At 38.6% G+C, this 288358-nt stretch overlaps 5 protein-coding genes and 2 pseudogenes across 5 annotated transcripts; 4 read left to right on the forward strand and 3 right to left on the reverse strand.

Moving 5' to 3' along the window:
* Positions 1-3616: 3616 nt before the first annotated feature.
* On the reverse strand, positions 3617-20219 carry LOC150008489 (survival of motor neuron protein-like). Its single transcript, XM_090279317.1, has 8 exons — positions 20083-20219; positions 14010-14081; positions 13588-13707; positions 12506-12706; positions 12202-12357; positions 10968-11069; positions 9285-9395; positions 3617-3667 (listed from the first exon to the last, which is right to left on the reverse strand). Exons 1-8 carry the CDS (start codon positions 20158-20160, stop codon positions 3617-3619), a joined length of 891 nt encoding a protein of 296 aa, XP_090135443.1. The 5' UTR covers positions 20161-20219.
* A 10339-nt stretch (positions 20220-30558) lies between these two features.
* On the reverse strand, positions 30559-34730 carry LOC150008490 (small EDRK-rich factor 1-like). Its single transcript, XM_090278953.1, has 3 exons — positions 34595-34730; positions 33701-33809; positions 30559-30858 (listed from the first exon to the last, which is right to left on the reverse strand). The coding sequence occupies exons 1-3, from the start codon at positions 34599-34601 to the stop codon at positions 30786-30788; spliced, it is 189 nt and encodes a 62-aa protein (XP_090135079.1). The 5' UTR covers positions 34602-34730; the 3' UTR covers positions 30559-30785.
* A 2910-nt stretch (positions 34731-37640) lies between these two features.
* On the forward strand, positions 37641-132682 carry BDP1 (BDP1 general transcription factor IIIB subunit). The gene is made up of 39 exons (XM_090276365.1): positions 37641-38068; positions 44413-44689; positions 46101-46210; positions 48006-48065; positions 49795-49923; positions 51902-52035; positions 53152-53246; positions 60379-60433; positions 63299-63433; positions 65821-66105; positions 69812-69959; positions 76266-76424; positions 81484-81643; positions 83611-83702; positions 86892-87096; positions 87917-88035; positions 91335-92352; positions 93295-93482; positions 93936-94158; positions 95598-95776; positions 96459-96669; positions 97594-97730; positions 101699-101900; positions 102166-102356; positions 103385-103769; positions 106838-106960; positions 111672-111708; positions 112174-112269; positions 113534-113753; positions 114213-114370; positions 116290-116440; positions 116661-116826; positions 120977-121040; positions 121354-121540; positions 122310-122514; positions 125363-125402; positions 126012-126279; positions 127861-128107; positions 131357-132682. Exons 1-39 carry the CDS (start codon positions 37857-37859, stop codon positions 131486-131488), a joined length of 7203 nt encoding a protein of 2400 aa, XP_090132491.1. The 5' UTR covers positions 37641-37856; the 3' UTR covers positions 131489-132682.
* Positions 80017-80354, reverse strand: LOC150008492 (large ribosomal subunit protein eL36 pseudogene; annotated as a pseudogene).
* A 6380-nt stretch (positions 132683-139062) lies between the features above and the next one.
* MCCC2 (methylcrotonyl-CoA carboxylase subunit 2) lies at positions 139063-197382 on the forward strand. The gene is made up of 17 exons (XM_090276366.1): positions 139063-139351; positions 144556-144622; positions 147831-147915; positions 149523-149624; positions 152557-152684; positions 154458-154570; positions 165295-165408; positions 169241-169305; positions 176477-176576; positions 176686-176781; positions 180848-180920; positions 184212-184288; positions 186711-186777; positions 188941-189097; positions 189959-190073; positions 192317-192402; positions 195315-197382. Exons 1-17 carry the CDS (start codon positions 139223-139225, stop codon positions 195430-195432), a joined length of 1692 nt encoding a protein of 563 aa, XP_090132492.1. The 5' UTR covers positions 139063-139222; the 3' UTR covers positions 195433-197382.
* A 27467-nt stretch (positions 197383-224849) lies between these two features.
* On the forward strand, positions 224850-227087 carry CARTPT (CART prepropeptide). Its single transcript, XM_090278954.1, has 3 exons — positions 224850-225211; positions 225593-225676; positions 226546-227087. The coding sequence occupies exons 1-3, from the start codon at positions 225053-225055 to the stop codon at positions 226651-226653; spliced, it is 351 nt and encodes a 116-aa protein (XP_090135080.1). The 5' UTR covers positions 224850-225052; the 3' UTR covers positions 226654-227087.
* Positions 227088-282490: 55403 nt separating this feature from the next.
* LOC150008495 (ubiquitin-like protein NEDD8 pseudogene) lies at positions 282491-282735 on the forward strand (annotated as a pseudogene).
* The last annotated feature ends 5623 nt before the right edge of the window (positions 282736-288358 follow it).

Here is a 288358-nt window from a genome sequence, read left to right on the forward strand (position 1 = left end):
GCTGTGTTGTTCATTTAAAAAATGGGTGTAGGGCATTAGGTTAGATGCCACCCACACCAATGCAGTCGGTGATGTGTGTGGGAGTGCCTTGGGTCGGCCTGGCATTAATTTATATTTGCTACTTCGTAAGAATTTGAACGTGCTTAAAAATGAAAATTAGAAAGCGGAGTGCAAGATCAGGCTGGGTGGTTTGGTTGTTGGTTTAGGAATAAAATATCCTTTTGTGTTTGGTGGTGGGCGGTGACATTTATGTAACAGGTTTTAGGTCATTGTGTTGGTGCCTGTCAGTTGTGTTTGTCATTCCGTCTCGCCCGCTTCAAACCTTGTAAACCTGGACACTGGTCCGCATGTTGTACTCAGCAGAATCCCCTTGATTTCTGCTCCACAAGAAGGGAAATCTGATAGCAAGGATTTTGGAGCTAGGGAGCAGAGACTGAGTCTTAATATAAAATACCCTAATACAGGGAGGTATACAGATGTTATTTGTATAGGTCATTGAACTTTGACAAATGCATGTACCTCTGTAACTCACACTGCTATCAAGACAGCCATTGTCATCACACCTAAAAGCTCCCTGGTACCCTTTCCAAACCCTGGCTGGTTTGGCTCAGTGGATTGAGCGTCGGCCTGCGAGCTAAGTGTCGCTGGTTCGATCTTCCAGTCAGGGCACATCAGAGAAGGAAAACTCTGACTCCAAAAAACCTCCGCTGCCTTGCGGCATACCTCTTCAGGGGAAAGGCTAAGGGAGTAAACCCCGACAGAAAATCCGGAGCCGGAGTCCCTAAGGCGGTTTGACGTTGTAGTCAACACCGGCAACTCCTGCGGCGCACCTGAAGCCAAGCTGTATTGACTCTGTCTTTCCCTTGGACCCTTCAGCTGCGAAGAGAGGGGGGGTCTGCTGCATGGGCAACAGCAGACCCTCCATATCACCCTGCCCAGGCTCTGTAGCTTCAGCGTCATCACAAGATGTCGATTCAACACGGGAGGAGACAGATACCGTGTCACTCCCGAGTCGGACTGCACAGCCATTCTCGGCGGTGCAGATAGACTCTTAAGAAGCTACACCATCATCTCTCGAGACGGACGGCCGACGACCCGACGACTAGGTAGCATTAATACAGAGTTCTATAGCTTATTTTCATTTATATATATCTTCCTGTCAGATTGCCTGTTATACATAAAATGCAACAATGTAGTTTAAAAAAACACAAAATAATAAAAAGAATAAACTGAGTATTAATTCAAATTTTGAAACTTTTATTTTACTGTGGGAGTAGGGGAGGGAGGGCAGGGCAGTTGAGAGCAATGGGGGAGAAAATTGGGATAAATGTAATAGAACAACAATGTTTCTGGCTTTGTATATTCTCTGCCTAGGAGATTTTAACCTATTTCATCCCCTGCCTAATTTTTCTACTCACCTTTTCAGACTTGCTAACTAACCTAGCTGAAAAACTTCAACTGAATGAAAATGACTTTAATCAAAGAATGAAATGCAGGTAATTATATTTTAAAATGTGATTTAAGTAATTTTAAAAATACCCTTCCAGAAATGCAACTTCCATTTTGAAAATCAAAAAGAAAATATATTTTCCAAACTATGCTTTTCAAGCCCTGACTGGTATGACTCAGTGGGTTGGATGTCATCCTGTAAACCCAAAGGTCGTTGGTTTAATGCCTGGTCAGGGGACATGCCTAGGTTGTGCCTGGGTTGCAGGCCAGGTCCCCAGTTGGGGGTGTACGAGAGGCAACCGATTGATGGTCTCTTGCACACTGATGTTTCTCTCCCTGTCTCCCTCCCTCCCTTCCCTCTCTAAAAAAAAAATTTTTTTTTTGCCTCCATGTAAACATCCATCAAAAATCATAGTATCCACAATTTTTTAACCAATAGTCACAACTCATAAGTTTACCTTAAGGTTATGACAGAATAGACTCAAAAGACTAAATATTAAGGAGGTATTTACTGTAACATTATCCAGAATGCCAAAAACTACTAAACTAAAGGAATAGTGGCATAACATATCAATAATCTGACAAAAAGGATATGTAAAAGCATTAAAAATGCAATGTTAAGTGGGGACACACACACACAAATGATGGCATCCATATCATAATGTAGATGAACATGGAGCAAAAGTGCCGTCGTCGTCGGCAGCCGTCCGTCTCGAGAGACGATGGTGTAGCTTCTTAAGAGTCTATCTGCACCGCCAAGAATGGCTGTGCAGTCCGACTCGGGAGTGACACGGTATCTGTCTCCTCCCGTGTTGAATCGACATCTTGCGATGACACTGGAGTGTCCTCTCCAGTGAAGCTGAAGCTACAGAGCCTGGGCAGGGTGATATGGAGGGTCTGCTGTTGCCCATGCAGCAGCAGACCCCCCCTCTCTTCGCAGCTGAAGGATCCAAGGGAAAGATGGAGTCAATACAGCTTGGCTTCAGGTGCGCCGCAGGAGTTGCCGGTGTTGACTACAACGTCAAACCGCCTTAGGGACTCCGGCTCCGGATTTTCTGTCGGGGTTTACTCCCTTAGCCTTTCCCCTGAAGAGGTATGCCGCAAGGCAGCGGAGGTTTTTTGGAATCAGAGTTTTCCTTCTCTGAATACCCTTATCACAACTCATAAAATTAGCCATAATTATCTAATGTCATTTAAAATCTATTCCATATTCAAATTTCCTCAATCACCAAGTCTTCAAACAAAGGTCCAATCAAAGATACCACATTGTATCTGACTGTGCGTCTTTCAAGTCACTTTTAAACTAAAATAGTAACCCATTCCATGCTATTTTTTCTTTCATGACACTGACTTTTTGAAGAAACGAAGCTAGTTATCCTCTACAACATTCCACATTGTGGAGCGGTCTGATTACTCTTTTTGTGTATGGTGTCATTTAACCTGCTGCTCTGTCTCCAGTATTTCTTGTAAACGGGTAAGTACATCTAAAAGGCCTGATGAAATTTAGCTAACAGTATATTTCATACTGCCTCGCCATTCAAAAGGCATGTTGGCTGTCTAGCCACAGAGAGGCAGTTTCACCACTGATTCTAAGGATCTCTTTATTGAAAAGTATGTTTTTCTTCCCACACCACCAACCAACAAGTGTTTAGTGAGATGATACCTTGATATCATGAGAATCCTAGAGGGGATATATATAAACCTTTATCAAAGTTTTGGCATCAATATGTCTTTAATATTGTTTTATGTTAACTTTTCTACTTTTCAACATTTCATTTTTTAAAATTGACAGCCTTGGTTCCCATGCTATCCCCCCTTCCCCCGCCCGCCTGCAACTGTCTAGGAGTTTCCCATGATAGTGGGGTACCTCAACCCGAGCTCCGTTTGGCCTTGATCAGCCCTAGACACACAGCTGTGAGATAACGACTGAATTCAATAGTTTCTTTTTTCTTCCCCCTATAAAACACACCCTCCTTCCCTAGGACCCCGGAGTCGGCCCGGCCATTCTCGGCACAACTTCCTCCCCTTTTGCTAATTCCCTCGATAAACTTCTTTTCTTCTGCTCGCTGCCTCCTCATGGTTCTCTGAGCGACTCCATTCTTACAAAAATGTTTTTCACAAACTGTAAAATTTACACAAAAGATTCACTTCTATAATGATGGCACACTTACTCCTTAAAATGTGAGCTCCTTCCTTCTTTTTGATTTTGTTTGAAACCCTGTAAGGAAAATAAAAAAAATTAAAAGAATGGCAGGCACATTTTATACAGATATAAACATTTTGTTTCACATAAGATATTTTACTGATTCTATTTAACAAAGTAAATGTCATTGGAAAATATGCTTATAGTCTTCCAATGTACTTTAAAAGTGATCCCAAAGTATATAATTAGGCTGTAATTAAGAAATTTTCTTCTTTCACTAAGTCCAATGATGTTCATGAGCACACCTATAAACCTTATTTTCAGCAAATATATAATTGTCACACTCATTTATTAAGATAAGCAAAGACCATTACTCACTAAATAAAAACATTTTAGTAGTTAAAAAAATATATCAACAAATATTTATTCTCTGGTCTGCCCAAGCCCAAACGTCTTGGTCTCAATGCCATCTGTCTTTCCCTACATGTATACTAGCTCTCCATTTCACTACTCATCTGTACCTTAGAGGTCATAAGATATTTTAATAGTGATTTGTTACTAATGAGTATCAAAGTTATAACCAATTCATGTTATTCCAATAATAATATTCTTAGTCATTTGCATTCTACTTGGATCTCTAGAAAGAGAAAAGGCCGAGGTGAAGAGGTGAGCCCAAATCCTATCTGGCTGCTCTTAAGGGAACAGGGCGAAAGTTGTCCATTACATGTACTTCTGTGGAGCAATGCTTAAGAATTGTTAGCTGAGGGCAATGATGTCTAAAAATACTTAAGTTGTTGGAAAACTTGCAATGAGTAGTGGCTGCTTTTTAGTGGTAAAAATTTCAGAGACAGAGACTTCTGGCCAAGATGGAAGCATAGACAGACATGCTGTGTCTCCCTCCACAACTAAGAAGGAATACAACTACCTCAAAACCAGAAACAACCGGAAGTTCCAGCAAATCAAACTGCATGGAAGTCCAGCAAACAAAGATATAAAGAAGAAATAGGATTAAAAAAAAAAAGAAGAAGAAATACTCATCCAGACCAGTAGGAGGGGCGGAGCCAGGGTGGAGAGGACACAGTGTGGTGGTGGCAGCAGCAGCACGCTGGCTGAAAGTGCAGTCACACGTTTTAAAAAGTCAGGAGGGACACATGGGGAGCGCTCCCAGCTCCTCACCGGACCTTGCAGCTCACAGTCCCAGCACTGGGGAAAATCAAGCCTCATTGCTTCTGACTGTGCAGACCAGTGGGGGTTGGGGTGGAAGCAGAAACTGCCGGTCTCAGCAGAGTCTGCTTGTTTAAAGGGCCCACATGGTCCTAGAACGTCCACAGACCTACCTGCTCTAGGAACAATGGCCAGGGCAGCAGCTAGAGGGGCACCAGTCCAGTGCGGAAGTGGGAGAGGTGCCTGGAAAGGGGGCGAGTGCTGGGCAGGAGGCATTGTTCCCTCTTGGACCCCTCGCCCACATACAGCGCCACAACATGGTGAAACAGGTCTCCCTGTACTGATGAATCCTTAAGGCTCCGCCCCTTCCAATGTAACAGGAGCGACAGCTCTACCTGGGATGTGGAGGCAAAAAAACACAGGAGCCTATCAGAATGAGGAGACAGAGAAGTATGGTCCAGAAAGGGAAATGGATCAAGGTTCCAGTGGGAGAACAAAGCGACGAGAGATAGCCAACCTAACAGATGAGGAGACAACCTAACAAACGCAGAATTCCAAACACTGGTGATAAAGATGGTCACAGGCTTGACGGATATGCTTGAGTATAGCAAACGCATAAGAGAAGAAGTGAAGGCTATGCTAAGTGAAATGAAGGAAAATCCACACAAAACCAATGGTGAAGGGAAGAAAACCAGGGTTCAAATCAATGATTTGGAACATAAGGAAGAAAAAAAGTCAACCAGCGCTGAATGAGGAAGCAAGAATCGAAAATAATGAGGAAAACTTCCTAAATTTTGCGAAGGAGATGGACATGCAGGTCCGGGAAGCACGGAGGGTCCCGGGCGAGCTGGACCCAGAGGGGACCACACCAGGACGCATCATGACTGAGATGCCAAAGGTGAAAGATAAAGACAGAGTCCTGGGGGCAGCAAGAGAGAGGCAGAGAGTTGCCTACAGGGGGCTGCCTATAGAACTATCAGCTGATTTCTCAGAGGACACTTTGCAGGCAGGCAGGGACTGGCAAGCAGTATTCAGTGTGATGAAAAGCAACCTACAACCAAGATTACTCTATCCAGCAAAGCTATCATTTGGAATGGAAGGGCAGATGAAGTGCTTCCCAGACAAGGTGAAGCTAAAGGAGTTCATCATCACCAAGCCATTACTATATGAAATGTCAAAGGAACTTAAGAAAAAGATCAAAACTATGAACACTAAAATGACAACAAACTCACAACTATCAACAACTGAATCTAAAAAATAAAAACAAAATCCAACTAAGCAAACCAGAATAGGAACAGAATCATAGTTATGGGGATCATTTGGAGGGTTATCAGTTGAGGGGGGGAAGGGAAGAAATGGGGAAATGGTGCACGGACTAAGAAGCATAATCGGTTGGTACAAAATAGACAGGGGGAAATTAAGAATAATATACCAAAGGGTGAAGCCAAAGAACTTATATGCACGACCCATGGACATGAACTATGGGGGCGGAGGGGATTGCTGGAGGGAAGGAGGGTACTGGGCAGAGGGAAGCAAAGGGGAAAATAATTGGGACTACTGTAATAACATAATCAATAAAATATACTTAAAATTCAGAGACAAAAAAAATACAAGAACTAGGAAATGCAATTTCTTCATATTACTGAATATAAACATATGTTTTAAATTTATTCACATATGCAAATAATATTCATAAAAAGTAAAGATCATTTCTCTGGAACAAGTTAGTCATAGGTTAGCTCTGAATTTCTGGCAAATATTCTGGACAATACAGTTTTCCCAAAAATTGGTCCATGAACACATGAAAGAAACAGAAACACCTGTATTTTGGTGGTCAGCACCATAGATAAAAGTCCACTTAAAATCTGCTAGGTTTTAATAGCACAGACAATCAAGTACATGAATGTTTACAAATACAATTGAGTCAACTCTAATTTTGATCCATGTCATCCTTCAAGTCAAATATATCCTAACACATTAGTACAATACATTCATATTTTTAAACTGTTGCTAGAGCTACCAAAGTAGAAAACAGTAAGGTCCATAACTATTTAAGGCTGTGGTAAACAGACATTTTCAAGTTGCAACTACCAAGCAAAACCAAGAGCCTACACATAATATGAACCTGAGAAAAAGTAAAATAAAATAAAATACAGTAAATCTGTGTAACAGAGCTATGGATGAATCACCCTTCCCCAACTCTATTTTTCCCTGTCTAAAAAAACTTTAAAAATAAACATAAACTATGTCAAAACTTTATATAAATTATACAAATGACTTTTCAAAATAGTTCATAATTAAAAAATATGCAGAGAAATGTGAAGTGCAGAAGAAGGAAGCTTAAAAAGTTAGATAACCAGTCTCAAAACAAATAACAAACTTATTTTGTTCACTTTGCATTCTCTTTCTGGTCATTAAAAGGGAAACTTCAGGGTCCTGGCTTCTGTGGCTCAGCGGACTGAGCGTCGGCTTGTGCACCAAGTGTCTCTGGTTTGATTCCCAGTCAGGGCACATGACTAGGTTGCACGCCAGGCCCCCAGTTGGTGGCACGTGAAAGGCAACCGCACACTGATTTAAAAAAAAACAGGAGCGGGGAGTGGGGTGGGGGTGGGGGACTTCATCCTGGTCGGATAGCCCAGTTTGTTGGAGCATCATCCTGTGCACCAAAGGGTTGCAGGTTCGATACCTGGTCAGGGCACATGCCTAGGTTGTGGGTTCAAACCGCGGTAAGGGCATGTGCAGGAGGTAGCTGACTTCTCTCTCACATCAATGTTTCTCTTTCTAGAATCAATGAACGTTTGTTTGTTTATTTATTTATCATCCTCACCTTAGGATCTATTTCACTGCTTTTAGAGAAGATAAAGGGAGGGAGATATGGAGAGAGAAGCAGAGAGGAGGGAAGATGGAGGGAGAGAGAGAAGGACATCAATGTGAGAAACATCAATCAGCTGTCTTCTATATAGGCCCCAATCAGGGATGTTACGCACAACCTATGCATGTGCCCTGACTGGGGATTGAACCTCCAACTATGGTGTACAGGACAACACTCCAACGAACTGAGACAGGGCTGAAGAGTAGCTTTTAAGTAAGAATATTAATGGAGCCCTGGCTGGAGTGGCTCAGTGGATTGAGTGCCAGCCTGCAAACTGGAGGGCTGCCTATTCGATTCCAGGTCAGAGCACGTGCCTGAGTTGTGCGCCAAGTCCCCAGCTGGGGATTTGCGAGAGCAACCAATTGATGTTTCTCTAGCACATTGATGTTTCTCTCTGCCCCCCATTCCCCTCTCTAAAAATAAGTAAATAAAATCTTTAAAATAAAATTAATGGAGACATGTACAGATGATACACTTAAATTACACCATCAAGTGAGTTGTTTTCTTCTGTTAACTAAAAATTCAAGTGGCTACAATATCACATCATAATCTTAGCATGGCATAACAATTTCCTTTTTAAAAATTTCCTGCTAAATTACGAGGTAGGGGCGACCCAAAAAAGCCAGACTTATCTTCTTGTAGTACAGGTTTCCCCTGATAGGTGAGTGCTCTAGAAACCCACATGTATCAGTGTACCAGCTGGAATTGTTGTGAGAGGCTGCATTCAGCCTCAGTGAATATTTCTGAAGACTCTTTCAATGCATTTGCATATTTCATGATGGGTGATTTACGAATGCACCTGACCACACTGTGCTGATGGTTCAGCAGTTTTTGAGCAAAAGCAGCATGACTCCTGTACCCCACCCTCCCTATTCACCCAATCTTGCCCCAAACATCTTTTTTTTTGTTGTTGTTTTCTGAATGAAAAAAGTCCTCAAATGGAAACATTCTGCCAATGTGGAAGAGGTGAAAAAAAATGGCAGAAGCACTAAAAAGCATCGAAATTGATGAGTTCAAAAGCTGTTTTCAGCAGTGGAAAAAATGTCTCAATAGGTGTACTGCATCAAATGGAGAATATTTTGAAGGTGGCTGAAGTTTAAACATGTAAGAATATGCAATTTTTAATCAATAAAATTCCAGGTTTTTTGGTCATCCCTCATATAATAGAACATGTCTGCAACAGACTGATGTATCAAGTGGCAAGTATGAAGCTTCAGTCTCTAAGGCCCGGTTTGGCATTTATCATCAGACTTTCCTCTATGCACAAAAATAACCTTTTTTTTTGTCTTTCTTTCTTCTTATTTTTTTGGGGGGATTATTCTCTGCCCCCCATCTCCTACAATCCATTTTATTTCAAATCGAAACGGAAAGGCTAATGGAATTGGAAAATAATTTAGAGTGTCATCAAATTTGAAAGTGTGTAATCAAAATAATCAAATGACATAAAAAACTTTTAAATGTACTACACTTACACTTAGTGGGGACAACAGAGAAGTAATATAACCCTTAGACAAATAGTTGTATTTTTTAAACTTTAAGGTAGTTCTTCTTAACCCTTAGGATCTGCCCAATGTAACAAATCATTTTTTTAGTCACAAACACAACAAGGTCACACAACCACAAAGTGTTGGGAAAAGATGCTGAGTGATAACTTACCATATAGTAACCAGTGTGATAGCCACTCATATACCAAGAGATTAACATACTTCCCAAAGCATCAGCATCATCAAGAGAATCTGGACATGTGGGAGGCGGTGGGGGAATTATCTGGAAGTGGAGAAAAATATACTTTAAAATGTGAAGTCTGTAGACCCATTTTATGGAGACAAAGCTGGATGCTAATTGTATCTCTCCCTAAATTCCATGTTATCTATTTAAAATTTTTTTAAAAATCTGATATTTGGAGAAAGCGAACCATTACCAACAACAAAAGGCCAACAAAATTAAATCGAACAACAATCAAAAGACAACAGGACACAAAAAATCTTTAAGCATTTTGCTTTGATTAAGAACTATTTTTTTGTTCCATTATGAAACCATGGGTGGAAGGCCAAGCATAAATACTGGGTTGGCCAAAAAGTTCATTTCGTTTTTTCCATAAGAGGGCTCTAATAGTGCTTAGTTGCCTTTAACTTCATTCAAAACAATTTGTTAGACTGCATTGTGACAGCTCTCATTATCAGCGTGCATTTAAAAACAAACATCAAAATCGGTAAATTTTTGTGGAGCCATTTTAATATTGAAGAAGGAAGAAAATAAGTGACATTTTAGAATATTATGCTTTATTATTTCAAGAAAGGTGAAAATGCAACTGAAGTGCAAAAAAGATTTGTGCAGTGTACGGAGAAGGTGCTGTGACGGATCAAATGTGTCAAAGTGGTTTGCAAAGTTTTGTGCTGGAGATTACTCACTGAATAATGCTCCACAGTCGGACAGACCAGTTGAAATTAAGAGATCAAATCAGGACATTAATTGAGAACAGTCAACGTTATATTAAGTGGGAGATAGCTGACATACTCCAAATAGCCAAATCAATTGTTATTGGTGAAAATGAAAATGTGTCTTTTATTTTACGGAAAAAACCATATGGACTTTTTGGCCAACTCAATACTTTGATAGTTTTCCTCAAAAAAATACTCAAACAGCATTTCAAATAAAGGTCTTGAGTAGAACATCTGCACTGTCCCCAGCCCAACACGGTTTGCCAAAAAGTGCCTTCGTATGTGGCCTATTATTGTTATCTAAAAGTCTACCATTAGATATCTGGATTGTCTACATGATCAGAAGCTAATATCCAAGCATACCTGGAAAGAGAAAACATTAATCCTTATGTATGGTATAATTAAGTTTTATCAAATAGGAACTACCTCCCTAGGAAGGAAGCAGGCGATATAAGGCTAAGAGCTGGGGCGATAAGAGGAATAAGTCTGGTAGAGAAGGGCATTAAAAAACCCAAGGCTGCCCTGCGGGTGTGGCTCAGTAGACTGAGTGCCGGCCTATGAACCAAGAGGTTGCTGGTTGATTCCCAGTCAGGGCACAGGCCTGGGTTGCAGGACATGTCCCCAGTTGGGGCGTGTGAGAGGCAGCCAATCAATGTATCTCTTGCACATCAATGTTTCTTTCCCTTTCTCCCTCCCTTACCCCCTCTCTGAAAACAAATAAAATCTTAAAAACAAAACAAACAAAAAAACCCCAAAACCCAAGGTTTAGTTCAAATTTTTACCCATAAGAACCTGGCCTGAGGAATGGTTTAAATAACATTTCCTAATCACCTATATTCTGCTAAATCCCAAACTATGTATGAAAGCAAAATTTAATCTGAGTTCCTTTTGTACTTACTGGTGGTCCAGAAGGAAAAGGAGGCAGCCAGCATGATGACAGGAAGTGTGGTGGTGGTGGTGGTGGTGGTGGTGGTAGTGGGCCATTAAACTTTAGACCTGCCTGCAAAAAGTATTTCGAAGGAAGATTAATTTATCAATTTCAATATGAAAAGAGGAAAAAATATTTAATGTCAAAAAAATTAAAATAACAAACCAAAAAGATTAAACAGAATTGCCTGTACCAAATGCTGAAGTCAAACGGAATCATAAATCTAGATTTTTCTCATTTCCTTTCTATACACATTCAGGGAGTAAAATCAAAGTAAGAAAAAATTTAAATTACCTAATAAATCAAGAGATAGTATATTTAGCAAGATATTTCAATCATAAATCACTATATCCCCCAAAATTTCATTACCTAGATTGTATAATCTTTTTACAGACATCCTCTTAGTAGTTACATATGCTAACTTAGAGCATATACTATAATAATTAGTAAACTTCTCACTTAACAAGAAAAATCGGCACCCTGAGACCAATAAAGCATTATACATACATATGCAGACACATAAACATAAATTAAAGAGGCCTGATCATTCTAGAAATGAATATAATGTAAATCTCAAGACAGATCTCGCAGAAAATCTTAAGGAAAGTTTTAATAAGTCATGCTTGAAATTTTTATTAAAAAAATTATTATTTCCTGAATACCAAAACCTCCAGGGAAATCACAGCTTTATACCTAACAGCTAGACAGGGTTCTACGATATAACCTAAAATATAAACCTTTTTAAGTCAACTTGTTACTTATTACCAAAAGAAGCATCAAGAAAAACGATATTTACATTTACTCTATAAAACAAGCTGGGAGCCCTTTACAATTTTACCTGTATTATAGGTAAATACTGTATTCTCTTCCAATTTTTATATATCTTACACAAGTGACTTGGGGAACTATCAGAATTGTCAGCTGATAAAATATCATATTTTCTAACTTAAGTTCACTATATTATTAGTCTAATACCTAATACTCTATAAAAGTAGTTGGAAAAGCTTTTCATTCTAAACTATTCTGCATTACCATCATATTTCCTTTCTGAAGAATTCTCAAGTGTGTATTTATAACACCTACAGAAAGCTACAGAAATTTCATGGGAAAATCTACAATTCCCTTAATGGAAGGTTTCACTATTTGTTGAATGTTTCAATATCATTAACTATTTCCTGGGAAACCTTTTCTGTGTAGAAGTTACCTTTCCTGGTCCTGGTCCTGATCTTGGTATGGGGGGCGGTGGAGGGAGAAAATAGTTCCATGGAGCAGCTTTTGACTTGAAGTTATTTGGTTTATTTCCAGTAGACGTGGAGGAGTTCTCACTTTCATCTGTTGAAATCTGACTTTCATTTTCATTCTTTGAAAAGAAAAAAGTATACATATTTTTTGTTATACAGGTGTCATTAAGAAAAATTTAATGCCTCAGTGGATCAAACTGACTAGTTATACCACATAGTTTCTCATCTAGTCTCTGCTTCCAAGAATTCTATTTTTTGTATCCTCACCTTCTGAACATTATGTTGTGTATTATTAGCCACTTCAGATGTTGGGGAAAGTAGATCAGATAGATTTTGCTCCTCTCTATTTCCATATCCAGTATAAAACACGACACAAGTTTCTCTCTTAAAATCAATTGAAGCAATGGTAGCTGGGTAAATGCAGCCATCTTCTGACCAAATGGCAGAACATTTGTCACCAACTTTCCACTATAAAGACAAACAAAGATACACACACACACTTCTTTTAAAGATGGTAAATTATTATTTTGTTTGGGTGGGGTAGAATAGGGGATAGAGGGGACAGTCCCTGTATAACTGATCTGGAAGGCAGAATGAGGCAGTGAAAAAAACTTGGAGCCCAAAATATGTAACTCTGAATTCCAATATAAATATAACATAATAATATAATTCTGTCACTTAATATAAATACTGCCATTTTTATAATCATGGACAGATTTTTAAATCTGTTAGTCTTATTTTCCTCACCTGTTAGGTGGACATAATATAAAATATGTCACTTATTTGTTAAGAATAGAAAGGAGGCAATGCGTGAAGTGCCCAGCACCTCTGGCCTGGCAAACAGCAATGCTTAACAAATATTAGTTCTTTTCCTGCTTGGTAATGGTGAAACTAAAGTGACTAATGAGATGCCAAAATATTTAGCTTCCAGGTTTACTATTTTAAATAGCAGAAAGGACTCTACCGAGAATTTTAGGTTCCTGGGTATTAATAATTTTAGTATTTATGAAGAAAAAAAAGGATACCCACTTCCCAGTTTAAAAAGTAAAATACTGCCAATTCAGTTTAAGGCCCTCAGGTACACCCGCCTCCCAAACAGCACTGCTCCCTTCCCCCCAATAAAGTAAACACTGTCCTAAATTTAGTATTTATCAGTCCTACCTAATTCCTTATACTTTTATTGACATGCATGCTCCTAAACAATAGAAAGTTTAATAGTTTCAAAAATGTTATTATTACATACCAATGGAAAACACTATACTAATTATTTAAGTTAAAGATATTTTATACTATTTAATAAACAGTATGAAGAAATTATTTGAAGTTAAATCTCAGTATCTTAAAATAACCTGCTTCAAGGGAGTTGTGGCATTCTTTTTTTGGCTTTTATTCTTCTTAGCAGGTTTTCTTCTAGGTGTGCCTTTTGGTTTATTTGAAGCTTCAGAAATGTCACCATTCTTTAGAGCATGCTATAAAAATATGAACAGAAATGTATATGTTACAGAATGATTCAAAGTCACAGTATAATTCAGTCACCCGGAAACCATCCCCACCCCGCCGGGTCCGAGGAAAAATAAGTCTTCCATGAAACCAGTCCCTGGTGCTACAAGGTTGGAGGCCGCTGCTCTAAAGTATTAATTACTGCACCACTGCTATCATATCTACTTTAACTAACCCATGCTATATTTTAATCTTCAAAATTAGAATAATATGCACTTTAACAATTTACTGTAAAAGTTATCAATTAAGCAAAAAAGTAAACATTTCATACCTTAAATGAAGCCACAGCTTTATCATAAGCTTTTATCAGCGCTGTATCATCCCAGACGTCAGAATCATCACTCTGGGAAAGGTAAAGAATAAAAACAATTCATGTTTGGATGGATTTCATCAAAAAAAGTATGTTTGAAAATGCCAACAGCCACCTTAATCCACACATAAAATTAAACTAAAAATGGGTTTTTAAATCCTAAATATAACCACAAGAAGCCTACCTGCTTAGAGATTATGTGACATATGTAAATGTCCTAAGAGGTATGCCATGAAGTGAATGCTCCACAATTTAATCCCAATTTACTGACCGTAAGTGCATCTGTTCAAGTATAACTCACACTTCATTCAGTCTTTCCTAAGAGCAGATAAAGGGTGTAGTTTGGCAAATCAAGAAGATAAAGGCCTTAGTTTTAGTGGGAAAAAATCTGATATTAAATAATCTGGAAAAGATCTAAAATTATTTCTATTTTTGAATTTAATGAGTGCTTAGTAGAATTTATACATAATTCAATTAAAAATATTTTTGAGCGCCCACCAATCACTAATCTTCATGGAGAGGTATAAAACCATGCTACCTGCTCTCAAGAGAAATCAGGGATTTAACACATAACATCACACAAAACAAAAAAGAATAGGAAACAAATATAATCAAATATTAAAATGTGAGGTGCAAACAATAAAACAATAAATGTTTTTTTAATAATTTATTTTTGCTTGTTTATTTATTTATTTTTAGAGAGGGGGGAAAGGCGAAAGAGAGGGAGAGAAACATCACTGTGTGGTTGCCTCTCACTTGCGCCCCCAACTGGGGGCAACCTAGCTATATGCCCTGACTGGGAATCGAACCAGCCGACACTTGGTTCACAGTCTGACATTCAATCCATTGAGCCACACCGGCCAGGAAATGTTTTAATTAAATGAAAAGAAGTGGATTTTCTCCAGTTTAAGATGAAGATACAGCTGATTCTGAACTCACCTCCTTCCACCCACACATCAAATCTACAGCGATGTATGGAAAAATTTCCTCTGAAAAAAAATCTAAAAATTAGTCAAGAGACTACTACACACTGACAAATGAGGAAAAAACCTGACATCAAAGCAGGTAGGAGAGGCTGAGACACAATCTCACCATAAACCCAACCCTTGGGCAGCAACCCACAATGGGGAGAGAAATGAAGGCCAGAAGCTTTGCCCTGAGGAGTGGTGGATTTAAACCCCATACTGGATGTCCTAACTTTTAAGACCTATACTGAGATTAGCCCCCAAAACATTTAGCTTTGAAAACTGAGGGGGCTCACATCTACCAGACCCATAAAGAACAGCAAACTAAGTAAAGGCTCTTAAAGGCCTCACCTGCCCCGGAGGCCCAGTGCTGAAGCAGCCAACTGAGAGGCACCCAGACCTTAAGCTAAAAAGGCTCACTTGCTTATCTTAAGGCACACCCCACTAGGGGCAGAAGCTAATAAATACCTATCTAGGAACCTGCTGGGATACTTAACCAGGACAGAGGCTTGCAGGTGCCATCTTCACACTCTCTGCCTCACTCCAGCCAGTGGGCACCTTCATTCTCTCCCTCTGCCTCACTCCAGCTCACTGTTATCTTCCAGAAAGGAGCTTATACTTGTCCGGCACCCTGACTACTGCAACTTGTATCCAGGGGACACTTTCAGATCACCTGGTTCTGGTGGCCAGCGGGGAAGTTACACTTGTGTTCTCATAGGCCTATATATGTTGCAGACTTTAAAAGCTGCTGCCTGAGGGCCTGGCTTCCAATCAGCCTTAATTTAGCTACTGACTTAATTTAAATCCTCACTCTTGGGACACTGACAGGTCTCTGTCCACACTTAACGGTTTGAGAGCCAACTCAGAGTTAGGACGAGGCTGAAAGATAAGGTTCATCTAAATGAGGCCACTCCTTGAGGTCTGGGAGAGGTGGCTGTTTTATGTAATACACAGAAACCAACACAGTACGTAAAATAAAGAAGCAGACAAATATGTTCAAAACAAAAGAATAGGTTAAAATTCTTAATGACAGAGATAAGTGAAGTACCTGATAAAGAGTTTAAAATAATTGTCATAAAGATGCTCACCAAATTCAGGAGAATGGGTAAGCACAGTGAGAACTACAATAAAGAGAAAAATATAAGAGTAGCAAACAGAGGTCACAGAACTGAAGAATACAGTAAATGCACTGAAAAATACACCAGAGGGGTTCAACGACAGACTAGACGAAGCAGAAAGACCAGTGAGGTCGAGACAAGGCAGTGGAACTTACCAAATCAGAGCAGCAAAAAGAAAAAGAATTTTAAAAGCTGAAAGTAAGAAATATTTGACTGAAAATCTAAGGGGTACCAATGAAGACATGGGAAAAAAAATCCCAAAGGAATAAAAATTAAAAATGAAGTGGTAAATACAAACAACTAACAAAGAATATTTAACATATATATAAATGGGATCCCTGAAGGAAAGAAAGCTAAAAACGCTACCAAAAACAAACAAACAAAAACACCTAAAAAAGGAATTCTCAGAGCCTCTAAGCAAAAAGACCAAGTCATTTACAAAATAAAGAAAAGCAGTTAGTATTAGACTTTCTCAAAGAAATTAATGGGGAAAAGTATGAGCCAAGGATTTTATATATATCCTAGCTGTCCTTCAGTAGTAAGACTAAGTTTAAAATGTGGAAGAATACTGTCATCATTCTCCTTTCCAGAGAAATCTACTAAAGAATAAGCTTTATCCAAGCAAGACATGACCATGGAAAACTTGGGTTAGAAAAAAGCCAAAACTACCAGCATCAAATATATTTAATTGTAGACCTAACAAAAAAGAAAGTATATTAAATTGACAAGCTGATTCTAAAACTCATATGGAAATACAAAGGGCCTAGAACATCCAAAACAATTTTGAAAAAGCAAAGCCAAGTTGAAGGACTTATTATCTGACTTTAAGGTGCATTCTAAAGCTACAATAATCAAGAAAGTGTGTTTTTAGCATTAAGGTAGACAAATAGATGCAATGAAATCAAGAGTCAGAAACAGTCCCATATACATGATTAATTTGCAACAAAAGTACAGATGCAATTTAGTAGGGAAAGCACAGTAGCTTTAACAAATGATGCTGGTCATTTGGAAATCCTTATGCAAAAGAATGAATTTTGACCTGTATCTTAAGCCATAAAGAAAAATTAACTCATAGTTTATCATAGACCTAAATGTAAAACCTCAAACCATAAAACATAAAAGAAAAATCTTTGCAACCTTAGATAGCCTTCAATAAATGAACCACCAAAAAAGAAAACTGAAAAATTAAGATTTCAGTTTTCTGTCTAAATGGCACTGTTGAGACTGAAAAACCAAGCCACAAACTGGGATAAAGCATTTGCAAATTACCTACCTGATAAAGGTTTCATACCTAGCATATATGAAGAACTCTCAAATCTCAACAAAAACAAAACAAACCAATTCAAAAATGGGCAAAATATCTGAACAGAGACTTTGCCAAACAAGATATATACATGGCAAATAAGCACATAAAACGATGATCAACATCAGTCATCAGGGAATGCTAATTAAAACCACAAGATGTACACCTATTACAATGTCTAAAATTAACACAAGACTGTCCATAACAAGTGTTAGTCAAAGATGTGAAGCAAATTGAACTTTCACACATTGCTAGGTGAAACGTAAAATGGTCCAACTACTTTGAAAAAGTTTGACAGCTTCTTACAGTTAAAATAGTGACCTAGGTATTTACCCAAGAGAAACAAAAGCACATCATACAAAGTCTTCTACGCTAATACTCATGGCAGCTCTATTTGTAACAGCCCCAAACCGAAAACAATCCAGTGTTCGAGAACAAGTAAATGAATGAACATATTTCATATACTCATGCAATGGAATACCAGAGCAATAAAAAGGAATGAACAACAGATATACACAACAAAATAAATGAAAACCAAAGTAACAATGCTGAGTAAAAGAATCCAGCCAAAAAAAAAAAAAAAAAAAAAAAAAGTCTATGTTTATAAAATTCTAGTTTCTATGTGTATAAAGTTCTAGAAAATGCAAGCTAACCTATGGGGACAAAGTGGGTGAGCAGTGGTCCAGGGAAACGAGATGAGGAGAGATGAGAAGGAAGGATTACAAAAGCACATAAAGAAATCCAAACCAGCCCAGCCCCTGAGACCAGACCACATACAGAAGCCCTGAGATGCTAGGAGAAAAGAAATGGCCTGCCAATCCCTAGCTGCAGTCCCAGCTATGAGGATGCAACCACATGAAAGGTCTCAAGGAGAAATGCCCAGCAAGACCTTCACAAATTCCTAACCTAGAGAAACTATGAGAAATAAAATGATTGTTTCAAGTTTTGAGTGATTTGTTACACAGCAACCAAAACAGGCCATTAGAGCTGCTTTGATATGTGTCTCAGTCACCACCAGCAGCCACGATTTCTGAAATTATTCCTCATGTCCTGCCATCTTCTACCGTTTCTCAACTCCTGATACTTCCACTGTGCTCCTAAGTAACCAATACACTCCCCATCCCATATCTTTTAACCTCTTCTCTGAATATTTCCTTTATCTTCTTGCTGTAACTAACATCTGGCTTTCTCTGAGGATGCCCCCTTCCTTGCAGCCATCTCAAATGAAATACTTTTTCCTTATTGAACCAGAGGTGGGTAATAAATCTTCCTTGCTCCTCACTTCCACTTCTAGATTATTCTCCCTTTCCTCCCCAAAACTCCTAGCTTTAAAAATTCTGTCAACCGAGTCCCCTGCCTCACTGTGCCCCGCATTGCCACAATCTACAGCCCACTGAGTCACACCTCCTTATTCCCCGAGATTTCTATCCCAGTACTTTCTCCAAAACTACTACTCATAATTCTTGATTATTCAAAAACCCATGCAGATGATCTTTCCAATACCCTATCTTTGCGGGTTTTTAAACTCTTCTTTACCAATGATCTATCACCCAATCTCAGCTACTCACCTTTAAATAAAATTACAACAATATGTCACCACACTTCTATTAGAATGCCTGAAATTAATGCAAGACTGACATGCCAAGTGTTAGCAAGAATGTGGAGCAAATGGAATTTTCATACATTGATTTTATTATATTACAACCAGTAACTATAAACTCTCCATAAATCCTACTCTCGAACCATAACCTTCTAGGATCTACAACTTATTCCTTCTAATAATCTAATGATGACAACCATTCCACTTCACTAGAATAGCAAAACCCTTGTCCTCCCACTTAAAAGGTTTTATTATTATTTTTTCTTAAGGGAGAGGGAAGGGAGGTAGAACAAGAAGGAGAGAAACATCAATGTGAGAGAGAAACATCAATCGGTTGCCTCTTGCACGCCTCCACCTGGGGACCTGGCGGCCAACCCAAGCATGTGCCCTGACGGGGAATCGAACCAGCAACCCTTTAGTTCGTAGGCCGGCACTCAATCCACTGAGCCACACCAGCAGGGCACCCAAATTAATTTTTGATCTTCTGCTTTATAAACCTGTTCTACTTGCAGTCTTCCCTATCTCAGCAAATCCGTAAACAGCAACTAACTTCATCCTTTCAACTGCTGAGGACAATCTTGAAGTTATCCTTGACTTTCCTCTCTCAAGTCTCCATTACTGAATCCACATGCAACTACTGTTGCCTCTGGTTTCAAAATACCTGTATATCTGGAATCCAAGTAATTTGTTCTCCTTTGTTAACATCCTGATCTAAGTCTGGGTGATTTCAATAGACTCCTATTTTCCCTGCTTCACCCTGACCTGCCTCCACACACGCCCCCCAGGCAGAGTGGACAAACCAAGATCTAAGTTGCGGTAGGGTCTCAGCTCAAAGCCATCAAAGCACCCAAGCTGCGTGGGGAAGGAGCTTGCGGTTGAGGTTCCCAAATGGGAAAAGATGTACACACAGGCGAATCACAATCCTGCAGTAAACAGACTGGCCAGGTCCCGGCCCGAAGATGGGGATGGAGCCCAAGGGCCGGCTAGCTGGCGCTAGGAGCCCGCCCTGGGTACCGTCGGGAGGAGGAAGAGCCCGCCATGACCTCACCTGGCCCGTGCCGCGCCGGAACAGCACCGAGTCCTCCTGCTCCGAGACACCGCCACCACCTCCTCCCCCCATCGCCATGGCGAGGATACCTGGGGCTGCGCGGCGCGGCCGGTGTGCCTCTGAGAGTGACGACTTCCGCCGCGGGACCTCTGGGAGCGGAAGAGTACGGTGGCCTGAAGGGCAACGAGGCGCCCCGGGCGGTTTCTATGCGCTGGCTACCGGTGGTCTTCACCTTGATTCATTGTTTTCTTTTCTGTATTCTCTCAGTTCTTTGATTTCACTTTTTAGTATAGTTCTAGAGCGATTCAACCAGGGTATTATTGTTTGAAAAATAACTTTTCTTTTAAAATAGTGTTCATTGCAGGAGATTTAGAAAATTTGGGTAAAGCAATACAATAAAAACCAGTCCAGAGGTAACCAAGGATGTGTGTGTGTGTGTGTGTGTGTGTGTGTGTGTGTGTGTGTGTGTGTGTGTGTGTGTGTGTGTGTGTGTGTGTGTGTGTGTGTGTGTGTGTGTGTGTGTGTGTGTGTGTGTGTGTGTGTGTGTGTGTGTGTGTGTGTGTGTGTGTGTGTGTGTGTGTGTGTGTGTGTGCGCGCGCGCATATATATATTTAAAGAGCGCTGGCCGAGTAGCTCAGTTGGATAGATCATGGCGCGCAGGATGGATCCCGTTAAGGGCGTATACAAGAATCAACCAATTTAAGTATGAGTAAGAGGAACAACAAATCGATGTCCCTCTGTCTCTGTCTCTCTTCCTCCCTCTCTCTCCAAAATCAATAGATAATATAAAAATGCTTTAACAAAAGGAAATACGTATATATTTTAAAAGCTCGATTAGGTTTTTTACCATTTTAAAGCATATAATTTAATGATTTTTAGTATAATCCCAAGGTTGTGAGGTCCCCACCACTATTTTAATTCTTGAACATTTCATCCCCCCAAAAGGAAACCTTGTGTCTGTTCGCAGTCACTCCTCCGTACTCTCCTACCTTACAACCACTAAGCTACTTTCTGTCTATGGATTTACTTATTCTGGATATTTTATGTAACTGGAATCTTATAATATGTGGCCTTTTGTGTCTGACTTTTTCCACTTAGCATAATGTTTTCAAGGAGGACTTAGTTTTAAAGAATTTTAAATGATAGGTTCTCTGTTGAAAAAGTATTTCTACTTATCAAGACCTGGTTCAACAAAAATGAACCTATGGCATTTTTGTTCTCAAAGAAATGATGACTTTTCCTGTTGATGACATCCAGATTTGAGTTACTATATTTTACAAAGTTATTTCATATAATAGACAAAGCACTCAAAAGCATACTGTAGCAGATTTGCAAAGGAAATCATTTAATCAGATTTGAAGGCATTTATGTAAACATTAAATTTAACGTCATGAACTGGAACCAATCTTTGTGCATATGGAATTTTCATACTAAAAACCTACCTTTAGTGACTCTTGGAACTTGCCCATAATCAAATAAATAATTCAAATAAATGATCAGATTTCCAATTTGAATAATATATATTGGAATTGTTTTGTGAAATAGTGAATAAAGAAAAGACAAGGCCAAAACCAATAAGTTCCTTAACCTTACCTTACTTCAGGATCTAGGGTTAGGAGATCAAAGATGTGTCAGTGATTTGTGTATGATAAGTACACCAAATTGTTAGAGCAGCAGAAAGTTGAAAATTCCAATTGATGTTTCAGAAGAATATTTGAATGATGGTATGGGCAAATGCAGTATAACTCAGAAATGACATAGATATAATTAGTCATCCAGTATGTGAGGTTTGAACTCCCTACCCTCAAATCATGTACAAAAAATACACTCAAGATGATTTTTATAAACTTCAGATAGATGATATCTTAAGATAGAAACAAGAAACCAGACAAGAATTGAAAACTCATATACCTTTTAGGGGTCAGGCAGGTAATGTAAATGAGTCAAAGAAGCGTAAGCAGTAAGGGGTGAGGGTACTGTAATCAGTTAATTCAAGGCTATACCTCCATCACCATCCCCACTCCAGCTAGTCCACCCAAATAAAGGCATTCAAGTTCATTAAAAATATATTATATTCACTACACAAGGACACAGCAAGAAGTAGGCAGTCTGCAACCCACATGGGGGACTTTACCAGAACCCAACCACACTGGCACCTAGTCTTGGGCTTCCCAGCGTCTAGAATCATGCAAAATGTTTGTTAAACAATTTTTTAACATGCCACACTGGGTAAGTTTGCTGGCTGTCAATTTGTATCTTGACTTATAAAGAAACTATACATTTTATTATGTAATACAAAATTCTAGCAAAAGCACCACAAATAAACAAAGAACAAATAGTAGTTTGGAAAATATTTGTAACATGTAAGAAAATAGTAGTATCCCTTATATATTAAAAAATAAGCTTTGTTAAATAAATTAACGGTAAAAACAGCAAAACAGGCAAAGGTAAAACGTTATTCACAGAAGGAAAAAAAATGGCCAATAAATAAGCCTAAACACTGGAAGCTCCGTACTCACTCTGCCTGGGTTCAATCCTTAACCTGCCGTTTACTAGCTGGTAACTTTGAGGAATTCCTTAACCAAAACCTCACTTTTTTTAAGTATAAAAATGGATATAACAGTAGTCCCTTTATGAGAAGACTAAATGAAATTTAACAAAAAACAGAAAGCAGAGATAAAACTTGTGCAATTCACACAAAAAATCCAAATGTCTAGGAAAAGAAAAAGGATGCTTAACATCCACAGTCATGGTATTATAAATTAAAAACCAAGAACTTGGGGGGGGGGGCAAAACTGAAAGCCATTTTTCACTCAGTTTGAAAAAATTATTAGAAATCAATAATATCGGATGTTACGAAGGGCATGGGGCTATGAAGTACTACCCTCCTGTTGGGGACTATCTATAAAATTATAAATATGTACACCATTCCCCTAGGAATCCTACCTGTAAGAATTCATTTTTATACAAATAAAAGCACCAGTACATGGGGATAAATAAGTACGATGGCCTATATTATAGAATTGTTTGTAGTAGTAAAGGCTTACAAACATCCTGATTGCCCATGAGTCAGGAAATGACTGGATAAATCACTATACATTCATATGATGGTCAGACATGCTGTATATATACTGACCTGCAGGCATGGCTATTAAAAAAAGTATCAAGTTACAGCTAAGTTTCCCATTTTTGTTAAAAAAAAAAGAACAAAAAAACTCCCTGTAGTGGGTTGAATGGTGGCTCCCAAAATGACATATCCACCAGATACCTGTGAATGTGACCTTCTTTGGGAAGAGGTTTTTGCTGATGTAATTAAGGATCTAGAGACAAGATCTTCCTAGATTAGAGTGGGCTCTAAATCCAGTGACAGCTCTGGCTGGTGTGGCTCAATGGGTTGAGTGCCAGCCTGTGAACCCAAAGATAACCTGTTTGATTCCCATTACGGGCTAGGTACCTGGTTGAGGGTGTGCATGGGGCAACCAGTTAAAAAAAAAAAATCTAATAAACCCAATGACAAAATTCCATAGAAGAGATAGGAAGAAAATAAAGAAAAGAAAGCCCTGTGAAGACAAAGGCAGAGATAGATAGCTAGACTGCCACAACTGAGGTGGTGCCTGGAGGCACTAGAAGCTGGAAGTGGAAGACAAGGGTTTTCCCCTAGAATCTTCAGAGGGCATGTAGCCCTACTGACACCTTACTTTTAGACTTCTAGCCTCCAGAACTGTGAGAGAATAAATTTCTGTTGTTGAAAGCCACTGAATTTGTGATAATTTGTTGATAGCCCTAGAAAACTCCTCACATCCCTTAGTTATTGTTAGGTTTCAGGGGAGGGGGTCAGCAGAGGTAGAGAAAGCCAGCAGCCAAATGCTGAACAAGATGGATTATTGAGTATGCAACGTGGCGGGCTGGGGTTAGGGCAGACACCAGCAGCTAGGGGCCCCGGGACAGAGCGTGTTTTTAAAGAGTTCTGAGACTTGGACTAGGTAAGCAGTACAGGATAGGATACGTTGCCCCCTTGTACAACCAACAGGCTGGTGGTTGGACAATTGCCATCTCCTGATAGTCGCCTGAGTCTAGAGCAGCTAGGGGCAGGGGGTGTTGAAGGGACTTTGTGCAGATGGCTCAGATGGGGGAGTGGGAGTTGAGTCTGAGAACAGAGAGTTGCTAAATTCCTGTCTGCAGATAAGGATACCTTTGAAGGACACAGGCAGTCACTGGTGCCAGGAGTAGCAGATTTATTGGGGCTTAGGCAGTCCCTGACACCAGCAGTTACTCTGGGGGCTTGCTAAAACCAGGCCTGGATTCCCAAAACCCAGATCTGATGCCTAGGAGTTATATGTATGTTTAAACACATTTGCATGAACATTGAGAGAAATATACAACTATTTTATCAACCCAGTGACCCAGGAATTCCACTCCTAGGTACATACTCAATAGAAATAAGTGCTTATAACCACCAAGATATATATATGTTTATGGCACAATTATTCATAGTAGCCCCAAATTAAAAGTAATCCAGATATCAGTGAAAAGTAGAGTGAATTACTAAAATATCATACATTCATATAACAGAATGCTACGCAACAATGAAAAAGAGTGAACTGCTGCTACACATGAGACAGAGGATGCTCATAGATGTAATGTTGAACTAATGAAGCCAGACTCCTGAAAGGACATAGTGGATGATTCCACTTACATATAATTCAAAAACAGGCAAAAGTCATCTATGGTGATTGTCAGATACAGACATCTAAAAGCAGTCACAAGGAGCCTGCTAGGGTGCTGCAAATGTCTATGTGTATTGATCTGGGTGGAGACTTTGTATGTAAAAGTCAGTCAAAATGGACATTTAAGCTGTATGCTCATTTCTCTGAGATAAATGACTAGGAGTGCAATTACTGGGTCATATGGTAATGGTATGTTTAGTTTTATTTTATTTTTTAAATATTTTATTTTTTTATTTTTAGAGAGAGGGGAAGGGAGGGAGAAAGGGAGAAAGGGAGAGAATCAGCAATGTGTGGTTGCCTCTCACACACCCCGATGTGAGGACCTGGCCTGCAACTCAGGCATGTGCCCTGACTGGGAATCGAACCTGCAACGTTTTGGTTTGCAGGCCAGCACTCAATTCACTGAGCCACACCAGCCAAGGCCTAGTTTCCTAAGTAACTGCCTAATTTATTGCTAAATTCCTTCTAGCCCTTTTGTTGCATTTTTTCCATTTTTCTATAATGAGCGTGTATTGCATTTTTGGGCTTTGAAAGCTGGTTAGAGATACAAATGGTATAAACCTCATCATGGTTTCTCACACTTCAGATTTTCACTTACCACCTTCATGATTTGCAGTATCATGTATCTGTATTTTTAAAATTTAGTCTTAGCTTTGCAATAAAAGTATTAAACTCTTACTTTGTTTCAGTCTGCCCACCATTCTTCCTCCTTCTGGCAACAAAAGCCCAGATTTATTTGGGGGACCACCTATTCCTCACTGGATATAGTTTTGGTTATACCATCAACTCAGGTGACCTGCCCTCTTCTTGCTGAGGGGGTGAGCACATAACCCAAACCAGTTCATTTGAAGGCACTCTGAGATAAAGACTGAAAATGGTTGTCAGGATTTCAACCTGATAGCAGCACAAAAAACTGTCTTAGTATCTGGAGCTGTTTCAACTCCTGACCTTTCCAAAGCTTTGAGTCTTCAACTTTTCCTTGGACTCTGGAGTCTCTCATCCTTTCAAATAATGATTGTGCTTATTAACAAATCAACAATTCTGTTTGTAATCCAAAGTTCCAATATATCATGAAATTAGTTTTGATGTGGTTATATTTCCTCAAGCAAATCTTAAGATACATAACCTGATTTTAAATGTCCATTAATAAGCCACCCTAACAGTTATTTTTAAAAATATATATTTTATTTATTTTTAGAGAGAGGGGAAGTGAGAGAGGAGGAGAGGGAGAGAAACATTGATGTGAGAGAGAAAACTCAATCAGTTGCCTCTTACACACACCCCAACTGGGGACTGACCCCAAAACCCAGGCATGTGCCCTGACTTGGAACTGAGCTGGTGACCCTTCCTTCGCTTAGCAGGTTAATGCACAACCAACTGAGCCACACTGGTCAGGGCGCTAACAGTCATCTTCAGTGGTACAGGCCACATGAACCTTTGACCCCTTCACCCCAAAGAAGTCCTTGGCATGCAATATATGTTTGTAAAAGGAAAGTATTCAATAGGATTATCTTGATTTCAGTGAGGTTGGTAGGCAATTTCTTGTGAAAACACAAGTGTAGAGAAAGGCTACACCAACTTGTATTGCAAGGAAATGTTCCTGCACTGATATACCAGTAAGCTAATTCATGTCCAACTGATAAAGTAGTAAGAGTAGTACACGGCATGGAAAATACTTCTATAAAAGTTACATTACAGCCATGGACGGGTAGTTCAATTGGTTATAGCATTGTCCTGCAAGGTTGCAGGTTTCATCCCAATCAGGGCATATAAAATAATAACCAATGAATGCTTAAATAAGTGGAATAAGTTGGTGCATCTCTCTTTCCCTTCCTCTCTAAAAATCAGTTTTTTTAAAAAAGCTATGTTACAAATTTTAAAATCTCAATTTTCCTGGGCAAATGGTCCAATAGTAGGCTTGTAAGTGTCAAGGAAATTGGTGACTCCCAAACAAGTAGAAAATAATTAGCAGCAAAGGGCAAATGTAATTAGAGGGTCTCTGAGCCAGAGTTAACAGTATTAGCATATTTACAAATCAGAAAAGGGGCATTCTGCAGCTCAGCACAAATGCTTCTGAGGACAAAGGATATCTGAGATCAAAGGGGAGGAGATAGTCATCACCAAACTCCAGGAAATGGGAAAATGTAGCTGGACAGCCTAGCAAACAAGATAGAGAAATTTCAAAGAAAAGCTGGAGACAGACCTATAACCAGATCACCCTGAGTTAATTTTCACCCTCAGTTGATTTAGTTAATCGTGTTAGATTGTAACTCCGGAGTATCCAGCATGGAAAAACGGAGGAGCAGGAGAAGGAGGAGGGCTTTACTTGCGTTAGGATAAAAGCAGCCGGCTCCATCTTTTAGGCGAGCACCTTGATTTGGCTTTTAGGCTGTGCCCAGAGCTGCAGATCTGTGAATGAACAACTGCCTCAGTTACTGCTCAAGTCCTGTGTCCCGGTGTTTTATTGTGAGCATATCTCACAGGTTACCTGTGAACTTTTAAAGTGTATTATTAGCTAATGAGCACTTTGTAAAAGGTTTTGCTTTTTAGAAGCAAAATTGAAGGAAAAGCCTGTAGGAAGTTTTAATTCTTTCTGGAATTCATAGGGAAGTGCATTTGATCAACTTGTAGTCATTCTGTCTCAGTGACATTTTCATGACTTGGCCATCTGGAAGGACAACATATTTCAGTACATGATTACTATATAGCAAGGACTTTAGCAGATGAAGCTGTAGGAGGCAGTTTAATAAATGTTGTTATTTAGTCTTGATCTAAAGGAAAACTGTGATTGATAATCATAAAAATAATTTAATTTTTAATTGAATTTTGCTGTTTATAGATATTCATCACCAAAGACAATTAGGAATTTACCTAAAGAAGTTGACATACTCCCTGCTTAGTTGATATCCCTGTTAAACCATGACACAGATGGTAAAATGTGCAAATCTAATAAGCTGTTTGTCAAAGTCAATTTTACAGTAGGTTTTCACTTTAGGGATATGTTTTTCCCTCAGTAATATTGAGGTATGATTGACAAAAATTGAATATATTTAAGGTGATGATTTGATATATATATACATTGTGGGGGATATGCTTTTTAAAGTTTAGTAGTTTTGAAACATTGTAGACTCAAAACTAACAGCAGTAGTACATCTGCCTTTAACAGAAAAGCTATCTATACAAGATAGACCTTGAAAATATAATATAAAAATAGATTGCCACTTTCTGGAATTGGAAAACTCTTCCCACCTTTAACATATGCAGAAAAAGAGCAAAATATATTTTTTAAAAGTTAGGAAAACGATGGCAGCAATCAATATTCTCTCAGCCAAAATTTCAAAAACAGTGTAGTTTGATAAGTGGGTAACAATTCCTTACACTGCCACTAAAAGAAAAGGCATTCAAAAGGAATCAAGTAACTAATGAAACAGACCTCAGTATATCATCATGGGCAGTAGCAGCTGCTCCCTCTTATTGTCAGCAGGACTTACGAAGATTGCTAATAATAATGCACTACCTCCTGTTAAAGATGATGTAACATAGTATTCTTAATGTCTATCAAGTGTACCATGGATTTTGGTATTTGTACAATTACAATTACACTGTAAAGTTGGTACTACTTTATCTAAATGATTTTATCTTGCTTTGGCAACAAGTCAAATATCAAAAAGTGGTACATCAATTAACTTTACTGACTTCTTACAATTATTCACCTGTATTGTTTCCCTCTTTAGAAGTTTAGCTATTTTAGTTTTCTTGCTTAAATATGCTACATGAAAAGAAACTAAAGTGTCAATATATTTCATCAATTACACGAAATTTTTTTTCTTTTTTTGTCTGGAGGAAATATCTGGTAATGTTGAAGTTAAAAATAAAACCCTCTATCATAACAATGAATTTATTTAATACTGTAAAAATTAATAACATTCAGTTTGTGTATATCTTACTGATTAATTACAACCCAGAGATCTTTATCTTAATATTCATGTTCTTTTGGAAATGTAGTTTTCCCTAGATTTATAAGAATTAAATTTTAAAAAGTCCAACATTATTCCACTACATGTGATATTTTAAACATGAAAATTATTCATGAAAAAAACAAATAGCCCTGACCTGTGTAGCTCAATTGGTTGGGCATAATCCCACAGAATGAAAAGTTCTATTCAGGGTCAGGGCACAAGCCTGGGCTGTGGGATGGTCCCCCCATCAGAGCGTGTTCGAGAAGCAACTGATCAATGTTTCTCTCCCTTTTTTTTTCTCCCTCTCTTCCCATCTAAGAATACATAAAATCTTTTTTAAAAAGCAAATAAAGGATATGACTTAAAGCATAAAAAGTTCTTTGTACTCAAGGCTTATCTGTGTAGAAATCCTAGAGATAGAGTTACAGAAACCAGACCCATAAAGAATCTTTGTGGTGCAATCAGACTTCATTATCCCTTTTATTAGAATGTAACCTAAGCTATTGTAATTCTTTTGCCCTTGTGACTACCATGATATAATGTTTTGAAGACTGAAGTTAACTTAAGAAATAGAACAAAGCTTTAACTGAAAATAGGTGCTAATATGAAGATAAAAAGTCAGGCTAAAAAATTTCATGTGTGCCTCATTCAGTATTAGACACTTAGAATGGTATTTTTATTCTCTTTGCAATCGTGCATATTTCAGGAAAGTGTCTCAAACCTTAGTTTCTTTAGGCTATTTTCAAATTTAGAACCATTATTAAGTCACAAGTTTTTGAACTTGTGACTAAGAAATGGCTCTCTTACAACACAGAGTGAATCCTAATGTAAACCATGTATCAATGTAGGATCATCAATTATAACAAATGTACCACTCTGGTGGGGTATGTTCATAGTGGGGGAGGCTATGCAGGGGATATATGAGAAATCTCAATTTTGTTGTAAAACTAATTGTTCTAAAAAACGAAGTATTTTTAAAAAAAGAACTTACAGCCCTGTCCGGGTAGCTCAGTTGGCTAGAGAATCATCCCAATATAGCAAGGTGGTGGGTTTGATCCTCAGTCAGGACACATACAAGAATCAACCAATGAATCCATAAGTAAGTGGAACAATAAATCAATGTTTGTCTCTCTAAATATCAATAAAACTTAAAAAAAAAAACAAAAAAAATGAAAAAAAGCACTTATTCCAAAAAATGTTAAAGCTAGTAAAACATACTGAGACCTTATTCAGTTTATGGTCATTTAGTTGCTATTCCAGGTTGGTCATTTGTACTGTCTATTGTAAATTCTTCAAGGAAACCAGTTTGTTACAAAGCCAAATTAGATAAAGGCATCTTAAATTCTATTATAAAATTCATTTCAAAGAGCTACCTACAAAGTTTAAGATCCTAGATTTATGTTAGAAATCGTATTATCTGATCATATTACCTCTTTAATTAATTATATATATGCTCAGTGCTGATAAAAAAAAATAATGTTCAGCCCTGGCTGGTGTGGCTCAGTGGATTGAGTGCTGGCCTGTGAACCCAAAGGTCGCAGGTTCGATTCTCAGTCAGGGCACATGCCTGGGTTGTGGGCCAGGTCCCCAGTGGGGGGTACATGAGAGGCAGCCACACACTGATGTTTCTCTCCCATTCTTTCTCTCTCCTTTCCCCTCTCTTTAAAGTAAATAAGTAAAATCTTTAAAAATCAAAACAAAAAGACAAAACAAAAGAATGTTCACCAATATATAACATGCATAGTGTTTTATTTTTGATATAATCTTTATTGAATTTTTTTCCCCATTACCATTTAGTCCCCTTATGTCCCCCTCCCCCCAGCAATGGTTAGTGTTATATTCTTTGAAGAATGGTTCTGAAACATCACCCAAGTCAGGGTGAAAGGTAAAGTTTAAAATAGTTTTTATAAGGCTATGTTATAAATATGTAATGACTCTTCACTCTGCAAAATCTTGATTACAGAGCTTATCATACACCTAGTTGGCAATAGCACCCAGGTTTTCCAAATTGTCAGCATCATTTTTCTCTTGTCTGCATTAACTTCTTCTCATTAGCTGCTTTCTGCTTTTGTTGCATGATCTCAGAGTCCCTATAACAGGAGAAAAGGCTGTAAGCTGTCACAGAAAAGCTGATTATGTTGTCCCTTGTTTTCTATATATAACCTTTTCAGTATATTAGAAGACAATTTAAAAGAAGATGTAAACATGTCTTTACATTTTCATGGATGGAGATAGAATGAGAAGGCAAAGAATGGAAAGGCTTAGAAGTCAGATTTTATTTTGAATCCTATCTCTACTATTATGACCTTGGGCAAATAACCTCAAGGCCTTTCAAAATTAGAGCAATACATATCAGCTTTGTTCTGAGGAATAGGTATGAATATATATAAAAGCATCTGACATTAGCTAGCTATATGCAGAAATAAAGGTAATTATTCTTGCCAACAAAGTTAATTCATTCTAAAATTTTTCCTGGTTAAAAGGAGCTTTTAAGAAGTTTCCTAGAGCCCTGGCTGGGTAGCTCGGTTGGAGCGTCCTGATACACTAGGGTTGTGGTTCAAACCCTGGTCAGGGCACATACAAGAAGCAACCAATAAATGCATAAATAAGTGGGAACAACAAATTGGTGTCTCTCTCTCTGTCTCTAAAAAGCAATTAAAAAAAAAAAAAAGTCTCCTAGATATCCTATCTGGTACCTAGGATTAGAACATAGATGTTATGCAGCAATTCAGTTTCTTATAAGCCAAAAAGCTTAATAGCTAGTGATTAAAAATGGATTACACTAAAGAAAAGCAGGATATTCAGGGCATTTTCTTAACCCTTTGTGTGTCTGGCTGAACTCCACATGCCATATTAAGTGTGAACTACAACCAGACTACTTGGGCTAGATGTTTCAACAAGCCCGTATTAAAAAAATATTAATGGCTCTGTATTCAACACCTAATGTATGCCAGGCACTTTATTGGCTCTATCTAGATTAACATTTCAGATAAAACATTTTTTTAAAGGAAAAAAGTTAAAGGCTTAGAGCTAAATAATTTGTCCCAAATGACATAAAAACCAAGCTTTGTTCAATTTCAAAGTCCAGGCTCTTTTCTATCTTGGTATTGCATAGATTTAGTATTATATTTTAATTCAGGATAAGTAGCTCTGTTCGTGGCAGTAAGACATTTCTGCATCGCCAATAGCAAAAACAAGGAATGAGAAGGCAGGAAAAACAAGACAGCTACAAAGAAATGAGGTATCATATTAAAGAACAGTGATAGTTTTCTGTTTGAATCCAAGCTTTGCTGTGTTTGCTGTATGACCTTGGTATTATTACTGAATTCAGAGCCTGTTTCCTGTTCCATGCATTGAACCCAATACCACTTTTCAGAGCTGTGATGTTTACAGAAACTATATAGAACACCCAGCACAGAGTTTTAAAAGATGTGGGAATTCATTAAACAGTGGCTGTTACTGAGCCAAGCCAGACTAGGGTTTCCAATAAAAATACTATTTCAGGGTCACTTGATTTGTACCACTTTCACTTTTATTTTAATGTGAGTAAACAGAAGTGCAAGGCAAAACTTATTTTAATAATAAATGTCATAGAAAGGAAGCACAAAGTGATATTTAAAGGCTTCAATCTCATTAAACAATGATTCTTAACTCTGGCTGTACATGAGAATCACCTGGGGAGCTTTTTAAAAGTTAGGTTTAACTATGGTGCAATAACATTTACCTAGAGCACCTTTTATTTTTTATTTATTTATTAATTCTCACCTGAGGACATGCTCACTGACCCTAGAGAGAGGAGAAGGGAGAGAGGGAAACATAGATACAAGAGAGAAGCATAGTTGGTTGCCTCTCACACATGCCCCAACAAGACCAACTCGCAACTTAGGCATGTGCCCTGACTGGGAATTGAACCTGAGTCTATGGGACAATGCTATAACCAACTAAGCCACACTGGCCAGGGCTAGAGCACCCTGTAATGCCTAACCTCAGAGCAATGAAATCAGGACTGGGGGTAGGGCACGGTAGACTGAGCAGGCTTCAAGGTTCCCCAGATGGTTCTAATGTGCAGCCAGGTTTGAAGACCACAGAGAAGCCATAGTAACGCATGTGTAGTCAATTATTCACTTGACTTCCAAATTCCACATGGATAACAACATCTGACTTTAGAATAACATTCAACTTCTGTTTTAGAAACATGAATGCATTTTTTTTTTACTTAAGCTCAGTCTCACAGTATTCCTGTAGTAGTTTTGTATAATTTGTCATAGTCATATAACAAGGCTGTCCAACCCAATGGATCTTCAGAAGTCAATATAGCTATGATTATTTACTTTCTGTCTCCTTCAGAACAGTTACCACTATAATTGAATCACCTGTCATCTAGACTAGCTTGGATAGAATGCCTGCTTTGAAAATGTTGCAGTGACCAGAGGGGAGTGAGGAGCAGGATAATGGTGGAAAAAAGGGGAAGGGACTAGTCAAAGAACATGTATGAATGACCCATGGACATGGACAAGTGTGGGGATTGACAGTGGGAGCAGGGTGGTGGTGGGGTTGAGCTGGGTGGAGGATGGCAAAGGGGAAAAAACTGGGACAACTGTAATAAAATAAGTTTTTTAAAAAGTTGTATCCCCGGCACCTAACAGTGAACATTTGGAAGACGTTCAATTATTTTGCTAAATGAAGTTCTTATGGTTGTGGTGGAGTTGCATGAGGTTCTCTGCCAAACAAATTACAGCTTGAGACCTTAATTCTTCATCTATGGGTTGGGATAACTACTTCATATAGTTTTAGTATGCCTGGCACACAATAAATATTCAACTGTTACCTTTTCTGCAAATTAGGCCTAGTTCTACTAAGAATTTAAAAAAGGCTTCCCATTCTCCACAATGAAAACTTCAGTGACTTGAGAATTCTATTAGTATCACTGACCTTAGTTTTCTCTGAGAGGCAGTCAAGCTATCCTCTTTTCTTTTTCCCTTGCTAATTTCCTGGGATTTCTTCATGTTTTTCTGGCGGGCAAGTTCTCGCTGATTTCCACCTACAAAGATAAACAGTCATACTCTTTACCATAACCAAAATTAGCAATTCCATTATATGGCTCTTATTTACATGTATTTGAAGTTTGCTTTTTAATAGGTAAGTTAGTAGAGTACTATACTGAGTGGTGTTCCCAGATCTGACCACAAGGAGGAAGCTTAAAGGTAAATACTTAGGGTCTTAAAAGTATTATAACAATCAAGGTGTTCACTGCTGTAAATACCAGATCTCTTAAACCGGGCATTCCATTCCAATCGTCTGCATATATGGGCCAGTATTCCAAAATAAGTTCCGGCTTTTGCGGGGTATGCGTGGAGAGAGAAAGGTACACGAAGATCACACTTCGCACAAGTTGGCCCATTACAAGACAACTGCTAAGCAAGCAAATGAAGATGCTTGTGAAACATTACCTGCGAGGGCCAAACAAAAGAACTAGGGGGGAGACTCAGTCGGAGCTCCCAGTTTTTATCAGGCCTTAGGATTTTAAGTACCAGCTATAAACCACCTCCAAACCAGGACCCCTCCCAGGGCTGCGGTTTTCACACACCTCACCTCCGCGGAGGTGCTCTTTACCGTGTAAACTCGCACCTGAGAGGCAGGCACCCTTTCAGGCTGCACCGCAGCCAACCGTCCCTCTCTCTGCCGAGTGATGACGGGGTCCCCGCCCTATCTGACCCTTGGGGATTCACCAGCCAGCCCCCGCCTCCCCGCCAGCCGCGCCTCGGTGATTCATTGGCTTCCTAGCCGGACGCTCCCACCGCTTTCCCAACTCGTCCGCACACTCACGGGCCATGAGGACCAGCGGAGCGAGCCTTGGAAGAGAGAGACTCAGAAAAGCATCAGCTTCCTCGCTCACTCGGCGGCCGTCCTCTCCAACGGGTCTGGAAGGCTGAGCCTGTGCCGGCCCTCTGCTGGACCACGCCTCGGCCCCGCCCACCGCCCCGCCCATCGAGGCCGCACCTAGGCGACCGGCGCGACTGCCAGCCCCTGCGCGTGCGCGGCTGGCGGGGCGGGGCCGGGCTGACCCGGGCCCTGGCCTCTGCGCTGGGGATTAACCCGCACCCCCCGGCGTCTACTGCCTTGCAAGTTGGGTAGAGTCCCGAAAACAGGTCTTGTGTCTGAGGGAGAGAGGGACAGGCGTGTGTGGATTTTCCCCACCGTGTACCTGGCATTGAGGCTTGACCAGCTTCCATTTTGGGGAAACGACAAAAATGACAATAAATGCTATAAGATCCAACTATGGCAAAGAACATTAGCTTCCCTCATTCATCCCCTTGCAGCGGCGGAAAAGGGATGAACGGGGCAGAGTAGATTGAGAGTTAACTGCGAACGGCAGTGTTTGGTCCTTACTTAATTTCTTTCCTGATTCTCGCACCAACCCTGCAAGGTAGGCTGGCTTCTTTGTTCAGTTTACTCAAGAAGTGACTTGAGACTCACACCAGAAGCTAACCTAACAGCTACAGGGACTGGTAGAAGTGCGATTCAAATTTAAGACGAACTCTCAAGTCTGTTCATTTCTCATTTTATTCCAGCGCTCTTCTCACGGTCGACAGTACTTTAGGCGTTTTAGGTTAATGGCTTCGTGCTTGGGTTGTGTGATGGGGAGAGGATGGATGGCAGGAGATACAGTCTTACTACGTATTGGAGTAGCGCAGAATAACCTTGGAACCCACGTCAAAGCTGTGAGAATCTACCATTGCTAGACACACACGCAAAAATGCTTGATGGTTATTTGGTTGGTACTTATTTTCTTCATCTATTCCGTAAACCAAACAGAAATGTGTAGAATTAGTCCGGACGCCCCCAAATTACCCTCAATTAGCATTCAATATGTTAGCTATTATTGTCATTCTTTTCATCTCTGAGAGGCTTGCTCACCACTCTCCAAGTGCCACCCCTCCTCCTCAATACAGTTTACAGGACGGGTGTCTGTTCCCACTTAGAGAACCTCTGGAATAACTTGAGTAGGGGGAAAAGGAGGACCTTCTGGCCAGGTTCTTTATGGAGATAAAGACATCATGAGCAAGGGAGGGAAGAAATTGGGATTGAAAGGTAAGTGGTAGAGTTGTTTCTGTAGATGGCCTTAAGTTACAGTCTCATTGGGCTTTTTCTTTGCAACTGAAAATACATTTTTTTGAGTTGTAAGGATACACGTGATGTACAGCATGCACATGAGAAGTGTTGGGTGTGTCTGCCAGGAAAAACTGGAGACTTTTAAAATTACTGCGATGCTATCAAGAATTTACTCCATAAATATGGGTGTGTAATGAATATTTTGACTTTAATAATAAAATTAAATCCCTGTTCTCATCCCTTTACTAATGGGAAATTAAATCTTAGTCATCATTGACTTTCTTACCTGCAGGATTGTGAGGATACCCTAGACTCTTATGTGGAACAGGACATTTGAGGAAAGGCCTTGTGTTTTCAGTTTATACCAGAATATGCTGTTCAAAGCTATATGGTCATGGCAGGGGCTCCAAGATTCTTGAGACAACTCCAGCATGGTTTTTTGTTGTCGTTGTCCATTTTTTGAGCTTCTTCTTTTTTAAAAAATTGATTTGAGAGAGCAAGAGAGGAAGGGGGAAGAGAGAGAGAGAGAGAGAGAAGGTGGAGAGAGACAGAGAGACCGAGAGACACAGAGAGTTATATGCATTCATTGGTTGCTTCTTGTATGTGTTCTGATAGGGGATTGAATCTGCAACCTTGTCAAATGGGGACAATGCTCTAACCGACTGAGATGGTTGGTCAAAGTTCTTGAGCTTCTTCAGGTGTATCAAGAGGTTCTGTTGCCTCTCCAGAGTACTTGAGGGAGCCCACAGAACTCATGAAACTCCATTTTCTTTTGTCTTGAAGGAATCTCTTTTTTCTTCTGTGATTTCAGCCTTGCCTTCCTACTGTCAAAAGCACTTGTCATTCTTTCTCCCTCTGGATGAACTTGCAATCTCTTCAATCAGTTCAGTATCTTATCCCTTTAACATTTTGTTATTAATGTAGCAGGATGTTCTTGTAGAACCATTTTATCCTTCTAAGAAGAAAATGAGACCTTTATGTTTCCACAAGTCAGGGTATTTGTATTACAGGTTTAAAAACAGGCCCACACTCTGTAGATCTAACTCCCTCTCTGGCCAGTTTTTCTCTATCATAGAGGCCTTGTCTAACCACCCAACCTAAAATAAGCCAGTCTCCTATTAATCTGTCATATTACCCTTTATATTTTTATAGCGTTTAATACATTCTTAAGTTATCTTGTTCATTTGTTTGTTGTATTTTTTCCTCTCCTACCCAGAATGCCTGTTTATTGTTCTACTGCTACCTCCTGTAGCAGATTAAGAATACTGACATTAATTTACAAAGTTTTAACTATAATCATTTTTGAACATTAAAACGTATACAAACACATAGAGTGAACGCTCTTCCTCCCACCGCATGGTTCCTAGAAACCCATTCCCTTCGTAGGAGGTAACTATTATCAGTTGTTTCACACCTGAATTTCTAATCTATGTCCTACTCATTTTAGAATTTCTTAGCCTTGGGCATGTGCTGGAGAACAGGCCCTTCTCTACACGACCCTCTAAAAACAAAACCGGCCAGCCATTTTAATAATTCCTGTAGAATTTTGGACTGAGTGGTTGACTACCTCCTTCCCCTCTTTTCAACAACTCCTAAGGAAGACTGGAGAGGGGAGAGCACAGCGGCTTGCGTCTCTATTTCTGGTTCACCGGTAACCCAAACTCTGTAGTTTGACAGTTACCATGGCTCCAGGTCTGTGCGTCTTACGTCATTCCGCAGCGCTCGCTGATGACGCAGTTAATTTAGGCTCCCTCTGAGGGCGGGGAGCAAGGTGTAGGGGGAAATTTAGCTGTTACTCTAGCAGGGTCATGAAGAAGAGGCGGCGGCGGGGGAGTGAATCTGCGGTAGCTGCCCGCTGGGTTGGTTTGTGACTTTGTGCGAAGGGCATAGTTCTCAATCCCCTCTCCGAGCAGCGGCCGGGGCTCGGGGCTGAGAGCGGCCGAAGGGCCGCCTCCCCGGGCCCCGTGGCTCCGCCATGTTCCGCAGGGCACGCCTTAGCGTGAAGCCTAATGTCAGGCCTGGTGTGGGCGCTAGGTGCTCCACCGCCCCCAATCCCCAGCGTGTACAGGACGCTCCCAGGCCGCCGGACTCTGCAGCGGCTTGTGACCCAAAGCCAGCGGAGCCCACAGATGTGCCCCTGGCGGATTTCGGGGGAGTGGAGCCCCAAGGAGAGGCTCCCAGGAGTAGGTAAGTGCTTGAAGAGGGGAGCATTTTCATCTGCTCCGCCTCTCCGGGCTTGTCAGCTGGAAGCTGAGCGGATGAACTTTACCGAAAGAGTAACTCCCTCTCTTGCGTTACGTCTTAAAATTGAGGCGGATGATACAGATTATCGGGGAGAGAATCAGGTCTTTAAGTGGTCGTGGGAGGAATCCAGGGGTAACTTGAAGATTAGCCACACGTCTAATTATTAATTAGATAATTTATTTTCTATTTGTTTTAAAAACTATTTTATTTATTTATTTTTAGAGCGAGAAACATCGATCTGTTGCCTTTTACATTCCCCCAACTGGGGACCTGGCCTCCCAACCCAGGCATGTGCCCTGATCAGGAATCGAACCTGCGACCTTTTGGTTTGCAGGCTGGTGCTCAATCAACTGAGCCACACCAACCAGGGCCATTACATAATTTAGATTACTGTAGTTTTCATTCTTCTGGAGTACTTTGTGGGGATAGTACTTTACATTTTAAAAACACTTATTTTTATTAAAAATTTTTTTTATTGATTTTTTAAAGAGAAGTTAGAGGAAGAGAGGGAGAGAAGGAGGAAGGGAGAGAGAGAAAAACGCTGATTTGTTGTTCCACTCATCCATTTATTCATTGGTTGTTTGTTGTGTGCCCTGACCAGAGATCCAACAGCAGCCTTGGTGTATCCGGATGATACTCCAACCAACTGAGGTAGCCAGCCAAGGCCCTTTTATTTTTAAATGAAGACCAGTGTTATTTTGGTTCTGCTGATTTATGTTAGTGGAAAGAAGGTCTGATTACTTGTTTTGATTTGCGGGTGTGTCCCTTTAACATGGTGACCATGCTTTCTGAACGGAAAAGCATGTGTCTTGTACTGTATTTGGATTCAGGATTCCTCTACTGAATTGAACAATTTAGTAGACTTTGCCCCGGCAAAAAGTACTCATTTATAAAATGGTAATATTACCCGCTTTGGAGAATTATTGTGGGATTAAAGATAGCTGATATAAACTATCTTGCACAGGACATGGCAGAATAATGGCTTACAAAAAGTTTTTTGTTTAAAATAAAGGTGATGGAGCAAAGTCAAGACATGTCAGGCTAATAATGGCCTCCGTTTCTATAGTATGTGTATGAGGAAACCAATAAAGACCAACCTTATTAAATGACTGTGAGATGTATAAATTCTGTTTATGCTTTGGCTTGAAGGTGAAAATTTTATTCTTTTCTTTTTGGCTCTTCTTACTCTGTTGGCCTGAACTGTTGCTGGGTATAGGGTATTAATTTTCTAGCTTAATGATACTTAGTAATTTCCAGGTTTCTTAAATGAATTTGTTCCAAAATTCCATCCAAAAATGGAGATACAAATACCAGTCATTGTTAAATTAATAATGCATGATGATTGATGATTTAATAAATTACTAAAAGTCTATAGTCTTGACAGTTAGGCTGGAGGGTATTTAATTCTTAGAGTTAACATTTAGGGAGTATACTTCATTTTTATCATGTATTTTTCTTTTTTATGGGTCTGCATTAGTTGTAAAATTCTGTAGGGTATATGTTCTTTTTAAAAAAGTTTTTATTGTTATTCTGTTACAGTTGTCCCAGTTTTTCCCCTTTGCCCTTCTCTGCCCAGCCCACTCCCCACTCCCACAGTCAATCCCCACACTGTTGTCCGTGTCTGTGAGACATTTATACTAGTCCTTTGACTAAACCCTTTCCTTTCTCCCTTCTCCCCTCTCCCCTCCCCTCTGGTCACTGTCAGTCTGTGGTTCTATTTTGCTCATTAGTTTATTTTGTTCATTAGGTTCCTCTTATAGGTGAGATCATGTGGTATTTGTCTTTTCACCGACTGGCTTATTTCGCATAGTCTCCATTTCTGTTGTGCTGTAGTGAAAGGTAGGAGTGCCTTCTTTCTTTCTGCTGCATAGTATTCCATTGTATAAATGAACCACAGTTTTTTGACCCACTCATCCAATGATGGGCACTTAGGCTGTTTCCAGCACTTGGTGCTACTGTGAACGTAGGGGTGCATAGGTTCTTCTGAATTGGTGTCTCAGGATCCTTTGGATATGATCCTAGCAGTGGAATCACTGGATCAAAAGGCAGTTCCATTTTTAGTTTTCTGAGGAAATTTCATACTGTTTTCCACAGTGGCTGCAACAGTCTGCATTCCCACCAGCAGTGCACCAGGGTTCCTTTTTCTCCACATCCTCGCCAGCACTTCTTTGTTAATTTGTTGATGATGGGCATTCTGTTTGGTGTGAGGTGGTATCTCATTGTGGTTTTAATTTGCATCTCTGAAGGCTAGTGATATTGAGCATCCTTTCACATGCCTATGGCCCCTCTGTATGTCCTCCTTGGAGAGGTGTCTCTTTAGGTCCTTTATCCATTTTTAAATTGGATTGTTTGTCTTCCTGGTGTGGAGTCGAATGAGTTCTTTATGTATTTTGGAGATCAAACACTTGTACAATGTATCATTGGCAAATATGCTTCCCTTTTTATTTTGATGATGGTTTCTTTAGCTGTGCAGAAGCTTTTTAATTTGATGTAGTCCCATTTGTTTATTTTTCCCTGTATTTTCCTTTCCCTAGGAGATAAATCAGCAAAAATACTGCTGTGTGGGATATCTGAAATTTTATTTTATTTATTTATTTTTAAGATTTTATTTATTTTTAGAGAGAGGGGAAGGGAAGGAGAAAGAGAGGGAGAGAAACACGATGTGTGAAGAGAAACATCGATCAGTTGCCTTCCCCAACCCCCCAATGGGAGACCCTGCCCAGGCATGTGCCCTAACAAGGAATTAAACTAGTGACCTTTTGGTTAGCAGGCCACTGAGCCACACCAGCCAGGGCTGAAATTTTACTGCCTATGTTTTATACGGTCATGACTCTTTTATCCATTTTGAGGTTTTTTTCTGTAGTATGGTGTAAGTTGCTGGTCTAGTTTCATGTTTTTGCATGTACCAGTCCAGTTTTACAACACCATTTATTGAAGAGGCTATTTTTACTCCATTGTTTGTCATGCCCCTTTGTCAAATATTAATTGACCATAGAAACATGGGTTTATTTTTGGGCTCTTTTTTCCAGGAGTATGTGTTCTGTACTTATTGCATTCAGCATACTTAGGTGGAATGCATATGGTGCAAGTATCAAATTATAATGGCCGAGAATTTAAACAGGAGAGTTTTTGAAAGGTTGTATTACAGGTTTAGGCATTTTCCACTTTTGTGTATAACTAACATATGAAAAAAGTCGAATGCTTTTTTTTTAGTATATTTTATTGATTATGTTGTTATAGTAGTTCCAATTTTTTCCCCTTTGATACCCTCCGCCCAGTACCCGCCTTCCCTCCAGCAATCCCACGCCCCTTAGTTCATGTCCATGGGTCGTGCATATAAGTTCTTTGGATTCACCGTTTCCTATATTATTCTTAACTTCCCCCTGTCTATTTTGTACTAATCGATTATGCTTTTTAATCGCTGCATCATATCCCCATTTCTCCCCCTCCCCCCTCCCAGCTGATAACCCTCCAAATGATTCCCATACCTGTGATTCTGTCCTATTCTGGTTTGCTTAGTTGGATTTTGTTTTTATTTTTTAGATTCAGTTGTTGATAGTTGTGAGTTTGTTGTCATTTTAGTGTTCATAGTTTTCATTTTCTTTTTCTTAAGTAAGTTCCTTTGACATTTCATATAACAATGGCTTGGTGATGATGAACTCCTTTAGCTTTACCTTGTCTGGGAAGCACTTCATCTGCCCTTCCATTCCAAATGATAGCCTTGCTGGATAAAGTAGTCCTGGTTTCAGGTTGCCTTTCATCACATTGAATACTGCTTGCCAGGCCCTTCTTGCCTGCAAAGTGTTCTCTGAGGAATCAGCTGATAGTCCTATAGGCACCCCCCTGTAGGTAACTCTGTGCCTCTCTCTTGCTGCCTCCAGGACTCTGTCTTTATCTTTCACCTTTGGCATCTCAGTCATAATGTGTCCTGGTGTGGTCCTCTCTGGGTCCAGCTCACCTGGGACTCTCCGTGCTTCCCGGACTTGAGTGTCCATCTCCTTCGCAAAATTTGCGAAGTTTTTCTCATTATTTTCAGTTCTTCCTTCATTCTGCACTAGTTGACTGTTTTTTTTTCTTCCTTATGTTCCAAATCATTGATTTGAACCCTGGTTTCCTTCCCTTCACCATTGGTTTTGTGTGGATTTTCCGTCATTTCACTTAGCATAGCCTTCACCTCTCCTCTTATGTGTTTGCCGTAATCAAGCGTATCTGTCAAGCCTGTGAGCACCTTTATCACCAGTGTTTTGAATTCTGGGTCTGTTAGGTTGTCTCCTCATCTGTTAGGTTGGCTATGTCCTCGTTGCTTTGTTCTCCCACTGGAACCGTGATCCATTTCCCCTTTTGGGCCGTACTTCTCTGTCTCATTCTGACGGTCTCCTGTGTTTGTTTGCCTCCACGTCCCAGGTAGAGCTGTCGCTCCTGTTACGTTGTAAGGGGAGGAGCCTTAGGGATTCGTCAATACAGGGCAACCTGTTTCACCAGGTTGTGGCGCTGTATGTGGGGGAGGGGTCTGAGAGGGAACAATGCCGCCTGCCGAGCACTCACCCCTTCTCCAGGCACTCCTCCCACTTCCGCACCAGACTGGTGCCCCTCTCTAGCTGTTGCCCTGGCAGTTGTTCCCAGAGTGGGTGGGTCTGCAGACGTTCTAGGACCGTGGGGGCCCTTTAAACAAGTGGACTCTGCTGAGAGACCAGCAGTTTCTTCCTCTGCCCCAACCCCCACTGGTCTGCACAGTCAGAAGCAATGAGGCTTGATTTTCCCCGATGCTGGGACTGTGAGCTTTGAGGTCCTGTGAGGAGCTGGGAGTCCCTCCTTACTTTAAAATGTGTGACTGCGCTTTCTGCTGGCCTGTGGCTGCCGCCACCACACTGCATCCTCTCCACCCCGGCTCTGCCCTTCCTACATGTCTGGATGAGTATTTCTTCTTTATATCTTTGTTTGCTGGACTTCCATGCAATTTGATTTTCTGAAACTTTTGGTTGTTTCTGGTTTTAAGGTAGTTGTATTCCTTCTTAGTTGTGGAGGGAGATGTAGCATGTCTGTCTATGTCTCCATCTTGGCTGGCCGAATGCTGCTTTAATTCTTGAGTTGCACCCCCTCTCTTCTTTTTTAATTTTATAATTTTTTATTTTTAGAGAGAAGGGAAGGGAGGGTAAGGAGAGGGAGAGAAACATCAATGTGAGAGAGAGACATTGATTGGCTGCCTTCCATATGTACCTCTACTGGGGACCAAAGCTGGAACCCAGGCATGTGCCCTGACCTGGAATCAAACTGGCAACCTTTTGGTTTGTGGGACGGTGCCCAACCATTTGAGCCACATCGGCTTTCCTCCCACCCCTGGCTTTTTGACTTACCTTGCTTTCTGGTCATTCCTGAGATACTTAATATCCAATCTGAGTTATATCTAGTATCTAATTTGGTGTGACTGAGCATTTTTTTGGAGTGAAATGTTTGATAGCTATATAAGTAGCGTTGTGCCTGATAAAAGACAAATGATTTCTGCTTGAAACAGTTTTGTTTCATTAGTGTAACTAAATGTGTATCTTCAAATACTGTGATACAAATATTTCAGAGGTTTGACATGTATGTTTGGATTGACTGATCTCAGGTTGACAATAAACGTAAAATGTCAATAATTTAGATCAAGTTAGAAGAATGTCAGTGTGAATTATAAGCTTAACTTAAAAAACAATAACTCAGTTATTTAGTGATTCAGATTAGACTAAATAAGTTTTTGTGTTTTTTGTAAGTTAGGTTTTTTTTTTTTTTGAGGGACCTAGCTTGAGCATAAAATTTTGTGCTGTGATGTGCTTAGGGACTTGAAATTTGAAAATGATCAACAGTCTTCATTAGGATTTACATGTCTATTAAAATGATTTACAACAGTCTTCATTAGAATTTACATATCTAATGATTTACTAAAATTTTTATTGCAATCTCTGTCATAAGTATCATACATCTCAAGTCATTGATTTTTGTTAATGATACTACTGTTTTGGATTTTTACTAGATTATTTACTTTAATTTTATTGAAGGGGAGAGAGAGAGAGAGAGAGAGAGAGAAGGGGGGAAGGGGGGCAGAGAGAGACATCAATTTGCTGTTCCACCTGTTGATTGATGCATTCGCTGTATGTGTCCTGACTATCGAACTTGTAACTGTGGAATATCGGGATGATGCTTTAACCAACTGAGCTACCCAGCCAGGATACCAGATTAGTTTTTAAAATTAAAATATTTAAAAGAAGATCCACGAAGCCCTTTTTATTTTCTTTTTCGAATTTCAACAGTGATGAAAAGACTGATGGTAAGAATGATGTTGAAGAACCCAGTAAATCTTCCTCTACTGTTTCACAGAGAAGAAAGCGAATATCAAGTACTCCTACTCTGGTTAAGCCTGGTGTCAGTGTTCCTTCAGAGCCTCATCCCTTATCTACAGTTAATCAAGAAGCTCCACAGCCAAACCCAATTCCAGCAAAAGAGAAACAGCCATGCTCAGACAGATACCGAATATATAAAGCCCAGAAACTTAGGGAAATGTTAAAAGAAGAACTAAGAAAAGAGAAGGTAAGAGAGAAAAATCAGAATTTTGACTGCTGCCCTCTGGATTTCTATTTTTGTGTCAGTCAGACATCATTTGGAGGAAAAAAAAAATAAGCATCTATAGCATTTTTATGGGGGGACAAAACCAAATAACATCCCTTATGTTATTATCCCCTTTTCTTAACAGAATGATTAAGAAGCACGGTGAACTTGAACTGTTTTTTTCATGACACTAATTTTTATGTATTTTATTAATCTATATCTTTGTTTTTGGTGAAAGCCACAATAGAAGTTTCACACACACACAAACACACAGAGAGAGATACATGTATAAGCATATGTATAACTTTTAATCATATTTTTTATGAGGATTTCCAAGTGACATGAGTTATATTCATTTAAGACAAGTATAGTTGAGCAAAGATGAATTAATAATGTAATATTTTCTAAATTGACGATATAGAAATTATAAATGGGGGAAATTTTTATGTACGCATATAGTAGCACCCATGTTCTTTTTAATCTTGATTATTTTTTTGAGAGGGCGGTGTAACAGCAGTGAAGCATGCAAGCTCTAGAGTTAGCTACTTAAGGTCTGAATATTAGATTCACCCCTTACTGACTATGTGACTTTAGGTAATTTAATTAATCTTTCTATGTATATTTTCTTATTTGTAAAATAGGACTAATAGTATACCTAACTGAAGGATTGTGAAGATTAAATGTATTAATACTTGTAAAACTCATTTAGAGTATTGTCTGGCAAAAAGTAAGTGCTTGACAAATGTCAGCTCTTATTAGTAGTTGTAGATTTCTCTCTTTTTAATTAAGAGGAAGACACTTAGCTTGGTGCTTTGTTTTTGTTATCTCATTTTCTCATTTAATTCTCTCAACTGTGTGTAGTAGATATCACTATTTTACACAAGAGGAATAAGCTCAGAAATGATTTACTTTATGTCACACATCAGTGGAGCATATGACATTTGAGTCCATATCCTCTAAAATCTAAGTCTCTTAAATGTTCTGTTTTATGGAATATGCTTAATTAGATTTATTTTGGGCTATTAAGATTAAACATTTGCTTTAAGAATTTCATATGATACACAGAATTAGAATTTACTGCAGGGTAAACAAAAGCCATGTATTTATAAATCCTCAGTGAATTATTGTAGTTAAAAGGAATCAGTAAGCATGATTTTATATAATAGGTTTTTATCCAGTCCCAGTCACTAGTTTTTAGAAGTCCTTAATGTATAGCAATTTTTTAATGTTCAGTTTATGAAAGTTTTCGTAAAAGTAGGCATAATTGTGGTAGGAGTAATATTCAAGCACTTGCAATGAATGTAACAGTGGACTGTATACTTGAATATAGTGCATTTGAAATTTTTCTATATTCATAAAATAAAAGTGGGTCTCTGTGTGTATATATATCTAGAAACAATGGAAGAACAAATATGCCATAAATGAAAGTCAAAGGCTACCAGATCGTTCAAAAATGACTATGAGAGACTTCATATATTACCTGCCAGATAGTAATCCAATGATGTAAGTAAACTTTATTTGCTTTACTTTGAGTGTGTAGTGATTTAAGAACCATCTATAGAGTACAGTTTTATGTTTCCCATAAGCATATTGACTAAATTTATAGCACATATGATATCCTTTTTTTAAAAAATCATCACCCAAGGATGTGTTTTTAGAGAGGGAGGGAGAGAGGAAGAGAGAGAGAACAAAAGTGAGAGAAACATCAAAGTGAGAGAAACGTAGTTTATTTCCCGTTTGTGCCCTGCCTGGTAATCGAACTTGCGACCTAGGTATGTACCCTGACTGGACATCAAACCTGCAACCTTTTGGTGCACAGGACAACGCTCGAACCAACTGAACCACCTGGCAAGGGTTCTGATGTCCTTTTAAATGGAATTTTACAACAAATATTAATGGTATTTCAAGTAACTGCTTTTGGGGGATGGTAAATGATCCCCTTTATGTTTGAGATTATAAATACGTTTTTGCCCTGGCTGGTGTGGCTCAGTTGGTTGGGTGTCATCCCTGAAACCAAGAGGTTGCTGGTTCTATTCTCGGTCAGGGCATATGCCTGGGTTGCATGTTCAGTCCCTGGATGGGGGCACATTTGGAAGGCAACTGATGGATGTTTCTCTCTTACATTGATGTTTTTTTTACCTCTCTTTCTCCCTCCCTTTCCCTCTCTCTAAAATAAACATTAAAAAAATTAAAAACAGGAAGTTTTTCTCTGTTATATTAAGATGTAGTAAAATTTACTAAACAGCTTTTCTGTAATTATGATTGCAATTTCTATTTCTTGTACACTATAACCTTATCTAAAGGGGTCATCTAATTTTCATGCACTATCTCAATTAAATGTAGTAGCATTTGATTAACAAGTGCTCTAAGAATAAAGCTTTAATCAGAGTTGGCCTGGGGAGGCAGAGGATTTATGATAAATCTTATTGTGTTGTTGCTGGCTTAGCTGGTGGATGTAGGAGTAGTCGCATAATTTCAGTATAGCTTTTTTCAGATTCACTAGGTCTTTGGCCTAGTTCAGTGATTTTCAACCTATGTGCCACAATAATTTTTTTAAAAGATTTTATTAATTTATTTTTTAGAGGGGAAAGGAGGGAGAAAGAGGGAGAGAAACATCAATGTGTGGTTGCCTGTCGCACGCCTGCAACTGGGGACCTGGCCTGCAATTCAGGCATGTGCCCTGACTGGGAATCAAACCAGCGACCTGTTGGTTCTCAGGTCTGCAATAATTTTTAAAACATAAAATACCTGACTATTTAGTCAGGGACACTAAACTCTTTTTCCCTTAGGATTGCCAAATAAAAAAATGACAACACCCAACACAACAATAGCTGTCCAGTGTGAATGAGTCAAAATTATACCTTTTTTTTTTTTTTTTTGTCAGATTGGCAAAAAATATATTTTTTGGTGTGCCACAGAATTTTAGTAATTATTTTATGTATGCCATGAGATGAAAAGGTTGAAAATCACTGGCCTAGTTGAAGGCAGGGTCAGAAGCCTAAGTTTTGAGTTTTTTGACAAGCTACTAGTTTGCTTCATGCTTTGGGACTGGGAGCCTCCCTTCACTAAGGAATTAGAGGGTAAGAGAGTGCCCTCCCTAGGGCCTAATAAATCATTTATACTTGGTGACAGAAGTATTTGAAAAATTGACTGTTGGGGCACATCATTATTAATAGTAAGTTTATGGTATATCATTACAAATGCAAGTTAAAATAATTTACTTCTTGCCTACAGATAGAATTGACAAGATGTAAATTAATTATTTATTAAGAAGTATTCTGTTATTTGTGTTCAATAGTACTTCACTGGAGCAAGAAAAGAAAACTGAAAAATCATTGACACCAGTCCAGACAAGAGAGTAAGCATCTCACTCCCCCAGTTTGTTTATTTATTTATTTAATTGTTTTTCTATTACAGTTGCCCCGTTTTCCCCCCTTTGCTCTCCCCTGTTCTGCCCACTTCCCTGCTCTCCCACAGTCAATCCCCATTTAGTTGTCCATGTCCATTAAGCATCTCATCTTATTCTTGTTTTGAATATATTCTGGTCTGGATACATTAAAAAAAATGATATCAAATGATAATTCCTGTTATAGTCAAATTACATGTGATAGGTGATAGGAATTTTTCCATAGAATTGCTAACAAGAATAAAGCTACTGCCTGATGTTCATAAATAAGGAAGCCCCACACTATTTGTGTATTATATATATAAATGGCCAATGTTATGATTTTAACTTTAAACCTTTTAGAGTTAAAAGGGGTTTTGTTTTGCTTTGAATAATAATTATTCACATGGTACAAAATTCAGAAGGAACAGAAGTATACTGAGAAAATATTCCAACTTTGTTTTTCTGCCATCTAGTTCCTGTACCTGGAGGGAGCATGTTACCAATTTTTTAATGTACCATTCCAATTCCAGCCTACATTTATTCACACAAACATGTATATATATATATATATATTTTTCTTTTTTCCTCTTCTTTCCCCCTTTTCTTCCCTTTCCCCCTTCCTTTCCCTTTTTTCTTTTAGCATTCTCTGTATGCTGTTCTGCAATCGATGTAGTTTTGATGCCACTAGTGAGTCTTTTTGTACAAACTCCCTGTTGCCTTCCACATTACACTGCCATGTTAGTTTGCTACAAAGAGAACCCTCCACCAGACCTCTTAGGAGGTTATTGTGCCTTTGTAATTTATGGCGGAGGATTGTGAAAATTAGCAAAAACATTGGGATTTTCTGGTTTGGTACTAAAGGGCTTATTAAGTAAACACTGTTTTGCATAGAATCCACATTGTCTTAAAGCAGAACTCTCAAACTTTACAAAGGTTGTGTTTTTATAGATTTATAGGTATTTTTGCTACAGTAAAACCTTAAGGATACAATGAAACTATATGGGATTTGGAGTCATCATTTGGAAAATTGTGTGTGGCTTCTCCTTCTACTCTTACTGTTTGTGTAATCTAGAACAAAAGTTACTTATCTTTGCCAAGCCTCAAAAGGGCATGAAAATACCCCCAAGGGTTATTCTGAGAGTTAATAAAATGATTTAGAAACTAATGCTATATAACTGTAAAGGTTATTTTTTTACTTCTGTAATATGTAAGAGGATTACTGTGATACTTTATTGAGATAGAAAAGATGAGCATTTATTTCTCTTTATTTTTAGAGAGTAAGGCTTTTATTAAATGCTACCAGATAAAATTTGAGGAAATGTTATAAACATGTCCTTAACAGCACATAGTATTTTCTTTTATTTATTGATTTTGGAGAGAGAGAGAAAGAGGAAAAGGGGAGAGAGAGAGACAGAAACATTGATTAAAAAAATTTTTTTTTATTTATTGATTTGAGAGAGATCGAGAGATTGATTTGTTGTTCTCCATCTATGCATTACCAGCTGATTCTCCATGTGCCCTCACTAGGGATTGGACCTGCAACCTTGGCATATCGGTATGACTCTCTAACCAATTGAGCCATCTGGCCAGGGTAACACATGGTATTTTCAATTAGTTTACAGGAAAGTTGGAAATAGCTAGGAGGTTGAATTTGCACCTCTCATAGATACATGAATTACCCTGTGTTTACCTTTGGTAGGCAAGAAGATAAGAGTACTCCTGATGCTGAAGATAATGAAGAACTAGAAGAAGAAATGGATGATGGGCCATTGCTGGTTCCCCGAGTAAAAGTGGCAGAAGATGGTTCTATAATTTTGGATGAAGAAAGGTAAGTTTAAAAAAAAAGAGAGATTGTGGTTTCATGAGAACAAAACTGCTTTGTCTAATGAGAGATTGAGTTTCTGTGTCATTGTCACTTAGACTGTGATATTTATCTTTGCATAATGGATGTTGTAAATAGAAAGATGTGTTAGATATATTTATAATTTTTGGCAGTTTTTATTTTTAGAAGCTTTTAAAAATTGATGAGAGAGAGAGAGGAAGGGGCAGAGAGAGAGAGGGAGACATCGATTTGTTGTTTCACTTATTTATGCATTCATTGATTGATTCTTGTATGAGCCCTGGCCAGGGATCAAACCCTCAACCTTGGTGTATTGGGATGATGATCTAACCATTATGGCATGGGCTATAATTTTTAGCAGTAGTTTTATAATTTTATATTTGTATGAGAAGATGATACTGCTGATCTATCATCCATTAACCTATCACTGTTGTTTTACCAAATTTACTGGTAATTGGGATGAGCTACTGAGCTAATCACATGCTGTCCTCCTCTGAGAATAAATTTCAAAGATCAACTCAGTTTTGAAGTCAATATTCAAGTTTTCATATTATTAACTAATACCATATTCTGGTGTATGGTGGTTACTAATGAAAATGCAATGAAACATAGGCTTAATATATTTTCTGATTTTTATTATGGTGAAGTTTAATTTAATTTCTGGTTTACTTTCTCAGTTATAATATTAAATTTCTCATATTTGGCCCTGGCTGTTGTGGCTCAGTAGATTGAGTGCTGGTCTGTGAACCAAGGGGTCACTGGTTTGATTACCAGTCTGGGCACATGCTTGGGTTGTGGGCCACGTCCTTAGTTGAGGACTTATGAGCGGCAACCACACATTGATGTTTCTCTCTCTCTCTCTTTCTCCCTCTCTTCCCCTCTCTCTAAAAATAGATAAATATAAATCTTAAAAAAATTTCTCATATTTGGCAATGTGGAACTTAATTGTCTTTCTAAAGTGTATTTTTAAAAAATAGTTTTTAGTAAGTAAATTAAAAAGAGGGGTAGAAAGTCTTCTGACAGTTTAGTAAAATAATCATTTTATAGCATACAAATTCTATGATAATAAAACATAATGTAATACTCTTAACAATAATTGTTTACATGTTTTTTCCATTATTTTGTGATGATGATTTTACTGGTCATTAAGTAATTAAAAGCATATTTAACTGTTTTGTGTGCAGGACTGTAAAACATAAATATAAAATGCTTGTATTTCTCAATATCCTTTGTTGAGTCTAGCATGATAAGATAATATGTATTAAATATAGGAGACATGCAGAAGTCAATAAACAAAAAATTTTTAGGTGGCCAAAAGATATTTTCTAAATTTTATATTGCTTTTAAGGATTTTGAAAAAAAGTTGGCATTTATTTTTACTCCCTGGCAGTCACATTTTATATATATATATATATATATATTTTTTTTTTTTTAATAATTTACTTATTTATTTATAGAGGGGAAGGGAGGGAGAAGCATCAATGTGTGGTTACCTCTCTTGCGTCCCCAACTGGGGACCTGGCCTGCAACCCAGGCATGTGCCCTGACTGGGAATTGAACTGGTGACCCTTTGGTTCGCAGGCGGGCGCTCAATCCACTGGCCACACCAGCCAGGGCTGATTTTTTATATATTGATTTTAGAGAGAGGATGAGAGAAAGAGAAACACTGATTTGTTGTTCCACTTATTTATGCATTCATTGGACTTGTATGTGCTTGACTAGGTATTGAGCCCACAACCTTGGTGTATGGGTTCAATGCTATAACTGAGCTACCTGGACAGGACCCCTGGCAATCACATTTTAAATGAAAATGAGATTCTTAGAAAATAAGCAGCCTCAAATGTATATTGTACTTTTGATATGACTGCCATGGTAAATTTCAAAATGTCACTATTCAAATATCATTTACTATGTGTTTACTTACTTGTTTTTAGTGTGGATCCATTTAAAAATGTATTTCTTTCAGTTTAACTGTAGAAGTTTTAAGGACAAAAGGTCCCTGCGTTGTTGAGGAAAATGACCCCATATTTGAGCGTGGTTCTACAACTACATATTCCAGCTTTAGGAAAAACTATTACTCTAAACCATGGTCAAATAAAGGTAACTAATTTTCATTTTAAATTGTGTAGATCATTTATTTGAAATGAAGTGAATTATTTTCCCTGTTTCTGAATTAAACCAGGTCCCCCCTAAGTAAATAAAATGGATATTACCATATTGTTTCTGTCAAGCTATTTTATTGACACCTCCCATTTATACCCCCACCCCCAATGAAACTATAACTCTGACTTTATCTTAGAAAGATTATTAGGAATTAGCATTATGGTCATTCATTTTGGCTGGGATGTTTCTCTGTGTCAAATATCTGCCCAACAAATAATGTTTTAATGAAGAATCAACACAATTTCTCATGCTTACAGTAATGTTCTACCTCAAATAGTATTGCATAATAAAAATTTTAAAACTAAAAATTAGATTTTAAAAAAGTATACCTATAGCATGCTTTTGCTTATTACATACTTTTTATTGTAGAAATAATACAGTCTGTTTTGGGAAAAAAAGTGAAACAGCAGAATAATATAAAGGGTAAAGATTGTGTACTTCCCTTCTTTGATTTCTTCAGTCCTGTTCTCTTGAAGTTTCTTCTGTCAACGGTTTCTTATGTATTTTTCTAGCTACTTTCTTTCACACACCACTTAAGCACATCTTGGTTGCTTTGGTAATGGTAACATTGTATTAGCTATGACTAATTTTGAGACCTGATAGACAGATTGTCTTTAAAAATAAAATTCCAACTGCTTTGGTATGAGCATACAAATTTCTTATAACATGTTTCTATATAAAAGTTTAAGGAGAAACATTGATTTGTTGTTTCACTTATTTATGTGTTTGTTGGTTGATACTTGTATGTGCCCTGACTGGGGATTGAACCTGCAACGTTGGTGTATGGGATGATGCTCTAACCAACAGAGCTACACAACCAGGGCTTAAAGAAGATATTTTTAGATCCATGAGGTTCTTTGCAACAAAACTGAAATATGTCTTTAATTTTGTATGTAGACATTTCTATGACTAAAAGTTTACTGGACTGTCATAAAAAAGCTAGTTATTGTCAAATGTATTTTAATTCAGAGTATATACTTTGGTAAGATTATTTTTCCTTTGAAATATTAAGAAAATTAAATTTTGGTCTTTCTGAATCTTTTATTTTTACAGAAACAGATATGTTTTTTTTAGCCATCAGCATGGTAGGAACTGACTTTTCTATGATTGGACAGCTTTTTCCTCACAGAGCAAGGATAGAAATTAAGGTAAAGTAAGCCCATTATATTTGTTAACCTTGATTTAAATTGGAATCTATCCTTTTTCACTACTGTGTTTTTGGTAAACCTCTTTCTTTTTATAGCTCAAAAAGTAATTAATATTTCTCAATTCCAATATGAATACAATTTACTTAACTTTAGTATTATATGAGGTGGGACCCCCAAAACTCCCAGAATTATCTTCTGGAGGGCGGGCCCCTCATAGTACAGGCTTCCCCCGTTAGGTGAGTATTCTAAGGAACCCATCAGTATCAGTGTACTAGCTGGTGGTGTTTTGAGAGGCTGTGTTCGGCCTCAGTGAATTTCTTTGAAGACTGTTTCAACATGTTTGCCCATTTCATGATGGGGGGTTTATGAGTGCACCTGCCCACACACACCATGCTGAGTGTTCAGCAGTTTTTGACCAAAAACGGCATGATCTCCTTATTCACCTGATCTCACCCCAAACGACATTTTTTTTACTTCCCCGTATGAAAAGTCCTCAAAGGGAAATGCTCTGCAGATGTGGAAGAGGTGAAACAAAAAAATGGCAGAAGCACTAAAAGGTATCAAAATCGATGAGTTCAAAAACTGTTTTAAGCAGTGGAAAAAATATCTCGATAGGTGTATTGCATCAAATGGAGAGTACTTTGAAGGTGACTGAAGTTTAAACATGTAAGAATGAGTACACAACTTTTTATAAATAAATTCCATTTTTTGTGTCCCCCTAGTATTTTTTAATTTAAATCTTGTCCACTTTGAAAATGCTTTGAGGTAGTACCACCAAAGCCACTGAAACTAAGGTAAGAATTAGGTAATGAAGAGAGAAGATAAATGTACTAGAATATTGGGATTAAGGATAGCTTTTTGTTCACAAAATATATTTCCTATGAAAAGTTTCTTTTGAGAAATCAGCTGATAGTCTTATGGGAACTCTTTTGTAGGTAACTCTGCTTTTCGCTTGCTACTTTTAAGATTATCTCTTTATCTTTAACCTTTGGCTTTTTAATTATGATGTACAGTATTCCCTCACTTATCACGGGTATTACGTTCCAGACCCTCCATGAAGTAGGAACCTTCTATTTATTCTGCACTCTTAAACCTATGTAACTTTAAAAAGATACGTATACAGTACCGCAAAATCCCACAATATAGTGAAAAATCCACGATAAATAATTAAATATAATACTGTTAAAAATCCCGCGATACAGTGAGGCTGCGATAAGTGAACTGCGATATAGAGAGGGACTGCTATATCTTGGCATGGTCCTCTTTGGGTCCAACTTGCTTGGGACTCTGTGCTTGCTGAACTTATATATCCATTCCCTTTGCCAAATTAGGGAAGTCTTTCATTATTTTTTCAAATAAGTTTTCAATTTCTTGCTTTTCTTCCTCTCCTTCTGGCACCCTTATGATTCAGATGTTGGCATGTTTAAAGTTGTCCCAGAGGTTCCTAAGGCCCCCGCCCCCCCCCCCTTTTTTTTTTTTTTGCTTTCCTGTTCCTTTCTTCTGTTCTGGTTGATTGTTCACCCCTTCCTCTTGTTCCAAAGCAATGACCTGAACCCCAGCCTCACCCCACTCACTGGTGGCTCCCTGTACATTTCTTTCCACTTTGTGCAGTCTTCATTTCCTCCCCCACTTTTCTGCTGTACTGTTTGAGTTCTCTGAGCATCCTTATCACCGTGCCCTGAGCTCTGCATCTGATAGGCTGGCCATCTCCGCCTCATCCAGTTCCCCCTCGTGGCTTTGCTCTGCTCCCTCACCTGGGCCGCACTTCTAGGCCTCCTGAATTTGGCAGCCTCCCTGTGCCTGCCTCCGTGCACTAGGCAGAGCTGCTTATACTCACCCTCTTAGTAGTGTGGCCTATGTAGCAAAGGCACTGGTAAATTGTGTTGGGCAGAGCCCCAGGTAGGCACTGGGGTGGGGCCACCTGTCTCACCATTCTGTGGCTCTGTCTGTGGTAGGGAGCTTGGAGCAGGGAGAGTGCTGCCACCTGGCCTCTGGCGATCCCCAACCCCAAACTCACCCCATTTCCAGTCACCCCACCCACCTCCTGTATATGATTGATGCCTGGGGTTTGCATAGGTTTAAGACAATGCAGGCCCTTTTAAGTGGCAAAATCTCACAGTTTCTTCCACCACCCTAACCCCCACTGGTTTACAGCCAGAAGTAATGGGGGGGGGTGGGTTATATTCCAGGTGCTGGAACCCTGGGCTGCGCAGTCTGGCCTGGGGCTGGGATCGCTCGTTCCCAGGGTATCCCTCCCAATTCTTATCCACCACACACCAATGTGGGACCATCTGTTCAGTCTACTGCTGCCACTCGTCTGAGCAACACTGCCTCTCCACCCTGTCTGTGCGACTTAGCACCTCCTACCTGTCTGGATGCATGTGGCTTTTTAAAATCCTTGGTTGTCAGCCTTCCACACAACTTGATTCTCTGGCTGTTCAGGGTGTTATTTTTGAGATCTGGTTGTAATTCTTTCAATGGCTGCCTGAGGAGGCGAAGCATGTTCACCCATGTCTCCATTTTGACTGGAAAACTGTTTTCATTTTCTTCACATAAATACCTAGAAGTGGAATTGCTGGAATATATGGTAATTCTATTTTTAATTTTTTGAAGACCCTCCATGCTGTTTTACATAGCAGCTGCATCAGTTTACATTTTCACCAACAGTGTACACGTGTTCCCCTTTTTCCCACATTCTTGCTAACACTTATTTGTTTGTTTGTTTTTGATAATAGGTGTTCTCACAGGTATGAGTGATATCTCTTTGTGGTTTAGACTTACATTTGAGTCATTCTTTTTTTCCAGTCTGACACTTTACCTTTTAATTTAATTTTATTTCTGTGAGAGATGAGAAAATGTTCATAGTTTTCTTATGTTGACTCTTGATAAAAACAAACAGAATGTTTGTTTTACATTTCTGTGTAATAATTTAGTTCTTATTTATTTATTTATAGAGAGAGGAGAAGGGAGGGAGAGAAACATCAATGTGTGGTTGCCTCTCACATGCCCTCAGTTGGGGACCTGGCCCACAACCCAGGCATGTGCCCTGACTAGGAATCAAACCAGCAACCCTTTGGTTCTCAGGCCAGCACTCAATCCACTGAGCCACACCAGCCAGGACTCATTTATATTTAATGTAACAGTTGATATGACTGTGCTTAAGCCTACCATCTCACTATTTTCCATTTGTTTCATTTGTTACTTTATTCTTTTCCTGTTATTTTTTGGGGTTAAATATTTTTAGTATTACATTTTATTTTTTTCTGTTATACCGCTTTACTTTTTACACTTCATATTCCACAAATAAACTCTTTCAAATATAATTCCATTTATCCACTATCCTTTGTGCTATTATACATTTTATTTCTACATATCTTGTAAACCTCACTTCACAATGTACTTATTTTAGCTTAAAGAGTCTTCAGTATTTAGAGGAAATCAAGTAGAAAAAATAAACCAGTCTTTAATATTCAGCTACATGTTTACTTTTTTATTTTATTTTTATTTTTTTAAAGATTTTTATTTATTGATTTTTAGAGAGAGGGAAAGGGAGGGAGAAAGAGAGGGAGAGAAACATCAGTGTGTGGTTGTCTCTCGTACGCCCTCAACTGGGGACCCAGCCGCAACCCAGGCATGTGCCCTGACTGGGTATCAAACCTATGACCCTTTGGTTCACAGGCCAGTGCTCAATTCACTGAGTCACACCAGCTAGAGCTCATGCCTGCTGTTTTTGGTGCTTCTCATTTCAGATCTGTCTGAACAGCAGATCTGCTGTTGAAAAATATTCTCTATTATCTGAAAGTATTTACGTCTCACCTTTTCTAGGTACACTTTTTTTTTTTTTAAATCCTCACTTGAGGATATATTTAATGATTCCAGAGAGAGAGGTGGGTTGGGGGGAGATAGAGATAAGAGAGAAAAAGGAAGGAACATTCATATGAGAGACATAGACTGGTCGCCTTTGGTGTGCACCCCAACTGGGGACTGAATCTTCAAGCCAGATGTGTGCTCTGATCAGGAGTCAAATCTTTGACCTTTGGTTTATGGGGCGACCCTCCAACCAACTGAGCCACATCAGCCAGGGCTCAGTCTCACTTTTGATGGAGACTTTCTAGATATACAGTCTGGTTTGACAGAGTTTTCTTTGATTGTTTTAAAAATATTCCATTGTCCAACTAGCTTCCAGTGTGTCTGATGAAAAGTCAGCTATAATTCATATCATTCTTCCCCTGTATGTGGTGAATTGTTATTCTGTGACTGTTTCAAGACTTTATTCTTTACCTTTGGTATTCAGCATTATAATTATGATTTGCCTAGAGATAGTTTCTCAATATTTTTTCTTCTTTGTTGTGTCCTTCTGAGACTGCTTGCTTGTATTTCTCTTCATGACATTGTACTACAAGTTACTAAAGCTCTGTTCATTTTGTTTCCAATCCTTTTTTTCTATTTCAGTTTAACTAGTTTCTATTACTATGTGTACGAGTTCACTGACTTCTGCTATTGTTAAGCTTCTGTTAAGCCCATTTGGTGAATGTCGTATTTATGATATTATATTTTTCATTTCTGTACTTTCCACTTGGTTGTTTTTTTTAGTTTTCATTCCTCTGGTGAGATATATTTATCTGTTCATTCCATATTTTTTCTCTTTAAGTTCTTGAACATATTTATAATAGGTACTTGAACTTTCTTGTCTACTAATTTCAACATCTGGGTCATGTTGGGATTGTTTTTATAGACTTTTTATTTTCTTGACTGTAAACCACATTTTCCTATCTACCTTTTTTGATGTCTTGTGTATTTTTAAAAAATTGTGTACTGGGCATTGTGGATGATGTGTGTACAGAGTCTGGATTATGTTTTTATCTGTCAGAATGTTGAGATATATTTCTAGAAGGCAGTTAACATACCGCCAACTCTTCTTGCCCTGTCAAGGTCTTGCTTTTAGGCTTCATTAAGAAGATCTAGACTGGCCCTTACTCTAGGCTTCTCATCTGAATTACAGAAAATAATTTCAGTTGCTGTTTTTCAAGTTCTCCAATAATGGTCATATTAGTGCCATTCTAGATGTCTAGGGGAGAAAGCAATTCATTGCAGATAGTGGGTGTCTTAGGGCATTAGGGCTTAATTCTCATGCTAAAACATCGACTAAGAAAAGCTGCTCTAGACTGTGGTCCATTTCTCTGAATGGTGGCTTTTCTGGTGTCTGAGATAAGTGGGTGTAAACAAAGTCTTTTTTTCATTCATGAGGGCTAGAATGCTGTCATCTCACTGTGTTATGTGACTTCTAGTATCTCCCTTGTATTCTCATCCCTGTAGTAGCTGGTCTCCATTAGACCTCAAGCTCTGGGCATATGCAACCTAGATAGAACCAAGACATGAGGCACTTCCATCAAGCTTGTGAAGCTCCCTTTTAAGTAGCTCTTTTCTCAAGAACCCTGCCCTTAGAGATTCTCTACCTCCTGAGCTCAGCAGGATCTCTGTGCTTTGTTTGGCTTTCATCTCCCTTTCATTGGTTAGGAACTTTAGCTCAGGTGGAGAGCCAGGGTAAATGTTGGCGTATCTTCTGTGTTTTCCTTCTCTCCAGGATTGTGGGATTGTAGTCTTTCTCGTTCTGCCTGTTGTCCATTGCATGAATGCATGAAAATAGTTGATGCATTTATTTTGTTCCTTGTTAGTTATTTATGGTGGGGTTGGTTGTGTGGAACAAGCCTGTAGCCAGTTACTTTATCGGGGCTAGAGGTGGAAATTGTGAAATTTATTTTATGTTCATCAAATTTGGTCTACAGTGGTTCTTGTCTATGAAATATATGACTAATATCAATATAGTGTTCAAAAAACTTTTAAATAGTCTGAATTACATTCCCAATTAGGTAAAATATGAAGTAGCAAAATATTAGAATTAATTGAAGAATGCCTAGAGCCTGTTGGCATTTCTCTCAGGATGTTTAGTTAGTGATCATAGCCTGTCACTTTTTATGGATGTACCTTTTGTTAACTTTTGAGATGCTTAAAGAATAATATGATCTTTTAAGGGAGAAAGATGATCATTGGAAACTTATATTACTTGGTAGAAGTTTATGAAGAAAAATAAAGAATGGAAATAAGGGTAATCTAGATTTAAAGATGTTAAAGTTTGGGTGGAGGGGAGTAAAGGGGAGAAAGTTGGAACTATTGTAACAATATAATCAATAAAATACAGTTAAAAAAAAAGATGTTAAAGTTATATGAAGTTTTTAAAGAATGGGCAAGGATAAACTATAAAGTTTTAAGAACGTTCTCCTGAATGTTAAGACAGAAAGAAAATGCAAGAAAATAATTGCTTTAGAAGTCCGGTTAGTGGTTAGGTTCTTTCGGAGGGAAGAGGCAGTCCACGAAGTAGTTTCTTTGTTTTGTGTGCTTTTCTCCATTTTGTTCAATAAAAAGTTCTATTTTTATATTTTTAATAAAAGCATTAGACCACTGATCTGTAGAAGGGAAAGATTAGCAGATTATACCCTCCCCCAGGATGTATGTGCCTGATTAGACATTCTGGGACACAAACTTACACCCTCAAATATCCTAATGACCATAGGGTGTATTGAGCCCTAAACGTTAACTATCTTCATTGTAATGGAGTTAATATGAAGTGGAGCTGGAAATGGGCCATGAGGAAATGTGCCTTGATTTAAAGAGGGTTCCAAGGATAAACTTGGGCTGTTCCAAAATTTTGCTTATAGTCTCTATAGTCTCCACTCCATACAATTAAAAATGTATTCGGATAATAATGTAATAGGTTTAACTTGGTATGAATGTTAGTTTTGAAAGAGCTAGTACTGGTTAGCTTAATTGATTATAGGTTTGATCTGTTTCTGTGCTAGAGGACTTTATTTTTTCTATCTGTAAATGAAGCTTTCATTTCTGATTCATGCTGATAATCATAAAAAGGATCAGAAAGCTCACTGTAAATCTTTCATCCCTATTTTTAAGAGGCTAAAGGTTAAGTAACTTGTCTGTTGGCAAAGATATTTTTATTTATTTGGGAATTATATGTTCCATAAGAGTTTCATTTTAATGCATGCATATTGTTTTTTTTAACATAATCCTCACTTGTTTAATGGGAGAAAATTTTTATATCAGTGTTTTTTGTTAACAGAATAAATTTAAACGTGAAGAGAAAACAAATGGATGGAGAATAGACAAAGCATTTCGTAAGTATTAAGACCTCTTTTATAACGTATCATTTGGAGATCCTAAAAAGTGACCAATCTTTTGTTTTTGATTCCAGGGTGTTTTAGATTTGTTTTGTCTTTATATTGTCATAGAAAGAATAAGAGTGGAAACTTTTCTCTGTAGCAGTACAGGTCTAACTGCTGCTATAGATCTATAGGTAAGGGATTAACTAAATTATCAAAAAGCAAGCAAGTGGAGTTATGAGTCCAGGAGGTCACAGATGGACTGAAGATACCATTTCTAAGTGCTCTTTATTTTGAAGGAACTGTATTCAAGAAGGAGTTGATTGTTTCTGGAAGATATTGTACTATAAATGTTTCCTTCCTGTGGTCAGTTTGTCATTCTGTCAATACTACTGACCACCTGCTGTGTGCTAGTCACTCTTTAGGTACGGAGTATATCATGGTGACAAGATAGATGAGAATCCTTTTACATAGTCTAATTGGGTGGGGGAAGGGTTATAGTCTTTAAGCTTGATAATTTCAGATAGTGATTAATTTCTAAGTGGAAGAAAAGAGAGGGAGTTAGGTGGGTGGATATTTAGATTGGCTGGTCAGGGAAGTTCCGTCTGAAGAAATGATATTTGAATTTATATCTGATTTGAAGGAATGATGTATACCTTTCAGCGTCTATATAATAGCCTAATTAAAGTTAACATTAACAAAAATTTTTTAAGGATTTTATTTATTTTTTGAGAGGGGAAAGGGAGGGAGACAGAAAGGGAGAGAAACATCAAATGGTTGCCTCTTGCATGCCCCCTACTGGGGATCCAGCCCACAACCCAGGCACATGCCCTGACCAGGAACCAAACCTGTAACCCTTCAGTTCACAGGATGACGCCCAATTCACTGAGCCACACCAGTCAGGGGTGGAGTTAACATTTTTTATTTTTTAATCCAAAGAAAAACATTAAAGGATCTATAAAGAAAAACAATTAAATGTACTATATAAAGTAGTTCCTGTATTCTTTTAAAGATGATTATCAATGTTTCATGATTAATAATTGTATTCAATGTCTGTTTGTTGTAGTGCTTTTGTTAGGAAAAAATCTGAAGAACGGACCTAGGTTTTGGAGCCTGTACATTTATTTAATGAGTACATGTTAAGTAAGGTAGATGAGTGGACCCTACACCCCATATTGTATTGGATCCTCAGGGAAACCACTTACAGGCACGGCTCTTGGAAGATCTGGAATACTGTGGTCCTCAGGCCTCTCCATTTTAGAGAAGTGGTCCTGAAACTTTTTATTATCTTTTACATATTATAATAAAAAAAGAATTATAAATCTGTAAATTGTCTTTTATGGCATGTGGAGCCATTGTTAAAACCATTATAATAGATACCTTTAAAATTCACTGACTTTGGTGCTTTGTAATGTAAAATTAAAAAAAAAAATTTAAACCAGTGTTTTCTAGAACTTATATTTCAGATTCCTTTGAGAACCTTTATTAGTTATTTTAGTGCTGTGTTTTTACCATTATTGTTGTGGGAGGTCAGAACAGATAAACACTAAGTCTACAATAAAACAGGGCCTTCAGGAATCCCAGGTTTGGACTTGATTTCCCGAGGCTCATTTATTCTTGTTTTGGTGTATGTCTCTTTTTCTGAGGCTATCTTCTAATCATCTTATAATCAAACCAGTCCTGGAGCTTATGTATATACATCACCATTTTGTCTACATTCACTATATTTTTATTTTTTAAATTAATTAATTTTCCTATATTTTTATAGTAGAGCTTACCTTAGGCAAGGGTTTCACTCCTGAAGTGGATTTATTTCTGATTTGTTCACAGATTGCTCTTTCTGATATAGTGCTGTTGATGGGTTTTTAGTGAGCTGGTCATTATATTCATTCATTTTCCACTTTGTTAATATTTGGAAGAATAGAGATAATAGTAATAAAGAAGAGGGCATGTGGTGGTGCATAGGCCATTGAGGACTTCTTAGTCCTAGGTTTTCTTAAAAGTTGATGTATCATTTATGCACAGTGCAATTTGTAGTTTTAGTTTAGACAAAGAATTGTTGGTGTTGCCACCACCCAAAATGATATATTTCCCTTTCTAGTCAATCACCACTGATATCCTGACCCAGTCAACCACTATTTTCATTTCAAGCATCATAGATTAGTTTAACTTGTTCCAGAATGTCTTATTCATGGAATCATAAAGAGTACATATAGTATGTACTCTTTCGTGTCTGGCTTCTTTCACTCATCATTTTTTATTTTTTAAAGATTTTATGTTTTGATTTTTAGAGAAGAAGGGAGGGGGAAAGAGAGGGAGAGAAATATTGAAGTGCAAGAGAAACATTGATTGGCTGTCCCTTGCACGCCCCCAACTGGGGACCTGGCCCGTAATCCAGGCATGTGCCCTGACTAGGAATTGAACTGGTGACATTTCATTCACAGACCGGTGCTCAATTCATTGAGCCACACCAGCCAGGACTCATCTTTTTTTTTGAGATTTCAACTGGAATTATTTAAAAAAAAAAAAAAAAGGTTTGTTTCTTTTTATCACTCAGTGGTCTATTATGTGACTGTACTGTAGTGACATTCTCTTGTTGATAAGATCATTTGCTTAAAAAAAATTTATTAATTGATGTTGAGAGAGAGAGGGAGGGAGACATTGACTTGTTGTTCTACTTATTTATGCATTCATTGGTTGATTCTTGTATGTGCACTGACCAGGGATTGAACTTGCAACCTTGGTGTATCAAGATGATGCTCTAACCAACTGAGCTACCCAGCCAGGGTCCCATTTGCTTTTGATGTTAACATACTTAAATAAAAACTTGAAAGTTCTTTTTCTTTCTTTCTTTCTTTTTTCTTTTTTTTTTTTTAACAGAGGAAAAGCGCCCTTTTGACTTCGATTTTTTTGCTCATTTGCTTCAGAAAGTTCTTGCTGAAGAAGAGAAAAGAAAAAAATCCATTAAAAATCAGAGTTTAAAGGACAACTCTAAACCACGGAAAAATGTAACAGGTATTATATTGAAAGAAAGTGTTATTTTCCTTAATAGACTTGCAGTATTGTTTCTCAAGTCTTTGAGTGTTCACATGTAATTCAGGTAGTTGAGATCATTAAGGCAGTCCAGCTACCTGGTTCTTAAATTTTCTGATTGTCATGGCTGGGCTATTTGACATCTTTCTTGCATCTAAAGCATGGTTGTAGCTAATAAGAGTATCAGAATTTTGGAGTATCATGTTTGGTTACTTATTTTTCTCTGTAAAATAAATCTGACACAAAATTCTAACATTAAAAATTTGAAACTCTTAATACTTTGGACTTGTGACTAAATTGTATTGTTTGAACATAACTTATTATTGAGAGTTAATGTTGTCTTGTATCAGGTAGAAAATTGTTTCTATGTAGGTTTGTTTTAAATTTTATTTTTAGTCATATTTTCTTAACTACGTGAACTCTGATCTATGAGGACAATGTTTAACTATAATCAGATAATGTAAAGAATGTTGGAATTGCAGGGAACCTTATGTTAGCTAGTCCATATGCCAGCCCCTTTCTGTTTATTTTAATCACCCAAAAATAGTCTTGCAAATTTTAAGTCACTTTTTTCAAAGGTCTCACAGTGTTAGTAGTGACAGAGGCAGGACTCAAACCTTGCACTGTGAGAGCCTGTGTTGGGGTTCCCAGGACCACTCCCCAGGTGGGATTATTTGGTAGGAGGACTCATAGAACTTAATGTATAGCTGTACTAGCAGCTAAGATTTATTAAAGTAGAATACAGAGTAAAATTAGCAAAGGGAAAAGGCACATGGGTCAAAGTTTAGGGGAACCCATGTACAACCCTCTGGGAATTCTGTCCCAGTAGAGTCACACAGCATATGCTTAATTTCCCTATCAGCAAGTTGTCACAGTATATGCAAAATGCTGTCTACCAGGGAAGCTTGAAATAAACCCAGTATCCAAGGGTTTTATTGTAGGCTGGACATCCCCTCTGCCTGGCATGAACCAGAATTCAAGGCTCCCAGAAGGAAAGCAGTTGTTCAACATAAACCATGGTATTCGTACAAACAGTTGAGGTACAGTGAGTCACTTTTGTCAGGTAGGCAGATGGGAACTCTCCCCAAACCTGATTTTCTAGACATAGGCAACGAACGGGCCAACCTTTTTAAGTAGACCTTTCAAAAGATAGCCTGCTATGTTAACTTTTCTGCAGAGTCAATCTGGAATTTCCTTTTCTGGACTATGGTGCCTACATCTTTTAAAAAGTAGTATTGATAACTACAAAGTTATTTCATTCTTTAGGTGTATTAATGTCATTATCTTGTTACAGTTGATAGCACAAGTAAATACCTTATTAATGTGAAAAATTTTCAGATGTATTACAATCCTCAGAATTTAAAAATTGCTGATTATTATTCTGATAGAGGATAAATCAGGTGTTATTTCCTTAGTTTCAAAATCTTTTGACTTTTTCACAAAAATAGATGACATTGAATTTTATTATGTTTTATTTAAGATTAGATATTCTTAGAGATGTCTAATCAGCTATGGTTGTGAAGTTTGCTTTTAGTTTGGATGCTGTTTCCATGGTGATCTCTGGTTTTAGTTTTTAAATTATTTAATTGTTTTCATCTTTTGATACAGTTGACTATTAGTATGCCTGCAAAGAAAAACCACTAGAAATTATTTAAAAATATTTATTAAAAAGGAAATAAATAATACAGGAAATAAAATTCTTGAATTCTTTTTCCTACCCTGACAATCAAATTCTTCAGATTTTCTAGGGATAGCTATTACTAAACTCTTTTCTATGCATATATATGTACATGTCTTAGAGTATATGTAATTGTTTTTGTTTAATAAAAATGAGGTCATACTATATTGTTTTGCAAATGGCTTTTTTAAGAATGTAACTATTTTTTGAAATTTTTATATCACTGCATATATACCTACCTCATTATTATTATTTATTGCATGGATTTTTATAGCATAAATGTAATTTTATATCTTATTTAGTTGTTCTCTGTTGGTCATTTTATGTTGTCTTCAAAATTTTTCTAATACAAATGCAGTAGCCCCTCTCTATATCGCGGTTCACTTATCGCGGCCTCACTGTATTGCAGGATTTTAAAAAATATTATATTTAATTATTTATCGCAGATTTTTCGCTATATTGTGGGATTTTGCGGTACTGTGTACGTATGTTGTTAAAGTTACGCAGGTTTATGAGTGTAGAATAAATGTAAGGTTCCTACTTGGCGGGGGGTGTCTAGAACGTAATACCCGTGGTAAGTGAGGGAATACTATACTACTACAGAGGACATCCTTGAGTATTTATTTTCTCCACCTTGAAGAATTTTTCGGAAGGTTGTTTAGATGTCTATAAACATTTCTCTTATTTTCAGTGAAAAATGTTACCAGTGAAGAAGTGGATGATAATCCAGATGAGTCTGTGAACGCTAAAATTTCAGGCACAGAAGAATCTCAAAAGGATGCTCAGACAGTTCAAGAAGAACAGCAGCCTCTGACTTCATCAGGACAGGATTCAGAACAGAGTGCATTAGAACCAGACCTAAATCAAAAGAAAAAGAAAAGGGAAAATCAAGACGGAGATGGTAAACAAGAAGTAAAAAATCTTTCAGGAATTGCGACTGTTCAGCCAGGACCTTCTAAAGGAGAAAAACAGAAAAGTAAGTTTTTTATATATTTTAATAGCTCCTGTATTTGAGGACATAGGTATAGTAATATGGTGTGTAACTTAAATGCCTTCCTTTGGGATAGTAGTAATTATTAATGCTTATTAATTGGCTCTGTTTTTTTCTTGTGTGTTAGATCCTTTTATTTTTAATATAGTAGTAAAAAAGTTGTTTAAAAAAACCCCAAAACTAAATGGGGAGATTTTTCTCTTAAGTTTGTCTTTGATATGTATTACCTACTATATACTCCCATTAACAATGATAAGAAGTCACATGTATATATTGCAGGTCCTTGAATAATGTGGTTTCATTCAACATAACTTTTCTACAACTTGATGAGATGCCATATGAACCTAACTTATTTTTATATCAGTTAGCCTCTGGTAAAATTGGTTTTGTTATATGTCATTTTGCCTTAGTCCTAAGACTGTTGACAATATTGAGGACTATAGTTAAAGGTATATTGCTTGTATCTGTTAATAAATCATAGGTTTTCATGTTACCTTTTCAGAGGACCTCTGTGAACCCACAATAAGTTGTTTAATTTCTATAAAAGAGCTACTGGAATAAGTATTCCTCCTATTTTTCATTTTTTAAACTTAGAATGCAGACATGTTGACTTATGAGTTGCTAGGGAATGAAGGCTAAGAGTTTAAGGAAATCTTGGTCTCTTCAGAGTTCTTGTATAGATTACTTAATGTAGATAATCAAGTAAAGAGAGGAGAAAAAGATAGCAGATCAGAACAGCCTTTCTATAGAATTTAAATTTTATGTAGTACAGCTTCACCAATAATATTTTAGTAAATGAGTCCTGGTAGGTAGCAAAGTATGATTTACAGGAATTTTAATACAGCATAATGCTCTTTTGTGGCTTACTATTAAAGACATTTCATGTAAAGCAGAAGAACTTAGTGATTAAGAAATTAGGCTTTGGAAATCATGCAGACCTTGGTTTAAATTCCAGCTCTTATTTGGTAAGGATGATCTTGGGCAAGTCACTTAAGATCTTTGACCTCAGATTCTTTTTCTCTTTGCTGGGTTAATATTAATACTCTTTGGTAGGATTGTTTTGAATATTAAATGCGATATTTATCTGATGGACATACAGTTTCTGTCATTTAGTTAAGGATTCAACTGATCGCTATTACTGTGTTATCAATTATGACACTTCTGAAAGAGCAGAAGAGCCAAATCCACTTTGTTTCCTAACTAGACATATTTAACCACTTAAAATTTAAGCAAGATAAAAGGGGGATGTTATAAACTTGTCCAAGAAACTCACGCTGATCCTCAAACACAAAGAGTTGTAAGTTGATCGATTTTTCATGAATGCGCTAAAAATATGATCTATCTCTTGCATATAAGAACTTGAATGTTGACATGGGAATAGAGGGAGCATACCTTAACATAATTAAGGCTATATATGAGAAGCCTGAGGCCAACATCATACTCAATGGACAGAAACTAAAAGCATTCCCCCTGAATTCAGGAACTAGACAAGGTTGTCCACTCTCTCCACTCCTATTCAACATAGTGTTGGAAGTCCTAGTCACAGCAATCAGACAAGAAAAAGAAATAAAAGGCATCCAAATTGGGAAAGAGGAAGTAAAACTTTCATTATATGCAGATGACATGATAGTATACCTAGAAAATCCTATAAACTCCACTAAAAGACTACTCGATATAATAAGTGAATTTGGCAAAATAGCAGGGTACAAAATAAATATACAGAAATCTAAGGCATTTCTGTACACCAACAATAAAATAGCAGAGACAGAGACAATAAAGAAAATACCATTTACTATAGCAACAAGAAAAATAAAGTACCTAGGAGTAAACTTAACCAAAGAGATAAAAGACCTGTACTCTGAAAATTACATAACATTGAAGAAAGAAATTAAGGAAGATACAAATAAATGGAAGCAAATACCATGTTCTTGGATGGGAAGAATCAACATCATCAAAATGGCCATACTACCCAAAGCAGTTTACAGATTCAATGCAATCCCTATTAAAATACCAATGACATATTTCACAGACCTAGAACAAATACTCCATAAATTCATATGGAACCAAAAAAGACCCCGAATAGCAAAAGCAATCTTGAGACAGAAGAACACAGCAGGAGGAATCACAACACTAGATATCAAACAATACTACAAAGCCACTGTGATCAAAACAGTCTGGTACTGGCATAAGAACAGACATATAGATCAGTGTAACAGAATAGAGAGTCCAGAAATAAACCCAGGCCTCTATGGTCAACTAATATTTGATGAAGGAGGAAGGAACATAAAATGGAGTGAGAAGAGCCTCTTTAACAAATGGTGCTGGGAGAACTGGATAGGGACCTGCAAAAAAATGAAACTAGACCACCAACTTATACCACACACGAGAATAAACTCAAAATGGATCGAAGACTTAAATGTAAGCCGTGACACCGTAAAAGTCCTAGAGGAAAACATAGGCAAGAAAATATCAGATATCTCACGTAACAATTTCTTCACAGATACATCTCCTAAAGCAAGAGAAATAAAGGAAAAAAATAAATGGGATTACATCAAACTAAAGAGTTTCTGCTCAGCAAAAGAAAACATCAGCAGGATGAAAAGGAAACCAACCATATGGGAAAACATATTTGCCAATGACATCACAGACAGGGGACTGATTTCCAAAATATATAAAGAGCTTATACGACTCAACATCAAGAAAACAACCCAATTAAAAAATGGGCAAAGGACCTGAACAAACACTTCTCTGAAGAGGACATACAGAAGGTACATAGACACATGAAAAAATGCTCAACATCATTAGCCATCAGGGAGATGCAAATAAAAACCACAATGAGATACCATTTTACACCAGTCAGAATGGCCATCATCAACAAATCAACAAGCAACAAGTGCTGGCGAGGATGTGGAGAAACGGGAACCCTACTGCACTGTTGGTGGGAATGCAGACTGGTGCAGCCACTATGGAGAACAGTATGGAATTACCTCAAAAGATTAAAAATGGAACCAGCGACTCCACTACTAGGATTATACCCGAAGAATCTTGAAACACCAATTCAAAAGAACTTATGCACCCCTATGTTCATTGCAGCACTGTACAATAGCTAAGTGCTGGAAACAGCCTAAGTGCCCATCTGTAGATGAGTGGATCAAAAAACTGTGGTACATTTACACAATGGAATACTATGTAGCAGAGAGAAAGAAGGAACTCCTGCCATTTGCAACAACATGGATGGAACTAGAGAGAATTATGCTTAGTGAAATAAGCCAGGCAAAGAAAGAAAAATACCATATGATATCACCTAATACAAGAAACTAAAGAACAACACAAACAAATGAGCTAAATAGAACAAAGAGCAGAATAGCAGTCAATAGGGGGGAGGGGAGAGGAAGAGAAGGGGGATAAGTAAGGGAAGGGTTTAGTCAAAGAACCTGTATAAATGACTCATGGACATGGACAACGGGGAGGGATATGATTGCGGGAGAGGGGGTGTGTTGGGTGGGGGAGAGAAATTGGGGGAAAAGGGGACAACTGTAAATGAAAAACCAAAAAAAAAAAAAAAAGAACTTGAATGTTGAATAGATTTATGATTTATAGGAAGTGATGATAAATGTAAATTCGTTTGAGCTTTAAAATATAGATGTTTTTGCTGTCAGTTTTTAGAATAACATGCATTTTGTATTCATAGATAAATATCAGTCTTTAAGGCCTGAGATAAATGAAAATGAAGGCAATAAGGAACAGACCTTTTCCTGTGTACAGAACACCAATGAAGTTGCAGATTTATCCTCCAGTGACAAAGTTGTGAAAAAAACTGACCCTATTCTTTCATCAAGGTATTTTATATATTTTTCCTGACTTTGTCTACATTTTATGTCAGTTACACATTTTATGTGAAGTCTCCAACTGTAATTATGTTTTGGCCTTTTTAATTCTATTTGCTTTTCTTTATGTATTTTCAAGCTCTGTTGTTGGTTGCATACATATCTTGGATTGTTGTCACTTCTTGATGAAATTACCCTTTTATCTTTGTGTGATATTATTCTGGTATTGCTTTAAAAAATATTTTATTGATTATGCTATAATAATTGTCCCAATTTTTTACCCTTTGCCACCCTTCACCCGGTACTGCCCATTCCCTCTCTGTCAGTCCACCCTCACTCCCCTTAGTTTATATCCATGGGTCATGCATATAATTTCTTTGGCTACTCCACTTTCCTATATTGTTCTTAACATCCCCATGTCTATTCTGTACCTACCAAATTCTACTTCTTAATCCCTGCACCTTTTCCCCCATTCTTCCTCTTCTCCCTTCCAGCTGATAAACCTCCAAATGCTCTCCATATCTATGATTCTGTTTCTGTTCTGCTTGTTTACTTTGTTTTTTAGAATCAGTGTTGATAGTTGTGAATTTATCCCCATTTTAAAGTTCATAGTGTTGATCTTTTTCTTAAGTCCTTTTAACATTTCATATAAAAAGGGCTCGGTAATGATGAACTCCTTTAGCTTTACCTTGTCTGGAAAACACTTTATTTGTCCTTCCATTCTAAATGATAGCTTTGCTGGATGGAGTACTCTTGGTTGTAGGTTCTTGCTTTTCATCACTTTGAATTCTTCTTGCCAATTCCTTCTAGCCTGCAAAATTTCTTTTGAGAAATCAGCTGATAGTCTTATAGGAACTCCCTTGTAGGTAACTCTTCTTTTGCTGCTTTTAAGATTTTCTCTGTATCTTTAACCTTTGGCATTTTAATTATGATGTGTCTTGGTGTGGTCTTCTTTTGGGTCTATCTTGTTTGGGACTCTGTGCTTTTTGAACTTATATGTCCGTTTCCTTCACCAAATTAGGGAAGATTTCCTTCATCATTTTTTCAAATAAATTTTAAATTTCTTGCACTTTCTCTTCTTCTTCCAGCACCCCTATGATTTGAATGTTAATGTTTGAAGTGTCCCAGCGCCCTATCCTTGCTTTTTTGGATTCTTTTTTCTTCGTGCTTTTCTGATTGAATGTTTTTTTTCTTCCTTGTGTTCCAAATCATTGATTTTTCTTTATTTCACCTAGTGTAACCCTTCCTTTCTGCCTGGGTTTTTTTTTTTTTTTTTTTTTTTTTTTAATTTAAATTATTTATTTATTTGTTTGTTTGTTTTGTTTATTTTTAGAGAGAGGGGAAAGGAGAAAGAGAGGGAGAGAAACATCACTGTGTGGTTGCCTCTCACTCGCGTCCCCAACTGGGGACCTGATGTGCAACCTAGTCATGTGCCTTGACTGGGAATCGAACCAGCAACACTTGGCTTGCAGGCCGATGCTCAATCCACTGAGCCACAGCAGCCAGGGCCTTTGCCTGGGTATTTTTTATGCTGTTGAAGTACCCAGTGAGTTCCTTGAGCATCCTAACAACCAGTGTTTTGAACTCTGCATCTGATAGATTGCTTATCTCCCTTTTGTTTAGTTATTTTCTAGAGGTTTGTTCTATTTTTTTCATTTGGGCCCTATTTCTTTGTCTCCTCATTTTGGCAGTCTCTCTGTGTTTGTTTCTATGTATTAGGTAGAGCTGCTTTGACTCCCGGTCTTGGTAGCATTGCCAGTGGTAGAAAAGCGCACCTGTAAGTTGGGTGGGGCAGAGCCTTAGGTAATTGCCAGGGCAGGGCAACCCCTGTGAACCAGTTTGATGGAGTTTCTACTATGGTGTCATGCTCTGTGGCTATGTGTATGGGGGGTTCAGAAAAGGGACAATCCTGCTGCCTGACCTCTGGAGTTTTTTCTGGGAGGAAACTTCCCCAGTACTTGCTCTAATGCCAGACACTTCAGTTTCTCACCATTTGCCATTGGTGCAGTTCCAGCTGCTGCCCCAGTGCTGAGGACCAGAGGGAGTGAGTCTGCGTCTTAAGTCCATTGCGGGCCCTGTAAGAGGAGACTATTGAGAATCCTGCAGTTTTTTCTGCTGCCCCAACTCCCACTGGTTTTTACAGCCAGAAGTGAAGGGAACTTTGGGCATTGGAACTTCCTGGCACTGGAACCCTGGGCTGGGTGCTCTGGTGTGGGGCTGGGACCCCTCGTTCCTGAGGTAGATCTCCCGATGTTTATCCACTACACCTGCATGTGGGAGCGCCTGTTCTGCGCCTCCAGGCCTCTGCCCCTCTGGATGGATGTGGCTTCTTTAATTTGTTGGTTGTCAGGCTTCTAGACAGCTCGATTTTCTGATGGTTCTGGGTGATATTTGTCTTGTGGTCTAGTTGTAATTTTTGCTGTGGTTGTGCCTGGAGGTGAGCTGTGTTTACCTATGCCTCCATCTTTACCAAAAGTCCACCCATTTTGCCTTTTGTTCTGATGCTTACTTTGCCACTTCAGCTTTCTTGTGATAGTGTTTGCATGGGTTTGTCATTTTCTATAAAGATTTTCTCTTTGTTTTTTAGCAGTTTGAATATGGTGTATCCTGCTGTCTTGAGTTTTTTGTTGTTGGTTTTTAAATTATGGTAAAAAAACACATGAGATCTCTTAACAAAATTTTAAGTATATATTATAGTATTGTAAACTATAAGCTCAGTGTTGCAGAGCAGATCTCTATAACTTTTTCGTATTGCGTGACTGAAACGCTATATCGATTGAACAGAAGCTCCTTCTTTTCTCCTTAGTGTCATCCCCAGGCAACCACCATTCAATATTGTCTTTCTGTGTGTTTGATTACTTTAGATACCTCATATTTGTCCCTCTGTGACTGGCTTGTTTCACCTAGCATAATATTTTTAACATTTTTCCATGTTGTAGCATGTGACAGCATTTTTTCTTTTTATAAGGACAAATAATATTCCATTATGTACATATCACATTTTCTTTATTTACTTATCTGTGAATTTACATTTAGGTTGTTTTCATCTCTTAGCTGTTGTGAATAATGCTGCAATAAACATGGGAGTGCAGATATCTGTTTGATATTATATTTCAGTTCTTCTGCATAAATACCCAGGAGATCATATGATAGTTCTATTTTTATTTTTTTGAAGAACCTCCCTACTGTTTTCCGTAGTGGTTGCACCATTTTATGTTTCCTCCAACAGTGCACAAGGAGGATTCCAGTTTCTTTACATCCTCACCAACACTTAAAAAAAAAATAATGGCCATCCTAACAGGTATGAGATGCTTCATTGTGGTTTTGATTTGTATTTCTTTGATGATTAGTGATGTAAGCATCTTTACATATACCTATTGGTCATTTGTATGTCTTCTTTGGAGAAATGTCTCTTCAGGGTTTTTTCCCATTTTTTAATTGAGTTATTTGTGTTTTTGTCCCTTTTATATTTTTGATATTAAGCCCTTGTCAGATATATGGCTTGCAAATACTTTCTCCTGTTTCATAGGTTGTCTTTTGACCCTGTTGATTCTTTCCTTTGTTGTATAGAAACTTTTAGTTTGATGTAGTCCCATTGGTTTCCTTTCGTGCCTTGCGTAGGCAGGTGGTCCACCTCTCCTCTATGGCAGCGAGACGTGGACCACCTACGCAAGGCACGAAAGGAAACTCAACAGCTTCCACATGAGGTGCCTGCGACGCGTCCTGCATGTCGCCTGGCAGGATAAGGTCCCCAACACCGAGGTGCTGAAGCGAGCCAACATGAGCAGTTTGCATGCAGTTCTTAGTGAGAGACGCCTCAGGTGACTCGGCCATGTCAAAAGAATGGATGCAGGCCGTATTCCCAAAGACCTCCTCTACGGCGAGCTAGCAGAAGGCCAGAGGATGACAGGGCACCCAAAACTGCGGTTCAAAGACATCTGCAAAAAGGACATGACACAATGCTCCATCAATCTCAACACATGGGAAGTTCAAGCAGACGACCGCCTAGCCTGGAGGCTCGCGGTCAGGCAAGGTACGTCACGCGCAGAGGCTGCGCGCAACGAGGAGGCGGTCCAGAAAAGATCGAGGCGGAAGCAGCGTCAACAGCAGCAACAACAGCCATCTGCCTTCACCTGCAACAAGTGCGGCAGGGATTGTCACTCCCGAGTCGGACTGCACAGCCATTCTCAGCGGTGCAGATAGACTCTCAAGAAGCTACGCCATCGTCTCTCGAGATGGACGGCTGCCGCCGCCGCCGAGTCCCATTGGTCTATTTTTGTTTTTGTTATCTGTGCTTTTTTGGTGGCCTAGCCAGGAAATCATTGCCAATATCAATGTCATGAAGCTTTCCTCGCATGTGTTCTTTTAGGAATTTTATAGTTTTAAGGTGTTACCTTTGAGTCTTTAATCTATTTTGAGTTGATTTTTGTGTTTGGTGTAAGATAAATGTCCAATTTCATGTTTTTGCGTGTGGATATCCAACTTTCCCAATATCATTTGTTGAAGAGACTATTATTTTCTTATTGTGTAGTTTTGGCACCCTATAAAAGGTCATTTGGCCATATATATGTGGGTTTATTTCTGGGCTGTCTATTCTGTTCTATTGGTCTATATGTCTTTCTTCTGAAAAATTCGATGGAGGTTATTTATTCTCATGTAGAAAGATTTCACATATGCACATGCACTGATCTATTCATACAGTTCAGAATGTTAATAGTTTATTTGATACTGGGTCATGGACCTCTGATAAATTTTTTAAATTAATTTTTTAGGGAGAGAGCGAGACAGAGAGCATTGATTTGTTCCACTCGTTTATGCATTTATTCGTTGATTCTTGTATGCACACTGACCAGGGATTGAACCCACAACATTCATGTATCTGGATGATGCTCTAACCAACTGAGCAACCTGACCAGGGTATTGATTCTTAACTTGCTAGGTTATAGACTTCTAAATTGACTCAGAGATAACAACTAATTTCATAAACTACACAGAAAACAATACTGATTACTTTTCTAATTTAGGGCGAAAACAACCCTGTAATGACTTAAAGTCCCAACTGGTTTTATAAAACAGCAAGCTGATACTAAAGTTATTATATACACAAGAGCAACGGTCATGGATAGTAAATACAGTTTTGAAAAATGCCCCTGGAGAGGAAATGTATTAAGACTCTAAAGCTAAGAGTAATTAAACCAGTATAATACTGGTGCATGGACAGACAAATTGACTCTGAGGAACTGAATGTGGAGTCTGGGGAGATAGGAATTTGATATATGGCAGAGGTAGCATTAGAAATTAGTGGGTGAAAATTGAACTATTATTTATTAGTTGATGCTGAGATATGAAAAATATAACATTAGATCCCTATTATACCCTGTGCACTAAATTCCTGATAGATTAAAGACTACATGTATAAAGCAAACCTTTAAAACTTTTAGAGGAAAATACCTTGTGATTCAAGGATTTTTTAGACACAAAAAGCACAAACTTTAAAAGATAAAATTAATAAATTTGCAGTAAAATAAATATTTTTGTTGGCAAAGGCTCAGGTCAAAAGCAAACAACTAATTGGGAAGTTTTATGTGTAATATCTAACCAAACAAGAGCAAAGAGCTCTTACTAATTAGTTGGGGAAATACAGTAGAAAAAAAATGAGGGGAAAAAGTATGGCTAAATGTGAATATGTTTGGAAACTGAGTGCAAGTTAGTACATGGCCATCGTTTATATTATTGTTAATTGAAATACTTCATAACACAGTGGTGCTCTCTTTGCATAGTACAGTGTTAACTGCAACTGGTCTTTATTGGAACTGTATTCTTGATTTATATGAGTTTTTGCTAACATAGTATAAATTCATGCAAAGCAAGAATTGCCTGAATACAATTTTATTTTATTTTTGAATTTTCATAAGAGTTCATTTGAGCCAAACTGACACACATGCCTGGAGAGCAAGATCTCAAATGCTCTCATAAAATTTTAGTGAAAGATAATTCCAAAATATTACTATGATTTGACACATACATTTGATCTTTGAACCTCATGTAATTAAGGACTTTTCTGTTCGTGACTTTCTGAGTACTTTCCCAAGCTTGTTAATTTGTGGTGACTCTTTCTTTGAAGGAATAATTCTTAATAACATGGTACAAGAAAGATCATAGAAAAGCTGAAGTATTTGTTTTTATTTTTCCATAATATGAAGGATTATCATCCATAGTATTGGTTTGTATATAGTATTTAAAAAAATCTTTTAAATAATTAATATAAAGTATGCATTACTAAGAATTTCTTTCCCCCCGATGTTTTCATTTCCTTAGTAGCCAACAAGATGCCATGTCAGTAACACTTGAGACTTCAGAATCAAGCACTTCAGCTTTGCATTCATCAGAAGCTGGAATTGGAGCCTTGTGTGAAGTGAATAATGGTGAGAGTAGTTGTACAGAAGAAAGAAATGTTGACCAAAAAAATTTATCACTGTAAGTACTATACATTGTAGGGTTTTAAATTTATTTTCAAACCATTGATAATTTCTTATAAGAAATGATAATGTTGCTTTCTTTGGAGATGAGAAGGGAACTGTAGACCAGTTTAATATGTAATTGTACTATGGTCTGAGTGTGACAACAGGGTTTTTCACTTTATATTTCTAGAGAAAGAGTCTCTTTCATATATGATGTATTATAGTGATAATGAATTTTAGCAAAGTGATAACTTATGAAATTATGAAATAATTTGGAAGCTTAAATATTTGCTATGCGGTATTACTTTTACTTGATTTGAGTTACTATTCATGCCTGTTGTCAAAATAGTAGATTTTGATATTTATGACTTTAAAGAGATTGTTTTTTAGTATACAGAGACTGGTTAAATTAATATCTTCACTAAAAATAGAATAAAGGCACCACAAGAATTTCACTTAAAGGAGATATTCCAAAAACTTAGACTTCCTTTTTGTCTGCCTCATAACTCCTCATATCAGCTTAAAAGCTATTTAGTTTATGGATTATTTATTCTCAGTAAAGCAAAGTAATATTGAGAACCTTATTTTTTAAAATAAAAATTTAAATTAGTCTTTGGAATAAATAATATATTCTTTCTTAATAAAGATTTTTACTTATTTATATTTAGAGGGATGGGGAGGGAAGGAGAAACAGAGGGAGAGAAACATCAATGTGTGGTTGCCTCTTGCACACCCCCTGGGCCAGGTCCCCAGTTGCTGTGACTGGGAATAGAACTGGCGACCCTTTGGTTCTCAGCCTGAACTCATTTCTCTGAACCACACCAGCCAGAGCTAAGCAATATATTCTTATGGTTCAAATGTCTAAAAGTGTAAAAAGGTATTGAGTGAAATATCCCTCCTACCATATCATTATTCACTCTAATAACCAATTTTATGTTTTTGTATTCTTTCAGAGATTTTTAGAAAATATTTTAAAGCTAATACAAATACACTTTCTTACTCTGAAAAAACCTGGCGGTAGCATACTCAACATATCATTTTGCAGTTTTTTTGTTGTCTTATAACTTCATATCTTTTTTTTCTTCTTTTTCTTTTTTAAGTATATTTTATTGATTATGTTGTTACAGTTGTCCCGATTTCTTTGTCCTTTGCTCCCTTCTGCCCAGTACCCCCGTTCCCTCCAGCAATCCCACCCCCTCTTAGTTCATGTCCATGGGTTGTGCATGTAAGTTCTTTGGCTTTATCCTGTCCTATATTATTCTTAACTTCCCCGTCTATTTTATACTAATCAATTTTACTTCTTAATCCCTGCACCATTACCCCATTTCTCTCCCTTTCCCCTCCCAGCTGAAAACCCTACAAATGATCCCCACACCTATGATTCTGTTCCTATTCTGGTTTGCTTAGTTGGATTTTGTTTTTATTTTTTAGATTCCGTTGTTGATAGTTGTGAGTTGTCTTTTTAGTGTTCATAGTTTTGATTTTCTTTTTCTTAAGTAAGTTCCTTTAACAGTTCATGTAATAATGACTTGGTGAAGATGAACTCCTTTAGCTTTACCTTGTCTGGGAAGCACTTCATCTGTCCTTCCATTCTAAATAATAGCTTTGCTGGGTAGAGTAATCTTGGTTGTAGACCCTTGCTTTTCATCACATTGAGTACTTGTTGCCAGTCCCTTCTTGCCTGCAAAGTGTCTTTTGAGAAATCAGCTGATAGTCTTATCAGCACCCCTTTGTAGGTAGCTCTGCTTTTTTCTTGCTGCTTCTAAGATTCTTTTTTAATCTTTAACCTTTGGCATTTGAATTATGATGTGTCTTGTTGTGGTCCTCTTTGGGTCTAGCTTGTTTGTGACTCTCTGGACTTGTATGTCTGTTTCCTTTGCCAAATTTGGGAAGTTTTCCTTCATTATTTTTTCACATAAGCTTTCAATTTCTTGCTCTTCTCTTCTCATTTTGGCACCCTTATGATTTGGATGTTTGCACGTTTAAAGTTGGCCCAGAGGCTCCTAAGCCTCTCCCCATTTTTTTCAATTCTTGCTTCCTCATTCTGCACTGGTTGATTGTTTTTTTCTTCCGTATGTTCAAAATCATTGATTTGAACCCTTGGTTTCTTCCCTTCACCATTGGGTTTGTGTGTATTTTCTTTCATTTCATTTAGCATAGCCTTCACTTCTTCCCTTATGCATTTGCTGTACTTAAGCATATCTGTCAAGTCTGTGAGCATCTTTAACACCAATGTTGTGAACTCTGCATCTGTTAGGTTGGCTGTCTCCTCATCGCCTACTTCTCCCACTGGAACCTGATCTGTTCCCTCTTCTGGGCCATACTTCTCTGTCTCCTCATCTTGAAAGGCTCCCTTGTTTGTTTGCCTCTGTGTCTTAGGTAGAACTGTTGCACCTATTATATTGTAAGGGGCGGAGCCTTAGGTAGTAGTACAGGGCGACCTGTTTCACCATGTTGTGGTGCTGTATGTGGGGGAGGGGTCTGAGAGGGAACAATGCTGCTTGTTCAGCACTTGCCCCTTTTCCAGGCACTTCTCCCTCTTCCTCTATCTGTTGCCCTGGCCATCGTTCCCAGAGTGGGTGGGTCTGCGGATGTTCTAGGACCATGGGGGCCCTTTAAACAAGTGGACTCTGCTGAGAGACTAGCAGTTTCTTCCTCTGCCCCAACCCCACTGGTTTTCACAGTCAGGAGCAATGAGGCTTTATTTTCCCCGGTACTGGAACCATGAGCTGTGTGGTCTGGTCTGGTGCTGGGAGTGCTCCCCAGGTGTTTCTTCTACTTTTTAAAACCTGTGATTTTACTTTCTGCCGGCCTGCCACCGCCGCCACCACACTGCATTCTCTCCGCCCCTCCTACCTGTCTGGATGAGTATGTCTTTATTTCTTCGTTTATTGGACTTCCATGCAGCTGAATTTTCTGGAGCTTCTGGTTATGTCTAGTTTTGAGTTAGTTGTATTCCTTCTTAGTTGTGGAAGGAGACACAGTGTGTCTCTCAGGCCTCCATCTTGGCTGGAAGTTCTATCTTCACATCTTTACATTAAGACCTTCCTTATTAGTTTATAGCTGCATAATGTTCTTGTATAGATGAATCACATTTTATATTATCAGTGCCCTGTTGATGGTTATATAGGTTGTTTTCATAAACAATGCTTATAATTTTATATCTTCATTCTTTCATCTCTATGCAAGTATATTTGTAGGGTAAGTTTCTAAAAATGGAAATGCTTGCTCCATGTATATATATATGTGTGTGTGTACATTTATGATTTTGATAGAAAGTGCCAAAATACTTTTCATAGGAGTTATACTAGTTTTATGTTCCCATCAACAATATAAGCAAACACCTGTCTCCCTTACCAAACTAATGGTGTTATCAACCTTGGATTTTGCTGGTCTTGATAGATTATAAAATAACATCTCAGTACAATATCTCCACCCCACTTCTTCATTTTTGGCAGGGGTATATAATTCTTTTATTTTTTTCAGTTTTTATTTTAATATTTTCTAACCTTAATGAAAATCAAAAGACTAAAACAATGAATATCTGGATATAATCCTACGTAGATTCTCTGATTTTTTTTTTTTTTTTTTTTCTGAACAGGTTTTATTACACAAGAGGGGATGGGACTCAGTCCTTGTTGGCTGCTGCCTTCCTCATGGCTGCAAGGACATTGCCCAGCTCTTCTCTCTTCCTCTTGGCACGGATGTGTGTCCTCACCCTTTTCTTGATGAATTTCAGGGCTCTCTTGCCCTTAGAGACCTTGCGCAGCTCCATGGCGTGCCGTTCATAGGGGGCAAAGCCACACACCTCTCGGATCATGTCCCGCACGAACTTGGTGTGCTTGGTGAGATGCCCAAGGCGGTGGCTGTGCCTCGGCTTGCTTACGTTCTTTGTCACCTTGTGCCTCTTATTGAGGCCCATGGCCATGGGGTAGTGGAGAGCCATGGGTGCTGCTCTCCAATGGCTGCTGCGGCGGAAAAGTAGATTCTCTGATTTTTAATGTCTTGTCACATTTGTACTCAATGCTGTCTGTCTGTCTGCTTTAATATGTACTTTTAAAATATTTATTTATTTTAGAGAAGGGGAAACATTGATTTGTTAATCCAGTTATTTATGCATTCATTTGTTGCTTCTTGTATGTGCCCTGACTGGGAAATGAACTTTGCAACCTTGGTGTATCAGGCTGACGCTCTTAACAAACTGAGCTACCTGGCCAGGCCATATGTACTTTTCTTATTGGGAGTGAAGTTGAGTATCTCTTCACATTTAAAGCTATTTTTATTTTTTATTTTTTGTGTAGTACATATGTTTTGTCCCGTTTTTAAATTAGTTACTGATAATATATTTTGTAAGTGTTCTTTATATTTTAGGCTGGTAAACCTTGTGGTGTGAGTTGCAAAATATTCTTTCTTGGTTTGTAGTTTTACTTCTCATTTGCCCATGGTTGTTAGGCCGTGTATAACTTTTTATTTTTATGTTGTTAATCTCAGTTTTAAAAAAAATTTCTTTTATGGCTCCTGAACTTTTAATCAAATTTTAGCTTTAGTTTCAGCTCAAGGGTATAGAAGAATACTTACCCATGTTTTCTTTATGTTTTCATTTGAATTGTTCATCCACTCGGAATACATTATAAGTACAGTGCAAGGAGTGGAGCTGATTTTATTTTATTTCCCATTGTTACCAGTTTTTCCATCATTATTTAATTAATATTTATTTTTAAGACTATATTATTTTGTATTTCATCTTATTCTCACTGTTTTGAAATGCTACCTTTATTTTATACTAAAATCATGTCTATTTTTGGGTCATCTCAATTTTCTTTTGTGCTTCATTTATCTGTTCATATATCAAAAAGAACCACAGTGTTTTAATTATTGATGCTGAATATTATATATTTTAATATCTGATAGAACACGTTAGTTATTGCCTCATTGCTCTCCCTTTTCAGTTTTCTTTGCTACTCTTATTGTAAGTAAGCTTAAAGGATTTCTCTTTTGACTCTGAGTGGATTTTTAAAGAATTTCATTTAATATGTCTACATGATAGTGCAATTTCAATAATGTCGATTTTTTAGGGAAACTGATCAAACAGAAAATGTTAAACTTGTGGCAAAAGGACGACTCCAGAGACCTAAACCCAATTTATCAAGGGCTGTTGGGAAGAAATCAGTTCTTTCACAAGGTGAAACAGATGCAGAGAGCAAGAGTTTACATCCAGAAACTTCAGTTGAAAAGGTACGGAGTAAGAGACTTTTTGGAAATTAAAATTATAAAAATTTTTTTCCAAATGGTTGGGAATAAAAGTGTTTAGTTGTAATTACAAAGTAATGTACTGATACTAAAATAAAGATAAAAGAATTTATGCATTAATATTTAATTTGTCTTACTAGTCTCCTGCTTATGCATTCTTTTTTTTAGAACCTAGGACAAATTTCAGACATCTTCAGTAATGTAGTTTTTATTTATTTATTTATTTTAACATTTCTGTAGTTTTTAATCATAACAAAATTTAAAACTTTTTTTTCTCTGAAGCTATTTGTTTATACTTCTTTTGGGATTAATTGATCTTTTAATGGTTGCATTGAATTAACTTATTAATTTACTTAACCATTATTTCCCTAATGGTGGATGTTTAGGTTATTTTCATTAAAAAAAAAAACCTCTTGAAATAAAGGGAAACAATTTTGTAAGTAGGCTTTCTCAAGGATAAAACAAAGGATAAATTTCCAGAGGTGGTGAGGTAAATAGATTAAAGTATTTTTAATATTTATTTTACTTATTTACTTTTAGAGAGAGGGGAAGAGAGGGAGAAAGAGAGGGAGAGAAACATCAATGTGTGGTTACCTCTTGCACACCCCCAACTGGGGACCTGGCCTGTAACCCAGGCATGTACCCTGACTGGGAATTGAACCAGCAATGCTTTGGTCACAGGCCTGAACTCAGTCCACTGAGTCACACCAGCCAGGGCAGTATTTTTAATGTTTTTATAGCTCTCATGCATTGCCACATTAACAGTCAAAGATGCAACTCCATTTACATTGCTGCAAGCATCAAATGAATCTTCCTGTTTCTTTATATGCATGCCAGCATTATATTGTTATAACTTTTTTATTTTTGCTAAAATACTTTTTAAAATGTTAGTCTACTTATTTTTCTCTTATTTGAAGTCTTTTATCATACTTTTTGTAATATAGTTATTATATAGGGTGTTTTTAAATTCTAGAAAATTGGTAAATATAGATTCATGTAAAAATGAAGGCAAAACTACTTGCAGTTTCATTATCCAGATGCAGTTGACCTTTTAACATACAGTTCTCCAGCTTTTTGTTCACAAGATTGAGTGGTAGTGTTAATTCAGCTTTGTATTCTTCTTTGATACTTAACATTTTATAAATATTTTTTCATATCATTAAACATCTTTTGAAAACATGTTTTTTGGTTTTTTTTTTAATTTGGTGATTTCATAAAATTCTGTCAGTGGGTGAGACTGAATTTATTTAATCATTTACTCGTTATTGAATATTATATGTTTACTGTGTTTACTATTTTGCATAATATTCCAGTGAACATTCTTGTACTTAAATCTTTATCTGAATATTTTAGGATAGAGTTTTAGAAATCATATTACTGGTTTAGAAAGTATGAACACTTTTAGTGCTTTGATTCATATTGGCAAAAGGCCTTCCAGAAAGTATATACTGGTTTGTGCTTTTGTCAGTAATATATGAGGTTATACAGTGTTGGGCAAAAGTAGGAGAGGAGGTGGTGACGTGGGGAGGAGAGAGAGAGAATGGTGGGGCGGGGGAGAGAGAATGGACATGAGAGAAAGATCGATCAGTTACCTCCTGAAAGTGCCCTGACGGGGAACCCAACTGCAACTCAGGCATGTGCCCTGATTAAGAATCGAACCTGTGACCTTTTGGTCCACCGGATGACACTCCAGTCAACTGATGTCCAGGGCACACGTTTATTCTTGTATTCTTGTATTACTACTTACTATTTATTATATTATTTTCCAAATGAACACTGTACACATACTTTTGCCCCACCCTGTGTGTTTTATAATACTTTAATCTGTATGTATGGTTATAAAAACTTTTGATTAGAAGTACAGAAAAGATTTTGTTGTTTTAATTTCCATTTATTACAAAGTTTGGACTTTTTACATTAAGTACATTAAATGTAAAATATTGAATTTATAGACGCACACGAAAAAGGATAAAATGAATTTATTTGACATTTCTGGAGTGGAGAACACAGAGAGACAGAACTCAGAAGCTGATACTGTATCTAAGTAAGTATTTAGGAAGTAGAATAAAAATAGTAACTGTTAGGAATGATTGTAATTTATTTTGTACTTGATACTATCTGAAGTTTATTTTCAGTTATGTACTTCAGGTCCATTTTTAACAATAGGTATTGTTGAAATGTTTTAATAATGCTCTTTATGCTTAATACAGGGGTTGACAAAGTAGGTTCACAGTTGTGAGTATGCAGCTTATTTTGTTCTTTTTTTAAAGTATATTTTATTGATTATGCTGTTGCAGTTGTCCCAATTTCTTTTCCCTTTGCTCCCCTCTGCCCAGTACCCCCCTTCCCTCCAGCAGTCCCAGATCCCTTAGTTCATGTTGATGAGTTGTGCATATAAGTTCTTTGGCTACACCCTTTCCTGTATTATTCTTAACTTCCCCGTCTATTTTGTACCTAAGAATTATGCTTTTTCATCCCTGCACCATTTCTCCCCATTTCTCCCCTCCAAATGATCCTCATACCTTTGATTCTGTTCCTATTCTAGATAATTGCTTAGTTTGTTTTTGTTTCTATTTTTTTTAGGTTCTGTTGTTGATAGTTGTGAGTTTGTTGTCATTTTAATGTTCATAGTTTTGATCTTTTTCTTAAACAAGTCCCTTTAACATTTCCTATAATAATGGCTTGGTGATGATGAACTCCTTTAGCTTTACGTTGTCTGGGAAGCACTTTATCTGCCCTTCCATTCTGAATGACAGCTTCGCTGGATAGAATAATCATGGTTGTAGGCCCTTGCTTTTCATTTGAATACTTTTTGCCAGTCCCTTCCTGCCTATGAAGTTTCTTTTGAGAAATCTGGGGATACTCTGTGCTTCCTGGACTTGTATGTCTATTTCCTTCCCTAAATTTAGGAAGTTTTCCTTCATAATTTTTTTTTTTTTAATTTTAAACACTGAAATGAATTTTAATACAGAAAATGAAGACAGCATTTTGCAAATTTATCACTCAAAGGGATATCTCTATTTGAGGAAATCAGCGCATTACACTTTGAGAGATGAAATGTTACAGCTTGCACACCAAAATTAAAAAATGAAATTAAATTAAAAAATGAAATGTTTACCAAGATAATGCAGGTCAGGGGATCAAAGGTGAAGGGTCACACATTATTAAAAAGAAATCCAAAAGGACGGCTGCATCATGATCTCTCGTTAGTGTTCCAGCGGTGCCTCTCTTTGGGTAAACTTGAACATTTCAGCAGACATTCAAGCAGCTTTTTCGGTAAAAAGATTTTTACATGACTACTATTGCTGTTCCCATGATCATCTTCTGGCTTGTTTTCGGCAGCCATTTCCCCTCCGCGCGCCACATCCTCCTCCTCCTCGCGACCGGGACCCCGAGCGCGCGCCTCGTACCGCCGCCGCCAGCCCAGCCACCCCGCCGCCCTCCTTCATAATTTTTTCACATAAGTTTTCAATGTCTTGCTCTTCCTGTTCTCCTTCTGGAACCCCTATGATTTGAATGTTGACACGTTTAAAGTTGTCCCAGAGGCTCCTAAGCCTTTCCTCTTTTTTTTCAATTCTTGTTTCCTCATTCTATACTGGTTGACTGTTATTTTCTTCCTTATGTTCCATATCATTGATTTGAATCCCAGTTTCCTTCCCTTCACTGTTGGTTTCGTGTGGATTTTCCTTAATTTCACTTAGCATAGCCTTCACTTCTTTCCTTCTGTGTTTGCCGTACTCAAGCATATCTATCAAGTCCGTGAGCATCTTTATCACCAGTGTTTTGAACTCTTCATCTGTTAGGTTGGCTGTCTCCTCGTCCCTTAGTTCTCCCACTGGAACCTTGATGTGTTCCCTCTTTTGGGCCGTACTTCTCTGTCTCCTCAACTTGAGAGATTCCTGTGTTTGCTTCTGTATCATACATAGATCTGTCGCTTCTGTTACATTGTAAGGGGCGGAGCCTTAGGTATTAGTCAGTATGGTGTGACCTATTTCACCATTTTATGGTGCTGTATGTGGGGAAGGGTTCTGAGAGGGCATAATGCTGCTTGTTCAGCGCTTGTCCCTTTTCCAGGCATTTCTTCCCCTTCTGTATGGGACTGGCACCTCTCTAGCTGTTTCCCTGTCCATGGTTCCCAGAGCGGGTGGTTTTGAGGACATTCTAGGACCGTGGGGGCCCTTTAAACATGCGAACTCTGCTGAGAGACTGGCAGTTTCTTCCTCTGCCCCAACCGCACTGGTTTGCACAGTCAGAAGCAATGAAGCTTTAATTTCCCCAGCACTGGAACCATGAGCTGCGTGGTCAGGTCTGGAGCTGGGAGCGCTTCCCAGGTGTCCCTCCATACTTATTTTAATGTATTACTGCACTTTCTGCCAGCCTGCCACTGCCGCTGCCTCCAAACCTCTTCCTCTCTGCCCTGGCTCTGCCCCTCTTACCTGTCTGGATAAGTATTTCTTCTTTATATCTTTCTTTGTTGGACTTCCATGCTTCTAGATTTTCTGGAACTTCTGGTTGTCTCTAGTTTTGAGATAGCTGTATTGCTTCATAGACTGGAGGGAGACAGAGTATGTCTACGTACACCTCCATCTTGGCTGGAAGTCCGTATTTTAATCTTACAATGATAACCTGTATCTCTTTTTTCCATATGAACAAATGTAAACCTACTTTTGCCCACCCCTGTATATTAGAAATAAATAATGATGGCTCCATTGAATTAGCAATTACTTTTCTTCCTTAATTTATTAACAAGATTATTAACGAAGTCTTGTTAGATAAGTTAATGGGTAGGATATGTGTTTCTGGATTAATTATATTTATAGCATGGGTTTTGAAAACGGCACATTTAGCTTGGTGATGCTGATCTATAATAGGCATTGCTTCATTATGAATCTGAACCAGTGGATCATACCATAATCTGTTTCAATGCCCTTGAGGTGTACACTATTATCCTTAGTGGGGAATTGTATTATATGCTTGTCTGGTGTAGATTTTTTCTATTTTGTGATGAAAATTTGATTTCATAATGCTTTTTATACTCAGGCTTCCAGGATTATATCTTGGTTTCTAAAGGGTCAAAGTGTAGAAGTATGAATATCTTTGAAGGATGTTCTTGAGGGCACTTATGAATTATTTTATATTACAAGTGGTTTATTTATCATACCTTTGAGAAGGGAATACTGAAAACCAGCAAGTATGTGACTTCAGAATAACCATTGATTTTATTCCTTTGTAGTTGTTCTAGTTTGAGTGAAAAAGTGAGTCTCCAGGAAGATCATCAACCAAAGGCTTTCAGACCTGCACGACTAATGAGGGGCCGATTGCAAAGGCCAAAGCCAAATGTAGGTAAAGCTTCTGAAAGAAGAGAAATTCTTGCATCACAGGAAGAAATTGGGGCCAGTGTAGAGAAGAATGAAAGTGAATCTTGTATTGATAGAGATGTAAGTACTCTGATTCCTCCCAGTTCTTTTGGTGAACAAGTACATATTATAAGCTTCCTTTCATCCTCCCTACCCCCCACCCCTACTTTTTAAACAGCAGTGCTATACAGTTGTGTACATTGTTCATTAAATATAAGGCCTAAATCTCATAGCCGTCTGCTTTCCTAATTGTAGAGCCATGTAACTCTCAGCTCTCTGGATTTTTGAGCATTTGTGTGATGGATCATCAGCCGATGATCCTTGCCTCATTTGAACTTGCATTCCACCGTTATTCTGTGGGTTTTGAATTACACTTACATTTTGAAAATATAGCTAGATGTATGAATGTTAATGCTGGCTTAACTGAATAAAATGTAAAAATGTCTCTACTAAAATATAGTCTAAGAACAAAGATTATGGATTTTAGATTATTTACATAATAACAAATCTTCATGATAAGGGTAACAGTTGGCGTAATTTATTTTTTGTTATAATTCTCAAGGTCTATAATGTGATTATAATAATAAGATGGATTCAGAAAGATAGACCCCAGGGGATAATTATAGGAATTAGATGAAACTGAAGCAGTTACTTTCTTTCTGCCTGGGAGGAAAATAGGGGTTTTGAGATGAGGTAAAAAGTATGTCTTTATGAAATTTTCTAAGATATGTGAAGAAAAAAACGTTTAAAAGCATCCCTTGAATATTGTTTTATAATTTTGAAATGTTTACATTTATTTTTTTTGGTACTCAAATTGGGCACAATTTTCAATGAAATCTTTTTTAAATGGTTGTTTCATTTTGAAACCTAAAACTTTTTAAAAAATGTGTTTGTTATTAAGACTCCTGAACAGATACAAGATCACTCACTTGAATGTGAAGACATTACCTCAGAATCTAAAAAAGATGCTTTTCAAAATGTTCAACCAGATGAGCCCAAGTCTCTGAACGAATGTCTAAGGTAAGCATCATATTACTGATTATATAATTTTTAAATTTTGTATTAAGTTTTTGAAATTGTTAATTTTTAAAACAAGCAGATCAGACTAATTTGTTTTCTGTATATCATTACATAATATTTAGAACTATAACTTAATTTTTCAAGGCAATTTATGTCATAGCCTTCATGTCAATTTCACAGTTATGGGTGATTTGAAAAGAGCTACTCATCATAAATTGGACAGGGTGTTAACATGGATAAGATTATCATTTAAACATGCATGTTAAATCAGATGTCTTATGTCCAAATGTGGAAATTCTACTTATTTTTTAAATATTTGGTTCCTTGGGATTAGATTTGATCACATATTATCTTTATTAAAGGTTTACATAAATTTTACATAAAACCCATTTGTAAAACCCATATATCTCACAACTAAAGCTCTTTATATTTGTTATTTTTTCTCTGGAGGGCATCAAACCAGATTGATGGGATTATCAATATACTTAAAATTTTTTTTCTTTTAGAAAAGCAATGAGAACAGAATAATGGACTCCTATGTACCTACTATCTAGTTTCAACAATTAATAATATTTTCCAGTCTTTACATTTAAAGTCTGGCCTATTCTATACTTTCTTAGAGCTGTATTAGCCTGTTTAAATACTACCTACCCTGAGAGTGAGAGCTCAGTTTTCTGAACTATTTTAAAGATCTTTTTTAGAAAGCAGAAGAATTCCTTTACTCCTTACTTCTTCTTCTATTCTTTTGTTTCTTTCCTCCCTGTACTGCCTTCCCCCACTCCTGAATTATTTTTTTTTACTGCTCTGCCACAGAATCTCTGGGAAGAACCACAACGTGATTTGTTTCATATCTCTGATACAGTTATTAGTTAGATATCTGACAGTTTGGATTTTTTGTTTAGATTTATTTCAGTTTAAGCCAGATTCTATTTAATAGTTCATGTGGCTTGGTAGAAAATTAAGATTTTCTCTTAGTGGTCTTCGGGTTTTAGGACGCTGGTAGATACTGTTTATAACTAATATCCAGTCTGATCTCAACAACTTTCAACGCAGTGTCCTTTCTGTTTTATCATGTGGTCTTTCTGGTTTTTGCATCTCCAACATCCTTAAAAACAATTCTAGGATTCTGTGTTTTATCACATCATATGCCTCTTTATATGTAATAGGCAGTTCTCCTCTCTCCCCAAACACTTTGAACTGTTCACAATGCTATGTAAGAGAAAGAAAATAGAGAAAGAGACTCTGAGATGAAGACTGCATTAAAAAGTCTTCTTGAGTACATAAATAAGCAAATATATCTTTGAAACTTCTTCCTGTTAGCTAATTTACATCCTGTGTAATATAAATATTTTGAGGTTAGTGTCATGATCGATGATTAACTTATGAAGGTTTATAAATATTTTGTTGACTCAAACTCTTTATTTTAGAAAAACACATGTGGAGTAGATTTATAGTTTTGTGCACAATCCTTCTCCTACCTTCTTCATTTGTGATCCTCTTTATTCTTTTTTTTTTTTTCCCTTAAATTCTGTGATGTGGAGAGAGAGTTGTAGACCCATTTTATATTTAAAGTTGAGAAATAATCAAGTACAATTGCATATCTGATTTCTAATATCAGATTCTGCCCTTCAGTTAATTATGTGGCTGACATGAGCTCTGTAAGAGGAAATTTATCTTGTTTACCATTGTATTCCCAATTCCTAGCACATGCCCTTCTGGCATGTAATAGGTGTTTAGAACTATTAGTTTGATTGTTCATGAACTCCAAGTGGTGTGATATTGATTATCCATAGAAGTAAAGCTTATCAAAGTCCTTGTATTACTTAAAACATAAGCACATAGAATATAATCATAACATTGTATATTTATATTTTAAAATCTGAATTGATATTGAAGTAATGAAATTATTAATAAACTTTTTGTTTAAAACAGTTGTATGTTTTAAGAATATGTATTGTTTAAAACATGACTTTATAATGATATTTTATCTTTTCCTGTGATAATTAAACCAAGATTGCTAGTACACGAACCTCGTTAAAAGCTAGATATTTCTGGATGGAGATAAAAAGTATTGTAAGTCAGAAAGCAGAATAAAATCCGCTGAGGACTAACCAAATTAAATTTTCTTTATCAGTTGATATTAATTTTACATTGAATGTTATCTATTACTAAAGTTAATGATAGTTTTAAAAAAAACCTCAGCTATATAAAACAAGTATAATTTGAAAAGCAGTCTTGTTCCTAAGAACCTGTCTTATGTTATCAAAAATTGCTTTATAAAAAACAGATGTTTCAATAAAGAAAGATAGGTTAGGTCCTAGACAAGTTTAGACAAGCACTAACGTAGTTTTTAATCCTTTTTAAAAGCTGTTAAGTTGTATCTACTAACATTGCTGAATAAATCTGGTACTTCATTTGATCTAGCTTTTGCCCAAGATTAATGACCTTTCTTAACCAGACATTAAGAGCTCTTTCATTCATTTATATATTGTTATTGATTTTTACCATCTAGTGTTATGATAAAATACAAACAAAAATGCTGTTACTCATCTGGAGAACAAGGTACTTATTCAAGATACTGGTGATTATATGCCCAGTAACATTCAGCAGACTGCAAAATATTGTTTATTTAATTTTTCCTTTTATTCCCAATTTGTATTATGAAATCACAGTTCTTAAAGAAATGTCTGTACAGGAAATATAATTTTTAATTGTTTTTAAAAGTGAGGAGGTGTGAACCTAGTTCATAGTCAGAAGGCTGTCTCTTGTTCAAATAATGCCTCCATCTAGTTGTTTGAGAGGCTGGTCAAGTCTGGCCATATAAATGAGTTCTCTAACCCCATGGCAAGGCGTATGCTTGTAAGGATAGTAAGGGAAAAGATGTAGAAATAACAGACAGACATTGGGCTAGCTTCAGTGAAGAGCCTGGTGAGTTTTTCTAAGCCTGTATTTGCCCAGAGTGGTGTGGATGGCAATTAGGAAGAAGCTATTCAGGGCCAGTTCACTGGTACTCTCAATTGGCCTTGCTGATGGATTTTTCTCTGTATGTGGCTATATGTAAGTATATATGTTTAATTATTGAAAAATTTTACCATAATTTCAAAATATAGACTTCTCTTTTAATTTTTAAATTTTACCCAGAGATTTCTCAGGCTTTCTTGTTTTTTATTTTATTTTATTTTAATTTTTTAAATTTGAGAGTTTCTGGTGCTTCAGTAGTGAGTTCTCAACCACATCTCTTCAACTGGCAGTCTTGTTTAAAATTTGATTGTTGTTGTTGTTGTTGTTTTTCTTCATAGTCTTCAAGAGGATAATAAAGCAGATACACTCAAACAAGTTCCAGTTTTAAAGAATCGATGTCAGAAACCAAAACTAAATATAGGAAGAAGAACTGGAAGAAGAGAAGTTTTCTCAAAGGAAGACGAGATTATTGCCTCTGGGGAAAAGATAGCAGCAGGACTGGAAACCTCGCCAAGGGAGAAGGTACCAGTGGTGGCTAGCACTACTCAGGAAATGGAGTCAGAGTTAAAAGAAACTGGAAGAAGAGATATCTCTCCCAGGAAGAAGAGACTGGAAATGACTGGCAGCACTGTGGAAATGAAAATAGATTTGAAAGAAATTGGAAGAGAGATTTCTCCAAGGAGGAAGATTCCAGAGGTAACTTACACCACGGAGGAAATAGAGACAGGGTTGGAAGAAACTGGGAGAAGTGAAATATTCTTACAGGGAAATGCCCCAGAGTACAACACTGTAAGGGGAGTGGAAACAAGTTTGAAAGAAACTGTGGAGGAGATTTCTCCAAGGGAGAAGGTACCAGAGGTTTCCGATGCCACTGAGGAGGGAGAAACAGATTTGGAAGAAACTGAAAGAAGAGAAGTATCTGCACAAGAAAAGGCCTCAGGGCTCAAAACTATAGGTGAAGTGGAGACAGATTTGAAAGAAATTGAAAACGAAATTTCCTCAAGGGAAAAGGTACCAGCAGGGATCAGTGCCATAAGGGAAAGGGAGATTAATTTGGAAGAAACTGGAAAAACAGACATTTCCCTGATGGAAAAGATATCAGGAAAGATGGCTGCTGTTAAGGTAACAGAGGCAGATTTGAAAGAAACTGGAAGAAACATTTCCTTGAGGAAAAGTGGATCAGAAGAGATCAGTGGTAAGGAAGAAATGGTGGCAGATTTGAAAGAAACTGGAAAAATAGACATTTCTCTAAGGGAAAGTGAACCAGAGGAGACTGGAGCATCACTACAAACTGAGAGAGATTTAATGCAGAGCAGAAGTGCTGACTGCCCTGTTGTGCCTTCACTAAATGTCGAAGTATGTATTTTTTTGTCCTTAAATTTTTAAAAAACGATTTCATTTATTTATTTTAGAGAGGGGGGAAGGGAGGAAGAGAGAGAGGGAGAGAAACATCGATGTGAGAGAGAAACATTGATCGGTTGCCTCTCATATACGCCCTAACTGGGAAGGGCGGGGAGGGGAACCTGGCTCACAACCCAGGCATGTGCCTTGACTGGGAATTGAGCTGGCCACTCTTTGCTTTGCAGGATGACACCCAGCCAACTGAGCCACACCAGTGAGGGCTGTCTTTAATTTAAAAAAAGCACCAAAAAACTCCTCTTTCAGAGAAATGTTATCAAAATAATTCCATGATTAATTACCTAGTCCAACAGTGTTTAAAATCTCTAACACATAAAGTCTTTTCCTAGCCCTAAATTTTATATTTTAGGATTTTGAAGAAACTATGTATCTTTTTTAAAAAATTAAAAAAATTTTAATTGTGGAAAAGTTGCTATTAATGTTAGTTTGAAGTTCACTTTTTTAGATAAAGGGAAGGAATGAGATTGGGCTGAATTTGTGCTAACTCCAGTATGAACATACATTGGAATTGTTTCTTTTGACTATAAATATATCAGTTTTCTCTATTTTTCTGCCCACTCCACTTCACTTTTAAAAGTTCTTCTTATTAAAAGTTTTCCATTATTTGAAGTTCATCCTATTCTAATGTTTTTGTGGAGCTTTTTTTTTTTTTAATAGATAACATTGGCATTTGTGGCTTGTAAAAATCATAATATGCAATATGAAAAGAAAAGTTAACTGGATTTTATGTTTTAACATTTGTGAATTTTATTTTATTTAAAAATTTATAAAATAGACTTCTAGATTCTTGAAGAAAAGTGTGTAGAATATAGTTCGCTTTTCTTTGATATGCTTAAAGACTCTTGTATATGTGCTGATTTACTACGACTGTTCTTCCAGAACATTAGCAGCGAAGTACTATTTGAGGTACATACATCTCTAGAAGAAAAAAGAAATTCTGAAAAGGAAGTATCAAGTCAGTTGAGTCATTTGAAGACTTCCTCGCAGACTTCTGAACTTGATAAAACAGAAGATCAGGGGACACAATCTGCTAATGTTCCAGAGCAGTTTTCGGATACTAATTTAAGGTACAAGTATATAGGCATGTGTGCTTTTAAAGAAAATGCGTATAAAGTTTTATTTGCAGATTATGTTTACATTAAGATTTCAAGACATAATCTGTGGCATAATGTTAGAGATTTTAAGCTAGTTTTGGGAAGACTAGGAGAGAGTGTTGAAGTTATTCTGACAGTTGATTGTGAGAGTTACTAACATACAGAATGGTATGTAACACAAACTCCTAAGTCAATATGGGTGTGACAACCCTGTGTTTTCTTTGTGCAAAGATGATATGATTCCTAGGCTTATATCTGTGTAGACTGTACGATTTATATTTTTCAGGATTTACCAAATAGTCTGGTTTGTTTTCCTGTTAAGAATTAGAATTAAATGTTTACTGCCAGTTGCTAAGGTTGTCCTAAAACTCCCCTCCCACTGCCCCTTCAGTTCATTCTTATGCTTGATAATCCTTGTTCCAAAAGCAAATCTCTTTCTCAAGAACAAAAACCATTTGAAGTTAAGCCAGCACCTTTCATTAGAAGTCGATTCAAAAGACCAAAACCAAACTTGTCAAGAGCAGCTTTAAAAAGAGAAACTGTGGAAGCAACAAAACATGTACCTGGGAAGAAATTGGAAATGGATAAAATGGAGACTATTGTGATACAACAGGATGGTGAACAAATGAACACTCTCCCTTCTCAACATGTGAGTGATCTTTCAGATTGAGGGTTTTTGTTTTAGTTAATAAAGTAAAACACCTGGAATTGAAATTTCACAAAGATTTCCTCATAGAATTTTTACTGTGTGTGATTTTGTTGTAGCTGTACTTAATCTGTCTTGTTGTTCCAAGTGGTTTGTATAAGAATCTCAAATCTCTGATGATGGGTAAGTGTGTCGTGGGAAGGGATTTAAGAAGCCTGGGCTCTAGTTCAAGTTCTGACCTTTATTTACTATGTGATCATAGCCAAGCAATGCAACCAATTTCTTCATAGGAAAAATTGGAATGGCAACTTTTTAATTTCACTCTGTTGGGAAGGTGAAATAAAAAGTTAAGAGCTTGATATAAGTTAAAGAAGATATTTTATTTACTTGGTTCATAATGTTAAGATTGTGTGAAATAGCATCAAAAACTTTGAAATGAAATATTAACATTCAAACATATAAAGCACTTTTTGAATTAAAATTCTTAATTTAAATCTTAAAATAGTGTAGGCCTTATTGTTCTTGAACATTTGTACATTTTTCTTCTAATCTTATATTTAAAAAGATATATCACTTTTTTGTTGATTATTTTATCTGATGATAAAAATTTCAAATTGGAAAAAATAAAGAATCTTAAAAGTGGAAGTCTTTTATAATGTCCCATTGTTCCCTCTCCATCTCATGTAGCAATTTTGAATATATTCACCTAAACTTTTCTATATAGATACTTAATATATAAGTAATAAAATGTGAGGATATTTTCATTGTTTTACAAAAATGACATCATACCTTGCCTTCTGATTTTTCTTCACTTAACACAATATTGTGAACATCTCTTTGGATCAGTATATAGAAATCTGTCTTTTAAATGGCTCTGTACTGTAGCATTATATAGAAATTATAATTTATTCAATCCCTTAAAAATTTAAAAAATTGTCTTTTTTCTCAATTAAAAATATTTAGTGGGAGGGAGAAAGAGAGGGAAACATTGATGTGTGAGAAAAACATCGATTGATGGGCTGCCTCTTGCATGCCCCCAACTGGGGACGTGGTCTACAACCCAGGCATGTGCCCCGACCAAGAATTGAACCAGTAACCTTTTGGTCTGCAGGCCAGTGCTCAATCCACTGAGCCGCACCAGCCAAGGCTCTTCTTAAATTTTTTTCTTTTTCTTTTTTTCTTTAGTATAATGCCCATTTCTTTTTTTAAGGGGTCAATAATGTTGCTATAGTAAATATCCTTGAATAATTCTCTAGATACTTATTTGAGTGTTTTTATAAGATACATTTCTAGAAGTACAATAGCTGGGAAATACAATTTTTAATAGAGCTGCCCTGTTCTCTACAAAGACTATACTAACTTTTCTTCTAATAGTATGTGAAAGCTCCTATTTTCCTATACTTTTACCAATCTTCAATAAAAATGTTTTTATCTCCTTTTAGGAAGTGTCTTCCCTAATGACATCAAGAGAAAAAGACAAATCAGATCACAGGCAGGAGGAGGCTGTAATATTACCATGTGTACAGACAGAAAAGAACCTTTTACCTTTGAGTTCTTGTGAAGCTGAAGAGGAGCCTCAGTCTACACAAGCCCAGGAAAAGAAATTACTTGTTTCTATGGGGTAAACAGTGATAGTCCCTTGAAAATCTAAAATAAGACAGAGAGTTCTTTCAAATACTTCTTTATTTTTATTAAGTTGTGTTAATGTATTTTAAAAGTGAATGTAAAGAACACTGTACTTGGTTTATTTTTATTTATGTGGCAGACTACTTGTCTGCTTATATTCACTGTTCACTGCCTAAGGTCTTACACAAAGCACCGTATTTAAAAATACATGTATGTGAGATGTATTATTTCTTTTAAAAATTATGGTAAAATACATATAATATTTACATTTTAACCAAAGTTTTTAGGTGTACAGTCTAGTGGCATTAGGTACATTCACATTGTGCAGCCATTACCACCATCATCTCCAGAACTTTATTTTCCCAAACTAAAAGTCTATGCCCATTAAACAACACCCCCCCCCCACCCCCCAGTTCTTGGCAACTACGATTGTACTTTCTATGAATTTGAATATAGTAGGACCCACATATAAATTCATTACCTTATAAGAAATGAAATAACTTTTTCTATAAAATAAGGTATATTTGTAATCAGAAAGTAATTAATTTTCCTTTAATGCTATAAAATTTTTTATAGAGAGGATATTTTTATTAGAGGTTAGTCAAATTTGCATTTTTACAGTAGTTTTCATCTTTTTAGCATCAAGTTCCTTTATTGTTCCCTGTCTCTCTTTCTAGGACTCATAATATAAATACTTTTCAACAAGAAATGAAGGAAAGTGTTATCCAAACTACTCAACCAGTAAGGGGCCGACTTCAGAGACCTAGACCAAACATAAGAAAGGCTGGACAGAGGCAAATGGTCGAAAAAGGTGAAGCCAAAGGCATACTTAAGGAAGAAACAACAATAGTACAAAGAGATGAAACTAAAAAAAAAGTCCTGACTGTGGTGAGTTATTGTTATATAACTAAGTTGAGCCTTTTAGTGCACATTAAAATATCAGATGATAGCTTGGACTTGCCTTAGGTTATCTGGCACTGTACTCAGTGAATACATAATGTATCCAGTTTTGTTTCATATTTACCATTTGGAATTTCTTAAAAAGGGAATATAGATTTTTTCCTAACTAATGAACCTATTCATTGTGAAAAATCTTTAATCAATATAAAATAATATGATAACTACCCAAAATCTCACCACTTTGAGATAACCACCAAAAACATTTTGACATATCTTGTCAGGTATACCCCCATGCGTGCATATGTGGGTACTTATGTAAATTTAAATACTAAAATCATTGTATACATGTTATTTTGTGACTTCACTGTTTTTTTCATTTAATATGTCGATATTAACTTGACTTCCCAAGAATATAGAGATACATCATTTTTAACCGCTGCATAACGTCCTGGTCTTTTGAATGATAGTTTAACCATTTCTTACTGATGCACTTTTGATATTAGAAACAAATTTAAGTAATGTAATGCCCATTTCAACACTTCTTGTTTTTCTGTCCTTTTCTTTATTAAGGGGAAATTCTAGATTTGAAGTGATTGTGATCCTTATTTGACCCTCCCTACTCTTTTTTTTTTTAAAAAAAGCATTAAACTTACTTTTTCTTTGTTTCACAACAGATGGTTGTTATAGTTTTTAAAGCATCATCTAAACATCACTGCAATAATGGCAATTTTGTTTTGAGCAGCAAAATATGAACATACCCAGTTTGAGTCCTCACTTTAAAAAACTAAGTACCTTTCTTAATAATTGAAATATTTTAGGAGGTATAGTCTGTTTAAAAAAAAAAAAAAAAAAAAATATATATATATATATATATATATATATATATATATATATATGGTTTTGTCATTTCAGCCAAATTCTGAAATTGGAACTGAAATCGAAGTTGTAGCCTCCAAAGTTTCCGAAGGAAGAATGTATGAAAATCAGAGTCACGTGGCTCATGTAGAAACTCATGTTAATAAAATAAATGATTTAGATAAAAATATGAGGTGAGTGTGCTTTTAAGTCAGTAAAACATAAAACTTTCCAAAGATAGAGGTGAATTTTTACATAGCTTCACATCTTGAAAATTTTATGAAAGGGTAAAGTAATAATTATGAAACTAGAATATTTTAAATCTTCAAATACTGTACGAAATGCATGACTGATGGTCTTTTAATTTGTAAGTTCTCTGAAAATTTGGCAAGCATGCTAATTTTTTTATTTTAAAACTAAACTTTTATAGTGGATAGGTTCTTAAGTTCTTTGTATCTTTAGAAATTTATAATCTGTTGACTAAAATTCATAAACAGAAAGTGTTATAGAGTACTTAACTATACGCTATACTTAGAGCTGTGTCCCTAACCAAATGGTAAGAATTATATTTTTAAAATGGGATATGCTAGAAGGGTGAAGATATACCACCATTATCACTGTTATTTACTTATTGCAACTTGCTTTGTTGTTACTGATATTAAAGCAAGATGTGTTAAGTTCTTTTTTATTACAAAAGAAAAATAAAACACCTTTCTTATTCTGCATATAGTCCATGATACATCTAATTTACTGCATTATCTTTGTAACTAGGATAGGTTTCAGTGAAGTATTTATTAACTCCTCCAGGAAAGCATATATAAATTTACTTTGAACAGTCCAACTTCCTTTAATTGTATAGAATTAAGTTGTTTCTTTGGAGGGCATTGCAGAAGAGATGTTATTGTGTCCTTTTTTCACCCTCTGTGAGGCCATAGAAACAGAGTTGGGCATGCTGTGTCATCTAACTGCATGAGTAGTGCTATTGATTTGGGATGACTTCAAACAGTTTGTTTTCATTTAGGCAGGCTTCTTTCTTTTCTTTTCTTTTTTTAAAGTCTTACTCCAGGATATATTTATTGATTTTAGAGAGAGAGGAATGGAGGGAAGGAGGGGTGGGGAGAGAAAGAGAGAGAAAGGAAGAGAGAAAGAGAGAGAGGGAGGTTGAGAGAGAGAGAGACAGACAGATTGATTGGTTGCCTGCCTTCCATATGCCCCCTGACAGGGGATTGAACCTGCTAACTAGGTTTGTGCCCTCACCAGGGATCAAAACCTCAACCTTTTGGTGTATGGGACGACACTCCAACCAGCTGAGCCACTTGTCCAGGGCTAGGCAAATAGATATCTTATATCAAGCTTTTATTGTTTTAGTATGAATTTCTCTCATTTCATTTATTTCCCTATCTGTGGGTATGAGTGTGTGTTGAAAAGCTTTTTCATATTGTCTTTATTTTAAAACTAAGGCCAGTTTTCCCTTTACATTAATTTCAAGTTTCCTTGCTAAGTCATTTTTTTGTTTCTTTAGACTGGATGTTTAAATAAAGTGATTGGTGTTTAGAAATACTTCCACTAAAATCCATTATAGGTAACATTTGTATTATAAGTGCTATATTGGATTAGATTGATGGTTGATCCCATTGGGTAATTCATCTCTAAAAATGACTCCAGAGAACACTTTATTGAGGTGTTAATTCTCAATAATTAAAAATGAATCTGTTTCAATCTCTGGCCTCTCCTAATTATTGTTTTGGGGTTTATTGTCCATGTATAATTTAATCCCTTCTTGGTCTTACAGAATTACATAACTTTCACTGAAAAGAACCTTATACATTCATTCATATAACAGACATTTTACTGTCTTACGTGTCAGGCATTGTTCTAGCACTGAAAATATAGGACAGTAATGGACAAACAAAAAATTCTGTCCTTGTCGTGGTTACATTCTAATTTGGGGAACAGATTATAAACAAATAATTTGACTAGCTTGATAATAAGTAGAGAAGAATAAAGCAGGTGGAGGAGTAGGGAGTATCATGATTGGGTTTTGATTTTTAGAGAGAGGGAGGGAGAGGGGAGAGAGAGATATACCAATTTGTTACTCCACTAATTTATACATTCATGGGTTGATTCTTGTATGTGCCCTGACCAGGGATTGAACCAACCTTGGCATATCTGGAGGACACTTGAACCAACTGAGCTATCAGCCAGGGTGGATGTTTATTTTTTTAATTAGCAGTTATCAGAGACTGCTTCATTGAAAGGGTACCATTGGAGAGTAGACCTAAAAGAAGTGAAGGAGCAAGTCAAGGGAGTGTTTAGGGAAAGGGGGAACAGCAGTTCCAGAACACTCTAGGGAAGAACATGCCTGGCCTGTCTGAGGAACACCGTAAGGGGACAGGGTTAAACAGAGGGAGAAAGAGGAGGAGGAGGAGGAGATGAAAGAAAGGTGAAGACTGAGTAGAGAGAAGGGCAGGTTATGTAGGTCCTTTGTAAGGATTGTGTTTTTTATTCTAAGTGAGCCTTTAAGAACTGTTGACCTTTGAGATCATCCTTTCCTAATGTTCTCATTTGTAATTGACTAAATAAACCTAGAGGATTGAAATGAATTGCTCTAAGTAACATTGGCAATTTAGTATGAAAACTTAAATTTTCAGGATTTATGACTTTCAGACTAGCAAATTCCTGTAGGCAGAGCTTCCTAAAAGAAACTTTGCATATGCTAAGAGATTTGATGCTCAGCCTTTGCATTTTTAAATTTCCTATATGGAAACCTATTTCCCACCTAAATTGGACCCCACTTATAACCTTCTCTGTTCAGAAATTTATTCTATCTATTAGTTATATCTTGACTGATACTTTCTTCAGTCTATATTCTATATAGTTCTTAAGTTAACTTATTCTTATGTACAACATTTTCTTACCCCTTTTGATTCCAGTAGCATATTGCTGCTTACATATATATTTTATTCTTAAATACCTTCGTAGAATCACATTTGATTATAAATAGCTTATACTTAAGTTAAATATAATCTGTTTTCCCAGATACATTAGCCTACTCTAGCTATATTAGTTAGCATCATAACCTTCTTAGAACTTTTGTGAACCTCCTTGATATTTTGCTGCCAGAAGAGCTTAGGTTGGAATATTTGAAAATGTAACTAAGTACTTTTTCTTCTGGGTAACTTATTAGAAATATTACTTAAGATTAGTTTTTAATACAGATGTATTAGACAACTGATGATAAATACGAATCCAGTTATTCTCTAAAAAAATTTTTTTTTAAAATTTTATTTATTTTTAGAGAGGGGGGAGAAAGGGAGAGAAACATCGGTATGTGAGAGAAACATCAATCAATTGCTTCTTGTGTACCCCCCAACTAGGGACCTGGCTCACAACCAGGCATGTGCCCTGACTGGGAATCGAATTGATGAGCTTTCAGTTCACAGGGTGGTGCTCAACCCACTGAGCCACACCAGCCAGGGCCAGTTATCCTTGATAAATATCCACGTTTATATTAGTTTTAAGCTTTCTAATTCAGAATTCACATCTTTGCCGATTATTTCTTCCCAGGAAACCTTAAGACATCTGTTTGGGTTGCTTTGGAGGCTATGGTTACACTACTGAATGTTAAAAATCTAGTCCTTCTGTGGCCGATAAAATGGTTATATTGAGATTCTTATGACACTGGCTACCAATAAATTTTTTTATGAGCTGATAGGCATGTGGAGGGAGAATAGACTTTAGCTTTCAAGCCTGCCCTTGAACTAGTAGGACCATGGTTGTTGTGACCATTGTGTATTTGTTCATGCTTCAGAACCCAGTTGAAGCATTTGTTTAATGTGCCGTTATGAAACCCATCTTCAACTACTAGAATTTTTTGTTTGTTTATTTCTGATTATTACTCTGAAAATTACTTTTAAGTAGAATGAAACCACAAACCAGAATCAATGGAAGTAAAAAAGATTAAGTTATTGTAAAACTATTCCCCAGGCTGTACAGAAAATGGAAATTATAAAAGCTTTTATGTTTTTCCTTTCTTATCAGCATAACCAATTTATGTATGGTTCTTTGAACATAGGAGTGGTTTGTGTCAAAAATTGTTTAACAGCTGTTACATTAAGAATTTTGATTTTTGTTCTTCATAATGATTTGTGCTCCATTCTAGCCATGAACACAAAACGTTTGTTTCTAGTCCAGCGCAATTAATAAGAAGGCCGTCCCAAAAGGTTAAGCCAAATTTGGCAAGAGCCCATGGTAAGAAAGAGGAACCAGGTAAAGAAGAAGATAGAGGAGATCAGAGTGAGGCAAGGAAGCCAGAAGATAATTTGCTGCAGCAAGGAGATTCTGACACCCGTCTCCTTCACAAAGTGAGTTTGAATAAAAACAGTGTTTATCATTGGGCTGTATTTTGTTAGGATCATGAAGTAGAGCATTAAAATATATCTATAGTTTTGCCTTTTGTATTGTTACTATTTTCATGAAAATGGAGTGATATTCCCAGTATTACAAAAATTTAAAAATCCATTTGTGTGTGTGTGTGTAAGCAAAAAGCTTGGAACTCTAGGCCAAACTACCAAATTAAATTCCCATAGAGGTTGTTTTAATTATTAGCTGTTTCTTCATAACTTTAAGGAAAACAACGAGCCTCTGACGTCTCTGGAGGTTTCAGCAAGAAAAGATTATGTAGGTTCCAAAGAGGCTGGTTTGGCCAAGAAAGATACTCAGTCAGAAGTTGGACCATCAGCAAGTGTTGGACAGAAAACTGTCGCGGATAATTCTGTCTCTTCAATTATTAAAGAGCAATATCTCAGTAAACTAGCAAGGTAAAGTTTTACATAACAAATACTTTCAGAAAAGGAAATAAAGTTATTCTTTATGGATGTCTTGCTTTAATTTATTGATAGAGTAAAAGATGGCTTGTTAACAGAAGTATAGATTGCTTTTTATTGATAGGTCTATTTCTTTACCCCTTTTGATCTTTGTTTACTAAAATTTACATTTTTCTGGTCTTTTTAGGAAGATTATATTTTTCCGACATTTAAAATCTCTGGGTATTAAGTATATTAGACATGTGAAGCCTGACCAAAGAGTAGTATGCAATACCTAAATAATTAGGGCACTAATTCAAGTGGGGTCACAAACACAAGTAGAGGGCTATAATTTTGAAGAAAAGTAGAAGGGAACCTAAGTTCTCAAAACAACATTTTTCTGATGGATTTTCTGCATCCTTTTTTTTTTTCTTTTATCCTAATCTGTTTATCCACTAGGATAAACCTTGTATTCTGTATTCATTGGCCTGTTGATCTTTATTTCATTTTCTTTTCTTTTTTTAAAAAAAGATTTTATTTACATTTTTAGAGAGAGGGAGAGGGAGGGAGAAAGGTAGAGAAACCTCAGTGTATGAGAGATATGTGGTTACCTCTTGGACACCACCAACTGGGGACCTGGCTTGCAACCCAGGCATGTGTCCTGACTGGGAATTGAACTGGCAGCCTTTCAGTTCATAGGCCGGTGCTCAATCCACTGAGCCACACCAGCCAGGGCTATTCCTTTTCTTCTGATAATTTCCAGTCTTATATTTCATCTCCATTTAAATAGTAAGGGGGAAAATGGCCTAGAAATAAAAACTTACTATGAAAAATTTGTGGGTAGATAACTAATAATTAACTCTGAATGAGAAACTAATAGTAAGTTTCTTTTTTCTTTTCACAGTCTAAGTTTTTGACAGAATGAGTGGTGGGAGTTTTCATTTTAATCGCTTGACTTGGGATTTCACTCTAAAAGTTCTGTTTTTATTAAAATTATCCTTGTTCATGTAGTGACTGTGTTATTATTTTTATTAAATCTCCAGCCATTCACAAATGTTAAAAGAATCAGATTACTCTAAAATTGCTCTAAATCGAAGAACAACGATCTCTTCTGCCTCTGGACACGAGATAGAGCATAGTGAAAAGAGAATGAATCGGAAGATCAAACCAAATGTCACCAAAGGGCGTGGGTCAAAACGAATTCGTACTAAGACTTCTAAGAAGGAACCTAGACCTTCCAAGGCCATGCTGGTGACTCTTCGGGCTTCCCAGGAAGAGGACGAAGATGTTGAAGATTTTGAGTCTGACTTTGAGGAAGAAAGCTATCATCTTGCTCCAGAAGAAATAAACAAAGCTCCAGTGTTTGTACCTGTTGGTCTCAGGTCTCCTGAACCTGTTTCTGCTCAGATTGAGGAAACGATGGAAGAGGTAGTTTGTTTTTTGAACTTTATCTTACTTGTATTTTTCTTTTAGTGGATCTTTTTTTTTCCTCAGTGATTATTAGGATTTGTAGAGCTCATTCTCTAAATATCTCTAGTAAATGTAATATTTATAGGCACAGGCTGATCTTTGGTTGGTAGAGAAGGTAGAAGGAACATATAGTAATATTTATATATTCTTAATTGTGGTAAAATACTACAAAATAACATAAAATTTACCATCTTCACCATTTTAAGTGTGTAGTTCAGTGGCATTAAGTACATTCATTGTGCTGTACCATCACCACCATCCATTCACAGAACTTTTTTCATCTTTCAAAACTAAGTCTATATCCATTAAACAGTACCTCCCCATTACCCTTTTCCCTTTTGCCTGTGCCAGCCACCATTCTACTTTTGTCTCTGATTTTACTCTAGATACCTCATTTAAGTGGAATCATACCATTTGTCCTTTTAGTTAGTGGTTTATTTCACTTAGCATGATGTTTTCAAGGCTCATCTATGTTGTATCATGTGCCAGAATATCCTCCTCTTTGCAGGCCGAATAACATTCCATTGGGTATATATACCACATTTTGTTTATTCTTCTGTCAGTGGGCAGTGCTGCTACCCTTGGCTATTGCAAAAAATGCTACTATGAACATAGGTGTACAAATATCACTTCTAATTCCTCCTTTTAATTTTTTTGGGTAATATACCTAGAAGTGGAATTGTTGGATTGTGTGGTAAATTATAAATATTTTTAATTTTTTGAGCAACCACTATACTGTTTTCCATAGCAGCTGCATCATTGTACAGTGTTACCAATAGTGTACAAGGGTTCTCATTTCTCCACATCCTCACCAACACTTCGTTTTTTCTTTTTCCTTTTCTTTTTGGATAGTAGCCATCCTAATGGATGTGAGGTGGAGGAACATACTATTTCAACTTACTTTATTATAAAAGCTCCTTACTCCTTTGCCTTTAGATCTAGTATTCCAACTTTGTAACTTCAAAGTTTTCTGTTTCGCCTCATCTTCAGTGACTTGTGTGGCTTATAGAGTAGCATATTTGAATTAGTTTTATAGTAAGTACTCATTTGAAACAATCAGGAGTTAACTGAGATAGTATTGATGATAATAATAAAAGGAGTAGGGAACATAAAACAATTCATGGAATACTAAGTTAACTCAGAATTAATGGATTACTGAATCTGTAATTTACATTTATGAATGGCAGTCTAAAACCACCTTTATTCACTGTTAATACCATACTAGGAGTAGTAAAGTTATTGAGTTAGAATAATTAAAGCTAAACAAAAGTGATGCAAAATGAAGTTGTTTCTTTGTAACTAAAAGTTCAAAGTAAAGAGAGTAAATTTAAGTTTTAGTTGAAGCTAAGAAAATACAAAAAGGAAGTTAATTTTGTGCAAGGACAGTTGGTTAGCACTGCATGTGAATTTATTTAGCTATATGTTTTGTATTTTACAGATCTTTTTGGCTGAAAGGCAAATTGCTAGTGAAAACTAATATCAGAAATTAAATTCTGAAAATTAGGTTCCAGGATTTATTTCTGGATTAATACAGAATGCCTTCTTAAATAGCATTAATCATAATAATTGAGTAAAGAAAGCTTAAATTATATTCTTTATAGCAGGTTTACTAAGGTAGGGAAGTTGTTTATATGTTAGAGAATGTTTCTTTAAAAAGTATTGAAATACAGTAGTGTATTATTAAATCCTAAAGGGATACAAAATATTGATACATACTACAACATGAACCTTGAAACCTTGAAAACATTGTGCTGAGTGAAAGAAGCCAGTTACAAAGAAAATCACATATTATATGATTCCATTCATATGAAATGTCCAAAATAGGAAAATCTGTAGAGACAGAAAGTAGATTACTGGTCGCTTAGGAATTAAGGGATGAGGGGTAAATAAGGGGTTAAGGAACGGAGTGATAATTAATGGATATGGGTTGTTTTTGTTTTTTTTAAGCAGTGAAAATGTTCTAAAAGTGGTGATGTCTGTACATATTTGTATAATCTAAGAAACTTTAAATGAGTGTATTTTATGTTATGTAAATTATATCTCAATGAAGCTGTTAAAAAGTAAAGCTTTGAAACCCTATGATATTCGAAGAACCATCTTTCAGTTATTTGGACTATTTTAATTTTTCACCCAATTTTTCAGAAAATATTTTGACTGTTCAAATCACTTGAACTTTCTAATCATCCCAGGTCTGTAGGATATTAGCAAAGATTTTTCTCTAATGTTTGTATCGGAGAAAACAGACACAGAACACATAGGTTTTACTATAATAAATATGTCTCGAAGGCATATTCAGTTTCTACTGAATCACATAGTCTTTTATACTCATCTCTGTTAATAAGGGAATGGGAGCCAGATTGTCTGGGATATAGTCTAGGAGATAAATTTTAGTCTTTTAAGCACCCAGATTACATGGATCTTCGACCAATAAGACTGTAAATGAGGAGTAAATGTGAGCAGACCCATTATTTAACATAGCCATGGCATGGCTGTTAAGAACAGTACAGGTTTCGGGGTTGTGGGAGAGTGCTGTTGCCTTGGTGGGGTGAGGGTAACTTATCTATTGAAGTGATTTCAACCCATCTCTATTGTAGTACTCAGGACAGTGTATGGTTCATTGATTATGTATCTGTTTTTCTTAGATTGTGAGTTCTTGAGGGCAGGGGCCAAACTTGTCTTATTCAGCTTTGTTTCCTTACACCTATAGCCCTTTGGTTTTTAGGAAGCACTCCATAAATGTTAACAGACTGATGAGAGAAATTATGGGAAAGTACGAGCAAAGTGGGGATAATGGAAAGTTCAATGCTAGGTACTGGAAGATTAGCCTTGGAAATTTTGGTTACTGGTTATAAGCATCATAGACCCCTCAAAACCTTAAATGTTTTACTTTTTGCCAAGTTGATGTCAAATAAATTTAAAAATGACTGTATTTCTGTTTTTTAATTGTGTTTGAAGGTGGGTTATTTTATTTCTTTGGCTCTGTATTGTATGCCAAAATGAAATAATGAAACTTTTCATTTTGACAGCTTGAAATAACTGTGAATGTCCCAGATATAGGATTCATAACTGTTGATGAAAATCAGCTCTCAAACACAGATGTGACCACTCAGGAAATGAAAAAAGAAGAACACTTGAATGCATTATCAGTTGTAAGCATTCCATTTTAATATGTTTTATTTTTAATTCATTGTTTACTTTCAGAAGACTGGAAGTTTATTTTGAATACTTTAGGTTTAGAAGCAGTTCTTTGCTAATTTTTGTCATCTAGAGAGTTCTAAGTATGAGTAGTAGGAACTAGTAATAATCCATAGGTTTATCACTGATTGAAAAGTAGTGATATCTTTGTGTATGTGTGTGGATATGGTCCTTAATATCCTCATAGACTTATGTTGCATTAAATCTATACCAAATATAAATATTTTGGAATATATTTAATTGAATTTTGCTTGGCATTCTTTCTCATTTGGTTAGTATTTATTTTATTATTGCAAATGAAGACTTGGGATTAAAACTTTAAAAACAGCGTTATTAAGATATAATTCACACACCATATGGTTCACTCATTTAAAATGTACAATTCAATGGTTTTTAGTATACAGATATGAGCAAACATCATCACAGTTAATTCTAGAACATTTTCATCACTTCAAAAAGAAACTCCATACCCATTAGCAGTTGCTCCCCACTTCCTCCCATCCTTCCTCATGCCTAGTCAACCAGTCTACTTTCTATCTATAGATTTATCTATTCTGGATATTTCATATAAACAGACTCATATAACATGGTCTTTTGTGTCTGGCTTCTTTTACTTAGCATAATGTTTTCAAGGTTCATCATTGTAGCATGAATCAGTACTTCATGCCTTTTTGAGGTCATATAATTATTACATGCATATACCACATTTTGTTTATTCATTTGTTTATGTACGTTTAGGTTGTTTCCATCTTTTGGCTATTATAAGTAATTCTATAAATATTTGTGTACAAATTTCTGTATAGATATGTATTTTCATTTCTCTTGAGTATATTCCTAGGAGTGTAATTGCTGTGTCATATTATGACTGTGTAATCATTGAGCAATTAGCAAACGGTATTCCAAAGCTGCTGCACCAGTTCATATTCCCGCCAGCAGTGTATGAGGGTTCCAGTTTCTTCAGATCTTTGTCAGCATTTGTTATTTGACTTTCTGGATTGAACAGTCAGGTGGATGAGAAATGGTACCTCATTATCGTGTTGATTTGCATTCCTTAATGATTAATGAGATTTAGCATCTTCTCATGTACTTCTTGGCCATTTTTTTTTTAAGTTTTTTTGTTTTTTAAAAGATTTTATTCATTTAGTTTTAGAGAAAGGAGAAGGGAGGGAGAAAGAGAGGGAGAGAAACATCAGTTGTCTCTCTGGTTGCCTCTCGCATGCACCCAATCAGGAACCTGGCCCACAACCCAGGCATGTGCCCTGACTGGGAATCAAACCTGTGATCCTTTGGTTTGCAGGCTGGCATTCAATCCACTGAGCCACACCAGCCAGGCTGTTGTCATTTTAATGTTCATAGTTTTGGTCTTCTTTTTCTTAAGTAAGCCCCTTTGACATTTCATATAATAAAGGCTTGGTGATGATTAACTCCTTTAGCTTCACCTTGTCTGGGAAGCACTTCATCTGCCCTTCCTTTCTAAATGATAGCTTTGCTGGATAGAGTAATCTGGGTTGTAGGTCCTTGCTTCTCATCACTTTGAATGCTTCTTGCCAGCCGTTTCTTGTCTGCAAAATTTCTTTGGAGAAATCAACTGATAGTCTTATGGGAACTTCTTTCTAGGTAACTTTCTTCTTTTGCTGCTTTTAAGATTCTTTATTTATCTTTAACCTTTGGCATTTTAATTATGATGTGTCTTGGTGTGGTGTTTGGACCCAGCTTGTCTGGGACTCTGTGCTTCCTGGACTTGTATGTCTATTTCCTTTGCCTAGTTAGAGAAGTTTTCTTTCATTATTTTTCCAACTAAGTTTTCAGTTTCTTGCTCTTCCTCTTCTCTTTCTGGCACCCCTATGATTTGGATGTTGGCATTTTTAAAGTTGTCCCAGAGGTTCCTAAGCCTCCTTTTTTTTTTTCATTCTTGTTTCTTCTTTCTGTTCTGATTGTTTTTGTTCCAAATTGTTGATTTGAATCTTAGCTTCCTTTCCTTCGCTGTTGGTTCCCTGTATATTTTTCTTTTATTTCACTTTGTGTAACCTTCATTTCTTCCTTTATTTTGTGGCCATACTCCGTCATTTCTCTGAGCATCCTTATGACTAGTGTTTTGAATTCTGCATCTGGTAAATTGGCTATCTCTGTTTTATTTAGTTCTTTTTCTGGGATTTTGTTCTGTTCTTTCATTTGGACTGTATTTCATTGCCTCCTCAATTTGGCAGCCTCCCTGAGCTGCTTTTACTCCCTGTCTTGGTAGTGTGGCCTAAAGGCACCTCTAAATTGTGTGGGGCAGAGCCTTAGGTAATTGCCAGGATGGAGCCACCCACTTCACCACTTTGTGGTTCTATTTGTGGTGGGTGCTTGTAGAGGGGACAATGACGCTGCCTGGTTTCTGGTGATTTGCCTGGCACTCGCCCCATTCCCAGTCATTTCACCCACTTCCTGTATGGGATTGGCTGCCCTGGAGTTTGCATCCGTTCTAAGACCATTCAGGCCTTTTAAGAGGTGATAATCTGGCAGTTATTTCTGCCGCCCTAACCCCCTCTGGTTTGTATAGCCAGAGGTAATAGGGGTTTAGCTTCCCTGTGCTGGAACCTTGGGCTGTGCAGTCTGGCCTGGGGCTGGGATCTCCCACTCCCAGGGTATCCTTCCTGATTTTTATCCACCACACATGAATGTGGAACCGTCCGTTCTGCTACCGCTGCTGCTTGTCCGAGCCACACTGTCTCTCCTACACATCTGAATGAATGTGGCTTCTTTAAACCATTGGTTGTTGGACTTCCATATAGCTCCTTTCTCATTGTTATTTATTTTTGAGATCTGGTTGTAATTCTTTCTACGGTTGCATGAGGAGGCGAAGCTTGTCTCCCTACACCCCATCTTGACTGGAAGTTGGAATCCCTAAGTTATTATTTCTGATAGTTTTTAGTGGATTCCTCAGGATTTCCTACATACAAGGTCCTGACATATGTGAATAGAGATAGTTTTACTTTTGCCCTTCTGTACCAGTTTCCTAGGGCTGCTGTAACAAAGTGTTATGAACTGGGTGGCTTAACAGAAAGTTATTCTCTCAGGTCTGGAGGGCAGAATTCCAAAATCAAGGGGCTGTCAATGATGGCTCGTTCTGGAGGTTCTGAGGGAGGAACTGTCCCAGCCCTTATTTTACCCTCTGGCAGTTTCTGTGGTCCTTGTCATTGCTTGGCTTGTGGCAGCACAGTTCCAGCCTTTGCCTCCATTGCCATGGCTTGCTTTCTGTATGTGTGTCTATGTTTCTTCTCCTCTCATAAGGACACTAGTCATATTGGATTAGGGCCAACCCTAATCCTGTATGACCTCATTTTAACTTGATTACATCTACAAAGACCCTATTTCCTAATAAAGTCATGTTCATGGTATTGGGGGTTAGGACTTCAACATACCTTTTGGGGGGACAAAATTAAATTTACAGTACTTTTTAATTTAGATGTCCTTTATTTCTTTTGTTTGCCCAATTGCCCTGGCTAGAACCTCCAATACAATATTGAATAAAAGCGGTAAGAGTGGACATTCTTGTCTTGTTTCTGGTCTTAGGGAAAAGCATTTAGTCTTTTACCATTCACTTTGATATTAGGTATGCTTTTCTTAATAGATGCCCGTTATCAAATTGAAGAAGTTCCCTTCTATTTCTAGTTTGTGTATTTTATCATGAAAAGGTGTTAGAATTCTATGCTTTTTCTGTGTCTATTGAGATGGTCATGTGATTTTTGTTTTTTATTGTATTGATGTGATGATTAAATTTTGGATGTTACAAAAATTGCATCTGGGATACTCCTACTTGGTCATGACGTGTAATTTTTATATGTTGCTGGATTCAGTTTGCTAGTAATTTACTGACGATTTTTGTGTCCATACTCATATTAAATATTGGTCTATTTCTGTTATGAATCTGATCCCACGTTATTGTGTCAGAAGCTAAAGTCTTGCTCCTTTTAGAAGAAAGCCCTCTCTGCTGGGACGTGCAGGGAAAAGGGGCCCTGTTTTCCAGTAGTTTGAGGTGAAGTCTCTGCCTTGCTGAGCTGGGAGGAAGGAGGAGGAGAACAGTTTTTGTTCAAATATCAAGGGCTCTCACTTTTGTTACCAAATTTTCATCAGTTTTCTTGAATGGATGTTTCCTGTTCCAATGCCTTTAGGACCATTTCCAGAGGCTTCAATGGTCGTTTTTAAATAAATTTCACTGGTTTCAGTGGGGAGAAGATCAGCAGAGCTCCTCATGTTGTCATGCTGACTTTTTAATTTGTTAAAATTCATTTAAGTTTTAAGCTGCCTAGCAGTGTAAAGAAATTGCAGTGTTTTTCAGAACTTTGTTTTCATTAAGTCAAAACTAATGGCAGCTATGACTAAAGTTGAAGGATTATGAAAGTGAAGAAGTAAGAATGGTAGATGTATACTGCAATATAATGAGTAAAAATTTGCAGATAATACAAGGCCAAGGTAAAATAGAAAGCAAGAGACAAAAGAACTTGGCTTTTTAATTATTTGTTTTTGTTTATGAAATTCTATAAGGAATTATAATTAAGGGGTAAAACCAGTTTCCACTCCATTGTAATCTAAAGCACAGAAAGATCTCTACAACATAGAGCTTTTTGAGATACAGATCATGTATTTGGGAAAATACATAATTTATTACTCTTCCTCTTTTAGGAAATGACCACAGGTGAACATACCCAAGATGAAACAGGTAACTGTTAATAGGAAACTTAAAAACTACTTGGTTAACACTAGCATGGTGATTTAATAGTAGTGCTAGTTTGAAAATTAGTCATTTTGCTGGAGAGTTGAATAAAAAGATTCAGCTTTTGAATGTGCTATCTTTAGGAGAAAGGTGGATTTTGGAATGTTACTTTAGAAAATGACTTAAATGTTTAATAAAGATGTATTTATTTCCTCTGATCTGTATAGAGCATTTTTGAAGATATTATTTAATGGGTGGGAGGTGTTTGCAGTGAGTAAAAGGAAATAGTTGGTTTTATTTGTAGTATATGAGCTCAATAAAATATTGCCCTAGTAAGGGATTAGTAGTACAGAGGATATTGAAACTTGTTACCAGAGGATAAACATCTGAATTTTAAAACTTTTCTTAGTAAACAAACTTAAATTTCCAGATTCATTCTTCTGTTTTAATGTTGGTATATTTTCTCACAAGATACCAATAACGATGGAAGCACTGAAGCTGCCATAACTTTACTTACAATGGGAGATCTAGTGTTGCAGTCAGAGACCAGTACAGAACAGAGTGATGGTAAGAATGAAAGATAAGTCCTAAAAAAAAAATCTTTTAAAATCCAATTTTTAAGAAATTTATATCCACATTTGAGTAATAAGTGAATACCTGCCTTTTACATTTGAAGTTGGTACCACTTTGTTTTTTTCCAGGAAAGGTAATATGTATGCATTGATCCATCTAACTGCCCCTTTAGATGTAGTGGCCACCATTTCGAGATAGTGCACTTGGGTTTATTAAGAATAATTTATATTTGTGGAATAGTTACCTTTGTCATCATAAACCTCATTGGTTAACTGAGCTCATTGATCACTGGTTATTTTAAACATGTTTCTTTAGCAAAGGAGCTGCTTGTTTGGATGGTTTCACAAATACATGACTATCGAATACAGTATGAAGGGGCAGTAGCCATTAGTGATAGCATTTGGTTTAGAATGTTCTGTTTTTTGGACCAAGCCAAAGAACATCAACCCAGATTTTTAATATTTTAGGCTGACCTTACAGAGAAGCAATGGTCTTAATTATCTAAAATACATTCTACTGTAGTACATTAAATGTATAATTATGTTAATTATATCCTTGTTCATTGTTTTTACTGGTAATGAGTAGCCTGCCATTTATTTAGGTGTTAGACCTTTATATTTTTTTATTAAAATTAAAAAAAAAAATCCTCAACTGAGGATGTATTATTGATTTCAGAGCGAGAGGAAGGTGAGGGAGAAGCATCAATGTGAGAGAGAAATGTTGATCGGTGTCCTGTTGTACATGCTTGACTGGGGTCAGACCCGCAACCTGGGTATGTGCCCTGACCAAGGACTGAACTTGCAACCTTTTGGTGTATGGGACAACACTATTCAGCTGAGCCACCTGGCCAGGGCAGGTGTTAGATTTTTAGGCCCATAACTATATATTTATCAGAAAACTCTGATTTGTGTTCCTTGTAGGACTTTTTCCTTACTGGCAGGGTATTGCATTGGAGCATGTCACAAATCTCTAGAACATAAATACAGGTATTAAAAAATTGTAAATAAAGGTGATCCTATCTTGAAATTGAAATTTGTTAAGAGGTTATATAGTTACTGAAAATAACAAAAAGATTCATTTTACTTATAATAACATAAACATTTCAGTCTATAAGAATTATTAAATTTAGACTAGGTCAGATATCTAGCAAAAAGAGCAAACTTTAAAAACTATAGAATTTTGCAGTTGCTGAATGTTGGAGGACTTATTTTATTTCAATATCTATTTGCATTTTCTTTTTTTTTTTTTTCTGCAATAGGAGTACTTCCTGATGTTCATTCAAAGGATAAAAGCCATATTCCTTTTAACCCAGATAATGTCAGTCACAAAATTGTTCATGAATGTCAGGAGCTTTCTTTACCTGTCAATAGTATACCTCCTTTGTCTTTAGAAGAGAACAAGATTGTACTGGAGGAACAAAGTACTAAAGAAGAAATTGATTTAATGGAGACAGTAAAGAAAAATGCCGTATCAACCAGGTTTATTTTGCTTTATTAAAATTATTCTTTTGAGTTTTACTAAAAAAATATACTATTCAATTACTAAGTGTATTTAAACCAACCATTAATTTAGTTAATAGCTTTGAATAATACTTGTATAAATGTAAAGTAAGCAGTGCTAATTTCTCACCTTTTAACGTTCATTTTAGCTTAATGTTTTGCATATTAAAATTACTGCAATATGTCCTTTTGAAGCTTTAGTAAAGTATTTTTATGTCATAGTCTCTGTTGTACAAACATGGTCCAATTTCTCTTCCCTTCTCAATATGTTTAGTAAAGTTACTACCACATAATTTTAGCATTAAGAAATGAAACTTATAGACAATGTGGCTCCTTAGAAGGTGGCACATAACTGTTTCAGTCCTAGACAGAATGTGTCAGTGTGAGAGAATTCGTACAAGGTTGACAGACTTCTCTTTTTTCCCCTTCTTTTTCTAGAAAAACAGCTTCCAAAGTGACCAGTAATTTGAGAATGAGAAGTAGATTTGCCAAGCCTAAGCCCAATCTTAAAAAGATTTTAGGGACCAACAGATTCAGTGCTCATCAGGAGGTTCCCAGTTTGTTTTTAACCAAAGGAGAAGTGGAAATTCAAAGAGGTAAATTTTATTATTCCCTTTCAAGTTATAAAATTACTTCTATGCAAGAAATTGCCTTAACATTTCAAATGGAATATTCAGTTGTTAAGCTTAGTTTAACTTACTATTAATTTCAAACATGCAAAAGGTAGAATGAGCTATAAAATAAATACCTATAGATCCACCAGTTGGTTTCAGTAATTATTACCATTTTGCTATATTTACTTAATCTAACTTTCTTTTCATATATATTTTTTCTGTGTGTGTGTGTATGTGTACATGAATATTCAAGCACATTTTTCTTAGAAAGATATACATGCATGTGGCGAAAAAGAAGACAGTGCCCTAAAGGCATACAGTTTTAAAAACTCCCTTCTCCTTTGGTTCCCAGCTTTCTAACCCTACTTCTAGTGGTAAACTGCTCGTAACAGTTTTTATTGTAGGGTTCCAGAAATGTTTTATACACAGAAGCATCCAATGAGGGTGTGTGTGTACGAATACACACACACAAACGTGTATATATATATATATATGTATATGTGTGTATATATACAAGGTTTGTCTGGAAAAAGTCCAGCCATTGTTAATATAATGAGAACGGTTTGCACGACATTGATGTAACCTGGCAGCCAAGGAGAGTGGACTGGAATGCACATGCATTAACAATGATGACTTCACTGCACTAGTCAGTGGGGGCGGTAGACACCATTGAGTGAGCAAGTGTACTGTGTGGCCATCATATTCAAAATGAGTAGAGCAACGAATTTGCATCGAATTTTGTGTTAAGCTTGAATCTTAACACAGAATCTGTGGAATCTATTTGGATGATTCAGAAGGCCACAGCTATGGACAACTGGTGATTGGCAGCTTCATGACAATGCACCTGTTCATGCACCACATCATGTGCACAGTTTTTTGGTGAAACATCACATCATTCAGGTGACTCAGCCCCCTTATAGCCGAGGGTTGGCACCCTGCGACTCCTGGCTTTTCCCAAAACTAAAATCACCTTTGAAAGGGAAGAGATTGCAGACTGTTGATTAGATTCAGGAAAATACGATGAGGCAGCTGATGGTGATTGGGAGAACTGTGTGCGGTCCCAAGGTGCCTATTTTGAAGAGGACTGAGGCGTCATTCTCTTATGTGCAGCGTTTCTTATATCTTCTTCAATAAATGTGTCTTTTTCATATTACATGGCTGGATACCTTCTGGACAGGTCTCGTATATGTATATTCCTTCCAGAAAGAGTAAAAATGTATGCTAGCTGTACACTATTTAGCACTTTTTAGAATAAGTTTTATTGAGATAATTCATGTACTATACAATTCACCCTTTTAAAATGTACAAGTTGGTGGTGTTTGATATGTCTACCAAGATTGTATTAAACTTTGTATATTGTGTGTAGAAGATCTGGATAGTTAGCATTGTCTTTTCTCTGTTCTGGGATTCTTGATTTCTGGGATTTCTCTTTCAACCAGCAGAGCCTATGGTTCAGTTAGTTAATTCAGTTAGCTCTCTCATTATGCAGGCTCAAGATATCTTTTCCGTATAGAAGCCATTTTTTCCCCCTTTGTGACATTTTTCTTTGTAGAACAGCTCCTTCCCCAGTACCTTTCCCAAGGTGGAACTAGCCAGACCTCATGTATATCCACTTCTAAATCTCTTTTGTTTGTGGGTTTAATTATACTGCTATTACCATAATGTGGAGATACAATTATTGTGCTTAGCAGGAGTGGAATATGTGTAGTACAGGATTCAGCAGTCAAAAATCTCATGGCCAGGACTACCCTTCTGCCCTGTGAATAAACTTGCTTTTTGGAGTAAGAGATGTTTGGAAGAGCCACTATATAGTGATCTGTCTTTGAAGAGTAAATCTATTTCTAATATGGAGATCTTAGCTGTGCTATTTTGGACTTTATCTTAAATGTTTTTTATTTAAGAAATGGAGAAAAATGCTTCTAAAGCAACAGGATTAGAAGATAAAAACCTTGGATCAGTTGCAACAGCAGAGAGTAAGGAGCAGAACACTTTGGCACATGTACATGGTGTTGAAGCTACCAGTATTTTGCAGGAAGCAAGCATAACTGAAAGGTAAAAGAGGAAAGATTGCAGGATTTGGTTTCTATTCTGTTTCAACTATGAATTTGATTTAAAAAAATAAACAGGTTCTGTTGCATTAAATATAACATTAAGTTTAAAAAACAGGAAATTAGATGGATTTGACATACCTAGCTATAAACATTATTTTGTGGTTGTCTGCATGATTTTAAATACATACTGAAACTCTAATACATACTAATTTCTCTTTCAGAAAGGAAGATCAAGGTCAGGGATCTCAAGATGTTCACATATTGTCATTTGCTCCAATTGTTTCCTCTGAGACAAGCTCCCACACACTTGGTTTGGATAGAAGTTTTGGTGAGAGTTCTGTGGGAGAGCCCCTGAGAAAGGACTCGAATGAAGACAATGTGCCAGAGGTAAGAGATGAAAAATATAACAAGTGGTGGCTATGGGTTTGTTCCTCATTTATATTATATTTGTACAATATAAACACAATAAACCTTACCCTCTTTAGTGTGCAATTCTGTAAGTTTTTTTTTTAAGTATATTTTATTGATTATGTTGTTACAGTAGTTGCAATTTTTTTCCCCCTTTGCGCCCCTCTGCTCAGTACCCCTCTTCCCTCCAGCAATCCCACCCCCCCTTAGTTCCTGCCCATGGGGCGTGCATATAAATTCTTTGGCTTCACCCTTTCCTATATTATTCTTAACTTCCTCCTGTCTATTTTGTATCAACTGATTATGCTTCTTAATCCCTGCACCATATCGCCATTTCCCCCCCTCCCCCCTCCCAGCTGATAACCCTCCAAATGATCCCCATACCTATGATTCTGTTCCTATTCTGGTTTGCTTAGTTGGATTTTGTTTTTATTTTTTAGATTTGGTTGTTGATGGTTGTGAGTTTGTTGTCATTTTAGTGTTCATAGTTTTGATCTTTTTTTCTTAAGTAAGCCCCTTTGACATTTCATATAATAATGGTTTGACGATGATGAACTCCTTTAGCTTTACTCTGTCTGGGAAGCACTTCATCTGCCCTTCCATTCCAGATGATAGCTTTGCTGGATAGAGTAATCTTGGTTGTAGGTCCTTGCTTTTCGTCACATTGAGTACTTCTTGCCAGTCCCTTCTTGCCTGCAAAGTGTCTTTTGAGAAATCAGCTGGTAGTTTTATAGGCACCCCTTTGTAGACAACTCTCTGCTTCTCTCTTGCTGCTTTTAGGATTCTCTCTTTATCTTTCATCTTTGGCATTTTAATCATGTTGGGTCTTGGTGTGGTCCCCTCTGGGTCCAGCTCACCTGGGACTCTCCATGCTTCCTTGACTTGTATGTCTATTTCCTTCGCAAAATTTTGGAAGTTTTCCTCCATTACTTTTTCACATAAGTTTTCAATTTCTTGCTCTTCCTCTTTTCCTTCTGGCACCCCCATGATTCAGATGTTGGCACGCTAAAGTTGTCTCAGAGGTTCCCAAGCCTCTCATTTTTTTCAGTTCTTGTTTCCTCATTTTGTACTGGTTGACAGTTTTTTTCTTCCTTTTGTTCCAAATCATTGATTTGAACCCCAGTTTTCTTCCCTTCACCATTGGTTTTGTGTGGATTTTCCTTTGTTTCACTGAGCATAGCCTTCACTTCTCTTATGTGTTTGCCATACTCAGGGATATCTGTCAAGCCTCTGAGCATCTTTATCACCAGTGTTTGGAATTCTGTCTGTTAGGTTGGCTGTCTTCTCATCTGTTAGGTTGGCTATCTCCTCGTCATTTAGTTCTCCCACTGGAACCTTGATCTGTTCCCTCTTTTGGGCCATACTTCTCTGTCTCCTCATTCTGACAGGCTCCTGTGTGTGTTTGCCTCTGAATCCCAGGTAGAGCTGTCGCTCCTGTTACGTTGTAGGGGCGGAGCGTTAGGGACTCGTCAGTACAGGGCAACCTGTTTCACCATGTTGTGGCACTGTTTGTGGGAGACAGGTCCGAGAGAGAACAATGCCGCTTGCCCAGCACCCACCCCTTTTCCAGGCATTTCTTCCACTACCGTATGGGACTGGTGCCTCTCTAGCTGTTGCCCTGGCCATTGTTCCCAGAGTGGGTGGGTCTGCGGACGTTCTAGGACCGTGGGGGCCCTTTAAACAAGTGGACTCTGGTGAGAGACCAGCAGTTTCTTCCTCTGCCCCAACCCCCACTGGTCTGCACAGTCAGAAGCAATGAGGCTTCATTTTCCCCAGTGCTGGGACTGTGAACTGTGTGGTCTGGTGAGGAGCTAGGAACGCTCCCCTGGTGTCCCCCCTGACTTTTTAAAACGTGTGACTGTGCTTTCCGCTGGCCTGCTGCTGTTGTCGCCACTGCCACCATTACACCATGTCCTCTCTGCCCTGACTCTGCCCCTCCTACCTGTCTGGATGAGTATTTCTTCTTTATATCTTAGTTGGTTGGACTTCCATGCAGTTTGATTTTCTGAAAGTTCTGGTTGTTTCTAATTTTGAGGTAGTTGTATTCTTTCTTAGTTGTGGAGGGAGATGCAGTGTGTCTGTCTACACCTCCATCTTGGCTGGAAGTCCAGTTCTTAAGTTTTGATAAACATATAGTCATGTGACTTAATATCTGAACAGCTTCATCAACCCACCAAATTCTCCAGTACCCTTTTTGAGTCACCCTGTCTTGCCACCCACAGCCCCTGGCAACCACTGATATGTTTTCCCTTTGCAAGAATGTACTGTGATAAAATTTTCATTGTGTTTTAGTCTCTGGAGCATAGAGATAAACTAGCCAATACCTAGCTTTGTTGTAGCAGCTTTGAAAAGGGAAGTGTTTTGTACACAGAGAATTCACCTCTTACTTCTTAGCCCCTGGATCTGGAAGTTCATGTGCAGAGCAAGCATTTATTGAGATGTTATTATTACATATCCAACATTGTATGAGATATGGGTATACAAAGTTGTGGGGAGTCAGTGAGTAAATGAATACACTCAGTCTGAAAGGTGCTATGAAAGAGAGATGCACAAGACTGTAGGAGTGAGTGGTCCTCAGTGGAATCCAGTGAATTCAATCTCTGGAAGCAATAGAGCCCAGGCATTAGCGTATGTATTTAAAGTTCCCAGTACTGAGGGAATCCTTGATCTGGAACAAGTATGAATTTACCAGTTAAAGGGAGAGGAGCATATATAAAGAACACATGTGAAACAGCATGACATGTTCAGGGACCACAAGTCATTATGAGGAATATAAATGAAGAAAATGGTTAGAGATAAAGTTAGATAGGTACCCTGGGGACAGATCATAAAAGGAATTTTTATGAATTGCTGAGGAGTTTGGACTACGTTCATATTAATGGGGTTTTCCCCACTCTCCACCATTTTAAAAATTTTGAAATAATTTCAAACTTGGGGAAAAGTTCCATGACTCTTACATAGAACTCTTATATACACCCTTTAATGGGGTCTATTCATTGTTAACATTTTGCCTCATTTGTTCTTTCTCTCTTGTCTGCCTGTCTTGCTCTCTATCTCTATAGATACTTTAAAAAAACTGAACCATTTGAAAGTCAAGTTTGTAGACATAAGCCTTCATCCACAAACACTCCAGCTTTTATCTGATAAGAACAAAGACATTCTCATACAGATACCAGTACTGTTGTCACACTTAAGGTTACCATACTATCTAACACTGATTTAATAATATGTGATATACAGTTCCAGCCAAGGCTTTTGCATTGCATTTAATTGTCATTTCTTCTTACTTTTAATCTAGAGTAGTTCTCTTGTCCTTTTCCATTTTTTTGTGAATCTGACACTTTAAAAGAGCCTACATTCTAGATTTTAAAAATGTTTCCTCATTATTAGATTCAGGTTAAACATTTTTTTGGCAAGATTGCTACATATAAGATACTGTTTCTTTTGCATCACATGGAAGACATATATCAATTTGTCTCATTGTTGGTGATGCTGATTGATCACTTGGCTAAAATGGTGCCTGCCAGATTTCTCCATTTCAATAGCATCTTTTCTAATTATTAAGTAATTTGTCAAATGAAACCCAGCAGCGTCATAAGTGGTAGTTTTAGTGTACATTGATGATTCTTGCCTGAGTCAAATTTTGTGGGTTATAAAGTGAAGGCTTTCAGATATTAAACATTAGGGAATTATAATCAGAATTACATTTTAGAGAAAATAGTGTTTGCAATTTTGTGAAAAAACAATGGGAGGGAGCCATGCTGAAGGCAAGGAGACGAGTTGGCCTTCATTGAGGTGTCACCTACTACTAGTACAATGGCTGCTGTGATGAGGATGCTGAGGGGCTGAGGGGTTTGGAGCTCCCTTTCCTGCGACTTCAAAATCATTTCATAGACTACACATAATTAGCAATTTAGTCAGAATTCCTTTGTGTGTTATGTATATATTTATTTAAATTAGTCAAAAGTTTATTGGTACAAGTAAAAGTTTCAAAACCCTTGAAAAATTGCATATAGTTAGATAAATTGTTGAGTTTTGAAATAACTGTTTACTGTATGAAATTGTCAGGAAAACTTTTTAAAACCGAGATTTGGTTAACTTTAGTCTTTCATTTTACTTTTCATCGCAGTGTACGCCAACTAGTATTCCAGAAGTCCAACAAGAGAATGTAATCAGTCCTCAAGATTTAACAGGTATGATAACCTGCTTCAATAAAGTACCATAAACCTAACAGTATGATTTTTTACCCCCACCCCATACTTGACTTTAAATTTTAAAAAGTAGAACAACTTGAAATGTTTTGTGTATAACTTTTGTTGCTCAAAATTATAAACCTCCATAGTAAATCATCTTTATATCCTTTACAAAATTGCTTTTTATTTTTTTGATTGTACTTCAGTTTTTATTCTTGGTGATAAGTTGTTTTGAGACTTTAGAAAGGAAATTAATTGATTTTCTGTTCTTTCATGGTTCAGTTTTTCATTACTAACTTTTAAACTTTGATAGTGAATCTAGTTGCTAATGTACATCATGATGGGGAAGAAGAACAAGCATTCATTTTAACTCTGGTGGAAATTCCAACCAATGCAGTAGAAGAATTTACTGATACCACCACACAGCTAATGCCAAACCCTTTACTGCCAGCACCCATATTGGTCAAATCAGTGACTATAGGAGAAAAGGGTGACATGAGGTAATGAATAAGCTAAACTGTTTTTGCTAGTATGAAAGCTGCTCTATGATTCAAATAGTATTGCTTGGAATGAGCCATTTACCAACATTATTTGTAATTGTCCTAGATATGTTATTTAGTAATTATGTAGTAAATTTGAGAAGAAATCATTTATTTTTTATTTGGTGAAGATGTCATTTAAATGTATAATATAATCTTTTGTATGAAACTTGTTTGATATTTTATGTATTTCAAAAGCTAAAAACACTTAGCAATCTGAATCATAAAATGGTATCCATTAAAGATATGGTTACTTGGTAAACATTTATATATATTTTAAATTCTGAAATGAATATACATTCACCAAAAGTTGCAAAAATAGGAGAGAGAGAACATTTTTGTATACTTCTGATACTCATTTCAGTTCTTTATTGTAGAATTCTTAAGTTGTATTTTAATAGTCATAGATTAAGATGCTTAATTGTCTATTAACACGAGAAATTGAAGGCTTTTATATTAGAGACATTTTAGATTAAAATTTAACTTTTCAGAGAAGAAAGACATTTTTTATATCTTAGATTTAATTCAATATTATGGAATTTAAGTTCAAGCCTTTAAGTATTAAAATAGCTCAAAACTAACGTTTCTGTGGTCATGGCAACGTATATGCTAGTTACTTTGAAGTGGTTTTGGCAGGTTTTCATTGGAATAAGCTAGCTCAGCCTACAAACTCATTAAATTACTGCTAATTCACTGATTTAATATTAATATGTATGTATTTTCTTTATAGTATGAGTTTTCCAGTAACTTCAGTTGATCAGGATGCCACATGTTTATCTAATTTTGGAAGTGATGATTCTGAGAAGCCTTCTGCTAATTTGGATTTTATATCTAGGAAGAGATTTCATTGTAGGCCTGATGAAAGTGATCATGTTCCTTCTGCCAAAAAATATTCACTCACTTCAAGAGACAATTGTCAAAAATATAGTTCTGAGGTAAGAGAGTCTTTAAGTAGGATGGCCATATTACAACAGATCTATTTTTTTTTCTTCCCCCCTTTAGATTCTTTATATAAAGATAGTTCTCATACTTTTCACCATAAATAATTCGGGGAAAACTGGTTTTGTATTTCCACTTTCAACCTGTTCTACATGAAAATTGATGCACATTAATCAGGAACTCTATTCCCAGCTCTTTATCATTAGCTAAAAAGAAGGCCAAAAGTTCTGTTGTTTTTTGTTTTTTGTTTTTAATATATATTTAATAATATGGAAAAAAGATTATAGAACATTACTATATGGAAAATTAAGTCTTTGGTTTTTAATACACCATTTAAAAAAGATAGATGTACCTTGATGAAAAGTATAATGTCTGTTGGGCTAATTTGTTATTTTTATTTTCTAAACCTTGTTTTCACATTTTAACAATAAAAATTGATTATAAAAGTCAAAGTTTTAAATTCTAGAATGCACAAATACTGCATTCAGATAGACATACAAACCATTTTTATTTTTTATTTTTTTGTAATTGAATTTATCAGTCTCTGTATGGCTTCTGGTGATTATGTTATATGTTGAAAATCTACCTTGATATTTAATATAAATTCTTCTAGTTAACATTATTGATTTGTTTAGAATTTATTTTGGTGTTAGGAAGAGTGGAACCAACTTAATTTTCTCCAGATGCCTCTGTAGTTGTTCCAGCACCATTTATTGAATAATTAATTTTTTTCTCCACTCATTTAAAATTTCACTTTTATCAGATATTAAATTCCCATATGTATTTGGGTATATTACTAAACTTACTTTTCTTCTATATTGATTCACCTATTTGTTTACGGGCCAGTATCACTTTTTTTTTAATTCAAAAAAATTTATTGATTTTAGAGAGAGAGAGAGGAAGGGAGGGGGAGAGAGAGAAACATTAATTTGTTGTTTCACTTATTTATGCATTCATTGGTTGCTTCTTATATATGCCCTGATTGGAGATCGAACACACAACCTTGGCATATAGGGATGACACTCTAACCAACGTAGCAACCTGGCCAGGGCCAGTATCACACTGTTCTAATTATTGTAGCTTTAAGTGCTTAAATATCTAAAAGGGATAGTCCTCTCCCCCTCCCCCAACCCCAGCCTATACAGTTTTCCTTCTGTTTTCAGGTTTCTCCTAGTTGCTTATGTGTTCTAAAGTTCATATCAATTTTGGAAATAGCTTGTCCAGGACTTAAAAAAAATCCTGTTGGTATTTGTGTTAGGATCATATTACTTGGCAGATTAACACAGGGAAAATTGACATCATAATTGTAATGTTGAATCTTCCCATTCAAAAACATAGTGTGTCTCTGTGGTACTTTAAGCTCTTCTTCATATAAATCTGGTACATCTTTTTATTAGGTTATCCTAAGAATTTTATTTTATTTTTGTTTCTATTATTATTGAGTTCTTTTCTACCTAGAGAGCTTTTTGAATTCCCTTCATTGTATACAATAAAATTTCATTTTATTCTCTTGAGTTGTCTTAAGTAAACAATCATATCATATGCAAATATAATTTTAATTCTTCTACTTTTTATACCTTTAATTTATTTCTCTATTCTAGTTATATTGACTAATTAACTCAGAAAATATTTTTGATATTGGACTTTTTTTTTTTTTAATTCCTGACTTTAATGGGAATACTTCTAGTGTTTATGAAGTAGGATGCTGTTGGCTTTTGGTTTGCCATAGTTGTATTTTAGGGTTTTAAGAAAATGTCTGTTCACCCTAACTGGTGTGGCTCATTGGGTTGGGCATTGTACTGCAAATGGAAAGGTTGCTGGTTCAATTTCCAGGTCAGGGCACATGCCTAGGTTGTGGGCCAGATCCCTGATTGAGGGCATGGGAGAGGCAACTGATCAATGTTTCTCTCCCTCTCTTTCTCCCTCCCTTTCCCTCCCCCCAAAAATAAATAAAATCTTTTTAAAATGTATTTATTCAATTTTAAGTTTTTTAAAAAGAATGTTTTTGGACACTTTTCCTGCAAAAAGAAGCCATATCATTTTTCTTTTCAGATGTTGAATTATATTAATAGATTTCATTATATTTAATCATTTTTGCATTCCTGAAACAAACTTCTTGATTATTATGTATTATTAGTCTTTTGATGTACTGAATTATGTGTAATTTTTTTTTTTAAGATTATATCAGAAGAGAGGGGAAAGGAGGGAGAAAAAGAAAAAGAGAGACATCCATGTGTGCCAAAAACATCGATCAGTTGCCTCTTGCATACCCCCAACTGGGGTCCTGGCCTGCAACCCAGTCATGTGCCCTGACAGGGAATTGAACCCATGACCTTTCTGTTTGCAGACTGGTGCTCAGTCCACTGAGCCACACCAGCCAGGGCTATATGTCATATGTCATTTGATATTTTTGAACTGATGTGGAAATCCTTAGTTGGTATCAATATTATGCTTGATTTATAAAAGGTATTTGGAAGCTTTCCCTCTTTTATTGTGCTCTGGAACAATTTAACAGTAAAAATGCCTTTTCTCTTTTTTTTCTCATTTAGATTTTTATTTTTTCTTTTTTTTTCTTTTTTATTCTTTTTATTTTTTTTTATTTTGGTTTTTCAATTACAGTTGTCCCCTTTTCCCCCAATCTCTCTCCCCCACCCAACCCACCCCGTCTCCCGCAATCATATCCCTCCCCGTTGATGTTTGTTAGAATTCCCATAAGACATGCCTGACTCTAGAGTTTTCTGGTAGATACATGTTTTTTTTTACTTAAAAAAGAAAGAATGAAAGAAAATTAATTTTATTTGATAACTGGATTGCTAATTTTTTTGGTAAATTTTCTTAAAACAGGTGTGTTCAAAGGAATTAATAAGTGTTTTTGAAGAAATAGGTGAGTGAAATAAATTTTAATGTGATTACATTTTCCTAAGTACCCTTAATTATTTTTGATACATCTTATTCAAATTTGGGATTAAGCAGAGGCTTGCTCACTTATTACTCAAGAGTTTTTCTTCCTTGCCGAGATTTTCAATTTGGCACTTTGGTAGCCATAAAAATGTACTTTCTTTCTGTAATGAATAGAAAATTAAATATCTACAGGATTCCTGAAAAAGTGCAACAACTACATTTTAGGAATTAGAAACCTGGGTATAAAGGAGTTTTCATAGGTCTTTAGCTATACCCTCAGATTAGAAAGTGATCACTTTTTTCAAGAAATATTTATGGAGAAATATTTTCTAGGGGAAAATATATTGATATAAGTATTATGTATCTGAATGCAGAAGCTGTTACTTTCGCTTTTAACTAGTTATATTATTCTTAAGTATCCAGGTAACTCCACTAATTTACAATTTAGCTTACTCTTACCAGGGCACACTTATAATAGAATACCATGGGTATTTTTCCTTCAAATATTGCAGTTCAGTTGGATGTATTAATTTCGATATGTGTGCTTATCATTTGTTTCTCTCTGTGTTTTTTATTTTTTTATTTTTTTAAGGGAAGTCTTATGAGGGACAAGATATCTTTCCTATTTCAGAAAGCACACATCCAACTCCAGAACTTCAGAAAGAGCAACTTGAACCAACTTTGCAGAGTATAGGATCTAGATCTCTTGATAAAATAATGGATACACATATAGAAAAGAATACACCTCAGTTACCTCAGGATAAGATGATTATGTCTGATAAGGAAGAAAGAACTTGTGCAGTTTCTAAGTCTGAACAAGCGGCTGGCATCACATTATCTTCTAAGACCTCACTATCCAGGTATCATGAGAAAATCTCTAATAAATGTTTCTCATTCTCCATTTCTCTCTTTTAAGATAAATGTAACCTGTATGGAACAGGTATATATGACTAAATCCAGTACTAAGGATGGTGCTTTAGAAAATAACCCTCTGTCGATAAAGGGAAGGAAATACAGTAATGTCAAACACTCCATAGGACTGTGTGAGATAAATATACATTCCATATAACAAGAGCTTGACTTTTAAGTGCTGAAACTGACTTTTTATATAGAAAATCTTTAGAGTATAGTATTTTTTTTTCCAAATTGTCCATGGTTATTACTTTGATCATTGTTTATTCTATCATAAAGTGGCTGCCAGTGCAGATGTAGGTGACCTGAGACATAGGGCTAACATCAGAAGTAGCTCTGGATGTTGTTTTATTGAGGTCTTAGATAATGTGTCCATTTTTCTCCCTTGTGGCATACCAAAGAGGTAAACCATGGCTTTCTTCCTGTGACAGTAAGTGCTGAATTTAACCCTTTGAGTGCCAATGTCGCTGTGAGCGACGCTGACAAATTTTCCCAAAAGTGCCAGCATCGCTCCCAGCGACTCTTTTTTTTGATGTCTGTAAGTGTAAATAACAATGGAATAATTTGTATTTTATGTTTTGTTCTCTTTTTTTTTGTACCTCAGGTTATATATTGATATAATTTTTTCTCATGTTGATCCAAATTTCGAATTACGCATGGCACTCAAAGGATGAAGCCCAAAGCTAGGTTTACACACATTATTTTCCTCATACTCTAGAAGCAAGCCTTCTGGGTTATGGATAATTACTGATTTGTCAGCATTATTAAAATTTTTAACATGGTGTTGGTGAGTTGAAAAGGGGAGGTCATACACTAACCTCCACTAAAGAAAGGGAGGAGGGGAAGGACATGTGTAGCTTAAAAAGGCATATAATGAATCTATTATTTTTGTTATATAAACTACAGAAAGTAAAGCTCAGCAATATCTTTTCTCATCTTAGAATGAGGGAGGCATCATGGGGTTTTGGGCTAAAACCATTTGAGGATCAGCAAATATTTTGGTAAAGATAATGTAGTATGTTAGGCTTTGTGGCCCATAGTCTTTGTTGCAACTACATTTGTAGTGCAAAAGCAATCATATTTAAACAGATGAGCAGGGCTGTCCCAGTAAAATTGTTTATAGAATCAGGTGGTGGACTGCATTTGGCCTATGGGCAGTAGTTTGTTGACTTCTGCTCTGGAGCCTTGCTTTTTAAAACCTGGTCCTGGGACCAGCAGCACGGGCATCATTTGACAACTTGTTAGAAATATAGAACTCAGGCCCCACCTGCACTAACTCAGTCAGAATCTTCATTAATAGGATCCCCAGGTGTTTTGTATGCACTTTTAAGTTTGATAAGTACTGCTCTAGAGTAAACTTTGACCTTTGTCACAAACATATGTCATGGCATAGTGGTGTCAGTACTTAGTAGATGTGCCGATACCACTAATGTAGTATCATATATGCCATCTTAGGATTAATGGAAATACATTGGTATTAATATGCCTTCCTGGGTATTTTTCAAATACTCCTACATTTGCATTTCTAGACCTGGCAGAAAACCCCTGGGATTTTTGTCTTTAATATGTTCTAAACATAGTTTGGAGTCTGATGAACCTACTAAGGTTCATAGTAAGAAACGCCTAAGACCTCGTATACCTGTATCAAGAAAGAATTTGAAAAGACCTAAACCACTCAGTGAAAGCCAGAAAAAAGTTCAAGAATCCTCTGACCTGCTTTCATCTCCAAGTGTTGATAATGATCAATTCAAGAATATTGGAAATTCAACAGCTCAGGTATGTGATACCTACTTATTACTGTTCATATAGAATGGGTTGGATATCTGACTCAACTAGGAAAAACATGGCAATCATTATTATCCTTTGGATATCAAAAATTATTGCAGAGCAAATCCTATCCATCTCCTCCACATCATATCCACCCCTTGCACCACTGTATTGAAAGAAGATATGATGTTGAATTAGGAAGTTACCATTGAAATACCCATAAACAGACACTTAATTGCCGTTTCTTTAAAGAAAAGTTTCTTCTGACTGGTGGAAGCAAAACAATGCTGTGCTTGCATTTTATTTGCTTTCAGAGAAATGTCCTAACACCCACAAGAATTCAAGGAACAGTAAAATTAGAATTTATTTTATTTCTCTGCATTCTAAAGCTGTACGTATGGGAAGTACTGGGATAGAAAAATCTGTGAACCTGTATCAAAGATTTCAGAAGAATATTAGGATGACTTAGAATCTCCACAAAGGTTGGTGGCGTCTAACGTGGGGTTCCCCAACCCCCGAGCTGTGAAGTGGTACTGGTCTGTGGCCTCTTAGGAACTGGGCTGCACAGCAGTAAAAACTAATACAGAGAGATCCCAGTGCATACCGTTTATCCAATTTTCCCTAATGGTAGCATCTAGTAAACCTATGGTACAGTATCACAGTCAGGATTCTGACATTGCTACAGTAAGGTACGGAACAGTTTGGTCACCACAGGGAACCTTTGTATTGCCCTTTTATAGACACACTCACTTCCACCCTACCCCACCCCCACTCTGTCCTTAACTTCTGGAAACCTGTTCTCCATTAAATTTGTCATTCCAACAAGAGTGATGTAAATGGCATTTTACATACAGTTGTGTAAATGGAATCATACATTCAGAATTGGCTTCTTTTCACTTAACATAGTTCCCTACGGTCATCCAAATGGTTTGTTTATCAATAGTTTATTCCTTTTTAATGCTGAATAGCATTGCATAGTGTTGATGTACCAGTTTTGTTTATCCATTTACCCATTGGAGGGTATCTGGTTTGTGTTTTTAGTTTTTGGCTATTATGAATAAAGCTGCTATGTACATTTGTATTCAGGTATTAGCTTTTGTTTTTTAAGAATAAGTCTCCAAGAGTGCTGTCCTTATTTTTAATGATGACTTAAGATTCCATTGTTTGGATATACTATAAAGTAATATTGGTCTCATATTGGTAGACGTTTAGGTTGTTCCTAATTATTTGCTATTTCAAACAATGTAGTAATAACTAACTTACAAATAGGCCATTTTGCACATTTATCTGCAGGTTAAATCTAGAAATAGAATTGCTGGTCAAAGGAATGATTATTCTTTTGACAGATACTGGCTGATCATCCTCCATAAGGATTATATCAGTTTAAAAAATAATAATTTTAGTGTCTAAAAAAAATGTATTTTGAACTCTGGTTTGTGTGGCTCAGTGGACTGAGTGCTGGCTTGCAGATGGAAAGGTTGCTGGTTTGATTCCCAGTCAGGGCACATGCCTGGGTTGCAGGCCAGGTCCTCAGTTGGGGGCGTGCAAGAGGCAACCCATTGATGGATCTCTTGCACATCAATGTTTTTATTCCTCTCTTTCTCCCTCCCCCTCCTCTAAAAATAAATAAATAAAAATTATTTAAAAAATAAATGTTTTGAGGTTCTTTATTTTAACTTTTCTTGATTTAGAGAGGGAGAGAGAGAAAGAGAGAGAGAGAAGAGAAGAGAGAGAAACAATAGTTTGTTGTTCCACTTATTTATGCATTCCTGGTTGATTCTTGTATGAACCCTGACTGGGGACTGAAACTGCAACTTTGGTGTATGAGGACGACTAACCAACCAACTGAGCTACCTAGCCAGTGCTTAGTTTCTGTTGTTAGGAGCAGTAGATGAGAGCGCCTTTTCCCTCATGGACGTATTTATAATTTTTTTACTTTTATCATTCTTTAAGAGTTATTGAGCATGTATGAGTGAGGTTGAACATCTCTGTGTATTTGAGTCATTTATGGTTTTTCTGTGAGCTATCTGTTCATATCATTTGGCTTTACAAAGAATTGGGTTGTTAGTCTTTTATGCACTGATTTGTAGAAGTTCTTAAGTAGTAAGGAAAACCCTTGGTTTGTGATATAGGTTGCAAGTATTTTTTTTTACCTGTATGTCATTTGTATTTTGATTTTATGGATGGTGGTTTTTGCCATGCAGATATTTTTTATCTTACATAGATGAATTTCTCAATATTTTATGGCTTCTGGCTTTCCTGTCATTTAAAAAGACACTCCCTCTCTCCCACTCCAGGGTTATAAAAGTTTTGCCATGGTATTTTATAGTAGATTTAAAAAAAAAGTTTTCACATTTAAATCTTTTGATCCATGTAGAATTTATTTTGGTGAGGTTATAGGCTTGACTTTTTTTTTTTTTTGGAGATGGTTATACAGTTGTCCACCATCATTTATTGAATAATCCATCTTTTCTCATTTTCTTTTTGGAAACAGTTTTAATCAGTTACTAAATTTCCATCCATATGTGTTGGGGATATTTCTGGTCTTCTTTTTTTTTAAAGATTTTATTTATTTAGAGAGAAGGGAAGGGAGGGAGAACGAGAGGGAGAGAAACATTGATTAGTTGCCTCTTGCATGCCCCTAACTAAGGGCGCGGCTGGCAACCCAGGCATGTGTCCTGACCAGGAATTGAACTGGTGAACTTATGGTTCTCAGTCCAACACTCAGTCCACAGAGCCACACTAGTCAGGGCTAATTGATATATATGTCTTTTTCTGTCCTGATACTGTGCAGTCTTAATTTTTTATAGTTTTATAGGTATGCTAATTTTTGATAGAATTGCATTTATTTCTGATGATTCCTTTGGATACTGATCTGTGTCATGGGTCTATTTTTATATTGGTTATTAAAATGTTTTCATTATACAGTTAATAATGATATTTTTCTATTATGTTAAACTTTTTCATGGAAATTAGGATGATGTAATGGATCATGGATACACTACAGTTAACCTAAGCATATCTAGTGTTAATTATTTGTTGATTCCAATTTTATTATTATAAATAATGCTACAAAGATTATTTTATTCATAAAACTTGCTATATTTAGGATTATTTCTTTAATGGCATAGAAATGAGTATGGACATATTTAAAGCTCTTAATATTTATCCTATATTGCTTTTGAAACATATCAGTTTAGACTGCCACTACCAATATATAAATGTTATATTACATGCTTATTTTTATTAACTTTTTAGGTTTCTTGTGATCGTTCCTTACCGAAAGAAGAATGTAAAAGTGTCCAAAACCGGGCACTTGAAGAACAGCCATCGACAGTCTCTGAGTATTTCTTTAATGATATCTTTATTGAAGTGGAAGAACCAGAATGAAAGTTTTTGGGATTTTTTTTTAAGTCCAGAATTTCCAGAGTCAATTATATCAACAAAAATGTATTTAGAAAAAACCATCATGTCTGTTTTTCTTTATATTGATTTTGACTATTTAATGAGTTTGATTTGAAGTTTTTTTATAACCAGTGGGAAACATTGCTGAGGTTCTTTTCATTCTAATTCAGCATTTTGGAAATACCAAGCAATTAAGATTGCTCTCTCAGAAATAGCAGCTCTTGTTTACATTTTGACTATTCCTGTGCTGAAAATACATGGACTTTTTGGAATGTCTTGAGTGGATAAATATCTCTGTATAAATCACAGTGCTGCCATATATGGAGGTGGATTGCATTTAACATTTAGCAGACTGTTTCTGTGAAGGCCTTTTTGTTTGTATTTTTCTTTGGGTGATAAGGCCTTTTCACTTGCCTCTAAATATATGAAAGTAAATTGTTAAAAATTTTTCTATCAGCTATTTGACTGACTGAGAAATATGTATTTTTCTAATTCATGGTAACATTAGTCCTAATTGAAGAACTAGTATTTAAACTTATTTATAAAGATGAAACATCAAAAAGCTTATTTATTTTTAAATTTTTTATTTAAAAGAATATTCAGTTTTAATTATTTTCACCCCTCAGAATATGGGTAAAGAAGGCAATAACAATTTTGTTTGTCTCCTTTCCCTCTTTAATTTTAAAGCTATTGAAAGTGGTATAACTAAAAGTATTTGGATAGTGTATATGTTTGAATACATTTTTTCTCATAGATTTAGTGTATTGACTTTGTACTGTGAATATTTTGCTTTTTTCTTATTTTTTTGGATAATCTCAGGATTTGTATGGGGGAAAAAACCCCTTACCTGCATTTATGAGGCAACTTTCCATACAAAACTCAATCTTCTTTACATACACACTCACACAAATACATTCCTTTTTAAAAAAACCGATTTCTTGATAGTTTTCCCCCCATTAAAATCTGCTTAAAAAACACTTAGGTCTTTAAAGTACAGAACATAATTGTGATATTAAAAACAGACAATAAGATAATAAGTATTAAATCAGTGATTATCAATATGAATTTAAGAGTTGTTTTAAATTTTTTAATTTACATATGTAATTGTTATTCACTCAAGCAAATCCTCAGTGTGGTTCAAATTAAACTTCTCAAAGAGCAGATTTACTCTCAGTTGATAATATATTAGATCAGGCGTCAGAAACACTTTTTGCAAAATATTTTTCAGTTTGTGGGCCAGATGATCTTTGTGGCTCCTACTAAACTCCACCATTTCAGTTGAAAACAGCCACAGACAACACTTAAATGATGAGTGTGGCTGGATTCCACTTTTGGTTTGACCCTCTACATGAGACAGTAATTTTCTTACCTTAAGGTGCTGTTATCTTTATCTATGAGATATTTGTCATTGAAGTTTTAAGTTGTGCCTATCAAAACTGTTAATTGCATTATGGAATGATCAGTATTTCAAAGGGAAGATATTTTTATTGTCTAGATAGTTGTGTTTGTATATTGAAAAAAACAATGGATAATTTTCAGGTTCATGAGTAAAATAAGATATGGCTCAGGAGCAAGTAAAACAGTAATCCTGTTTGTTAAGAGTTGCTATTAGAGCATTTGATTCTCCATTTTCTTATATTGAAATTTAAGTTAACTTTTTTTGCTATAAAGGAGGATCTATAAATCTGAGTGGAAATTCTCTATAGATATGCATTTATTTATTGCGCAAGAATCATGCTGACAAATCACATTGCTATTTTAATGCCCTGTTTTTATAAATTTTTAAACAACTCATTCTGAAAAGATTTCTTTTGATTAATGTTGATTTGGGTGTTTGGTTGCCAGGATTAAATTCTTATTTTATGTCATATAATATTTATGTTTTAACTTTGTTAATGTTTGTCTCATTCACCTACAGTGAATTAATTTTATGAAAGTTGCAACTTCTTACTGTATAAATAACAATTTTATTTTGGGGGCATTTATTGTATTAAAGACTCAAATCACCCAATTAAATTACTCTACTATTATGTCCTTAAAACTATTCTTGAAGAAAGAGAAACTTAATCAGTGTATTTATTTACCTTTTAAGGTGGAAAGACTTGTTCACATCTGCATTTAATCTAATCATGTAGAGATGATGTTGGGAAGAATTTGTATTTTATGAATCTTAAAGGAGATATGATTAAAGGTCTTTATTTTTTCTTGACTTTTCCTCCTGAACACCTACATCTTAGCAAATGGTGAACATGAGAGTTTAAGAACCTAATTTGTTGGTAAATGATTGAGGCACAGATAAAAATATGAATATCCACTGTTTACCACTATATTATTTGAAATAAAAGTGACCATGTATACATACTATCTTGCTTGAAGAAGTCTGACAAAAAAGCAATATGTCACTTATAAATTTTCTTGTTTTAAAGAAAGCAGTTATGCTCTACAAATATAACTTATGTAAATAAATGTTATTTTACACTATTTTTGTTGTGTCCTTTTCTTCTAGTAGCTTTTCAAGTACAGCTTATGGTACTTTCTCCCTTCCATAAAAACATAGTACAGTCATCCCTTGGTATTAGTGGGGATTGGTTCCAGGACCCCACCATTGGGTACCAAAATCTAAGGATGCTCAAGCCCCTATATAAAATGGCATTGTGTTTGCATATAACCTATGCACATCCTACAGTAAAATTTAAATCATCTTGAGATTATTTATTATCCGTAATACATAGTGAATGCTAAGTAAATAGTTGTTATACTCTATTATTTAGGGAGTAATAACAAGAAAAAAGTCTGTACATGTTTAGTATAGATGTAACCATTGTAGGCCTAGCTACATCAGCAACAACATAACTTGTTAAAAATTGAGGTGTGGTTGGTTGATTATAAAGTTGGTTGAATGTAGATGTGGAACCCACAGATATGGAGGGGAGGGCCAATCATATAAGTGGAAGAATTAATCTTTTTTCCTGTATGTATGCTGTGAAGGATATTTTTTTGATCTTGCATGTATAAAGAATAGATTTCCTACCACATCTGAGATCTCTAAAGTTACTTTTAAATTTACTCTTTGTATAATGAATTTTTAGATGTGAGAACTGAATCTCTTTTATTTTTCTCTTCCTACTTTGTTTTTCTGTAGAGAAAATGGGAAACTCTAGTCCTAGATACAATATAAACCTGAACTTCTGAAGTGGAAATATTAGTCAGAAAATCCAGTTGGGAGAAATTCTGTGGAAACTTCCCTAAAGGATAGTCTAGTCATTTCTCCAGATATAAAATTTAGCCTTGAATTTTGTCAGATCATTAAAGAGCTATGAATGTGGTACATTGTTTTGTCTGCTCATGTTTTGGGACATTATGTGAAACTGTCTAAAACCCTAAATATATGATTAATTTTGATATAAAGAAGTTGTAGACTTTATTTTTATCATCCAATATCCTACTTAGAGGAATCTATAGTAAATACTTCTCTTTGGTCTCGGTGCTAGGAATAATCGGGCTTCTGTTCAACTCTTCTGATTTTTTAAAAATGTGGGCTGTGTGAATCCTCATGTTTTCTTTTGCAATCAATGTAAAGCTAAATTTGGGGCCAATCTGTATAGCAAGGTAAGATACTTCATATCACATTTCATCCCCCCCGCACATAGTTTTAAAAAGCATGTCACTTTTCAAAACAAGAGGCTACCATTTATTGTGCTAGGTACTGTACTAACCTTTTAATGTGCATTGTTTGCTGTTTAACTATTACAGTCCTGGCTGGTGTGACTCAGTTGGTTGGAGCATTATCCCTTAAACCAGAAGGTTAGGGGTTTGATTCTGCATCAGGGCATATGCCTAGGTTGTGGGTTTGTTCCCTGGTCTGGGTGCCTGTGAGAGGCAACTGATTGATGTTTCTCTCTCCCTCTTGTTTCTCTCCTCTCTCCCTCCCCGCTTCCCCTCTCTATATTATAATCAATAAGCATGTCCTCAGGTGAGGAGAAAAGAATAAAAAACAAAAATAAAAAGTATTACACATGGCTTAAGAAGTTAAGTTGGTGCTATGACATACATAAGCTGTTCTGCTGTTACACATTTCTGAAAATATTCTATCTCAGTTGATTTTTTGTTATGGTACATATGAATTTTATCTTTCTTACAACTCTCCCCTCTCCACTTTCCTTTTGCTTTCTTCCACTGTGTTAATCACAATTTCATGCTAAACCATATTTACTACTTCATTGTATTTATTGTAATTATTCACTGCTGTACCACATTATGTACTAAGGCGATATTTCCTTTCTGGTACAATTTTTGTTTTTCTTGGAGTTAGTAATTGCTTCACTTTTTCATTTGCTTTGGGTTTTATTTGTGTTTGAACTGGTGATTTAACTTCCCACACTCTCCAGCAAGCCTGTTAAGTACCTCTGTTTGTAATTTTCCGAATGGTTATACTGTAAAGTAAACTGTTTCCTTTTTTTTTGTCTGGAAAACTTTCTGGATCTCTTTCTTCCTGCTTTAATCTGGACTAGTGGCTTCATAACTCTCCGTGTGCAGTACAGCTGTCATCCTGGGACTTCCCTTTGCCAACATTACTCTGAATTCTGGAGCCCCTGTCATTGTCTTTCTTGATTTGTTTTGGAAAATCACATTGTCCACTTTTCATTGAAAAGGGATACATGGATGATAACATGACATTTTACATATCTGAAAATTTATTTGAATATTTTAAATAATTTTCATTTTGAAGGCATGCCCTATTGCCTTCTAGTTTTCAGTGTTTAAATTTTGTGCCATTCTGATTTCCTATCCTTTTTACATATCCTATTTACATATTTTTTGACCCTGGTATTCTGCACAATAATGAGCCTTGGTGTATGCCTACCTGTTTCCTGCCCCCACGTTCATGCTGCTGGGCACTTCATAGGGCTTTTATTTATTTATTTTTTCAGCAGAGGCCCTTCAGTTGTGCACCTGACTGTCTCAGTGGAACACGGAGTAACAAATCAAGAGATCTTCTGTCATAAAAGAAGTAAGATAAACTTTTGAAATGGTAATTTTAACTCTAGTGAAACATTGCCTAGTTTTAAAAAAAAGTGTATATGGAGACTCATTTCCTTCCCTTCTGGGAACAAGGTAAGAATGTCCACTTTTGCTACTTCTGTTCAACACAGTACTGGAAGTTTTAGGCATAGCAATTCGATAAAATAAGAAATAAGTGGCATCAAAATTGGAAAGGAAGAAGTAAAATTATCTCTGTTCACAGATGATATATGTAGTAAACCGAAAAGATTCTCCACCAAAAGATCTGTTAGAATAAATGAAATCAGCAAAGTACCAAGATACAAAGCCAAAACACAAAAATCAGTTGCATTTCTATACACTAATAAAGAACAAGAGAAAAGAAATCACAAAAATAATCCCATTTACAACAGCATTTTAAAGAGTAAAATACAAAAAGAAAATACAAATTAACCACAGAAGTGAAAGCCTTGCACAATGAAAACCACAAAACATTGGCGAATGAAATCAAGACTTAAATAAATGGAAACATCCCTTTTTCGTGGATTGGAAGACAATATTGTTAAGATATCAGTATTACTCAATGTCGTCGTCGGCAGCCGTCCATCTCGAGAGACGATGGTGTAGCTTCTTAAGAGTCTATCTGCACCGCCGAGAATGGCTGTGCAGTCCGACTCGGGAGTGACACGGTATCTGTCTCCTCCCGTGTTGAATCGACATCTTGCGATGACGCTGGAGTGTCCTCTCCAGTGGAGCTGAAGCTACAGAGCCTGGGCAGGTTGATATGGAGGGTCTGCTGTTGCCCATGCAGCAGACCCCCCCGCTCTTCGCAGCTGAAGGGTCCAAGGGAAAGACGGAGTCGATACAGCTTGGCTTCAGGTGCGCCGCAGGAGTTGCCGGTGTTGACTACAACGTCAAACCGCCTTAGGGACTCCGGCTCCGGATTTTCTGTCGGGGTTTACTCCCCTAGCCTTTCCCCTGAAGAGGTATGCCGCAAGGCAGCGGAGGTTTTTTGGAGTCAGAGTTTTCCTTCTCTGATTACTCAATGTAATCAATAGATTTAATGTAATACCTATCAAAATCCCGATATTTTTTTACTGAAGTAGAAAAACCCATCCTAAAATTAATATGGAATCTCAAGTGCCCCTAATAGTAAAATTAAAAAAAAAAAAAAAGCTTGAAAAAGGAGAACAAATCTGGAACACTCACACTTACTGATTTCAAAACTTACTACAAATCTACGGTAACCACAGCTGTGTGGTAGTGACATAAAGACAGACACGGACACCAATGGAATAGAATATAGAGCCCAGTACGGTCAAGTGATTTTTGACAAGAGAACCAAGACTATTCAGTGGGGAAAAGGACAGTTATTTCAACAATGGTGTTAAGAAAATTGGATATCCAATACAAACGAATAAAGTTGAACCCTTGTCTAATACCATATACAAAAATTATATCAAAAACTTAAATGGACTAGATAATAATTTCCTCAGAGGGAGAAAGCCCAGACTTGTTACAGGCAAAGTTTTAGAAGTACATTAAATTGTATTGGTTTGGGAAAAAAGTCAACCCAAAAGTTCTTTCTGTAAAATAAAAATACCCATTTTTCATTTTCACCAGCTATCTTCCGTGTGGTAGAACGTTGATTGTTCTCAGTTAATGTCTCGATTTGATCACTATCAACTTCAGCCGGTCTACCTAAACCACCGCGGAGCGCCATCCAGTGAGAAATCTCATCACAAAACTTCGCAAACCACTTTTGACAGGGCCGATCAGTCACAGCACCTTTTTCATACGCTGCACAAATCTTTTTGCATTTCGGTTGCGTTTTTACTTTTCTTGAAATAATAGAGCATAATATACTGAAAATGTCACTTATTTTCTTCCACCTTCACTATTAAAATGGCTATGCAAAAATTCACCATTTTAATGTTAAAAAATGCTTGCTGCTGTGAAAGCTGTCACAATACAATCTAACAAAATTGTTTCAGATGAAGTTAGAGACAGCTAAGCGCTACTAGAGCCATTTTACGAAGGAAAACAATGAACTTTTTGGCCAATCCAATACTAAATGTAAGTTACAATTTATCACTGTTAGAGTTTTTATTTTTGCTTATTTGTTTATGATCTTCCTGCATTATAAAAGAAGGCACTTTGTTCTCCAATTTATCCCCACGGCTAAGAGCACTGGACACAGCAAACATTGAGATTTTTGCTGAATGAGTTTTCTTAGGGCACCTTAAAGTCTGTTCAGTTTCCAGCTCACAGAGAAGAATAAGGTTTTTCAAGCCTTGGAATGCCCTTTTTATTGGCACAGGAAGAAGAAAACACAATAGAAAATAAACTGAGACTGAATCCAAGACAGTTCAATGGCAGATCACGAACTCAACGCCTGAGGAAGCAAGGCGTCTACAAAAGGGTCGCTCCGCCCTGGACTCCTGAGCTCCTGGGATCGCGATAGAACAGGGTCTCGCAGGGCTGTTCCTCCGTCTCTTATTGGCTGTTTGGGGGGCGTAGTGCGTAGTGCCTACCAATCCCGGGCGACGTGCACAGGCAAGTGCCAGGGGTGGACTGAGAATCCGGGATATTTCAGGCTGTTTGGGGCTGCAAGACCGGGAGCCGAGCCATCAGGCGAGGTGTAAAAGCTAGAGGCGACAGCACCGGCCCCGGGCCGGTAGCTCTCTGGTGAACCTCCCTCGCTTTGTGCCGGCTGCCATGTGGGCCACCCTGAGGTTAGCCCCGTGGCGGTGCACCCGCGCTGCTGCCCCACGGCTGCGCGCCTATCACGGAGACTCGGTGGCCACGCTGGGGACCCAGCCGGACTTGGACTCAGCAGTCTACCAGGTACGCTGGCTGAGCGACCCGGGCCGGGAGCCCCCGGGCGGTGTCTGTGATTTCCTTTTCCACCTGCCCGCTAGTGCTGGCCCTACGGGGCTGGGAAGCAGGTGGGCACACTTGAACAGCAGCTGTTCTTTGCTCTGGCGCTTCAGCCGTGATTCTGGGACGCACTAAGAGGTTGTGAAGATTGAAAAAAAATCCAAGTCAAATACATTTTAGTTTACTGCTGACATTGACACTATTTTTTTGTATCTTTGAAATCAGTGATTCTCAAAACCTGGATAGCATTGTCTGTTGGGGAGCTTGTTGAATATACAGCTGCCTTAAGCCCCACCCTGGACCTTCGGGGTCTTTGGGTTGGGGTCCTGGTGTTTACATGGTTAATGAAGTTCTGGGGGCGTGGCGGCAGCTAGGTTTGGGAACCACTGGCCTAGGACAGCTAACCTTGGAAGTTAACGTGGTTAGTTATGTTAATGGAAAATACTTATTCTGCCCCATAGTACCTTTGAATGGCTTCTTGGAACTGGGAACTATTACAAGGTCAAAGAAACAACTTGCAACTTCTAAAGATCTCAGATATGGAAATTTTCCATCTGTCCCATGGTTTACAGAGAACACTTAAATTGTGCAGATAACTTTCAGAGAAGATACTAAAGAATTTGTGCCTGTGGGAAAACACGGAAATTGAAAGAAAATCAGCCAGCTGAGACAAACAATATCCAATGAGAGGCTTCCAAAAGTCTTTAGGTGTCCTGGGGTCAGGAGAGAATGTTTAATTCAGAAACAGTAAGTGGTTACTGTGGCCTTGGCACAATTTTAGATTTCTGGTATAGATGTGTGGAATGGAATCATAATTTTGTGGCGAAGATGGACAAGAAAGGAGGTAACTAGGATGCATTGTGATCAGTGGTGTCTAAAGCTTGAAAAGGTGGTCACAGAAAGCTGCAAACAGGAAGGAATGAGTGAGCTGGATCTTGATGGCTGGGTAAGAGCTGGCCAGGCTCAGAGTAGAGGATGAGAGGTAAGGCTGTAGAAACTGAGGGAGTTACTAGAACGTGGGTACTAAATTGTGACAGTGTGTAGTGAGTGTGAGGACTTGCAGTCATGGCTAGGGTGTGAATTCAAGGAGCAGAGGAATACAGTAGGGCCGTGCACACAGAAGACACATTTAGACTTCATTTCACAGGCTGTCTGCTGAGATGTTAAAGTAGAGAAGTGACATGATCCCATGGGCATGGCAGAATCATCAGTGTGGCAGCATTGTGGAGAATGGATTTTCTACCATTTTGAGTGTGGCTGCTTCATGGCTGGGTATTCTCTTGGCTACTCTAGGCCTTTGACTGTTTTCCAGAGCTCCTGTAAGGTTATTGTAGCCAGTTTTTTTGTTATTTTGTGATGTCTCTGTTAAAGAAGGAGGGCTTGTAGCTTCCTGGTTTGCCTTTTTCTTTTTTTTTTTTTTACGTTAGTTCGGGGCCTGTTTCCTTGATGGTGGCTGTTTGCTAGGGGTTAGGCAACGTGGGCCTGAGAATGTAATTTGTTTCTCTGTGTAGAATGTTTTAAGTTCTGGTCCAGCCTGTGCACCAGTAATTAGAATAGGGAAATAGCTGTGGTGTGGTGGAAAAAGCACTAGTCTGTATTTCATGAGTGCTAAAAACTAACAACGTGTTTCCACAGGGGAGGAAAAACCCCTGGAGGGAAATACACTCAAATGTTAACAGTGGCCCTGCCAGTGGGCAGAAGAGGCACTTGTAACATGTTGGTTTAAGAGTAAGGTTCTGGAGCTAGTACCCCTGGTTTAAATTCTAGCTCTACTACCTGTTGGCTGAGTGATTTTGGGCTATATACTTAGCCTCTCTGTTCCTCAATTACCTCAACTGTATAATAAATAGCATTAATAATTGTGGGTATCTTAGAGGGTTATCAAGTCAGTGACTGCTTAGATTGATCCCTGGAATATAATAAATCCCCTTTACTCCTCTCCTCAAGGTCATCTCATGATCCGTATTTAGCCAGCTTTTGTTTCAGTAATGCTGTGTAGCAGACAATCCCGAGATCTCAGTGTCCAAAATAACAAGTGTTTATTTTTTGCCCTTGGATCTGTGGGTTGTCTTGTAGCAGTTCTGGTCTAAGCAGTGCATCAGATTCAGACCTGCTCTGTTTCTTATTCCAGGACCCAGACTGAAGGGGCAGTGGCTACGGGGAGATGCTCCTCTTGTAGTGGAAGGGCAGTGCAGAAGAGATTATGGAAATCCTTTGTTTATCTTAAAGCCTCTGCTTGCAGTTGGCACAATCACATTTGCCCACATTCCTCTGAATAAAGCAAGTATGGTGGACAGACTCATGGACTGTGGGGTGGGGAAGTATAATCTCACAGTGAACCTCGGCAAGGACGGGAGGGAAGGAAGAATTTGAACATGTAATACAGTTTACTTCATGGTCTAAGACGGTTGCTTAAGCTCCAGCAATTATGTCGGAGTTCCAAAAGGACACCCTCATCTGCTTGTCCTCTTTTTAAGGGAGCCTTTCTAGAACTCATACTTTCTGCCTATATTTCATTGTTAGAATTTAGTCACACAGCCATGCCTGTCTACATAAGAAAGCTAGGATATATTACTTTTCCAGCTGGGTTTGTTGCCATCTTGAGTAAAATTGGGATTCGATCATCAAGGACAGTGGGAAGAATGGACGTGGATAAGCAGCCAATACTGTCTGCCGCATATAACAGCATGGAGAGAGTGGGTGTACTCTTACATTATGTTGGATGTTATAAGAGTTCACTTCGGTGTGTCTGAATCTCCTGCCACCTCCAGCTACAAGTGCTAAACTTCGATGCAAAAATCTCATAAAAGGGGAACAAAAGGTGAAGCCATGCTTTGGATGGAGGGGCCCTGACCACAATCCAGTTTCTCCCTGCCTAATATTCCTAGTTACTCATATTAGACCAGTAATAGGAACTGTCTGCTCTCACTTCTGCCACCACCGTGTGCTGCAGAAAGGCTTGGTAGTGACAGTATTCTTCACTTTTCAGTGGGAGGCTAGCTTAGCTAGGGTAAAGATCCCTTGCATAACCAGCTTTAGTTTTGATTGCTGCTGTTCTAAATTGGGCAATGTCATTGGCTGCAGTGACTGTACCCGAGGGTTTATGTACACTTTAGATAAAGGCTTGCTTGTTTTCTCTGTATGTATGTGAACTGTTTTTCATCAGCTCTGAACTTTGGTGCCTGTGGTTTGCAAAGTTGGCAGGAGACTGGCAGGTAGGATGCAGGAGGGGCTTTGCGGGGTGTGGAGAATAAAAAACTGAAGGCACACCAGAATCCCATGAGCCTCTAGATGATCTCCAAGGGAAGAACTTGCTAAAGGACACTGGGGATGCATTTAGCACATCTTTGTTGTCTTGGAATGTTCTGTTTGTCCCATGGAAAAATCTGTGGGACAAACAAATTTCCGGACACAAAAGATGGTAGAACTTATATTTTATTTTATTTTTGATTTAATCTTTATTATATATTTTTTCCATTACCATTTAGTTCCCTTAAACACTCCCTCCCTCCAGCAGTCACCACACTGTGGTCCATGTCCATGAGTGCTTTTCCTTTTTGCTGAACCCCTCCACCCCCTAACCTCCCCCCTGCCCCACTAGCTGTCATCTGCTCTCCATCTATGAGTCTGTCTCTGTTTTGCTTGTTAATTCAGTTTGAGGAACTTATATTTTAGAAAAGACTTGAAAAACATATCAGCCAGTTGTGGGTATGTAGATCTCCCATAGGACTCTATGCAAATAAACAAACTGTAAAAAACAAATATCTGACAGTTAGGACAATGTCTTCACTAATTGGATATTTGAGTATATTGACAGATAATTGAGAGGTGATAATTATCCTTATCTTTTGGAGATTTGGAAATACAGATCAGGTGTTATGTCTAGGATTTTCTTCAAAATAATTCGGGATGGGGACTATAAAGGAAACAGCTTTGGCTATATATGGATAATTGTTGAAGTGCATTGGGTACATTTCATTATACTGGTCTTCTGCTTTTGTATATGTTTGATAATTCCCATGAAAGAAAGTTAACAATGACAACAAACCACGCCAAAAGGTTGCTGAACATGTTAGTGAAACCCCCTTCTCTTCAATTAGTATAATGCCACTTGCCTGTTCCCTGCTTTTGTAGTGCTATTGAATATGTCACAGTGACTGGATGGACTGGCTCAAGAATTAGTCCCAAATGATGTCACTGAAAGAAAACCTTTGTTTTTTAAACTTTTTTTCAATTTTAAGCAGACAAAATAGGATTGTTCCATGACCTCAGGAGCTCTCAGAACTGTCGAAAATAGGAAATAATGGCGCTGTATCATAAAGACTGTAAATCCATTTAATTTTGAATAGCTGGAAAGCTGCTTAGCATTGTGTCACATAAATGAAATTAAATTACTGGATATGTTAATCACAGTATAGAGAACAAAATGTGTTAGTGGGATAAACTCTGAATTTTCAAAAATAATTAGCTAAGTAAGTATTGCTTTAAAGTAATGTGCTGATCCAACAAAACTTAAAAACAGAAGGGTGAAAAGTTTCCCGGCTCTTTTTCCACGTGTCATTGTTTCTATGTTCTCATATATCATTCTAGAAAAATTTTCAACATAGAGTTTTATTTCTTTTTAAACACAAAATAGGATCCACATTTCTCCCTGGGTGTTGTTTTTAAGTGTAATTTGTCAGTTATCAAATATTTCTACATTGGTTAGAATCTCCTCAGAATAGTTATAGATAGGGCAGAAAAAATAAGTCGTCATTCTAACTCTTAAAAATTAAAGAACATATGGCTTGTAGTTTTTAAAATAGAAAAACAAATAGAGAATCAATTAAGTTAAGTAGAGGTTTAAGGAGGAAAGATGTTAAAATGAGTAGGAGTGGCCAGAAATGGTGTTGGCGATGCGATGGAACATGCATTAGGTTTTAAAAGGGGGTACGATTTGCATAGATGGACCAGAGTCGGGTGGTGGTAGTGAAGAGCTTGAGCAAAGCGACAGGCCAGGCGGGAATTAATCTCCCCATTCAATGGAATGGCCTAGTGTGGAAACGCTGTGGATGGGGTGGCCCGCTGTGGAGGCCACCTGAGGTTGGCACATGATACTCTTCTTAACCCTTATTTTGATAAGAAAGATAATTGCTTTCTAATATTACTCTCTTTCTTTGTTTCTATTTTAGGAAAACTATGAACAGATGAAAGCACTAGTAAATCAACTCCATGAACGGGCACAGAAAATAAGACTAGGTAAACACTCATTTATTAACCTAAAAATAAAAGGCCAAAAGATTCAGAGGCATCAAGCATTCATTTGAGATCCAAAAAAAATAGCTATTCTGGAAGTACTGATTCAGGTCAAAAACCAAATAGTGTTTCAACTAAGAGGTGAAGACAAGGGTATTTATGAGAAAGTTAAGGGGAATAATTACATGAATAGTAAGTGAAGGAATTTTTGTGGGTGTTCATAAGCTAAGAAGGGAACTTCTATAGGTAAGCTAACATAGTGATGGTAAGTCTAAAGAATGTCATTCGTTTGCAGTCCGGTAGTCCTGTCTGCTTTCCTGATAGCTTTGCAAATAGTTGTTTGGAACACAGTGCTGCTTTAGGCTCAGCCCAAAGGAAATCTTGCCCAGTTTTAACATTCCAACAGTTTGAGGAATAAGATATACAAGGCAATTTGTCTGAAATGGCAGCTCTGACTCCATTTTGAAGTGGCTCCAATTATATTATTTTTCACACTTTTAATTAAGATGACCCTTTATAGTTAATGGTTTTAGGAAAAACTAGTAGCATTAAGCTTTTGACTCTTCAAGACTGAGTTTGTTGGTGTTCAGACATTTTATTTTTTCCTATTATTTGGTTAGTTTTTCTGCTCATAAAGCACTTCCACTATTTGGGTGAGGGGAGTAGAAATTCAAATTTATCAGTTGTGAAACTATTGCTGCTTAAAGATTTTTATTTCAGCTACAGCATCACACTGTGAATGCAGAGGCTGATAGCTGTGTCGTGATTGCCCCCTGGTGACAGTGACAGAAAGATGCTGTAAATTGTAAAATGCTTCCTAATTTCAGGGATCTTAAAATGTGAACAAAATCTATGTCTTAGAAATGATGCAATATGGTAAATGAGAGAGAAGGAAACAGGCGTTTCTGGCTCTGAATGATTATAATTAACACAAAATATTTAAGAATAATCCTTAGAAAACTAATATGCTGTTTCATAATATTTGTGGTCCATATATCCAAGGCCAGTTTAAATGCCAAGGAGCTTAATTCTGTGATCTTAGAATCTGCATCAGGATAGCCCTCTTTTTGGTGTTTCTTAATAAAACCAGAATTCACTAGCTGTTTCAAGTTTTCGGATTAAGAAAGAATGATGTCCTAAGTACTTTTTAAAAAAATATTATTTGTTTGTTTGTTTGTTTATTTTTAGAGAGAGGGGAAAGGAGAAAGAGAGGGAGAGAAACATCACTGTGTGGTTGCCTCTCACTTGCGCTCCCCAACTGGGGACCTGACATGCAACCTAGTAAGGTGCCCTGACAGGGAATCGAACTAAGTACTTTTTGTCATCTCTTTGTCATCCCATTCTCCCCTGCCGCCCTTCTCCTGCTAACCCCTTAGTGGGTACTTATGCTACCTGACTCTCCAAAGACCCTCACCAAGCCCTGGCCTTCCTTGCAGTACTTCAGGTTCATTTTTTCTCTTACTATTTATTTTTAAACAGCTTTATTAAAGTATAATTTACATACAATGAACCACACAATTTAGACTACAGTTTGAATTTTGACATGTAGATGCCCATCAAACCATCACCACACTCAGCATAATGAACATGTCCCTCCTGGAAGTTTCTTCTGCTCTTTGGTAACCTCCCCCTCGCCCCTATTCACTCCCCTCCCCCAAACCACTCCCTGCTCCCCCAGTCCCTCTCCTACTCCTAAACCCACCTCGGTAGGGAACTCTGAATATCCTGTGGTTAGGAGAAAAGAGAAAAATGATTTGACTTAAGTACCTTATTTTTGTAACTAAATCTTTCCCTTTCAGAATTATTTTCATTTTAAAAGACTGGTTGTGTGATACCACTTTCTTTGTAACCTTAAGACAGATTTAATATTAAAAATATGCCATCCATCTTCAGAAAAAAAAAAAATCCCTGTCCTTGTCTGAAAAATAGACTGTACTTGGAAGCTTGTTTGACGTACATACGAACTTATTTTCTCACCTTAATGAAACAGCTTTCTTAAATAGCTGAACATTTCATTACACAAAAAGTATATTAAGATGGAATTCTTGGGCAACAGTGAAAATAAGCATCTAAAGGTACAGTTTGATTCTTCTGATCTGTTGCCCTGGTTTGCTGAGAGTGTGCTATTGATACTCCCAGTACCCAGAGCCCAGCAGCCCTCGGGCTGGGTGAGGTTTGGCGCACCCCCCATCTTAAGCAGCCTCAGTAGACTCTTTAATAATTTTAATTTTCTTTGTCTAGAACAACATCAGAAAATAGCAAAGACAATATCTGAGTTAAGATACTAACAAAAGGTGACTTTGTAATTGCTACGTAAGGAAGGCATGCAACTCTCTCCTCTTTGGAGATAGCCTGAAAAGTCATGGGTCACTAGTGGCACCATTAGATAAGTTTTGCTCTGCTATCATGGAAGTCATTTCTAAAATAGTGCTTTTTACCTGGTACAGATAAAGGTAGGAATATTTCAGATTTCATGTGGCATAGTGCTACATATTTGTAGTAGGTATTTAATAAATGTGGCAGAGATGAGGCAGTATCTGCAGTGCATGAGTTGCTGAGAAAATACTATGTTTTCTTTAAGTAATTACTAGTGAATTAAGAAAACGTATAATATGCTGTGAAATGGGGGATAGATTGATTTTAGTTTTTTTAATTTTTATTTTTTAAGTGAAAAAAGTTTCCATTATAGTTGATGTTCAGTATTATATTAGATTCAGGCATACAGCATAGTGGTTAGGCATTTATATAACTTACAAAGTGATCCCCACAAAATATCTAGTATTCATCTGACACCATACATAGTTATAGTCAATAATATAATAGGTATAGACTGATTTTTTTTAAAAGACCTGTTTACTTATTTACTTTAGAAAATTGGCAGTTTGTTGAGTGAATGATCTGAAAAATTAAGTCTTTTCTCATAGGATGTGTTGAACTTTTAAAAGCTCTATATTTAAAAAACAAAAAACAAAAGCCCTGACCTGGTAGCTGAGTTGGTTAGAGTATCATCCCGATAATGCCAAGGTTGCAGTTTGATCTCTGGTGAGGGCACATAAAAGCATCAACCCATGAAAGCATAAATAAGTGCAAATAGATGGTTAAAAAATTAAGTGCTCTATGTTGCGGACTAAGTGTTAAGTGTTTTTTTGGCATTAAGTTAAATGGAGCCCTTATAGCATGTCAATCTAATCTAACCCTGTTTTTATCACAGGAGGTAGCGAGAAAGCCAGAGAACGCCATATATCGAGAGGAAAACTGTTAGCCAGAGAAAGAGTCGATGGTCTTATGGACCCAGGGTTGGTATATACCCAAGTGCTAACTCAGTGTTCTCTATTCCATGGGACTTTCTTAGACAGCTTTATAAATGATTTTAAATTCTGGTTCTTATTGTAGGGTTCAACAACAAATGTTTGTTGAGAGGCTACTGTGTGTCAGGCACTATTCTAGGTGCTAGTGATAGATCAATGAACAAAGTAGATGAAGATCCTTGCCCACCTGGAGCGTACATTGCAGCAGAAAGAGATTGAAAATAAATGATAAACATCATATACTCTATAGTATGTTAGAAGGTGGTAACTGTCATGGGAGGAAGAAAAAAATAGACTAGAATAAGGGAAAAGAAGATGAAGGTCAAGTTGCAGCTTTAAATAAGGTGATTTGGGTGACATTTGAACAAAGATTTGGAGTGAAGAGAGAGAACCCTATAAATATCTGGGGAAAGAGTGTTGCAGGCAAAGGAAATGAGCAGTGCAAAGGCCCTGAGGTGGGAATGTGCGGGTGTACCGATACGCTCAAGGAGCCAGGAGGCCAGTGTGGTTGGAGCAGAGGGCATGAAAGGGAGCGTAGTAGAAATGGGGTTAAATTCTGTAAGATCTTGTAGGCCAGGATAAGAATTTTGGCTCTTACCCTGAAAGAAATGGAAAGCTTTTGTGGAGTTTTCAACCAGAGACTACCATGTTCTATTTGACTTAGTTTGAAAAGAGTTATTCTGGCTGCTGTGTTGTGAGAAGACTGGGCAGCAAGGGTGGGAGCACAGAGACCAGTCAGAGGGCTATTGCAGTGATTCAGGAGAGATGTGAGGATGACTAGGAGAAGGGTACTAGTAGTGGAGATGATGAGAATATCAGTTTCTGGGTGTATTGTCAAGACAGAGTTAACCCAACAGGATTTCCTGAAGATTGGATTAGGGAAATGAGGTGGGGTGGAGAGGAGGAAAAGGACTCCCAAAGTATTTTTTATGACATGCACGTACACCCCCAACTAGAGACAAACAGTGCTAACACATAGCATATATGTCTTTCTAGACCATTTTCATAAATATGTTTATTAGACACAATTTTTTAAATGAAAAATGGAACCATAACTAAATGTGGGTTTTCTACCCCTCCCCTTTTTTTCATGTACTGTATCTTGAACATTTAAGTAAGTAACAGCTAGAATAAAACAGTGACTAAAAGCTGGTCCCAGATTGCTTATTAAAACCCAGCTCTGCCACTTACTAGTGACTTAAGAGAAGTGCCTTAGTCTCTGTGTTTCAGTTTCCACCTGAAAAGGCAGTTCTTGGGAGTTAGATTTCTGAAAGTCCTAGAAGAGAGCCTGACACATAGGAAGTGCTGCATAAGTTGGGTGCTATGCTCTTTCTATATTGATAAACACATTTGTAGACATCTTAAAATAAGTACCTAGTGTTCCATTATATGGCTGTACTATATAAATCCCTAAAATATTTATACCAGATTTTGTTTTAGATATTCTTTTTGTAGATTTTTACTTACAATATGCACAGTTGAAACATTGGCTCATTAAGGAAAAAAAAAATCTTTCCCATATGTAACTGTTTAAATATGCTTTTCTTTTTCAAAAAGAAAAGACATTAATTCAAGCAATCCTTTCTTCCCCTCAGGTCACCATTTCTGGAATTATCCCAGTTTGCAGGTTACCAGTTATATGGGGATGAAGAGGTCCCTGCAGGTGGCATTATTACTGGCATTGGGAGAGTATCCGGGTGAGTATTCTACTTACACTCAACACGGAGGGTCAGGAAGAGTGACAAGGCACGGGTGTCCAGCACTCACTGCTTTTGCATATTAGTGTACAGGTTTTATGTTGTTGATTTTATTTAGGACTGAGGCTTCCTATGCAGGCATATCTTAGATTCATTTGTAGAGCTTCAGAGACGCAAATTGAAGAGAAAAAACCCCTAGCAAAGATCCTGGGGGATCCAGTCCAGACCTCCCAACTTAATCAGAATCTCCAGGTGCGGACATGGCTTGAGTGGTTTTCCATGCTTCACAGGTGAGCTCTTCACATCTAGGGTGACAACCAGTCTTAGAGGAATAGCTCTCCAAGTGTGCTTTCCAGGTAGCATCAGTATCACCTAAGAGCAGCGTTAGAAATGTAGATTATCAGGTTTCCCAACAGGTACTAAATCAAATTCTGAGGTGGGGTCCTGCAACCTGCTCTCAAATGCTAGCATTTGAGAACACTGTGGACTTAAGGAATCTAGATTGGCAGATGTTAGATGTATTTGTATATATTTATGTATGATCTCATATTTTCTGCAAAGTTACCATGCCTGGCACTGTGGTAAACACTTCCCACTGATTAATTGTCTTAATCTTTACCACAGATTCTGTAAGAATAGGTGTTATTATTGTCATCACTATTCTGAGATAAGGAAATTCGGGTTAAAAAGTTCAGTAACTTGCCCAAGATCAAGCCACTGGCAAAGTTCAGCTTTGACCTCATGCAGTTGGATCTGAGCCTGATACAAGTACATTTAATTCAGATCCTGGTTATTTGTGTGTGTTCCTCAACCTCGCCAGAGCCCTGTGCCTTCAGGTGAGATGCAGCTATAGCCGTTCACCATTATGTCAGAGCTGGCCACAGGCATTCTTGGTTTCTATTCTGTAAGGTCAGCAGCTGCAGTAGAAGGAAAGCCACTGAGGAGGTAGGCCTGGGGCCTGAGCCCGTTGCTGAGCCACAGCCTGCTTCTTGTGTCCACCTTTGAAGATGGGCTTTGGGGTCAGTCCCACTTGAACCACATAGATTAGAAACTGAAAAGAGCCAGTTTTTGAAAAAAAGTTTACTTCTGTTCTCAAAGTAAGAGATGCTCGGTAGGCAAACCAGTAGATGTACAGTATAATATTTTTGTGGACTGGTTTTATTTCTCATTATGTAACATGTCTGTGACCTTTTAATAAGCCATAAAAGTGGCTGTGTCTCTTGGCCAAGGTCACATATCTAGCATGTGGCAGAACCAGAATTTCAGGCTCGCTTTGTCTGACTCCGCGGTCTGCCACCATCCATTACCAGAGCTACTTAAGCATTTCCTGTGCAGCATGCCCAGGGCAGGCAAGTGCAGTCATACTCTGGAGGTGTGGGGTTATGGCCCAGCTACCTGTCCTAAGCCTAAATTCCATTGGAAGTCTAGTTTGTTTAATGTTAATGTCATTAAAAATTTGCATTCTATTCTCTAAAATGTTAATTGCAGTGGACAAAGGCTTTATATGTATGACCTGTCAACATAAGAAACATCCAGACCTGTAGAAAATTTTTGAGAGTTTATTTGAGCCGAACTGACAATATATGCCGGGGAGCAAGATCTCAAATGCTCCACAGAATAACAGTTTTGCAGCTTCTTTTACGCATTTGAAGTTAAGGAGGAAACTAAGGAAGGTTACATGGAGGGGGGATAAAGCAAGGCAGGGATTGGATTACAGGATAGTGAACCAGATTATGTGCTTTCTTCAGGATGGTTACAGCTTATTTCGAAGGTAGGTGCACAGAAACAGTGGTCAGGGCTTGCTTAAGGCAGAGTAAGCCTTTTACTAAAAAGTTATATGCCTAGGTAGTGACTCCCCACCATAACCTGCCTACTTGGGAATTTATGATCAGATCACCCTGTGAAGTTACTTTCCATAGAACTCCCCCTTTCTTTCATCCACAGGCTTAGTGAATAAACTTGATGCTCAAACGCATGAAGCCCTGTTATGTGTGGTGAGCACTGCTGGCCATGTACCCTAACATGAGAAGCGTAGTGCTCCCTGAGGCTGCGCGCTCAGTTCCTGTTCTCCGCTTTTAGCAGGGATTCAACGAGTGTCTTGTTTTAGAATTCTAGAGAATATTATGAAGTGAGATAACAAAAAGATCATAAACATAAAGAAAATTAAATTTTGTAAAGAACTCTGTTCTCTCAGGTTTCAAGTGGAACCTCTGATCTTCAGGTTTCCTGGAAGTGTTGAGCAGTTTCCTTAACCCACCACCTGTACTCACCACCCTGGACTCTGTGTGTTACGTGGGGGCTGAGATGCCCAGCAAACTGGTTTTGGTGAGACAGGGTGCCATTGATGACTCATTATAGTATACGTTCTTAATATGCTGTTTTAAAGATTGCATCTGTTGTTTCTTTAAGCAAGATGAATGTTGTATTTAAAAATTTTTTTAGTTTTATAGAAAAGCATGTGGCAGTAATGTTGAAGAACTTTTGAAAACATGAAAACTAAACTTGATGGGTCAGTTTTATTTTTGCAAATTACTTTCCTAAAATGAAACTTGAAGGTTAATTATGAGGAATTTCCTCACCCTCGAGACTTGGATTTTGGAGTGGATATTATTATTATCATCATCATCATCTCTTTAGGACCTTTTCATTCAAGTAACCATTATGAAATGTGGCTTAGGTTGTTAGATTTTCACTACTAATGTAAGACTGATGGCTCTTGTTAAAAGTGATCATTTTCTGTTATATAAATGAGTATGTGAACTGTGATTAAAGCTTGCTTTTGTATCTTAAGATTGCCTACTAATGCCTCTCATTGGCCATATGTAGTAGAAGTTGAAGGCGGCATTGGAGTGTCTTGGAATGTGATGTAATTGGCCTTTGGCTGTGAAGAAATCTCTCATATTCTCTTTCCATTGAAATTTCTGCCTTTCAGAGTCGAATGCATGGTTATTGCCAATGATGCCACTGTCAAAGGAGGTACCTACTACCCAGTGACTGTGAAAAAGCATTTACGGGCACAAGAAATTGCACTGCAAAACAGACTCCCCTGCATCTACTTGGGCAAGTCACAAGAGTTGCAAAATAAACTATTTTTAGCTCATAAAATATGACTTTATCAATTAGTATTTAAAAAAAACGATCTCCTATAGCAAAAGAAATGCACGTTCTTGGCTGGGAACTCTGGGAGAAAAAGTAAATAAAAACTACCCCTAATAACATCACTGAGGAGTAGCCCCTGACAGTATTTTGGTTTATGCCAATTTTTTCTCTGCAGATGTGTACTTTTGTTCTCTCTCTCTCTCTCTCTCTCTCTATATATATATATATATTTATTTTCTGCTAACCATAATGGGTTCAAATTATGAAAAAAATAATAGCTAATATCTTCAAATCTTTTGAGTATCAGGTACTGTGTTAAATGCTTGAATATGTATATAATTTAAACTTTTTTTAATTTGTTGATTTGAGAGAGAGAGAAGGAGAAACATCAATTTTTGTTGTTCCTCTTATGTATGCATTCATTGGTTGATTCTTTTATGTGCCCTGACTGGGCAGTGAAATAGCACCCTTGGTGTATTGGGCGATACTCTAATCAACTGAGCTACCCGGCTGAGGCTGAGAATGTATATAGTTTGAGCAGAGAAAATGTAAAGAAATTTAACTTAATTTAATTTAAAAAAATGTATTTTTCAATTATAGTTGACATATAGTATTATATATTTCAGGTATACAACATAGTGATTAGACACTTTATGTACATTATGAAGTGATCACCTGATTAAGTCTAATAAGGAAATTTAATTTTCAATGAAAGTAAATTTATATTTAAAATTAAAATACATTTAAATCTAAGGATATTTTAAAAAGAACATAGAAACAAAGCAGTATAAAATAGTCACTTTCTGAATATTGGCTTAGTTTTATAAAATGCTAAGATATATTGTTCATTTATGTGGGTATTTGAACAGGTATTGAAGGGGATTTTTTTTCTGCGAAGGTGAATTTGCCTGGTTGACTACTTTGTATATATAGCATACAGCAGATGAGGTCCTGCTGCTGCTATGCCAAACAGTGTAGTGGGGTGCAGTGGAGAGTATGATGTTGTCTTTGTCTTCAGTCCCTCATAGTAATTGGAGACAAGATGTAATATATCAAATAACAATAAAAGATTTGAGGTGTAGGCAAGAATAATAGGTATGGCACTAACTGACTTTTCGTATCATTACTATGTGTACTCACAGTATACACTGAACTAAGTGCACCACACACATTATTTCGTGTGATACCAGTAAGAACTCTTATGAGATCGCTACTGTTATCTTCATTTCCCAGGTGAGAGAACCGAGGCATAGAATAGTTAGGAAACACCCCTGTGATCACAAAGCTATGAAGTATCCAAACTGTGTTTTGAACTTAGCTGACATTCTTATCCACCACTCTAATCTGCAGTAAAAACAATATCAGAAGGCAATATGTGATACATTGTCACATAAATTCTGTAGATGGTTTTTGTGTTTGTTAGAAAGAGAGAAAGACACTTTTTTTGAGCTGAACTGATTAAGCATTTACAGTGTTTCAGAGGTGTTAGCTGGTCCTCAAAGGAGAGAATACACATTTCAAGTGGATTTGGCCCAGAGGTAGGAGAGCCTAATGGATCTGAGGAAAACAGTGAACCCTTTTGGTTTTGTTGGGGAATTGATGCTGTAGAATAGTTTAGAAAGACAGCACAATTTTTTATAATTAAGAATATTGCTGTCATTAGTACAAATGTTCCTGTGTTTATCATATTTTGTTCATAGAGATGTACTTATTTCTTTCCTTTCCTGTCTTCAGTTGATTCAGGAGGGGCAAACTTACCTCGACAAGCAGACATATTTCCAGATCGAGATGACTTTGGCCGCATATTCTATAATCAGGCAATTATGTCTTCTAAAAATATCGCACAGGTAATTTCTCATTAAGAGATGCATTGCTTTTTGCTCTAGATGACTTTGCTAAATAGGTTCTCTGAGATGACTTAAAACTAGTGATTTCAGAGTTTAGTCTTTTTCCACAGAAAGTATCTTACTCCGGTCAGAGTCTTCTGTTAATCATAGGAATATACTTTTACTGTAATAAAGGTAATTTACCAAAGAAAAACGGTTTTTAGAAAGAATGGGCACCACATAATTGTTTTTTTAGAACCATATTCTGAAGAAGCTAGTATATGTATGAGGAGGCATGTACAAGAAAATACGTAGCACTGTTTGTACAGCAAAAATTAAAGAACAGTCTAAATGATCATTAATACAGTTTTTAGTTGTTAAAGTGAATGAACTAGAGTTGCGTGATCAACATAAATACATCTCAAAAAATATTTCGAGTAAAAAAAATAGTGGAATAAATATATAGCCAATTGCTATGTATGTAAAGCTTAAATATATCAAATAGTACTGCCTCTTATTTATGGCTAAACATGCACATGTGAATGATATTTAGCCTTGAAACAATGGTCACTTTTGAGGTAGGAGCGAGGGGAAAGGGGTCAGAAAGAGGTATAGAGAGGCTTCAGTTATGTCTGAAATATTTTATTCCTTTAAAAAAACCTGAAATAAATTGGGTGAAATATCAAGATTTAGTAAGACTTGATATTGGGTAGAAGAATGTTTATTATTCGCTAATCTTTTTTGCATGTTTGAAATACTTCATAATACTGATGCTACTCCTTTATGTTTAATAGGATTTCTTAAGTTTGTAGTATTTTTATAAATATTCTTATTAACTAGTCTTCACTTGCAGTTATCTCTTCTTTTTTATTTTCTATCAGTAGAGTATGTTATTATTCATTATATATTCTACTGTTATGTAGTAACCTTGCATATCTCTGTGCTTTATTTATCTAGATAGAAAATTCAGCTTTGCTCAGTTTTGTATAGATGGCTCTCCCATTATCTGGTATAAAGTTCTTAATGTGATCCTGAGAGGAGAGAAAGAGCACGAGAGAGAGCACAAGACAGCATGTGGACGCTCTTTGTAGGTCTTCACATGGCATTCTTTATGAGCCTGTGTTTTCTTCTCTGTCTTATAAGGACACACTTGTCATGGATTTAGAGCCCACTTGGGTAATCCAGAATGATATTATCTAAAGATCCTTAACTACATCTGCAAAGACTTTTTCCAAGTAAAGTCACATTCCTAGGCTCTAGGGATTTGGGTATGGACATATCTTTGTAGGGGCCACTATTCAACCCACTGTAGACTTTTGTCACCTTGCAATCTCATTTTTCACTCTTTCTATTCATCTAGCTTTTGTGGAAACTATATAAAACAGCCAAATATTTACAGAGGACCTACTGTAAGCCAGGTACTGTTCTGGTGAATAAAGCCAGATAGTGTCTCTGTTCCTGTGGAACTTAAAGCTTGAAGTGCTTTAAAAATCAGGGCTTTCTTAGGTCCATAGACACATGAAAAAATGCTCAACATCATTAGCCATCAGGGAGATGCAAATAAAAACCACAATGAGATACCATTTTACACCAGTCAGAATGGCCATCATCAACAAATCAACAAGCAACAAGTGCTGGCGAGGATGTGGAGAAATGGGAACCCTACTGCACTGTTGGTGGGAATGCAGACTGGTGCAGCCACTATGGAGAACAGTATGGAATTACCTCAAAAGATTAAAAATGGAACTGCCTTTTGAACCAGCGACTCCACTACTAGGATTATACCCGAAGAATCTTGAAACACCAATTCAAAAGAACTTATGCACCCCTATGTTCATAGCAGCCCTGTTTACAATAGCCAAGTGCTGGAAACAACCTAAGTGCCCATCTGTAGATGAGTGGATCAAAAAACTGTGGTACATTTACACAATGGAATACTATGTAGCAGAAAGAAAGAAGGAACTCCTGCCATTTGCAACAACATGGATGGAACTAGAGAGAATTATGCTTAGTGAAATAAGCCAGGCAAAGAAAGAAAAATACCATATGATATCACCTAATACAGGAAACTAAAGAACAACACAAACAAAGGAACTAAATAGAACAAAGAGCAGAATAGCAGTCAATAGGGGGGAGGGGAGAGGGAGAGAAGGGGGATAAGTAAGGGAAGGGTTTAGTCCAAGAACCCGTATAAATGACTCATGAACATGGACAACCGGGAGGGATATGATTGCGGGAGAGGGGGTGGGTTGGGTGGGGGAGAGAAATTGGGGGAAAAGGGGACAACTGTAATTGAAAAACCAAAAAAAAAAAAAAAAAAAAAAAATCAGGGCTTTCTTAAATTCAAAGTTTCATATATTTTGAATAAGCAGTACCTGCCTATGATTAAAAAAAATTTTTTTTAAATGCCTCAAGGGCAGTTGACTGAATGCCTTCCTTTTGTCTGTTTTATTTTTGTTTCCTAAAAATTTTAATAACAATATTTCTTTAACTGAGCCACTTCTCTTAATTTATTTTTTTCTTTCACTCTACTAGGAAGTTTATAGTTGAGGTTTGCCTTTTGATATTTTTATGAACTTCTTGGAATTTAAAATGAATTTAATTATTATTATATACTAGTCTCCGCAGTGCCCATTCTGAGCTTTTCCCCTATCTATGATCTCTAAACCTGATATCTGCACCGAGGCTACTGCTCCATGCTTTACTGAGTCAGGCTGCGTGTGAACACTGCTGTTTCTTTTAAAAACACTGTTACTTCCTCTGTCTTCTTTTATCCCAGAACGGTTTAGCCTTCTCCTAGCCTAAACTTGGCATTTAGAATCTTAACCCCAACTCCTCCTTTGTGCTTTATCCATTTCTCTCTTTCACTTTTATATTTTCTCATCCACTTATTTTTCTCATAGACAGTAGTCATGTTGACTTCTTTTTTTTTAAAGGAAAAAGAAAAAGTATCAAAAATAATGCCAAAGCAAAGGACCTTTTCTAGCTTCTGCTGTTCCTTGAAGCTTCTCTCCTTCCCAAAATTGCCAAACAACTTTTTTTAAAGTTTGTATTGAATTTATTGGGATGAATATTTTAAAAACTTTTTATTAAATTTATACAAACTTCCTAATGATTGGCCCAGGATCTTCTTTCATGACTGCTCGCTCTCCTTAAAAGCTTTCTGCCCCCAGAGGGTCCCACTAACCTAGAGACTAGATTCTCACTCCACACAAGCTCTTGGTATTATCATTGTTTCCTTTCTTGAAATTCTCTAGGCTTCATGCCACTCTCTCCATTTAATCCTCCCAACCCCACCCAAGAACTTTTCCTTAATGGTTTAATAAAATCTCATGACCTACCTGTCATCTCCATGATCGTTTTCTCGCTCTGACCTCCCTTCTCTCTTCTACTTACACTTAGGGCTTCTGTTTGTGTGGATTTCCTGCTGGGTCCATTGGTTTAAACTAGACATTGGGCACTTTAACTTTCCCTACTAATTTGTTTCTTTACCCGTGTTTGTTTGCTATCGATGGTACTTGCTTCTTGTTCTTTTCCCTAGGATTGAGACTTTAATGTCATTCTTGTCTCTTCTCTGCTTTTTCCTCTACTTAATTCTTTTAGATCAAAAATATGTATAGTGTCTTCCTTATTTTTGTATTTTCAGGAGCTCCTCTGATGCTGGGCAGATAATCAACACATAATAAACCATTGTCGAATGAAGTCCTGTCGATGGGTTGGTCCTTTCCACTCCCTTCCCATTGCTACCAACTAGGCAGTTTGGGCCTTCATTACCATCTGTGCTGTGGCACTAGCTTCACCTGCCTGGTGTCCCTGACTGCCTAGTCTCTCCTTTTCTGTTGTACACATTACCGCAAGGTTATTTATCTAGTTCCCTGATTCCAAACCATATTGTCTCCAAAGCAAACTTCAGACTTTTTCGTTGGTACTTAAGACCCTGAGTGATGTGGTTTTAACCTAATTTTCTAGCCTTACTGCTCATGCACTGTAGACAACCATCAGTCTGCACCCCTCACTCTGTTCATAGGCACCATGGCCTTTCATAACTGTCTGCTTGAGTCCTCTTTTCCCCAGTCCTTGGGGTCTAAGTCTCCAACCCATTTTCCAAGGCACTTCTCTGATGCCACCTTTATCAGGAAAGCTTCCCAGAATTTTTTACCAGAAATAATCTTTTCCTTCTCCCACTTCCTGTAATTCTTGAGCTATACCTTACTAATGGCATTTATTCCTTTTATCTAGATATATCCTAATATCCCTCACTAGACTACTAACCTACTTGAGACTAGAGACATTATTAGATTGTTTATATTTTCACACATTTCCTTAAGGTGCTTGATTAATATTTATTAAAAGAGTGAAACTATAACATTAAAGTGATACCTAACATTGAGTAATTCTGCTTCCTATATTTTAATGTCTTATTATTTAAGACATTCACTTAGATGGACTGATTAAAAACAATTTTTATACGTTATTTTATAAAACAGTTATTGTAACTCCAGTTTTGTCATGTGTGCCTTTTGATAGCTAGCAGTATCTTCCTTCCTTGTTCAGTTCCTGTTTTCCTCCACAATGTTGATTTTTATTTTAATGTTATTAACCTTGCCCATTGTAAATCCACACATGCACTTATAAGATGTATGTTTTTCCCTGTTATTTTCTGTATTTTTGAAGTGCTAAAAATGTGGACAGATTCCTACAGACCTTCCAGGTTTAAACTTTTTGTTTTTGCTTTCAAAGAGAAAAGACAGTTAAATGAGCTGCTTTACATTCTCTTCGGTTCCACCTTTCCTTCCTTTCTCTGGTAGGTTTTAGGACCCTGTGTTTTGGAAGTTGAAGGATGTAGTGTATTGGTTGGTGTCAGGTCATTGAGTCTGTCTCAAGTCCCGAGGACGCCTTTCCTGGGCCTTCTCTGGATGGTTGCCCTATGCCATGATGACCTTGGAAGTGCCCTTCTTTTATTTTTCTGATTGTGGTTTCCATGTTGCTGATTTTTAAGTGTGAGACTTGTACTTGTCTTCCAAAGTGGGTTCTTTGTATTTGTTTTCTTTAGGTCTCACATTACCATTAATTATTATGTTCTAGCTGTAGTCTAGTCCAGTCTAGAGCAATTTTTGTTCTGATGTATCAACTCTCTTCACATTTTACTGTAATCCTTACTACACCAGCAACAAAGTGCTTTTGTTTTTCCTGACAGAAGTAGTCATTATTTTCTTCAGAAATAGGCATTATTCATAGAGCCATGTTTAATTGCAGCTCCCTCAGGCCTTTCCCCTTTTTTTCTTTGTGCTTCTGCTTGTTGTTTTATTTGTTTTTGGAGATGTACTTAAAATTATTCTTATGTGTCTCCCCCTTCTTCCCTCACCTGCTCCCTCATCCCCACCTTAGCTTCGCTCATTGTTTTTGAAATTTGTTTTCTTTGCTTCAGACCTTGGTAATTGTTTTGAGAGGCTTAGTTAGGACAGGCACTGTATATCATTGTTTTAAAAATGCATTTCAATCTGTTCATGAAGCCAGATAGAGCCTAGGGGAGACAAAATCATTCTGTTTAAATGTTTGAGGCTTTCTGATTAAGATTGAGGAAGAAACAGGACATTCTGGGCTTTTTGTTTTCTGTGTACGTTTCAGCGTATCCAATTAGCACAGATAAGCATGCGAATTCTAGAATCAGCAGTGTAATCAGTCAGTAAATTGATAATATTCTTAAATTCTGGACAGCTATAGAATTGATGTGTATTTTGGGGCTTTTATTTTTATTTTTTAAAGATTTTTAAATTTTAAAAAAATATTATTTTTAGAGAGAGGGGAAGGAAGGGAGAAAGAGAGGGAGAGAAACATCACTGTGTGGTTGCCTCTTGTGTGCCTCCAACTGGAGACCTGGCCCACAACCCAGGCATGTGCTCTGACTGGGAATTGAACCAGCGACCCTTTGGTTTGCAAGCCAGTGCTCAATACACTGAGCTACACCAACCAGGGCAGTGGCTTTTATTTTTTAATAGTAGTTCTTCAGACCCAGGAATTAAATAATGTGATGTTAATAATTGATGAATAACTTTCTTGAAAAAAAAGTGTGATGTAGGCAGTATTTGCTTTTCACAATTCATTTGAAGTGTAAAAAGATGAAAGGCTTAAAAATATATTATTTTAGAACTATATTATTATATTTTTAATGGCTTTTCCATCAAGCAACTGAAACGTTTTCCCCCTCCACATTATAGTATATTACGTTTACCACCCTGTGCCTTGGAACTGAATAGTCTGCAATTTTTCAGTGGACGGATGGAGGTCTGGAATTCATAGCCTTTCTTCTCAGACACCCTTTACATAGGGCAGGCTGATCACCTACAATTTGTAATGTATTTTGGGTACAATGAGGACCATTCCGTGTTCAGGCAAGACCTGGAGGGTAGTGAAATTTTGTTTAAAGCTTTTAAAAGACTATTGCCTCTGTTATGTAGCATCTTTTTTCCTTTTACTCAAAAAATTTGCTGTGCCTTCTGTAGTGGTGATGGCAAGTGTCATTACTGTCAGGTACACATCATTCTTAAGCTTTCTTGCTGCTTTCTTTTTTACTCTTTTTATTTTTATTTTTAAATCCTCACCCAAGGATACATTTATTGATTTGAGTGAATGAGTGAGAGAGAGAGAGAGAAACATCAATGTGAGAGAAAAACATTGATCAGTTGCCTCCTGTACATGCCCCAACTGGGGATTGAACCCACAAACTAGGAATGTGCCCTGACCAGGGATAAAGTCCCTGGTGCACGGATGAATGCTCCAGCCAACTGAGCCACACTGGCCATGGCTCTGTCTTACTCTTGATTCTTTCAGGTCTTGGAATCACCTGTACTTCCTCACCCTACAAGAGCAACCTCTTGGTTTGTCTGTGTCATAGAGCAGACCCATCTCACTGGTGACTGTGTGGACTGTAGCCACTCAGTACAGTTCTTGAGGGTACTCTGTTGTCCTGAGGGTCACCGTGATGTCTCTCCGGGCATAGTGCCTGTGCTGAACCTTCCATGCAACTCTTAAGTGTGATCGGAACAGTATATGGTTAAGTCTCTTATGCCCTTTTAATATCCTTGTAGTAGAGAAAGCAGCAGAATTCTCTACTACAAGGTTCCAGATTCTTTGTCCTGAGTGGCCCAGTGTAATATCTCTGTTGTACCACAGACTGATGCTTTGGGACTTGCAAGCTCCCAAATGCCCTGGGGTCCTTGTGTTATTTAGGAGCAGCAGCAGACACATGGCAGAGCTCTTCTTGGTGCACGGTCACTCTATTTTGTGAGTGAATGGCTCAGAATTGAATGGTGAGAAGAGGAGATTGTGTAACAGTGGCAACTTACCTGTGTCCTCTTATTTAATTTTTATTTCCGTTTTCAGAATCTGCTTTACCTATATTAAGTTTTGTTCCTGTTAGACACGTGTGACTGGAATAGCCTTTCTTATTGATGAAAAACTTGAGAATTTTGATTTTTGTATACTTAGTAACTCTAGCTCTTGCCTTAAGATTTTTTTATAACAGTTTTATTAACATATAGTTCACATACCATATAATTTACCAATTTATTATATTCAGTGATTTTTAAGATATTCATACTGTTGAACATTTTTATTCTCCCAAAAAGAAACACTATATTCATTAGCAGTCATTCTGTCCACTCTCCCCAGCCCCTGGCAACCACAAATCCACTTTGTGTTTCTATGGATTTGCCTATTCTGGACATTTCATACAAATGGAGTCATACAATAAGTGATCTTTTGTGACTAGCCTCAGGGTTTACACATGTCTTTCTCTTAGTTTAAGACTGTCCTAAGTCTTCAGATGTGTGCTTCAGTTGCAGTCTGTTAAGGTAGATTGTTTTGCTCTCTGTATTAGTTATCTATTGCTACAGAACAAATTACCCCTAAATTCAGCAGTTTAAGGTAACAGTATCTATTATCTCACAGTTTCTGTGGGTCAGGAGTCTGAGCACACCTTAGCTGGATCCTCTAGTGAGGCTTGACTGGGAAGGATCCAACTCCTAGCTTACTCACATGGTTGACAGGATTCAGTTCTTTGCAGGCCTCACTCAGTTCCTTGTGAGCTGTTGGCCGGAGGCCTTCCTAGTTTTCTTCCTTGCACAGGCTTCTCCATAGAACATCTCACCACATGTCAGCTGGCTGCATCATAGTGAGCAAGTGGGCGAGAGAGAGAGAGGGCCATCAAGATGAAGACACAGTGTTTCATATCTTGATAACAGAAATGACACTTGCCATTTGACAGAAGCACATCACCGGATCCAAGGGGACGAGATTACACAGGTCATGAATACCAGCATCAGGGATTATTGGGAGGCCATTATTAGCTGGTGTCAGAGAAGTAGATTGTTGATTTACTTGGTTTCAGAAGTACTGTAAAGGAAATACGTCAAAGTAGCCTAAAGGAATGTGGTAAAAATTCCCTGATGTAGATGTGCCAATAATTTGTCAGCTACTGACTTGTGAGACCTTTCTACTGAATTGGCAGATCTTTCTCCCCCAACCTGAGATGGCATGATGACATTCAGTTTCATTTCCCTCATTGTTTTTTTTTTTTTTTTAATTAATTTTTTAACAAGGTTACTTTATCTGTTTTTAGAGAGAGGGGAAAGGAGAAAGAGGGAGAGAAACATCAATGTGCACTTGCCTCTCACATGCCCCCAACTGGGGATCTGGCGTGCAACCTAGTCACGTGCCCTGACTGGGAATCCAACCAGCGACACTTGGTTCGCAGGCCGACGCTCAATTCACTGAGCCACAGCAGCCAGGGCTTCCCTCATTGTTTTTAATGTGTGTGCGTGTGCGTGTGTGTGTTTTTGTTGACATATAGTTGACACAATCATTTCCCTCAGTTTTCTCTTACTACATTTTGGCAAACTGATTCCTCTATCTTTGTCTCCTCCATCCCAACCTTTGTGCCCATCCTCGGGCTCTGAGTACTCACTGGTGGTGCTGTTCTTTTCTCTCCTTGTAAGTTCCTGGTTGTGTTCATGGACCCCTGCTGTGCCTGTTTAGTTCTACAGGCCTTATTTTAAAGTGTCCTCTTTTAGATTCTTACATCATTATAAACTCTTCTCTCTACTTCCTTGACTTCTTTTTAGTACTGCAATTGTTTAAGCAGACTCTGGTGTTCCAGTACAGAGAACAGGCTGACAAGGTGTAGTCATGTTGTTTGTTCCTGATGGAACCTTGAAGAAAAAGCCCATGAAATATTTCAGGCATGCAGAAAGTACAGAGAATAATAGAACAAAATGCTCACCTACCCTCAACTTGGATTTATGAAGTGTTAACATTTCATTATTACTGCCTCAGATTTTAAAGATCTTATTTATTGATAATTTATCCATTCAAGATATTGTATTCGACATGTTGGTTATTTGCATATTTTCACTATTACGAACACTACTACAATGAATGTTATTTTTGTGCTCACAGGCATGAGTTATTCTAGCCATAGATATTTTGAAAACAAACTTTGGGGTGTTAAGTAAAAACAATAAGGAATAAACATTGCTGTAATATGTTGACAGAAATATTGCAGCCATTTTAAATAACATACATGAAATAGGGAAAAAATAGGCTTTTTGTAAGAGCCATTTAGATGGAAAAATGTTGACTTGTTCTGCCTTCCATTTTTGGATTAAGACTAACATGACTTTTTTTGCAAAACAGATATTTGTATGTCCATAAGGAAAACTGATAGTATTGGAATTAGTAGCAAAAACTGCTTTCACATGATAACTTAAGACAATATCTATTATATACTTTTCTTAGTGATATTATTTATTCCTGTCTAGGGGTAACTGCCAAACCCTTATTGTTCTTTGGGTCATATTAATCTCCAGGAAAGAATATTTTTAAGCTTTTATTATGGAAAAATTTAAACACATACAACAGTGAAGTAGTGCCCTGAATCCTCCTATGTACATCACCCAGCTTCAACATAAATGACTTTCTTTTGAGCAGGATTTTCAACTGTGATGCTAACATTAGTTTTATATTTAGAATGTATCAAATTCAGGGTAACACACAGTATTAACCAACACTCATTTGGAGAATTATTTCAGTATTCCTGTGAGGTAAGTGGCAATTGTTTAGAGAAATTACTATTATTAGATTTAAGAATTATCCTTTCATACAGTTTTGCTAATTTATGAGTGGGTTGTATCTCCATTAGTTGTTTAGGCCACTTGTCTTTCTGGCCATTCTTCTCTCTGACAGGGAGATTGTCCATAAACTTTGTAGACGTATGATGTAAGCCGTTCAAAATGCTTTGTTACAAAAAGTTAGGAACCTATTCCAAATGTTTGGAGGGCTCCATTTTTATCTCTGTCTGTCTGTCTATTTATTAATTTTTTAAATCCTTACCTGAACATGTGTTTATTGATTTTTAGAGAGAGGAGGTGGGGTGGAGGGAGAGAGAGAGAGAGAGAGAGAAACATCGATGTGAGAGAGAAACAGATTGGTTGTCTCCTGTACACACCCTGACAGGGATCGAACCCGCAACCTAGGTATGTGCCCCGCAACCTTTTGTTGTATGGGATGACTCTCCAACCAACTGAGCCACTGGCCAGGACTAGAGGACTCCACTTTTAAAATGAAGCAAAGGGATTAGCTAATAGTATCCCTTGATATTGCAATGTTTGTGGGCTTGTAGTTCCAGAGACTGTATAATTCACTGTTTGGGCTGTACGTGGTGAGTTTCTTATATGCTTGGATTCCAGATAGCAGTGGTCATGGGCTCCTGTACGGCAGGAGGTGCTTACGTGCCTGTAATGGCTGATGAAAACATCATTGTACGCAAGCAGGGTACCATTTTCTTGGCAGGACCCCCCTTGGTAAGAACATAGTTTTGATTGATTGAAGTAAAATATACATAATATAAAATTTATTATTTTTACCATTTTAAGTATACAGTTCTGTGGCATTAAGTATATTCACTTTGTTGTACAACCATCACAACCACCCCTCTCTAGAACTTTCTTATCTTTTCCCTTCCAGGTATCTCTTCTTCCAGGGGCCTATCAGCCCAGCTCCCAGTGCATACATGACCCCCAAGGGTGGGCGTCCTCCATGCCAGGATGTGCCTCATACCTGGATGGGGAGTGGGCAAAAGGCTAGCCCTTAGCTCATACCCGCACCGAGTCATCTGCCAGAAAACATAATTCAGCACTGATAATGATGGTGCTGCTGTGCTCCGCCCTGAGCCACCACTGAGTGCACACCTGACCCCTGATCCCATACTAGGCCAGGTTCTCACTTAGGCAGATATAATAGTCATTGGGAAGGGAGTAGGGCCAAGGCACCCATTAGCAGAGAAGCAGGGAGTCATGAACCCATTTCACTGAGGTGGTGGGTAGCAGACTGGCCAACAGCTGAAGCTGTAAACCCCAACACATAAACTCCATTGTCCTCTCAGACTTCACTTACAGAACGCACATTCAAAGATAAATTAGAATGTTTGTAGAGTGACCACTGAGCATTAAGCTTCAAGCACGGGGCCCTTCTGAGAGTGGGATCCAGTGTAGCCTCACTGTTCACCTCCTTGTGATGCAGCACTGAGAACTGGATTGTACATCCTGGTTCTTCCTCACCCCAGACCCCTGACATTGGTCAGCTCCATTCCACTGGGTTTCAGTAATGCAGTCATCACTCTGCTGTGCTGATGGCACAGCATGACCCTGGACTTCACAGTGCTAGAGGGTAGGTGAAGACACAGATCATTACTACACCTTACAACAAAATAGCCCATTATAGGTGAAATCCAAGAATATTAAATAGATAACAAGAAAAATGTCATATTATAAAACCATAATCTATATACAGTAGGGTATTATTCAGCTATAAAAAGGAATGAAGTTTTGACACATGCCTCAACATGGATGAACCTTGAAAACGTTATGCCAGACACAAAAGGGCAAATATTGTATAGTTTCACTTCTGTGAAATAGAATAGTCAAATCCATAGAGACCAAAAGTAGATCAGTAGTTGCCAGGGACTGGGAGGGTGGGATGGGGAGTGGCTGCTAATGAGTATGGGGTTTCTTTTGGGAGTGATGAATGTTCTGGAGTTAGGTGGCAGTAATGGCTGCACAAGTTTGTAAATACACTAAGAAACACTGAATTGTATACTTTAAATGGTGACCTTTACAGTGTGTGAATTATATCTCTAAAAGTAAGTTTATTGCTTCAAAAGTCTGTCAAAAACTTATCTTTAACTTTGGAATATTAACACATATTTATTAAAAAGAGTGTTAAAAAGAGATTGTGCTTTGTTGTGAATTAAGTATATTTTCCAAACGATTGTGTTAATTTTTAATAACGTTTATTGAGGATGAAGTCAGCCTGAGTAGCTGCCATTTCAAATGTGATAAAAGTCTCAAGGCATATTCAAAAAGCCTGTGGTGTTTATTATTCTTTAACATTTCTCTAGCTTTATATGATAGCAATCACTGTTTAATGAGAGGGAAAAAAGTAGTTCTTGTTTATTTTTCATTAGAGAATGAATAAAACGAATAATTGAAAACTTCTTTTTGGGAATATAGGCAGCATCATAACACTAGAATAATGCTAAGTATTTTCGAGAGATGATTTTGTTTAAAGGTTAGCAGTTACCAGTGGATTCAGATTTAACTTGTCCCTGGAAACAAGTTGGCAGCTGGAGAAGTCTGAGGTTCTGTCACAGAACTGAGCCTACTTTAGGAATCCACTATTGAAAGACTTGTTTACGGGTAGAAAAGAAGAGCAGCGTCCTCATCTGCTTGAGAATTCTTAATTTTGGCAATTGTTTTACTGAAGGTTAAGAAAAGACTTTGTAGGTTTCACATATAATGTGGGGTTGAGTTGCTGTAGTTTTTGGTAGCTAAAATGATTGAAAAAAATGCATAGTGGTAAGACAAGTTTTTGAAGGAGCTTTTTGTTCTTCTATCTTTTGTTTATCTTCTGAACGTGTGATTTAGTAGAATATTTTAATTTTCTCTTTGGCTTTTATCATTTTTGCACCTATCACAGTATCAGACATGATGTGGGTGCTCAATAAATATTAACTGATAACAAATCCTTAAAGTATTCCCTCACTAATCGGGGGTATTACGTTCTAGACCCCCCCGCGATAGGTGAAAATATGCAAAGTAGGAACCTTACATTTATTTTAGTATTTATATATATTTTAAGGCTTTATAAACCCTTCCCACACACTTATAAACCATTCCCAGTCCCTTATTAACCTTTCCCACTCCCTTATTAACATTTTCCACACTTTTATAAACACTACTTATGTTCTTAAACATATTCTACACTCTTAAACCTACATAACTTTAACAACATATCTATACAGTACCGCAAAATCCCACAATATAGCAATTAATAATTAAATATAATATTTTTAAAAATACCGTGATACAGTGAGGCCGCAATAAGTGAACTGCGATATAGAGAGGGACTACTGTATTTTTTTAGTCAGATCTCTAAAAATAAGTATAGTATATTGGTTGCTTATTCCTTTTTACAACTTTAAATATCCAGACACCTCTTATAATTAGTTATTGTCTCATCCAAATGATTTTTTACAACGAATTTTTTTGAGAAGAGAACCAAAAATTAAGTTCTGGGGGTGGAATAATTGGAGGTGAAAATTTTAATTATCTCTCCCTCTGGAATAATTTTTTAATTTAAGATAGCTTTTGATGTAGTCAGTAATAAGTCATTTTTATGCTTTATTTTAGATTAATGTTCATTATTCTAATTAAAGCTTTTCCTTTTTGAAGAAAAAGAAACAAATTAGTCAATTCAAAGAAGTAGGAATCAATAAGCAATTCCTAAGGGATCAGGCTGGCATTTAACACTAAAGATTTTTCTTGTTTAGAATTTCTCAGGCTATAATTAAGTCATTCTTAATTTATCACCTGAGGTTTCCTTTTTTTGGTTGTATTCTGATGAATCTTAGATGTGAATAATCTTAGCTACTTTTTCCCATCTTAAAGTTATTATACCTTTTAAGAGTTTGTAATAGTCACTGGAGTTTTCAACATGGGTGAAAAGAAGGCATTACTTCAATGTGTTACTGAGTGAATAAATAACGGTTTCGACCGTGAAGGAACTCACAGTATAGAGGAGATGACAGAGACACATGCAAATTACTGAAATACAGTCTGGCAAGTGCCATGTTGGAGGTGTGTAAGTGGAATACTCTTGGACCGCTGATAAACAAGCATTGCTTTATTACTACTATGCGGTGTCATTAATGGTGAAAAAACCTGGGTAGGTCGGGGAAAGCCACATTGAGTAGGTGGAACTTGAAGGGTAAGGAGGCATTCACCAGGAGGGTGAGAGGGAGAAGGGAGCCCTGGCTGTGGGCTCAGACAAAGAGGCAGCCTAATGGAGAGGAAAGAGCAGGCTTACAGGCCAGAGATGCCTGGTTCAAGTCAAGGTCCGTCTCTTGCTCAGGGGCTGTGGGCAAGTTCCTTAGTGACCCTGGGTTCAGATTTTTCACTTGTACACTAGAAATAACATTATCTAGGTTTGCTAGGTGAGTGGAATGAAAAAACAAAATGTTCTGTGGCTCTGTGGAAGAAAGATTGGTAGGGATAGTAAGGTTAGTACATTTAGGAAAACATTTGTATATGGCGGATGGGCAAATCTCACCATTGAGTTTTCTACTTGTTCTTGTAGGTTAAAGCAGCAACTGGAGAAGAGGTGTCAGCTGAGGATCTTGGCGGTGCTGATCTTCACTGCAGGTGAGACAGAGCACTTGTTTCTTTTCAGGATTAACTGCCGCTTGTTTGTTTAAAAAATTTTAAGTATTTTTCCAAGTGTTTAACAGGCTACAGTTTATTTGTTCTCAATCTGCTGTTTTAGGGTTCACTTCTTTGAAATGTTGAGTTGCATTTCTAGAACATCAGCTTTTTCATTATGGAAAGACTAGAGAGACAGTTTTCTTATTTAACAAATATCCATTGAACACCTGTTAGGTGATAGGCACTGTTCTAGGTGTTTGAGATAAGATAGACAATGTCTTTGACCTCAAGGAGTTTACAGTATATTCAGGTAGGTAGGCAATAAATAATTACTGAAATTCATATAAATGTGTATGTGTGATAAGGCATACAAGGGAGAAATATAGGGAGAGCATATAAGATAAGAAGATGGCTCAAACACAGTGGTTAAATGAACATTTGTGAAGTGGAGCATAGAGTGCTGGATGGTGGGCTGCAATTCAACAACACACCACAAGAGAAATTGAAACAGAAGTTTATTACCCACGGGTCCTGGAGGAAGTACATGGCATGCCTCTAGATGTCACACAGGGAGGTCAAGGCAGAGTACAGGCAGATAAAGGGAGAGAGAAACTGGGGCACGTGTTTTTAATAGGGTCCTAGGTTGGAGTGCTTTGAGGTTCCTGGACTAGGGTCGGATTAGTTAGTTCAATCCAGAGGAGCAGAATTTGGTAAGCCCCTTGGGGGTCTCATCTAAGGGATGAGTGCTGGGTTCGAGGCATTGTTCCCTCGCGGACCCTTCCCCCACATAGAGCGCCACAACATGGTGAAACAGGATGCCCTGTACTGACGAATCCCTAAGGCTCTGCCTCTTACAACGTAACAGGAGCAACAGCTCTACCTGGGACATGGAGGCAAACAAACACAGGAGCCTGTCAGAATGAGCAGACAGAGAAGTATGGCCCACAAGGGGGAACGGATCAAGTTTCCAGTGGGAGAACTAAGCGACGAGGAGATAGCCAACCTAACAGATGAGGAGATAGACAACCTAACAGATGCAGAATTCAAAACACTGGTGATGAAGATGCTCACAGGCTTGACAGATATGGTTGAGTATGGCAAACACATAAGAAAAGTGAAGGCTATGCTAAGTGAAACGAAGGAAAATCCACACAAAAACGATGGTGAAGGGAAGGAAACCGGGGTTCATATCAATGATTTGGAACATAAGGAAGAAAAAAACAGTCAACCAGTGCAGAATGAGGAAGCAAGAATTGAAAAAAAATGAGAAAAACTTCCCAAATTTTGTAAAGGAGATGAACATACAGGTCCGTGAAGCTCAAAGGGTCCCAGGCGAGCTGTACCCAGAGGAGACCACACCAGGACGCATCATGACTGAGATACCAAAGGTGAAAGATAAAGAGAGAGTCCTGGGGGCAGCAAGAGAGAGGCAGAGAGTTCTCTATAGGGGGGTACCTATAGGACTATCAGCTGATTTCTCATAGGACACTTTGCAGGCAGGAAGGGACTGGCAAGAAGTATTCAATGTGATGAAAAGCATCCTGCAACCAAGATTACTCTATCCAGCAAAGCTATCATTTAGAGTGGAAGGACAGATAAAGTGTTTTGCAGATAAGGTAAAGCTAAAGGAGATCATCATCACCAAGCCATTATTATATCAGATGTCAAAGGGACTTATTTAAGAAAAAGAAGATCAAAACTATGAACATTAAAATTACAAGAAACTCACAACTATCAGCAACAGAACCTAAAAAAAAAAACAAAAGAAAAAAAAGAAAAGTAAGGAAGCAACCAGAATAGGAACAGAATCATAGGTATGGGGATCATTTGGAGGGTTATCAGCAGGAAGAGGGGAGATTAAGAAGCATAATTGGTTGGTACAAAATAGGGGTAAGTTAAAAATAATATAGGAAAGGGTGAAGCCAAAGGTCTTACATGCACAACCTATGAACATGAACTAAGGGGGGTGTGATTACTGGAGGGAAGGGGGATACTGGGTGGAGAGGGAAAAGGGCAAAGAAATTGGGACAACTGTAACAGCATAATCAATAAAATATACTTAAAAAAATTAATGTCTTGATTTGATCACTGTCAACTTCAGTTGGTCTACCTGACAGTGGAGCATTGTCCAGCTAGAAATTTTAAGTATAAAACTTTGCAAACCACTTTTGACATGTTTGATCAATCCCAGCACCGTCACCATACTCTGTGCAAATCCTCTTTTACATTTCTGTTGTGTTTTTACCTTTTTTTGAAACAGTAAAGCATAATATACTGTAAATGTTGCATATGTTCTTCCATCTTCAATATTAAAATTGTACAAAAAAATTCACCAATTTTGATTTTTTTTTAAATGCATGCTGATTTGACAGCTGTCACAATACAATCTAACAAAATTGTTTTGAATGGAGTTAAAGACAACTAAGTGCTACTAGAGCCCCCTTATGGAAAAAACCAAATGAAGTTTTTCGCCAATCCAACACTAAGTGTTATGAGTAATACAGAAGAATTTCAGCCCTAGTCTGCCCTTAGGATTTATAATTTAAATAGGCAGCTAAGAAAAATAAATGAATGATTTAAAAACAATTACAAAATATGCTAGCTTGTTGCCCTGGCTGGGTGACTGACTCCATTGGAGTATCGTACACCAAATGGTTGTGCATTCGATCCCTAGTTGGTGTGTGTACACGAGGCAACTGATGTTTCTCCTCTTTCCCTCTCTCTTGCTAAGATCGGTGAAAAAATCCTTGGGTGAGGATTTAAAAAAATGCTTACATGATTCTAATTTTATAAGTAGAAGCTGAAGGAGGAATGGTTAAAGGGAAAGAGTGGAGTGAAGTTGAGGAAGGCAGAGAAAAGTTTAAAGGGAGAGTTGAGTTTCTGCCTGAGTTTGAACAGAATACTGTACTTGTTCATTTAGGTAAGCACAGCTGTGTGAGCAGAGATGCAGTGGGACTATCTTACCTGGCCACTTACTGACCATTGCAGGGAGACAGTGAGTGGATGTTTCAATCTGCAGAGAAAGAAGACACAGGTAGAATAGGGTGCGTGGGTTTAGGACAGAGTGGACTGCCAATTGTTTATAGGTGCTTCATCAGGGGATGGTGATGAAGATAATATTTGAGGAGCTTTAATAAAAAATTTTTTTGACTGTTCAGAATATCTAATCTGGTGCCCATGAAAACTGTAGGCAGTATATCAATTTAAGGTGTAGGTTCTGGAATTCATCTTTTATTGGCCTCACTTATTGCCATATGACTAAACAAATGACTTAACATCCCTGAGCCTCATTTCCTCATGTGTAAAATGAAGATAAGAATAGTTCCTACCTTAGCACATTGTTTGGTGAATACTAAGCACTCTGTTACATCTAGCTATTATTATTAATCATAACCTGTTTAAAATCATGCGACAGTGATTAGATGGTGATGGCCTTTTTGGGGGAACAGGGTCATAAAATTTACTAGTCACAAATTGCTTTGAGATCTCTTTAATCAAAGAGGTATAAATATATATATTTATAAAGGTTCTCTCTGTCTTTATAAATATATATACATTTCTGATTAGTTATCCTGAGGACCTAATTTGACACAAAGACTTACATAATATGATGCGTCATCAAAGGTTTTACTTTCCTGCTGTTTTGGTAAATACTAGGTAGTTGTTTTTTTGTTTGTTTTTTAAGAAAGCATTTTATTTATTTTTAGTGTAACAATTTTTTATTTATTGATTGATTTGAGAGAGAGAGACAGAGCCCTGTTCAGGGAAACAAACCCACAATCTTGGCATATTGGAATGACATTTTAAACAACTGAGCTACCTGGCCAGGAAAGAATTTTATTTTAAATATTTACTGATTTAGAAGCAGTTCCTTCTGCTTCTGTTTGCTTTCTGATTGCCAGAAGTCAGCAGTTGTAGCTGATACTATATATGAAGCATTTAAAAGATATGGTCAGTTGTAAATTATCATATTAAAGAAATGGAAGGGTCTGATTACTTCACTTCCAGTCAAGATGAAGGCATAGGTAGACACACTTCACGTCCTTGTGCAACCATAAGAAGGATCACAACTAAACAAAAAACACCCAGAACTGCCAGAAAATTGAACTGTATAGAAGTCAGACAACCAAGGATTTAAAGAAGCTGTATTCATCCAGGAGGTGTGGAGATGGAGAGCTTGGGCAGAGAGGACTGGTATGGCAGCAGCAATGACCGGTGGACTGGGTGGTCCCACATTCACATGAGGTGGATAGAAGGCAGGAGGGATACCTTGAGAGTGAGCAATCCCAGCCCCAGGCTAGATTGCGTGGCATAGGGTTCCAGCACAGAGGAAATAAATCCTCATAACTTCTAGCTGTAAGAACCAATGAGAAACAGGGCAGCGGAAGAAAGTACTGGTCTCTCAGGAGAGTCTATTTAAAGGGCCTAGAACATACGTAAACTCACCCACTCTGGGAACCACCACCAGGGCAACAGCTAGAAGGGCGCCAGTCACATATGGGAAGGGAGTGAAGTGACTGGAAATGGGGCAAGTGCCAAGCAAGCCTCTAGCAGCCAGGCAGTGACATTGTCCCCTCTCCAAGCCCTCCCCAACACACCTTGGCAAATACCTAAGACTCCACCTCATACAACTTAAACAGGTGCGCTAAGACAGAGTCAGAGTAGCTCTACCTAATACACAGAAACAAACACAGGGAGGCTGCCAAATTGAGGAGACAATGAAATATGTGCAAAATGAAAGAACAGAACAGAACTCCAGAAAAAGAACTAAACAAAATGGAGAGAGCCAATCTATCACATGAAGACTTTAAAACACTGGTGATCAGGATGCTCAGAGAAATGATTGAGTATGGCTACAAAGTAAAGGAAGAAGTGAAAGCTATACAAAGTGAAATAAAGAAAATATACAGGGAACCAACAGTGATGGGAAGGAAGCTGGGATTCAAATAAACAATTTGGAAGAAAAGGAAGCAATAAACAATCATCTGGACTAGAAAGAAGAAACAAGAATTGAAAAAAATGAAAGGATTAGGAACCTCTGGGATGTCTTTTTTTTTTCTTCAAAGATAGTATTTATATTTAGAAAGGGAAATGGAGAGAGAAAGAGAGGGAGAGAAACATCAATGTGTGGTTGCCTCTCCCACACCCTCAACTGGGGTCCTACCCAGCAACCCAGGCATGTGCCCTGATTGGGAATCGAACCGGTGACCCTTTGGTTTGCAGGCTGGCATACAATCCACTGAGCCACACCAGCCAGGGCTGGGATAACATTAAACATATAAAGATCCAAATTATAGGGGGGGAGGGGGATGGAGGCAGAAGGAGAAGAGGAAAGACAAGAAATTGAAAACTTATTTGAAAAAAATAATGAAAGAGAACTTACTAATTTGGTGAAGGAAATAGACATACAAGTCCAGGAACCACAGAGTTCCAAACAAGTTGGACCCACAGAGGACCACACCAAGACACATCATAATTAAAATGCCAAAGGTTAAAGATAAAGTGAGAATCTTAAAAACAGTAGTAGAAAAGAAGAGAGTTACCTACAAAGGTGTTCCCATAAAACTATCAGCTGATTTCTCGTAAGAAATTTTGCAGGCAAGAAGGGACTGGCAAGAAGTATTCAAAGTGATGAAAAGTAAGGGCCTACAACCAAGATTACTCTATCCAGCAAAGCTATCATTTAGAATGGAAGAGCAGATAAAAGTGTTTCTCAGACAAGATAAAGCTAAAGGAATTTGTCATCACTAAGCCCTTATATTATATGAAATGTTACAGACTTAAGAAGATCAAAACTATGAACATTAAAATGACAACAAACTCACAACTATCAACTGAATCTAAAAAACAAAAACCACAATAAGCAAACAACTAGAACAGGAACAGAATCATAGCTATGGAGATACTTGGAGGGTTATCAGCAGGGAGGGAAAGGGGGAGAATGGAGGAAAAGGTACAGAGATTAAAAACCATAATTGCGGGTACAAAATAGGCATGGGGACATTAAGAATAGTCTAGGGAATGGAGGAGCCAAAGAACCTACATGGACGACCCATCGACATGAGCTAAGGTAGGGGCATTTCTGGAGGAAAGGGGGTTCTGGGCGGAGAGGGGTAAAGGTGAAAAATTGGGACAACTGTAATAGCATAATCAATAAAATATACAAAAAATAAATAAAAGAAATGGAAGGGTCTGCCATTTCAAAGGCATTGGAGGGCTTTAAATACAGTTTCTATTCTTATTTACGGACACTGAATCTGGAGGAACAGAGTGACACAAAGCTACTGAGAGGCCAGTTCTAAGAAATGCCTCGCAGGAGTTTGGCATTTTCTCTAGACAAGACATCAAAATTTAGATTGCAGCTGCTTAGTCCTTACTCTTAAAATGAACCAAAATTCTACTTTTTTCAGGTTTTTACCTGATTTTACTGTTTTATTAATACTTTATTAGAAAGTTATAGTACATTTATATCTGAAACAACAAGCCATTCAATCAGAAAAGAACTAATAACCAGAGCAAGTCCATACTTCATTGACATTGAACTTGAAATTGAACAGGAACTTCCGTGGCTTTTATCACAGAATCATTTTATGAATACCCATTTTTACCCATGATCTGAGGGTCAGTGTCTTCAAACCTTTGCGTTTGTTACCCTATGACAGCTTGCTCTTAGGTGTAACATTGCAGGAAGGGGGTTCAGCAGTATTTCAGAAGGGAGAGACCATAGTTAGCATCTTCATTAGGAGCTCAGTTAGGTACAAACACTTTTTGTAGTTACCAGCATAATCACTAAAGTGTGCCATCTGTGGTTGAGTTTGATCACATAGAATTTTGTTCAGAGGTACGTGAGATGACCATTAAATGAAAGTCATCAGCAAGGCCCCATGGTCAAGAAGAAAGGAGGTCAAGACTGAGAAATAGAAGGTGTGGATTTTTATGCAGCTGCTGGTGGTTACAGGGCAATGTTCTTATGTGCATCTCAGTTTTTCCTGTTTGTAGTACCAGCATAACACCACGGACATTATGAAGATCAAATTAAATGACATTTATTGAAATGGTTTGGAAGTAAAAATGATGCCGTCCTTAGATGAGAGAAGATACTTGGGGTTTAAGATATTGAATTATTTTCCTTTTCTCTAATCTGATTATTTCAGTGTGCTTTACTCTGTAGAAAGTCTGGAGTGAGTGACTACTACGCTTTGGATGATAATCATGCCCTTCATTTAACTAGGAAGATTGTGAGGAATTTGAATTATCAGAAAAAATTGGATGTGAGTTGGATGTGTTCTTATCTTTTATTTTCCTGAAAAGCATGTTGACTTATGTTGTTTTGAAATATTGTTTTTAAAATGGTTAATTAGGATTTTCTGTTTTCTGAAGGTGACCATTGAGCCTTCTGAAGATCCTTTATTTCCTGCTGATGAATTGTATGGAATAGTTGGTGCTAACCTTAAGAGGAACTTTGATGTCCGAGAGGTATGTAAAGTGGAACAGTGAGCTGTAAACCTTGCTGTGTGTCTCTCTATATGTGTATCCATGTTCAAAGCCGGAGTCTGTTTAGAATGTTCATGCCTAGAAACTGTTTTGGATCTCAGTAAGGAGTGACATATAAGGGAAAGATCTTTCCACAGTGTAGGACTCATTGGTACACAGTAAATACTAAAAGGGGGGGGACTTCAACTACTGGATGGAAAGTTTTCGTTGCACAATGACAAAGCTTGGCTTGTTCATAAACAGTACTCTATAATGTGGACATTAGGAATGATGTAGGACAACTTCATAATTTTTAGCTATTTCTTTTCAGTGTTCTTGTTTTAGGAAATGGATGAAATGTCATTCAGTTGTCAAAAGAAAAAAATACCCTTTTAGATCAATATGACAGCAAAATTAGACTTGATTACAGGTGAAGATGTTGCTATGGTTACAGATTGTTGACACAGTCTTGTATAGTCTATAGAGTAGTGGTTTTTAGTGTTTGCATATAGCATGTAGTCTTTTGTTTTGTTCAGTTTCCTTATCTGGCAGAATACTTTTTAAGCTAGGAAATGATTGTAATACCAGATTCTTTGCCTTAATATTTTGTTACTTTTCCCCTTGACTCTAAACCTATTATTCTAATAATTTGAAAAATGTAGAAAATATAGCCCTGGCTGGTGTGGCTCAGCAGATTGAGTGCCAGCGTGCAAACCAAAGGGTCGCCAGTTCAATTACCAGTCAAGGTACATGCCTGGGTTGAGGGGCAGGTCTCCAGATGGGGGAGTGCAAGAGGCAACCACATGTTGATGTTTCTCTCCTTCTCTTTCTCCCTCCCTTCCCCTCTCTCTAAAAATAAATAAATAAAATCTTATTTTAAAAATGTAGAAAATATAGAAAAACAAAATTGCTTGTAATTCCACCATCCAGAGAAAGCAGCTCATATTTTGGTATTTTGGATTAATGTGTATGGACACATTTTTATGTAGTTGAGATAGTATCTACAGATATATAGTTTTAAATTCTACCTTTTCTAGTTTAAATTATAAACATTTCATCATTATTTAAAAGTTCTTCATGAAACATTTTCCATGTCTAGGTCCTAATTTTTTATATAGTAATATCTGGCAACATGGTAGGTGCTCAGTAAATATATTTTTGAATGAAGTGATGAATGTAATATCCCATTTATAGATAAATATTTATTTAGGAAATACCCTTATTGTTAGAGAGTCTTAAATCCTGGATTTTTAGGGAGCTCCTCTTTCGCAAAGTGATTTAGTTAACTAACCTTTAGAATTAGGATTTTAGTTTGACTTTTCAGTTGATAACAGGCATAGAAAAAATGGTACTTACAATCTGATGTGCTTGAAAAATGAGTTGTTCCAGATAGCCACATTTTCTAGATGGTTAAGAATCATCCTTTTAAGAATAACCACTTCTTTCATGTATTCAACAGTATTTATTGAGTACTTGTTCTATGAAGGTATTGTTTCAGATACCAGGAGCACAGAAATGAGCCGAACATTTAGATGCAAATCCATTCTTTCATGGTAGTTCCATTTCATTTTAATGGAGATTATTTTATAAAGCTAGACTCTTGCCCTCCTAAATAGTGTCCTGGATTTCTACCTTTTGCTAACTCATGTTCATCATTGTGGTGATAATTTATTAATTTTTCTGTAATAGCAAAGTATCCTTGTATGGAAGTCTTTTTGTGGAGCTGTGGGCCAGCACTGGAAAAGGAATCAGAAAGGTCGGGTTCTAGTCCTTGTTCCCCTAGTCAGTGGTACTGGGATTGATACTGTGAGTGTCTGCTTTCTAAAGGTTGAGTCTTTGTGAAAATGAGTTACTGTAGTTTATGTGGCTGGGTGGTGTTTATTGTACAGCAAATACAGTAGAAGGTAGTTTCACACTAAGTGACCCTAGGCTGCTGTGCTCTTTGAGTCACTTTATCTTTGTGTGGAAGAGTGGTAGTTATTTTGTTGATTGTTTTTACAATGTACAGTTTTGGAGGTCCATAGCACTTAGAACAGATAACTTATATTTCTATTTTATAATTGGACCTTTCAGGAAAATAACTGAAAAATAATCCAAAGTAAGCTTTTACTTTTTGGAAAGAAAAATACTGGGAAGCATTCACTCATTTCTCGGCTTTTGCATCTTACAAAAGAAGGCTTAGGGTGATGTGGTAAATAGGAAAAAGGAAGTTCGAACTAGATAGAAAAACAATATGTATCATATAAAATAGTTTCCAAAGAAATTTGGGATATGCTTCATGTTTAGAACTCTTTGAAATAGTACTACTGGTGTATAATGATGAGCCCCAAAGATGAACTATTTAGTGGTTTCTACTCCTTTTAAATTAATTAGACACACACACATACACATACACATATAAATAGTGAACCTTTATTGGAGTTGTAGGGAAGGAAGAAACTTTCCTTTAACCGTCAGGGTTCTTTCAGCTGGTCTAATAATTAAATCTACACAAGGCAGATTAGATTAACAAGAGAAAACAGCCAAATTTGATTATGTATGTATGTGTGGGACCTCCACATACATGAGAGAGTTGGAGACCCTGCATACATGAGAAGTTCAGGGACTGAAAGTTGAAATGATGTTTATATGCTGTTCTGAACTAATGATGCGGGAAGGTGCCTTGGGGCTTCAGAAGGGAGGAAGGACATTTGCAGGACATTAAGAAGACCAGATGTTCTGCCCTGGCTGGTGTGGCTCATTTAGTTGGAGTGTCGTCCCATAAACTGAAAGGTCACAGGTTTGATTCTCAGTCAGGACATATACCTAGGTTGCAGGTTCTGTCCCCAGTTGGTGTGTGTAGGAGAGGCAACCGATAGATGTTTCTCTCTCGCATCAATGTTTCTCTTCCTCTGTCCTCCCTTCCTTCCCCTCTCTCTAAAATCAATAGCATGTCCTCTGGTGAGGATTTAAAAAAAATAAAAGAAGGGAAGATATTTAGTACCTAGAATTTTGCCCTGCCTTATAGATAGGTAAGTGATAACTCTTAGTGTGGGCAAGGCCCCTAATTTCAATTCTTTAAGGGAGATGTACAAATTTCTTGTGAACCTGCAGGGTCTTGGTTGCCTTCAGCTCAAAATAATCTACGAGCCAAAGGAGCATGTCTTGGGGAGGCCTGTTCTGAACTCCTTCAAAGTCTTAATAATAATAGCTACCTTTTAATGACAGTCAGGAAAGTATGCTGTGGTTGGTACTTTTGAAGTGTTACCATTTTTTAAAACACAGATGAGGAAACTGAGGCTTAGAGGATTTTAGGTAAGCAGCCCTGACTCTAATTTCTTAGTGGTAGAACTGGGAATAAGAGCCAGTTCTCATCTTAGCATTATTTTATTAGGTTGTTTTACTACTAAGTCATCATGTCTTCACAACTTTGTCCAGTCTGCAGAACTGAGAACTGAGACTCTGAGAGGTTAAATGACTTACTCCAGGGCACACAAATCATATGCGATGCCTCAAGTTGGAGCCTAGTCTTCTGGCTCTAAACTCTGTAAGTTGCTTTCTGATTGAATCCCTGACCCTAGGCCAGTACATTTGAACAGCCACTGAAGCTTTGAGTCTAGCAAACAGCTCATGGAGTGTCTCTGCTTCTCTGGTATACAACACGGTGCTATTGCTTTTATAATGAGGTATAAAATCAGCACCCAGAATGACTTCATGCATGTAAAGTGAAATTCTAGTGAGATGTTCTGTGTAGGGTGAAATTTTGTGAAAGTGACAACTTCACTATGAATTTGTTTTTCTTATAAATAACTTTTTATTTTTTAGATTTTATCTCTTATTTTTTAGAGAGCCAGGAAGGGAGGGAGAAAGAGAAGGAGAGAAACATTGATTGGTTGCCTATCACATGCCCCAACTGGGGACTTGGCCTGCAACCTGGGCATGTGCCCTGACTGGGAATTGAACTGGTGACCTTTTGGTTTACAGGCTGGCACTCAATGCACTGAGCCGCACCAGACAGGGCTAAGTAACTTTAATGCAACAATTCTTTTGTAATATAATTTCTCAAGGCTATTGTTATTTTTTCTCTTAGGTCATTGCTAGAATTGTGGATGGAAGCAGATTCAATGAGTTCAAAGCCTTATATGGAGACACACTAGTTACAGGTATAAAGGATGAAGAATCGAATATGGACATTTCTGATGCTTGGAAAAAAAGTGCTGTCTCTTCTCAAGGCTTTGATGCACTTGGCATGAGCTTTGTTATTTAGAGCAGTACAAATGTGTGAGTCAGTATTTAAAAGGAGCTGTTTTGTAAAGATCATTTGTACCTGAGTGGCTTTGTGGATCCAGAGTTTAAAATGATGATGTCTAGATGTTGAGGTCACCCTTTTCTGTGACTTAGTGGCAATAGCTGCATAAAGTTTCTCATCATAGTGAAAGTATTGGGTTGGCCAAAAAGTCTGTTTAGTTTTTCTGTAAAATAAAGGACACATTTTTTTCACATTCACCAGTAACTTTTATTGATTTGTATATTTTGAGTATGTCGGCTATCTCCCATATGGACATTGATTGTTCTCAGTTAATGTCTTGATTTGATCGCTGTCAACTTCAACTGGTCTATCAGATTGTGTGGAGCATTGCCCAGCGAGAAATCTCCAGCACAAGACTTCACAAACCATTTTTGATACAGTCGATCAGTCACAGCACCTTCTTTATACACTGCACAAATCTTTTCTTGCATTTCAGCTGCATTTTAATGTTTTTAAAAATAATGAAGCATAATATGCTGAAAATGTTGCATATTTTCTTCCATTTTCAGTATTAAAATGGTTGCACAGAAATTCACCAATTTTGATAAGCTTTCGAATGAAGTTAAAGTCAACTAGGCACTACTAGAGCCGTCTTACAGAAAAAATCAAATGAACTTTTTGGCCAACCCAATAGCAGGAATATTTGTAGTTCTTTTTGTTTCTCTGGATAGCTGTAATTATTTGGAAAATTTCAGCACTTCTTTATTTAGTCTCTAATTCAGCTGGGAAGTTTTGTGATGTTTCAGCTTTCCCAATGGCCTCTGTGTAGGTCTTATGTTGATTTATGTGAATACTAGATTGAGAATACCGGACAGAATTCCAAATCTGAAAAACAAAACAAGGATATTTATGAAAGTTAATTCACTCATCTGAAGTGTTAAGTTTGTAGGCCTTTGAAAAAAAGTACTTGAAACAGATGTTAGACCCATAATAATTTATCTTGGGCAAATGGCAAAACAAATGGTTATTTTATTTGGTTTTATAAAAACTCAAAAATGTGGCAGTTAACCTGAAAACAACATTTCAGAGTAGAAAAAACAACTAGCTGCAAGAATCCAAATTGCAAATATACATTGAGGCTAAAGGATAAGTCACCACACTTTTCCTTGGTCTGATTTATGAGCAAGAGAAGGGTTCACACTTGGAGTGAAATTTATGTTTTTGTATTTAGGTGTTTAAGTGATTAAGAGCTTTTGTTTGATATATAGGTAGGAGTTGTCATTTAATAGTTCAGGATGTAACTCTCATTGTGTGGCTTTTTAAAACAAGTCAGAGCTATTTCTACTTTTTTCTCAAAGACGAATGGGCTGTCCTCATCACCTGTACTTGCTGAGAGACTGGTGGCACCTTTGCTCCCTACAATACTAGGGATATGTCCAGTTCCCTCCCTCTCTTCTTGACTGTACTGGACTCCAAATAAGGTTGGGGAAAGGGAGGGGAGTGAGAAGGAGGAGAGAGGAATGAGAAGGTGTGGGGGAGCATGAGAGGCTGAGAGGGAGCACGGGAGGGTGGGGACCACAGTGGGGGAGGGAGTGAGGAGAGAGAACAGGTTTTCCTAAGGATCAGGTGTCCCTGGCAGCTCACAAGGGTGTCCTCCTGCACTTGCCATATGTCTGTGCTAGTAGTTTCTTGGATATTTTGCTTTCTTGTTTGACCTCCTGGGAAGGCGATGAAGGCTCTTCCTTCATGAGTGTCCCTGTTATAGTGGGGCATGTGCCCTACTCAGCAGGTCCAGTGCCTGGAGGTCACAGGCAGGGCTAAGGATGTGTTAAAAGTCTAAATAGCGAAGAGGGCAGTATATCTAGCGGGTGGCCCCTTACTGCTGAGAGGTGGGTGAGGTTCCCAGCTCTTTGTGTGGGGGGTGCAGGACTCAAAGTGGCTCACAGGCCTTTAAGGAAGCTTACACTTCTCTGCAGGACTCTCAGTGGCAGGGTCCTGAGGGCATGGGGCTCTTGCGTTGGGATTATAGGCCTGAAAGACCCAGGGAGACCCAGGTGACCTTCAAATCATATTTCATTTTTATCACATTAAATAAACATAATTAAATAAATCAAGACAAAGTTAAAGAACAGAAATAAATTTTAAAAATTCAGTGTTCTGTTTATCAATAGGTTTAACACGGTCTTCTCCATTAATTTTTGAGCACTTGCTTTGTGTCAGGCATCACACACTGGGTGTCTTAACAGCGGCCTGTCCAGCTTGAGCTGGAAGACAGAGCCAGTTTCTGGGAACTCGGCAGCATGCTGTCTTTGCCCCACTTCAGTTAGCACAGCTTGTTGACTCTTGGGTTCCAAATATTTGACATCTATATACAGTCATTAGTAGGCTTGTTGAAAACTACTCTTGAGAAGGTCTCTAGGTAAGTTCTTCAGGTTCACAAAATAAGTAACCTCCTGAAATAATCTAAAGTGTCTACCTGACAAAATAATGTGCCCCTGCCCCACTTTTTCTTCTTTTGTGTGTGTGTGTGTGTGTGTGTGTGTGTGTAGAGTAGGTGTTTGCAGTTCTAGTAGAAGTGATGATGAGATACAAACTAAACTCATGGAAAGGAGAAAAAAATGCAAAGCGAAAATAAGAGTGGAGTGATTCATTTTCCTTCTAAGCTTCTCTGGATTTCTTACTCTAAACTTGGTTACCACCAGCCTTGTCAATGTTCCTGTTTTGTTTTGTTTTGTTTTGTTTTGGTTTGCTTTTAATTGCCTTTGCTGAGTGTGTCCGCTTTATTTCAAGGGCCTATCATTGTTACGGGCATTTTCAGGGAAACTAGTCACACGATACTCCAGCAGCTTTGACCATTGACCTTGACCTTTAAAGGACTCAGTGCCTTTCATTTGTTCTATTCCAGAATATCCTTCTGGTATGGTGCACAGTGAGCACTCAGATATATGTTACATGAATGACCGGATAACACACTAACCCCATAGTCTAATTAAACCAACCAGTCAGATGAGTGGATAACTTTACTCGTGACACACCCTTTCAAGAGAGCAAAAAACCCAGATCTTAGAAATAAAATGTGACAGCTATTTTGTAACAGACAGAATCTACATTTTAAACTTGATTTGAAATTAAAGAATGTTGAATATTTGTTGTGAATTAAAAGCCCTCTGAAATACATAAATCTTTATTTCAATTTTCTTTTGAGGATTTGCTAGAATATTTGGATACCCAGTTGGTATCATTGGAAATAACGGAGTTCTCTTTTCTGAATCTGCAAAAAAGGCAAGTACTATTAAACGTTTCAGAATTTTCTGTTTTAAACATAGTGAACATTGAAGATCAAGTAATGCATGAAAATTTATTGCATAAAACCTTAAAATATTTAACCAGATGCCTCAGCAAAAAGAAGACAGTGTGTGTGTGCATGTTAGTGTTTGAAACAGTTTTTGTGGAGGCTTACATGAACATGATGAGCTATCTTGAGCAATTTTAAAAGTTCAATAACTTTTTTTTAGGAAAGTTCTTATAAGAGACTTCAATTATAGCTGCTGTGGATGATGTGTACATATTCTAATATAGGAGTACTTGTCTTGAGAGTGTTTCTCTAGTGCTTAATGCATGTGAGGAATTCAAAGATACTTTCAGGTGATTCTGAGACACGATCCATTTATTCTGTTCTATCCCATCGTCACCTTGACTTGATACTATTTTTACTCCTTGGAAATGGGAATGTAGTGGGTCTTGTTACTGAACTCTGGTTTTAAAAGAGCAAATCCATGAATGTCTTATGGCTTAGTATTTATTCAATTTTATACATCATTGTCTCAGATCTACCTAACCTTGAATAAATGTAATTAATATACTCATTTCATAAAGTGTCTTCTTAAGGAAAAAGTGTCCAGCCTTGTTCTGCTACTTCAAATGATAGAGGAAATAACAAGGTTAATGGCTGCAGGTAACAGGCAGTTAAGTACTTTCAGACCCTAACTGAGGAAGGATTTGTCTGTGGTGGGATGTTTTTGCAGTTAAGTCAGTTTCTGTATTCTGCTGTTCATTATTGTTCCCCTCATTGCAATTACGAGACAAACAAGAAAGTAAAACTAAGGAAAGTAAAAATCATCTACACTCATATCAGAAATAACCTTGAGTAACATTTTATTATGGTTCCTTAGTTTTATTCTGTCCCCCCTTTTTTAGCAAGAGAGAATAACTAAATATATGTATGGGAACTCTACATACATGAAAATCGAAGACCCTACATGCAGGAATAGTTCAGAGACAGAAAGTGGGGGTCTAGGTATATAAAATATTCTGAGCTAGGGATGAGGTGATGTACCTTGGGGGCTTTAAAGGGTCATTGCAGGATGATAAGAAGAGACGTGCTTAGTAAATAGAAATTTGCTCTGCCATATAGCTGAGGTAGGGCCCCAATTCAATTTCTTCTAAGTAGTTAAGGGGGAGAGGGGCAGGAGCTTCTCTTAAGCCTGAGGCTAAAATTGCCCTTAGCTCAAAACAATCCATATACCTCTATCCCCCTTTCTAAAAATAAAATTGGTGTTGCCACATACAACAGGTCCTTGAAAAACATAATTTCATGATAACATTGATGAGATGCTGTAGGATCAATTGGCCTCTGGTACAGTACGTTTAGTTATGTGCCATTTCACTTACAGTTGCACAAACTATGACAAAGTAAGTGCAGACTTACTGTATATAGAGTTATTGCTTGTTTTTTTTTTTAATAGTATATATAGTAAGGGGTTTCTAAAATATAAAATATCCCTGAACTAGTGACCTTTAATGAATATATAATACATTCATTTCCATAGAAGAACTGTCAAGCTGAGGCCAACAAACTATGTAGTTTTATATGGTGGCTTGGCAAATACATACATGGGAGGAGTTATGTTTGGCCTCAGGCTGACATTTTATTTGTAGAAGTAAGCCCCAAAGGTGTGTGATTTCCTCATTATTGTGTTTGAGGCTGAGCAATTGCTTTGAGATTTTATAATTGCCAAGGCATTTCCAGCAGAGTTAAAGAGATCTGCAACTAGAGAGTAAAATATAAAGGAAATAATTTGTGAGTGTCCTTAGTCACATAATCTTTAGACGATAGGGAAGGGAATAGTCATATTTTTGTGTCATTAAACAGTTTCCTAAACTGAAGATTAGAAGGTCTTTAGCAGTCATCTAAATACCATTTAATTGGTGTAAGATGAAAAGAAAGATGTATTTTACTATTATCTTGGTTCATGAAAGAATTTCAGATGATCATCAAAATGTAAATATCATTATAGATTTTCCCAAAGGGTTTATATTTTATCTTTTTTAAAGTGGAGAACTAGAGAATTATCTTATAGTGAGGCTCATAAATTCTCATTGACAAGCAATCCTTTTTCTTTGTTAAGTTTCACTTGATGTTTGGTTGTCAGCGATTGACTTCACCCCTGACATAGCAGTTGTCCTACAGTCATGTGCCCCTGATCACCCAGGTGACTGCAAATCAAGTGCAGTATAAACCATAGTCACACGTCCCATTGATAATGGGTCCGCACCATAGTATTATCGTTACTAAGGTCAGACAAGCCAAGCAGAGGATAGTCTTTCTTTTCTTTGACCCAAGTGCGGCATCTGTAGAATGCATGGTGATTACAGATTTGTTACCCCACCCCTTTGAAATGATTTTCATCTTCTTTGCTTATAGGGGGCTCACTTCATCCAGTTATGCTGCCAAAGGAGTATCCCTCTGCTATTCCTTCAAAACGTTACTGGTAAGAAGATAGTGTACTCAGTTTGGCTGCATTTATTCTAGAGTTGGACTGTCCAGTACATCTTAAGAAGTGATCACCATACTAAGTCTAGTAACCCTCTGTCACCGTGCATAGTATTGCAGTATTATTGACCGTATTCCCTGTGCTGTACTTCACATCCTCAGGGTTTGAGTTTTGACTCCAAAGAATGGTATGATCAATGACAATTCTCTGGATTTCATGTTCCACAAATGATCTTAACATGGTGGATAAAATGATTTTTAATGTCTTTTTGGTTCTAGAGTTCTTTTTCCTAAAATTCCATGATTCTTCTCTTTATGCTTTTTTGTATGTTGTGTGGTCTGTGACATATAGGAGACACTCAGGTATGTAGGTGAGCAGAAAACTCCTTTTTTTCTCCCTTCTTCTAAGTCGTCCATGGTTATCTCAGGTTTAAAGGAAGAAGAGGCTCTTAATTACTTATTGAGTTCAGGCAAACCTTCATGAGGAGTTTGGCTCTTGACAATCTTTAGGTATTATTGGTGCTCACCCATCTTCATCTTAACTTTAAGATACTAGTTAGATGAGTTTTGAGAGGAGTTATATCCAGAAGGAAGCCTGAGAGGCCCCTATGTGGCAAACCTCGTAAAAAGGGCAGATAAAAATTATTCTTTGTTTTGGCTGGGTTGGGGGCAGAGAGCAGAGGTTGAGTTTGATTTTACAGCATTGCCTTCGAAGGACCTGAGTTACCTCCATTTGGAGATATATGAGCACAGAAGAGGTGTGTTAGCTGGAGGTGAAAATGTGGGTATCATCAGAATACGGAAATGGTATTTCAAGTTATAGGAATAGGTAAGAATACCATGAAGAGAGAAGAGGGCTCAGGAAGAGTCTGTGAGTAACTGATTTCTTCCACAGAGGTCAAAGAAATGGAAGAAACAGAGTATGATTGTGTTGTTTTTTTTTTTTTAAGGTGGGAAGGAGAAGGATTGGAGAAAGCCAGGGGACTAGTGGGGCAGTGAGGTGGTGATTGGGGGTGGTGGGCACCTGAAGAGAGTCAATATTTGAGATAGTTATTGTGGGACTATTACAGGGAGTCACGATCAGGTAGATAAAGGGATTCTGAGCCGTTCTGAGGGCCCAGCTCAGTGGGGGTAGCTGGAGGAAGCAGATGGTGTCTGGTGGGATGAGGCTTGGCCTGTCACTCCCTTTGTGGCCATAGTATGGGTGCTCCACGAAAACTGGTGGAACTGATGGGTGATCCAGTGCTGGAGGTTTGCACAGCAAGAACAGTGACACTCAAGTAGGCTTGAGAGGCTGCAGGTGGGGAGGGAGACACGGGAGGTCTGGCTAGATGTGTGTTAGGTGGAGAGGAAGGAGCCCAAGGCCTGGAAGGCCCAGTGCAGCTGCAGACCAGGTTCAGCGGAGACTGGGGAGCTTGAAGGAGGATGAAAAAGTTTGTTTACCTTGCGATGCACAGGGACTCTTAGCTTCTCTATGAAACATTAATCTTTATTTCATCAAAGTTTAAGCAGCACTTCAGAAGGAATACTGTATTTTTAAACCAGGTCAGTGAATATTGAAGCCCTCACAGTTCGGCTGGCCCAGTGCTTTTTCCTCAGCTTGCCATGCTACATTTCGTCATCACCACGCTGCTGTTCTGAGATAATTTCTTGAAGATAAACTGCATCCTTATTTTATTCGAAGATCTCTCTGTGCATCCAGATGAACTGTTTTAAGAACATTTAAAAAGCAATTAGAGAAAATTTCATCTTTTAATTATTTTATTTTTTAAATTATTTATTTATTTATTTTATTTTTAGAGAGAGGGGAAAGGAGAAAGAGAGGGAGAGAAACATCACTATGTGGTTGCCTCTCACTCGCGCCCCCAACTGGGGACCTGACGTGCAACCAAGTCATGTGCCCTGATGGGGAATCGAACCAGCGACACTTGGCTCGCAGGCCGACGCTCAATCCACTGAGCCACAGCAGTCAGGGCTAGAAAATTTCATCTTTTAAAGCAAACTTTTTGGGGGGCATAGTTCACATATAAGTGTTTTATTAGGGAGAGAGGCCTGTAGGAAAATAGAATCTGACAAGATGTCCTCCCAATACCTTGGTGGGATTGACTTCTATACATTAATCCTGTCATCCAGAGGCTCTCTTTCTGTTCTTTTCTCTTAGGATTTATGGTTGGTAGAGACTATGAAGCTGAAGGAATTGCCAAGGATGGTGCCAAGATGGTGACTGCCGTAGCTTGTGCCAATGTGCCTAAGATAACTGTCATCATTGGGGGATCCTACGGGGCTGGGAACTATGGGATGTGTGGCAGAGCATACAGGTAGGTGAGGTCATAATTTTCTCGGAAAAAAAGAATCACACGTATAATTACCCATGGTCAGGTTTATTTGAAATATAGAATGGCATTCACAAATCTTGAGCAATTATACAATAATTTGTATCATTTGGATGGATGAAATGAAATTTAATGCTTAAAGTATTATTGGAAAAAAATCCACAATGGGAGTAAGGAAATATTTTGAAATGGCTGATAATGAAAATACTACATGTCATAACTAGTGTGCTGTGGCTAAAGTTTTGCTTTGAGAAAGGTGTGTAGACATAAATACATATCATGGAAAAGGAGTAAGGCTGCAAATCAGTGAGCCAAGCAGCCAGCTCAGGAAGTTCAAAAAAGAACAGCATTTTGGACACAAGAAAAATACAAAACAGGACATAATAAAGAACAAGCATATTGTAAGAAAGAAGAATCAGGAAAGCCTGAAGTGGCTTTAGTTGAAAGGTTAACAAACTTAATAATCCCCTGGTAAATTAAAAGATAAAGTGAGAAGGCACAAGTAACCAATATCTGGACTGGGAAGCAGGACATAACCACAGATAATATAATAAGAGAATATTTTGAATACTTTTATATACAATAAATTTACATGAAAAGGAAAAATACAGTTTATCAAAACAGGCATCAGAATCACCTAGAGAACTTAAAATTTCTAATTATTCCCAGGCCACACCTCTGAAGTCTAGGGTGGGTTTCGGGCATTGGTGTTTTTAAAAAAATTTCTAGATGACTTTAATGTGCAGCTAAAATGAAGAACCACTAGTTTAAGAGGTAAGCATGGGCCTCTGAAAATCTCTGTGTTGTAAAGTGAATTAATTTGATCATTCTTTTTTCCTGTCATAGCCCAAGATTTCTTTACATATGGCCAAATGCTCGCATCTCAGTGATGGGAGGAGAGCAGGCAGCCAATGTGCTGGTGACCATAACAAAGGACCAGAGAGCACGGGAAGGGAAACAGGTAAATGCCGTTTCTTCTCTGTGTCCACATTTGGCTTTCACCAGTGAACACCCTGAAGCCAGGGAGCCGTGCAGCCACAGTCCCTCCATGTTCATGGCTCATGGGTCCAACGTGCAGGGACTGGCTTTTTAGAAGACGCTGACCTGGAAGTTGCTTCAGGAATGTAGACTTACACGTTTTCTGTCTCTTTTTTTAGCACCATTTCATTTGAGGTACATTCTTGTGGTAATGTACAGATTTTTTCAGAATGCCAAGAAAACACTTCAAGAAACTGCCTGTGAGTGCCTGAGGCATAAAGATGTTTGATTCTTAGTCGTTCACAGTTAGTGAGCTTTACATAAATTGGATTTACCTCTTTGATTTTATGACTTAAAACAGCAGACATTTTTTTTTCTATTTCACTGTTAAAAGTTGTTGTTCAATATACCTTGAGTGGGAGGGCTCAGTCATCTAATGAGATTGATGAACATTATCACACTGCGAAAGTATAAAGGAAGTAAAATGGAAAGGGCACTGGAAGCTTGATGAAAGGCAAATCAGCAAGTGGCTGCTTTTAAAATGAATCCCTTTGTTTGTATCTCTGTTAGAGTCTCCTGAAATTTTGCATTAATTTTTGCTAGTTACAGCTTTTAACTGTTTTGTGTAGGCATGTTCCTGAAATTGCTAGGGGCACTGTGTTCATAACAAGGCATGAGGTGAAGGAGGCCCTCTCCTCAGGCTCTCAGGCCTGCCATTTAGGGAGCATCTGGTTGACCAGCTACTTTGTGGCGTGGATAATAGAAAGCCAGAGGGCAGTTCCTGCCTCCCTGAATGCACCCCACCTGTGCTTCACACCCCCTAGTTGTCTTTTCTTAGGAGCAGGAACTCTGAAGACCAAAACCGAGGTTTCACATTCACTTTAGTATTGACCAGTGTCCAAGCAAAAGGAAAGCTTTATGTGTGTGTGTGTGTTTGTGTGTGTGTGTGTAGAGGAGTAGTGGGGGGGGGGGGAGTGTGAAATTCTACCTGATACTTTGAAGACATGTCTTAAACTCTAGCACAGCATGGTGATTTCTTATTAAATAGTTTTTTGGTTGTTTGATATACAGATATATAAATTCATCTGTTTTTATATATGAAAGTAATAGGATTTTCGTGGTTCTCCCTCTGAATTTTTTTTGTGTGTGTGAATTAATGAAAGGAGTCTATTCAAAAGCATCACAATTTTGGAATAACAGCTTTCCACCTTAACTAATCACTTAAGCCTATCAATTAAGGTTAAATCTTTAACACCTGAATTCTCCTATCATTCCCCTTGTTAGCTTTTAATTATCTTATTTCTATAGTGTTACTTTACAAACTAAAACAACATAAGACGCAAAAGTTACACAATTCTGGAAGAATGGCAGGTTTCTGCCTCAGAGCTCATCACGTCCCAAAGAAGAATAACCCTGCCACCCACTGCCAGGCCAGCCCAGTCCTAGGCTGTGCCCAGTTTCTTCTCCCATCCAAAATCCATCCAAACTACCATCCTTGGGTAACACAGGCAGCTGTAGCACGATCATCCAGGCATCCTGGAGTAAGAGCCCCTCTGAATTCTTAACCTATAAATAATATTAAACTATGAAAATACATAAAAGAAGTTTTTTTTTTTTAAATAAGTCATCTGTTTTTGGTGTGGAATATTTTTTAAGTTGAAAAGACTTTTCAGGGTTTCAGAATTAATTTGCATAAAGATTTTTACATCTGAATTAATTATCACTTGTTTCTGGCAATACTGATGGGCAAGCCATTACATTTTTAATTAGGGGAAAATATCTTTCAGCCATCTGGGAAATGGAAGAGGTTATGTAAGGTATGGTTGATATTCTTTCCCTATAAGTTTTAAAATGTTTAAAGTTTTGGCTATTTTGAAAGAAAAACCCCTTGCTTCATCCGTTTAAACAGAGGCTACTAAATGTAATGTAGTCCTTTTGTTGTATTGTGCAATTCACATGCATTGTTGTACATGCTGGAACACATGATAACCCTTGGTTTTGACCTTACAGTAGACAGCCCAGGATGCTGTCTCTGATAAGGGAGATGTAATAGCGCACTGATTTGATAGCCATGTCTCAGGTATGTATATTAAAGCATCACTTGTAATCTATACCTCACTGTAGAGATGTGGGTTGTAGCATTATTCATGACATCTGTTGCACCTTTTTTCTTGAGGTGCTCTTGTTCCACTGCAATGGACTTATTCCTGGTCCCTTTTCTTTCAGTTCTCCAGTGCTGAAGAAGCAGCTTTAAAAGAGCCCATCATTAAGAGGTTTGAAGAGGAAGGAAACCCTTACTATTCCAGTGCAAGGTGGGAGCCAGAGAAGAAGTAATATTTGCTGGGTGCATGTCGGCAATCAGGGCAGCAGATTTACAGAGATGTGGGTGGTCAAGAGGGTCCCACCTCCGTGAGGACCACAAAATAACTTTTGGACACAGTTTGTCTCTAATGGGAATGCCTGCTGCCGAAGCGCAGCCCCTTCTCCCAGGCTGGGGTGTGGATGCATCACTGTCGGTCTGAGTCTGGCACCCCCACCTCTCTTCCTTTACCCCGTTTCTCTTTGAGGTCTGGGGCCCGGAGGGACACCAGCCACAGGGGGGCCATGCTGAGGCAGGGAAGCTGAGAGCTGTAGTCCTGGCTGTGTAACTTGCAGGAATTAGTTCTGTTATAGCTTTTGCTTAAACTCATGAATTCCTGTCATCCCCCTCTCTTTGATTACTCTGTTTTTACCCCATTTTAAGCGCAAGATTGGTTGAACACTTTCTGACACTTGTTAACAAGTGTGCTCTGCATTCAGAAGGTGATTAGTCACAGCCAGGGTCCGTGTGTCAAACCAATCAATTACCTCATACCTCTGTGCATTTCTTGGTTCTGTTTGTTTCTTATACCACTTAATAAGGTAATAAATTAGCACAGCCTGTCCCAGAGGGAGACTTGCTGGCATGTGCTCTCAGACCTCTTTTCTTCATCAACTTCAATGTTTTGCGTTCTGAAGAATAAGCTTCATTTCATGGGTTCATTTCATCCCTTGGGCATATGGGGAAAAAAATAACTGTTTGTGTCTAAAATTAGCTTATGCAGTGATTTATGACTTTTACTGGAGAGGAGAGAGAGAAGAAAATAAAAGGATAGAATTTGTTTCAATCATGTGAATGCATCGTTCATGGCAGGCACTGCTTCTGGTGCTGGGGGTACAAAGCCTGAACCTACTTTCCAGAGCATAATCAGTTTCAGAATTCAAATAATGCCATTTGGGATTTTTTAAAAGCCAGTTTTTCTTGTTAATATCTATTTTAATAAGTAATTTTACAGTATGTTTTTTTGGAGCGGGTCACTGATTTATTGAATTAAGAACAAAATATTTTATAGTCTTTGATTTGAGAAATAAACATTCTTCTTTTTATAGTAGCCAGTAGAAGCAAAGAGGAAATATAAAACCATATAAAAGGTTTAAGAGAAAATATATATTGAAGATGCTTACATTTTTTTTTAACATAAGATTTTGACTGAAATTCACAAGGACAATTGAAATATTAAACTTTGAAAAATAGCCTATTTTGTGTGAGCCATTCGTTGTTCAGCCCTGGCTAAGCCATCTTTTGAGAGAGACTCAATCCTTTATTATTTTCAATGTACATTATTATTATTATTTTTAATGGATTATATTCAAGGCAGGAGAGCAAAAAGCCCACATAGACTTTGGAAATAAATATTGAAAGACAGTGAAGTTTTTCTGTTACTTTGTGGATGCTTAACCCTTCTGTTGAAACACTTGGTGGCATGAGACAGCAACTTTCTTCCCAAGATGAAAGGATTTTCAAGCCAGTGTATGGCACCTTTTTGGGGTTTAATAAATCTCTTAACAGTAAAATTCTGTGGTCTGTTTAGGCTTCCACGTGCTCAATTTGTCTTTTCGGAGAGAGCTGTCATCATTTGCTATTGTAACCTCCTGTGTTTTTCTTAATCCTTATGAGACACATATGCAGCACGTCAGTGTCATTCTGTTCAGCTTTTTTTATAATTAACACTCTTCAGGCATTTGATTAAGGCCTCTTAGCAATCCTTTTAATGACCGTCGTGAAGCAGCCTCCTTCCTCCCCGCGGCATCATCATGCTTGTTCTCCTCTCCTCTTGGATTCAGAAGGGAGTGTAATCAATTGACCTGGTTACAAATTACATGAGTGGCTTTTATTTATTGGCAGTTGATGCTGCAGGGTCCCTATTATGAATGTTTTATGAGCAGAGATTTGGTTCATGGTCTGTCAGTGTAAGCATGGTTTAATAATTGATGCTATGTCCAGGTACTGAAGGGTGTTTGTTTAAAGAAAGCGAAAGTGCCACCTACCAGTGACCTTTAAAAAGGCAATATTTCTCATTCATTTTTCTTTATAAATTTGAGGTTGTCAATGAAAAGCAAACTAAAATTTCTACTTAAAAGTTTCTTCTGAAAGCAGTTTAAAGCTATTTTTTTTCTTGTAGCAAAAAATAAAGAACTATATATGAAGGTATTATTTTATTTTTTAGATTTTAGTTATTTATTTTTAGAGAGGAAGGGAGGGAGAGAGGGAGAGAAACATTGATTGGTTGCCTCTTGCACACCCCAGCTGGGGACTTGGCCCGCAACCCAGGCATGTGCCCTGACCAGGAATCGAACTGGTGACCTTTTGGTTCACAGGCTGATTCTCAATCCACTGAGCCACACCAACCAGTGCTGAAGGTATTATTTTATTAATAAAGTATATTGAAGTCTTTAATTTTCATAGTTTCTTAAGAGATGAGGGAGTTTTGAGGATACAGTTTTTCTAGTAGAGACTTTGTTTGAGACTATTACCTGGGTTCATATGGCTTGTCATATTAATAACAGGAATACATCAACTTTATTTGTACATTTGTGTGGGCAGAAGAGAGACAGGAAAGTTTTTCCTGAAATAAATAAAAAATCTTAAACCAGGGATTATTCTTTGATTTCTTGTAGCAGGCTGTTCCTAAGACCATAAGCTTGATTTGACATTGTGTGGGAGCCTGGGATGAAAGTCATTTCATTTTTCTTTCTCCCTTTTTCCTCTCTTGAACATCGTTTCAATTGTAAGATTATAGTATACAGAAGCTAGTCAGTAGATCCGTATAGCACCTGAAGAAAAACCTCAGCATTTCTGGGCAAGGAGTGTATAAATGGTAGTTTTGGTGGAATCCTAATAACTCATATTTTGTTCTTTTCTCAGGCTGTGGGATGATGGGATTATTGATCCAGTGGACACCAGACTGGTCCTAGGTCTCAGTATTAGTGCAGCCCTCAACGCACCAATCCAGAAGACTGACTTTGGCATCTTTAGGATATAAACTGGAATATAAAGCATCTTCCATTGGACATGTGCCAAAAATTAATATACTAAGAGCATTAAAATTTGATACTTTTTCAATATTCGACTGTTAGAGTAAAATTGTTCTCAACATAGTGCATTGTACTTTTATACTTAAAAAAAATATCAATGAAGACATTTATTTCATGAACCTTGTAAATTTTCTTAGATTTTCTGTGGCTCAGCTTTACCACCCTTAAAATGAAGAGAATAACTAAGTTATCCTTTCTAACCCACCAGTAGTATGAAAAGTTTCATGAACTATAAACTCTAGTTATTACTGAGGCCATTAAACGAAGTTGTATTTCCACTGAAATGGTGCCTTGTTGATTATGCATGATATTGCAACGCTTTTTAAAAGCCTCTGTTCCTTTCCCTCCAGCAGCCCTCCCATTCCTTCCCGTAATCCACCTCCTGCCGTCTGCACTCGGGCTCTGTGTCCTACCGCTTCCATGCTCACCCTGCCCCTCACTGGCCTCCAGTGCCAGCAGCGCTCCCCAGGGTCACCGCTGACCTCCATGTTGCTGAAACCACCGGGCTCATTTCCGATTTTTGTGGTTTAATTCTCTGCAGCATTCAAGTCAGTTGAACACTCCTCCTAGAAACGCTGTCCTTAGCCTCCGTGCCGCAGTACTCTAGGTTTCCTACCAACCTCTTTGGCCATTCTGTTGGTTTCTTTTGCAGACCCCTCTTCCTCTGCTGAGTCCTGCCCTCTTCACCATTTGTCCTGACTTGTCATTAGTAATGCGTGAATACATTCTTACTCTAAAAGTATCTCCTTGTTCTTTTTTAAAACTGTGGTAAATACATCTCATATTTACCATTTTAACCATTTTTACGTGTACAGTTCTATTATTGCATTAAGTGTGTTCACACCGTTGTGGCGGCATCACCACTGTCCGTCCACAGAACTTATCATCATCCCAAACTGTGACTCGGCCATTAAAACAGCCTCCCCATTTCTCCTCCTCCCACTCCTGGCACACCATATTCTTCCATATACGTGCTTTTCATGGCTTGAGTTAATCTTCCTGGGCCATTTCGTCCCTGATGGCTTCAGTTGCCATCTAAATGAAGATGGTTTCTGCATTGACAGTTCCTAACACAGTCCTCCCCTGACCTTCAGACCTGTGTATCAGACAGATGCACTGGATATCCTCACTGATTGTCTTACAGGAACTGCAGGTTCAGTCAATAAGTTCTATTGATTTTGCCTCCTAAGTATCACTTGAATTCCCCCAGTTATTTTTGTCTTTTATGACCACAGGCATTAGAAGTGCTCTACCTGCATCCACTCTCCGTGGTCTGATTGGCATCACTCTGGAATTAGGATGGCCATTCTAAGTGCACTCCTGGTCATGCTGCTCCTTTGCTTAACTCTCGCTGGCTCCCTGTGGCATTGCCAGACCCCTAATGCCCTCCAGGTCATCACCTCTTCAGTCTCATCTGCTTGACGACTCCTTTCACCCTGGGTGCTCCAGCCATTCTAGACTTCTAGCTCCTTGAACCTACAAAATCCTGCCCACCTCAGGATCTACAGTTTTCCCTCTGCCTGAACTGTTGTGTTCTTCTTAAAGACATCCTTTGGTTTGTGTGACTTCCCTGGTCTGGGTTAATCACCTATAGTGTGCTCTTGTAATGCACCATCCACTCCCTCTGTCACTCTGTCTTCCATGTTTATAAGAAATATAAACATTTCTCTAACATTGCCCTCCTGCTAGAATGTAAGCTCTATGAGAGCAAGGATCCTTCTGTTCAGCCTGTATCTCCAATGCTTAGTACTTGCAAGTGCTCAAATATTTGTTGAATGAATGAAAGAAAATCCATATTTTAATTGATATCCTCGGGTCACATTTTAAAATTAAGTGATTGATTATATGATTTAGTACAATTATCAAATGCTTTCCTAATAAAATTAGTATTTCAAACATTTGTGTGTGATGCTCAATTTAGGCTGCATTTGTGTATCAGGTCAGTTTGGTTTTTTGGAATGTGAGCAGATTGATGGTCTCAATTCAGAGGTCAGTGGCATTTTTAGAAGGATGCTGAAGATCATCAAGAGCATGTGAAATGCTTTCATTTCAGTCAGCAGGACTGCATTACTTCTGGAGGCTTTAAGGGGAAAAATAATTTTCTGGCGTTTTAGAGGGAGAGGAAGGGAGGAAGAGAGAGAGGAAGAGAAACATCCATCCATTGCCTCTCGTGGGTGCTCTGACCTGGGACCCAACCCTACAACCCAGGCATGTGCCCTGACCGGAAATCGAACCCACGCCCTTTCAGTTTACAGGATGACACTCCAACCAACCAAGTCACACTGGCCAGGGCATGCTTCGTCATTTAATACAGATTTCACTATGATATACACATAAGGTACTTTAACATTCTAGAGAGCCATTGTTTGACTCAAGAGGAGAGTTTACCATAGTGCAAGGGCAATTTTTTTTTCTGTAGCACCTAGCACGTCAGTAGGTTTGGCAGCTTTTTCTTTCTCGAAGGTGACCCAAGTCACAGGTTTGTGCTACTTGTGTTAAGGGAGAGAAATATCTGAGGGAGAACAATGTCTTAGAAGGAGGGGATTAAATAGAGAATATACTGAAGAGAAAACATGAGCAGAACTACTTGTTAGAAGTAAAGCGGAGGAAAAATATTAATGGGTAATTCAATGTTAATTGTAAGAAGTGACCAAATGAAATTTTGGAGTACTGCCAGGTTCTTGAGTAACGTCAATTTACGTCTTGTTCGGCATTTCATTCAACGTCGTTTAGTTATGACGTTGGTGAGAAAGTGAATTCCTGGCCAGGGCCACCGTCTGCATAGGTGTTCCCCAGGGATGCCGGTTGCCTCCGCCTGTAAGAGCTGTGCACGTGAGGTGCACGGTGTGTCTGCATTGCCGCCTCTGAGTGAGTGTGAGTGTGAGCACGCCCTGGAAAAGTGTGTCCCGCCCGGGGTGGGTGCCTTCCTCGCGCCCTGAGCTACCGGCAGGGGCCCTGGCCACCCTGCGACCCGGAACTGGAGTAAGATTATTTTACTTGTTTTTGTTAGTCTTTCTTAAATGTATGTATAGCTCACACTTATTTCAATGGTTACTATTCGAAGTATTTTGAGTTATTTAGAAGTTCGTTGATGTTTTTGTGACTAGAAATATGCCACAGGAAAACTGTTACATCAATTAGCCTAGATAACATTGGTTTTGTTATACGCGTCATTTTGCTTCAAGTCACGGTTTCCAAGAACCTAATGATGATGTTAAGAGAACTTTCTGTATTCGGACTGATATCAAGAGGTTTCTGTAGAAAATGTATTTGACATTTTTTAACCACAGCTCTATTCATCACATTCGTGTAGTTGTTAAGATAATTTAAAATACCTTGTTTTGAAATTATTTCTAATTTAAAGTCCAACATTATTTGCAGAAAAATTAGAGAAGGTGAAAATTCTCCATCACCCCACCACCCAGGACGCAAGCAACAGTAATTTTTAAAGTGCCCTCAAGTGATTCCAATGTGCCTCCAAAGCTGAGTCGCTTCACGGGGTAAGGCTAGATCAGGAGATTTCAAAATGGAGCAACTGCTCGTTTCAAGACACTTCCATGAATTTAAAATCTTAACGTTATATATACATTTTGTTTTAAGCTAACAGCCTAGATGAAAGCTTGCCCTATTTTGATATCTATATGTATGTACCTCGTTTCAGGCTAACTACTGAAAGTGGTTACCAATAGCTGCAAGTTTCTAATAAGATTTATCCAAGGTGATGGAAACAAGCAAAACCAGGAGAAGTATTTCGCATAATGGGCCATAACCACAGCTGACAATGAACTTCCACAGAATGGTTTCCTGAGTCATGTCTTCATGCCCTGGTGCCCTCGTCGTAACTTAGTGGATTAAACAGAGAGGACTTAAGTCTCTGAGGACTTTGGCCAGTTCCTCACTGCCAACCAACCATAACTAGATAAAGAATATTCATCAACAAGGATGACTGTAACTTTAAAACTTTTGTTGTGCAAAATATACATAACAAAATTTACCACTTGAACCATTTTAAAGTGTGCACTTCAATGACATTAGGCACATTCACAATGCTGTGCAACCATTACCGCTATCTGTCTCCAGAACTTTTTCATCTTCCTGAATGGAAACTCCATGTTCATTAAACAATCACTCCCTGCTCTTCCCTTCCCCCCAGCCCCTGGTAACCGCTATTCTACTTTCTGTCTGAATTTTCCTGTTCTAGGTATCTTATATAAGTGGAGTCCTACAGTTTTCGTCCTTTTTGTGTCTGGCTTATTTTACTTAGCATGGTGTCTTTAATGTTCACCCAGAGATTCTTTTGACCAAATATATCCATGTCACAATTGAATTAGATTATAAAGGTGTTAGCCTTATTCCAATTAAACAAACACACAGGTGATAGGGAGTGCTCTTTCCCTGGAGCCTTTAGGCACTGCTGTGGGATAGGCTGAGACAGTTAGCATCTAGTCCTGCACTCAGCAAGAGCACTCTCCTGGTCGCTCAGTCCCAAAACATGGGTGTCACTGTGATTCTCTCCTTTTCCTTAGCTTGACATCCAACTGCTTGACAAATTTTTATTGAGTCTACCTTTCAAATACCTCCCTAAATCCTGTTTTGTTTTGTTTTTCATGCCTGAACTATCCTCAAGGAGACCTCCATCCAAGCGGAGCTTGGATCAGTATCAGAGACCCCTAATCAGTGTCTGGGGTTATCACTGCTCTCAGTCATTATTTCAATAATTCATCCAACATGTGTTATATTGCACACTTCTTGTCAGATGCTAACCTGGCCTCTTAAGTCACAGAGTCATCTGCATAGCTATTTGACCCATTTGTCTCAAATAAATCTGATTTTACCCCAATACATCGATTCTAGAATCTCACTTTTCCCAGTCCACTCCCTGCCTTCCAGTAGAGGTTGGAATAAAGATTCAGGACTCCTGGCAGGTGAAATCATAGGGTTCAAAACAACAAGAGGAAATTTAAGAGAAAGACTGGAAGAATTCTGGTTATCAACAAGCTTGATGTGGGTTAACAGTGTGATGAGACTCTTTGTAAGAGCTAACCACATTCTTGGCTGCATTAATTTAAAAAACGTCCTGATTATGGGCCATAATAATGTCTATACTCTGGGCTGATTATTGTCTTCAGTGCCATAAGCCATGGACTGTGAAGAATAGTAAGCCAGAGGAGGACATGCAGGATGGTGGTTCTGAGACCCTGAAACTGGGCCTCGGCTGTGCTTGGGAAGTATGTAGAAACCCAGATTCCTGGGATACACACCTGGATAGTTCCAAGTGATTCTAGTTTGGGTACCATGGGTACCAGTGCTTCTGGTCTGTGGACCACACTTGAGTAGAAGGCTATAGGGGGTGCCAGTACTGTTTGACCAGGTGACCTACATGATCTCTCAAGTCAGAGTGGGTATTTGGGAAAGGTTAATTAATTGAAGATGGAGAAAGCGTGCTACCCACACTACATCAGAATCCTTCAGAACTTTTGATGTGGAATATGCTTTAATTTTAGTTTAATTCTTTCATTTCTCTTGAAACTAAGCATTAGAGATGAACTGCAGAATCAAATAAACTAGGCTTTGTGTCTTCCCTTCTCCACTACGAGGGCTATGAAGCTGGCAAGTAACACCTGATCTGAGGCTCATTTTCCTCATCTCTAATAACCCCTCACTGGGTTTCATGAGCACTTCATTTGTTTACGTATGTAAAGGACTTAGCATAGAGCAAGTACTTGATACATACTGTTTATTATTTTACGAAATTATTCATTTAAGCAGGCACCAACTCTACACTGTTACCCTCTATACTCCTCCCATATTTTTGGAGGATTCATGAGAGCTCTGCAAATGCCAGAGTGTACCAGTGAGCTCTCAGAGTTCAGATGCTCTTCCCAGACTTCTGGAAATACTTCTTTTTGGTTCTCATATCTTTATTGTTGGCATTTCTTAGCTTCACCTTATGAAATCAAGAGCTGAATATTTTCTCTGCTTATTTTGACCAGAATGATCAGTTAATATAATTGACTTCTTTGACCCCATAAGTCAGTCATTCAATATCGATGTTTTAATAGATACTGTTGGGTGTGTGCCCAGCATCCTTCCCCCTGTTTTCTTTCCCACAGAGCTCTTCTTGAGTTATTCATACCTACAAATGCATCCATGTGCCTCAGGGAAGTTGATCAGGCATCAGCTCCAGGTGGGCCTGCCCCATTTAAAGTTTCCCATTCTCTTTCCCAGTGACTGGCCCAGGAATTGGCATGGAGGGAAGTGTGTTAAGGCATGGTACAGGAGAACTCCTATTCTGCCATCATTTGCCCACAATCCCACAGCCATGGGACCCTTCAGTATGTTTCCCTGCTTCATGCCTTTGCATGTACTCTCTCTCTGCCTGGAATTTTATCCCCCTGATTTGACTGACAAGCTCCCACTTTTTCCTCAAAATTCTGCTCAAATTGTCAACTCGTCTGTTACACTTGCCCTAATTTTATCCTCCCTCTTCAAGCCGTTGATAGTTAGGTGTTTGCTGTCTCTCTTCTTTACTTGAATGTATGTTCTGCAAGGATGAAGACTGTACCTCTTTGTTTAGCACAGTATGCCCAGTCCCTGGCATGGCGCCTGGCCTGGTTTGTAATAAATAGGTGTTTTGTAATATTTGTTGAATGTACAAATACATGCATTCCATGGGGGCAAGAAAGCCAACTTAGCCTGACCTGTCGGTGCCTAGCATAGGATCTGGTGCACAGATGGACCTCTCCACTGGGACTGCAGGAGAGCTGTCATCTCCAGACACCCTTTGGGGCAGTGCTTGCAAGATGAACATTTGGGGCCATCAAGGGGAGGCTTTGGGGTAGCAGACTGGTGGTGGGGACATGAGCTAGAAGTGAGGTTACTCTCTTCTGTCCCAGGTTTGCCTATTGCCACCTTGAAATTGTTGCTAGGAGTTGATTTTATGATGTCTCAGTCTCCCATCATTCTTTTTCTTTTCTTTTCTTCTTTATTTTAATGGGAGGCTGTGTGGTATGGAAGTGAAGAGCTGGAGCTGAGTCTTGGGTTTGTAGTCCCAGCTCCATCACTTATTAGTTTTGTAATTTGGGGGAAAGTTACTAAAATTCTTTCTGCCTTAGTTTCATTATCTGTTGTGAGGATTAAGTGGATATATATTATGATATATTTATTTATAATATATTGTTTATTATGTTGAAATATATACATATAATCACTTAGAGTCCATGAAAAGCATATACTGAGCTTTAATTGTTAGATATTATTAATATAATAATTATCAGGTGACTAATGCAAGATTTTAGGAGGTCAGGTGGCTTGCACAAAGCTGCACAGGAACTGCAGGGTGGGTCTAGAGTGGTAAATATATATTTTGAGATTCAAAGACTGTTTAAAAAATCCCAGCCCTGATCAGGTGGCTCTGTTGGTTGGAACATCGTTCTAGGCTCCAAAAGGTTGCAGGTTCAATCCGTGGTCAGGGCACATACCTAGGCTGGGGGTTTGATCCCCAGTTCAGGCATGTATGAGAGGCAACTGATTGATGTTTTTCTCTTACATTGGTCTTTCTCTCTCCCTTCCTCTCTAAGATCAATAAACATATTGTCCGGTGAGGATTAAAGAAAAAATATTCTGGCAGCAAGAGCCCTGCAGCCACTGGCTGCGCCTCACTAAGCAAGAAGAGTTGTCAGAGACACTCAGAGCTCTGCCTGGGTTCAGGCAACAGGATGCGATGATTCAGAAAGTCTGAAATGTATTTGGCATCAAAAGCTGGATATTTCCTTCAGGGCTCATTCAAGTCCAAGCCACTGTGTTTGTGTCTCAGTGGACACGTGGATACGAAAAAGAACTGAACCTTCGAAAGATTCATCCCTTGATATTGGAAATACCAGGATCATTTCACTTTGCTTGTTGTACATCATGGTATTAAGAAACGAATCTGAAGATATTTCTTCTGTGGTGATCATGTTGTTAAAAACTGAACTACAGGGCCCCAAGCTTTTCTGGTTCGGTCATGACCTTGTGATGAGGATGCTTGGAATTCATTGACTTCAATTCTCTCTATGGACCCCTTTGGGCTATTTGTCTATATTCGGTTTCTATAGGAGTTTGCTCAGGTGGATTTGATTGCTTTCTATTTTGAGTTGAAAGGTGGGAGTAAGGAATTAGACTAGAGTCAGATTGTTAGAGGATACTTTTATCTCTGCAATAGCAGCAGGAGAAAATAGTGATCTGCTTGCATCTCTCCGTAAAGGGTCCTCCCTTTTCTTAAATACCAGTTGTTGCTTTGAATCATGTGTTTCCTGTCTTATTTCATATGTTTCATTTTAATTATTTAGTGATTGCTCTAGGGTTTACAATGTGCATCTGTCACATCTTCTTTCAAATAACATTGCACCACTTCATGAATAGTGTAAGAACATCACAACAATTTGCTTCCATTTTCCCCTCCATCGTTGTGTTATTATGATACCTTTTAATTTTACATTTTAAATGAAACCCACAATACATTGTTATTTATTATTGCTTTAGGTTGTAACTTATCTTTTATAGAAATGTAAAAAACAACAAAAAAGTTGTTTATTTACATACTTGCCATCTAATGCTCTTCATTCCTTTGTGTAGATCTGAGTTTCCATCTGGAATAGTTTTCCATCAACCCTGAGAATTTCCTTTAACATATTTTGTAGTGTTGGTCTGCTAGCAACAAATTCTCTCAGCTTTCCTTCTTTTTGAAAATGTCTTTATTTATCCCTTTTTGGGGGGTGGAATGGAAAAACAATTGGTTAAGTATATACATCCATAGAATGAAATACAGCTGTTTAAAATAATGCAAAATATATTTAAAGACATTTACTGTATATTAAACAGAAAGTAGGTTTTCACAGAGATCAATATATAGTATAATGTCATTTTTATATAAAAATTATGTGTGTATATTTAATCATAGAAAAACTCTGGGATAATATACATGGGAATGTAAAAAGCGGTATATTGGTAAATTGTCCTTTTTTTGTGCATTTTAGAATTTTCTAAAGTTTCTAAAATGAACCTGCATTATTTTTACCATAAGAAAACAAACTTTGTTTGTTTTAACCTACTTTGCTTTTTCCTTCTAATTTTTTCTCATTATTAAAATGCATACCTTAATAAAATTTGTTTAAAAGTTAATATCATTTAAACTCTTTCCTAATAATGCCAATGTTAATTGATAGAATTAAAATTAAAGCATATTTCTGGATTCTGGGCTTTGCAAATATAAATGATGGGAAAAATGGGTACATTTTATAAGAGTTCCAGGAAAACCTGAAAGGACAGTGCATTGACTTCATGTACTCATTGAAGCCGAAAAAAAAATCGTTTTTTTAAGTATAATTTATTGATTATGCTGTTATAGTTGTCCCAATTTCTTTGTCCTTTGCTCTCCTCCACCCAGTACCCCTTTTCCTCCAGCAATCCCACCCCTTTTAGTTCATGTCCATGGGTCGCGAATATAAGTTCTTTGGCTTCACCTTTGCTCTGTTATTCTTAACTTTACCCTGTCTATTTTGTACCAACCGGTTATGCTTCTTAGTCCCTGCACCATTTCCCCATTTCTCCCACCTCCCCTGCCCAGCTGATAACCCTTCAAATGATCCCCATACCTATGATTCTGTCCCTCTTCTGAATTACTTGCTTAGTTTGTTTTTGTTTTTATTTTTTAGGTTTTGTTGTTGATAGTTGTGAGTTTGTTGTAATTTTAATGTTCATAGTTTTGATCCTCTTTTTCTTAAGTAAGTCCCTTTAATATTTCATATAATAATAACTTGGTGACAATGAACTCCTTTAATTTTGCCTTATCTGGAAAGCACTTCATCTGCCCTTTCATTCTAAATGACAGCTTTTCTGGATAGAGTAATCTTGGTTGTAAGTCCTTGCTTTTCATCACCTCGAACACTTCTTGCCATCCCCTTCTTGCCTGCAAAGTTTCTTTTGAGAAATCAGCAGATAGTCTTATAGGAACCCCTTTGTAGGTAACTCTCTGCTTTTCTTTTGCTGCTTTTAAGATTCTCTTTTTATCCTGAACCTTTGGCATTTTAATTATGATGTGTCTTGGTGTGGTTCTCTTTGAATCTAGCTTGTTTGGGACTCTCTGTGTCTATTTCCTTCGCCAAATCTGGAAAGTTTTCCTTAATTATTTTTCACATAAGTTTTCAATTTCTTGCTCTTCCCATCTTCTTCTGGCACCCCTATGCTTTGAATGTTGGCACATTTAAAGTTGTCCCAGAAGTTCCTAAGCCTCTTCTTGTTTTTTTCAATTTTTGTTTCTTCATTCTGTACTGGTTGACTGTTTATTTCTTCCCTATGTTCCAAATCATTGATTTGAACCCAAGTTTCCTTCCCTTCACCATTGGTTTTGTGTGACTTTTATTTCATTTCACTTAGCATAGCCTTCACTTCTTCCCTCGTGCGTTTGCCATACTCAAGCTGATCTGTCAAGTCTGTGAGCATTTTTAATACCAGTGTTTTGAACTCTGCGTCTGTTAGGTTGGCTATCTCCTCATCGTTTATTTTTCCCACTGGAACCTTGATCTGTTCCCTCTTTTGGTCCATACTTCTCAAGTTGACAGGCTTTTGTGTTTGCCTCTGTATATTAGGTAGAGTTGTCACACCTTTTACATTGTAAGGGGTGGAGCCTTAGGTATTTGTCAGTACAGGGTGACCCATTTCACCACATTGTGGTGCTTTATATGGGGGAGAGTTCTGTCTGGATGAGTATTTCTTCTTTATATATTTGTTGGACTTCAGTGCAGCTCGATTTTCTGGAATTTCTGGTTGTCTCCAGTTTTGAGGTACTCGTAGTCCTTCTTAGTTGTGGAGGGAGATGCACTTGTCTACCTGTGCCTCCATCTTGGCTAGAAGTCCCTGAAAAAATCTTTTTAAGGAGATATAATATTAGATATTCAATCTCTTCTCATCTCTCCCTCCCTCTGTTTTGTTTCCTGCTCTTTCTCTAATGAACCATTCTAATCCACTTAAATGCTTTTACAATATTGGCTTTGTATGTTTTTTAGAAGGAAAATACCTGGGGATGAAAATTACCAGTGACTTCTATCTGTATTCATCAAACCATTAAAGCATGCAATATGTATAAAAATGGAATTGTAAACACGCAATACCTTTACATAATACATTTATATATTAGTAGCTCATCATTGTATTATTATAATATATATGCTTGCAAAGTTTCCATCAATTATATGTTCCATAAAATTCTGCATCCTCCTTTTTCCCATTTAATTCAGATTTTATTTGGCCATCTATCAATTTTGATTCCAATAGAAAAACAGACAGCAAAGTGGTTAGGATCACCACCGTGGAGTCAGACTGCCTGGGTTGACTTCCAGTCCTATCATTACTAGCTGTGTGACTTTGGCAAATTTTCCATCTTCTCTGTGTCCTACTTTCTTTATCTGTGAAATGTGGGTTCTAACAGTTTTTACTTTATTGGGTTGTCAGGAGGATCAACTGGGTTGAAACATGTAAAGCACTTAAACAGTGCCCGACGCAGGAAGTGTGCCATCCTGGCCATCCGTGTTGCTGTTGTTACTGAAGATGCACCTGGCTATGCATCTCTAAGACAAAGATGTTGAATTGTTTATTTCTAGGGGTTATATAGACTTCCACTGAATTCCTCTTGTGCTCTCCTGCAAACATTACCAACTTTGCTGCATCGGGGGAGACTTTAAATTATTAGCTATAGAACCGAAATTTGTCCAGTGATTCCATTGTAAGCACTTAATAAAAGTGAGCTATTGTGATGATCTAAATTACTTCTTTTAACTCTTGTATATTACACCATAGCAATGTATTTCCTTAGGGATGGACACTTAGGTTGTTTCCTGTGTTTTTCTGTTAAAAACAATGCTGTAATATCTATCTGTGTACACGGCTCATTGTGCATGTATGAGAAAATGGAATTGCTGAATTGGAATTAAATCCAGGCCTGCTTAATGCCAAAGCAGTGTGTTCTGCTTCTCTTACTTCCAGAGTCATGTGGAGAGACAAACTTCATAAATTTTGGGAGCGGCGATGACCTATAGCTAATGGAAAAATTCCCCAGAGAAGAACTTTGTCACTGAGAGGCAGTCGTCACCCTGAGGGGCGTTTGGCAGGGGACACATTAAAACTCTCCTTACTTCTTAAATGAATCCACATTGAACCTTTAGCTGAATATGAGGCCAACAGGAAAAAATAAAAGACAGGGATTTTGTCAACATGAACAGTTGTATTGCTGAAAGAATTACAGGTTATTAGAAAAAAGTTAAATTTTATTTATTCAATACACACTTAATTGTAGATATTTGTTGCAGGCTTGAAAGAGTAGTGACTTGTGGGGATGAGCAATTTTGAAACAGTATTTCTTCTTCAGTTTGACACAGTAAGTCTTATTACTGAGCCAAGAACTATTTAATTGTCTGTATTTCAAGGAGTTCATGGAATTATTGGATGGTGTGACTATGTTTTAGACAAGTGGTAGAGTATTTCAAAATGTCAAGTGAGTGAAGCATTGTAGAGGAGAAAGAAAGGGCCAGACAGGAGAAAAGGGAAGAGGACCTCAGTGGTGGTGGGGCTGGGGCGACTGCAGAGAGTCCTGGTCTGATGGAAGCAACTTCAATACCCAGGACAGAGGACTGTTCTCTCCTGTCCAGTCCATTTCCAGGGACAGATTACAATCCTCTTCAAGCAGACCGTTTTACCTTTCAGCAGGCCAGGAAAGAAATTTGGAATTTCATCTCCTTGTCTTCAGGCCTCTGAGGACCCAGACTGCAGCCCTGAAGGTGGGCCGGGGTATTACGCTCACCTCTTGAGGCCCAGATGGTAGAGGACATGGTACAGGTTGTGAACTCTTTCTGTGGCCTTCACTCTCCTGCTTTCTTATTCCCCATTCTTCTACCCAAGGCACTCAGACACCCGAACGGGTGCAGGGGTGTTCTGCTGGCAGAATTGTGTCCTTGGCATAGTGGGCTCTGGAGCCAAGATGCCTGGCCTTGTCCCAGGCTGTGCCTTCCTTTCTTCATCTGGGCAAGGGTGCAAAGGAGAGCACTCACTCCAAGGAATGGCTGTGTAAAGTGGGTGAGGCTCTGCATGGGGCCAGAAAATGCCACGCCATTATGGTCCCTTGGGATGCAGTAACAACACTTCAGTATGACTGCAGAGGAAGAAGGGGAACAGCCCCAGCCTGTGAAAATTCAGGGCATTGCTTTGGTTCATCCCCATCCCTAGTCCTAACCTTACCCCAATCCTCTGAGGTAGTTTTAGAGAGACACACATAGACCACAGAGACCAGAGCACACCTTCCCACCAAGCGGGTTCCTTACCTGTTCATGTATGTGGGGGGCTGGGGCAGCCAGGCCCCCTGCTCCTGGCAGGTCAGTTCTGGTTTGGAGAAGCCTGAATCTCAGACCTTACAGCTGTTATCCTTTCCTGTGTGTGCTTGACATTATCAAGGATGTTATCTTGCAGGACCTCAGGGTTAGCTGGCCAATTGAAGCAAAGGGGAGGGTAGAGACTTGCCTCAAAATGTGGTTAAGGACAAAGAAAAACAAATTGTCCTTTTTAATAAAGCATTTTAAGGAAGGGACACAGCTCACAGGCATTTTGTTCTGTCTGTGTGACCCAACTGGATGAAGTCTAACAATTTACCCTTCCCTCCCCCTTTCTCTATTGCCTGCTTTGTAGACCATGTCTTAGCCAGAATTCTCCTGTGATAAGGTTCATGATTTCAGTGACTAAGAAGAGACAATAAATTAATAATGATATCTACAGATATGTTTCCCACAAAACTCCTTGGTTTCTATTGCTATCTATTTTGGTTTAAAATAAGCCATTTTATTTTAAAAAGGGAGAAAGGAACAATTAGTCTAAGGTAAACTAAAAAAGAAATACTACGAAATGTGAATTCCAAGCTTAGGGAAAATTTGTTTCACCAAATTTCCCACTAAAACCAATCAATTAAATAGAAAAATCTTTTTAATGATAAGCAATATGATTTTTGAAAGACCCTGAAGTTACAAAATTTATGGAGGATAGAAAATTAATAGAGCAAAGAATGGCATATAAATTATGAGTATAAAGTATAGAGAGGTCTGTTTATCCTCTCTTAGTTAATAACTTCTAATATCAATTGAAGTTTTCATAGGAAAGCAGAGCTGAAACCACTTCTCATCCTATTCTTTCAGAAAGGTGGCGCAGTGAGTAGAAAGCATGTGGGCTGTGGGTCCGATCTGCTTCCAATCCTGCCTCTACCGCTCATCTCACTGTGTGACTGTGGTGACATGGGTTGGATTCTACACGAGTGTCCAATTCCCATCAGTAAACCTTGGAGGCTGAGGTATGCTTTAAACACACACACACACACACACACACACACACACACACACACGCAAGCGCACACACACACCTGCACCTATTTAGGTATGTTTCCCCAAGAACCATCTACATGTGGGTTTTACCTGATCATCCACTGACCACAAAAACATCCAATGAATCGGTTACAAAGCATTCCTGTTGGTTTCTAAATGGTGACCTAAAAAATTACAGTTAGGCAGTTCCATTTTTAGCTTTTTGAGGAAATTTCATACTGTTTTCAACAGTGGCTTCACCAGTCTGCATTCCCACCAGCAGTGCACTAGGGTTCCCATTTCTCCACATCCTCACCAGCACTTGTTTGTTGATTTGTTGATGATGGCTATTCTGACTGGTCTGAGGTGGTATCTCATTGTGGTTTTTATCTGCATCTCTCTGATGGCTAGTGATGTTGAGCATTCTTTCATATGTCTATGGACCCTCTGTGTATCCTCCTCAGAGAAGTGTTTGTTCAGGTCCTTTGCCCGTTTTTAAATTGGATTGTCTGTCTTCTTGATGTTGAGTTGTATAAGTTCTTTATATATTTTTGAGATCAAACCCTTGTCCAAGGTATCATTGGCAAATATGCTTTCCCATATGGTGGGTTGCCTTTTCATCTTCCTGATGTTTGCTTTTGCTGAGCAGAAATTCTTTAGTTTGATGTAGTCCCATTTGTTTATTCTTTCCTTTATTTCCCTTGCCTTAGGAGATGTATCGGTGAAAATATTGCTATGTGGGATATCTGAAATCTTACTGCCTATATTCTCCTCTATGATTTTCATGGTGTCTCAGCTTACATTTAAGTCTTTGATCCATCTTGAGTTTATTCTGGTGTGTGGTGTAAGTTGGTGCTCTAGTTTCATTTTTTTGCACGTCCCTGTCCAGTTCTCCCAGCACCATTTGTTGATCCAGTGAGTCTATTGCTAAGATTATATCCAAAGAATCCTGAAACACCAATTCAAAAGGACCCATGCACCCTTACGTTCATAGCAGTGCTATTTACAATAGCCAAGTGCGGGAAACAGCCTAAGTGCCCATCTGTAGATGAGTGGATTAAAAATGGTGGTACATTTACACAATGGAATACTATGCAGCAGAACGAAAGAAGAAACTCCTGCCATTTGTGATGACATGGATGGAACTGGAGAGTATTATGCTTAGTGAAATAAGCCAGGCAACGAAAGATAAATACTATATGATATCACCTAATACAGACAACTAATGAACAACACAAACAAACAAGCAAAATAGAACCAGAGGCATGTAAACAAAGAACAGACTGACAGTGACCAGGGGGGAGGGGGAGAAGGGGGCAAGAAAAGGAAGAGTCTACTCAAAGAACATGTATAAATGACCCATGAACATGGATAATGGGGTGGGAATGACTGTGGGAGGAGGGGTGGGCAGGGTGTGGGGGAGCAATGGGTGAAAAAGTGGGACCCTATAATAGACAAACAATAAATAAATTTTTAAAACTACAGTTAGGAATGCTTATAAGTGTTGTAGGCATTTCTAAGTCTTTATTTGCTTATTCTTAAAAAACTAAAATCTCTATAATGTCTAATATGAAGCACATCATTTATTTTTACCTCAGAATTGTGTTTCTACAAATTGTATGTGATTCTGACTCTGTGACAGGATGGAATCTTGCCTGAATCAGCTATTCCCCCTTTTAAAAAATTATTAGTTATTAAAATTTAAAAAGTAATAATCATTTGCTTTCTCAAGAGTCCAGTCATTGAAATCATTAAGCATTTGAAGCAGCAGAGGATAGTTTGGACTCTGAAATCAGACTTCCAGGATTCTAATCTCAGCTCTGCTACCTACTGCTGTGTGACCTTGGAAAAATTATTTTCCCTCTCTGGGCTTCAGTTTACTCATTTGCCAAAAATAGGATAATAACAGCATTGAATTAATCTTTATAGGGCCTGCTACTGTTCTAAACTCTAATTACTATAAAAGTGTGAAATAATAAAATTATTAATTTTGCAAATGACTTAAAATGAATGAACAAAATACTTCAGTAGTGTAGTCATACTATTGAGATACTATTAATAACTAGTTTAGTGTACATTTTTTCTGATCCAGCTATTTAAGAGAAATATCTGTAAAGCATCTGACATTTAGTAGGTATTCAGCAAACAGTAGCAATTTGTTATTACTATTATTATTATATCGGGAAAGAAACCTATGCTAGGTTATATTTAAAGGGTACTCATTGACTCAGCTCAGTCTATAGAGCTTTGAAAGACAGCAGCTTTTTATAAGGGCATTGTTTTCATGTTCAGTAAAAACGTGGTGACTAATGCTGAGTACTCTTCATGTTTCCAAGCCAAGTCATCAGGGTCCTGCATAGTGGGAGGCTCTGGAGGTAGGCAATTGGGCCCTGCGAGTAGGTGGCAAGTCAGGGTCTTGACCCCCCCTGTGCTCTGTTCTCCTCATTGCTCCTGCAGGTCCCATTTCGAAGAGGCAGCATTAAGAGCTTCCTGCCCAGGGTGGCTTGCACTTTGATGGGGGGGGGGGGAGGACAACATGGCTGGTGGATGGCGGATTTCAAGCTGGCTAGCTCCCCTGGCTTCCTCGCTGAGCCCCTAGGTCAAAAGCCCAGAGGCGGCTGCAGAAAGAACCGTGCCAAAGGGCTCAGACTCACCACTCACAAGCTGTGTGGCAGCTTACCCTCCCTGACCCTTAACTTCCACATGGGAAAGTGGGAAAATAATTCGTGATCCTCAGTTTAAATGTTCTTTGTTCAGTGCCTGGCCCAGAGAAGAGCTTCGTTAGCATTGGTTATTGGCGTACATGGTGGGGTTCTGAGGTCAAAATCTATTGAGTGCGTCCCCCCAAGAGTGCTATGCATTTTTCTCTTCATGGTGGCTGTTTAATAAGAAGCTCTATGCCAGTCTAAGAGTGAATTCAATTATTATCCTCCACACCTCTTCACTATAAAATTGTAAAGGTTTTTTTTTCTTTCCATTTCTCTAAGGCTATATATCTTAGAACTAAAATTTCCCCAGTGAGTACAGCTATAAAGGAATGAGCTCTCTGACAGCAAGACCCAGGCTTAGTTCAAGGAAATGGTCCTTGAGATGCAATCAGCCGGCATTATCAACACCCATTTCAGCTCAATCTGATCCTGAGGAAAAGAGACCTTAGTCGTTTTGTTCTGGAGGCATTAAATCTGTATTTCCCGGATCTGTGATGCAGCCTGTGCCGTGCAGCCTTGAAAGTCCAGTGCCAGGTCATGTATGATGTCACCCAGGGTGCAGTCACTCACCGGCACTGTCGGGAACCATGGTCACATTTGGTGTTGTGGGGGGCAGCCTCAAGGCCATCCGCGGGCCTGGCTCATGAGTTGTGGTGGGAGCCCAGAGGCAAGGCCCAGCACAGACTCCCTGGGAAAAAACTTGGGAGTGAGGGAAAGAAATTGAAGGTCTTAGAATAAAGCCAAAATTGAAGTTCACAGGAGATGCTCTTGGCAGCTTGTGTCTCTCTGGGAAACCCTAGGATGCTACTCCAGGGTGCGTGTGTGTGTGTGTGTGTGTGTGTGTGTGTGTGTGATTGCCAGCAGGGTAGATGGGAAGAGGAGGGAAGGGGAGAACTGGCTTCTATTTCCATCCAGTTGGCTTTCCAAAAGCTTTCCCAGGGAGGGAAACCAGGAATGCAGCTGCAAAGGCTCAACAATGCTCTGTTAGGATTTCAGTTATTCCCCTTTTTATTTTCATCAGTTTCCTCTGAAGCCCTGGACCCAGTGGCACATTCTTGTCAAAGGCCTGGTGAAGCCTCTTAGGGTCAGTGTCACCCATCTTGATTATGCGATGTTCCTGTGCCTTCCCTGCAACCACAGTCTTGTTAAATATCAATGAAGGATTCGCAAGTATAAATGAGACCTGCCCCTCCCCCCACTAATGGGGGCCAATGTTTACCAGGTCACGTGATCAAGCTCTGTAGACACCCACTCTCTTTCCTCAATTTTTTAGTTTATCCCAGATGCCCAGTTTGTCTGAGGACCCACGGTAGGAAACAATATGGCTGGGAACCAAAGCTGCTGCCTTGTGTACTTTCAAAGAGTTTTGTTTTAAATCAGTTGTCAACATTTTAAAATCAGGAAGTTTCATGTACAAATCCAAATTTCCATCTCCTATTGAAAAACCAGAATGTCTACCACCATCTGTCCCTTGTGTCTGGCCCTCTCTGTGCCTTGCCTTGTTTACAGGCCCCACACATGCCTGAGCCTGCAGCCCCTACGCTAGAACAAAGCCAACAAAGCCAACAAATCCAAGTGCGCAGTTCAGTGCATAGGCACCTGAGGGCCATGCTGATCATTGAAAGAGGGAGATACTTCTGGCTTCTACCTGCCGAGCTTTGAAAAGGCCCTTGCTGGCTTTCTGAGTTCAGATCCGTGCAGCGGATATTGTTTGGAAAACGCCTCAGATCCTTCTAACCTGCAGCCAATTTAGGAACCTCTGCTTAGGGTTTGCCCATAATTAGCACTCCAGCCGTGGCTCTCTGTGCCAGAGAAACGGGCTTCTGAAGTCTTGTGTGCAGAACTGTTGTCTTCTTCTGTCTCCCTGCACCCCTTGGGCAGCCCTATTCACCTCATCCTGACTTACTCAGGTGTCACGGAGCCAGGATGCGTTTTTACAGAATTCTGGAGAAAAAGATTAGACAAGAAAGGAACAAACAATTATTTCAAAGTTTTCCTTTGAAACACTTGAACATCAATACATTAATATTTTATGGCAAATATTAAGATTCTTAGGAAACAGGTAGAGACATTTAGAGGCTACTTGCTCTTTGGTGCACCCTTGTTTCAGAAATAAAACATAATAATAAAACCAACTTGACAGGTTTCTGCAAAGCCTTTTTCGTCCCTCAAGGAGAAATTTCATTTGCAAACACTGGGAGAGCTCAGTCTCTCTGGGTAACTAATGGCTGCTGTGGGCAAAGCTACAGTTACAGTCCATTCCAGCTCCCCTGCAGGGCGCTGGGCAAAGGTCAGTCCATCAGCAATGTCTTCATCCAGGGCTGCCCTGGCCAAGAGTGCATAAAGCAGGAAATGACATTTGCGTCTGGGCAAAAGCATCACAAATGCTGTTTCTGAGGCTCCCCGGGGTCTCTCGTCAGTGGTCAGGTGTGGTGGGTTGGTGTCACACAGGGTGAAACCTCTGCCTTTCCATCAGCCAGCAGGCCCTTCAGGTCTCCTCTGTCTACACAGGAAATCTCTGGTAGGGCATCAAGGTGGGTCTCAGTCCAAAATTTATGGTCTTTGTCACAACACAGGGTCCCATTTCACCTTTGGAAAGTCAGAGCTTGCACTTGGCGATGCGGCCTGACATTTTTGCAGCTTTCAACAGAAAATGATTTTGGTTTTTCATGGAGCAAGGAGGATCTTGACCATTAGGGAGTATCTTTTATAATATTTAAAAATTATTTTAGAGATCAAGTTTTATTTTTTTCCTTTGTCTTTCACTCCCTCTGTTTCTCATATCCTTTTAAAAAAAATGATAAAGTTGATAAAAATAAAGTGGAAGAACAATGTCAATAAGAAAACATTCGGTTTACAAAGGATTTGGCTCTAACTTCCCACCTGCCTGGGGACCTGAATCCAGTTACTTAAGTGATCAGTTTGATCACTTACAGCACTGAGAACACAATAGCTGCTCAAGGTGGATATAAAGAAATCTTTCATCAAGGTTTAATGGCTTATTACTATTTGGGGGGCTTATCTCTGCATGTTAGGTACTCTGGGAAAGCCCCCTGGGACATGTTCATGACCTCTTAAAAGAGGGGACAATGGCAATGCCCACTGAACTCCGAGTGGCTTGACTTCATCCACCCATACTGGGTCAGCTGTGAAGCTACTCATGCTTTAAGAGGGAAGGGTGTTGGAATCCTGGGAAGACTGGGCCCAGGAGAGCTTGTAGGGCCAAGTGTGCTTCCTGACACCTCACTAGATGACACAACGATCCCCTGAGCAGTGCTCTTCAGTCAGGTTATGTTAGAGGTACTTGGGACAACTTTTTCCAATGACATGAGCAAGACTGCCCCCCTCCACAGAGATTCTGGTACCCCAGATTCTAGGGGTGGAGTAATAGCATGTGTAATTTGGTTGATTCTGATAATTTCACACCAGACTGGGAACCACTTCCCTAATGGCAAATTGAAGAGTCTCTATCTGGCCTCACCTCTGATACACAATGTGCCTGTTTGGAAAATGTCATCTGAGGAATTCAGATGGAGGAGAGAAGAGGCACTTTCCTATGTGCTGCCTGGGGGTAGCCCTGAAGAAACCTCGGTGTGGCCAGCCCCTTGCCAAGACTTTTCCCTTCTTCTCTGCTCAAACAAACCCACCTTTGAAAGCCTAGCTCATATCTTGAACTACCTTTTCAACTGCCCCGGCCTAAGGAGCTTTCCTTCTCTGCACTTTTAATTCATTTGGTGTCTGGATGATTTGTTTGACAACTCAATTATCAGTTGAAGGGCTAGCTTCTGTTGCCACTGAATGCAGTTTGTCTTATCTTTCTATTTAATCCCTCATTTATTTCTGTTTAGTGGAAATAGCACTGATCTGAACTTAGTTCTGGCTTTACTTCTTCTGTGTATCCTAGGCAAAGTGACTAGCCTTTCTGGATTTCAGAGTCTCAGGTAGGAAATTCCACAATACTCTTTACTTCACCCTCAAGCTTACTTTCTTGCACAATGCTATTCATTTAATTTTACTTAATTTTTTGAGAATAAGTGTAGTAGATATTTTCCAACATGGCTTCCAGTGAACCTGCATCCTGATATTTATGCTGTTATGTAATCCCCTGCCCTCAAGTGTGGACAGGACCCAGTGAATATGGCAGAATGATGGGATGTCACTTGTGGGATTGGGTTAGAAGAGACTGTGACTTCAGTTTCGCTAGCATTCTCTCAGGCTCCTCTCCATGCTTGCTCTGATAAAGAGGGTCTCCAATGGGGAAGGTCACCTGGAAGGATGGAGGGCAGCCTCTGGTCAGGAGCCAGCAAGTGACTGAGGCCTCAATCCAACAGCCTGTGGGAAAACAGATCTTACCAAGAACCACTGAGTTACTGTGAAGGTGGATCCTGCCTCAGTGGAACCTTGAAATTACTGCAGCCCCAGTCAGCCCTTGTGATTGCAGCCTTGTGAGAGACCCTAGGCTGACCCTGACGCAGAGGGTCTAACTAAGCCATGCCTGACTTCCTGATCCACAGAGATGGTGATACAATAAATACTTGTTGTTTTAAACTGATAAATTTTGGTGTAATTTGTTATGCAGCAATATTTAACGGATCCTATCTATGAGATAGGCTGATGGACATGATAGATAGTCTATCTACCTGATGGTCATATTGAGCTAAATTATGCTGCAGTAACAAATGACCCCCAAAGTGGCTTACATCCACAGAAATGTATTCCTGCCTCACACTATACATCCACTGAAGCCTGCTCGTAGTTGTGCTCAGCATTTCCTTCCCTCCAGAACCCTTTATAACCCAGGCTCACAGAGCTGCCTCTATCTGGAACATTGCCAATCATATGGAAGAGGAAAAAGAGAGCATGGCAAAGTATGCACTGGCTTTTAAAGCTTCCCCATGGAAACAATGCATCAGACTTTTGCTTGTATTTTATTGGCCAAAGTGAGTCACATGGCCATGGAGTTGTTGACCAGGGCCCAAAGTATGATCCTCCTCCAGGGAGGGACACTAAATATTTGCGGTTAGTAACACAGTGCACCATATACCATTGTACAGTGAGTGGGTCAGGGGGAGTGGTAGCAGCAGACTGCTGTGAGATACAAGGAAGGGAAGGAAGAGCTCACATCCTCAGCTACATGGGTGTGGCAGCCCCAGAGCCTGTCTAAGGTGAGAGTACAATTGACTGGCTATTATTTTTCAAAAAAAAAAAAAAAAAAAAGTGAAAATTAAGGAAATATGGAACACTGAGAGAATTGAGTTTTATTTATTTATTTATTTGCTTGCTTATTTTTTATTTTTTTTTTTAGCACCCTCATAATCTCCATAGTTACCTCCCTAAGGTCTTTCTAAACCAATGACTCTATGGCAAATGAAGCTTTAAGACATGCAACCTACACTCCTCTTCAGACTAGATTGCCTTCCCGAAGCATCTTCTGTTTATAAATATAAGAGCCTCCCTTGTCTATAATCCTGTTCATAAAGTTAAACTGGGTTTCCAAACAACTGTCTCCCAGCAGTCAGTTTAACAGGAGAAGAAAACTTGACACATGACCTTGGGTGAGCCTGCCGTGCTGTGGGTTTCAGTCTTCTCAAAGTCCACTCTAATCTCACCTTCCTGAGAATAAGCACAGTCCCTGTGGACTTCCTGCAAATGTCGGAGGAGCTTAAGGAAAGGTGGCTACCCATCCATCTCAGAGGCCTTGCCAGGCTGGCTTTAGAGAGGCAGTTGGATGGGAAGTGCAGAGACCTGAATGTCAATACATCTAGCTTGCAGAGCAGGAGAAGGAGGGCCCGATTTAGCTGGTAAGCCAAGCCAACATGATGGATCTGTCGTTAAAACCAGAATCAGATTAAATTGCTGACATATGGTAGAGAAATAAATGTCAGGGCTGGTGATGCCCTAAAAAGTAAAGGAGAGACTTGTTGAGCATTCTTCTTCCTATAAAATATACATTTGCCTCTAGGCCCTGCCTCTTTGGATCATGCCAGATGGTATTCTGTTTCTCCTGAGGTTAGAGTTTATGTCAAGAGGAATAGACTTCACTTTGGTGCGTTCTGAAGGAGGCATGAAAGAGTCCAAGGATTGTGGTTTTAAAAGCGACCTTAGATGTCATCTAAGCCAAACCACCCAACACAGAAGTCACTTCTTCATGTCTGCGGTCTGGAGATTGACGCTCAGGGACAGGTTTGAAACTTCCCGAGAGTCTTTAGGATGCTATTCGGTCCTGCTTTGCATTCCATATTGCCTCATAGAGAGTGTGAGGGGAGAGCAGGGAAGTGGAGTTGTGTAGTAGGGGTGTGGAGATGGTACCCTTCTCCCTAGTGATGCAAGTTCTGCATTGGGAACATTTTTCCATTTTGCAACTGAAATGCCCTTAATTGTCTGAGAAAATGTTGAGAGAGGCCATAGTTGGTACCCCAGAAATCCTATTTCTGAAACTGACTGCCTGTGAAACAATTTTATCCCTCTTTGTTATGTTTCCCACACCCTCCCCCAATACAAGGGTGATAATGGTATTTCTAGATAGCAAATTGGCAGTGCTTTTTTTCCTTCTTTTTAAAAATTTTAACTTAATTAATTTATTTTAAATTGGCAGTGCTTTAAAGATGATCGAGGAATCTATTCTGTAATAGATTGTATATTTTATTAAATAGTCTTCTAGTTAGTGTCTGTTATCTTCATTCATAGCAACTAACTTACTCTTACACATCAGGCACCAAACTAAATACTGGAAATAGAAAGGTGATTAGATACATTCTTGGCCTTCAAGGATCTCCTTGTCTAGCAAGTGAGATAGACATCTGACAATATGATGTAATCCACGCTAGGTATTTAAAAAGTATAAAGCTTAATGGAAACAAAAGAAAGGCAACCATGGTAGCATGATGGAGCAGTGGATGTGGTTTGAAGCACGAGGTTTTTAGATGTTCACGGTGCGTGTGTGCTTCATAGGGAAGGTCACGTAAACCTGTGGAGTGCATGTGGTAGTCATTAATGCAGTCTAGGTACATGGAAACACTGCACTTCTTAATCCCTTTAATTTTGAACCATGCCACTAGTTCAAGCTAATGAGTTGGAAGCCAATGTGAAGTATCACTTCTGGGACAAAGCTCTTAACAGCTTGTTCAACACAGTCCAGAGCTCTTTTTATTTTCTCCCTCTAGAACACAACCATCGACATCAGATATGGTAGCTGTCCAGTCAGTCTGAGTCCCTGAAGGACCACAATGAACAAAATACTCCACCAGTCCTTGATGCACGTGTGACATGAGTGAGAAATATGTCTGTTTTTTTCAAGTCATTGAGATTTTGAGGTTGTTTGTTATGGCGGCATAATCTAGTCTATTTCTCTAATTCAGTGCAAAATTAAGGAATAAGTATGGTATGCCTGCAAAATAAAATATAAGGTAACTGACCAGACTGGTTGGGAGTAGAGGAAAATGAAATTGGAAATATGGGTTGTGACCAAACTATGAAAAACTCTGACACCATGCTGAAAAATTAACTTGAAGCTGGAAGCAACAAACTGCCATTGAAGGATTAAAATTACTCTCTATTAAGTCATATAGTTCATCTCTTGGGGAATCATTGTCAGCCGCTTTAGTGCAAACCCTACACTTCCTAAAATTAAAAAAATTTTTTTTTATTTATTTGTTTGTTTATTTTATTTTTTAGAGAGAGGGGAAAGGAGAAAGAGAGGGAGAGAAACATCACCATGTGGTTGCCTCTCACTTGCACCCCCAACTGGGGACCTGACGTGCAACCTAGTCATGTGCCCTGACTGGGAATCGAACCAGCAACACTTGGCTTGCAGGCTGACGCTCAATCCACTGATCCACAGCAGCCAGGGCTACTTCCTAGAATTTTAGGAGATCTGGATCCATAAAAGTTAGAGGAGAACATGGAATAGATGTGGCATAGGGAGTGTGGGTCAGGTGTACCACTCCTGCTGCAGCAATCCAGGTGTTCTGGCCAAAAGAAACTAGAGAAAGTTTTCTTTGTACTGGGGAAAGTCTCTCTTCATCAGTGACATCTTCCTGTATCTGACATAGGCTACTTTTCATAGATACAGTGCAATTCCTAACAAGATAATAGAGTATTCACAGAACTAGAAGAAATATTCCAAAGATGTATATGGAACCACAAAAGACCCCAAATAGCCAGAGCAATCTTGAGAAAGAAGAACAAAGTTGAAGGAATCATGCTATCTTATACCAAACTATACTACAAGGCCATAGCAATCAAAACAGCCTGGTACTGGCATAAAAACAGACATACAGATCAATGGAACAGAATAGAGAGCCTAGAAATAAACCCATGCCTTTATGCTCAATTAATATTTGATGAAAGAGGCAAGAACATATGATGGGGTAAAGAGTCTGTTCAATAAATGGTGTTGGGAAAATTTGACAGGTACCTGCAAAAATGTGAAACTAGACCACCTTCTTACACCATATACAAGAATAAACTCAAAATGGATTAAAGACTTAAATGTTAGATTCAAAACCGTAAAAATCCTAGAAAAAAACAGGCCGTAAAATCTCGGACGTTTCTCATAGTAATGTTTTTTTTTTTTTCTTTTTCTGATACATCCCTTTGGGCAAGAGAAACAAAACAACAACAGCAACAAGGGATGACATCAAACTAAAACAACCTTTGCACAGCAAAGGAGACCGTCCACAAAATGAGAAGACACCCACGGAAGGGGAGAACATATTTGCCAATGATACAGCTGATAAGGAGTTAATATTCAAGATTTATATATGAGACAGTATGGTAATTACCAGAGGGGAAGGAGGTGGGGGAGGTAGAAGAGGGTAAAAGGGGGGTAAATGGTGACAGGAGGCTTGGCTGGGGGTGGTGAACGCACATCCAGTGTAGAATTGTACACCTGAAACCTGTATAATTTTATTAACCAATGTCACTTCAATAAACTTAATCATAAAAAGCTTGCTTTTAATGTAAGTACTTGAAAAGTTGAGTCCTTTGGGTTCACCTGTGTTCCCACGTCTTTTTATTGGATCTGAATTTGGAACTATCTGTTGCTGCTCTGGATTTTCCTTTTCTGTTCCACTGCTCCTTTCTAGTCCTGTTTCCCATTGCACATTTCCACCGCTCACATTCTCATGTACCCTACTCTCCCACAACCCAGACCCTTCAGTGTTCCTCCAGATGTCCTTGCCTCTGTGATTTCACTCACCATTAGCCAGCTGGAGCCCACAGCCCCAGAATGGGTTTGTTATTGTTGAAATTCTACCCACCCTCTAAGATCCAGCAGCTCATATAACACCTTTTCATGAAGCTGCCCCTCTTGAGAAGGAGTTAATTTCTGACTTCTCTGGGCTTTCCTTTCTCCATTAGGTCCCTTGCCTCACTGAGTTGTTGCATTAGAGGTATTTGTGGGCACAACCAGTGCAAAGATGAAAGGTAAGAACTGTGTCTTGATGATCTCAGCAGTCCTCATAGTACTTAGCTATGAATTCATGGGGCATTCAGAATATTTCAAAATTAAAAAACTTGAAATTGAACCCTTTTCATCAAAAACTTAAAACAGTTAAGAGAAGGCTTTTGTCTAATTTCCCCTGCTTTGTTTTATTCAGAGGCTGCATGTAAAGCACGTATTCTTTCCTACTATGTCTACAACACCTTCCTCCCCACTGAGCACAGACACCAAGCATCCTTTACTTGCAGATTAGTTCCTTCTGGATAGTGATAAAGATGCTTAGTTGGAATAGGGTGACCACCAGTTCCTTAGGAAGGCTACGGATTGAAAATTGGTCAACAGAAACTGAATGTCAGTGGAAATTAATCCCTCTTCTAGAGGCAAGGAGAGTGGAAAGCAGACAACGTAGAAATGAAAAGTGTGCCACTTGAGAGATTATAAATGTGTACTAAAGAGAACTGAATCATGTTTAACCTGGAGTAAAGCACAGTGAACACGAGAAAAACAATCTTAAATACAAGTATTTCAGATACAGTGAAATTGAGAAAGTTTTGATGTTGAATGAGACTTGGTTGCTAGGGGAAGGATGGATAACAAAATAGTCTGACATTTGAGCAATATGATGGCCCAAAAGGCTGGTGCTATTCTACTTTTCCAACAGAAGTGGCACAAAGGGAAAGCTGTTACCTATGTTTGGGTAGAACAAAATGTGAAATAAAGTATTGCAAAATGATGGACTAAAATCTGAAGCTTAGAATGCTTTTAAGATCACTGGAAATGATTTTTGCAATGAGTGTCAATGTGTCTGTATAAGGTTTAAAGAGTAAAATGTGTTGCCACTGAAGTTTTGTTGTGTAGAATCAAAAGGTATGTGTGAAAGGCTGGGAGAGGTGTTAAATTTTCAAGTTGGATTTAGCCCCAAGGAAAGTATTTTGATGCTGTTAATAAGTGTGCAATTCATCGGAAGAGATATTACTTCTTGAATCGCTTCCCTGTGTGCATTTGAGTGACAATTAAATACTCGATGAATGAAGTATCCAGACACATATTATGTATTAACTATCTTAACAAACCCACAGTATCTACTAAGCAATAAATATGTGGGAGGATAAATTGGCGTATACATTGGATTGGGTGTTCAAGGCCATTTAAACTGAGATTTGCATGACAAGAGGCAGTCAGCCATTTGGAGATGCAGGAAGACCTTTTCAGGTAAGTGCAAAGGCCTCAAAATGATCTTGGCTTACTAGAGAATCAAAATGAAAGCCAGTGAGGATGGAGTGGAGGGGCCTGGGGCAGAGTGGTAGGACCTGAGATTGGAGAGGGATGCACATCATTTAGTGCTTTGTAAATCAGGATAAGGAATTTAGATTCAGTACTTAGTAATACGTGAAGCCATTAGTGTATTTTAAATGGAAAAATACCCTGGCTGGGGATGAATTATGGATTAGAGGAAGGCAAGAGGATTTGGGGAGGGGGGAGGGGAAAGGCAATAAGTAGACTAGAGTAGCTCTCCAGGATTTGGGGTGGTAGTAACAGGGATGGAGGGGAATGAATGGACTGAGGATCAGTTTGAGACAAAGGGGGTGTGGTGAAAGAAGCCAGGTGGGCAGGCCAGTGGGATAAGCCTCCAGGTCTAAGTGGGAAAACACCACCTCAACTACAGGAACCTCCATTTGTATTCAGGATGTAAGGACCCCAAACTTTAATACAGTGTCTTCACAAATCACCGAGGACCTGGCTTACTGCTGACTTCTGATTGCTGGAGATATCTCCACAATCAGGAGCCTGCATTTTTCACCCTTTTACTTCATTCTCTTCCTTGGATATCAGAAGTGGTAGTGGGTTGGGGGGCTTTTGAGGATGGTTGAGTTTGTCCTAAGGAAAAGATGAGATACTGCGCACAGTCACTTACCTGGGCAGCCTCAAAGTTCAAGAGGAGAGGTAGGGAGGCTTAGTACTTGTGGTGCTGAGGGTCAGGGGTTTTACATACCTAATCTTTCATTCCGCCTTCCAGATAACTCTGTGAGGTACATGTTTTTAAATTCTAGTTTTACAAAAGAAAAAAGTGAGCCCTGGTTGAGTGGCTCAGTTGGTTGGAGCATCATCCTATACATTTAAAGGTTTTGGATTCGTTTGATTCCTGGTCAGGGCACATACCAGGTTGTGGGTTCAATATCTGGTTGGGGGCATATGGGGGGCAAGTAATTGATGTTTCTTTCTCTCCTGTGTGCTTTCTCTCTCTCTCTCTCTCTCTTCCTCTCTAAAATCAATAAACATATCCTTGTATGTGGATTTAAAAAAGTGAGGCTCAGACAGGTTCTTTATTTTGTCCAAGGTCACACAGTCTGTAAGTGTAGTGACAGGACTGGAACCAAAGTCTGGCTCTCACACTCTCTACAGCACCTCTGAATTGCAGCTAGTCTGTTTTCCTCTTTTCTAACCATTACCACATAGTTTCCATTGAAGAACCCATCCTGGGGAAGGCTACAATTTCTCTTTCTTTTGTGTACTATGTTTGCCTCTCTTATCCCACAGTGTACCTAGTAAGGTGCTCAGTGAATGTGCCTGCTTGAAGGCAGCACCCTCTTCTTGCTGCCACGTTGAGGCTGGTGTGAGACTCAAGGCAATGCTGGTGAGGTGGACCGGGCTGCGGCCGCCGCTGCTAGGAGATAGGGAGGGACTCTTTTGCTTATGCCTTACCTAAAAGGCATTTTCCATTTCCTAGACCTCCTGCTCCCCATCCCTCACCTCTCGCCCCTCTACTTCAGCTCAGGCTCCTCGGGGAGCGTCCGTTACCGCGGGGCTGACCTGGTCTCCGCGCTCTTGCCCATCTGTGCGCAGAGCCTCGTTCCCCGGGAGCCTGGAGCCCGGCGGGCATTGACGTCAAGCGGCGGCGGATCGCTGCCTACAGACGGTTGACCTGGACCCTCCTCCACACCCCCTTTCTTCCTTGCCCCCTCCCTCTTCCCTGCACCCGGGCTCTGGCTGGGTATAAAAGGCGGGAGCGCGGGGTGCCTCAGCAGCGCCGAGTTTCAGCACCATGGAGAGCCCCCGCTTTCGGCTGCTGCCCCTCCTGGGTGCCGCCCTACTGTTGCTGCTACCTCTGCTGGGCGCCCGTGCCCAGGAGGACGCCGAGCTCCAGCCCCGAGCCCTGGACATCTACTCTGCCGTGGAGGATGCCTCCCATGAGAAAGAGCTGGTCGGTATTCCCCACGCCCCAGACTCCCCTGGGCTGCCGCGCCGTCCCTTTCTTTGTACCTCCTCTCTTTCCTCCTCCCCACCCCCATTCCCGGAGTAGGGGCGCAGAGAGGTGCGCCAAGTCCGGGCAAGCCCACGGGCTCCAGGCGGTCTGTAGAGCGAATCTCTTGGCCCAGTTCCGAGGAGCGACACGAGCCTCCGTGCTCTTCCGGGACCTGTTGTCAGTACCCGGGACGGCGCTCGCTTAGTTTCCACCCCTCGAGCATCCCACGGTGGAATGTGCGTGGTTCCGGGCCTCCTTATAACCCACCTGGGCTGGGCTCCCAGTCAAGGTGGCAACTTCGGGCTCGGGGGTGGGGGGTGGGGGATCGGTGTGTTGCAGATTGAAGCGCTGCAGGAAGTCCTGAAGAAGCTCAAGAGTAAACGTATTCCCGTCTATGAGAAGAAGTACGGGCAAGTCCCCATGGTAAGGCTTTGGAGTCGCCCCCTCCCCGTGTTTTTCCCAAGAGAAAATATACCACCTTGAATCTTGTACATTCCTTCTCCTCAGGATGTGGCTAAATAAGTCAGGAAATGGGTTTGCAGAATTCTGTTGCCCCCCCCCCCCTATGTTTTTCCTGGCAGCCCTGCCCTTGTCTCTAAGGGCAAAGGGTAGGCCAGCCATTTCAGAGGCTCGAACAGCATATGCCAGGAACCAGCTCTTGGATCTGCGTGTGAAGGAGCATTTTCTGAAGATGAGTTTTTTCACCTGAGGAAGAATTCTTGAATTGGAAGTACACTCGGATCTACTCAGTTTTTGCTCCTTCAGTCTCCCTCCTGTCTTCCGAAGTACTCTGTTTTTGATCTAAGTTCTAGGGTCAACATTCTTAACCAGGACTTGTCACCTTCCGTGGAGAGCAAACACACACACATACTGAAATCTTCCTTCTCGGGATGAGGGGGCAGAAAAGGGGGGGGGGGGCAGGGGTTGTGAGAAAACATAGGTCTATTGTTTATTTCTTTGAAAAAAACGGCCTGGTTCGTTGTTTTCTTTTGGATGAGCCATTAGAAGACCCAGGAAATGTAATCCACTCCCCACCCCCCACCCCCGCCAAAGGTGGGAGAACAAGAGGAGGGGCTCAATAATTTAAATGTCTTTTTATGTTCTCTCACTGAAATTATAAGCACAAAGCTCTCTGCCATTTTAGGCCTGACTATATGTAGACCTCTGGTGACGGTGATAGGGCCCATCTGTCTCTCCCAAGAGGCAGAAATTGCGTCGGTCAATGGGGAGATGTGCCCTTTGGGTGCCTGGGTCTGCGCATGCCAGACGACCACACTTTGTGTTGCTTGCAGTGTGACGCTGGCGAGAAGTGCGCAGTGCGAAAAGGAGCGAGGATCGGGAAGCTGTGCGACTGTCCCCGAGGAACCTCCTGCAATTCCTTCCTCCTGAAGTGCTTATGAGGCATCCACCTGCTCCATCAGTCCCCACGTCCCCTACTGCCCCGAGAAGACCGCGCCTTCATCCCCTGAGCTGGGCTTTATCAACAACGTCTGCATTTCCCTCTAAGGGAAAAGGGGCTCCTTTCCTGCTGTTTTCAAATAAAAGAGCGCATTAGATGTTACTCTGTGAAGGATAATGCCTTGTATAGTGTTGATATGTGTGCAAAAGTATTCTCTTTTTAAAAAAATTTATTTGTCTGACAAACTTCTGTGTATCTATGTGTGAAGTAGGAGAACTTTGCTTTGAAAATTGTATTTTCGTATGTGGCATGGCAGGATGTAAATTAGATCTAGTTAATGTTGGTAGATGACGTCACACTGTGGTAATATATCACCCCAAGCATCACAAAATGAAGCATGTACAAATTATACATAATAAAGTGCTTTTAATAATTGCTCATAGTGCCTCATTGTTTGTATATAAGTAATTTAAATAAGAACGATGGGATTAATCACACAGTTGTTTTCAAAGAGAGAAATATTTTTATAATAGCAATCTATTGGGAGAACAGCACCCTGACTCCAAGGAGTTTAGTCATTAATTAGAAGTTTGTCACACAAGCTTTTCTACACTCTATTTTTCGTTCCTTGCAGTGGTGCTGTGTGTGTGTGTGTGTGTGTGTGTGTGTGTCTGATGAGATGGAGATGAGGTGATTGGAGTTGAGTTGATATGATTTTGGTTATTATAATCTTTACTTAGATCCCTTAACTTGAGCAGTGAGACCAATAAAAGATCAATTGTTTTGTGCTTTGGTCACATTAAAAGCAATTTGAAAAATCAAGACTTTTGTTTTGGCAACTCTGTTATTACAAAATATATATTAATAAATGGACTCTTTGGGGTTGTTTGTCAAAAGGAAAGGCAATAGCTATATCAAGTGCTCTAAAGATGTGAGATCCAATCATTCCCACTAGTAAATACACAATTTTGGAAAAATTCTCTGTTCCAAAGAAAAATACTTATTTTAGCGAATAGTTTTGAGGGGAACAAATGAAAATTGATAGGAGCAGATTCAACTTAAGAAATACAAAAGTTTTAATGTAAAGTAGCCTTTAAATACCCCTGAGTGCTTACCTGAGGACACATTTTTGGGATTTTAAGTTAGACTAAGTAACATTTAAGAAGCAGCATCATGAGAGGAACAGATACTTACAGCTTCCTAATGCAAACTCAAGAGGCACCTGCATAATAGAGTTTAAAAGAAAGTCCCCTGGTTCATGGGGGAGATAAAGTGTGCTGAAATAAAACATTCTCATACACAATTGCTATTGTATGTTCTTACTGTTACTAGTAACATGGCTAATTCCCTTATTAACCTTGAAAGAGAGATATTACCATTTTTCAGAGAAGGACTAGAGGCCATGAGAGAGATGATGAAACTTGATGGAGTCATACAATTCTAAATCATGATTTCAGCTCTAAGTCTTCTGACTCCAAAGATTTGTCTTTCCCTCCATGTCTCTCCAGCCATTAGCACAAGCTGTTCGGACTCCCAAATTCCCCAGAAAACCTTTCTTTAATAGAAATTAGCTTACTGGAGTTACCAATGTGTTTTGGGGTCACATATTTATTTGAATTCCTCAAAGACAGGCTTAGTTGTGATTTAAATGTGCTAATTTTTAAAAACTGTGAAGAGTATTTAATAGTTTCACTGTCTGCTACTTCTTCAGAAAGGTTTTCAGTTAAAATTCTAACCTTTTTCTTGACTCTTAACTGTTCCCATTCATGTCAGCTCTAAATAGTAAGGTCAGAAAATTGCTTTAATCATTGATTAGTGCACAGGAAAGACCCTCAGGGATACTGCTTAGAATGACTTCCTTTTTCAGCCTGGAATGTTTCTCCCAAAGCAGAGATGCTGGTGGAATTTGTAGTTCAAAGAAAAGGCGAAGAACTCTGCTCTAAACTTGTTCCCTGTACTCCTCCTGCTCTGCCATCCCTTCTTTCTTGTTTAATATGACTAAAGCATAAGGACTTATGGGGGATTGCTGATGGGGAATCTGTGGCCTGGGTATGAGAAGGCTTTTTCTAAAAGTTTTGTCTAAGGGTCCAGATTTGTAGTTTATAGTGCTAATGACATTCTATATTAATGATGGCAGCATTTAATGTTAAGTGGCTTGTTAGAAGTAACTTTACCTTCTCATTTTATCAATATTAGAGCTTTTCTTCAAATACAATGCCTCAGTGTATTCTGAGGATGGACAGGAGGGATGCAAGAGACATCATCCAGAAAGAATCTGAAGCAGTGTCCCCAAACTCATCTAGTCTGTGATGGTGGTTTCTCTTATCTATGGCAAAATGGCTCAGGAGCAGGGAGACCAAAGCTAGATATATCCAATTGCTAATCATCTTAATTCAAAGTTTAGCAAACATTACATGTAAAAAGTCAGGTTTATTGAAGTATAATTTATATATAATAAAATGTACTCATTTTAAGTATATGCTCCCAACATTTACAGTGCTAAAATGCCCTTTTCTGTTGATTCTCTGTAAATTGTTCTTTGTTTCAATTAGTGTACTCTTTGTTTTTGACTGGACCTTTTTTATGCTGTTGAGGTCCTCAGTAAGTTCCTTGAGCATCCTTATAGATGGACTCTGCACCTAATAGATTGCTTATCTCCATTTTGTTTAGCTCTTTTTCTGGAGTTTTGATCTGTTGTTTCATTTCGGTCATGTTTCTTTGTCACTTCATTTTGGCAGCCTCCCTGTGTTTTTTTCTATGTATTAGGTAGAGCTACTTTGACTCTGTGGATTGAGCGTCGGCCTGCGAGCTAAGTGTCACTGGTTCGATCTTCCAGTCAGGGCACATCAGAGAAGGAAAACTCTGACTCCAAAAAACCTCCGCTGCCTTGCGGCATACCTCTTCAGGGGAAAGGCTAAGGGAGTAAACCCCGACAGAAAATCCGGAGCCGGAGTCCTAAGGCGGTTTGACGTTGTAGTCAACACCGGCAACTCCTGCGGCGCACCTGAAGCCAAGCTGTATTGACTCCGTCTTTCCCTTGGACCCTTCAGCTGCGAAGAGAGGGGGGTCTGCTGCATGGGCAACAGCAGACCCTCCATATCACCCTGCCCAGGCTCTGTAGCTTCAGCTTCACTGGAGAGGACACTCCAGCGTCATCGCAAGATGTCGATTCAACACGGGAGGAGACAGATACCGTGTTACTCCCGAGTCGGACTGCACAGCCATTCTCGGCTGTGCAGATAGACTCTTAAGAAGCTACACCATCGTCTCTCGAGACGGATGGCTGCCGCCGCCGATGACTTTGACTCCCTGTCTTGGTAGCATGGCCTAATGTAGTAGGTGTCCTCTAGGGTTCAGAGGCACAGCCTCCCCTATCACCCAAGCTGGGTACTTGAGTTACACACTCTGTGTGGGCTGAGTACACCCTCCTCTTGTAGGTGAGCGCTGGTTGCTCTTGGCAGATCGACGGGGAGGATTTACCCAGGCCAGTCAGCTTCAAGGACTGGCTATGACCATTGACCACCAACTTCTGCCCTCTGTGGAGGATCAGCTGTACAGGAGCAGGGTGGTGGTGCTCCAATGTGGTCTGTAGCTGTCCACTGGGTGAGCAGGGTCTTTGGTTTCCCAGGTGGAGCAGGCCAAGGTCAGCCCCACCTGTGTTCTGCCTGGGGCCACCCTGCATGAGCTACAAAGCAATCTGAGATGGCTGGTACTTGTGCTGGGCTTGGAAGTTCCCAGGTGAAGCTAAGCTGTGAACCTAGGCTGGCTGCTGCTAGTGCCATGCCTGGGGCCACTTAGCAAGGGGTATAGGGGGTGGGGCCTCCCTGAGGTGGTTGTTCCTTGTTTGAGAGAATTTAGGAAGTTGTGAAGCATGAGCCAAGATCAGCAATTCATATGAAAAAGACACTGTTAACAGCTTGGGTGGGCCCATAAGTTGGGTGGAGCAGAGCCTAAGGAAATCACCAGGGTGGTGCAAACAGTGTTAGTTAGGCTGATGAAATATCATATATGGCACCTGACTGCAAGCTTTGTTGCTCTGTGGAGGGAGGATTCAGAAAAGCAACAATGGCCTCTGCCTGCCATTCTGTCAGTGAGAAAACTGTTCGCCAGCTCTCATCTTGACACCAGACAGTTCAGTTCCTCCCCATATGCAACTGGTGCCTTTCATGCTGCTACCTTGGTGCTGGAGCTCGTGGGAGGGAGTCTGAGTAAGTCTGTGTGGGGGTCCTTAAGAGAAACTGACTCAATCCTCACCCTTTTTTGCAGCCAGAGTTGTGGGGACTTATCTTCCTGACACTGGAACTCTGGGCTGGGGGCCTGGTGTGGGGCTGGGACCCCCTCACTCCTGAGATACACCTTCCAAATTTTTATTCACCACACATGGGTGTGGGACCAGCTTGTTCTGCATCTCTGTTCCTCTTAGCAGTCTGACTGTAGTTTCTTTAATTCTGTAGTTGTCAGACTTCCAGTCAACTTGGTTTCTGATGGTTCTGAGTGATGGTTGTTCTATATTTTAGTTGTAATTTTGATGTGGTTGTGTGAAGAGATGAGCTACATTCCCCTATGCCTCCACCTTGACTAGAAGGCTAACATATTTTAAAATCCACAGTTTGGATGTCTGTGTCTCAACTAAGGTCTCAACTGAGGTGTTGAGTGTTCACAGTCCCCTACTTTTTTACATTCTATTGTCCTTCATGATTTATAGTGTCTACATTATGGTTCTAAAGCGGTTGGGTTTTGTCATTTTTATTAGGAGCTTGCTATGATTCTCACTCTACAGCTTCTTAAACCTAGCTTATAAATTCTCTTAATTTGGGGACTGATCACAGAATTTTAGAATTGAAAAGGAACTTTGGGGTCACTTAATTAAACCTCATTTTATAAATGTGGAAACAGAAGTTCTAAAGGTACTGAATTATCCAATGTTTTATGTGACCAAGTAAAAGTTCAGGTGAGCAATTAATCTAAATTTTGTAAGTTGTAGGGCACAATTCAACAGAATCCTTTTGGGGAGAACACGGTCCTATTTTGGAAGAATGCCTTGAGAAGTGTTTGGGAGAAATAAACCTGCCTTCATTATGTTATATTAATATTTCTATGTCCTGTTAGTTTATATTAAAATTGATTTCATTTTGACTTAAATCATCTAAGACAAGTCATTTGGTGGCCAAAAAATATAAAGCAATTATGAGTTATGACCAAAGGAGGAATTTATTATAAAGCTATCAACAGGCAGAAAATAGAGGTGAAGGAAAGAAACCTGATACCCAAAGCCAGAAGGGATCTTTTCCTCTTTCTATTTTTCTCTCCCTAATTCTCTCTTACTTTCTCACTCACTTGTGCACTCTCTCCTCTCCTCTTCATCCTCCTCCTCCTCTTTCTTCTCTCTCTTCCCCTCCCCTTCTCTTTCTTCTCTCTCTTCCCCTCCCCTTCTCTCTCCATATTGCTTTGTGTAGGTTTATCTAGGATCTAGTAGTGGAATTGCTGGGTTGTACTGTGTGCATATCTTTAGCCTTACTAGATATCAGGTTGCTCTTCAAAATGGTTGTGCCAATTTGTATTCCCATCAGAAGTTTATAAGACTTTCCTTTGCTCCCCAACCTCATTTATTGTATCTCATTATTATTTTAATTTGCATTCATTCCTCTACTTGGGATGAACATATTTTTATATTTATTCTAGTCTTCTCTTTTGTAAATTGTCTTTTCATGTATTGCCTGTTTTTCCGTTGGAATTTTATCTTTTTCTAATCAATTTATAAAAGTTCTTCATAATTTTGAATACTATTTTCCTGTTGGCTATATGTGTTGCAAATATTTCCTCCTAATCTGTGGCATATCTTTTTATCATAGTGTCTCTCGCTATGCAGAGTTATAAATTTTAAGGTGGTCAAATGTGTAAATTTTTTCATGTTTTATACTTAGTTTAAGATATAATATCATCTCAAGTCATAAAGACATTCCTCTATGTTTTTCTACAAGATAATTCATATCTCTGGAATTTATTTTGTGTGTTATGGTATAAGTTGGGATTTAATTATTTATTTTTAAATGTGGAAGAATCATTGTTTTATCAGCATTTATTAAAGTTTCTACCTTTCTTCACTGTTATATAATAACACTTCTATCAATTTTCGAGTTTTCTTTTTTTGTGGGTGTTTTTGGACTCTTTATTCTGTTTCATTGATATATTAGTTTATCTGAGTGTCACACTCACACACTGTTTACAGAGTATTTAAAATAAGTTTTAATATCTCTGTCAACATCCTTTAGACAAGACTTCCAAAAACACATCTAAATAAATTAGGTTCAGTACGAGTTTTAGTTTATTTCAGGGAACTGTGTGGCATCTCATGAAAGAGTGTGAGAAAAAACTTCTTGTAGAATCTGGGCTTTTGTTGGATGATTCTGGGATGGCATGAGCAAGAGGGGATTCAGTCTAGACTGGATGTTGTCAGGAAAGGGGACAGTTCTGTGATTGATAACTCAGTGAATATTAACTACAGGGAGAACAGGCTAGAGCGAGGCCAAAGTGTACTTGGTAAGAAGTAGCAATCATTGTTTTAGCTGAGAAAGAAATGCTTGGTATTGTGTGGAATGCACAGAGACCTTGTGCTTTTCTGTGTTTAGACAAGATTATCAGGTGGCTTTGTTTTGACTGACTTTGTTATGGTCTCATACTGACCTTGTCTGAGATTGGTGTTCTATGACAATGTCCTACAGAAGCATTATGGACCAGCTGTGAGTACCAGGCCAGCTTCCAAGAACACTGCGGCCAGCTGTGAGCATCAGACCAGTTCCCAGATGTCTCATTTGGTAGAGCACTCCTCCCACTCCTCGCCCTTGCACAGTTCCTCAAAATATATACTTTTAGTTATTCTTCCTTTTATATGTGAATTTTAGCAACAGGTTGTAAAATTTTATCAAATGATCCATTGGATTTTGATTGGAATTACATTAAACTTGTAAATTAAATGAGAAAGAACTGAAATGTTTACATTACTCCATCTTTCACCCATGAACATGGTATGGTCTTTTCAATTATTTAGATATTTTAAAATGTTCTTCAATAACTTTAATAATTTCTTTTTATTAGGCATTAGATTTATCAGGTTTTAAATTTTTATAAGTTTTAGATCTGTTATTTGGTATTAAATTTTTGCTGCTAATATGTATGTTTTTAATTCATATTTTATAATTGGTTTACTGGTATATAGGTATGCAATATACTATGTTTATATATTGATGAGATCATGCATATCCCTGAACTTTACCATTAGTTCTAACTATTTATGTATATTATACTGGATTTTTTTTTTAAATTTATTTTTAGAGAGGGGGGAAGGGAGGAGGAAAGAGAGGGAGAGAAACATCAATGTGTGGTTGCCTGCAGTCCAGCCATGTGCCCTGACAGGGAATCGAACTGATGACCCTTTGGTTCGCAGGCCAGTACTCAATCCACTGAGCCACACCAGTCAGGGCTATACTGGATTTTTAAAAAAGTATATTTTATTGATTATGTTGTTACAGTAGTTCCAAATTTTTTCCCCCTTTGATCCCCCTCTGCCCAGTACCCCCTTCCCTCCAGCAATCCCAGCCCTCTTAGTTCATGTCCATGGGTCGTGCATATAAGTTCTTTGGCTTCACCCTTTCCTATGTTATTCTTAACTTCCCCCTGTCAATTTTGTACCAACTGACTATGCTTCTTAGTCCCTGCACCATTTCCTCATTTCTCCCCCTCCCCACTCCCAGCTGATAACCCTCCACATCATCCCCATACCTATGATCCTGTTCCTATTCTGGTTTGCTTAGTTGGATTTTGTTTTTATTTTTTAGATTCAGTTGTTGATAGTTGTGAGTTTGTTGTCATTTTAGTGTTCATAGTTTTGATCTTCTTTTACTTAAGTAAGTCCCTTTAACATTTCACATAATAATGGCTTGGTGATGATGAACTCCTTTAGCTTCACCTTGTCTGGGAAGCACTTCATCTGCCCTTCCATTCTAAATGATAGCTTTGCTGGATAGAGTAATCTTTGTTGTAGATTGCCTTTCATCACATTGAATACTTCTTGCCAGTCCCTTCCTGTCTGCAAAGTGTCCTCTGAGAAGGCAGCCGATAGTCCTAGAGGCACCCCACTGTAGGCAACTCTCTGCCTCTCTCTTGCTGCCCCCAGGACTCTCTCTTTATCTTTCACCTTTGGCATCTCAGTTATGATGCGTCCTGGTGTGGCCCCCTCTGGGTGCAGCTTGTGCGGGACTCTCCGTGCTTCCCGGACCTGTATGTATATCTCCTTCACAAAATTTGGGAAGTTTTTCTCATTTTTTTCAATTCTTGCTTCCTCATTCTGCACTGGTTGACTATTTTTTTCTTCCTTATGTTCCAAATCATTGATTTGAACCTCAGTTTCCTTCTCTTCACCATTGGTTTTGTGTGGATTTTCCTTCGTTTCACTTAGCATAGCCTTCACTTTTGTTATGTGTTTGCTGTACTCAAGCATATCTGTCAAGCCTGTGAGCATCTTTATCACCAGTGTTTTGAATTCTGCATCTGTTAGGTTGTCTATCTTCTCATCTATTAGATTGGCTATCTCCTTGTTGCTTAGTTCTCCCACTGGAACCTTGATCTGTTCTCCATTTTAGGCCATACTTCTTTGTCTCCTCATTCTGACAGGCTCCTGTGTTTTTTTGCCTCCGTGCCCCAGGTAGAGTTGTCGCTCCTGTTACATTATAAGGTGTGGAGCCTTAGGGATTCGTTAGTACAGGGTGACCTGTTTCACCACGTTGTGGCGCAGTATGTGGGGGAGGGGTCTGAGAGGAAACAATGCCGCCTGCCCAGCACTCGCCCCTTTTTCAGGCACCTCTCGCATTTCCACACTGGACTGGCGCCCATCTAGCTGCTGCCCTGGCTGTCGTTCCCAGAGTGGGTGGGTCTGCGGATGTTCTAGGACCATGGGGGCCCTTTAAACAAGCAGACTTTACTGACACTGGGATTTTCTGCCTCCACCCTAACCCTGCACAGTCAGAAGCAATGAGGCTTGATTTTCCCTGGTGCTGGGACCGTGGGCTACAAGATCTGGTGAGGAGCTGGGAATGCTCCCTAGGTGTCCCTCCTGACTTTTTTAAATGTGTGACTGGGCTTTCTGCCAGACTGCCACTGCTGTCACTGCTGCCGCCACCATATCGTGTCCTCTCCGCCCTGGCTCCGCCCCTCCTATCTGTCTGGATGAGTATGTTTTCTTTATATCTTTGTTTGCTGGACTTCCATGCAGTTTGATTTTCTGGAACTTCTGGTTGTTTCGAGTTTTGCGGTAGTTATATTCCTTCTTAGTTGTGGAGGGAGATGCAGCATGACTGTCTATGCCTCCATCTTGGCTGGAAGTCTCTGGATTTTTTATATACACAATCATATTATCTGAAAATGAAGATAGTTTTCTTTTTCTTTCTGTTATATTTTATTTTGTTACATTAGCTAGGTGTATTAGTATAATGCCAATCAATATAGGCATGATGAGAGGCATTCTTTTTCTTTATTTTATTTTTAAAGATATATATATTTATTTATTTAAATTATGTTTTATTGATTATGCTATTACTGTTGTCCTGATTTTCCCCCCTTTGCTCCCCTTCACCCAGCAACCCCAACTCCCTCACCATTTTTCATGTCCACGGGTCATGCATATAAGTTCCTTGACTATGCCATTTCTTATACCATACTTTATACATCCCCATGGCTATTCTGTAACAACCTATTTGTATTTCTTAATCCCCTCACCTCTTCACCTATTCCTGAACACCTTCATTTTATCTGGCAACCATCAAAATGCTCTCTGTATCCATGATTCTGTCTTTGTTCTTGTTTGTTTTTTAGATTCAGTTGTTGATAGACTTGTATTTTTTTGCCATTTTATTGTTCATAGTTTTGACTTTTTCTTAAATATGTCCCTTTAACATTTTATATAATAATGGATTGGTGATGATGAACTCCTTTAGTTTTTTTCTTGTCTGGGAAGCTCTTTATCTGCCCTTTGATTCTAAATGATAGCTTTGCTGGGTAGAGCAATTTTGGCTGCTTTTCATGACTTTGAGTATTTCTTGACAATCCCTTCTAGACTTCAAAGTTTCTTTTGAGAAATCAGCTGACAGTCTTATGGGAATGCCCCTATAGGTAACTAACTGCTTTTCTCTTGCTGCTTTTAAGATTATCTATTTATCTTTAACCTTTGGCATTTTAATTATGATGCATCTTGGACTGGGCATCTTTGTATCTATCTTGTTTGGGACTCTCTGTGCTTCCTGGACTTGCATGTCTACTTCCTTCACCAAATTAGGGACGTTTTCTTTCATTATTTTTTCAAATAGTTTTTCAATTTCTTGCTTTCTCTTTTCCTTCTGTTACCCCTATGATGCAAATGTTGGACCTCTTGAAGTTGTCCCAGAGGCTGCTTATACTATCTTTTTTGTTTTTTTAAGTCTTTTTTCTTCCTATTGTTCTGATTGGTTCTTTTTTGCTTTCTTATGTTCCATATCATTGATTTTATTCTTTGCTTCATTCAATCTATTGTTGTTTCCCTGAAAATTACTCTTTATTTCAATTAGTGTATCCTTTGTTTCTGACTAAATCTTTTTTATGCTGTTGAGGTCCTCACTTAGTTCCAGTTCTTTGAGCATCCTTTTAACCAGTGTTTTGAACTCTGTATCTGATAGATTGCTTATCTCTACTTCATCTAGCTATTTTTCTGGAGTTTTGATCTGTTGTTTCATTTGGGCCATGTTTCTTTGTCTTCTCATTTTGGCAGCCTCCCTGTGTTTGTTTCTTTGTATTAGGTAGAGCTGTTTTGACTGCATGTCTTGGTGGCCTAATGTAGTAGGTGTCCTGTAGGGTCCAGTGGCACAGCTTCCCCTGTGGCCTGAGTATACCCTTCTCTTGTAGTTGAGCCTTAGTTGCTGTTGGCAGGTCAATGGGAGAGATTTACCAAGGCTAGTCAGCTTTAAGGACTAGTTATGACCACTGACCACCAGCCTCTGCCCTCCATGGAGGATCAGCTGTGCAGGGGCAGGGTGGTGGTGCTCCAATGAGGTCTATAGCTGTCCACTGGGTGAGCAGGATCTGGGATTTCCCAGGTGGTGCAGGTCAAGGTCAGCCTCCACCTGTGTTCTGCCCTAGACCACCCTGCATGAGCTATAAAGCTGAAAAGAGAAGATAATTGGAAAAAGAATTTAGGGAAGAACATAAATATCTAGTGCACATTTATCCAGTTATTGGCTGTGTAGTGGTGTGTATTGGAAACCTCTTTTCTTGCTATCCAATAAATTCTTCAGTAAATTTTATTACTCAGACTTATAATTGATGTAGCTTTATTGAAATAAATGCTTATCAATATTTTTTTTCCTTTATTCAGTGTCCAGCATGGTATGATAGCTGTATCTATTCATTCATTTCTTTATTTATTACTCGACAAACATTGTGAGCACCTACTTAGTGTCAGGCATTGTGCTAGGCTTCTGGACTATAGCAGAGAAGAAATCAGTTGAGACTGCCAACCTCAGGAAGTTTATGATCTTATGTATCAAGAAGGTTCTTATGTAACTGGAAGACCTAGAAAAGGAGAAAGATTCTTACCATGGCATTAGAACCCTCTGCCCTGGGTATTTGTCCAGATCATCTCTTGTTTCACCTATTCCCACATTATGCACTTTACTCTCATTTTCCCAGGTTGCCGGTGATCCTCCTTTCTCTGTGTATCTCAGTTCCTGTCTTTTGTTTCTAATCCTTTGGCTCTGATAACCCTTTTGGATACACTCTCCAGCCACACTTCAGCACTGCCAAGTGTTACCTTCTGACCTCCAAACTCTGTGGTTGCTGTAAGAGACCTGCAACTCAATTTTCCAACAGGTCCCTGGGACCAGGTTTAATTCTTACTTAGCCATTTTATAATAGGGAGACTCATAGTATCCATCATCTGCCAGAGGGGCCTGCTCCTAGTTTTAATCCATGAACACTTCTGCAAGAAAACGCAGTCTGTTTGGATGAGAAAGACTGAAACTGTCCATGCAGATTCTGAAAGGCAGAGCTATACACACACGCACACACACTCACACACACACACATGCACGCACACCCGGCTCTGGTTCTGCATCCACCATTCCTGTTTCCTCAGAGCACTTCTACACTGTCACCTATGACAACTGTACACAGGGACTCTTCTGATCTCTGAATGATTGAACCATTAAGAATTTACCAAACTCTGGCTGCTGCCTTTCACTACTTATCACTATGTTAATAATATCTCTCAGGAAAAGGAAAAAATAATTCCCCTCCTATGCAGTGGAGACAGACCATATTTCATAAATAAATCACGGGTGGGCATTTTGCATTGAATTCCTTTGAAATCTTTCTTTGTAGAGATAGAGAAAGTGGAAGTAGGCATAATGGGGTAAAATGAAGCAGGCGAAGTTGCTCTTTGAATGTCAGTGTCAGTGTGACGTTAATGTGGCTCTCATTTAGCCTGTCTGTTTCCTCACCTAGCAGATGGGATCACCTTTGCTGGGATGTCTTGCCAGTACAGGTGGAGTCTTTCTTAAAGTGTGGCAGCAAGAACTTGACACAGCCCTTGAAAACAAGAAAGTATTGTAAAGCCACTGATGCCTTGTTCAGATCATGACTCTTGTTATCTAAGAAAGCAATTTTTCCCCCATGTGATCTGACCTTTTTGACCCCAGGAGGACTAAATGAGTTAAAGTGTATGAACAATACCCAAACACAGTAACTATTCAATAAAGGTTAGCTACTCCAAAAAATAAAGGAAAGAGCATCATTTTTTAGGCTCTGTGTATTGGAGACTGGCTTTTTTAGGATTTGTCTCAGATGTTGTAGGTCATAACAGCAAAGTTTCACTATTGCATCTGAGTGACAGTCAAGTCATTCCTGCCCTTGTAGCAAGAAGAAGCAGATAGGCATCTGGAGGTAGTCTCTCAAATGGGGTGTCCCATATCAAAACATTCAAGGTAGCTTGAGTCTCAATGTGCCAAAAGTTTTACTAGGCTTTTGGATCCAGTGTGTAGTTATAGGATCCTGAACTTGTTCTGGAAGTTTAGGCACTTTTCTTGGGTGAGGAGAAGGGAGTATATACATTCATCCAACAAATATTTGAGTAATAAGCACTGTCCTATGTACTTAAATTTTTTTTAGTTTTTAATTTCTGTTTATTATTTTTATAAATCATAAATAAAATAGAAAATAACAAGAAAGATATGACTCCTGGTTTTGTTCAAGACTTTCTGAATCTTTCCCATGAGGCTGACTCCCGGTGTTCCCTGCGAATGGTCTGTCTGGAGCTGTCTCCTTGGGACTTCCCCGACTTAACACAGTGAGTTAGGCTGGAGCCTTCTGTTCCTTGGGAGGCTGCCTCCTCCTCTCTGCCCTAGGAAGACCTCTAGTAGGCAGCTTTAACCCAATATTGGGAACCTCGGGGGAAAGAAAGACTCCCTGGTTTGGGGTGTGTTTTTCCGCAGGTTTACCTTGTTACTTCTCACCACTGGTGAGATCTCCAAGAGTATGAGAGGGGAGGGGCCTAGAGCCAGTGGGACAAGGAAACCACTCCAACGGTTTTGACTCTGGCTGCTTGGGCTAATCAAGCTCAGTCAAAGTAAGACCCTCTGACATAGGGTCCAGTCTGCCCATCTGGGGCTTTTTATTGGAGGCAAAGCTCTACCTGGTAATGCTGTTTTGACTTTATCCTCTACATTCATTTTTCTTACAGGGACCAAGTTGGGTTTTCTAAGCAGGTGGGTGCTAGAGAGTTTAGCGGTCACACTTTTTTTTCTATTTCTTTCCTTCTTAAGCATGCTGGTATATTCTGTAGACTGAGCTGAGTATATCCTCAGGGGAAAAGCCCTATGCAAAGACCGGGGCTCTCACAGTGACACTTCAAACCTCTCCCGCAGCTCATGCTTTTGGGCAATGCCCACCATGGAGCTGGTCATTTCTGAGTTTGGAGGAGAAAGGAAGCGTCTTCTGGCTGAGGGCAAACTTCTTAGTGATCTCATACTGTTAATGTGGTCTCTGTTGCTTATAGGTGACGTCTCAGGCAGAGATCCCAGTCCTTGCACTAGGAGAGAAGAGAGTGTGATAGGTGGGATCTGGTTTTGATGAGGGCAGGGATCCATTTGGGGCCAGAGTATCCAGAACCCCAGCCTGCAGAACAGTCACACTTCTCTGGAGCAAGGCCATGGCAAGTGGTAGAGAGTTCTGATGTCTGGTTAGTGGGATCCAACACTGGCGTTCATGTCTAGGACCACAACAGGTTCGCCCCAAATGAGACTGGGCTTCTGGGCTCGATGTCAACTTTTGATCCTGATTATTTTTCCTTTGTCCTGCTTTTCACCACTATTATTTCTGATCTGTCACTCTAGATAAAATAGATTTCTCTGCAGAAGAAAAATGGCTAGTACAGGGAATATATGTATTTGTAGTGTCACAAAAAGATAATACATTAAAAAACAGAACATAAAATCTAAACTCTGGTTTGAATCCTAGCTCCATTGCTACTTAGATAGATAAACTTGGCCAAGTTACTTACTTGCTCTAAACTTCATTTTTCTCACAATAACAACCTTTAGGATTGCTGGGGAAATAAAATGTTCGTATGTGTTAAGTACTTAAAACTGTGCCTATTTAAGTAGTTGTTTTTATTTTTTATGTAATTAATTATTCGCCATTTCTTCCCTTCAATAGTTTCCCAAGGACAAGGACAATGTCTATTTGTTCATCATTTGCTCCCAAGATATAAGCATAATGCCTAAAACATGATAGAAGTGCAATATATATTTGTTGTATGAGAAAGTACTTTTACATGGTTCAAGGTTCTTCAAAGTCAGAGGGATAAAATAGCTGAGGGCATGCAGGGTTTTAGAGTGAAGCACATAGCCAAGGATATGCTGTGTTTCTCAGGATCCCTGAGGCATGTACCAACTGCTGCACCAAGGCCTTTATGTTCTGATCTATTTGGAGAAAAAGAGAAATAAAGAAAAGCACAGGGAATGGAATGGTGGGGAATGCTTTTTATGAGGGGCTGTGGTCATGGCCCACACGATAATGTGAATTTGGTTTATACGTGGAGTCTAACACTCAATTCAGAAAATCCACTCCCCTGCCTTTACAGTTTCTATAGGCTGCCCCCTCTCCCTGGCTCTGAGTGCCTTCCTCCATCTCTAAAGCCAGCAACACCAGGCAGAGTCCAGCTCCTGCTGCATCTTTCTGGTTTCCTCTTCCTATTTCCTCTTCCATCTTGAAGGAATCTTGTGACTACATTGGGCTCCTTGGGTGATGTTTTCTCTGTCTTGACTATCCTTTCTCCTCAGCTGCTGGACTGGGGTATGGCTCTGCCCATCCTGGCAGCTGACCTAAGCCATCAGCCTCCATGGTCACTCTGGGCCTGGTCAAACCCGAACTCTGACTTCCCATGATAGCCTCCACAAATACAGCCTCATTTTGCTGTCATCATGGATTTAAAATCTTGGTTTTAACAATAAGATGCTTACTTTCTTAAAATAAAAATAAATAAGCTTTTTTTTTTTTTTAAGAGAGTTTGGGGATTTTATTAGAAAAAAATTAAATAAACTGTTTGGTGATGACTCAGGCCACTTTTGGTTGAAAAACAATGTCTGTGGACTGATATGGCCTCACAATCCCAGAATGATGTTGCTGAGAGAAATCAATAGCATCTATTTTCCATTTTACTTGACAAGTAAGATGATTGTGTGTCACCATGAAAGATAAAATATATACGCCCATGGAGACTGAGGGTAACAGTTACAGAAACTTTCTCTAGCAGTCAATAGCACAGCTAATGAATTTTAGGTCCTTTCCTTTGATGGTGAACCAAACTGCATAGTCCCCAGGGCCCAATGAAGCTGAGGGCTCTTTGACTCTGACTGCCGCTGATGTCATCCAGGTTTCTGCTTGTCTTGATTACACTGAGAATAGCCAAATGCTGCTCATTGAGACAGATATTGATTTTGGCCAGGAAGTTCTGTCATCGGTAGTAATTACAATTGCTTGTTTTAATTTATTAGATCAGGAAATCTAATAAATTTTCTATGAGTCCTCTCCCCACTCTTCGTTGATACATAGGATAATCTCACCAAGTTATTTCTGAAAAAATTAGTCCTAAAACAGGGCTTAAATGTAAAATGTGAATTGTTGCTTTCCTCTTCACTGATGGTGACGGGAACCACCTTCTTAGGTGTGTGGTTTTGGGCAAGCAATTTAATTTAACCAAATACTTAAGTAGGTGCTGCTTCTCCTTTTTTATATTTGTAAAATGAGAAAATGACTGTATCTAACTCTTGGGGTTTTGTAAGGATTAATTGAATTTATTCACTAACTATTTAGAACATAAGAACACATTGTAGGTGCTTAATAAATATCAGCCATCATTGTTACCGTTACCATTAATAAAAACATGAAAAGGCATCTGAACCATCTGTTGCAGAGATGGGTCCATGTTAAGGTTTGTACTGAGGTGGTGCAGAGATAACAGAGGGTTTGGGGAATAATTGGGTACAGCAAGTTGAATCCTATATGAGTTGAAGATAAAAAGAAGCAAATATGTCTAATTACAAAGTGTTGCATATTTATTATAGAAAACATACAATTATACAAAAAGAAAAAACATGTCCAAACTCTACAATGCAGAAATAACCACTGCTAATGTGCTGATATTTTTTTCTTCCAGACTTTTTTCTTTACATCTATAAATATATGTATTTTTTTAAACATGTTTGGGATTTTGTGCTATATAATATTATTTTACTTTTTATATTTTATTTTCTGTATTATATTTTACATCTATTTAATACATCAAAATGTTATGACATATATAATCTATAAAGCATAACTGATATAATATGCACTTGTAAAATTACTCCAACCTTTATGCCTCTTCTCTATCCTCTGAGGTAAATACTGTGGCAAATTTTATGTTTTTCTTTCCTTGGTTTTAAAATAAAAATGGTGAGGGGATTTAGAAGTAAAAATAGGTAGTTACAGAACAACCATGGGGATGTAAAGTACAGTTTAGGAAATGGAGTAGCCAAAGAATTGATGCCCATGATCCATGGACATGAACAATGGTGGAGGGATTGACTGAGGGTGTTGGAGGTGCTGGATGGAGGATGGCAAAGGGGGAAAAATTGGGACAACTATGATAACATAGTCAATAAAATATAAAAAGTGAAAAAAATGGTTTTATTCATTTTGTTCAAGTAGTTTATTGTTTGTTTGACTTTTCAGATTTGAGTCCTTAATCTATGTGGACTATGACTCTATGGACTCTCTCTTTTGAGTTCTCTCTTCTTCATGAGCTAACACTTTCCAGCTGATTGGGATCCCCATTCCTAGTCTTGTGGCCAGAAATCTGGGGTTTTATTTTTCCCCTTCTGTCTTGTACTTCCCTTGACTGTATCTCCATCCAAGGCCAAAAGGCCAAGCAATGGCAGGAGAGAGAGAGAGAGAGAGAGAGAGAGAGAGAGAGAGAGAAAGAAAGAGAAATTCATCCTATTTTCTTCCTCTGGTCAGAGGGAAAAATTTCTTTCCCTGGAAATTGTAAGTGTCTGGCTGGCTACTGCTACCACCATGTTGCTGCTGCTGTGCAGTCCTTGAGTGATGGGGTGAGGGAGAATGGAAAAGAGGAAAAAGAACATGAAGAGAGTAAAGGGTGTCAAATATATGGCGATGGAAGGAGACCTGACTTTGGGGGGTGAGCACACGATGCAGAATGTAGATGATGTATTATAGAACTCTATACTGTACCTGAAACTTATATAATCTTATTAACCAATATGACTCTAATAAATTTAATTTAAAAAACTTAATAACAAAAAGAAGTGAGTTTCCCGCTATTCTCTAAGACCTTTACAATTCCCTTTATCACTCCTCAGACCAGAAAGAAAGAGCTTCTCTTGGAGCTCTTCTGTCCTCACCCAGTTTTGGTCTGCTTTAGAGTCCAGGCCTGGTGATGTTGGAAAGGGAAAAAGAAGGGAAACTCTGCCAGTTCAATTTTTTAAATCTTAGCCTCCTTCTGCAGCCTCCCTGTTATCTGCCATTTACATTTCAGAGGCCTCAGGCAGCTGCTCCTTGCATACTGTCCATGGTTTCTAGTTACATTCAGTAGTAGTGACAGAGTCAAGTGTGCTTATTCCATCTTGTTTGGAGTCAGGACCTCACTCTCATTTCTGAATGACAATTTTGTTGGGGGTATAGCTCTAAGTTGAGAGTTTTGTTTCTCTTCTATCTACTCATTGTTGCTGTTAAGAAATTTGCTCTCAGTCAAACTGCCATTACTTGGAAAACTATCTGTCAGTTCTCCCTGGCTACTTTTCAATATCTTCTCTTGTCTTTCTGGTTCTTTTTTCTCTGCCATGTATCTAGCTGTGGATTTCTTGGTATTTGGGGATATGTTGTTATTTTCTGGATTTGTGGATTCTTAACTATCACCAGTTCTGGAAATTTTCCAGTTGTTACCTCTTCCAATATTGTCTCTTTTCCATTTTCTCTATTCTCTTTTCGTAGACTCACATTAGACATATATTAGTGTATTAATCATGGCTTTTATTCTTTTGTATTTCCTAATGCTTTGACACCTTGGAGCCTTGCTGATCCCAACCCTGGAAAACTGCACCTCCCAGGGCTAGCCAATTCCTAGACATAAGAAATAACTCACCCAGGAGCATGCCTTTCATGTGCAAGCTAACCACTCCAGAGCCCACACGTGCCACCTTCTCTGCTGGGCTCTCACACTCAGGGCCAATATCCCCCTGCACTACTTCTCCCCGAAGTCAGACTCCAGACAACCAGAGGCAGCAACTACACTCCAGAGCCCACTGAAATGATTTAAGGCAGCCAATCCCAAGCCTGCTTCTCCTGCCTCACCCATTCCTTCCTAGGGAGATCACAACACAGGCTCTTGCCCACATTTCCCCCTTGCTCCCTCTGCCTCCTGACTGACCCTGGTGGTTCTAGGGGTGGTCCTCTGGGACGTGCTGTGCCTCCTGTCTATAGGGATCTGTTATTATAACAACTTCTTCCTTCATGACAGTCATTCTGTGTCTGTATTTTTTACCATACCTGATTAAAACAAGTCCCGGATACCTTTAAAAACACTTAGATTTCTAAATCTATTCTGCATATCTCTCATCTTCTCGTTCATACTTTCCATATACTTATCTCTCTGTGCTGCAGTCTGGACAAGTTCTTCACCTCTATTTTCCAGGGTACTAATTTTCTTTTCTTTGCACAAGTTCCAGTTGATGCTTTTTCAAATGTGCCTGTTACTCCTTAGAATATCTTGGATTCTGTTCATAATTCAAATTTATTTATTTATTTAAATGTTCTCTATTTAGCTATTCCATATTCTGAGTCTGTCAGTCCAAATACTTACAGCCTTTAGGTGTCTAAGTCTATTGTTTATGTCCATTGACTGTCACACATGGTGACAATTTCTCAAGTGCTTAGTTAATTTTAATTGTAAGTTTATTGCTCAACCTTAATTCTGCTGGCCTAAAGTGAAGATGCTGGGAGCCAAGTGTTGCCATTGACATGGGACTACTTTAACCTTCTTGTGTAATAACAAGTTAGCCTTCCCTAAAGAGAAATTTGGCCTTTCCTTTGGCTACTGGAGGGTGACCTACAAGCTCTTTGGAATTTCCTGCCTGGCAGGGATGTATTCGTTTGCTGAGGGGCTTTGGCCACTGGATAGTCAACAATGTGATTTATAATGGGAATTTGGGGCCACATGGTATCAATTTTACCTCTCAAAGGGACTAGAGGTGGAAGGTATCAGCCCAACTCCTGAGGGGGGCTGGAGACTAAAGATCACTTAACACGCAGGAGAAGCACAGTAAATAAGCAGCAGTTCCCTAGAATGGCTGCCTAGGCATGGGAACATTTGTCCAGGCTTGAAGGTAACATTGATAATGTCAATTGTAAGGGAAGAGACACTGCTCTCTCTTCACCTCACTCAAGAGCACTGACCTTTGTGTACCTCTTAGGAGCTGAAGACTTGCTAATCTGATGACGGAATAGATGGTGGGTGGGGGCAATATGTCTGGAAAGGTGCCATCTTTGGGCCCCCCAACTCTCTCTTGTTCTGTCTCATTTACCTTATTGTGTAGAATTGGCAAACTGTCACTTCTTTCTCCCTTATGTTGAGTCTGAGGAGTGGGATGGTTTGATCCTGGGGGTCCCTGAGGGTCACTCATCTCTTTATCCCTCTCCATAAGCACATTTGTGTTAGTCCCTAAATTCAAGTTTAGGGGTACGAGTAAGTCCTCTTAAGTTCTGAAGCAGAATCTACCTATTCTGATTCAGCATTTTAAACAGAGCTCTTTCCAGAATATTAGGCATTTGAAAGCTATTAATAATTGTTTTCTTGCATATACCTTCCTCGCATCTTGCGGTGGGAAGTAGATGTGATTGCAGGGCAGGACTTGTCATTCTTGGGTCTCTGACCAGATGACCATGAATAGAGTGGAAATAATCTCTAATTAGCAGTATTAAGTAAAAGCTCGTCATACATTTATGGTTTCCAGAATTGAATGGCTGCCACTGTTGCTTCTGAAGGAGAAGGAACAGGGAAGGAAATGAGGAAAGAGGGAGTGAGCTGCCAAAGGAGAGGCTCTTGTAACCGGAATGCAGTTCATTACCGAATGCTTCAGGCAGGTTCCGTAAGTTACTTCAAAGAATATTCCCTCGTGACCCAAGGCAGGTCCAGTTTTACCCAAGAGGAGGACATATCCAAAAAGCTATTTCTTATTCTGATGCCAAACACTTTGCTTCCCATCTTTTCTCCTAGAAGTTTTTATGGTGTCAGGCCTTACATTTAAGTAAGGCTTGTTTGAGCTTTTCTTTTTGTATATGGTATAAGAGAGTGGTCTAATTTCATTATTTTGCATATATCTGTCCAGTTTTCCCAGTGCCACTTGTTGAAGAGACTGTCGTCACTCCAGTGTATATGTTTACCTCCTTTGTCACAGATTAGTTGAACATATAAGCGAGGGTTTATTTCTAGGCTCTCTATTCTGTTTCATTGATCTGTGTCTGTTCTTGTGCCAGTACCATACTGTTTTGATTGAAAAATGGGCAGAATATATGAAAAACATTTCTGTAAAGAGGAGATACAAATTGCCAACAGTCACTAATCATAAGAGAAATGCAAATCAAAATCACAATGAGATACCACCTGACACCAGACAGAATGGCTACTAAAGAAGTAAAAAAACAACATGTGTTGGTGAGATGTAGAGAAAAGAGAATCCTTGTGCACTGTTGGTGAGACTGCAAACTAGTGCAAACCTATGGAAAACAGTATGGGGATTCCTCAAAAAACTAAAAATAGATATACCATACAACCCAACAATTACACTTTCTTTATCCAAAGAAAGCAAAAACACTAATTTCAAAAGCTATATTAACCACTATGTTCATTGCAGCATTATTTATAGTAGCCAAGATATGAGAGTAGCCTAGGTGTCACTCAGTAGATGAGTGGGTAAGGAAGATGTGGTATATATACAATGGAATATTACGCAGCAGTAAGAAAGAATGAAATCTTGCTGTTTGTGACAACATGGATGGACCTAGAGGGTATCATGCTAAGTGAAATAAGTCAAGCAGAAGAAGACAAGTCCTATATGGTTTCACTTATATGTGGAATCTAAAAAACAAAATAAACCAAAACAACAAAAACAACAACAACCAAAAAACATTCTCATAGAAATAGAGACCAAAGAGAAGGTTGCCAGAAGGGCAGGGGTTGGGGGGATGGGAGAAAAGCAAAGGAGAATATAGTTAATAATATTGTGATAAATTTACACAGTGATAGATGATTACTAGAATTAGTGGAGTGATCACATTGAAATGTATAAAAATGTTGAATCAGTACATTGTACACCTGAAACTAATATAACCCATATAAGATTATGCATCAACTATACTTCAATAAAAAACCATTTTTTAAAAGACTGGCATGCAACTGAACTTTTCCACCTCTTGGGCAGGCAAGTAAGTCTTCATGGACCTCTCATTGCACTCCCTTCCATTGGCCACAAGCCTCTCTACAGCTCCCTGAATCAAAAACAAACTCCACACAAAACCTCAGCAGCATTAATGGCATGGACACCACTGTGTCTGGTGAGCCAACAATGAGGTGACAATGCCTGGCTTTCATTAAGTGTCCTAAGTAAATTACTTATCATTAGAGGCAATAGACGCACAGGCATTACGTTGTTATGAGCAGTGAGAATACAATGAGTGCGCCCCAGACCACACAGGGGCCTCCTGGAGTGGGCAGATCTGTGGGTGTCTGTATTCTCCAGGCTGCCTGCTGTGAGCCGCTGATCTCGCTGAGGGAAGGCGGGGGATGTGGGCTAGCAAGGACGTGCTGTTCCACACAGGACAGCTATCATTGCTGTCACGTCCCTCATTAGGGACTCCTCAACCTGACCCTCCGTAGGAGGCAGCCAGCGTTCTCATTCCGCAGAGGAGGAAGGTGAGGCAGGCAGAAGGCCAAGTCCCAGAGTCACACTGGGACACAGTCAGGATTGAGACTCGATGTTCCCTCCTACTGACCTGCTCTGGCGCTTGGCAGCTGTTAACTTGTGGGCAGTGGGCGGCATGTTCTTTGTCATCACTAGAACCATTTTTCCCACTAATGAGCCTCTGGCCCAGGCAACCCAGAAAGTAATTGGTTTTTTTTTGGCCCTGATGCTGTACTCATTGAGAGGGTAAAAATCAATGCTGATGTGTATAGGTTAGTGTGGCTTAGTAAGACAGGCTACCTGGGCCATGCTATCTATATTTCTGTGTAACTTTGTGTCTTTTACCCACCAAGAGTTATGGGATAGGACAATAAAAGATAGAGTCTGACCATTGGAGGTGCTGAACAACACCCAGACTGTGAAGAAAAAGGTCCAAGATCATTTCTTTGAGATACTGATATTTGGATTGATAGGCTGACCATTCTTGGCTATTCTCCTGGAATCAAGTGCCTTGGGGAGGTGGGAGGGGTCTGGGCAGGAAGCAAAGGTGCACATCTGCACAGGATAATGTCAGTATAGGTACACACACTGCATCTGCTCCAAGCTGCATCCATCTTCGATCCCACTGGAGAAACTGACACAGATTAGTAGTTCGGCCAAGTTGAGATGAGCATATTTTTTCTGTGTACTCAGGTTATCAGCAGAACCCTTAGTTAGGATTTAGTTTCTGCCCTGTTTGTGTAGAGAGCTGACAAAAGACACAACGTTCACCTAACTATCCTTGGGGCTGGCTGCAAACAGGGCTGGGACACCCCACGCTGCTTCTCATTCATCCACCAGGCTTGCTCTAATACCCATCAGACTGTAGGGCACTGTCCACAGGCTTAGATTAACTGAACAGGACTGTTTCTTTCATCTGAGCATATCAAAAGATTCTACAAGATTGAAGTAGTGCAGTGATACCTTGTGGGTTTTTTTTAAATCCCTCTTGGAAATCACTTTTTAAAAAGTTGTCACCAAGAAATTGTTCTCTGGGTGATATATGATGCACAGTGTTTTTTCCAAGATCTCTGATCATTCATCACAGACCAGGCCACAGGCAGTGTAGGCTCAGCTTGGTCCAGAAACTTGCTTCAAGCCTAATTGTTTATTCATTGGGGGCATCATCAGGGCACAGGAGTGACAAGCCTTGGTGGGGAGGATGTTGTGGGAGGGAGATGAGAAGTGGTTTGTTATGTCTAAGTTCCAGCAAGAAGATTATTGCAGCCTGGAGACAGCTCTCATATTTACTCTGTTAAGTGTTTAAATTTTCTCTGTTGACTGTGATTGAGACAAATGTGTTGATATGTCTTTTCACATTATTAAAAAAAAGAGAGAGAGAGAGGTAAAAGGACTCTTGGCAGAAGCATCAAGGCCCACAGAAAGGCCAGTTAAGACAGCATCTTGGAGCAAAGTGTGAATGCGTGTGTGTTACTGCTGTGGTCCCAGCACCCTGGCAGGATTGTGACTCCCAAGGCAGAGGGAGAGGGGGCAGGGAAAAGACTAAACTGGAGTGGGACAGCGGTGGGCTGGGAAGGGGACCAACAAGGACCACTGGGATGGCAGCACCAGATCCCCACTGCAAGGGCGCATACTGACATGTCTGATTTTGCCATGCCCAAGGTCACATGGAATCAGGGCTTCCAGAAGATGGCGATGACTTGGTTGCATCCGAGTGTCCAAGGTATAAATCAGTGGTTCACCTAAGCTAATACATGGAAGAAGAAACCAGTCCTGAGGAAGGGAGGAGATAGCTGGGGCTGTTTCACACCCATTTCATTAGTATGGGCAGAGCTCACTGGGGTGACATCTAGAAACTTGGGACATGTGGAAAAGGATTGCCAAGAAGTCTGACCACACCCTTTGGGGGAGGAGGTAAGCACTGTTTGCTTCTTCTGTGGGCTTCAGACACAGGCAGGAGACCATTCCTGGTGAACCAGCTGGTGTAGAAGGAGCTCTTAAAGTAATTTGCAGCCTGCAAGCCTCAGGGCCCAAAGCTGGGCTAATCAGGGCCAGGCAGCGAGCCCTGCAACGGGGAGAAGAAAAAGAAAGCATCTTCTGCAACTCTTGTCTGCCTCTCTCCTTTGCCTGAAACTGTATCTCAGAGATAACACATGACTTCACTGAAGATTTGAAGGGCTTCTCTCCCTTCTCCACACTGTGCCCTTCTCTCCATTACCCTACACAGCACCCTGCCTTCTTCAAACTGCTTCTGTCTTGACACATTTCTAATTTTCTTTCTGCCTCTCTGGTGGCTTGCTTGAACCTTCCGTGCATCTCTTTACTCTGCCCTGCCTTACATATAGGAAATGTGCATTTCTTATCTCACTTCTTCATGTTCCTTTATTTCTTTGTGTAATCTGGTCCATTCCCACAGCTCTTGTGTTAGCTCAGGCTATCATAACAAAATATTGGTTTAATAATTTATGTTCACACAGTTCTCGAGGCTAGAAGTTCAAGATCAAAGTGCTAGCATGGTCAGTTTCTAGTGAGGACTCTCTGCCTGGCCTGTGGACAACCACCTTCTTGCTGTGAGAGAGTAAGCTCTCTGGTATCTCTTCTTACAAGGGCACTAATGCATCACGAGGACCCTATCCCTGTTTCTTCATCTAAATCTAATTATCTCCCAAGGACCCATCTCCAAATACCATCATATTGTATGGTAGAGCTTCAACATATGAATTTTGGGGGACACAATTCAGTCTGTAACAGTTCTTGGTGATTTCCTAACACACACTTTTAGCCCAGGGTTCTTTCCTGTGCAATTTATCTATATTTCTAACCAAAACAAACTGACATGCAGTTAACCCACATACTCATGGGGCTCTCACACAGAATGTGTTTGCTCAAACCAGCCATTTCTACCATGTTTCCTAGATGAATGGCACTACAGTTTTTTTAAGCATAAGACTTCCCTGTGACATTTGGGTTTGATTTTGCCCTCAGGCCTGACTTTGAGTAGTCCTGAGCAGTTCTCCACCAGGGGCTGGGCTTCAGAGCACAGCAGTTCATGACATATACAAGACTATCGCCATATCTCTTCCTTCTACTTCAACTGCTTAACTCTTTAAACTTGTAGTTCTCAACCCCAGCTTCAAGTTAACCTGAGAGGTTTTCAAAGATGCTGATGCCTGGACTCCATTCCAGGCCAATGACTCCACTCTCTGGGAAGGGGCCAGACTTCCATGGGTTGCACAGTGAGAGTGGAGAACCTGCGCTAAGCCGCTCCTTCTGTGGACTCACATAAGGTGTCTTGTGGCTGTTGAAGCAGGTTGGGGACCTTCCTCTTTGGAACAGCACACTTCCAGGACTTGCCTTGCTTCACCCCTTCAACTTCCTTTCCAGGTCCATCTTTGCCCTAAATCTTAGCTTGTCTCTGACCTTTGACTCTGTTTCTGCCATTTGGACTTGTCAAGAGATCCTTGTTTTCTTGATTGATCATGGCAGTCTCTAAGGGTTTCAACTTGGATCTCTTCTAGGATCTTTTCCCCTGGAGGGCTGGTCTGGTCTTGCTTAGCACCATGGCTACCCATCCCTCCCACCACCAGGAGAGTCTAGAACATCCTCAGCTACCTTTTTAAGGAATCACCAACGTTACCGCACACCCACAGGATGTTCAGTACACGCTGTTGTTGTCTGAGCCCCAAACTGACTTTGACTATTACTGATTGCTGGTGATAAAGCCAGCAGCTATTTTTAATGATCAATTTTCTCCTTCCTTTGAACAGCTTATTTAGAAGAGGAAAGAAGAGGCATGTGGCATTTGCTGGAGAAGATAACTAATTCATCATGTGGCAGTTTTCTGTGCTTTATTGTAGGTGTACAGCACAGACAAGGGGCAATATGCTAACCCCAGGATGGGCTTGGACAAGACTTTAATTTAGATTATTGCATCAAGTTATGTTTGCTTTCTGAAAACTGACTGCACTTTGAGACCTCTAAACAATAATATATCCTAAGAATTCAATGTTAATAAGAACAAGACAAGTAGCACAGTAGAAAATTGGCAAAGGCTACAAAAAGGTGATTCACAGAATAGGAAATTTTAAAAAATTAAAGAATGATTAATCTCTTTAGTAATCAGGGAAATACAAATTAAAAAATAGTAGGATATATTTTTCAACAAGTCAAAAAATAAATTTTTTACAGAATAAAAAATATAAACTGACCAATAAACATGAAGAGATGTTTCTCGTCACTAGTAAACAGGAAACTACAAATAAAGACATTATTTTTCACCATTAAGGTTGGTAAAATTAACGTTGACATGGATATGGGAAAATGGATATATACAAGGATATATTATATACTATAGGTGAAATTATAAATAATATTGAATTCTGGAGAGCAATTTATCAATTCATATTAAAATTTTGTCAATGCATGTTAACATTTTTGTCAATTTAAACATTTCTTTTGATTCATAACTCTTTTTGTAACTAAATTTTTTCCTGATGCATCTTATCAGAGCAGGTTAGAACAACTTTGGGAGCAATGGCAACTGGTAAATTGTCCAATACAAGATTCTAAACAACCTCTCTTATTAACCCTTCCCTGGACATATTTCAGACACTTCTTGACCAAAACCAGCAAATAGATCCACTTGCTTATTTGAAGCATATTATTGGACTGGCCAAAAACGTAAATATAGTTTTTTTTCCCCATAAACTAAAAGATACATTTTTCATTTTCACTAATAACTTCATTGATTTGGATATTTTGACTATGTTGGCTATATCCTGCATGGTATAACATTGATCATTCTCAGTTACTGTCTTGATTTGTTCGCTATCAACTTCAACTGGTCTACCTGACCATGGAGCATTGACCAGCTAGAAATCTGCAGCACAAAACTTCACAAACCACCTTAGACACGTTTGATCAGTCACAACATTGCATAAATCTTGTTTGCATTTCAGTTGCATTTTTATCTTTCTTGAAATAATAAAGCATAATATACTGAAATGTTGCTTTTCTCTCATCTTCAATATTAAAATGGCTACACAAAAATTCACCAATTTTGATAAGTCTATTTTTAACGCACGCTCAAATGAAGTTAAAAACAACTAAGTGCTACTAGAGCCCACGTATGGAACAAGCCGAACGAACTTTTTGGCCAACCCATTAAAACAGAAACTAATTGGAACCTTTTGGTTTGTCTATTTTATATAAAGATCCCATGCAATTTTAGACTTTGAAAAATAAAATTAGCATAGTGGTGAGTGAGTGTTCTACAATAAGGATCAGCCAGGTTTTGGGGTCACAGAGTGCTTGTCACCATTACTCTGAAGTTGTAACATGAAAGCTGCTATAGATCAGCTGATGAGTGAAGTGGTACTCTAGTAAAACTTTATTTATGGACACTAAAAATTGAATTTCCCAAAATTTGCACATGTCATGCTATACCATACTTCTTTTGATCCCCTCTTCAAGCATTAACAAATGTAAAAACCATTCTTTGCTTGGGGCCATACAGAAACAGGAGGCAGTGGGTTAGATTTGGCCTACAGGCCTTAGTTTGCAAACCTCTGATCTACATTATTGCTTGTTTCTTAAAAATGAGAAATTGTTGTTAGCACTATCCAATTATCACTTTAAAAACTAACCACTATTCCAAACAAACAAGCAAACAAACAAACAAAAGCCACTTCAAAGCAAGCAAGGTCAAGTTCATTACACTTATTTTTAATTGATCATTTTGTTAAACAAAGGCTAGGGTTTGAAAAATTCCATCTTGTGACCCATTCTTGTATATTCTTTTTCTTGAGTTAGTCCCCAAATCCATCTGTGTTATCAGTCCTATAGGTAATTTACAGGTCAGTATCGAATTAGGGTAGCTGATGGTGTTCACCTGGGGCAGCCCATCCGTAAGGTCCTACACATGTCCCAGATCTGGCAGCTGAGCAGCTGGCTGGTCAGCATCAGAATATTGTTCCAATATGTTCCAACATGGGTCCATACCCCAGGCATTTTGTCTCCATCCACAGCCAGGATCATCCTGCAAATAGCCAATTAAGCCAAAGACCAATGGTTTCATCTTAAGCCACTGGCTCAGTTTTGAAGAGAGAGCGAGCTGGTCAATTCCATTGAAAGGTGACCTAGCCTCACACATTCGGAAAAAACTGTAGCTTCATGCTGCCACGCCCTTGTTTTTAGAATGAAGGAATTTCGTCAAAAGAGTTATAGCTTCCTTGATTTCAGTAACCTGGGCAGCTTCCTTGTCCTGAGCAAGTTCAGAGAGGTTGTCTTGTACAACCAAATAAATGTTTCAGTTTTGGTTGTTATAACAGTCTTCCTCTAGATTTTATAAAAATGGAACCAAGAAAGCAAGCTGATGATTCTGACGAGAGGTGGGCCCCAGGTCCTAACAACTGCATCAAGGATTTACATTTAAGAGAAACTCTGCAGACCACACCCAAGGTATTAAAGATGCTATCTCTCTCCTTTCATAACAAGCTGACTATTATGAAAAGTGGTAGAATGTGAGCTTTAGGGTGTTATCTAAGGAACCCAAGCCAAAATCTCCTTTATAATTATCTCTGAACTTTGATTAATCTTTCAGATTGTGCAATTAAGCAGGAAGCAATGAAAGGAAGAACTTCACTGGATTAGATTTAAGCTTCTGGGTTTATATTTCGTGAATCTGTACAGCTGGAATTCTTTCTAACCTCACTCAAAGTAATTCAAAAACAGTAATGATGGCATGCCACGTAGGTTTAGGGGAGTCCAGAAGCATTAATATATTCTGTCCTTTGTGCTGGTGACTGGGAGGACATCCCTGAGCCCAATCCTCTTCATATGACCAGCAAATACCAGAGGCAGAGATTGCCCAGAATGTCCTTTACCTTACCTATGGACTCTCAGTCATGGTTAAACTTCCACATTCACCATTCATCGACCTCCGATGAAAGCTATTATGGAGCTTATACGAAACTTTGCCTTTTGCTCCTTTGTGTGACTAGGATGCTGGTTCACAGTTTTTTCACTTACTGGTTTGTGCTTGCCCACTATCATATTTCCATGCGTAGAAGATAACAGTAGTTACAGAGGGTATGCTTTTGGAAGATATAGTTACAAACGAGGAGCCTTTCCATCCTGGCCCAAAATGGCCACATCTGAGTCATTATCAGGGACCAACTGCCATCCCATTGTGTGAGCAGCTGATCATCTTGATAGTTGAATTAGTTTTACTATGGCTTGTTTCATCACTTGTCATAGTTCAGCCAAGGACTGGACATTGGTTGGATGGGCTGCACTAAGCTGTGTACTCTGATCTAGTGACTCATAGTTTAGCAGCTTGTATTCCCTGAGCTTGGATCATTGCATGTTGCCCATTAGTCAGCTATTCATTGAATTGAAGACTGAGAACACCCTTGTTTCCTCTTCTGCAGAACTTAGGGGGTGTCTGCATCTACTTCCTCAGTTTCTCATTCAGAGGAGGAGCTGTGCTGCAGCACCAGAGTGGACCCCAGAGGGGAAGTGAGTTTGTTGCTGCTGGTGACTAGCAGCTGCTTTACTGATAAGCTTCATGGCCATGCTCAATTCTATTAAGTCAGCCTGAGTAGCCTGTGTCCACTGAGGGTGTTCAAAGATCCACTGTGTAGCCTGCTTCAGATACCCTCAAAAGAACAGGCTCTATCATGGCAGTCTGAGTTGTCCTTGACCTGTTGCAGCTGGGCTCCTTGGACCTTTCTCTATGTCAGCTGCCCCTTGCTCATCATTCCCAAGGTCAGGTTGAGAGAGGTTTAAAACCACATTAAACTTTTAAATGTATATATTTTTTTGCCCAGAAATTTTACTTCTTAGATATTATGGTAGCAACATATTTCCAAATGCATAGCTGTTCACTGTGTCATCACTTATAACAATAAAATCGTCAAAGCTATTTAAGTATCCATCAATAGGGACACAGAGCGAATGTTACACAGCAGGTGCAGAGTATGAGGTAGATCTATAGGTCTATAAAGTTGCATGAGCAGTATCTGAAAGCCTCTGTTGAGTGAACAAAAGCAAAGTCACAGATCAGTAAGCATAGTTTGATGTCATTTCTGTAAAGTAATGATTAACAACAGCCACAAAATGAAACTATGTATTTTGATAAGTATGACTATATGACTATCCATGCATAGAAGCATAGCTAGAAGGATTCAAGGCAAACTGTGATGGTGGTTCCTTCTGGAAAGGGACTGGGATTTGGGGTTCTGGGAAAGAGTTAACTATATGTAACAATTTAATATATTTACTGTGGGAATGTATTTGTACTCAAATACTAAAAGTGAACGACAATTTGTAAAAGGAAAATAAAATGAAAGAGATGGATTTAAGAAATCCAACATTGAGAAATCAGCAGTTCTGTGGACTCTACTCTGGACTCCACATGTGCAGACAGCCCCGTATAGACCACCCAGGGTGCCCCAACACGCTCCACACTCACAACATCCAGGGATGTTCAGGAGCCATGTGCCTGCCCTGGATGCAGGGCTGCTAGTTCTTGGCTAGAAAGTTACAGGGACAACAACAACGATAAACTCTATTTAGCATAAAGGACACGAAGGATGGGAGGAAGATATAGGAAAGTAAAAAAACAAACTTTTCTTCTACCCACCTTAGATTCAATGGCTGGGGTTCTGTAAAGAAGACTGATAAAAGACAGATCAGCATAAGTAAAACAATGTGAAGTTTGTTAATGCATGTGTGCATCTGATTATACACAGGGGAGAACTCAGTGAAGAGTAACTCAAAGCGGTGGTTGAAACTTGGGCTGTTATAGCATCTTAAATTTGTAGAGAAGTGATGAGACAAAGGAAAGGGACTTTTAAGTTTCTATAGGAGGCAAAGTGTGGGGTAAATATAGAGAAAAAGTTAATGGAAGATATGGGTTGTTTTAGTAAAGTTTATTATATAAATTTCTCTGGTCCAGCTTGGGTTGATAGGAGTCTAGAATTGTCTCTGGTGATTAAGAGTAGTCCTGCCCTTCCGGGTAGAGAGAGGGAGGGCAGCAAATTTTTCTTGCATCTGCTTCTTCTTGATTGTCTTCAGCTCAACATAATCCTACCAGAGTGGTATATTTTAGGAGGCATGCTCTGAACCCCTTCAGAGATATTCTAAGAAAAGAGGCTATGGTTAAAACATGTGTGTATAAAGGAACAAAGTTATCACTCGTGGGTGTGAAGAAGGTTGTGCCACAGGCAGGAAGCAGGAAAACTTCCTCTCAGGTTTATCATCACAACCTCCACCCACAAGAGCCTTCATAGTCACCACTCTTGGATTTAGAGAGCTTTAGTGCTGATTATCTTTATTTCACCAGCTCTTGCTCTTTAAAAACTGACTCATACAGGAAGAAGGGGGAAGCAGGCCCAATCTTTGAGGCCACAGGACTCTTTTTTTTCGACCTACTGTGGAAGAAAGCATTGTCACTTTGACAGTGAGGCTGAATTGAGTAGCATCTTGCACCAGGCATCAGAGATCGGTTCTCTACTGCCCCCTGCAGCAGGAAGAGGACACTGTATGCTGTCTGGGGGCTTATCTTTTCTAGAGGCAACAACTCTGTTCTGAGAAAACAGAATCCACCAAAGCTAAATAGCTTTAGTGGTATTTGTCATTTTATACAGATGTTTCAACTGGTAATTTTTTTATTGGAAATTTATTTTCTTTCTGTAGTTCTAGTATTCTAATTTCTTTTGTGTATAATGCGGGGTTGCTGCATTATAATTAAAATTATAATTAAAATTATAAAATTCCTATGTTGCAACTCTAATCTTAATGTGACATCATTAGGATGTGGGGCCTTGGGAGAGGATTAGGTCATGGGGGCTCTGCTAACAGGATTAGCACCCTTATCAAAAGGTGTATCAGGGACCCCAGAGAGCTCTCTTGCTTCTTCTGTCATTTGAGGATATAACTAGAAGTCGGCTGTCTGCTACCTGAAAGAGGGCTGGCACCCTGACCTTGGACTTACAGCCTCCAGAACTGTGAGAAATAACTTTGTGTTGTTTATAAGCTACCCAGATTATGCTAATTTGTTGTGGCTCACTGAACTAAGACAATCACTTCATTAAAGAGTCTTAAAGAGTAAGTATGATGCCCACAACAATTGGACCTTTGTTGCTGCTTTACCTCTTCTTCATCCCTGACTAAACACATTGGAAGGTGTTTGAAGATCACCTGAGTACCTATGGGTCATATGATGTGTTTCCGTCAGAGGGGCTAATGGCTTGGCTTTGCATAGGTACAAGTGCTTCCTTATCTGTATCTTGATAGTGGCTATAGTTGATCAACAGCTGAAATAGTGTAAATGGCTGAAGAGGGTGGTGGTGGAAGGATGTGGCACCCACCAGTTTAAAAGGCAGTTGTGTGCAGCAGTGGAATGTCCAATGATTTCATGGTCAATGGAGTTTTCCAATGCCTGACTGTGGGAGTAGCTAGAGCCTCTCCTTGCTCTCTGTGAGAGACTGTGTCAGGCTGCTGAAGCCCAGCATGCTCTTTCTTAACCCACTGCTACTGATGCTGCACTGGACCTTCATGAATGGTCTTTTTGTATTATTACCAATAGAATTCTTTTATTTTTGTTGGATATTTTATGGGAAATTGGGAAGCATGACTAGTCTGACATCACAAGATCTTGTGTCTCATCATGATTTTATTACTCTAACAACTGAAGTATTTACAGTCTAAATGCCAATATGGCATTTGGAGATGTCTCAGTCTAGCGTCCCAAATAGAGTAAAGTCAACTACTTGTCAAGCTCTATTGACACATGTAAGATTTCCTATTGTTACACACAGAACAGCAGGAAAAATCTTTGGTGGTTATCTAGTCTCCCATCCTTAAATTTTGGATATAATTGACCATTAATAAACAAAACAAGCTAAATGGTTGATAGATGTTAGGGGTGGAATGGTAGAAGAGCAGAGAAGAGGAAGGGTGTGATAGTGCCAATATCCTCACCTTACCTGGGAGGTGGGAGGAGCCATGCATGATTGGATCTGGGAAGCTGGCTTGAGCTGGCTTCAGCCCACCAAAGGCTTTTCTACTGTACCTTTCTCCTCTACACCAGAAGATGGTAAATAACACCCAGATGGTGAGATTAATTTTTTCCTCATGTTATAGTATATTTGTTTGTTTTGGTGAATGCAACCAAGTGACTCCTTCAGAATAAAAGGTGCTCTGGTCTCTTTTATTTCTTCCCTGGGAAGAAATGATGAGCCATGGTGGCATTTGGGGTATCCAAATGTAACTCTAATAACTCATTTGTGGCAGATTTAAAAATATATATTTATTAAATCAATCATCAAGCATGATTTCTGGCCTAAGAGTTATCACTGGAATTTGGCAAACATTAAATGATCTCATCTCTTGTTGAATTTTTGTATAATTAATTTCTTGAAAAATGGAAACTCAAGTACAATAAATAAACATAACTTTTAAATCCAACATGTTTCCCAAGAAAAAGAAAAAAAATCACTAATGTCTTCTATCAGTGGCCATAGGATCAGCTTTGACACCAAATGCTATTGCCAATTGATGTCTAATATTCTATTGTTAACTTCAGGTAGGGTTAGGAGTTGGTTTGAGAAAGACAGATTAAGCATGGCAGAGTGCTGTTGCTGAAAATATCGTTGCAAACTCTGCAGGCTTTGGATAATTCCGAAAGTACAGGCTCATTTGACTTTGCCTCACTCTGAATCCTGATGAGGGGAAGGTGAAGACCCTGTGTTTTAGGTTAGGTTTCCAAAAGCAGACCCTGAGGTTTCTCAAGAGAAACTGGTATGAGAGTGGCAGAAGTAGGGAAGGGAAGGGAAGGAAAGCGGGCTATGTCAGGTAAGGTCTCACAGAGGGTGGCTTCAACTTGAATTATCAGGGGACTCTGGAGAGTAAGTTACTTTAGACTTTGTCCAAACTCTGGCCTGGGAACTTGGTTCCATATTTTAATACAAGTCTGTCATTGGCTAAGAGTCACTTGGGGAGATGGAAATTCCCAAGTGGTTCCAGCTCTCTGCCTATTGGGGCAAAGTGGCTTTTAAGTCCCCTAAAAGCGTCACAGACATGGGATGTTAAAAGCAAAAGCATATAGAAGCTGGAGGAGTGCGTAGAAATGGTGAAAAGAGCCAAGGAGTTCTGACTGAAGCATCAGTGTCTGCTACACTATTGTTATCAGTGAAACCTGGTTCTTCTCGCCAATTCAATAAAGAATTACAGATCAGTGAGCCTGTTAGTGTGATGCAAAGTTTTTTAATGAATGGGAGAACAAACGCAAGGGTGTCTAAAGGCCGGGGTGGCAAGCTCACCCTAGGGTGGCTAGAGGCCCTGAGGCCAGAAGGCCAAGAGCACCAAGAGTGCAATGAGGGTCAAGAGCCAAGAGAGCAAGTTCTTTATTCTGAGGACTTATACAGTTGGCGGGATGGGGGTGAAGAAGTTGCATTTTGATTGACGGATAAAGGTGGAGCCAGCTTTTCTCAGGGGGGTGGGGGGCATGACTACCCAAAATTAGGTATATGTGGGGGTCTGTTAGCCCAAATCCTTATCTTGCTGCAGGCTATTTGTTCATCTTGTAAAACACATAAGTAAAGGGAGGCAGTAAGTTAAAGTTGGGGCAGTTACCCAAAGTTATTTATGGGCTCTTTCTGTAAGCATTTAGGGACTTCCTTGTAAAACATATAGTGACCAGAGGTAGGCAATTAACCAGAGTTAGTTTATGGGTCTCTTCCCCTTGGACACCATGGACCCTCTCCTGCCTTTCTGGCCTTGGGATAAAAGCACAGTTTCAAAAGCTTTCTTCCCAGATAGTGGGATACACAGCATTTCAAGGACTTTCCTCCTCCAATGCTAACATGGTGTTTTCTTGTGCTGTTGGCACACCTGGCAATATTATGGGACCAGGCCCAAGACTGCTGAATTAGGGGGTGAGGCATGTCTCCCTCTGCTACTCATTTGATTGTAACACTTGCTTCTGCTCATTCATCCTAGTTGCAATGACATAAGGTCCGTTGTCACTTTCTTTAACTGGAATTCCAGGACTTATCCTGTTTCTGTCTTTTCAAGCCTTTTGGTTGTTCTTTTTGATTTTTAGTTCTCCTGCATATTTTCCATAAATCCGACTTTTGCTCCAGTTGGCAAGAGACCCTAAAAGGAAGGTAGATTTTGGGAGACTGGGGAACTGGCCGGAACAAGGAAGAGGGCAGTTTCATTCCCTTTCATAGTGAAGGTCTTAACAGCCCATGCACAGTGTGCACAGGCAAAACACTTACGTCCCGCCTGGATACACCAGAGGGCAGCGCTCTGACAAAGTGAATGGCAAATGCCAAAAAGAAGGGTCTGAGGCATTCTGCAACAGCGAGATGTATGACTTTTGATGTCTCTGGCTAACAGAAAGCAGGAGAAGAATAAAATCAAATCTCTAAATGATCATCTCAGGCTTATCTGCTGTGGCCTTACTGTTTGGGGCCTTCAAGGCTCATGATTACTGAGGCCATGGTCCTGTTGCTGTAGGCATAGTTCATGTGGCGTTCCTTCCTTGTCTTGTCACTTCCCATAAGCTGAAACTATACAAGACGAGACAGTTTGGCTGCTGCCCATTCTAATGACGACGAAAGCATTTGCACTTTACTGTACTTACATTCTATATGCTCTCACACACAAATCACTGGCAAAGAAACCAAAATCGGGTTGTCTTCAGAATCACTTGAGCTAGAAGGCTTTTAAAATTGCAGCAGCTAGCAGATTTGGAGGAAGAAAATGCTGTGACCCCAGCACTTAAAATCAGTCAGTTGGCTTTCCTATGGTGGCGATAGGAAGCTATTTTTAGACATGTAAGCTCACAGGGATCATACCACCCACATGCCCTTCTGTTAAGAAGTGCTCTAGCCAAACATGAGAAGAAGCAGGTAGAGAGGTCAATGAGGGGACCTGTGGTAGGAAAGAACTCATGGTCCTAACATAAGCCTAACCCCAAACCAACCTTGCACCCTAGACCTAGGAACCCCACTGAATTCTTTGTTGTGGGGAGAATTTTGCAGTCAGAGAGTAAAGCTTGGTCCAGCAGCATTTCCCTCAGCTGCTTCCTTCCTTAGCTGCTCCTCTTCCTGATCAGGAAACATGTCTGTTGTGACACATTCTTTGCCCCTCATACAGTGAGAATCTGATGCCTGGTTTGGTGAGCACTTGTAATTTGTATTTTGTTTATGTATTTGCATGCAAAGCCTAATCTCTTCACAAGGCTGTGAGTCCCAGCTGAGAAATAAATGCATTTTCCAATTTCCACCAAGCAGGATGATTGATACCACATAGAAACCATTTTTAAAATTTTTATTTATTTTTTTATTGTTTTTCAATTACAGTTGTCCCATTTTTCCCCCATTGCTCTGCCCCACCCAGCCCACCCCTTCTCCCACAATCATATCCCTCTCCGTTGTCCATGTCCATGGGTCATTTATACACGTTCTTTGTCTATACCCTTCCCTTACTTATCCCCTTTCTCTCCCTCCCCTCTCCCCTCTGATAACTGTTATTATGTTCCTTGTTCAATTTAGTTCATTTGTTTGTGTTATTCATTAGTCTCCTGTATCAGGCGATATATGGTATTTTTTTTTCATTGCCTGGCTTATTTCACTTAGCATAATTCTCTCTAGTTCCATCCATGTTGTCACAAATGGCAGGAGTTTCTTCTTTCTCTCTGCTGCATAGTATTCCATTGTGTAGATGTACCACAGTTTTTTGATCCACTCATCTACAGATGGGCACTTAGGCTGTTTCCAGCACTTAGCTATTGTAAACAGTGCTGCTATGAACATAGGGGTGCATAAATTCTTTTGGATTGGGGTTTCAGGATTCTTCAGGTATAATCCTAGCAGTGGAATCACTGGTTCAAAAGGCAGTTCCATTTTTTGTTTTTTGAGGTAATTCCACACTGTTTTCCATAGTGGCTGCAGCAGTCTGCATTCCCACCAACAGTGCAGTAGGGTTCCCGTTTCTCCACATCCTCGCCAGCTCTTGTTGTTTGTTGATTTGTTGATGATGGCCATTCTGACAGGTGTAAAGTGGTATCTCATTGTAGTTTTTATTTGCATCTCTCTGATGGCTAGTGATGTTGAACATTCTCTCATGTGTCTATGGACCCTCTGTGTATCCTCCTTGGAGAGGTGTTTGTTCAGGTCCTTTGCCCATTTTTTAATTGGGCTGTCTGCCTTCTTGGTGTTGAGATGTGGAAGTTCTTTATATATTTTGGAGATCAATCCCTTGTCTGAGGTATCATTGGCAAATATGTTTTCCCATATGGTTGGTTTCCTTTTCATCTTGCTAATGTTTTCTTTTGCTGAGCAGAAACTCTTTAGTTTGATGTAGTCCCATTTATTTATTCTTTCCTTTATTTCCCTTGTCTTAGGAGATGTACTGGTGAAAATATTGCTATGTAGGATATTTGAAATTTTCCTGCCTATGTTTTCCTTTAGGATTTTTATGGTGTCATGGCTTACATTTAAGTCTCTGATCCATCTTGAGTTTATTCTCGTGTGTGGTATAAGTTGGTGGTCTAGTTTGATTTTTTTGCATGTCCCTGTCCAGTTCTCCCAGCACCATTTCTTGAAGAGGCTCTTCTCATTCCATTTTATGTTCCTTCCTCCTCTGTCAAATATTAGTTGACCATAGAGGCCTGGGTTTATTTCTGGGCTCTCTATTCTGTTCCATTGAGCTATATGTTTTTTCTTATGCCAGTACCAGACTGTTTTGATCACAGTGGCTTTGTAAAAACCATTTTTATTGCCAAGCAACATAATGATTTCATGCATCTTTAAAACATAGATTGAACAATTTTATCTTATAGAAATAAAAGACTTGGTTTGTAAGTATGCATATAAAGATATACATTGAATGGGGAAAAAGAGGAAACAACTTGAATGCCATCAGTAACGAGTGGTTGGATATGCTGTGATTTGTCCATATATCTGGAATATTCTATAGCTATTAAAAAGAAAGGGTTAGATTTATGTGTATTGACCTATGGGAAAGGTTATAACAAAGCAAGTTGAAGAGAAATGTATGTAGAGTGACATTCTTTTTGTAACATCAGAGAAAATTCTTTTTTTTTTTTTGGTGTTTGGTATTTTCATTTGTGTTCGTTGTAATGAACACAGAAAAGAAATAAACATTAAGCTTTTAACATTTATTGTCTTCAGATAGTGAGGGTCATGGGGAAGAGTAATATTGTTGGGTTTTGTTTTGGTAATTTTAGGATATTTTTGGCTTGTAATAAAGGGCAATAAAAGTACATTTTTTTTGGTTTGTTTGTTTGACAGAAAATTCCAATAAAGTAAATAATAAAGATTATTCATCTTGGATGACTTTAGTATTTTTTTAATTGGGAAAGAAGAATAGCTGATTCAAGGCCAGATATATCAACTAACTTTGTATATTATTTTCTGTCTATGATCTATGATTGTATCAGTGTTAACTGTGCTTAAAAATTACTATATGTTAAATGATCTCAACTTAATAATTCACATACCATAAAATTCACCCTTTAAAAGCATGCAGTTTGGTGGTTTTTACTATTTTTGGAGTTGTGCAACCATCAGCACTATCCAATTACAGGCCATTTTAGCAGTCATTCTCCATTCTCCCCTTCCCTCAGTCCCTGGCACCACTAATCTACTTCTGTCCTTGTGGTTTTGCCTATTCTGCAACTTCATATAAATGGCCATATAATATGTGACCTTTGTGTATGGCTTCTTTCAGTTACCATAGTGTTTTCAAGTTTTATTCATGTTTTGGGATGTGTCAGTATTTAATTCCTTTAACAGACTAATATTCCATTGTATGGACATACCACTGTTGTGATTGATTGACATTTGAATTGTTTCCACTTTTCGTCTATTTGAATAATGCTGCTATGAACATCTGTAGACAAGTTTTTGTGTAAACATAGTTTTCAGTTCTTTATGGTATATAACTGGAGAGAATTGCTGAGTCATGTGGTAACTTTATGTCTAACATTTTTGGAAACTCCTTTGTTTTCAAAGAAGCTGTACTATTTTACAACACCACAAGGAATGCATGAGGCTTCTTATTTCTCCACACCCTTGCCACCACTTGTTATCTTCTGTTTTTTAAAAATTAAATTAAAAACTTAAAAAAAAAATTTTCAGCCATCCTGACATATATGAAATGGCTTTGGTTTACTTTTTCTAACGGCTTATGATTTGAGTATGTTTATGGTTTTCTTTTTGGCCATTTGTGTTTCCTCTTTGAATAAATGACTTTTCAAGTCCTTGCCCATTGAAAAAAATTGAGTTATTTGTCTTTTTGTCATTGGGTTATAAGAGTTCTTTATATATGAGGTCTGTCCAGAAAAAGTCCAACCATTGTTAATATTATAAGAATGGTTTGCGCCACATTGATGTAATCTGGCAGCCAAGAAGGGTGAACTGGAATGCGCATGTGTGAACAATGATGACTTCACTGTACTAGTCAGTGGGGGCAGTAGATGCCATTGAATGAGCACGTATACAGTGTGGCCTTCGCATTCAAAATGACTAAGTGAGCAGGGCAATGATTCTGCATCAAATTTTCCATGAAGCTTGAACATTCCTTTGTGGAAACTATTTGGGTGATTCAGAAGGCTGCAGCTATGGGCAACTGGTGATTGGCAGCTTTCTCATGTCTCATGTAGAGATTTTTGAGGAAACATCAAGTCATTCAGGTGGCTCAGTCCCCCTACAGCCCAGATGTGGTGCCCTGGGACTTCTGACTTTTCCCAAAACTACAATCACTTTTGAAGGGGAAGAGATTTCAGATCATAGATGAGATTTAGGAAAATATAAGAGGGCAGCTGATGGTGACTGGGAGAGCTGTGTGAGGTCCCAAGGTGCCTACTTTGAAGGGGACTGAGGCATCATTATCCTATGTACAATGTTTCTTGTATCTTGTATCTTCTTTAATAAATGTCTCTTTTTCATTGTACATGGCTGGATACTTTCTGCACAGACCACAACCTATTCTAGATAGCAGTGTTTTAGCAGAGATACATGATTTGTAAGTATTTCTCTCTCATCTGTGGGTTGTCTTCGCTTTTCCCTCTACTCATTGCTTCAGCTCCATCCCAGAAGTTTTGGTATGCTGTGCTTATATTTCACTCATCTTAAAGTATTTTCTAATTTTTTATGTGGTAATTTCTTCTTTGACCTATTGGTTATTTAAGAGAATGTTGTTTAATTTCCACATTTGTGAATTCCCCCCATTTTCTTCTGTCCTTAATTACATTGTGATTGGAGAATGTATTCTTCCTATTTTTTATCTTGTAAAAGTATTGAGGCTCATTTTATGACTTAACATATGGTCTATTCTGGAGAATGTTCCATGTGCACTTGAGAAGACTGTGCACTTGCTGTTGTTGGGTAAAGTGTTCTGTTAGGTCTAGTTTGTTTTTTATGATGTATTTTACTTTATAAGCCAACTTGTATAATCTTGGACATATTTCATGATTAAAATTATATACAAATTGTCAGCAAAATATTGTGAGGAAATAATTAAGATATTAATAATTACTTCTTCCTGGTGAAACTATGGGTGGCTTCTCCCTCCCTTATTCTATTTCTCTGCATTTTCAAAGTTTCTTATGATTAACATGTATTATTTAATAAAGATGAAATAAACTTAAAGAGAAATCAGACAATATAGCTGGAGAATATAGCTGGAAATATATATCAGAGAATATAGCTGGAAAGTCTTGGTGAAGGAGATTTATCCAGATGTATTTCTTATCCCAGAGCATTGTGCAAACAGTAGATTCTCAGTAGCTGCTTGTGGAATAAAAGAAGACAGGTTTGTGAGGGTCATTTCGATTTCCATCTTTGCAAACATAAATATAAATATAAGGAATTGACTGATTATTTTGACTTTAACATTAAACCTGCAGGCTTAGGGCAGCTCATAAGTATATGAATTCAGAAAAACAACCAGAGATTTGGAATCCTCAGTCCTTCTTTATTTGAGATGCATCTCCTAATATCTGTCAATAGCCTCTTTGTTATTATTGTCACTAAGATTGCTTATTTTTGGATTTGGCAGCTTCATAGTCAATATTTTTAAATTTTGAACTAGGAAAATTTTAATTACCTAAAGTTTTGCTGGCTATGTTTTGCTAGTTGTTTAACATATTAAGTCCTTTTAGATTCCCACTCATAAAGTAATTATGTGTAATTGTTTGTGATTAAATTAGAGAGCCACAAAAGTATTCATTGTTTTACATCTACTTTTTAAAAAAGATTTCTTCCTTTATTTGTTTGTTTGTTTGTTTATTTATTTTATTTTTAGAGAGAGGGGAAAGGAGAAAGAGAAGGAGAGAAACATCACTGTGTGGTTGCCTCTCACTCACGCCCCCAACTGGGGACCTGACATGCAACCTAGTAATGTGCCCTGACTGGGAATCGAACCAGCAACACTTGGCTCGCAGACCGACACTCAATCCACTGAGCTTTACATCTACTTTTGGTCTAAAAGATGTGCAATGGTTTGAAGAAGATAGAGTTATTTTCTATAATGTCCAAGAACACTCACTTTTAACGTAAAATTTGTAAAACCTAAACAGAATGTGGAATGCTATGATTTCTAAGTGCTCCACTCTTGCTCACAGAGTATTTGCAGAATCAGTGTTTCTTGTAATGGGATTGGGTTGTAAATTGTGGTGCCATCTGCAAATAGACTAATAACATGTGAGGCAATGCCAGTTTTTATGCCTTATAATTTGGGATAATTCTCATCACAACTGTGAGCGGTTCTATTGTGAAAGCAAGAGGAATGCATAGATTATAGTCTCATTTATCCCTAGACTGCAGTCTAGACTACAACATTTATTTGGGGGAAAACTTTAGCTTCCTTACACAGAGAAATAATAACCTAAAATACATTTCTCCCAAATCACATTTCTTTTTTATTTTCAAAAAAACATTCCTTCCAAGGTACTTCTAATGCATGGGCACATTTCTTGCAATTTATGGTTTGAATTAAAGTAAAATTTCCTCTATTTGTATCTGCCAAGTTCCTGTTCCTGATAAATCTGCTGTGTTTGGAATAGTAAGAGTCGGTAAAACTGTTTGTATTGCATCTCTGTTAACTTAGAATAAGAGCACAAATTATGAATTTTCCTTTTTGCTAAAACACATAGTGATAATTCAAATAAAAATAAAAATGGATGGAGATTCCATCTTTCTTCATTCTCTTGCTGCTCTTAAAGCTTTCAATGGTTTTTTTCCTAGCGCGTTTTCTATAACCAGACGTTGAGGTCAGAGTGGGAGTTTAGGAATTTAATGCATTTTAGACAATGGTTATATGCCTAAGGAAGACAAAGTGACAAGTTTTTTTTCCTCCAAGTTCCTTTTTATTTGCATAGGATTATGTATGAATATAGGTGTGTGTGCATAGTATATGAGAACGCTTGCCCTTTAATTTTATTCTTTATCTTTCTCTGATAATTTATTATTGAAATTTTTTCAGTGGTTATCTTAGGAGTTTCAGGATTCCAGCAGGGCTGTTTTGGACCAAAAATAACTGATGGTCATATCCTCTAAATTTTTGAGACTGAATGTTTCAATATAAGGGCTGGAGGAGACATGTGTGTGCTCTGGACAGAATCATGATTCTGCCTGGTATTCTTGATAAACGTTTGGTCTGAATTTACTGAGAGGAAAGGCTGAGCACTCTGGGGATGAAGGAGGACACTGGGGACGCCCTGTTTGTTTACATCTGACCCTAACTTGCACATTAAAGATCTTGTGATAAACTAGATTGACCTCCTTTGCTTTTCAATAAAATAAGGAATGCACAATATGAAAAACATATGTGCAACCACCATACCAAGTAAAAATACATTTAATATTTGGTCATATTTGCTTCATATCTTCTTCTTCCCTCTCTTCCTCTTTAAAATGGAATGAAATATTACACATAAAGACAAAGGCCCAAGTATTCCCCACTCACCCAGAGGCAATATTATCATGAATTTGGTTGTGAATCTAGTCCACATGTTTATACTTTTATGAATCCATGAACAATATGTAATGATGCTATATGTTTTTGAAACTTACACTCAATATTCTGAAATGGACTTTTTTCACTAAATGTTACATTTTTAAGCACTATCCTTGTAGGTCCAAATTGCTAATTATAACTGCTACTTAATATTCCATTATGAATTGACACAATGATCCATTTTCTGGTTGATAGCTATTTTTTCATCACTATTACAAACATTACTGCATTGCTTCTCATATCTCACCATTTATTACAATTGCTAAAGATTTTTGGTAAAAATAAAAAATTAGCCCTTTATCAAATTAAGAAAATCATTTATTCCCAGTTTACTGGGTATTTTCAATTGTCTTCTTAAGGCAGCTTTATCATTCTACGTGGGGATTTCCTTTCCAAATTAAAAGTTTAGATTAGATACAGTACTCTGTCCAAATAGAGATTTAAAAAATGTAGTTTTTCCATTTCATCACAGTTTCCTTAATATTTCAGAGCTCCGTGTTGACTGGTTTCCTGGAAAACCTCCCACCTCACCTGTTCCGAAGTCTGCCGCTATCAATGTGTGAAGTCCATCACCAGAATATGCTTTTAACATCCAATGTAAGAAGTAGTTTATGTTGGCAGCATTTAGGAATAATCTAATTGAACTGTCTGGGCTGGAAGTAAAGCATGTTAGGAGCAGTGGCTCCGTCTTGCAGAGCTGCGCTGCCTCGTTCTAGTGCTGCTGACCTGCCTTTTCTCTGAATGAAGGACACGAACTGGAGAGAAAGGCAGCGTCACTCACACTGAAATCACTATCGCAGAAGATTTTTTACCTTTGGCTTAGTTTAAAATTATGTTAATAAATATCTTGATTTCTACAAGTCATTTATGTATTAAAGACTTCCATTTGTTTATAAGAATTCTTAAAGTTTTTAGGTAGGCGGAGTCTACCTAAAAGCGATGCCCAGCTTCATCAAAAAGGGAGAACAAAAACTACCATCACATATTGAGATATTTCTTGTATCATAAAGCACAAACATTTGGGGATTTGGGATATTATTTGGATTTGGGATATTAATTTTAAAGTTGGTACAAGACCATAAATCAGATCTAAAGTTGAGAAGTAAAAAAATAACCTATATTATAAATACAACGTAAGCTAGGTATTTAGGCAATAAGGTAAAATGACAAAATGAGATATGTTTGTATACATATTTATTTCCTTTTAATACATTTTGTGTGGCATGATGCAGCTGGAATTACATAAAATACCCTGTGTTTGTTATTTATTATAATAGCTGAAGATGTGAGAGAACTGAAAATAGGAATTTCATGAAAGTAAATATTTTCTATTTTCTCTTTGGCTGGAAGTAGGTGAAGGTTCCTGCCGTTGCCGTTTCAAAAGTCCCCACTGGGTGGCAGTAGCAGGCTGCTGGGCCCCGAAGCATGGGCCGCATTCAGTGTGGCAGCCATTGCTTTCCGGGTAGCCAGAAAACTGTAATTATGTGGATTCTGAGTTGGAAGGAAGGATGGTGATTTAGAGTAAGTCCTTCAAAATATTATTAATATGGCATTGTGCAATCATAGTAGTCTTGATCCATGATCATGGAGGCTTTTTTCCTTCGAATTTCTTTTTCTTTCCCAAATAAACATTCTCCCATCTTTGTAGGCAGCTGTGTATGTACAAGTAATCATTTGACCTCAGACCCACTACAGTATGAGGCAAGATACTGTCAAATATTAAACAAACACATTATGAGAAACGTAACCCCTCGGAGATGCTGTAAAATACCACTTAGGTAACAGAAGAACTGTCAGTTTCTCTGGGAATGCTTTCATATTTATTGCAACAACCTCACTTCCTAAGAGTATGTGGCATTGAAGGAGTTTACTTAGACTTGTGCAATGACTGTGGAGCTGCCATATTGCACATGCTCTTCACATAGCTCCTGCTGATGTTCTGAGATGGTTAAGATGCAGAATATTTCCAATTTCTATTAGCAATGCAGCTCCCATTTGAAATGGCTTGTGCTTTCATAAGAGAAATAATTGTGGAATCAGGCCCAGCATTAGGGACTTTACTTGAGAAGACACCCAGATTTGCTTTAGGAACCCCCGGCCTCATACATTACCCTCAATAGTGAGTTTTGACCCTTGGAATCCCAAATATTAGCAACTACTTGGGGTTTTTCCAGAGAGAGAAATGTTTTAATTGGGTTAAGCTTTGTTTTTAACTTCATGCTTTTTAAGTTGAGTCTGTCCCGGTGGTAAAGCACAGGATAAATGTGGTGTATCCTCTTCCAGGGTCTAGTTGCTCCTTGGATAATAAAAAACATTCCTGTTAAGTTCTTACAAGTAGATCTGGAATAAAATGCGACATTCACATGAACTTTAAGATAAAACATGAATCTTCAATTAAGTTCCTTGCTTTCAGTAGTCTGTTTCACCTTACATCTTCCAGACAGCCTGGGGCCAAGTACTTTCTCTCTTCTGTCTTTGGAGAAATAGCAAATAGGAAATCAGAAATTAAGGAAGCACTAACAAATTAGCATGGATTTATTCAATATGAGCATCCACCTGTTAGTTATGGCAGAGAGGACAGTGCCCTTGAGTTTTGAGTGGCACATTGGTGTTTAGGAGGCGGAGCCCTAAACAGTGTGGCTCTAACAGGGCACCACACTGGGGCCTTTGGACAGAGGACAGCATCAGGGCTCTGGTTGCCTAAAGAGGGTCACAGGCACAATGGATCTCTCAATTTGCTCATGAAATGCCTGAGACTCTCCTTGGTCTCCAGACTTCTACTCCTGATCTTTTTCCCCCTTAGTTTGGTTCCTTCCTTGATTAAATTATTCCCCAACTGCAATGGAGCCCACATCATCTCAAATTTGAACACTTAGCATTTGGACTTATGCATTTCATGTCTTACTCATTCAGGACCAATTCTAAGGTTCCACCCTTAGAATTGGAGAGGGTCTGGCTACGCTGGTACACATTCTTTTTCTTTTTCTTTTTTTCTGGTACACATTCTTATGCTTTCCAGGTCTTCCCATCTGAACTCTGTACCTTGACCTGCTAGTCTCTTCATGGTCTGGCTCCTGCTCTTCATTTCCTGCCAGGCCCCCACGCCCACACTAACGGTGGTCCAGCCACACTGGTATCCATGCTGTTCCCAGACATTTTAAGTCATTCTCATCTCACGCACTTCCTTGCCTTGCTTTTCCTTCTTCCGGGAATGCTGTTCCCATAGATATCAGTTTGGGCTGTCCCCTATGTCATCCACATCTGCACGCCAGTGTTATTTGATTGGTGAGATCGCCCCGGTCACCCTTCCGGACACAGCCCCTGTCACTCGCTAGCCCCTTACCTTGATTTACTTTTCTTCATAGTCCTTGTTACTACCTGCCATGTAATATATTTTTCTTTCATCTATTTATTGTCTTCCTTCCCCTTTCCTCCACCAGACCATAAAGTCCACTAGGGCAGGGTCATTATCTTGTTCAACACTCTATCACCAGAACCACAAACAATGCCTGGTTTGTTGTCAGTGCTCAAAACCAACTTGTATGAATGGCTGAGCTCTGCCATTTTACAGATCTGGTCACTGAGGTGCATAAGGTCATGGGCTAGTGAGTGGCAGAACTGGTGGGCTGCCCCTCTGATTGCTCCTACCTGGCTGCCCATTTGCACTTATGAGCATAACCATCCCTACTATCTTTACATCTCTATCTCACACCCACGTGTGTCCTGCCTTGTCTTATTCTTGAATTGCTTCCTGTGTGAATAATGTCTCCATAACTAGTTTATAAGTACCTTGAAAGCAGGTATGATGACCTTTCTTTGGTATCTGTAGTATGTAGCACAGTGTCAGGGATCCAACAGATAGTTAATGAATACATATTAAATTCCTACTTTAAAAAAAATCAACATTATCTGGAAAAAATATGAATTCTATATATTGAAGCTGGTGGGTGGTTTCAGGAATCAAATCCTGAAAGCCTTCATTTGATTCATAAATGACTGTCTCTCTGTTCCTGACCCAACCAGAACTCTTTAGTCTATACATTTTGGAATGAGCAAAATACAAGATTTCCTCCTTTGGCATTTTAATATCAAAAAGAAATATTTGCTTTAGTAGGAGCTGGCAAACCAAGGGTCCCCAAAGACCATGGAGCAGTTGCCAGCTCTGGGTTTTAGAAATGGCTGGCTAGTTTTATTACCAGTTAATAGCATTTGTATTTGTGCTTTTGCAAATACCCATGAGAAATTAATGGTCAGGCATGGGTGGTGTGAGAAAATGACTGTGAGGGTCCTAGAAAACTGGATGGGGATGAGGACTATGGTTCAGTAACTGCATCAAGTGTGTGAAGACTAAGGAGGGGGGATGCATATTGGGTATGTGTTGTTCAAGGATAAGATTGGGTAATTCCTGAGGGGAACACACCTCCTCCTCTCCCCACTACACACATTCACAGGGCTCTGGAGAGAAAACCTTTTCTATGGAGAATTACCCCATTTCCTTCATCCTGCAAATATAAGGAGTGACTGTGTTTTCAGCAGTGCCTATGAAAACCCCAAGTTCTGGGCCTCTGAAAGATACCTTCTGATACCGGCTAAGAAGAATCAGGCTGTATGAGTCTGAATCCTACCTTTACCATTGACTTGCTCTGAGATTTTGAGCAAGTTATTTAAAGTCTCCCTAAGCCTGTTTTCATATCTGTTCAGTGGAAACAAAAATGATACCAGTTGCATGGGTTGTTGAGATAAACTGAGGAGCTTAATAAAGTGCTTATTAAATTGTCTGGCAAGCAGAAAGGGCTCAGTGCTTTTTAAATGAGTAAATACACATCCTTGAGTAGAGGAGGGAGGAACCAGCCCAGCTAGTGACTTTCCTGTCTTCAAAACTCTCCTGCTTATCTCCCAAGAAGAATGAACCAGAATCCCCTGGGATATAGCTTCACTCCTAGGTCCACAACCATGCAGATTTATTTGTCTTAAACATTTCAAACTCTACACCTGCGGATGCCAACCTGCTTGGCTTTAGGGTGAGTATGGAGCTAGATATAAACTGCTGGAGCTCCCCAGGCCGGGAAGCCAGTGGCTTTCATCAAAGCCTTGGGAAGTGAAAGTGGCCATGATCACAAGGGCGGCCACTTCTGTCCCTAGGGAGAGCAGACCCCAAATGGATCTTTACTGTAAGATTCTGGGTACTGAGGTAAATTTAGACTTGGGGTTCTGTATGAGCTGGGAGCCAGCTCTTTGAAGGCAGATTCTGTACATTCTTCCTTTGTGTCAAGTATCTCCAGTAAGTGGAACTTTTCGAGGATGTAAATTTCGTCAGGGAACTTATCCTCTTGTAAGACTGGGTGCACTGGCAGGAGCGGGGCCAAGCGCTGGCCCATTGAAAGTGAATATGCTGCTTCTGATCTCTAGGTGCCTCTCTAGGGGGACAAGCTCTTGCAGAAACAAAGGAGGTTGTGGCATAGCAGGGACTGTCCTTTGTGGGGACTGTAAGGGGCTGAGAATGTTACCATCCGCTCTTCTCGATTTAAGTATTTAACAGGAGGTTGAAAACACAGAATGTAGCACAAAATTATCAGTTTTCCCTGAACTTAATTTCTGTCAAGAAGCGGGAGGTTCCCTCATGGTAAGCATCTGTTTTGGAGACTGCCAGCAGGTGGCGCCAGGGCTTGGTTCTTCATGCATCCTTGGAGCACCAAAGAAAAGAAAATGCTTCCGGTGGTTGCTTTTTATGAGATTCTATTTCTCAGGAAATCTGAACAGAAATCCTGGCCTTTCATTCCTCGGGTTAAATGCTCTTCTCTTTACATCAGGCTAAGAATTGAGTTTCTTGGGTCCTACATTTTCAGTTAGTGATTCTCCAACAGAGGGTCGCGCTGCTTCTGATGTTGTCTTCGTGCAAAAGCTAACGTAAAACAGAATCAAGCTTGGAGAAGGGTTTTAACTGAATAAGGTTAGAACTTTCTAGTACGTTGCTTGAAAAAACAGTAGAGATCATGTTATTTGCGACATAGCAACTGTTTTAGATTAGGCTATTTTCTTCTTTTAAGTCCGTTTTCACTGATGTGCTGCTATAAGGCCAGAAACCAATAGAGCTGATGATGCCAGAGATTCCAGCACCTTCTACCCGATACTGTTTACACTTCAGGGCTGATCCCTCCCACGATTAATAAAAATAACCACCACAATGTAAAAACTGCCTTAGGCTCTTGCTTCCTATCTCCTAGCACGTGGCACACATCATTTCATTTAATTCTTACAGTAATCTTCTGAGATATGTGCTTTATGATCTCATTTTCCAGGCCAGAAAACTGAAACTTAGATTCAACACTTTGCTTGAAGTCATTCAACTGGTGAATGGGTAAGCAGGAATTGAAAAGGAGGAAATATGACTCCAGGTTTGAAATGGGGGAGTGGGTGGTGGGGTGGGCTTGGGGAATAACCAGGCACCCTGGAGGCAGTGCTTGGTGACTCCAGGTAGCTCAGTGTTCTGGAAGCATACAGGTATAAAGTCATGGGAGCTATTTAATGTTCTCTGGGGACTTAGCACTGTGCCATGTCCCATGGCTTTTCACAACATGGCACAAAAAATCCACATCCTAGGACCTACATGATATGAGCTCTGCTTCCCTCCCCTCCCTCTAGACTGTTACTGTCCAGCTACCTTTCTCTTTCTGGCATTTGCACTTCTACCTCAGGGCCTTTGCACCTGCTGACCCTTTTACAATTTGCTGTCTGTGTTTTCTTAAGACTCCATGCAGAAATGACCTCCTTTAAGACCTCTCTAAAAACCACACAATCCAATGAAGTTCTTCTGCCTCAAGTTTTTCTTATCCCATTGCTCTCTTTTATTCCCTTCATCACACTTGTGATCATCTCTACTTATCTTCTCAATTGGTTAGTTGGCTTGTTTACCCAGGTATTGTATGTTTTCTCTCATTACCATGTAAGCTCTATAAGGCAGGGATTCTCACAGTCTGGTTCTGGTTCATTAATATATTCCTAGAATCTACATCATTCCAGACACAGAGGAGGTGCTTAATAAGTATTTATTGAATAAATGTGGTGGGAGGATGTGATGAAAGCAGTAGGAGTCAAGGTCTCACCCACCGGGAAGCTTGTAGTACAATTGGAGAGTCCAGGCTGACACAAAGCAACCAATGATCAATCCATGGCCAAGGTGAAGGCAGCCTAGAATAGTGGGTAAAAAATGTACTCTGGAGCTTAACTGCCTGTGTTCAAATCCTGATTCTGCTACCCATGAGCTGTGTGTGCTTAGCCAACTTATTTATTTCTTTTGTGCCTCAGTTTCCCTATCAGTAAGTTGAAGATAAATAATAATACCACTGACCTCATGGGCTTGCAATAAAGATTGAGTGAGTTAATATATGTGGAGTGTTTAGAATGGTGTCTGGAACACGGTGCTCTATAAATATTTGTTATATAAATGAAGATATTATTAAGCCAAAACCTGTGACTTTAGAAATTCTAAAGAATGAAAATGAAAATGTTGCTTCTTTGGAGGAGAGTGGATTTGGGTTGAGGGAGAGGGGAGTCTGAAAGGATGCTTGCATTTGGCCTGGTCCCTCATTTCTACATATTTATTCAAGAAATACTTATTGAGCCTGAGCAAAATATTGTTAATAAGCAATCTCTCCCAGTCCCCATTCCCATCCCCCAATGTATTGTAAGAATTTACTACACATAATGGGGCTTTTTTTGGAGAACATGGATGTTTGGATTTAACACACATAGTGATGCATGTAAAAAAAGAAAGAAAGAACTATAGGCTCTTTGCTCTCTAGCCATGGCTTTTCCTCTACTGATGAGGGTCAGGCTCTGAGCCGAATCTTGGCTAGCTCAAGGAGGATTCTGCTTGGGAGAAATGCAAATTCCTCACTCTCTCCCCTCAGCTAAATTCAACCATCAAGCGCCTAGCACTAACTCTGTGCAAAGCAGGTGCACATGGGGTGTAGAAAGGGTAATAAAAATGACATTCCTGACAACATAAGTATCTAGAAGTTTCAAATGGATGGTGGTCCAGAGCCAGCAGTGCAGTGTGTAGGGAACAGAGAGGGAACCAAAATGTGGGCAGAGAGAAGAACAGACCGAAACCGCAGTCCCAAATTGGGACTTCATGCCACAGAGTAAATGGGCTCACAGGCCTTAGGAGAGGTGGCTATGAGAAACAAAACAAAATACTCATTCCTACATCAGAGAAGGGTGGGTTTTAGAGAAGGGCTCTGAGGATTTTCAACAGGTGGGGGATACATGTAAAGAAGCCTTCTCTCAGCTGTAAAGCGAACATCAAAACTTTTCTGTTGATTGAAGGGAAATAATTACAGTGACATCATAAGATGAACTTTAGGTCTGATTTATGTAATCTTACTGACTCCCAGCACATGGCCTCAGGACATAGTGGCAAATAATAACATTTAACGAAAACACATAAAACAGAAGCGTCAATGACAGCACATGTCAAAATCAATAACATGCTAATTTCTAAAGATTGTGCTTGTATGGAGTCTGGAGGGTCAGCAGCAAGGAATTCCACAACAAAGAGCCTTTGTGAATGGAAGCTGTCTTCTGGTCTCTGTGGCTGCAGCTGTAGACCTTGGAGATCCTCTAGCTCAGATCCCTCACTCTACAGAAGACAAACTGAGGTCCAGGGAACTGATCGTTTCATAATGGAATCAATAGTAGGATAATAATCTGAGTTTCAGACTTGTTTTCCTTATTCCTTCAACACCCTTTCTTTGAGTTTTAGAGTTATTGGCAGGAGTGTTCTCCCTCGCTTTATAGGGGGTGCCCAAGCCGATGGGAGAAATCCACCCAGCGGTGGTACAGGCGCCTCTCAATCTTTCCACAACACAGGACATCTTCCATGTCTGACTGCATCCCAACAAAGATTTTTAATTGGGAACCTGCAGTGTGACATTTCTAAGTAGAATTGCTTTTTTTGTGTATGCCTTCAGGTCTCCTCCCTGTCACTTGGGTTGGGCAGAAAGCTCAAAACACCATCTCAAAATCCACTTTCTCTTCTTGGGATGCATTCTGGGGAGGGAAGGAGGCCTCTCATGACCTGGACTAAATGGCAAATACATTCTCCTTTAATCCATTTAGAAAGTAATACAATTCTGCAATAAATAAAAATTTCCTTTTATCCACACAAGATCACTTGGGTTAAATGTTAGAAACCTGAGTAGGCTCTGTGGAATTAAGATTACATGGGGTTTTCATCAATTCCCAGCTTTTGGTCTGAAATTTGGTCACAGAGTTCTGGAAACTCTGACTTTTGAAGGTGTTTCTTGGCATCAATATTTCTGACTAACATGAAAAATGGGAAATGCCTGTGTCTTAATTGCATTCACACACTTGGTGAGTCTTATCAAGCAGTGACAGGGAAAAACAATAATGTTTGGGGCTTTAGAAATGTGGGATTGAGGTGGTCATGGAAATTTAGACTCTAGGATGACTGATTTCAACTCAGCACAGGACTCCATCTGAAAATACTACCTTTACCATTGCTGACAGAGTCAAGAATGGCTATTCCTTCAGCGGCTGCATGGCTTGTGATCTTTTGGTTCTTTGGCTCCCTACTGAGTGCCTTCTGTGTTTAGGTATTGGGTAGAGGGTGATTACGTGCAGTGATCCACAACATGGGCAAACTAACATCTCCTTTTAAGAGTTGGTAGAGGAGTGATCATGAAAAACTAGAAAATCCTTGGCAAATCCTGTCTAAATCAGGGGTTCTTCCAAATTTTCTGTGTGAAAGGGGCTTGGGAGTACTGATCTGGTTCAAAGTGGGGCACGTGGAGAGCTTGTTCTGCAGCAGAGCTTGCATAATAATTTAAACTGTCATTTATTGAAAACATATTCTGATGGATATAATTTGTTTAATCCTCAAAACGATCCTTTGGCAGATATTCTATTATTAACCCCACTGTTCTGATTTCCATTTGAGGCACCATCACTTGCCCAAGGTCATAGAAAAATGGTGGTGAAAGGACTCATGTCTTCTTATTCCCAAATCTTGGCAAGCACAGTGTCTATGACTTAGATTATACACTTGTTTGGGGCGGTTGATGGAGATTATGAGTGTGGGGAAGTTTTTCCACCTGTGTCATATGTATGAAGGTTTTTAGCTGCAGATATTTACTCTGGAGAGCTTTGTCGGTTGCTTAAAACAAGATGACTCCAAAGCAGCAGTGTGGGTGAACCGAGAATCTGCCAGAACTATTGGTGATGAGAAAAGGGAGAGTAGCTAACTGCCTAAATCCTATTACCTAGAAATCAATCAGCTAATAGCACTGGCACTGTCTATCAAAGAGGTAAAAGCTGGGTGGCAGGAAACCTGGTGGTGGAGGCAAATTTGAGGTTTCCTGGTATGTAAATAACTATTTTTCTGTCTTTGTCACAAAATAAGACATACAAAATATTTTGATGGAACCCACACTGGTATTTCATTCAGGAGCATTAGAAAGGCCAATTAAGGCTGTCCCTGTCATTGGTCCAATAGTTTTAAAACATGAAGAGAATATTTGTGGCTAGTGCTGGAGAGGTCACTAATGGCTGAAGAAAAATTGGCTAAACAGCTTTTTCTATCAGGATACCTTGTGTCCTAGAGCAGCAGATAAACTTTAAGGGTAGTAACATCAAGTTAGGAAACTTCTAGATGTAAATCTATTTAAGTTCACGGAGAGAACCCCTGTTGGATTAATCAGTCATTGGAAAAAGTTGATTGGTGAGAAAGATACTTAATCATACATTTGCTCGAGTATTTTAATTATTAAAATGACATATGCTAATTACATTAAAAATTACAAAAAATTTATTTATTCTAGAAATAATTTTTAAATACCTACTATGTGCCAGAGATGTTTTAGGCACTTGAGACATAGCAGTGAGCGAAACAGACAAAAATGGCTGCCCTTGAGTGGCTTGCTCTGGCAAGGGGAGCAGAGAGTGAATGGAATGATTAAGTAAATTATACAACAAATATGTTAGAAGATGGTAAGTGCTAAGGAGAAAAACAGAGCAGAGAAAGAAGGAAAGGGAGTTGAGGCAAGGGAAGGGGAAGATTTCTCATTTAAAAAGATGGTGGGGATAGACCTCTTTGAAAAGATGACCACTGTGCAGAGATCTACAGCCGGTGAGAGAGAAAACCTCTGAGACACTGGTAGGCAGGCTGTTTCAGGCAGGGGCAATGGCTGGTGCAGAAACCTCCTGTGTCTGGAAGACAGTCAGTAAGGGAGAGAACAGATATTGGTGAGATTAGTGAGGGGATGGGGGCCAGGTAATGAGAGAAATGTAGGGAGCTTGGGAAGGCTTTGATTAGAGATGTAAGATACCCTGACTTTACACTTCTGAGGGTTTCTCCAGCAGTTGTGTAAAGACCATATTATTGTGGGGGGCAAAGGATAAAAGCAGGGAGACCAGGTAGGAGGCTTATATGGTAATTCAGGTTAGAGAAGATGGTGGCTTGAACCAGGTTGGCAGGAGTAGAAATAGTGAGATTTGCTAGGATTCTGGATAACCTCGAAGTTGGTGCCAATATGATTGCTGAGGGACTGGGTGTAGGATGTACAAGAAAAAGAAGAGTTGAAAGGTGACTCCAAGATTTTGGGCTTCAGCTATTGGATTTGTCTTCAGCTGTGATGGAGAAGACTGTAAGTAGAGCAGATTTTGAGGGTGATATCAATAGTTCAGTTTTGGGGATGTTAAATTTGAGACATTCAAATGAAGATGTTGAGTAGGCAGTTGGATATATGGATCTGGAGTTAACGGAATGAGGGTGGGCTGAGTTATTGGTTACAATATTGAATATTTTTTTTATCTAATAACATTTGTCTATCCAGTTATTAAAGATTTCTTTTACATGCTAGCCTCAATTTTTAGAGCATACATAGGACGACCTGGTTACTAAAGAATGCTTCCACACCGATGCCTGTGGGCACAAATTGTCTGGGCTTCAGTCTCTAGTGTTTATCTGTATAATTTTCCTCCAACCATCTTTTTATTTATTTTTTCAACCACTTCTCCTATTCTGCCCCTGCCAAATCTCTGACTATCCAAAGGAAACTTTAAGTATTTTCTGTGATTTACTGCAGATTTTTGCTTAAGTTCATCTCTATTTCCCAAACTGTTTAAGGTTTGGTATCCAACAGGTGGAGTACTGGGGAGTGGCAGTGGAGGCCGCAGGGGTGGAAGCGGCAAGTTATCTGTGTGCAGCCCCAATCTTGGAAAAAGATGCTAATGAAAGTGAAGACACTGACCAGAAAGGAGATTGAGATTGCCAGTGAACCGACGGACAAAGTGGAGCGAATCAAGGAACATGTGGAAGAGAGAGAGGGAATCCCCTCACAGTAGCAGCGGCTCACCTCCAGTGGTAAACAGTGAATGATGAGGAGACAGTAGTTGATTACAAAATCCTAGGTGGTTCAGTCCTCCATCTGGTGTTGGCCCTAGGAGAAGGAGGTGGTCTTAGGCAGTGATGGACCCTCTCTCCATTTTACCTCTTTACCTTGTCCCTGGGAAGGAGGCCTCATATATCTTACCTCTCTCTGGGACACAGAATGACTGGATGGCCAGGCTTTTGTGTCTACTGGTAGGGGACTGTGAAGACCCCAGGATACAGTGTTCCTGGCCCCAAGGGGCCCTGCTGGCTATTGGGTTTTAGTTTGCAGACTTAGGTGCTTCCTTCTCTTATAGCTATGCCCTGGTTCTCAATAAAATAAAATATAAAAGAAAAAAATAAAGATTGGTATCCAAGCATTTTTAAGGTTTTGATTCTGAGTGACCAAAAAACAGGAAATGTCCCCATTTAAGAAAGGAATTGGAAGAAGCTGAATGTTGACCAACCTCTTTTCCAACGCTAGTGATAGTCAATGCCATTAAAATGATTTTCCTATTTTGTATCAACATTGATGTGGTTGTTCTGATGCAGTTATCATAACCCAAGGATGTCTTGATACATACTGAAAGCAAATGGGAAAAGGACATAGCAGTTACACTTCTGGGAATTTATCCTGCCGATATACTTGCAGAGATGCAAAATGAATTTTGGATAAGCTTACTCATTGTAGCACCATCTGTAATAACAAAAGATTTGTAACAACACAAATGTTCATCAATAGAAGACTGGTTAGTCATCACGTACCCATACAACTGAATACTATGCAACTATGAAAAAGAATCTGCAGAACAACTTTTTGCTTAAAAAAGAGGTGGTGGGGGATAATATATATTTTTGTCATATGCATAAAGAAGCTCTAAGAATTCATTAGAAAATAATAATAGTAGTTACCTGGATGATAGAAGAAGGTGGGCAGAATACAGACAAGGGTAGTGAGAAGATTTTTCACTATAGACCTTTTAATGAAAAAAACTGAATTGTAAAAATACACCTATTACACTCAGGTAATATACACAATAGAAATTTTCACCCCATCTCAGACCACCTACCTAACACTGCTCCAGCCCAAATGGCTTATCTGATTCTTGTCCTATCCTAGAGGGAAATATGTTTTTCATACTGTTTTGGTGATTTTAAAACGTAATGAAATTGTTAGGAATATCTAGTTCAAAATGCTAACCCTTTCTCCTACCTGTTCCACAGAGACGTGAAAAATAAAACTACCTTGCTCCCCAGATTAAGAAATCTCTGAGGCTTTGGTGCAAGATTTTATCCATTTACATTTATTCATTCAATCAGCAGGTAGACATTCACTTAGACCCCCTTCTGGGCTGGGCCCTTTGCTGTATTTAGGCTAATCCTGTCTGTTACAGGTGAGGAGGACTGATCAGAGAGTCCTCAGCTTGGTCGCAGGGCATCAGCTAAGAGGTTGCTGCAGAAGAGAGTCTGGCCAGGATGTAGACAGAGGGGATGTGAGTGATGTGCTCCGGACACCTCTCCACTGAGATAGTCAGGACTGCGTGTCTTGCCACCATTGGCAGCCTCAGACAGGACAGTTCACCTGGCCTTGCATGAACCCTGTTCTCTGTTGCCTGAAATGGACTTCACCTTCAAAGATCTCAGGAGCAGATAAAGGACTACACCCAGGCAAAATACCAGCAGTGACCTCTGTTTGCCAATTCTCATTGCATAGTGGCTTATGGGCTCCATTTATTGTGTTGTGCTGCATCCTTTCAGCTGAGAGGTATGTTAAGGTGGTAGACATGAGAAGCCTCCACTTTGCTGTTAAATAGTTTGAACTGATAAATACTAATGTCAGGGGGAATGGGGAAAAGGCTGAAGACACAGGCAGGTTCTTTTTTGTTTGTTTGTTTTTTATTGGTAGGTTTTCTCAGGGTATCTTACAGCTGTAAAAAGAGTCTGGCAAATTTTACAAGTAAAACAATGATGTAATTCCAGCCTCTTAGGTCCTTGGCTACACCAGAGAGAATTTACTTTGCATTTGGTGAAGCTGTCTTATGTATAGGAAAATTCTATCTCAGCTTATTCTAAGTTTGGGGTCTATTACTGTCTCAGAACTCATGTCTGATGTCTCACCACTAGCAAAATCACTTTTGGGGGGTGATTCTGCCTCTAATTAAAATACAGTCATGAGTACCACATAGCCCACTGTAATTTATTGACATTTGGTCAAAGCTTGGTGTCCTAGGAACAAGCTGAGTGGTATGGGAGAGGACAACACATGGGGGAGAGCAAGCCTTAGTGACCAGGGGTGAGGGTTAGGTGGGAGGGAGGCAGGGTGGGTAAGGGGCCAGCACAGAGCTGGGAGAGGAACAGTGTGCAGAGAACATGAAAAAGTGAAGGGGAGGGCTTCTGAAAGGAGGTGGGAGAGGATCTAAGGTAAATTTCACTTACTTCCCAATATTGACTAAGCTTGCTCAATATTTGGCATAGGAAAGTCTGCATCAAAAGGGGAAGGCAAAAGCTTAATAACATGCTTTCTCGTTGCTGCCTCTATTGCAAGTTTTTCAACAGGATTTCCTACAGAGACCTTGTTTACTTGGCTGACTTGTATTTTCATTAGTGATCTGGATATTGAAGTAATTAAAAACTACAAGTAAGACGCATTTCATATTCTTGGTGCACAATGGAATCTTAGAGATGCTCACTTATGTGAGAAGTCACGTGGGTGATTCTGTCACATCTTGGTGCAGATTGTGGTTGTAGATACTTCTGAAGAACTGAAAACTTGGCCAATTAATTTTTATGATTGGATGTTACAGTGTTATTCTATGTGTGTAAACACCATGTGTTCATGTTTGGAGAAAGAGTGATCTTTTCCCTTTAACAAAGGGCTCTTCCATGGCAGTGGTGACGAAGTGGCCTGCAATCAGTAGATGGTGTTTGAGGAAGGTGACCTTGGCTTTCGTTTTCGAAATTGTTTTTTTCACTTTCACATCAAGGTTAGAAAGTGGTGCATAACTTCTGATTAGTGTCACAATAGCATTTGAATATGCAGTTCTGCTGTGCAAAATTGTATGCTACTCAGAGAGTGCATCCATCTGTCTGTGCCTCCATCCATCCACACAGTACACATGCTGTGAGTCATTTATATCTGGCGCAGTGATGGGCAAGCACAGAACCAGTCTTGGCCCCCCCAAAAGCTTACATGAGTAGGGGAGAGAAATGTTAGTCAAATAAACACAAAAATAAATATATTGTTTCAAATAACGCCAAGTGCTATGAAAAATAGAAACACAGTTTCATGAAAGCATATCATAAGGAAAGAGATGTTTAAACTGAGATCTAAAGAATAAATGGAGTTAATCAGACAAAAAGTGCTTGGGGTAGAAGGTAGGGAGGGAGGGTGAGAAGGACATTCCGGACATAACGGAGTTGAGAAACTGGAAGATAAGTATTTCTAGAGAGCCAGTCTCTGTATATGACTGGCTATGCCATAGAACTTGATTACGTTTTAGGTTTTTTATTTGAAAAATGCAGGTTCTGATATGGCCCCCTATCATGATAAATAGCAACTGTCCCATAACTGATGAAAAATGGAGCAGTCCTTTTGAGTTCTAAAATGAAAGGTGCTGTAATGGCATAAACCCTGCCAAGAGCTACATCCAAAGGAAAACATTTTTAATAACTTGGCACTCTCCTTAGCTTTAGGCATGCAAGTAGATAATGAAAGTCCCCTAATTATGTTTTGCTATGTGATGAAATCACAATCACATTTTCTGCGCATCAGAAGTCAGTAGAGTGGTGAGCTTTGTCTGCTGGTCCCTCATCGGACTGGACTGGAGGAGTCATCGGGCCTACACTGGCTGAGTCCATTATATTTCACCACACAAATGAAGATTTTGCTCTTTACAAGAGAACTGCTCAGGAAACAATTCCCTGCTATTACCTTATGTAAAAAGAATCAGCTGTATTTGTAGGCTGAGATTTATCTGAACAGATGCTCCTAGTCATACATATGATGGATGTTGGGTTAATTTGATTTTGCCAGGAATTCATTTGGAAGGCAGATCGGAGGCCGGCCTGTGTGACTCAAGGTGGTAACTTGGGGGTCTCCTGTGAATTGCAGATTATGACACAAAGGTTAGGGCTTGGTGAGGCTGGGGCAGGTGAATAAGTACTGAAAACGAGCCCCAAAACAAGAGCTCCTTTCAGTGTAGAAACAGGCCTGCTTTTCACCAAGAAGAAGCCTGCAGAGTGGAAAAGAGACTGAATTCAGTCAGCAGAGCCTGGCCGTACTGTTTGTGACAGGGGCCACCAGGGCCCACGAGGTTGCTGAGGGAGATGTCGGTTTCATCCTGCTTCTGCTGGGGGCCTGATCAGGCCGAGTAGCCAGCCCCCTCAGCTGGAAATGGTTATTCCCTATCTGGATTTTATTATTACCCTTCTGAAATGCAGCTCTGAGCTGGCCTCTCTGCCCATTGAAGGGACAGATCCAGCCCCGTGTGTGTGCCCCTGCAGCAGGGATATGCCCAACAGTGACTTCAGTCTCCTGTGTCTCAGTCTCCCAACCAATGAACTCTGGGAGCTATTGGTCAAGTGAATCAAGGGCAGGAAAGAGGCTAACCATAGATATGAAGGGAGATAAAACCATGGCTCTTGAACTCAGAAGCCTTCCTTAACCCAGGGTAATAGCACAAAGTATATGCTTTCCTTTATTTTTTTCCCTAACAATATTTTGCCTTATGGTTTCTATCAGCTAATAATGCAGTTGCTAATAAAGCTTTGGGAGTTCAAAAGCGATTTTCCTTGATTGCTAGAAGTGAGAAGCTATACCTCTGTGGCTCAGGCTAATTTTTGAGTGGCCCAGGTACTGAATTAGGTTTATGCTAAATTAGACCTAGAGACTATCTCAATATTTGTCACTCAGAATAGGCTCCCCCGTCACAAATTTGTAGGCATCTCCCTGAGATATATGGACCTGGAAGAACTGATTTTTGCCTCATACTTAGGGAAAACAATGTGAGTATTTCTAGCAGGAAATCTGTCCTTCCATCCACCCATTTGCAGAGTAGCAAGGAGTACAAATGTGGGTTCAGACAACTGTGGGTTAAAATCTTAGCTTCATCCTGACTTGGCTGTATGAATTTAGATAAGTTACCTCTCTCACTCTCAGTTTTCTCATCTGTAAAATGGAGATAGTAGTAATTACAGTAAGTCCTCACTAAACATCATTGATAGGTTCTGCGTCTTAAGTGAAACAACATACAATGAAACCAATTTCACCACAGACTAATGGACATAAACAAGAGTTAAGTTCCTACGGCAGCTCATCAATGTTATAACAAAATGACATTGTACAAACCAACATTGCTTGAAGAACTGTAACTTGCTTTGACAATTAAGTAATATAATCAATGTACCTTTTCTTGTGCCTATATGCAATAAACACTCAATAAAGTTTGCATTATTATTACTATAATCATTCAATGAATATATATTAAATGCTGGCCAAAATTATGTATTGTGGAAGCTATCAAGAAGTATTAACTGTAGAGAGAAAATATAGGAACATGAAAAAAAAAAAAAACATGAGTAAAACCAACAAGGAAATAGATAAAATATAATTAGAACTTAATGGGCAGAGCAGATGAAATTTAGTAGAAACTCAAATTTCACTGAGCTCTAGAATGGTCAGAGAAGGCTTCATGGAGGAGAAGGGCATTGGACTAGGTGGGTTG

The sequence above is a fragment of the Furipterus horrens genome, unplaced genomic scaffold (genome assembly GCF_987537825.1).
Source record: "Furipterus horrens unplaced genomic scaffold, mFurHor1.1.pri manual_scaffold_5, whole genome shotgun sequence".
Lineage (NCBI taxonomy): Eukaryota > Metazoa > Chordata > Mammalia > Chiroptera > Furipteridae > Furipterus > Furipterus horrens.

What these genes read in the sequence shown, in the direction of transcription:
- BDP1 (XM_090276365.1), top strand. Translation starts at nt 37,857, where the DNA reads ATGTTCCGCAGGGCACGCCTTAGCGTGAAGCCTAATGTCAGGCCTGGT. An exon ending in GATTTAGATAAAAATATGAG is followed by an intron (nt 97,731 to 101,698) that starts GTGAGTGTGCTT and finishes GCTCCATTCTAG; the next exon opens with CCATGAACACAAAACGTTTG. An exon ending in CAGTACAGAACAGAGTGATG is followed by an intron (nt 112,270 to 113,533) that starts GTAAGAATGAAA and finishes TTTCTGCAATAG; the next exon opens with GAGTACTTCCTGATGTTCAT.
- CARTPT (XM_090278954.1), top strand. Translation starts at nt 225,053, where the DNA reads ATGGAGAGCCCCCGCTTTCGGCTGCTGCCCCTCCTGGGTGCCGCCCTA. An exon ending in CCTCCCATGAGAAAGAGCTG is followed by an intron (nt 225,212 to 225,592) that starts GTCGGTATTCCC and finishes GGTGTGTTGCAG; the next exon opens with ATTGAAGCGCTGCAGGAAGT. An exon ending in AGTACGGGCAAGTCCCCATG is followed by an intron (nt 225,677 to 226,545) that starts GTAAGGCTTTGG and finishes TGTTGCTTGCAG; the next exon opens with TGTGACGCTGGCGAGAAGTG.
- LOC150008490 (XM_090278953.1), bottom strand. An exon ending in GCCTCTCAGAGAAAACTAAG is followed by an intron (nt 30,859 to 33,700) that starts GTCAGTGATACT and finishes CTCCTGTTATAG; the next exon opens with GGACTCTGAGATCATGCAAC.
- LOC150008489 (XM_090279317.1), bottom strand. Translation starts at nt 20,160, where the DNA reads ATGGCGATGGGGGGAGGAGGTGGTGGCGGTGTCTCGGAGCAGGAGGAC. An exon ending in TCCGGCGCGGCACGGGCCAG is followed by an intron (nt 14,082 to 20,082) that starts GTGAGGTCATGG and finishes TACCTTTCCCAG; the next exon opens with AGTGATGATTCTGACGTCTG. An exon ending in ATCACACTGGTTACTATATG is followed by an intron (nt 3,668 to 9,284) that starts GTAAGTTATCAC and finishes TTTTCCTTACAG; the next exon opens with GGTTTCAAACAAAATCAAAA.
- MCCC2 (XM_090276366.1), top strand. Translation starts at nt 139,223, where the DNA reads ATGTGGGCCACCCTGAGGTTAGCCCCGTGGCGGTGCACCCGCGCTGCT. An exon ending in ACTCCCCTGCATCTACTTGG is followed by an intron (nt 152,685 to 154,457) that starts GCAAGTCACAAG and finishes TCCTGTCTTCAG; the next exon opens with TTGATTCAGGAGGGGCAAAC. An exon ending in ATTCCTTCAAAACGTTACTG is followed by an intron (nt 186,778 to 188,940) that starts GTAAGAAGATAG and finishes CTTTTCTCTTAG; the next exon opens with GATTTATGGTTGGTAGAGAC.